This window comes from Cervus elaphus, chromosome 3 (assembly GCF_910594005.1).
Source record: "Cervus elaphus chromosome 3, mCerEla1.1, whole genome shotgun sequence".
NCBI classification, from domain to species: Eukaryota; Metazoa; Chordata; class Mammalia; order Artiodactyla; family Cervidae; genus Cervus; species Cervus elaphus.
The window spans coordinates 10,892,654-11,136,446 of record NC_057817.1 but is presented as its reverse complement, the minus strand read 5'-3'; the positions used below and the strand labels follow the sequence as shown (position 1 = coordinate 11,136,446).

Here is a 243,793-nt window from a genome sequence, read left to right as displayed (position 1 = left end):
TTCATTGAATAGAATATATCAGTAGTTTATTCAGATTCCTCTGTTAAAACCGACATGAATAAGAGGTTTGTTTTATTAATGAAAACTTAATTTTTTAAAATGGAACAGAGTATATTATATTATAGTACAGAGTATATTAATTATAGTACAACCTTAAAGATAGGGAGAGGTAAATTAAAGCTTGTCAAATTATTTGTCCTGATAGACACACTGTGAAAGTACCACTAAGAAAATGGAAAAAAAAATAGACAAGAAATAAAATAAGAAAAATATTTGAATTGAGCAGCACACGCAAACATATATACTAATGTGAATGGACATTTTCTGCTTACTCTATCAACAAGGGCTTATTACTGTACCTATCTAGTGTTGATGATGATAAAGGATTAATAAAAACAAAGCCTTATAACCTTCTTGTGGGAGGAATAAGTTGATTCAGCAATTGTGAAAGACAAATAAGGAAAGACTTGTGGAAAATTCTTCAGTACGTTGATCCTGTTTGATCCCTCAGTTCCACTTCATGCATAAGGATTTAAAATATAGAAAATTAGAAACAAATATAGTACCTATTATAGACTGGTTAAACAAATTGTAATAAATATTAATGGATATGATACTATACAGCATATATAATTTTAACTGCAGAAAAATTTAAGAATATAAAATTTATTTTTTACTGAAATATAGTTTATTTATAATATTATATTAGTTTCTATACAGTCAGCAAAAATAAGGCCAGGAGCTGACTGGCTCAGAGCATGAACTTCTTATAGCAAAATTCAGACTTAAATTGAAAAAAATAGGGAAAACCACTAGACCATTCAGGTTATGACCTAAATAAAATCCCTTACAATTATACAGTAGAGATGACAAATTGATTCAAGGGAATAAATAGATCTGATAGAGTGAGTGCCTGAAGAACTGTGGACGGAGGTTCATGACATTGTAGAGAACACAATGATCAAGACTATTCCCAAGAAAAAGAAATGCAAAAAGCAAATGGTTGTCTGAGGAGGCCTTACAAATAGCTCAGAAAAGAAGAGAAGCTAAAGGCAAAGGAGAAAAGGAAAGATATACCCATTTGAATGCAGAGTGCCAAAGAATAGCAAAGAGAGATAAGAAAGCCTTCCTTCACTGATCAATGCAAAGAAATAGAGTAAAACAATAGAATGGGAAAGACTAGAACTCTCTTCAAGAAAATGAGAGATACCAAGGGAACATTTCATGCAAAGATGGGCACAATAAAGGACAGAAATGGTATGGACCTAACAGAAGCAGAAGATATTAAGAAGAGGTGGCAAGAATACACAGAAGAACTATACAAAAAAGATCTTCATGACCCAAATAATCACGATGGTGTGATCACTCACCTAGAGTCAGACATCCTGGAATGCGAAGTCAAGTGGGCCTTAGGAAGCATCACTACAAACAAAGCTAGTGGAGGTGATGGAATTCCAGTTGAGCTATTTCAAATCCTAAAAGATGATGCTGTGAAAGTGCTGCACTCAATATGCCAGCAAATTTGGAAAATTCAGCAGTGGCCACAGGACTGGAAAAGGGTAGCTTTCATTGCAATCCCAAAGAAAGGCAATGCCAAAGAATGTTCAAACTACCGCACAATTGCACTCATCTCACACACTAGCAAAGTAATGCTCAAAATTCTCCAAGCCAGGCTTCAGCAGTATGTGAATCATGAACTTCCAGATATTCAAGCTGGTTTTAGAAAAGGCAGAGGAACCAGAGATCAAATTGCCAACATCTGAAGGATCACTGAAAAAACAAGAGAGTTCCAGAAAAACATCTACTTCTGCTTTATTGACTATGCCAAAGCCTTTGACTGTGTGGGTCACAACAAACTGTGGAAAATTCTTTAAGAGATGGAAGTACAACACCACCTTACCTGCCTCCTGAGAAATCTGTATTTAGGTCAAGAAGCAGCAGTTAGAACTGCACATGGTACAATAGATTGGTTCCAAATTGGGAAAGGAGTACATCAAGGCTGTATATTGTCACCCTGATTATTTAACTTCTATGAAGAGTACATCATGCAAAATGCTGGGCTGTATGAAGCACAAACTGGAATCAAGATTGGCGGGAGAAATATCAATAACCTCAGATATGCAGATGACACCACCCTTATGGCAGAAAGTGAAGAAGAACTAAAGAGCCTCTTGATGAAAGTGAAAGAGGAGAGTGAAAAAGTTGTCTTAAGGCTAAACATTTAGAAAACTAAGATCATGGCATCTGGTCCCATCACTTCATGGCAAATAGATGGGGAAACAGTGGAAACAGTGTCAGACTTTATTTTGGGGGGGCTCCAAAATCACTGCAGATGTTGATTGCAGCCATGAAATAAAAAGATGCTTACTCCTTGGAAGGAAAGTTATGACCAACCTAGACAGCATATTAAAAAGCAGAGACATTACTTTGCCAACGAAGGTCCATCTAGTCAAGGCTATGGTTTTCCCAGTGGTCATGTATGGATGTGAGAGTTGGACTATAAAGAAAGCTGAGCACCGAAGAATTGATGCTTTTGAACTGTGATGTTGGAGAAGACTCTTGAGAGTCCCTTGGACTGCAAGGAGATCCAACCAGTCCATCCTAAAGCAGATCTGTACTGGGTCTTCATTGGAAGGACTAATGTTGAAGCTGAAACTCCAATACTTCGGCCACCTGATGCGAAGAGCTGACTCATTTGAAAAGACCCTGATGCTGGGAAAGATTGAGGGCATGAGGAGAAGGGGACGACAGAGGATGAGATAGTTGGATGGCATCACCGACTCAATGAACATGGGTTTGGGTGGACTCCAGGAGTTTGTGATGGACAGGGAGGCCTGGCATGCTGCGGTTCATGGGGTCACAAAGAGTTGGACACAACTGAGTGACTGAACTGAACTGAATGTACATGTTTCAATGATATTCTCTCAAATCATCCCACCCTCACCTTCTCCCACAAATTTCAAAAGTCTGTTTTTACATCTGTGTCTCTCTTGCTGCTTTGCATATAGGATTGTCATTATCGTCTTTCTAAATTCCACACACATATATATATCTATATGCATTAATATACTGTATTGGTGTTTCTCTTTCTGACTCACTTCACTCTTTATAATAGGCTTCAGTTTCATCCACCTCATTAGAACTGACTCAAATGCATCCTTTTTATAGCTGAGTAGTATTCCACTATGTATATGTACCACAGTTTTCTTATCCATTCGTCTGCTGATGGGCATCTAGGTTGCTTCCATGTCCTAGTTATTGTAAACAGTGCTGCAATGAACACTGGGGTGCACATGTCTCTTTCCATTCTGGTTTCCTCCGTGTGTATGCCCAGCAGTGGGATTGCTGGGTTGTATGGCAGTTCTATTTCCAGCTTTTAAAGGAATCTCCACACTGTTCTCCATAGTGGCTGTACCAGTTTGCATTCCCACCAACAGTGTAAGAGGATTCTCTTTTCTCCACACCCTCTCCAGCATTTATTGTTTGTGGGCTTTTTTATTGTGACCTTTCTGACTGGTATGAGATGATACCTAATTGTGGTTTTGATTTGCATTTCTCTGATGATCAGCAATGTTGAGCATTTTTTTTCTCAAGACTAATATGCCTGTTAGCCTTCTGTATGTCTTCTTGGGGAAAAAGTGTCTATTCAGGTCTTCTGCCTATTTTTAAATTGAGTTGTTAAATTTTTTACATTGAATTTAATGAGCTGTCTATATGTTTTATATCTGCTCCTTACAGGTCATATTGTTTGCAAATATTTTCTCCCCTTCAGTAGCTTGTCTCTCTCTTTTGTTGATGCTTTCTTTTGCTGTGCAAAAGCTTTTAAGTTTAATTAAGTCCCATTTATTTTTGCCTTTGTTTCCTTTGCCTTGTGAGACAGATTCAAAAAAATATTGCTATGATTTATGTCAGAGTGTTCTGCCTATATTTTCTTCTAAGAGTTTTATGGTCTCTGATCTTCCATTTATGTCTTTAATCCATTTTGTTTATTTTTGTATATGCTGTGTGAAAATGTTCTAATTTTATTCTTCTACGTGTAGCTGTCCAATTTTTCCAGTACCATTTATTGAATAGACCGTCTTTTCTCCATTGTATCTTAATGCTTCCTTTCTCATAAATTAATTGATCATAGGTGTGTGGGTTTATTTCTGGGCTCTCTATTCTGACACATGTATTTGTTTTTGTGCCAATACCATATTATTTTAACTACTGTAGCTTTGTAGTATAGTCTGAAGTAAGGCAGCATGCTAACTCCAGCTTTGTTCTTTTTTCTCAAGATTGTTTTCACTAAAAATCCTTAAAGAAATTAAAAATTATGCTTAATTTAATATCAGATCAGGAGAGGCAGAGAGAAAAACCAGTAAAATAACAATACAAATCATTCATATGCATGTTTTATATCTTTTCTACAAACAATACAAGAGAGTTTACTCTTCTTCTTTCCAACATGACAGTAAATCAAACACTCTTGATTTAAAGAGCTATAAATGACAACTTGTAGTTTTAATGTAGTTTGACAGCTGTTTGACAGTTATTATTTACTGAGGTGAAGAAGACTCTTCAAGGAACTGATTTAAGGAGAGTGACACAGAAGAGGAACAAAAGCTAATACAAGTCCAATTGTTATAGAGCAGGCCACTGCTTACAAAAAATACAGATATATCTGGAAAGGCCAAATGGAACCACACATCTTGGAACAGTCATTGAGGATGAGGAGTGACAGTGAGAAATTTACCTGCTGGTTCCTGGACCTGTCCTTCATTGTTCAAAGTTTATCCCACAGGGTATTAATTCCTCCTTTTTTTCCAGGCTGCATTTGTCAGTTCTTCAGGGTGATCAGGGGGCATAGTGCTTTTTCTAGGCTCATAAGTGGTGGGAGAAACCAGATCCCCTATGGCAGGCTTGGGGGAAGGATGCAGTCCTTTCTCCCCAGCAGACTGAGACAGTGATCAGAATAAGGCAAGGAGGTGGATGGGTGAGTCTGGACACGTGGCACACGTGCTGTGCTGTTCCTGCCTAGGAGCCTCAGGCTGTCTGGGAGGAGAAACTACCAAGGAGATGGGAGCAGGTTCAGTGCCAGCAGCTGCAGAAACATAAGCATGTATCTGACCAAATCTAGGCATGAGTACATCAGGAACAGTGCACATACTGAGTCCAATTAACCGTCTACTCATCACCTTTCAACTCAATTGCAATGGGCTGAATGTTAACGTTCCCTCAAAATTCCTATGTTGAAATACTAACCTTTTATATGAAGGTGAGCCCTTTGGGCAGTGAATGGAGCATGAGAGGGGAACCCCCTTGAATGGGATTCATGTCCTTTTATAAGAGACCAGAAAGTCCTTTTACCCTTCTGTCATGAAAGGATACAGCAAGAAGACCATCTTTGAACAAAGAAGCAGACCACTACCAGATGCCAAATCTGCTGACACCTTGATCTTGGACTTCCCAGCGTCTAGAACTGTAAGAAACAAATGTCTGTTGTTTTTGAGTTGTTCAGTTTATGCGGTTTTATTATACCAGTCCAAACTAAGACACCACTTCATTTTGGCTTTTGTTCATAATAAAAAACACAAATGAATTCCATTTCTATAAATCAAATGACTCTTCATCAACATTTGACAGATCATAACTCCAATCGTTGGCACAACCTTCTATTTCCCTGGATTCTGTGGCTGCCTCACTGAGGCTCTGGGCTTAACTCCAACCTCTATGACTATTCTTTCTCAGTCTCCTTGCCTGACTGTTCTTTTCTAAGATACTTTATACTTATAACTAACTTAAGTATGAGGAATATATGATACAGATATAGTTCAAAAGTCAAAACATATATTGTTCTCCATGGAGAAGTTTATATCTCAGACTGCATCAACCCTGGGTTAACATCTCTTTATTCAGATTACTATCCAGTTGTCCCAGCACCATTTATGGAAAGTCTATTTGTGCCCCCTCTGCTGATTTGATGGCCACCTTGAACTACATTCCAAAGAATTTTGGGTTCTCCTTCATGGACTTTCTCCACAGGCGTGCTTATTTATCCAATACCTACATTTTTCACTAGACTGTAAGTGACATGAGGGTAACACTGTGTCTATTCATATTGCCCATATTCTCAGAGCTTAGAACAGTGCCTGGCATATAGGAGGTACTCAATATATGTTTGTTGTATTTAGAATGATTATGAAGTCCTAGGAGAAGGTTTCCCTTTTTCCCACAAATGTGTTTAAAGATAATTAAGTATTTTAATACAATAGTAAATATTTAACACAACATGAAAATAAAGAAATCATGGTATACAATATATAATATTATGTGTCTCATTTGAGGCACTTTAAGCAAAGTGTTAATATATTTTAACCAAAAACATTTGATTCAGTCTAGATGTTAACAGGAGTCAATGAATATTGAAATGTTAATGTCTTAGACAGGATACTTACAAGTGTTGTTATGCACAAATAAGATAAAATCAATTTTTATATACAGTAGATCATGGGGCTTTGAAGATGCAATGTTCATTTCATTCTTTAATCCATTTCTAAGTAACCTTGGAGGCCCCAAAATATCCAACCTGTTGTAATTTTTCTGGGTAGCATAATTTTGAAGAACCAAATCACCTAGCTAAGTCTAGTCCACCAGGCTCCCATATCTGCTTTTCACTGCAATTTTGCTGTTCTCTCACTGATGTTTGACTTCATTTGATCCTCACAATAATCATACTAAGTGGCACATTCTCTCCTTTTTACAGATGAAGAATATCAAATAATTATACACTATGAGTGGCAAAGAATTGGGAGATTTGTATAAATCTCAGACTATGTTCATTGTAAATGTCAATAATCTACTGTATTTAAAGAGTACAGCACTCCATTGTAGAATTATTAATACATTCAAACAACTTTATTTCATCCTTCATTGGCAAAGCAGCAACACAAACAGAAAAACAGCATGCAGCTTCAATAGGCAAATATTGAATACATCTCAAAAAACAGACATCTATGAGACAGTAAATAGCTGACTAAACATTAAATAATAATAACCTATTTTAAAACAGTTGTAATGGGGAAAAAATAAAATAAAAACCCAAGATCTCTCTCCACTATTTAGCAACTGATGCTATATTTCCCCATTCCTTATTATTCAGGTAACTATTATACGGATGTATATACATATGTACGTGTGGCATTTTTCCTTTTTTAAAGGCACTGAATTTAAAATTCTTAATTCTAGGCAAAGCAAACTCTTTAAGAATAAAAGGTTCTGTGATACACACCTTACCACATTGTTCAAAAGAAAAGAACACATTACTGGAAGGTAAAAGGTGAGGACTTAATCCAACTGTTAACATGAATTCATTATATTATTACACCAAATGAATTTGTACAAGTCACACAGCTTCTCTGGTTATGTGAAAAACTTGCAAACTAAGGGAAATTTTCAATTACATCCTTAATATCCACTCAGAATTTAAATACTCTAAAATCCTATTGTTCTATGATCTGTCTCTAAGCAGACCACTCTTTATGACTATCTAAATTAAAATTGTCACTATTAGCTGATTACACTTGCCAGAATAAACACTAGCAATAAAAGAGTATCTTAATTTTAAAATCTATGGCAGACTTTAAAAAAAAAAAATTGAGTGAAACTGAAAGAATCCTGCAAAACAACTTTCTAATAGATGAGAATATAATTTCATGTTACAGTTATATACATAACAGAATTTCAGCTGAACACCTTAAGTTCATTTGATTCTGTAAAATAGACTAAATCAATAAACCTAATTTTTCTTGGAAATTGTATAGATTTTGCAGCAAGTGTTAAACTGCCATATCCAATAGCCTGAAAAATACATATTATTATTAAACAGTATAAATCTGCCAGGCGCCTTAAAAAGAGCTGATAAAAGTTAACTCCATTTGACCTGATGATGTTGCATAGAGTTCTTAGAATCCAGGAGTTCAATTCCACTGGCATGTGCAGTCTATAGGCTCCTGGAGCGTGTGCAGGACTTCAGTGCCATTGCCCGAGCAATAGAGTGGCACGGTCAAGTTGCGCACCCCGTTTTCACGACAACACTTACAGAATCTTAGATGGCTCTCAATATTGATGTTATATATGGTAGCTGATGGGCATTTTCCATCACAAGATGCAACATTTATCTGTAAGGAGAGACAATGAGAAAAATGTCTTAAAACTTTTAAAACAGTGATATTGATTCCACTAAGGTAGAGTCCCTTGGACAGCAAGGAGATCCAACCATCCATCTTAAAGAAATCAGTCCTGAATATTCATTGGAAGGAAAGGACTGATGCTGAAGCTGAAACTCCAATACTTTGGCCACCTGATGAGAAGAACTGACTCATTTGAAAAGACCCTGACGCTGGCAAAGATGGAAGGTGGGAGGAGAAGGGGACAACAGAGGATAAGATGGTGGGATGGCATCACTGACTCAATGGACATGGGTTTGAGTAAGCATCAGGAGTTGGAGATGGACAGGGAGGCCTGGTGTGCTGCAGTCCATGGTGTCGCAAAGAATTGGACACGACTGAGCAACTGGACTGAACTGAAGGTAGCATATTGATTGTCCAAGATGGCAATCTGACACAACTCAAAGAATGAAACATGCACACATAACTAGATAGATCTATGGAATATATTAATCACAATCTAATGATTCTATTTAAGTTGTATCATATCACAACTAAGTAGACTACAGAATCATATAGGTCTTGTAAAAGTGGACAAACTTAGACTTAAGACTATTTTTGCTAATTAAAATTGCATACTTAATATATGGTCAAGTATATTTAAATTTAAATTTCCATCTCTCTGGATTGAAATTATCATGCATAACTGCTGATTATTTATGCCAAGAATAAATCTGCACTTCTTCACAAACAGAATATGTCAATATTAGAATGTAGGAATAATCTGAAAGTTAAATATTTTAAGTGTTGGCATTTTGTTTGCTTACAAACTTATCAGTGCTGACACACATATACTTCCGGAAAGACAGAACCTGTAATAACAAATTAAATTTATCCACTTACAGAGCTTTGACTTATACAGTCCTGTTTCCTTATAATTGACTTAATAATGACTTTCTGGCATATTCTTTCTTCTCGTTTGCCTGAAAAAATATAGAATGTATTTATTCATCCAAAGGTTCGTGTCTAATTGTTTCTTAATTCAATTAAACATATGAATATATTTAAAATTGAAAACTGATAGATTTATATGAAATATATTTCTACAATGAGATAGTTGAAATTTTACTCTTATGTAGTTTATGTTCAATATTTATTTTCAATTTCTAAATAGATTTTCTCACATATTATCTAGCTTTATATGTATATCTCTTTACCTTATTGTTTTAGAATAATTATTACAATTATAAATCAAACATATTCCACACATGGAGTAATGTTAACATCAATCTGTGTGTGCAGTGTATATTTTAATATTATACAGAAAAAAAATCTTAAGTACAAAACAAAAGACTCAGCTTGAGCATGAGCAAGAATGAGCATAAGAGGAGCCAGAGGTCAGATGCCAGCATCCAGAGGATCATCGAAAAAGCAAGAGAGGTCCAGAAAATCATCTGTTTCTGCTTTATTGACTATGCCAAAGCCTTTGACTGTGTGGATCACAACAAACTGTGGAAAATTCTGAAAGAGATGGGAATACCAGACCACCTGACCTGCCTCTTGAGAAACCTGTATGCAGGTCAGGAAGAGCAGTTAGAGCTGGACATGGAACAACAGACTGGTTCCTAATAGGAAAAGGAGTGCGTCAAGGCTGTATATTGTCACCCTGCTTATTTAACTCATATGCAGAGTACATCATGAGAAACGCTGGGCTGGAAGAAGCACAAGCTGGAATCAAGATTGGCGGGACAAATATCAATAAACTCAGATATGCAGATGACACCACCCTTATGGCAGAGAGTGAAGAGGAACTAAAAGCCTCTTGATGAAAGTGAAAGAGGAGAGTGAAAAAGCTGGCTTAAAGCTCAACATTCAGAAAACTAAGATCATGGCATCTGGTCCCATCACTTCATGGCAAATAGATGGGGAAACAGTGGAAACAGTGTCAGAATTTATTTTTGGGGGGGGCTCCAAAAATCACTGCAGATGGTGACTGCAGCCATGAAATTAAAAGACGCTTACTTCTTGGAAGGAAAACTATGACCAACCTAGACAGCATATTAAAAAGCAGAGACATTACTTTGCCAACAGAGGTCCGTCTAGTCAAGACTATGGTTTTTACAGTGGTCATGTATAGATGTGACAGTTGGACTGTGAAGAAAGCTGAGCGCTGAAGAATTGATGCTTTTGAACTGTGGTGTTGGAGAAGACTCTTGAGAGTCCTTTGGACTGCAAGGAGATCCAACCAGTCCATCCTAAAGGAGATCAGTCCTGGGTGTTCATTGGAAGGACTGACGCTGAAGCTGAAACTCCAGTACTTTGGCCACCTCATGTGAAGAGTTGACTCAATGGAAAAGACCCTGATGCTGGGAGGGATTGGGGGCAGGAGGAGAAGGGGACAACAGAGGATGAGATGGCTGGATGGCATCACCGACTCGATGGACATGAGTTTGAGCAAACTCCGGGAGTTGGTGATGGACAGGGAGGCCTGGCATGCTGGGATTCATGGGGTCAAAAAGAGTCGGACACGACTGAGTGACTGAACTGAACTGAACTGAACTGATAAAAAAATCAACCATGTTATATATAGGTAAATATACATGTACGTAATTAAGGCATACATATATATATAAATCTCTTTTAAAATATAAATTGATAGATTTAAGATCACTTTATCTTAATTGATATTAATGTAAAATTATGCAAAAATGTAACTGAATTGTTACCAACCATGTTGAAATGTATGAATGACTCATACTTGATTTTATGCCTCTGAAATGATGTCACAATTTCTAATGAAATTGTCCTATATTAAGTAATAATATATTCTTATGCCTCTGTGTGCATGATGGATTATCACTTGATAATAAACCCAATAATATATATTTACTGCTGTATGATAGTGGATGTAATCCCTGAATCAAGATGCAAAACAACCAAGGTTCTCATCTCACCCTGTTACTATTAAGAATTTGCTTTGTCACTTTAGGAAAGCCATTAAACCATTCTGCTGAGTTTCCTTATTTGCAAAAGACTGGAGTTAGAGCTCCAATCTTCAAATGAGTTTAGCCACAAAATCTTTATTTAAAATAAATGCTTGTATGAAATCCCAAGATGTAAAGTATATAAAAGTTAAGCTACTCTGGTTGAAGTACAGATGGGTAGCAAGCTTGCCTGAAATTAACTGTTCTTGTCATCCATGAACTTCAGTTGCTGTATTCAAAGGTTGTGTCTGTCCTCTTCCTACTTGACTTCTCAGCAACGTTTGTGTCAATCCACTAGTCTTTCCTCTTGGATACACTTTCTGCACTTGGCTCCAAGAGCACACTCTGGTTTTCCCCCAGTCTCCTTACGTCTCCTTCTCAGTCTCCTATTTTGCCTTTTCATGCTGTTCACGGGGTTCTCGAGGCAAGAATGCTGCAGTGGTTTGCCATTCCCTTCTCCAGTGGACCACGTTTCGTCACTCTCCACCATGACCTGTTCATCTTAGGTGGCCCTACATGGCATGATTCATCGTTGCATTGAGTTGGACAAGGCTGTGATCCATGTGATCAGTTCAGTTAGTTTTCTGTGACTGTGATTTTCATTCTGTCTGCCCTCTGATGGATGAGGATAAGAGGCCTATGGAAGCTTCCTGATGGGAGGGACTGGCTGTGGGGAAAACTGGATCTTGCTCTGGTGGGCAAGGCTATGCTCAGAAAATCTTTAATCCAATTTTCTGCTGATGGGGTAATGGAGGTAAGGGTGATTTTCTTCAAAAGCACTTATGCCAGCACACTGCTACTCCTAAGACTGTTGCAGTCCATACCCTTGACCCCACGGCAGGCCACTGTCAACCCACACCTCTGCTGGAGGCTCCTGGGCACTCACAGGCAAGTCTGGCTCAGTGTCTCGTGAGGACACTGGTCCTTTGTCTTGGGTCCTGGTGTGCACAATGGTTTGTTTGTGCCCTCCAAGAGTCTGTTTCCCTGGAGGTTCTCAGTCCTTTTGCCAGATCCCCCGGTTGGGAAATATGTCGTGGGCCCTCCAACGTTTACAACAGTGTGAGAACTTTTTTGGTGTAATTGTTCTCCAGTTTATGGGTCGTCTGCTCAGCAGCTCTATAGTGGCACTAATGGCAACCATCTCCAAGAGGACTTTTGCCACATGCAGTATCTCCAGGTCTGTTGAAGTCAGAGCCCCTGTCCCTGCAGCAGGTCATTGCTGAGCTGTGTCTCTGCAGGAGACATTCAAACACTCAAAGGCAGGTCTGGCTCAGTCTCTTGTGGGGATCACTGCTTCTTTCCCTTGGTCCTGGTGCACACAAGGAACTTCCTAAGTGACCAAGGCAAAGAAATAGAGGAAAACAACAGAATGGGAAAGACTAGAGATCTCTTCAAGAAAATGAGAGATACCAAGGGAACATTTCATGCAAAGATGGGCACAGTAAAGGACACAAATGGTATGGACCTAATAGAAGCAGAGGATATTAAGGGGAGGTGGCAAGAAGAGCTATACAGTAAAGATCTTCATGACCCAGATAACCACGATGGTGTGATCATCACCTGGAGCCAGATATCCTGGAATGCAAAGTCAAGTGGGCCTTAGGAAGCATCACTGCGAACAAAGCTAGTGGAGGTGATGGAATTCCAGTTGAGCTATTTCAAATCCTAAAAGATGATGCTGTGAAAGTGCTGCACTCAGTATGCCAGCAAATTTGGAAAACTCAGCAGTGGCCACAGGACTGGAACAGGTCAGTTTTCATTCCAGGCCCAAAGAAGGGCAATGCCAAAGAATGGTCAAACTACTGCAAAATTGCACCCATTTCACATGCTAGCAAAGTTCTCCATGCCAGGCTTCAAAAGTATGTGAACCCAGAACTTCCAGGTGTACCAGCTGGATTTAGAAAAGGTAGAGGAACCAGAGATCAAATTGCCAACATCCGTTGGATCATAGAAAAAACAAGAGGATTCCAGAAAAACACATACTTTTGCTTCATTGACTATGCTAAAGCCTTTGACTGTGTAGATCACAAAAACTATGGAAAATTCTTCGAGATGGGAATACCAGACCACCTTACCCTGCCTGCTGTGAAACCTGTATGCTGGTCAAGAAGCACCAGCTGGACACTGATATGGGACAATGGATGGTTCCAAATTGGGAAAGGAATACGTCAAGGCTGTATATTGATTGTCACCCTGTTTATTTAACTTACATCTGAGTACATCATGTGAAATGCCAGGCTGGAAGAAGCACAGACTGAAATCCAGATTGCTGGGAGAAATATCAATTACCTCAGATATGTAGATGACACCACCCTTATGGCAGAAAGCAAAGAGGAAGGAAAGAGCCTTGTGATGAAGGTGAAAGAGAAGAGTGAAAAAGCTGGCCTAAAACTCAACATTCAGAAAACTAAGATCATGGCATCTGGTCCCATCACTTCTTGGCAAAAAGATGGGGAAACACGGGAAACATTGACAGACTTTATTTTCTTGTGCTCCAAAATTACTGCAGATGGTGACTGCAGCTATGAAATTAAAAGATGCTTGCTCCTTGGAAGAAAAGCTATGACCAACCTAGACAGTATATTAAAAAGCAGAGACATTGCTGACAAATATCGGTCTAGTCAAGGCTATGGTTTTTCCAGTGGTCATGTATGGATGTGAGAGTTGGACTATAAAGAAGGCAGAGCACAGAATAATTGGTGCTTTTGAACTGTGGTGTTAGAGAAAACTCTTGAGAGTCCCTTGGACTGCAAGAAGATCAAACCAGTCCATCCTAAAGAAAATCAGTCCTGAATATTCATTGGAAGGACTGATGCTGAAGCTCAAGCTCCAAAACTTTGGCCACCTGATGTGACGAGCCACTTCATTAGAAAAGACCCTAATGCTGGGAAAGGTTGAAGGCAGGAGGAGAAGAGGACGACAGAGGATGAGATGTCTGTGGGATGGCATCACTGACTCAATGGACATGAATTTGAGCAAGATCTGGGAGATGGTGAAGGACAGGGAAGCCTGGCGTGCTGCAGTTCATGGGGTTTCAAAGGGTCCAACGTGACTGAACAACAGTCTGTTCAGAGCGACTGAACAACAACAGTCTCTTACACTTGGTCATTCTCATTCCTGCGTTTCCAACGACAGCATGGCCTGAGACTCAGTGGTGGTGACAGAGGGCAAGCTATTTTGTGTCTTATGATGCTTTCACGCATTGGTTACTTCATTAACACATTTATTGTCATACAAGTTTTAAAAGAAAGACGAGTCAAGAGAGAAACATCTTTCACATGACCTATAAGTCCTTATCCTCTTCTGTCACTTTAACCCCTGTGCTGTGACTGCACTTGGCCACTTCCTCCACTGTGAACACTCTCCACTCTTCCCGGCTGGCTCCCAAGGACATTCAGTCTCTACTCAAGTGACACCTCATCAGAGGCGCATTCTCTAATCACCCACTTAAATGAACTACCCAATCCCCCTCCTTCTCCATCCCTTGATTTCTGCACTGTTGTTCTTTGTACCATTCGTCAGCGCCTGAGGTAACGGTGTGCATTTACCAGTTACTGCTTCCTCCCCTTCTCGATAACATGCGCTATGCGTGCAGAGATCGTTTCATCCTCTATCATAGTTCCAGTACCTAAAAGAGTGTCTGCCACATGAGAGGCGCTCAACAAACACTTGTTTGTGTTCATTCATTCAATAAGTGAAACTGGGACATCCTAGCTGACTGAATTTGTTTGTGCCAAGAGCCATTTTCTATTCATTCCTCAGTGTCTTTATAATTGTTAACACGTGTTGTTTAGCATAGTACCTGTGATAATAGCCAACATCTGCAGTCTTTCTGATAAAGCCTGGTCACCCAAAAGCAAAGACTACAGACAGGGGTTCTCTAATGCCAAAGCAGAAACTACCTCATAGGTTCTTACACATCAGATTGGAGAAAAGGAGGCAGCTTGTTACTATTCTGCAACTTCAAGGCGCTGGGCCAAACTGAACAATCCTGAGGCCAGGCCCTGGAGAGACTTAAGTCTACCACTGATTATGAGTGTAATCTACTTTTCTGAGCCTTCGTTTCCTCAGCTGTAAGGGAAATCATATCTATTTCCCCACATACTTCCCAGAACTGTGGTGAAGACTGGTTGCCGTGTTATCTGTAATGGGTTTAATAGAGTGTTGGCGTGTGGCTGACAATCAATAGTAGTAATATGGCCAAACAGATATTCCCTTCTCTGCCCTCAGAAAACATAAATATACTCACTTCTCTAATAATAAACATGGGGTTATAGAATTCTTGTGACTAAGAATCCAATGCTACACAATGGCATTATTAACCTGAATCGTGTTGAAGTCTTTTTCCCAAAAACTTCTGTAAACAATATTAAAATTACTGTTTATGACAAATTTTCTAACATTTACATTTTTATCTGGATATAAACTCATAAGTAGTTGAAAAATAAATTCAGAAGCATACAAATAAAAGTTGCACAAATATCCCTCTATTCTATTTCACCTTTAACATGACCTTTAATGTCCTTATCCTCTTTTATCACTTTCATTCCTGTTTTATGACTGCACTTTGCCATTTCCTCTACTTTGAACACTCTTCAAAGGGTGTTATAAAGCACTATGAAATAAACCATATAATTCAAATAAATATAAATTTATGTACAAATATGTTTATTTACATTTATGGGATATTTTATATACGTATTATTTAAATATAACTCACTAAATTGGTATTTCTCAAATGTATTAATTATACAGAACCATAGATTTGTTCAAATAGGTTTGGAAAATATCATACTCTCTATGTCCTTATTGGAGTCTCATAACAATTTTGTGTAGTTTAAAGCACATAGAATTCTTGAAACCAGAGTACTTTTTAAACTTAAGCCCTACTGAAATTCTGTGCAATACCTTTTGAGAAATGCAGCAAGAAAGACTTTTCTAATATTTAAATTAAATTTAGATTAAAATTCACCTAAATTAAAAACTGTATTTATGCTCTAGAAGACTAAATTACAAAATAGTCAACCACTTGCCATAAAAAATTTAAATAATAAACATTACAAAATACATTTCCCTCATTGCAACATAAGAAGTGAATCTTATGAGAAAAATCATAATCATGAACAATTAAAACTAATCAAATTAATGTATATAATTTGTCCTCACTTACAGATCCTGCAACAGCCTTCATTATAAAGCTTCACAATCCCTTCATTCTAGGATGAGAGAAGGAATAGTGTTAAAACTCAATGTTTGTTCATTTCCTCCTAGATTAGAAACAGAAAACTAACTTTTCAATATATTTACTAAATATCACAAAGACTTTTATAGAAAAAGGATTGAAACAACTATATCTAATAACAATTTTTATTTTTAAAATTAGGAGCAGATATTTTAAAAATTTTAATATTGTTATTTCTTCATAAGTAATATAAAAAAGAGTGCATAAAGACTAACTTACTTGAAAGAACACATTTAAAATACAACAAAAGATTTTCTTACCAAATCGAGAGGTACTCTAAACAGAGATCAGTGTGTTTTTTAGACTCCTTGAAATAAACTACTTTTTGAAATGAGACTGAGTTCCTGAATATAACTGAATGTTAAAATGATATCTCTTTTTCTCTAATATTGTATTATTTTAAACAAATCTTCTACTTCTGAATGTCTCTTGTCAAAGGCTAAATTAAGAAAATTTCATTGATTATCTTTTGGAATTCTTACCATAATTTTCTGATTGCTTTTAGTAACTCACTAATTGTAATTCAAATAAAAGAATAATTTATTCTAGAAAAATGGATTTGTGAAATAAGATGATGCCTAAGATTCTTTAAAGAGCTAAAATTCTATTACCTTGGTACATATTATATCTTGTTATTCAGCCAGCTAGCTAACTATCATCACTAAGAGGGCACATGTTGAAAAAACTCAATGAAATCATGCTATTTCTTTACACTGAAATAAAAATACTGCCTCACACAATAAAGTTTACTTTTCATTAGGGATTATTATTTCCTAAATAATTAAGGCTACAAGAATCTTTTAAAAAAACTATGTGACTTTCAAAAATCTACTGTCCCAGTGGGCTCTTCTCTGGGAGAATAAGGAATTGGAAGAGCAAACTGAAGGATCGGCTATGCCCTGGCATAAGTTGAGCTTCACAGTGGCCCATGTGCAGAGAATCTGTGACAAAGTTCACTTAGGCCAGCATGCATTAAAAAGCAAATGACATCAAAAATCTGCTGTGTGTTTAAGTAAGAGAAACTTGACCAAGTTCAGATCAATTAGTTTATTAATCCATATTGAAAGAGAGGCTAAGTCGGCTAATCAAAAGATTTTTCAATAATCCTTTGGTCTACATATTAAAAACCCAGAGATAGTATCATGTCCACTCAGGGAGAGTCAAAATTATTTGGAGTGCCATATACAACTCAAACTGTCAAACAGGAAATATAATCAAGCTTTTATGTATATATGAAAATAAAACATTTACCAAAATAAATAAACCATGTATGTATGACCTTGGAAAACATATTAATGTGCATTTTTAAAATTATATTTAATGCTAAATTTTCTTGGCTATAACAAAGTACAAACCATTTTGCATTCCGTCTCATTAAAAGGTGGACAGACCATACTGTAGTTAAGAATCATTGCCCCTTCATCAGTCTTAACACATTCAAATGTTGTACAATTATAGTGCCAGGTGCTCCCCTCCTAAAAATAAAAGAGAAAGATTCTGTTTGCTTATTAAAATCTGCTATATTTCATAAGTAGAATGTTTCCTATCTTGCTGAATCAAAAGTCAAGTCAAGATTTAGAGAGCTTCTTGTGACATAAAATATCTGTCTGGAACTGTACCTAAACCTATCTAAAATGATTAAAAACACATGTATGTGGCAGGTGGGTGGGTGTGTTTGGTTTCATACTATAACTGAGATGTAAATGTGGAACAAAACAATAGAGAGGAAAGAAGCAACTCAGCGTCTCTTTCTACTACAAAATTAATTATCTAATTTGGCCAAGTGTCAAAGGTCTTGTTCTAATATTCCCTCACTAATTATAAAACAACAAATCATATTAGTTAATATGACTCCTCACTTGAGGCGTGTTTGTTTTTTCTTCTACTCCCTTATCACCAAAAAATTTAAAAATCTTTGGATGATGGTGATTGTTCACTTATAGTTCTAGTTTCCTATACCTTCTGGTTATTTTTAAATGTATCCCTATTCTTCAACAAATTTTTAAGATAATAATTGTTTATTTAACTCCTGATTTCAGAATTCCTATTTACAAATAAAATCAGCTGAAACTAATTATACTATAATTATTAGGCTGTAATTGTTAATCTATATATTTTTTATAACCCAAATTTTAAAACATTAATCAAACTCTGACTTGAAGATTCCTTGTGGACCAGCAAAAATTCTGACAAGCTTCCCTTTCTATAGATTCTATTTTAATTTATAAATGTCTTCAGATCCTCTATGAACCTCAACTGGAAAAGATCTACAAGTCCAGGTCTAAAAGAAGATAAAACATTCAAAATCAAATATTAATTCTAATATTCAATTCAAATAGTACATTCTAATTTATCTGGAATCAAAAATTAGTTGTTCCATAGGAATTAGATTTCTAGATAAATAAAACTTATCTTTGAAAGAGCCAAGAGTTATTATAACAATCCTGATGAATATTTACCTATATTACTTGTGTTCATTATAAATATTCTAAACATAATTTAATCTTTTATTTAAATGTGAGAGTTATCACTGTGCATACTGATTATATACACCAATAGTTTCTGGATTATTGACATCTATAGAGTTTATTTTCCTCTTTACTAAAATCCCCACATAACTGTATATTTTCAAGTAACCTCTGATTCATTTCTCTCACTGACACCTGTCTTCTCATTATTTTTATAAACTTGCTTTTTCAAGACTCCCTATTTAAAAAATATAATATGAAGCAGAAACATTGCTATGATTAAACAGATAAATAATATCAACATTATTTAAATCAATAACACTATTTTTCACATAATTATAAAACAAATGGACAATAAGCATACATTATACTGTTATAAAATAAGATAATTGTTAACTTTCTCTTACTTAGTAAAATGCACAGGATTGTAGAAATCTGTTTTTCTTTTGGGTATATAGCTAATTCCATGTAATTAAGAATACCATAAATAAGACCTCCATATAATTGAACTATTAATGGAAAAACTTAAGGATAGCAATAATAAATTGGAACTATCCTCAGGTAATGCAAATTATAATCAGAATTTGTGACCCTCCTAAATCTGATGACCTCACTAATAACTGTACTAAAATTACATGGTTCCCTTCTTCTGTTCTAAGAAAGGGAAAGAGTAGGTCAGTCTGCAAACCTACATAGAGTTATTATGAGATAATGGAAGAATTCTGAATAATTATTATATTGTGGAAAGGTGTGATACAGCACTCATTACTCTTGAAATCTTCTTTAAAAAATTTTCAAATATCTTAAATCTTTTCTTATTTCTTACCTACTGAAATCTTCAATACCTGAAATAATAAAGTACTAACATCTTGAGTTTCAGACTTTTGTTAAAATGCTTCATTTCAAATGAGTGACTAAAATAACACTCTTTTCCGTTGTTCTAATTATTAGAACTCAACATTTCTCAAAGCCCATTCCTAACATCTGCAGGAAAAGTAAGCTTCTGATAAAGAATCATGGACTTTAAAATGTTAACTATGTCTTGTGTGTTGCAAGTGTGCTCTGCATGGGTGTGCTTACTGTATGTAGAATACTGTGTGTGAAAGAGAGAGATTTTTCAAATTTATGTGAACACCTTATTCAGAAAATAGCATGGAGCGCTATCCTCCAGAGGAATACATTTTAGGAACGAAGTAATTCATACCTCATATATAACTGTTGTTCCATTTTCCATTTGAAATTTGCAGGATATATTTTTGCAGGTACCACAACAATCATAATCACTTGGAGATGGAGTATATACCTGGTGCTATGCATAGTAATAATAATTTTAATTAGCCAAAAACAGTACTGATATTTTTAATGAAATAATTCTGAAAGTGCTTCCCATTATAACATATGCTCTCATAGGGAGGGTCAAGAGGAAGAGGACATATGCATACTATGGTTGATTCATGTTGATGTGTGGCAGAAACCAGCACAACATTGTAAAGTGATTATTCTCCAACTAAAAATAAATTTTAAAAATTATGCTCTCTTAGAATATCTGTAAGCATTTCTAAGGTTGAATTTGAGGCATATCAAATATCTTTATATAGCTGTATTGGAGGTGAAGTAGTTGTTAACATCCAAGATTCATCAAGCAGATATAAAAAGCTCAGGTCAAACAAGCTGTATAGAAAATAAGACTCCTGGGATTTCCCTGTGGCCCAGGGGTTAAGAATCTGCTTGGCAATGCAAGGACATGGGTTCAATCCCTGGTGCAGGAAGATTCCACATGCCTTGAGGTGACTAAGCCCATGTGCCGCAACTAAGACCCAATGCAGCCAAATACGTGAATAAATAAATATTTAAAAAAAAAAAAAGAAAATAAGACTCCTGAAATTCAAGGTTATACACAGGAAAAGGATACTGTATTATATAGATACATTACAAATTGATAGATTTTTAAAGCACTATTCAAGTGTATATTTTTAAATTATAGAGTATTTACTTGTTCAAATTCTACAGCTGCCATTTTAAGATTAATTAGCTTGTACCAGAATGACTTAGAAAAAATACTTACAATATCACATTCTTTTGAACAATTCACCATTGTAAAGTTCAGAGTGTGGAAGCCTGTATGGTTATCTTTTTCTTCAAGACACTCTACCATGTAACAAAAATCCCCTTCCAAATACCTTATCATAGATTGGCCAGGATTCAATACTGATATTTCTTGAAATACACACACATCATCTTTTTCTAAGAAAAGATAAAAAGTCAACAAAGTATGATATTCAGGTTTTTTAATTAATCAATCAATAGAACTTTTATTTAAGACTATGTTTTTATTGTGATGTGCAATTTTTAAAAAAACCAATAAAGATCTTTAACCTTATATATTGTTAATGGCTCAAGAGTTCACTTAATAATGAATGTGACATTTATTCTTTAACATACAGTAAGAAATCATATATAAACTCAACTACTATTTACTGTTTGAACTTTCTCTAAAATCTACAATATATAGCATATTCTAGAATTTTAGCCTAAAGTGATCATCAAGCTATTTGCTATTCCCTCCTCTGGAAACATAACATGACAATTTGGGGGAGTGGATATAAATGAAGGCAAAAATATAAATCAATAACAGTAGGCCTTTTCATGAAGGGATTGCATGATGTTTCATGTTTTTGTTATTTTGAGAGAAAATTTTTCAATTTTATTGTGCTGCAAAATATATAATTATATAAGTCATCCTTTACAGTGAAGGTAGCTGATTTAATGCGCTATCACATCTTTGAAAGTGGCTTTAGGTAGGCTAGAATAGTAATGAAGAATTTAGCTCAGAAACTCTTTGTGCCTTGCCAATGCTGGGTTTAATTCTTCTCTCATATAAAAATACCAAAGTTTCAAGATATTGAACAACTGTTTATTTTCTATTAACCTACTTAATATGAAGATTTGTTATTTCATAGAAAAATCAACCTTATGCCACGCAGTGTCAACATCAATAATAATACAAGAGTGAACAAAAATCTCTCACTTTTAGCTGTTATCTATTTTTAAATTAAATTATATACACAAAAAAGAACCTTGGCATCAACTTTAAATTCTGTGAAGCCTCTGAAAAAGAATAATTTTTATGTCTTGTTAACAAGTTTCTGAGCGACTTCACTTATGAAGTTTCTCAGAACATTTAGGAATATTACACAAGAGGAAATTAAAAAATAAAAAGTACACTTTTTATACTCAAAAACTGGCATGGCTTAAAATGTGTAATATATCTTAAAAATAATTGTTAATTTTTTTAAAATTAAAATTAATTTAATTTTAATTTTAATAGTAAATATACCAATAATATGACTATCATTTAAAAGTTTCAAAGACATAGTTACCACAGAGATACTGTACACATCCACAGTCACTCTGAAAGTTGTAGTCTATTGCAGTAAATTCTCCCTATTAGAAAGATATTATTATTATATGACTTACCAGCATAGTTTATTGTATTACCATTGGAAAAAATACACAATATAACATCTAATAAGTATCCTACCCCACAACCACACAGCAACTTCATAGTAAATATTTGATAGGGAACAAGCTTTGATTAACCCAGCATAATTAGTAACCTAAGGAAAAAACTCACAATAAGCAACATGATCATAGAGCACATAGTCTGTCTAAACATTACTTTCCTTAGCTATTAAATGAGTGGAGATGGATGAGATGATCTTTATGGTTTGTCCTAACTTTAAAATTACACTGTTTGACCCGGAGCTTCTAGTGGGCAATTCAAGATAAGAGAATGTTCACTAATCCTAGAAACTTCTCTTGAGGAAAATGTTCTTGGTCTGCTCTATAGAGGTGGTCCAGAACTCTGACGTATGCACAGAGCAACGCTGCTATAGCATATAAAACAAGAGCAGAAGGGTGAACGGTTAGTAACACAGGCTCGGGAGCAACGCCGCCCTTCTGCCAGGCTTGCTCTGCCCCTTACTAGCTGTGTGATCGAGGGCAGGTTACGTAACCAGTCTGCTCCTCACCTTCCTCATTTACAAAATGGCGACAATACTGTCTGCCTCTTAGAACTGTTGACAGAAACAAATGGATCAATATATATAAGGGCTTCACATAAGCTGATGTACAGGAAGCGCTATCATCTCTCTCTCTCTCTGCTCTGCGCTGCTGTCTGCTCAGTCGTGTCTGCCTCTTTGCAACCCATGGAGTATCGCCCACCAGGCTCCTCTGTCCATGAGATCTTCCAGGCAAGATAGTAAGGAAATTGCTGTCATGACCAACGCTTAAACTTTTCTTTACTAGGAAAACTGTATTGGTTCTTCTCAGGTAGGACTCAGGCCTAAAGTTTCAAGAATTGTATTTTAAACATCAACTTTTCCTGGGTATCTTTAATTTTCATATGACAGTAATAAACACTAATTTGATTATCAACACAAAAAATAACTCAAATAAATTCATAGTAATATATAAAAGGCACTTCCTCCAAAAAGTAATATTCTACTTTTTATAGTGCTTTATGGATTGCAAAGTAATTTCATAAACATTAACATATTTGATGTTTTCTGACTTTTAGTCATTATACAATTCCAGTGGGACTAGAAATAAAATATTAGAAATACAGAGTTAAAAATAGTAATAAATCAAGCTCTCCCACTGCATAAACTATTCCAAAAGATTAGATAAGTAAGTAGGCTCTCACTAACTTTTTTAAGTCACTTAACCTGTTTTCCAATAGTTAGAGCACAATGCCCACAATGTCCGCTCAAGCTTAGGCTTAAATCTCCTCATCTTCCTTCCTAACTTGTTTCCTCTGAGATCCTACTCACAGATTTAGTTACATTTTTATTCTCATAAGTACCCAATGTCAATCAGAGGAAATAGCTCCTTGATTGTTCTACCAATACTTAATATTAATTGAATATGATGGTATTTTTTTTTTATCCTCAAGCAAGCATCCCTCCCCTTTACAGTCATAGCAAAATCACCTCAAAGTGTTTCCACTTTTTAGCTATTATGAATGGTGCCACTATGAACATTCAAGCTTTGTGTGGACATATGTTTTCATTTCTCATGGATATATACTTAGGAGTGGAATTGCTGAGTCACACGGTAACTATATATTTAACCTTTTGAGTTATTACCAGGCTGTCTCCAAAGCAGTTAGTTTTGCATTCCCACAGCAGAGCATGAAGGTTCCAATTTCTCCATATCCTTGCCAACATGTATTAATAGCTGTCATTTTAGTGAGTGTGAAGTGATCTCTCACTGTAGTTCTGATTTGCATTTGAAAAAGTGAAAGGGTTAGTGACTCAGTCGTGTCTGACTCTTTGTGACTCCATGGACTGAACTGCAAGCCTCCTTTGTCCATGGAATTCTCCAGGCAAGAATACCAGAGTGGGTAGCCACCCCCTTCTCCAGGGGATCTTTCAGATTCAGGGATCAAATTCGGTCCACACTATAGGCTGATTCTTTACCATCTGAGTCACTAACTAATAGTTAATGATGTTAAGCAACTCTTCAAGTGCTCTTGTCCACTGCATATTTTATTTGGACAAATGTCTGGTTATATCCATAAAATTGAATATTATTTAAGAGTAAAAAAAGAAATGAAGTACTGATCCATGCTACAACACAGATGAATCTTGACAACCTTATGCTAAGCGAAAGGAATCACAAAAGAGCACATCTTATATGACTTCATTTACATGAAATATTAAGAATAAGAAAATCTATAGAGATAGAGAATATATTGTGATTTCCTAGGTGGAGGGAGTTTTGAGGACACAAGTAACTCCTAAGAGGTACAGAGTTTCTTGGGGCAGAGGGTAACACAATTTTTCTGTAATTGATTGTGCCGATGGTTGCACAATCTGTAAGCAAAATAAAAACCATTTAATTTCACACTCTAAATGGCTGAATTGTATGGTATGGGAATTATATTTCAATAAAGCTGTCACTAAAAAAGTAATACATTATTAAATATTTGTTTCAGTGTCAAAGACAAGGTACTTTAAAAAAAAAACACTGTGGACTGTAGCCTGCCAGGCTCCTCTGTCCATGGGATTCTCTAGGCGAGAATACTGGGGTGGGTTGTCATTTCCTTTTCCAGGGGATCTTCCTGACCCAGGAATTGAACCCGGGTCTCCTGCATTGCAGGCAGATTCTTTATTGACTGAGCTATGAGGGAAGCCCAAACATGTCTTCTTTGATAGATAAGGCCAGGAATATATTATCTATCTCAACTCTTAGAGGCATATCATAGAGGTAAATATTTAAAGAAAAAAATAAAAAGACTTGCAAAGTGTCATATCTAATGGTTATCCATATACTTGGATATAATGGTTATACATATAATGGATATCCATATCCATAAGTGTCCATCTAAAATAGTTAAATAAGTGATAACCAGAGTCATAACTATTGTTTCTAAAAGTTAAATTTAAAAAAAAAAATAAAAGTTAAATTTTTGTAATTCCTAGAAGGTTTGCATGTTCACAGATAACTCCTAAGAAGGTACAGACAGCTAGTTACCTATTTATACCTCCTCCTCCTCTGAACAAATGTATTGTTAGTACACTTTCTAAAAGAATCACTGGGAACACTTTCAATATTGAGATAACATATTTTCAATACTGTGCTTCATTTTAGACCAGTGAACTTATGTAGATATAAGACTGGAGGATTCAGGCACCATAGGACAAAATGATCGTGTGATCACTTACCAAGAACCAGACATCCTGGAATGCAAAGTCAAATGGGACTTGGGAAGCATCACTACGAACAAAGCTAGTGGAGGTGATGGAATTCCAGTTGAGCTATTTCAAATCCTAAAAGATAATGCTGTGAAAGTGCTGCACTCAATATGCCAGCAAATCTGGAAAACTCAGCAGTGGCCACAGGACTGGAAAAGGGCAGTTTTCATTCCAATCCCAAAGAAAGGCAATGCCAAAGAATGCTCAAACTACTGCACAATTGCACTCATCTCACACACTAGCAAAGGAATGCTCAAAATTCTCCAAGCCAGGCTTCAACAGTATGTGAATCATGAACTTCCAGATATTCAAGCTGGATTTAGAAAAGGCAGAGGAACCAGAGATCAAATTGCCAACATCCGCTGGATCATTGAAAAAGCAAGGAAGTTCCAGAAAAACATATACTTTTGTTTTATTGACTATGCTAAAGCCTTTGACTGTGTGGATCACAACAAACTGTGGAAAATTTTTAAAGAGATGGGAATACCAGACCACCTTACCTGTCTCCTGAGAAATCTTTGTGCAGGTCAAGAAGCAATAGTTAGAACTGGACATGGAACAACAGACTAGTTCCAAATTGGGAAAGGAGTACATCAAGGCTATATATTGTCACCCTACTTATTTAACTTGTATGCAGAGTACATCATGAGAAACACTGGGCTGGAAGAAGCACAAGCTGGAATCAAGATTGCCGGGTGAAATACCAATAACCTCAGATATGCAGATGACACCACACTTATGGCAGAAAGCAAAGAAGAACTAAACTGCCTCCTGATAAAAGTGAAACAGGAGAGTGAAAAAGTTGGCTTAAAACTCAACATTCAGAAAACTAAGATCATGGCATCCGGTCCCATCATTTCACGGCAAATAGATGGGGAGACAACGGAAACAATGAGAGACTTTATTTTTTGGGGCTCCAAAGTCACTGCAGGTGGTGACTGCAGCCATGAAATTAAAAGACACTTGCACCTTGGAAGAAAAGCTATGACCAACCTAGACAGCATATTAAGAAACAGAGACATTACTTTGCCAACAAATGTCCAGCTAGTCAAAGCTATGGTTTTTCCAATAGTCATGTATGGTTGTGAGAATTGGACTATAAAGAAAGCTGAGTGCCAAAGAATTGATGCTTTTGAATTGTGGTGTTGTCTCCAACTTTTGAGAGTCCCTTGGACTGCAAAGAGATCCAACCAGTACATCCTAAAGGAAATCATTCTGAGTATTCATTGGAAGGACTGATGCTGAAGCTGAAACTCCAATATTTGGCCACCTGATGTGAAGAACTGACACAATGGAAAAGACCCTGCTGCTGGGAAAGATTGAAAGCAGGAGGAGAAGGGGACGACAGAGGATAAGATTGTTGGATGGCATTGCCGACTCAATGGACATGAGTTTGAGTAAACTCCGGGAGTTGGTGATGGACAGGGAGGCCTGGCATCCATGGGGTCACAAAGAGTCGGACACAACTGAGTGACTGAACTGAACTGAACTGAACTTCCAATCTCTAATAAAATATAAAATGTTGACTGCTCCCTATATCAAAGCAGATTTCTTTTAATTTACTTCATTACAACTTAAAGAGAATAATTCCATTTACTCTGAGAAGAAATCAGAAATGAAAGAAATAAAGGAAGAAAAAATTGATTTATATATTATATTAAAATTCAGTCAAAATATGTGCTCTTACCACTTCACAAGTTGGCATAACAAGATTTTCACAGCTACATTCTAAAAGGCAAAAATCAACATATTTATATTGATCATAATATACTAATACAATGTAATAAGACTTTAAAATATAAAAATTAGTTACCACAATGCCACGTTGGACAACATTGACCAGATACATTTTCTTTCACAAGATTCATATCTTCTGCACAGATGAATAGAGGCATAGGACAAAGATTTGGCTCACACACTAAATTTAAAAAATAACATGGGTAAAGATTAACTTCATTTAAATGCTAGCTATCATTAGCTATCATTCACTAGCTATCATCCACTGCCATTACTGATGTACTGGGATCTCCCCAGAGCTGCCCGCCCACCACCCAACTGCAACGTGTCGATAAGGACAGAACAAAGGACTCGCAAGCAGATACGACAATAGTACAGCTAGGACATGCTCCTTTGGTCAAGAGCCCTGAGAAATGGCAGGGGTCAAGAAGAGAAAGGAAGTGAAAAGGGTATGGAATCACTTGGAAATCTAGAAAGTCTAGGATGAGGAGAAACCTTATAGCTAATCTATTTTGGGGATGTAACAAAATTGTCCAAGAAGCACTCTGTATTTAATATACTAGAAATCAGCTAAGGTCTGATATAACCGTACAACTAACATGCACTGGCCTGAGCCTTCCCTGGTGATCCGTGGTTAAGAATCTGCCTGACAATGCAGGGGACATGAGTTTGGTCCCTGGTCCGAGAAGATCCCATGTGCCATTGGGCAACTAAGCCTGAGCCTCACAACTACTAAGCCCACACCCTAGAGCCCATGAGCCACAACTAATGCAGCCTACATGCCTACAGTCCATGCTCTGCAACAGGAGAAGCCACCCCAGTGGGAAGCCTGGGCACTGCAGTGAGGAGCGGCCCTTGCTGGCCACAACTAGAGAAAGCCCGCAGGCAGCAATGAAGGCCAAGTGCAGCCAAGACTAAACAAACAAAACAAATAAAAATTAGCTTTAAAAAAATTGTAAAAAGAGGCACTGGATTTCTTAAATGCCAAACATATCTAAATAGTTTTAATTAATTAAAATATATTTACCACAGTAATATTGAGGACAACAGAAGTGTGTAGTATTAAGATCCACAGTGAGAAATTCTCCGTCAGTACACAGTGGAATAGGTTCAGTGCAAGGTTTGCAAACTAAAGATGAAACAAAAAGGCAAAGTCATGGTTGAGCTAAAAACAAACTAGTTAGAAGGTCAAATGACTGTACACATATAAAGTCAAAATAAAATACATTATATAAAACTTAACAGGAAACAAGGAAAATAAGGATTTAAAAAACAGATCTCCTTATTTGGTTATAAAAATAATACTATCTGAATGTATTATTTTATACTTTCCCAAGCACCATGATATAAGAAGAACCATCTTACCAGAGTACAGGACATTGAAATCTCAGGAGTAATTTGTTCTTACTAGGATCAAAATACCATTGATTTACTTAACTTTTCTTAATTCACTACTCTTGATTACTCCAATTTATGGACGAACAATATAGTAGGCACATGTTCTTCTGAACTCTTAGTATCCTTCTTCCAACTTTGATGATAACTCTCAATGAATTTGAGGAAATGCCCCAACCACACAGTCTTGGAGTGACTCTTAATAAAGGTGCCTCATTCTTATCAGTCTTTGTGTAGGAAAAACCCACTTTAGATGAGTCAGAATATCTTTCTATATCATTTGAGTCATAGAGGCACATCAAGACAGGAAATAAATGGATGTGGCCGACTCAGTCATTAGTGACTGCCACCTAGAGAAGCTGGTTTCTCTCCTTCCCAGGGTTTGGCTGTTCTGCTTCATCTCAATCCTACAAAATCTTGATCCCCCAATTCTCCCAATAATTGGTTGTGTGTAGGCTATGCAGAATCAATCAGTTGTCATTGCAAAGAAACTTAAATTATACACAAAGAAGTGCTGTGATCTACATGGGTTCATCTGAAACCTACATTAATCACCAGTCTTTGACATGATAATTCCCCAATGAAATGAAAAAGAGAGAACTATTTATGTTTGAAAGCCCAGTTCATCAGACAGAATATACAGCACCAAATATAGTCCTTTTCTAGACACCTTTCATTTCTCTTTCGAGATCATTGTGCTTATACATTGTGCTTATACATATCCTATACAGCAGATGAAGTTTTAAAGAGCTACCCTGCATAGTAGAGTCCTTTATTTACGTTCTTCAGGAAAGTCAGGACTAAATTTTTTCTCTAAAAAGAACTATGTGGTAGCTTTATTTTTTAATTGATTATATTATCTTTGATTAGGTTTTGACTTATATACATAGTCTCTGTCAATAGGGACAAGTAGTACTAATTGTAATAATTGTCAATAATCATTTAAAATGCTATATCTTTTTTTTCTACCACTCTAATCTAGTTGAATTTTATGAGTATATTGGCAGAATATTGATTACCATGAGTTCCATGAAATTCACATCATATAAGAGATTTTCCTGTGATCTTTCCTCTTCTTCCAAGAAATTATCTCACAAAATACTTACCACAGAGAGGAGAAAAGCAGCAAGTCTCTTCCTCTTGAACCTGAATCATGAATTGATCTTCTCTGCATTCTGGTATTGAAATTGTGGGGCATTTGAGTGGGTCACATTCTGCAAAAACACAAAGTTATTTGGAAATTTATATAGAGTAAGATGAATAAATGAAATAGTGTGGTTCATTTCTCTTTGAATTTAGTAATAATTAGTTCATTTAAAAAAATCTTAATCTTAGAAGAAATATATAGGCAATAGCAGGTTATTAATATAAAAAATAAGTATTTTACATAAAAATATATGTAAATATACATTTAAAATATATATATACTTTATCTTAATCATATATACATGATTAATCATCTATATACATGTATGTGTTTGTGTATATATATATGTATATATACTGCTATAAAATCTCAGCAGAAATATATAGGAAATAGCAGATTTTTTATATTTAAAACATACAAATGTATACACTTAAAATACATATTTATACTAAAATTAAGATCTCTAAAGTGAACTCATACATATATAATATATATAATAAATATAATTAAAGTTCATATATATACATATTTACAAAGAAGTCATAGGTTTAAAAAAAAACTACCTTTAGCAAGACAGTTCTGCAAACAATGTTTGATAAATTTTTTTGTAGACAGAAAAATGAGAATCTAATCCACTACTCTGAGTGAACAATGAATCTCACTTTTCCTAGTTCATTACTCACCACATTGGTACTGTGGACAGCAAGAAATGGGGCTATGGCCAACAACCAGTTTTTGACTATTTGTACATGTTGGAATGGCAGTTTCACACAAAGTCATGTCACATCCTGGAAATAATCAGAAATATAAAAAAATTGTGTACACAACTAAAATCCTGAGGTTCTAACTTAAAGCAGGAAAAGGATTCTCATTATCATGTTTTTACACTGCAATTAAACCCATTCAGCTCACAGAATGGTCATATGTGAAAAGGCAGCAGATTTAAGGTTACCGATTATTGTCTTTGACCCTGGTTATCGTAAGTCAAAGACTCCCAGACCCTTTTCTTGTCATGTCTTTCAGAATGTTATTAATTTATAATAGCTAGAGTTTTGCATGTCCGTTTGCAAAATCAACAAAACTATAATGAGGTAAAAGTTGCTTTGAGAAAGTGTAATTTATGGCAATAGTTACTTTAACCCTGGACATTTTTTTTTAACACCAAGCATCATACATGCCCTGTTTTTTCTCAAAGAATATCAACATATTTTGTGGCATTAATAGGCTATAAGGCTTCAGCCTGCATACATACTGCAAACTTCCTTTGAACAGCAGGTCCACCTATCAACGAAGCCCAGGACAACTTCAGCTTCTCGTTCACAAATTGGCGAGGGCTGTTCATCACAGTCAGGTTCTACGGGAATAATGCTTCCATTCGCGAAACATTTGTACAGGGCACAGTCGTCAATGCCCCCATTCCAAACTTCACCAGCAGTTCGAGGCTGGTCTTCACTGTCAGTGCATGCTTAAAAAGACAATGTTATATCACTTAGGACTTGGGCATGAAAATAAATCAAGCTGTGATGTTTTGATTTCAGACTGTGACTTGGTCCAGGGGCACAGATAACCTGTCATGTTATCTACCTTTTCGCAGCTTCTTCTTTTTGTTCATCAACTACTAGCTTACATTTTTCTTTAATGAACTTTTTGTAGTCCATGGAAAATATTTTTCCCTTCTACAACTATCTGTAAATTTGCGTGACCTCTTCTACAAATAAGATGATCTGTTAATTATTTTGTATTCATTTTAAGTCTTGCTAGTACAATTTATTTAACTTAAACAAACTCAGTAACATAAATTTAAATTAGCTTTAAAATATTAACTATAAAAACTGAGTAGTATTAGAAAATAAGGTAGTCTCTACCTCACATTAACATGTTTGTTAATCAAAATTCAAAAGATTCCAGCTTTAAAATCTAAATGTGAAAAGTAGGCAGTCAAGCAAATATTGTTTAATGATTCTGTTCATTTTATTATGAACATTTTACTTAATGACAAATATTGCCCTTTAGTAGTTCTTTAAGGATAATAAAGATAAATGAAGTGACCACCATATTCCAAGCTTCCAATGAACTTTTCTTTATTTATGACCAAACCAATCTCTCAGGCCCCTAAAAAAATATATAAGCGTGCCTGTGTATTCTCAAATTCTTCCACAAATATTCTCTCAATGGCAAATACAAACTTGTTTCTGAAACTTTATATGCATTTTGATTCTACTTGCCTTTCCCTTTAATTATTCTCTACTTTTGACCATAACAATGATTCTTATGATAGATAAAAAGTGCTGTATGGCAGTTTTCTCAATTTTGCACTTTTCAAATCCACAACGATCTTAGAGACTATGTGTCACAATAAAATGGGTTGAAAATGAAAGCAGAAATACTGGATGTTTTCTCTCAGATAATAGCACTTTCTGAAACTTCTTGAGTGCTTATTTTTCTCTAGGCACTGTTGCAAAATTCCTTCGATTTTTTTGTGTATCCTCACACTAACCTTGTGGTATAAGTCCTATTACTTTCCACATTTTGCAGATGCGCAATTTCAGGCTCATGTAAAGCAGAATCATTAATACATGAAATAACTGGAATTTCAATTGAGTCCACATACTGTTCTCTTCATTCTTAATTTGCCTTATTCTTTTCTGGTTATTATAGGCATAAGTAGAAATAAAACATATTACCACTGAATCCCCCAATTTTGGCAACTTTGATTGAAATCATATTACAATCGAACAACATACTCATTTTCTTTCCAACACTTAGGTGAACTTTGATGAACCCTTCTCAGCACATTTCTCCAAGATTTAAAAAAAGTCTAAAGTGTCTTATTTGTTTATTTCCTGGGTCCCTAAAGTGTTGTTTTACTTTTCTGCTTACCACATTCTTTCTCTGGAATACATTGGGTTGAATCTGGCCTGTGAAGAATGGTTCCATTTTTGCACACACAGTCTTCTCTTAAATTCAAACATGAAGAATGTTCATAGAACCATCTGTTCAGACATGTTCTTGCTTCACAAGGTCTCACACAGGGTTGATATTCCTTCCCCTCTGGACAAGTCAGAGCTATGAATAACCAAGGACAGAATTTGGTAATGATAAAAGTGACCTACTTGAATTCTAGTAAGAGGAAGAAATGTCAGTTTTGTCTCTGAAAGTAAATTTTTGCACACTCTCAGCCTCTTCCAAATCCATTTTTCACCATTATGTAACCATAAATTAGAAACAAAACAATCAGTGAGTACTTTTGAGCATCTTCCAGGTGTCCAGCTGGTATTATGTCACAGTGGGGAAAGTTCATCTGATTTATATCAAATAAATACTACCAATAGGCAGCCCAACTTTGGTTGGCATAAATATAGAGTCAACCATTATGAAGTTACTGCTCTGTGCAGTGGGAAGAGATCCAGCGGTCCACTCAGAATAAGAACAGAAATATGTCTTAACTATGCAACTCAACCAAGCCCTAAAAAAGAAAAATGCCACATGTTTAGGCTTAATCCTTCACTGTCAAAAGAAACTACTGTTGCTGAGCAGTTTCTAAATGATGTTTCAGAGAATTCGTGGCGCTTTCATGTGATCTTAAAAAGCCATACTCATAAAAAAATGAGCATGCAGAGGGCGGGGGCGTAAACCGGTAAGATACTAGCAGAGAATAATTTCACAATCTAGTGATACTGAAGATGTCATATGTTCCCAACGAATCAAGCAACCCCACTCTTGAATAGTGATTACCTCTGGGGGAAAATACCCTGATCCTGGGGAAAACTGAAGGCAGGAGGAGAAGGGGACGACAGAGGACAAGATGGTCAGATAGCATCACCGACTTGATGGACATGAGTTTGAGCAAGCTCCTGGCGTTGGTGATGGACAGGGAAGCCTGGCATGCCACAGTCCATGGGGTCACAAAGAGTCAGACACGGCTGAGCGACTGAACAAGAACTGGGTCTGCGGGGAGAGGAGAGCCTGGGGAGAGGACACCAGGAGCTGCCTTATTTCTGAAGTGGAATCATGGAACTAGAGGCTCCAATAGATTCTTTTTCTATGTATTTTATTCTATCTGGGGAGGGGAGAGATGAAAAGGTTTCACTGTTGAATATGATGCTGGGTGTAGTTTTGTCAAATACGGTCTTTATTACATTGAGCTATGTTCCCTCTGTACCCGGCTTGTTGAGAGAGTTTTATCATCAGTGGAGGTTGAATTTTGTCAAAAACATCTTTTTTTAAACCATGGAGATGATTTTTACTCTTCAGTTGGGCAATGTGGCTTATCACAATGATTGATTGCAGATGCTGAAGCATCCCTGGCATCCCTAGGGTAAATCCCTTCATCAGAATGCATGATTCTTTTAATGTTTTGCTGAATTCAGTTTGCTGATGTTTTGTTGAGGGCTTTTGTATCCATGTTCATCAGTGATATTGATCTGTAATTTTCTTTTCTTTGGTGTCCTTTTCTGGTTTTTGTTATGAGGGCACGCTTCTCTCTGGTCTTTAGAGCTCTGTGCTCTAGGAGCGCCCCCTAAGTAGCCCGTGTGCACGCACAGCGGTGGCAGCGCCAGCTACCGTGGGTGCCCTGGTGGGCCAGGCTGGCCCGTGGCCAGGAAGCTGCAATGCTACAGTGTCTGGGGGACCCCGGAGGCTGGGGCAGGCTTTCTGCATGGCTGTCTGCAGATCCTGAAAGGCTTGAGGCTGGGTCTGGCTCACTGGAGGGCAGATAAGCTTCTGGAACTAACAGACGGGGGAAGGATTCCAAAACAGTCTTTTGCCAGTGCCAGTGTGATCACAGAATCTGCTCCCGAAATGGATGCTGTCAGCATCTCCATCCCCAGGGGAGTCCTGGGTGCCTCCTGCCTCTCCTGGAGGCTCTCCAAGACCAGCAAGTCGTTCTGACCCAGGGTCCTTTCAGACTACTTCGTCTGCTCTGGGACTGGGAGCACAGGCGATTTTGTGCATTTCCTTTAAGGGCAGAGTCTCTGTTTCCTATAGGTCTCCAGCTTTCCCCAGCATAAGCCCTGCTGCTGCTGCTGTCACTTCAGTCGTGTCTGACTCTGTGCGACCCCTTAGACGGCAGCCCACCAGGCTCCCCTGTCCCTGGGATTCTCCAGGCAAGAACACTGGAGTGGGTTGCCATTTCCTTCTCCAATGCATGAAACTGAAAAGTGAAAGTGAAGTCGCTCAGTCATGTCCGACTCTTAGCGACCCCATGGACCGCAGCCTACCAGGCTCCTCCATCCATCCATGGGATTTTCTAGCCAAGAGTACTACTGGTTTTCAAAGCCAGAAGTTCTGGGGACTCGTCTTCCTGGTGCAGGACTTCTAGGCTAGGGAGGCCAATGTGGGAATCAGACTTCTCTCTTCCTAAGAAGGAGGTCTACAGTGGTGTACACCTTCTGTTCGTGGGTCACAGACCAAGGGGTGTGGGTCCTGACCATACTGTATCGCTGCCTCTCCCACCCATTCTGGTGGTGTTCTTTTCTTATCTCTTTATCTGTGAAATATCTTTTCTGCTAGTCTTCAGGTCAGTCGTATAGATAGTTCATCTGTAAGTAACTGTAATTTTGGTATGTCTGTTGGAGGAGGGGAATTCAGGGTCTTGCTACGCCACCTTCTTGATCCTCCCCCTTACTTTAAATTTATACCAGGATAAAAACAAAAGGTGCTTAAGGGGGAGTGATGACCCCTAACTATAGGTTACATTTACATTCATTTTATTCTTACAAAATTATTTTGTGATGAAAATAAAAAGAAAGACACACACACAAAAAAACTGAAATGTTATTTGATTGTTGGAAAATACAGTTTGCAGTGTACTACTTACAGCAGTAATCAGCTGTTCTCCATGGAATACAAATGTCAAACTTGTTGCATACAGCCACATATGCAGAAATGGCATCACATTCATAGTTCCAAAAATAGGTATAATTGATCCACATCTTTTCACAAAAGTCTTGTGGTGAAACCTAGAGACACATTGTGGCCTGGATAAGTTATGTTATTTTATGTATGTGATAACCTAAATCAAATCCCTTAGGATTATACAGTGGAAGTGACAAATAGATTCATGGGATTATATCTGATGAAGTGCCTGAAGAGCTATGGACAGAGGTTCATGACATTGTACAGGAGACAGGGATCAAGACCATCCCCAAGAAAAAGAAATGCAAAAAGAAAAATGGTTGTCTGAGGAGGCCTTACAAATAGCTCAGAAAAGAAGAGAAGCTAAAGGCAAGGGAGAAAAGGAAAGATATACCCATTCGAATGTGGAGTTCCAAAAAATAGCAAAGAGAGATAAGAAAACCTTCCTCAGTGACCAAAGCAAAAAAATAGAGGAAAATAATCAAATGGGAAAGACTAGAGATCTCTGCTAGAAAATGAGAGATACCAAGGGAACATTTCATGCAAAGATGGGCACAATAAAGGACAGAAACGGTATGGACCTAACAGAAGCAGAAGATATTAAGAAGAGGTGGCAAGAATACACAGAAGAACTGTACATAAAAGATCTTCACAACCCAGATAATCACAATGGTGTGATCACTCACCTAGAGCCAGACATCCTGGAATGTGGAGTCAAGTGGGCCTTAGGAAGCATCACTACAAACAAAGCTAGTGGAGGTGATGGAATTCCAGTTGAGCTATTTCAAATCCTAAAAGATGACGCTGTGAGAGTGCTGCACTCAATATTTCAGCAAATTTGGAAAACTCAGCAGTGGCCACAGGACTGGAAAAAGGCAGTTTTCATTCCAATCCCAAAGAAAGGCAATGCCAAAGAATGTTCAAACTACCACACAATTGCACTCATCTCACACGCTAGCAAAGGAATGCTCAAAATTCTCCAAGCCAGGCTTCAACAATATGTGAACCATAAACTTCCAGATGTTCAAGCTGGATTTAAAACAGGCAGAGGGACCAGAGATCAAATTGCCAACATCTGTTGGATCATCGAAAAAGCAAGAGAGTTCCAGAAAAGCATCTACTTCTGCTTTATTGACTACGCCAAAGCCTTTGACTGTGTGGATCACAACAAACTGTTGAAAATTCTAAAGAAATGGGAATACCAGACCATTTTACCTGTCTCCTGAGAAATCTTTGTGCAGGTCAAGAAGCAACAGTTAGATCTGGACGTGGAACAACAGACTGGTTCCAAATAGGGAAAGGAATACATCAAGGCTGTATATTGTTACCCTGCTTATTTAACTTATGTTCTGAGTACATCATAAGAAACCCTGAGCTGAATGAAGCACAAGCTGAATCAAGATTGCTGGGAGAAATATCAGTAACCTCAGATATGCAGATGACACCACACTTATGGCAGAAGAAGAACCAAAGGCCCTCTTGATGAAAGTGAAAGAGGAGAGTGAAAAAGTTGGCTTAAAACTCAACATTCAGAAAACTAAGATCATGGCATCCAGTTCCATCGTCTCATGGTAAATAGATGGGGAGACAATGGAAACAGTGAGAGACTTTATTTTGGGGGGCTCCAAAATCACTGCAGATGGTGACTGCCGCCATGAAATTTAAAGATGCTTACTCCTTGGAAGGAAAGCTATGACCAACCTACATGGCATATGAAAAAGCAGAGATAGTACTTTACCAGCAAAGTTCCATCTAGTCAAAGCCTTGGTTTTTCCAGTGGTCATGTATGGATGTGAGAGTTGGACTATAAAGAAAGCTGAGCACTGAAGAATTGGTGCTTTTGAACTGTGGTGTTGGAGAAGACTCTCAAGAGTCCCTTGGACTGCCAGGAGATCTAACCAGTCAATCTTAAAGGAAATCAGCCCTGAATATTCACTGGAAGGACTGATGCTGAAGCTGAAACTCCAATACTTTGGCCACCTGATGAGAAGAACTGACTCGTTGGAAAAGACCCTGCTGCTGGGAAAGATTGAAGGAGGGAGGAAAAGGGGATGACAGAGAACGAGAAGGCTGGATGGCATCACTGACATGATGCACATGAGTTTGACTAGGCTCTGGGAGTTGGTGATGGACAGGAAAGCCTTGTGTGCTGCCATCCATGGGGTTGCAAAGAGTCAGACATGACTGAGTGACTGAACTGAACTGAACTGAAGGCCCTCAGCTAGATTGATTTTTGATTCTCCAAGACTAAAACTATTCGGAGAATCAAAAGGTAGTAGCAATTCATAACAGTTCCTCTTTGCCTTAGAGCTTTAAATTTTCACAATATTAGATGTCACTTCTGAATTTATAATTGTTTAAACCCACAGTTTAGATAAGATAAATGTTGTCTGTGCATGCTAAGTTACTTCTTTGAGACCCTATGGACTGTAGCCCACCAGGCTCCTCTGTGCCTGGGATTCCCCAGGCAAGGACACTGGAGTGGGCTGCCGTGCCTTCTCCAGGGGACCTTCCTGACCCAGCGATCGAACCTGTGTCTCTTACGCCTCCTACACTGGCAGGCGGGTTCTTTACCATTAGTGCCACCTGGGAAAGCCCAAATGTTGTCTATTTTACAAAATTGTTTATGTTACAAATAAACCTATTTTACAAAGATGGAAAAGAAATTGAGTATGTGGTCCTAGCAAAAATCTATTTCTGATATTACATTTTGGATTATATCCTCTTTTTCATGTACTGAATAAGACTTTGACCCATTATATGTAACATTAAAAGCTCCAACAGCTTTCTCTCCTGGTGGCTCACACAGTGGAGAATCGCCCTCAATGCAAGGGGCCCGAGTTCGATCCCTGTGTCGGGAAGATTCCCTGGAGAAATGAATGGCTACCTTCTCCTATATTCTTGCCCGGAGAAACCCATGGACAGAGGGGCAGGGCAGGCTACAATTCATGGTGTCACAAAAAGTTGGATGCAACTGAGTGACTAACACTTTCACTTTTTTGACAGCTTTCTTAGATGGCATTGCTCATTAAGTGAGATTATAAAAGCTTCTCCAAAAATTATGGACTAATATTGAACATTGGTCAAACAATTTGCATAATTTATCATGCCTCAACTTAATTAGGAACTCATTTTTTTCTACAGATTATATTTCGTTTTGACCTAGAGATACCTGAAATCTAAATAATTTAACTTGTAACAATATTTACTGCATTATTTTCTACTCATTTATTCAGCAAACATATTGAGCATCTATATTCAGATGCTCTATTTGGACAGGGCAAAGTATCAGGTAAAAATACTTGATACTTTTCATATGCCATTATTTCTTCTCCAAGGTCCATATCTATGAAAACTAAGACATTACCTCCTTTTTAGTCTCAACTATTGAATCTCCTCAGTTTCCAAACATTTCATTTAGCATGGAATACTTGCTTTGATCATCAAGAGGCCCCCTACTTGCCAAATCCAGGGACACTGATATTGCAAACCCCCTCAGCCTCCCAGAAGCCTATGATGCCATGCACGCCCCCCTGTTTCTTGACCCTCTCCTTTGACTCTGACAGCACCACACTCTGGGGCCTTTTCGTCTGTTCATTGTTGCCTTCTCTTCCTGCCTCATTCTGAATATTTGTCTGGACCCTTTTTCCATGCAGTGTGGGGGATGCGAGTTCAATCCCTGGGTCAGGAAGATCCCCTGGAGGAGGAAATGGCAACCCACTCCAGTATTCTCGCCTGGAGGATCCCATGGACAGGGGAACCTGGCAGGCTACTGTCCATGGGGGTTGCAAAGAGTCAGACACGGCTGAGCAACTTAATACTTTATTCCACAGCCCTGTCTACTCACTACAAATGTTCTTCCTGGGCTCATTCATTTCCCCAGTTTCTACTACCATCCTGGGCATTTACATCTTCACTTCAGTTTCTTCATAAGTTAAATAGAGTTAATAAAAACCCTACTACTACTTAAGACTGCTGTGAGCTAATATTTGGAAAGTGTTCAGAGCAGACCCTGGCACATCATACATGAGTTATTGTTATTTTAGAAACTCCCTATATTAACTCCCCAAATCTGATCTCTGGATTCAACTAGTCTCTTCTGAGATCTAGAATGGCTTCAAAATTTTTCTGGGCATTTTAGCCTTCAAGTCCCACATGACTTAATTTGTTCAATAATAAAATTGTATCCTTTCTCTACTAACCCCACAACAGCTGATTCTCCTGTATCCTCCATTCATCCACTCAGTTATGCATCCTTCCACAATTTATTGGGCACCTAACTACATATCAGGCACCCTACTATGCATAAGTTATATAAAGGTGACTAAAACAAACCTGTTCTTGTGGATCTCACAGTTAAAGCCTCTATATAGAACCAAGAGGAGTCACCATGCTTAAAGAGATCAGAGGAGAGCAGTGTTCCAGCTTAGGACACTGTAGGCACAAAAGCCCATTCACAGGAAAATCTCGAAATAGTGAAACAACGGAAAGGAGACTGAAATGCCTGGACCTTAGACAACCAGAAAAATGTAGACAAAAGGAAGCTGGAAAAGAAGGCCGGCCAAAGCACAAAGGAAATTATAAGCCCTGACGAGAAGTTAAGAATGTATTCTAAAAGTAAGTGAAAGACCCCGAAGGATTTTAGGTAGAGAAATAATCCAATCATGTTTCCATTTTCAAAAGATCATCTGCCTACTATGTGGACGTTTGCAAACGAGGATGAATATTAGAAGTAGGAAAACTAAATAAACAGTACCCCTTCTTTTGCCGTCAAATTCACCGGGACGATCTGAAGGGAAAGCTGGGACTATCACAGATTAAATGGCATCCTGTGTTGCTTCACTATGCCTTGAATAGTCAAGCTGAAAAGTCTCCTGATTTAATAATCAATCTTATAAGTTCCCAGTTAAAAAAGCAATTTTTGAAAGTTGTTACGCTTTAAAAAGATAGATGACAATGGCACTGAAATGAGTTTAAAATTATTTGCAATTTTTTTTCATTTTTATACACATGCACTTTAAAACATAAACATTTAAAATGTATTTGCCTGCAAATCTCTGAGTAAAACTGAAGCCCCGGAAAGATACACCATTTTTATCCCATGACTTCACATCCTTTGCCTTTTGCCTCAGAAAACTCACAGGACAGGCTGAGATCTATGGCATCCACAATCAGTGGAGGAGCATGGAAGATCCTGCAGAGTGAAGTCCTTCTGCTTGGACAGGTCACTCACTCTCCTTCCCAGACTCCTCCCCGTGGTCTTGCATTAAGCTAATTCAATGTTTTCCTAACACAGCCATTTCTAGCAACCCAGCTCCTGTCGTATTGTTTCCTTTGCCTCGGTCTCCCCTCCTCCCTCTTCTCTCCTGGCAAACATCCTTCCACATAATTCAAATGTCTGAAACTCTGGGAAGGCTTCTAACATGGGCTCCTATTCATCTCCGCAGTGTGTCTGTGATGAATCTGTTCACGGACTTGCCTTCCTTCCAGACTTCTGGAGAGTGAGGAGAGGGTCTGACTCATCTTTGCATCACAGGAGTTTATCACAGCGCCTAGCAGGTGCCTGATACTCACAAACGTTTCATTTAATGATTCATGAGATGCTGTATCTGCTTGTCCTTTGTTTCTAACAATGGATCCTTTTTTTAAACAATACGGGTTGTATAAATATCTACCAGTCACCTAAAGTCAGGAAGTCAGAGACTAAGAGAGAACAATTAGATTGACCATGTGGCAGATTCTATTATAAGCACACGCCTGAGAGGCCATACACCTGACAGCTGACTGAAGCCTCACTGTCTTGGGCTTTATGCTGAGTTATCTAGTAGTATTCATCTCTTCCCTCTATGGGAATTTATTCATAGGACAAAGTTTCATTTTTCTTGAAAGCTGGAGATACAGTTCATAAAAATACATGGGGGAAAAGTTAAGTTATTCTTCCTGTTCTGTAAGTCAATAAACAGTAAATGATTTTGAATTCCCCTGGGGATAAACTATTCTTAGTGGAAGAACATCATGGCAAGAACAAGAATTTATTGGCTTTTACTCTCAACATGTCTAACACAGCAGTTCTGATTTATGGTTGCTTTCAGCTTACTTTATCATGGCATGGGATGAAAACTCTTCTATTTAATAACTCAAGGCAGTGACTACAGTCATGCTCAGTACAGTTTCTCACAGGCCTTCTTGTTGTTACTTCAAATGATTTCTCAATTTCCCAGCTCTCAATAAACAATTCTATGTCTTCCATATTTGTAATGATTGTGCCATTTTGCATCCTTAGATCGTCATCTGGATCTTCATTGCAATTTCCTAAAAAGATGTGTGACATTTAAAAGAAAATTCTTTTCACTTTAACCTAATATAGCCAGCAGAAATAAATCAGCTCAAATAACTGCTTTAAAATGAATAAGTAATTTACTGAATCAAGTACCAAATTTATGTCCTTTGACTCTAATGTTAATAGATTTTTTAAAAAAAATTACACATGGACTAAATAGTGTAGAGCTTCCTTAACCAGGTAAGAAAGAAACCATGATCCTAGAAGTCAAGATTTGTGAAAAGATCATAGGAGAACAAAGAGAAGATTGATCCTGTCTCAGTGCTCTTTCACTATCCACTATCTCCTAATTTAAGAAGTAGTTCTTAAATCTGATGAGGTATTCCCCAAACTAGCAGGCATAACTTACTTTTTACCTAGTCAAGTGCAAAGCCAAGGGAAGTAGAGAGAAATGAACCTAGATCCTGATCTTACCTTACCTGAATTCCTCTCTACTTTAAGATATAAGTTTTTCTTAATTTCTAGGACTCCTAGCTATAAAAGATATGAGTTAAACATTTTTTACAAGTATCAAATCTTAATCCTCAAGCAGTTATATCAAGATCAATAAGGGTTTCTGCTGCCATAGTTGCCCCACACCTGTAAATATACAGGAGACTGAATACGGTGAAAAATACATCAATAAATAACCAAAACAAACAAAAATTAAAATACCTCAAGTTAAGTCAACTATACTGTAAAACAGCCATTTTAAAAGTCTAAACTCTCCTGGGGAAAGGTAATTGCTAGTAAAAATACGTTTTCATTGCCCCTGCAGCCACCACGCCTGCAGACCTCACATTTCTTTGTAGAACAAGTTGTCAATATAGACCTCCCATTCCAGTGTCCATGCTCAATTTGGGTCACTACAACTCTGTCAGCCAGCATCCTGCTTTTCTTTAAACAAACCACCGCTCTCCCACTGTAGAAGTTTGGAGGGTGACCTTTGTTAGGGGACCCTAGCCCCTTCTCTGTAGTGATTAGTTAAGACTTCAGTTAGCATACTGTCTCCATAAAAGCACGAGCTGACAGTAAAAGAAAACAAACATGAAAATCAAACAGAAGTCACAGCACACAGAAGTGATAAATCAGAAAAAATATGCATTCCCAATGTCTCTGAGTTATTATTCAGTAATACCTATTGAATTTTTATGTACACACAATACAATGCATACTCAATAACTATATTCACAACGATAACTTAAGTCACCAGAGAAGGTTGGGCTACGTTTGGCATGCTCTAAGCAGGCAAGGACATTATCAACCATTTTAGCCAAAATTTCCACTAAAGGCTTTACATTTCTTGAAGAAGAAATTTGGGTATTTCAGGCAGTTTGTTGAGAGCAAGGACCTGGTCTCTTTCTTTTGAGTCGTCAGAATCAAGCATAAGGTCAGATACTCAGAAACTCATTCATAAAGTTTTACTCAATTAATATTTAGTGAGCTTAAAATAGGTATACTTATGCTAAGCTAATATTTATTGACTTCATTAAACAATGTCTTCAGAGTTTTACATTAACTTTCACATTCAATTCTAACAATCTTGAAGGTAGATTTTACTATTCTCATTTAAAAGATAAGGAAACTGATGTTCACTTAAACATCTGTAAAGGGGATAGCCTAGCAGACACCAGTCAGAATTTTTTTTTTTAACATACCTAGAGATATTTCTGATTTGTTTCCTTTGGCTTGTAACTATGTATCTATATAATATATTGTGATATGAAACCTAAGTGTAAAGGTACATCTAGGCTTTACACTTCATAACAAAACTGGGACTAATATTCAGAACATTGTGTTCTGTGAACATACCTTTCAAGATGACTTAACTAAGCTTTCTTTGATTTCAAACTTTAAAAAGTAACTAAGAAACAAAGTTAAGTTTTTAATTATTCTATGCCTCATTTTTATCACTTATAAATTAACACTGGTGACTACTTATTACGGCTACTGCTAGAATAGAATGAGTTAAAGTTTGTAAAATAATACCTGACACTTCATTAATGCTTAATAAAGATGAGACAGTAGGAATGCAAACAGTATTGTAGCAATAGTGGTAAGGATGTATCTCTTAAAAACACCCAAGTTGAACAGTATTATCTTGTTTCTTCCTTTCCATTTACAGAAAGACTGTTTCCTTCAGTATTTAGGTGAGGTACTGAGAGTTAGTAACATCTCTCCAATCCAAACAAAGCAGGGAATGAGGGGTCAAAGCTGTGTAATGTGAACAGAAAAAAAAGAAGAAGGAGATATTTGAAAAGCAGTGCTCACCACAGAGTCCTTCTGTGTAGGATGACAAGTTAAATTGAGAGCCAAAATGAATGTCTACGATCCCCGTAAGATGAGTCCACTTTATGATTAGTCCATCTGGAGTAGTAATCACATACATTGAACCAGAATCCTCTATGGACAGATCTTGATTTGAAAAGGGCAAAGGCACGACAACAGAATCCACTTCTACCTAAAATTACATAATGCATTTACACCTATTAGAACAATGCTTACGTTTTAACATACACCCTGTTGCTGTCAGTTTCTCCTAAATCCTTTTATTGCTCTTTGGCTGTCTCTTGTTATATTCAATATCTGGGGGCGTCCCAGGTGACTCCGTGGTAAAGAGCCCGCCTGCCAATGCAGGGGTTGTGGCAGGAGCCTTGGGTTCAATCCCTGGGTCAAGAAGATGCCCTGGAGAAGGAAATGATAACCCACTGCAGTATTCTTGCCTGGAAAACCCCATAAACAGAGGATCTCGGCAGGCTACAGTCCCTGGGGTCCCAAAAGAGTCAAACGCTACTCAGTGACTAGACAACATTGCCCTTTGTTGTCTATAAAAGCAAACTTTCTTCTAAGTTACATACTATTTTAATTGGCCTCCCTCAATATATGTTGATTACACTATTGCTTCCTAATATAAATTTAAGATAAAGTTTTTTTTTATCAGGAGGTTTTCTTTAATCTGGGTTCTCTCTTTGATCTAAATCAGTGTTTGTCTACTTATAATGCTCATAATAACCATCTGTGAGGCTTGGTAAAGATTAGGATTTTCAGAAATTCTACTTTCAAGGTTTCAGCTGGAATCTAGATTTTATATTTTTAACATGCTTTCTTTGTAATATGAATATAAGCAATCTAAGGATTTTACTTTGGAAACAGTGCTTTACATAACAGTGATGACAATGAACCATGAGCTATATAACTCTCAGTAAAATTCTCAAAGTTATACCTGACCAACCATCCAATTTCTAATCTCTAAATCTTCCTCATACTGCCACCCTCAAGCTGAAACATCCTTTGCCTGCTAAATTTCTACTCATTCTTTAAGATTTATCTTAGGTGTCACCTTCTCCAAAAATGTCTATTTGACCCTCCTATACACGGCATTTAAATGAGCCTTATCTCTGTTCCAATGATATCTTGGTCACGACACTATCATTTTAGCTCCTGCTGCCTTTAACTGGCAGAAAATTACATGTATGCACCCCACACACAACTTCAAGTTACTTGAGATCAGGAACTGTTTCATTTTATCACATAAACTCACTAAATGATTTTTTACGTTAAAGAGTTTTCAACTGAATACATGACCAATCATCAGTTCAGCTGAAGCCGAAAATAAGCCCTTCCACCCAAATGCTCACAACCATAGTGTTGACCAGGTTTAAGCTTATTTCCTACCCTCTATTATACACCAACCTTATTAAAGTCAGAGATATATATAGATACTCTAGCATCCAAAAAAGCCATACATTCAATTTCAAGTTTCAGTTCAGTTCAGTCGCTCAGCCATGTCTGACTCTTTGTGACCCCATGGACTGCAGCACACCAGGCCTCCTTGTCCGTCACCAACTCCCGGAGCTTGCTCAAACTCATGGCCACAGAGTGAGTGATGCCATCCAAGCATCTCATCCTCTGTCCTTCCCTTCTCCCCCTGCCTTCAATCTTTCCCAGCATCCGGGTCTTTTCCAATGAGTCAGTTCTTTGCATCAGGTGGCCAAAGTATTGGAGTTTCAGCTTCAGCATCAGTCCTTCCAATGAATATTCAGGACTGATCTCCTTTAGGATTGACTGGTTTGATCTCCTTGCAGTCCAAGGGACTCTCACGAGTTCTCCAATACCAAGGTTCAAAAGCATCAATTCTCTGATGTTCAGCTTTCTTTATAGTCCAACTCTCACATCCATACATCATGACTACTGGAAAAACCATAGCTTTGACTACATGGACCTTTGTTGGCAAAGTAATGTCTCTGTTTTTTAAAATGCCATCTAGGTTGGTCATAGCTTTTCTTCCAAGGGAGCAAGCGTCTTGTAATTTCATAGCTGCTGTCACCATCTGCAGTAATTTTGGAGTCCCAAAAATAAAGTCTCTCATTGTTTCCATTGTCTCCCCATCTATTTGCCATGAGGTGATGGGACCCGATGCCATGATCTTAGTCTTCTGACTGTTGAGTTTTAAGCCAACTTTTTCACTCTCCTCTTTCACTTTCATCAAGAAACTGTTTAGTTCTTCTTCGCTTTCTGCCATAAGTGTGGTGTGATCTGTGTATCTGAGGTTATTGATATTTCTCCCAGTAATCTTGATTCCAGCTTGTGCCTCATATAGCCTGGCATTTCTCATGATGTACTCTGCATATAAGTTAAATAAGCAGGGTGACAACATACAGCCTTGACGTACTCCTTTCCCAACTTGGAACAAGTCTGTTGTCCATGTCCAGTTCTAACTGTTGCTTCTTGACCTGCACAAAGATTTCTCAACAGGCAGGTAAGGTGGTCCGGTATTACCATCTCTAAGAATTTTCCACAGTTTGTTGTGATCCACACAGTCAAAGGCTTTGGCATAGTCAATAAAGCAGAAGTAGATGTTTTTTTGGAACTCTCTTGCTTTTTTGATGATCCAACAGATGTTGGCAATTTGATCTCTGGTTCCTCTGCCTTTTCTAAATCCAGCTTGAACATCTGGAAGTTTATGGTTCACATATTGTTGAAGCCTTGGAGAATTTTTAGCATTATTTTGCTAGTGTGTGAGATGAGTACAATTGTGCGGTAGTTTGAACAATCTTTGGCATTGCCCTTCTTTGGATTTGGAATGAAAGCTACCCTTTTCGAGTCCTGTGGCCAGTGCTGAGTTTTCCAAATTTTCTGGCATATTGAGTGCAGCACTTTCACAGCATCATCTTTTAGGATTTGAAATAGCTCAACTGGAATTTCATCATCTCCATTAGTTTTGTTTATAGTGATGCTTCCTAAGGCCCACTTGACTTCACATTCCCGGATATCTGGCTCTAGGTGAGTGATCACACCATCACAGTTATTTGGGTCATGAAAATCTTTTTTGTATAGTTCTTCTGTGTATTCTTGCCACCTCTTCTTAATATCTCCTGCTTATGTTAAGTCCATACCATTTCTGTCCTTTATTGAGCCCACCTTTACATGAAATGTTCCCTTGGTATCTCTCATTTTCTAGCAGAGATCTCTAGTCTTTCCCATTTGATTATTTTCCTCTATTTTTTTGCTTTGGTCACTGAGGAAGGTTTTCTTATCTCTCTTTGCTATTTTTTGGAACTCCACATTCGAATGGGTATATCTTTCCTTTTCTCCCTTGCCTTTAGCTTCTCTTCTTTTCTGAGCTATTTGTAAGGCCTCCTCAGACAACCATTTTTCTTTTTGCATTTCTTTTTCATGGGGATGTCTTGATCCCTGTCTCCTGTACAATGTCAGGAACCTCTGTCCACAGTTCTTCAGGCACTCTGTCCATCAGATCTAATCCCTTGAATCTATTTGTCACTTCCACTGTATAATCATAAAGGATGTGATTTAGGTCATACCTGAATGGTGTCATGGTTTTCCCTACTTTCTTCAATTTTTGTCTGAATTTTGCAATAAGGAGTTCATGATCTGAGCTAGAGTCAGCTCCCCGTCTTGTTTTTGCTGACTGTATAGAGCTTCTCCATGTTTGGCTGTGAAGAATATAATCAATCTGATTTCAGTGTTGACCATCCGATGATGTCCATGTGTAGAGTCTTCTCTTGTATTGTTGCAAGAGGGTGTTTGCTATGACCAGTGACAAAACTCTGTTAGCCTTTGCCCTGCTTCATTTTGTACTCCAAGACCAAACTTGCTTGTTACTCCAGATATCTCCTGACTTCCTACTTTTGCATCCCAGTCCCCTATAATGAAAAGGACATCTTTTGGGGGTGTTAGTCTAGAAGATCTTGTATGTCGTCATAGAACTTTTCAATTTCAGCTTTTTTAGCATTACTGGTTGGGGCATAGAGTTGAATTACTGTGATGTTGAATGGTTTGCCTTGGAAACAAACAGAGATCATTCTGTCATTCTTGAGATTGCACACATGTTTTGCATTTAGGACTCTTTATTGACTATGATGGCTACTCCATTTCTTCTAAGGGATTCTTGCCCACCGTAGTAGATACAATGGTCATCTGAGTTAAATTCACCCATTCCAGTCCATTTTAGTTTGCTGATTCCTAAAATGTCGATGTTCTTTGTTGCCATCTCCTGTCTGACCACTTCCAATTTGCCTTGATTCATGGACCTAACATTCCAGGTTCCTACATAAGATTGTTCTTTACAATGTCAGATTTTACTTTCATCACTAGTCACATCCACAACTGGGGGTTGTTTTTGCTTTGGCTCCATCCCTTCATTCTTTCTGGAGTATTTCTCTACTCTCCTCCAGCAGCATATTGGGCACCTACTGACCTGGGGAGTTCATCTTTCAGTGTCCTATCTTTTTGCCTTTTCATGATGTTCATGGGGTTCTCAAGGCAAGAATACTGAAGTGGTTTGCCATTCCCTTCTCCAGTGGACCACCTTTTGTCAGAACCCTCCACCATGACCCGTCTGACTTGGGTGGCCTTATACAGCATGGCTCATAGTTTCTATGAGTTAGACAAGGCTGTGGTCCATGTGATCAGATTGATTCATTTTCTGTGACTGTGGTTTTCATTCTGTTTGCCCTCTGATGGAGAAGGATAAGAGGTTTATGGACATTTCCTGATGGGAGAGACTGACTGGAAACTGGGTCTTGTTCTCATGGGCAGGGCCATGCCCTGTAAATCTTTAATCCAACTTTCTGTTGATGGGCAGGGAGGGCTGTGTTCCCTCCCTGTTGTTTGACCTGAGAGCAAACTATGGTGGAGGTAATGAAGATAACGGCGACCTCCTTCAGAAGGCCCCCTGCATGCATTGCTGACCTCAGTGCCTCCAACCCTGCAGCAGGCCCCTGCCAACCCATGTCTCCACCGGAGACTCCTGGACACTCATAGGCAAGTCTGGGTCAGTCTCCTATGGGGTCACTGCTCCTAAATTTTCTGACATTTTACTGTATATAGACTTGCTTTAACACTGTTTTCAGTTCAGAATCTATGGCCTGTGCTAACAGAAGTATTTCTGAAAAACACATAACATCTCAGCCATTTTGAGCTAAACCTTTATATATTACTTTCTTCTATTTTTGAAAGCACCATGTATATCTGAGGGCTTCCCAGGTGGCACTAGTGGTAAAGAATCTGCCTGCCTATGCAGGAGACGCAAGAGACACAGGCTCAATCTGTGGGTTGGGAAGATCCCTGGAGGAGGAAATGGTACCCTTTCCAATATTCTTGCCTGGAGAATCCCATGGGCAGAGTAGCCTGGTGGGCTACAGTCCACAGGGTTGCAAAGAGTCAGACTCGACTGAGCACGCACTGCACTATATATCTGAGTGAATCATCCAGCTTTCAACACTTCTATTGGGTAAGCATAATTCCTTGGGATAAAGGTTTTCCCTGTAAAATCAAAAGGCTCCCTTTCCAAATGTTTAATGATGCATTGCTCTTCTCCCATTTATTTCAATAAATTTAACTATGCCTTCATTTTTTTTCTTATTTTAGCTCTCAATCAATGGCATCAATACTTCAAAACTACTCTTTCCATTTGTTCTCTCGGTGGTCTTCATTCTGGTATTCTTGGCTGCCTGCTACTCTTTGCAACCGTATGATCCCCTCTTTCACCTCATTTCCACTTTGTCTAGTTTGCAACGCTAACATTAACTCTAACATTAGGAAGCTTGGCAACTCACATTATGGAGAGAGCTTTAGAATGTTTAACATGGTGGTTTCAGTTAACCTCACAAAGGCAGAAACATTTGCAACAGTTGGCAGTTGTGGTGGGAGACATATAAGATTATGAAACACATTTTTATACTGTCCACAAAAAGAATGATTAGACATCATAGCAATGAAAATCCACTGACATGCCTAATTCCCCTCTTTTGGGAAATAACTATACTTACTTAATTTCTCAGTTTCATCTAAGGTGAAGATATGTTTTAACTTTGTGTTCCTACCTTTCTTGCTATCCGATTGACAAGTACTTTATGTAGAGATGTGGTCAAATTTAACTTCTTAAAACAAAGTCCAGAGACTCTTCCAGAGGAAGCCTTCATTTGAAAAAAAATTGAAACTTTATGGAGTTAAACATAATTTTAGCAATAAACAGAAGTAATTTACTAGACATTTTGCAAATACTCACTAGCTTTTTAAATGAGTTTCCATTCTGAAAAAAAGAAAGGTATAAAGAAAAAACACTTTAAAAACATACACTACTTGATTTTTAAAAACATTATTTGGATTAATATTATATGCCTCTAAATATATTCACTTGAAATATATTCACATTTTAAGTACCAGAAGATAAATCTCAGTGAATTCTTGAGTCCCTTCTTATTGTGGGAATACCTAATGTTGTGACATACTTCAGCTGCTAGATTCATGAATAAATGACACAAGAATAAATTCTGACTTACCTGATTCATGGAACATTTTTCAATATGAGCAACTATAACTTCCCCAGGAATTCTCACTAAGATATAAGAAGCCATACTATATAATGCTGCATTATTTCCATCAAAAGTAATAATGCTGAGTTCTGACAACATGGAACACCGACCTAAAAAGTGATAGAGAGTAGATTTAGTCTATTAACTAGTTATTTGTATTACAGTAATAACTTCTCCTTTAAAAACATCTTTCAAATTGGTTTTATTATGTTTGACAAAAAGCAACTCTGAAAGTTACTGGAAACCAAAATCATAAGTCAAATGAACTTTGACTTGATGAAGTGATAGCTTCAAAAAAGTAACCATCTCCCCCTGATTTAAAATCGATTGCCACATAAGAAATGCACACTCACACGGACATTCCCACTCCGGGCAGCAGATATCAGTGTTCACTTGAACAGGTCTCCCCCGGAAACCACAGTCAGGCATCTCCAAGGCCTTCGGGCAATGAAGAGACCAATTGTATAGCTTCCATTCCATGTGAAGGCATATGTATTGGCTACAATTATAAACAGGATCAAATTGTTGAGGCTGTTAATAAAAAAGAAAATTAATGCATTTTTTTCCATTTTCAACTAATGTTTTAATTCTTAAATTTCCCATTCACATTGCCTATAGTATACACTTCCAAAATACAAAATCTTTTCAAAAATGAACAATGAAAATTTCACAATGGCTTTTGTTGAGGTATCTTCTCTAAAATACTCAGCAGTATGATTCATTTAACTTTACCTTAATATTGATTTGATATCAGAACTGCCCACATACCCAACTTCTGAGAAAACTGAAGTCTTGTCCTAAATTGTCTAGATTAGTGTTCTGTAAGCAGACTTAAAACAGTGGCAGTTGACCTTTCATATTATGTTGTATAAAGCTAGTATGATTAAGACTTCTGTTAATGTCAGTTTAAAAAATTACAACTTAATATTATCCAAATATTTCATTAAAAATCAAATGTGATATCAGTTTGGCAGTATCTGAATAGAATCATTAAAATTTATTTTTTCACATATAGCTTACAGATTTCTAGATAAAGTTGCAGATTTTTCAAAGTTTATAAATTATATTCTATATAAATTATAATAACAACAGTAGCAGTGATAAATATCATACCACTTATTACGTTCCAGGCATTGTTCTAATTAGTCCATTTTATTTCCACAAAAACACCCTCTGAGGTAGTTATTAAAATTTGTCCCTATTTCATAGATAGAAAATCAGGTCTAAGGTCAAACTAAATTCCCCGAGTTTCATAGCTAGTAGATAGTGAATCAGAACTTATATTCAGGCATTGTTACTCTGAAAAGTCAGTGCTGTTGACCACTACTTCACACTGTATCTCAGGGGATGGAGGAAGAAAAATCAACACCTCTTTCGCACCTATTACATATCATGCACTAATGAAGTAGTTCTTTTCATTTAAGCTCCCTAAATTTTGTAGATTGGTTTCTATCATTCCAATGTTACACGTGATCAAATTAAAAGGATAAGAGGTAAATAATTTTCTAAATAGTAAAATTATTAAGTGAGGACTTCTCAATTTAAAAGCCAAAGGTAGGCAAATAGTTAAATTCAAATTCAATCTTGCAAAATTATCTGTGTGTAAATTGTATCAATTCCTAGATATTGATCTTCTTTTCCATTTAACCAAGAAAATGAAAGTGGTTAGAAGGAAACTAAAACCCCTAAACAACATCTAAACTACCTAAAGCATCTATACCTTCCACTCTGGCAAAGGATCTTTAAGCTCAGATTTGATCTACTGGCATATTCAGTCCAGCTTATTACTCCATGTTTCTCACTATTTTTCTTCCCTTGGCTGCCAGATCACCTACCCCTTCCTCCATCCTCTGCTGTTTCGGGGGTTGATATCCTTTGCATGTTTGTCCTTGTTTCTCAGTTGTAGAAGTTGCAGTGGTCCCTCTCTCTTCTGCAACTGCACTCAATCCTTTTGTGACCTCATCTAATCCCACAATATTAAGTAACATTTATCCACTGAGAAATATGAAAATTTCAGCTTAACTGGATCTCTGCACTACACTTCACTCATATTCACCAAATCTGTATATACATATTAATAGCCTTTTGATGTCTAAGAGGAATCTTAACCTTTACATGGAGAAACTGAACTCTTGGCTATACCCACCCTAGGCCTTCATGTCCCACAATTTCTCCATTCTGATTAATATCAACTTTATCCTTCAGTTGTTCAAGGCAAAACTCTTAGAATTCTGCATGCCTCTTTTTCATTTGAGCATGTACATGCATGTTAAGTCACTTCAGTTATGTCTGACTCTTTGCGACCCTATGGAACCTGCCAGGGTCCTCTGTCCTTGAGATTCTCCAGGCAAGAATACTGGAGTGGGTTGCTGTACCCCCCTCCAGGGAATCTTCCTGATCCAGAGATCAAACCCATGTCTCTTATGTCTCCTGCACTGGTACATCAGTTCTTAACCACTGGTGCCTCCTGGGAAGCCCCTTTTCATTCACACCCCATATCTAATTCTTCAGCAATTTCCATAGCCTCTATCTTCAGAATAGATCCATAATCCAGGTATTTCTCACCATCTTCACTGCCATCACCACCAGTCTCTCATCTAAATTCCTGCAATAGCCTCTTGTAACTGGTTCTACTGTCTCTTTACACCCTACTCTCAACACAGAAGCCGAAATGATCCTGAAAGCAATCAGATCATACAATTCCTCTGCTCAAAAATCTCCCTTTGCTCTTCCTAAAACACTTAGAATGAAAGCCACAGTCTTTACAGTCATCCACAAGGCCTTACGTAATCTATTTCCTACTATTTTACTCTGGACTTACTGCATGACCTCCTTGCTATTCTTTCTTTGTTTTAAGATGTTAGCTACATTCTCAGCTCAGGGCCTTTGCACTTGCTGACCCCTCTGCCTGGATTGCTCTGCATGGTTCACTCTCTCAACTTCTTCAGATTTTTTCTTTAAAGTAACAGTTACTCTATGAATGAGGATCAGTATAAATAATTTCATTGAAAATAGTTTTATTTTTCTCCTGAGCAGCAATCTCTAATGTTTTACATAACTTGGCAAATTAATTTTGCTTATTGGCTACTTTAGAATCCAATACAATGTAAACTCTATAAAAGCAGTAATTTACCTGAATATCTCCTAGCCAGCAATAGTGCTGAATAAATATTAGCTGGATAAATAATTGGTTTATCAGAACAAGTGGCATATTTGGAGTAAGAAGATAATTTCTCAAGTATCAGCCAAGACAATTACTAGCTCTGGGATTCAATGACCTTATCTTTTTTGCTTACTCATATATTCTCGTCATTTTGCACAGTGCCCCAGTGGCTCAGCAGGTAAAGAATTTGCCTGCAATGCAGGAGACACAGGAGATGCAGGTTTGAGCTCTGGGTCAGGATGATCCCTTGGAGGAGAAAATTGCAACCCACTCTAGTATTCTTGCCTAGATAATCCCATGGACAGAGGAGCCTGGTGGGCTATACAGTTCAAAGGGTTGCACAGAGTCGGACATGACTGAACATGTGCACAGATCAACAAATGGCATATAGTAGCTGCTTGATAAATATTTTTGAATGCCTAATTTACAGAGAAACCCAAATATACCCTTTATTATTATAAAGAATTATCGTCATTAAAGAATTATTAAATAATCACACTTAATTATTATTATCAAATGAATAAATTATCTAAGTAATAAATCAATAAATGAGAATTAAGTTAGCACACATAATTATTATTACACCTAATTATCACAAAATTGTTGTTATTAAGGAATCATCTTTAAGACTTCATTTGCATATCATTTTATTTTTCTTAGTGTAACCAGAATCTAATTATAAGAAATATCTGACAGTTAAGGAAATACAATTGTTAAAATGTAAGGCACACTTAATTTAACAAAGAAAGACTTGAGAGCATACCAAGAGAATTTTAATAGCATTTGTATAGTGATACAGAAACATTAATAGACACAATCAGGAAATGACAGATAGCTAAAGATATTACTCAGTCATACCTCACATTCCAAACCTGTTGTCGTTGTTAGCATGTCAACTGCAGTGAAGGCTGATGGAGTAATTGTTTCTGGACCTGAAGGAAATAAAGAGGTCCCCAACATTAGTGAAGTGGTATTGATCATGTATAAAATTCATTTGTGACAGACACCATGATCAGAAATTTTATATAGATTATTTCACTTAATTCTAACAAGAACCCTGTGAAGTAGATAATAATATTATTGTCATTTTACAGATAAGGAGACTAAGCTGTAGAGAAGTAAGCTGGTACGTGTCAAAGGCAGAATTTGAACTTGGGAATTCTGATTCCTGGCTTTGAGGCACCATTCTATAAACACCTTCACTGCCTTGATGGTGAAACACATTTGTTTGAACTGGTAGAAATACCAACAGTATCACTAAAGACTGCTCAGGAGTTACAAATTTTGTTGAATTCTTAAAATACAGAGTGAGGTTGATTCATTTCCCAGTGAATCTCTAGAATGTTTTCTTTGCAAGCAGAATAAATGATGCTATGGACTAATCAAGACCCCAGTTGAGGATGTGGTAAAGAAGGAATCCATGGAAAGGGGAAATATGACTGGTAAACATTCAGAAAATGAAGATCATGGCATCCGGTCCCATCACTTCATGGCAAATAGATGGGGAAACAATGGAAACAGTGAGAGACTTTATTTTTAGGGGCTCCAAAATCACTGCAGATGGTGACTGCAGCCATGAAATTAAAAGATGCTTGCTCTTTGGAAGAAAAGCTATGACCAACCTAGACAGCATATTGAAGAGTAAAGACATTACTTTGCCAACAAAGGTCCATCTAGTGAAAGCTATGGTTTTTCCAGTAGTCATGTATGGATGTGAGAGTTGGACTGTGAAGAAAGCTGAGTGCTGAAGAATTGATGCTTTTGCACTGTGGTGTTGGAAAAAGCTTTTGAGAGTCCCCTGGACTGCAAGGAGATCCCACCAGTCCATCCTAAAGGAAATCAGTCCTGAACATTCATTGGAAGGACTGATGCTGAAACTGAAGCTCCAATACTTTGGCCACCTGTTGCGAAGAGCCGACTAATTGGAAAAGACCCTGATGCTGGGAAAGATTGAAGGCAGGAGGAGAAGGGGATGACAGAGGATGAGATGGTTGGATGGCATCACCAACTCAATGGACATGAGTTTGAGGAAGCTTCGGGAGTTAGCGGTGGACAGGGAAGCCTGGCATGCAGCAGTCCATGGGGTCACAAAGAGCTGGTCACGACTGAGCAACTGAACTGAACTGAACTGAACTGAAACGTATTTGTAAGATGCCTTCTAAAGTTTTTTGTTAGTAATAAAGCTGTCTCTAAAACATTCAAAGTCTGAAGGACTGTTGTTTTTTAGTTGCTCAAGAGTCTTCTCCAACACCACAGTTCGAAAGCATCAATTCTTCCACACTCAGCCTTCTTAATGGCCCAACTCTCACATCCATACATGACTACTGGAAAAACAATAGCTTTGACTATTGGAATCTTTCTTGGCAAAGTAATGTCTCTGCTTTTTAATATGCTGTCTAGGTTTGTCATAGTTTTTCTTCCAAGGAGCAGCTCAGTTCAGTCGTTCAGTCGTGTCAGACCCTTTGGACCCCATGGACCTCTGAATGCCAGGCTTTCCTGTCCATTACCAACTTCCGAAGCTATCTTTTAACTTCATGGCTGCAGCCACCATCCTGGAGAAGGAAATGGCAACCCACTCCAGAATTATTGCCTGGAAAATTCCATGGACAGAGGAACCTGATGGGCTACAATCCATGGGGTTGCAAAGAGTTGACATAATTGTGCACACACACACAGTCACCATCTGCAGTGAATTTTGGAGCCCAAGAAAATAAAGTCTGTCACTGTTTCCATTGTTTCTCCATCTATTTGCCATGAAGTGATGGGATCAGATGTCATGATCTTTGTTTTTTCAATGTTGAGGTTTAAGCTATCTTTTTCACTCTCCTCTTTCACCTTCATCAAGAGGTTCTTTAGTTCCTCTTTGCCTTCTGCCATAAGAGTGGTGTCATCCAAATATCTGAGGTTATTGATATTTCTCACAGCAATCTCAATTCCAGCTTGCGCTTCATCCATTCTGGTAGTTCACATGATGTACTCTGCATATAAGTTAAATAAGCAGGGTAACAATATACAGCTTTGATGAAACCCTTGTACCAAAAAGAATGGCTGAAATTTCATCTAGCTGTAATTGCAGTATCCATTGTTGATACTATCTAAAATGACCATATTAGTTTCCTGTGGCTGCTACAAACAAATTATTATAAGTCTAGTGGTTTAAACATCACCAAATTATTATTTTGTGGTTCTGGAAGTCAGAAGTCCTAAAATCAAGGTATCAGCAATGGCTGTATTCCTTCTAGAGTCTCTATGGAAGAATTTGTTTCCTTGCTTTTCCAACTATGGATTGCATGAATATATTGATGCATCATGGTCTCTTCCTCCATCTTCAAAACCACAGAATAATATTTTCAAATCCCAGTCTCTCTCTTTCTCTTCTTCCCCCTCTCTCTTTGTCCTTCCCTGCTAATTTTGACTTCTCACATGCATTATCTCCTCTGACTCTGACCATCCTCCTCTTTTAAGGATCTTTGTGATGACCCTGGGCTCATACGGATAATTCAGGAAAACTTCCCCATCTCAAAATTCTTAACTTCACCACATCTTCAGCATGCAAGGTCCCATTTCCACAAATTCTGGAGATGATGACAAGGACATCTTTGGGGGACCATTATTCAGTCTACCACAATGACATCAGAGAAAACTTTTTTTTAACAAATTTCATAAATAACTTATTTTATATATTCTAAAAACATATCATAATACAGTAGAATAAAAACTTCTATTGCTTGGTCCTAAAAGCTGGGTTCATGGTTTATTAGATGTTGTAACTTCTAGAGAATATGACATTTTTACAGACTAAAATGGGATTGTAGTTCTTGCTTCTGTCTGCCCTCTGATGGATAAAAATAAGAGAGGCCTATGCAAGCTTCCTGATGGGAGGGACTGGCTGTGGGGAAAACTGGGTCTTCCTCTGGTGGGCAGGGCCATGCTCAGTAAAGCTTTAATCTAATTTTCTGCTGATGGGTGAGGCCCCTTAGTTGCTTGGCCTAAGGCAGCCCAGTCATAGAGTCAGCAGTCTCTATGGTAGGGCTAATAGCAACCTCATCCAAGAGGATTTATGCCAACATCTACTTCTTCTTCACTGACTATGCTAAAGCTTTTTACTGTGTGGATCACAACAAACTGGAAAATTCTTAAAGACATGGGAATAAGAGACCACCCTACCTGCCTCCTGAGAAACCTGTATGCAGGTCAAGAAGCAATAGTTAGAAATGATGGGATTCCCAGGTGGTACTAGTGGTAAAGAACCCAGCACCAGTGCAGGAGACATAAGAGATGAGGGTTTAATCCCTGGGTTAGGAAGATCCCCTGGAGGAGAAAATGGCAACTCACTCCAGTATTCTCCCCTGGATAATCCCATGGACAGGAGCCCAGTGGGCTATAGTCCATAGGGTCATAAAGTGTCAAACACAACTGAGCAACTTCGCATGCATGGAACAACCGACTGGTTCACCACTGGGAAAGGAGCGCATCAAGCCTGTATATTGTCACCCTGCTTATTTAACTTATATGCAGAGTACATCGTAGAAATGCTGGGCTGGATGAATCGTAAGCTGGAATCAAGATTTCCAGGAAAAAAATCAACAACCTTAGATATTCAGATGATGCTACTTTAATGGAGGAAAGTGAGGGGGAACTAAAGAGCCTCTTGATGAAGGTGAAAGAGGAGTGTGAAAAAGCCGGCCTAAAACTCAACATTCAAAAAGTGAAGATCATGGCACCTGGTCCCATCACTTCATGGCAAATAGATGGGTAAACAGTGGGAAATTGGCAGATTTTATTTTCCTGGGCTCCAAAATCACTGCAGATGGTGATTGCAGCTATAAAATTAAAAGACACTTGCTCCTTGGAAGAAAAGCTATGACAAACCTAGACAGCATACTCAAAAGCAGAGCTCTCACTTTGCTGACTAGGTCCGTTTAGTCAAAGCTGTGCTTTTCCCAGGAGTCATGGACGGATGTGAGAGTTGGACCATATAGAAGGCTGAGCACCGAAGAATTGATGCTTTTGAAATGCGGTGTTGGAGAAGACCCTTGAGAGTCCCTTGGAGATCAAACCAGTCCATCCTAAAGGAAATCAACCATGAATATTCATTGGAAGGACCAATGCTGAAGCTGAAGCTCCAACACTTTGGACACCTGATGTGAAGAACTCATTCACTGGAAAAGACCCTGATGCTAGGCAAGACTGAAGCCAGGAGAAGGGGACAACAGAGGATGAGATGGTTGGATGGCATCATCGACTCAATGGACATGAGTTTGAGTAAACTCTGGGAGATAGTGAAGGACAGGGAAGCCTGGTGTGCTGCAGTCCTTGGGGTCACAAAGAGTTGGACATGACTGAGAGGCTGAACAGCAACAAATTCAAGGCAAAAATGTGGGGGCATTCTCATTATCTGCACTAACTGAAATGGGACAGAGACAGACCAGGTGCAGAAACCATTCTGAAAATGTGGCTCGTTGATCCAGTAAACAGCTACTTAGTGAAACAAAAGTGACTGCTGGGTTCTCCAGTGGGCTGGGTATAACTAACACCGGCAGCTGTTTAAGTGTGCGAAGATCTAAACTACATAATGCTAATTTAATGTCTAAAATTACAATACTTATGGGTAGAGATGGCTTACCTGGTGAAATTAATGCTGGCTCTGTGGGAATCAGAGGTATGCCTGCAAAGAAACAAAGATACTCTTCTTTAGTCTGTTTTGCTCAAAATGAAGCCCACACAGTTCATATAAGAATGGTCATATACAGAAAATGTTTTGGGAGAGAGGATGCAAGAGGAATGTTAGAAGAAAAATTTGCATGGTTTTAAAAGTAACTCAGAACAACAACAAAAAAATTTGAAAAAGACAATGAAGGAGTATCTTATGAAGGTTTATTGTTTGTCCAAAATGTCTGTTTTTATAGTTACTTGCCACCATATAAATATATTCAAGTATTTTACACTTCAGAATAAGTTAAGTAAGATTCAACTTACAGTCTTCTGGATAGACACATTTGAGAGTGACTTCATCAAGGATCATATGTTTAGGGCAGTAGGGCAAGCATCCTTCAATCCTTCACATGAAAAAAATTAAAGAAAAAAATTTAATATAACAATATATGGCATCTAATATATGCATATTATATCTAATATATATATATATCTAATATAACCTGTATGCAGGTCAGGAAGCAACAGTTAGAACTGGACATGGAACAACAGACTGGTTCCAAATAGGAAAAGGAGTACATCAAGGCTGTATATTGTCACCCTGCTTATTTAACTTATATGCAGAGTACATTATGAGAAAAGCTGGGCTGGAAGAAGCACACGCTGGAATCAAGATTGCCAGGAGAAATATCGATAACCTCAGATATGCAGATGACACCACCCTTATGGCAGAAAGTGAAGAAGAACTAAAGAGCCTCTTGATGAAAGTGAAAGAGGAGAGTGAAAACGCTGGCTTAAAGCTTAACATTCAGAAAACTAAGATCATGGCATCTGGTCCCATCACTTCGTGGCAAATAGATGGGAAGACAGTGGAAACTAGCTGACTTTATTTTTCTGGGCTCCAAAATCACTGCAGATGGTGATTGCAGCCATGAAATTAAAAGACACTTACTCCTTGGAAGGGAAGTTATAACCAACCTAGACAGCATATTAAAAAGCAGAGACATTACTTTGTCCACAAAGGTCCGTCTAGTCAAGGCTATGGTTTTTCCAGTAGTCATGTATGGATATGAGAGTTGGACTATAAAGAAAGCTGAGGGCCAAAGAATTGATGCTTTTGAACTATGGGGTTGGAGAAGACTCTTGAGAGTCCCTTGGACTGCAGGGGGATCCAACCAGTCCATCCTAAAGGAGATAAGTCCTGGGTGTTCATTGGAAGGACTGATGCTGAAGCTGAAATTCCAATACTTTGGCCACCTGATGCGAAGAGCTGACTCATCTGAAAAGACCCTCATACTGGGCAAGATTGAGGGCAGGAGGAGAAGGGGACGACAGAGGATGAGATGGTTGGTGGCATCACCAACTCGAAGGACATGAGTTTGGGTGGACTCCGGGAGCTGATGATGGACAGGGAGGACTGGTGTGCTGTGGTTCATGGGGTCGCAAAGAGTCAGGCACAACTGGGCAACTGAACTGAACTGAAGATACAGTTTTCCTAAAATTTTTCTGTTCTCCTTGTCGAACACTAAGGATGGCTCCATTTGCTGTTATTCCATCATACCACATTGTATGAAACTACAGCTAGTGGATGATAACAAGATAGTCATGATTGAGGCAGAATCTGAACACAGGATATTCAAAACATATGCTTAAATTTGGCACACACCAAGGCCATTTCTATAAATTAATGCAAATGCAGAAGAATCCTTTATTGTGACTTTACTCTATATTCATCATACTATTATTTTCCTACACTCCCTCAGATATAAGAAGATAGAGACACTATTTTAATATTCATAAGGATGTTGGTAGGACAAAATCAGAATGTTCAGTGGCTGTCTCTGCCCATTATTAAGCCCTAAGGTCTTTGGAATGTAATTAGAAATCTCTGGGTGGCAGACATGGAGTCGGGACATGGTTGCTCTTGGAGGACAGGGAGGGGGAATGGCAGAGGCTATAGTTCTCTCAAGAGCCTCAGGGCCTGTGTCTGAAAGAGCAGCAGTGCTCAGAGAGGAGATGGTTGTATATGAGCCTAAGAAGACTGAACTTCAAGCTCCAAAACATCTGATCTTTTATGTGGCACATTGCACTTTCAAGAATCCCGTTTTAAGAATGGATTTGGGAATCAAGAGCCCAAAACAGATGAGACCATCCTGAATGCTTCTGCTCTAAGGGAATGAAGCCAAGATGATGACTAACACTACATCTTCCTTGTCGTTCAATTGGGTCTCAGAGTCCAATTTGTTTTGATTGAAAAGAAATATACCCTTCAAGTACAGCCAGTTCTTAGACTCACACATACTAGAGAGAATTAATGTACATACGGGTTTTAAAAGGCTTGCTTGTCTGCCTCTAAAATACACCAGCAGGCTATAATACTATTTTTAATATTTTACTTATTTAAATGAAATTTTTTTGGCTATGCGGCATATGGAATCTTAGTTACTTGACCAGAGATTGAACCGGCGTGGTTTGCATTGAAAGTGGAATTTTAACCACTTGACATCCAAGAAAGTCTGTCAGTATTGTAAAATATTTCCAATTGCCTTAACTATAAAGTAAAAGTTTGGACCCAAAATACGCACAACCGCCTTCCAATTCAGTGTGGATATGCACTAACTTGATATCTGGGCACGTGTTGCCACCAGAGGGCGCTTGTTCATGGAAGGAAATCAAACCCAAGAAAAGCTAGCTTCTCTTCTAACAGGAGACTGCCTGGTCGCCTCTGGGATACTTTCTTCACAAATTTTTTTTAAGAAACATGAACAGCTTAGCTTATGAGACCAATTATTTATTTCATAGAATGAACTTAAATAATAAAACTTTAACCAGTATATGATATTCCTATCCTACTCTAAATTTTGTCAAGCATATAAGAAAAAGTTACTAAATTACTGAAAATATCAGGGACAGTTGGCTCTCCTCAAATTAAATGAACACCACTTTTTTATGCAACTCAATTATTTTGCAATTGCTTTATGCAAGTCAAAACCACAGCTATTCTTTTAAAAATATCTTCCAAAACCCAGTAACTTGTTCCATTAAAATGTCTTCATGGTTGCACACAGCAGGGTTCTCTTTACTCTGTCATACAACTGGTGATTTAGTCGACTTCTGACTGATAAACACGCCTCCGATGCAGAACAGTTCTTATAATAGGTATATTATGTAATAGGAATAGCTCTACTTACATATGGGCTCTAGGCTATGCTAGTTGGCATATTTTCTTATGAAAGTTCTCATTTCCACTAGATATTTTTATTTTCAACACTTGCTATGTGCCAGAAACGGAAATCCTCTAGAACCAGCGTGGTGGTTCTGCTGGGGACTTGGAGGAGGTGTGCGGGCGATGCTGACACGCCAAGCCAGTGCCTGGGTCTCCTCGTGGGACTGCAAGGATCAGGAGGAGCCACAGTGAGGTGCCTCAGCCAGGAAAGGGGCGCCGCAGAAAGGAAACGGTGATGAAGACAGAGATGAGAACTGGCTTGGCAGGGGTGAAGTTTCATCCTGAGTCTCTGCTCCGCGCTCTAACCGTACCAAAGCAGAAACTCTGGGGGAACCATAGACCAAACAGTGCAAGCACTGAAGGTCTGGGCTCAACCACCCTGGAGACTGTATATGCCACAAGAAACGAACTAGCTAAATGCTACTTCAAATATAGCTCCATTTCCTTCCCAGTTCCAGGGGTGGTCTTGTTCGCCTCTCTTTTATCCCTTCCTCCCCAGCATACTCTCCTCCCTATGAAGGCCCTGTTATTTCCCTGCCTGCTGATGGCTCCCAACAGAGACAGGAAATAGGTTTGTGAATGTGAAGGGTCCAAGTGAATGGTGAAGGCTTATTTTCAGAAAGAACTGGTTGCTTTCATTTTTAAGAAAATAAACAAAAGTAACCTAGACAGAACATTAAAAAGCAGCAACATTACTTTGTCAACGAAGGTCCGTCTAGTCAAGGCTATGGTTTTTCCAGTGGTCATGTATGGATGTGAGAGTTGGACTGTGAAGAAAGCTGAGCGCCGAAAAACTGATGCTTTTGAACCGTGGTGTTGGAGAAGACTCTTGTGAGTCCCTTGGACTGCAAGGAGATCCAACCAGTCCATCCTGAAGGGGATCAGTCCCGGGTGTTCATTGGAAGGACTGATGCTGAAGCTGAAATTCCAATACTTTGGCCACCTGATGCCAAGAGTTGACTCATTGGAAAAGACCCTGATGCTGGGAGGGATTGGGGGCAGGAGGGGAAGGGGATGACAGAGGATGAGATGGTTGGATGGCATCACCAACTCAATGGACATGGGTTTGGGTGGACTCCAGGAGTCGGTGATGGACAGGGAAGCCTGGCGTACTGCGATTCATGGGGTCGCAAAGAGTCAGACAGGACTGAGCAACTGAACTGAACTGAACTGAACTGATCATTTCCTTCTCTCTGTTCCCATAGCACATGTTGCCCGACAGGATGTCATTCAAACTCTGGCTCAGCTGCCTGAAAGCTGTGTGGTCTGAGGCAAGCTGCTTAACTTCTCTGTGCCTTGGTTTGTTTTCTCTTCTGACAACGGGAACAATGCGATTGCCCATTTTATAGCACATAGCACAGTGAGCGTCGTGCTATATATAAATACTTCAATGTGTTGTCCTTGTGGCATTTATTCCTCCGGGCCTCTTTCCCCACACTGTCAGTTATCTGCTAGTGTTCCTGTCTTCTTCCTCGAGACTTTGGGCTCCTTGAAATAGGGACTGCATCTCACTTATTCATATGCCAGAACCTTCTGTAGGACCAGTATTTGTTGTAGAGCAGAAGCTCATAAATGACTAATGGAATATGATTCATTTAAAAACATTCCCTCCTACTACTGTTGCATTTTTCTGGTCTCCTTTACAACAAAAAACTGCTCTAAAACAAAAAAAAAAGCTGTTACACTGTCAATCTCTATTTTGCCTCTTCCTATTCTCCAGATTACCAAATCCAAAGAATAATTTTCAGTCTCAAATTTAAAATCCTTGAAACCAAATTCCTGACTTTCCCCCTAAAATGCTCCTCCTAATATCTTCCTTATCTCAGTAACTGGCAACTCAGTCCTTCCATTAAATTGAATCATTTGAGTTTGAATCATTGATTCAGTTTGAATCATTGAATCATTTGACCAGATTTGACCACAAAGATGGCAATTTCATAGGACTCTGAAATCAATGAAATGCTGAGACCTGAGCTGGGTCCTCACCTCCTCTTTCATGTGCATGCATGAGTGCTCAGTCACTTCAGTCGGGCCCGACTCTTCGCAACCCTGTATACTGCAGCCCACCAGGCTTCTCTGTCCATGGGATTCTTCAGGCAAGAATACTGGAGTGGGTTGCCATGCCCTCCTCAGGGGATCTTCCCAACCCAGAGATCAAAGCCGCGCCTCCTGCACCGCAGGTGGCTTCTTAACCACTGAGCCACTGAGGAAGCCTCTTTCTCTTATAATTGGTGTTAAATCTGTCAGCACCCCTATGGGCTTAAATTCAAGATGCAGGCAGGATCTGTTCACTTCCCCCATAACCTCCAGGGCTACCAGCCCAGTGAAATTCCCTTCACGTCCTGTCTGTGTCACTGTCCACTTCTGCCCTTGTTCTCCCCTTCCCCAAAGTCAGTGCAATAGCCAGTGTAAACTTGTGAAAGGACAGTGTCTGCTCCGCTGCTCCGAAATACACCAGGACATTACTCAGAGAAAAGGACAAAGTCCTCACAACTACAAGGCCCTAGATGATTTGCCAGACACTTTTTCCGGCGTTTTCTTCTATGTCTCTCAGTTTTGTTCACTTTGCCCCAATTAACTAGCTTCCGTGCCCATCCCCAAACACACCAGACATATTCCCACCCTGGACCTTCATACTTTTCTCAGATTGGAAGGTTTTTCCCCCAGACATCCACATGGCTAGTTCCCTCACTTCCTTCACATCTCTTACTAGATGTGGCCTTGTCAACCTGTTCTTCTCTGACCACCATGTATTAATGAGCAAACACACATACCTGTGTTATGCTCCCTGTTCCATTCCTTTATTTTTGCCCATTATACATCCATCTAAACAATAGATCACATTATAGATTTACATTTTAATTTTTTATTCTTTGCCTCAGTGCAGCAAAATGTTTAAGCTAAAGAAAGATAAATACTGTATCCCAGCAGCTACAAGAATTGCTGGCATAGATTCTCAATAACTACTGCTTGAATAAAATGAAATTCATGAATGAGGAACTAGAATAAATTATTCTTGAGAATTTGTTTAATCTAAAAAAAATAATCACTGGGAACAGAATCTGCTAGTGCAGATTCTAATCTGTTCATTAGTGGTTAAACATGACTTACGGTGGAAGAAATTTACACGCAAGAGCTTCGGGGTCACTGCACGTTTTAAAACAGGGAGTGGCACAAGGTTCGTATTTCCATTCACACATCCTCCTGTAGGGCACTGCGGCCTGGATTTCTGGGGAAAAAATGAAGTTTAGATTGTGTATATTTTTAATGGGCAGCTTGGAACGCAGTGGTTTATAATAGTAAACCCTTTGGGGTTTGAATCTTTTTTGATTATAATGCTGTGGAAAAGACAGGGAGACAGAGGTGTGGGGAGGGGGACAGGAAACAGTGTAACCGCTTGGTGATCAAGGCATTTCATGCTCAGGTTGAACATCAAAATGTTAGTTCTTCTTCCAAATATTTAAAAAAGCAAGAGGTGGGAGGAGACTAAGGACAATTCTAAATCATCTTCCTTTATTTATGTTTTGTTGGTGTTCACTGATCTATGTATGATGATAATAGCACACACTTATTTGGAATTTAAGTTGTTACAAAATAGCTTTTTGTCCGTTATTCTATTTTATCCTTGCAACAACCCTATTGAGTGAAAATTATCTCCATTTTATAAATGAGGAAATTGGGGCGAACAGGAGCCAAGTGACATGCCAAATTCAATTAGGAAAATGGCAAGACAAAGACATATTGCCTGACATGAAGCTTAAGGAGAACACTCCATCTTTGTTCTTCCCACAGAATTTAACTCATTGCCTTGCACATGGTAAGTATTATCTGATGACACAAATGAATGAATTGATTTTAATAATACATGCTCATAGTTACAAAAACTTCCCTTAATGGACGCTTTTTCTCCTGCAAACTCAGCTAATACTTTCCCTTTCCCCCATCACAGAGTAGTCCTTCTGCAGCAGTCCAAAATTATCTCTGAAGAAGAGAGCTCCATAAGGCAGAAAGTTCAGGAAACAGGTTATGTTACTTGGACTTAAGATATAGAATTTAATTCCAAGGTTTGAGAAGGAAAATGAGGCTTTGGGGAAGGCACTTATACATCTCATTATTAAAATAATAGTTAAACCTGGGTTACTAGAATCATGGGTCATAAAAGAGGATTGGTTCCAAGACTAGAATAAACCCAGAGTGTCTCCTAAGTTTGGGAAGCCCACAAAGATGGGTTTCCGAGATTCGGATGATGCCGCTGACTGCAGTTGTTCAAAGCTCAGGTAGATAACCACTGGGTCTGGTTATGATGGAGTGGATTTGTGTAATGGAGGAGAAATAGAGGCTTGCAAAATTCAACTTTTAATAAAACTCAAGTAAAACCATCACACTTACTCTACAGAATATTGTATACACATCAGTGACTCTTTCTCATGAGACCAGGAACCCCATTCAATAGGCAAAAATTTGAAGCTCAGTTTGAACTTTCTAACATCCAAAGAGATTTATAGAAATTTAACCACAACAAAAAAAAGCAAATGATTAGCTTTCTTAGAATTACTTAGAAAAGTTGGTTAGAATGAAAAAGTTTGGGAGACCCAAGGCAAATATTGAGCTCCTAGGTTTTGAAAATAAAGCATGACTTTTAACACTGGGTGAGGCAGTGAGGATTCCTCTCTGAAATTTAGAAAATTCAACAGCTATAGAACTGCAAGGATCTCTAGAAATAAGACAGGCATTCTGCTGAACCAGAAAAATCTAGAGGTCAGTAGAATTGGACTCCGAAGTATTCAAAGAACACATTCAAAGTATTCGAAGTATTCAAAGAGATAAACACATCATCTTTGTCATTAAGAATCAGACTAAGTGAGAAGTTGCCTTCTATGAAAGAAAAAGTAGATACAAAACTCTACAAGAAGAAGACATGGGTAAGCTCTATTTCCAATGCCCAGACAGCACTGAAAGTAAAAATTGAGGCAATCATAAAAAATAATGTCATTTAAGGCTATTCTAAACAATTTACTACATTAACTTATGTAGCAAAATAACCCGATAAAGTACGTATTGTTTCTTTCATGAGAAAGATGTGTAAACTTAAGGATAGGGAGGTTAAGAAACTCACTAAGGTCATACAACTAATTATACACATTAAAATAATTTTTAAGTTAAAAATCTAATATATTTTCTGTCACTCCTTAAATTATCTACTTAATATATGGATTTCTCAGGACACATACCTTCCACACTGAAGCTGCTTAAATGCTTAAATTCTTCAGAATCATCATATTTTGCTGCTTTCGCACTAGAATCTGTCAATATGATGAAAAAGCCTTTCTTGTTGTATAACTCAAAAGCGCTGTAACCAGGAATCCAGAGGTCCTGATGGTGAAAAAATGTGGCTCTCTGCTGAAAGGCTGAATTCGCTTCCCATAGTTTCAAACGAAGAGCATCATCATCGTGGACACAGAGAAAGTAGTTGGGCCTTTCGGCAGATTCCAGAGAAACAAGTGCCAATGCTGGAAAACAGAGCAGTCTGTTTGACAACTCCCTGGGCTCTCCGGAGAAGGTGGCATTGTAAAATTCACATATAAGGTTGACAAAAACAGAACTGTACAATTGTCATGAATAGTTAATGCCATTCTCAAAGATTTTAGGAATGAATTACAGATCTCTAAAGGAATAAAATAATATTTTAAGGCAATGCATAAGAGTGACAGCTCCAAAAATACCAGTCTTTCACAAGTTCTATTTTTTAAAATAATTGATCATGTTCATGGAGAAAAAAAAAAAGAAATGTCAACCTGGGACCCCAGAATGTACAACTCCATACAAATAGTTGAATAATTAATTGGACACACATTTGCACTTGCAAGCTTTAACATTTTCAAATGTGAAAAATCTACAAATGGCTAAATTGGATGATAGAAAAGAAAAAGAAATAGAGAAACAGATCAATTCAGACATGTCACTGCATTTCAATATTACTGAATTCTTAATGAGCAAATGTTCTTTCAAGTGATTTTACTGCATTAAGAAATGACTATTTACTCAACCTTATTGTCTATTTCCCTAGAGATGATCAAAAAGCTAATGAACAACTACAAAGCATTTGAGCAATGTCATGCTTTTTTGTTATGTGTTTTAAAAGTTTCCCTTACATTTGTAAAACCCACGGTATAAGTTTCTTAACTGAGCACTTAGATTTAATTTCTTAGGCATTAATTTCTTCAGGTCTTACTTAATTTGAACCTAAGGATTTTTCTATTAAAAACATTAATTATTTTAAATTATACAATAAAGAGCTCTCTCAAGTCCAATAAATGATTCAAAAAGAATTCATTGTGTCCTAAAATTTACAAACCCTTCTACTGAGCCCTGGAATATGAAAAGAAGAACAAGTGCTCGGGCCTGGTGCACTGGGAAGACCCAGAGGAATCGGGTGGAGAGGGAGGTGGGAGGGGGGATCGGGATGGGGAATACGTGTAAATCTATGGCTGATTCATATCAATGTATGACAAAACCCACTGAAATGTTGTGAAGTAATTAGCCTTCAACTAATAAAAAAATAAATAAATAAATAAGATAAAAAATAAAAATTATAAAAGAAAAAATATATAACTAACACATAAATGAGAACATAGACTGTGATAGGTGTTTTCACAGATTAAAAGAACTAAAGGAGCTCTTTTTACAAGAATAAAGCAATTTATTTTAACTGGAAAATCAGGAGAGTTCTCAAAATTAGTAGAAGTTAGGTCAGATTCATTCATTCAATAAATATTTCCTATGTTGATAGAACACAACATGCATGGCTCTAAGCAGGGTTGGAATAGTAACAATGTACCCTGAACATCATGCATCAGAAAGGGACACCAACCATCAGTTAGAACAGATGCCAAGTGGATACAACCAGTATAAATCTACAGGGGCAAGCCAGTAAATGTGGGCCCGGGTACCAAGACAGACAAGGCCACATAAGGTAACAGTCTGTCTCAGTGACTATCTAGACTTTGATTTATGCTCTTAATTTAACTTCCTTGATATTAAATTATGACTTTTTTCTTTAATCTGGCATTAAAATCTTTCACATGTTAATTATCAGCAGACTATTAAAAATAGTCAAAAGTTTCAAATTAAATTCTGTGACTAATAGAATGAAAATTGAAGCTGTGCTTTACCAAGGACCAAAAACCCAACCAAACAATTGCAATTCTAATTGCATCTATATATATGCCAATAGATTAACAAAGAAATGATTTTATATACAAAAGAGAGAGCTGGCTCGTGTGCCAGTGTCTTATTTTATTTCAAATCCTTTAGAGCACCTAGAAAGATGACATAAACATATTAAATTCCCCAATTAATATTTACTGCATGTATAAATGAAGAGTCAATGAAAAACTACATCATTATTTTCTGTAGCAAATTCTACTTACATGATGCCTTCTCTTTGAAAAGGCCTGGAGTGATCATAAAATTAAAAAATAAATTGCCATGAATACTGCTTCTTGGCAGAGAGAAAATGCTTCCACTGGTCATATTGGCTCCCAGAATAAGGCCAGTCTGCCCATAACTTGCCAGCATATATGGTCCTTCTCCAAGTCCTAATCAAATACAAACGAGAAAATTATAAATTTGCACAGGAGTTTTACATTTCAAGCTGTCATTTCAATGGAATAAATTTTAATAACAAAAGTATTCCAAAATCATTGAGCATTTAAACATTTATTATGAACAAAATAACTGAACTCTTCAAAAAGACTATATCAGGGCTTCCATGGTTGCTCAGTGGTAAAGAATCTGTCTGCCAATGCAGAAGACACAAGTTCAATCCCTAGTCTGGGGAGATCCCACATGACCCAGAGCGACTAAGCCCATGTGCCACAACTATTGAACCTGTGCTCTAGAGCCCTGGAGCCACAATTACTGAGTTCACACACCACAACTGCTGAAGCCCATGACGCCTGGAGCCTGTGCCACCACAACGAGAAGCCCACACATTGCAACTCGAGAGACACTCCCACTCTCCACCAGAGAATAGCCAGCACAGCAACGAAGACCCAGCAGAGCCAAAAATAAATGAGTAAATAAAATTATTAAAAAGGATGCATTATATTGATCTGGAATATATACATATGTATTTAGAACATGTCATTTATTTCTTTTGATGTGGACCATTTTTTAAAGATTTTATTGAATTTGTTACAATATTGCTTCTGTTGTTTTTATGTTTTGGGTTTTTGGCCATGAGGCATGTGGGATCTTAGCTTCCTGACCAGGAATTGAACCCGCACCCCCTGCATTGAAAGGCAAAGTCTTAACCACTGGATCACCAGGGAGGTCCCTAGAATATGTGCTTTAGGATATATGTATACATGAATGTGTGTGTGTTTATATATATACACAAATACTTAGCAGTGATGAATAAAGGTTGACTTAAGATTTCTAGACCTCAAATTTTCTCACCTCTATGAAGATGTTTGTCTAGGCAACCTTTCACTTTGATATTTTAAGATTCTACTGTACATAAACTTAAGTTTAGTTCTATCAATGGAAGACATTCTGTTAGTCTTCTAAAAATCATTTCTCCTTAGTAGGTTCATTGCATTAAAACAGAATTCACAGATATGGTATATAATATTTTACTGTTTTGGGAATTATTGAATTTCATCAGTGAGGTATGTCTATAGAGAAGAAAATAAGATGATGCTGAACAGAGAAGTGTCATTTTATGTATGTTATCATTTCTATGCACTTAAATCATTTTATATAAAGTGGAAAATACTGTAGTTAAAAAAAAAAAAAACTAGTTAGTATGTAACTAAACCTGAAACTCAAACTAATATTTCTAAGAACTTCATCTTATAAAGAAAAGTATATAATTTATTTTAAAAGCTCACTGACATGCAAAATAAACTTATGCATTGTTTTATGACAACAAGGTTAGTTTACCTTCAACCCAATCTATGATGTTTAATGTTTTAAAAAAAGTGAGGTACTCTAAAAATTTGATATTTCTTCTGAATTATCCAAATTAAATCACATAATTATTAGCTGTGTACTTTTTACAGTTATATTTAGATATTTATGTTGTAGGTTATATAAAATTCTAATATAGGTGATTTCATAAAAGATCAATCTGGTTGCCCTCAGTGAATTTAATTTTTCCTCTTTTCTCCACTTTTTATCTCAAGGACAGTTTTCCTTTCCCAGACTATCCTTACGATGGAGTGGAAAAAAATCGGAGAAATCAACCACCTGGGTTTTTCCCCTTTCAGGACCAAGACCAGGCATAAGAGAAGAGGAGAAGATAATTGAATTAGAGGGTTTAAAATTCTCCCAAACAGGAAGGAGAACAAGACCCAAAATTTCCATCACAAGGGCCAGGAGAAGGGGTTATAGAACAAGTTATTCTCAAGCACTGTCCCACCCACTGACTCATCAACAAGACACTTCAACTTTGAGGAGCTGGAAACACTTCTAAGCCGTGACGAAAGAGCTTTAGTAAGGACCCAGACACGGTTGGGCTTAGATGGTCAAAAATCCACCTACAGTGTGGGAGACCTGGGTTGCGAAGCTCCCTTGGAGAAAGAAACAGCTACCCACTTCAGAACTCTTGCCTGGAGAATTCAATGGACAGAGGTGCCTGACAGGCCATGGGGTCGAAACAGTCAGACACTACTGAGCAACTTTCGCTTTCAGACACCTTGAGTACACATAGAGATTTGAACATCTTTGCTCCCACACCAAGATGGAACTGATCAGATACAGTGAAGACTTTAGGAGTAGTTACAAATGTAGACCCTGCACAGTTTCTCTGGGAGCTAATATCTATAACATCCAAATAGAACTACATCATCATCTCCACCACCTCCAAGTTCATTCTCTAGGAAAGACAGAAGTAACTTAGACTTTTAAGAAGAAAATATACATAAACTTATAAATACATAGATTTGTGTGAATATGTAAATAATGTACAAATGAGTACATAAATGTATAAATTATGAAATACAATTCAAAATGAAGAAGACATATACAAATACTGCTTGTAAGCTCCAAGCACCCTCAGGCACAGATGTCCAAGAGGAGAATAGGAGAAAGGAGACAGACCACTAAACAAAATATTTTCTCCCCTACAAGACAAGTGCCTTCCTACAACAATGCGAAGGGACAATTGTCATCTGAGAAATCCATTTGTATAAAAAAATGAAAGCTTCTGAATCAACTCCCAGTTAATGGATATCTTGCATGTGAATTGTTTTCCTGCATTTTCACTAGCAATTGAGGGCAAAAGTCATTGACTTTATCATTAATCTTCTGTAGGGAGAATTAGAATTTCTGTATACTAAAAGCAATCATTTCCTGTATTGATTATTTAAACAGTATTCAGTATATCCGATCTGATAGAAGCACTCTGAAATTAAAAACTTATGTAACAATTTTTAGCAAAATATTGAAGTCTTCTACTCCTTGCAGCAACAGAACCTTTATATTTTTAGCAAATTCCATAAAAATGAATATGAAACTATTATAGAAAGTCTCTGTGTGAAGGGTTATAAACTCATCTCAGCAGCAACCTCTGAAGTTTCCTACTTTTAAAAACATTTCCTCCTATAGAGTTACAGTCTTTTATCTCTGCATTTGTTTTGAATAATTTAAGTATTTTAATAACATAGTGTCCAGAGAAAACACCAGCTATGACTGGGCAAAGACTAGGTAATTTTACAATGGTTGTGAAATTGAGATGAAACAAATTAAGGATAACCATTTTAAATGATTTATTTTTATTAGCATCAACAATTTCCACAATTCTTCATTTCCCTTCAATTATCCAGCTTAGGCATCGCATTCCTTCCACAATCTCTTCCTCTCCTTGGCAGGCTGACTCTATCGCCTATTACTTTGATCACAGGAAACAGAATCTCTGTCACTCATGACAGAAAATGTCCCTTGCTCACCCTCTGAATACTACCAATACAGTGTTAACAAATGAAACTAGAAGAGCTGATTTGAAGAATCTTGTAACACCTTAGAAGAAAGAAATGCAGTGGATTAACTGACAAAAAGCAGTACATCTGAAACAGCAAGAGGTAGAAATTCAGTATTCATAGAAAATTCTGCTTCTGTTTCCAAGAGACTGCAGAAGGAACACCAGGAAGTATAAAGGCACAGATGGAGATTTTTCACGGCCGAGCTGTATGAGGCAGGAATTCCTAAGTGAGGGAGTTACTGGCGTTTTTTCTCCTATTACGGTCTTCACGTTGTGTTAGAGCACATGATAAAGATGTGCTGTGGTCCTCCCTCGACTGGGACGTGCTAACCATTACCAGACAGTGCAGCACAGAGATCAAACTCATTGGTTCGGACTTAGATTGTTCATAAACCCATTTACCACATTTTGGCTATATGACTTGGACCAAGTTATTTCATTCATCTACACTCAATTTCTTCCTTTGTAAAGTGTTAATAATAATACTAATAGTAATGTTATGCTTTTCAGGCATATTTTGAAGCTTAAATTATATGATAAAAATATCATTAATGCAACAAAAACTATTGTTAGTATTAGGGATTTGTTGTTGTTCAGTCACTAAGTTGTGTCTGACTTTTTGTGACTCCATGGACTGCAGCACAGCAGGCTCCTCTGACTAAAACGTCCATTTTCTTTTTAACGTATCATCTCTATTTTACTAAAATTTTCTGGCTTTCTTTGTACTTTTATAGTTGACATTTCTCCCTGGCTCATTTGGTTTGGGTTTTTTCTGTAATGGGTCAGCTCTCCTATAACTGTTAATCTAACCTATTCATCATGGATTTTTGCCCAGTTACTAATAAAACGGACACCTCCCTGGATCATCTTTTTTTTGTCTGAAGTAGGTTTCAGTGGCTAGGCCTTCCTCATCAAATAGGTTTGACAAAAAGCAGCATCGGTTCTGCTAATGTCTGGCATTTTCAATGAGGATATAACTCTCAGTTTCTTACATCTATGCCTTGGTTTTAGGCAGCACCTTCTGTTAGCCTCATTGACTCATTGGAAAAGACCCTGATGCTGGAAAATATTGAAGGCAGGAGGAGAAGGGGACAACAGAGGATGAGATGGTTGGATGGCATCACCAACTCGATGGACATTAGTTTGAGTAAACTCCGGGAGTTGGTGATGGACAGGGAGGCCTAGCATGCTGCAGTCCATGGGGTCACGAAGAGTCAGACATAACTGAGTGACTGAACTGAACTGACTCCTTTTAGACTTCCTGTTGCAAATTTGAATGCTTGGGGGACTAAGATACTTTCATTATTACTAAATCAGTTCTCATTCTGATAATATATAAATAATTATTTTCTGTAAAATGACAGCTAAATTTCTATATTATTATTTCTTTCTATAATTTCCACAGCATAATAGAGTTCAAACAATGCCCATTTTTATTCGTAATGGTAAGAGGTATGTATATCCTTCATCCTTTTTACCAAAAAAATTAGCTAACTTTACTCATTCATTCATTCCTTCACATTATTCTAGGACTACTAGGAGCTTCCTTGATGCTGAGAACTTAGTTACAACACTCTATTGTTTTTCAAGGGAATAAATTTTAACACAAATACTTAGAAATTTAGATACATTTTAGAAGGCGATGGCTTTCATTGTGTCATACAGTTGACACAAACAACATGATTTGAACTGTGCAAGTCCACTTCTAAGCAGATTTGCTTCAGTAGGAAATATATAGCACTGTGGGGTTCGCTGGTGGCTTCAATGGTAAGAATCTGCCTGCCAGTGCAGGAGATGTGGATTTGATTCCTGGGTTGGAAGATCCTCTAGAGAAGGAAATGGCAACCCATGCTAGCATTCTAGCCTGGGAAATTCCATGGACAGAGGAGCCTGGTGGGCTACAGTCCATGGGGTCACAAAAGAGTTAGACACAATTTAAGCAACTGAACAACAACAGTACAATCCATGGTCAGTTGAATCCGAGAACGTAGAACTGTGAATATGAGGGTGACCAATTGCAGAGGGTTAGTGCCCTCAACCCCACCTTGTTCCAGGATTAACTGTATGCCAGATTATGAACTATTGATACTTTGTTCCCAGAAAAGTTGTTCAAAAACTGTGAATCCAAAGATACATTTAATAAAATAGTATCCTGATATTCTTTATATGTCACATACCTTCATTGTAGTAGTCACAATCAAGTGCTAAAAGGGTAAAAGAAGAAATGTTAAACTAAATAAGAATCTGACCACTTAGCTTGAATATGTACAAAATATGATTTACCAATAACCAGGTGAAAGAACTCAATGACATCATTATTTGGGAATTTTCTATGAGCTAAGAGGATTCTTTAAGAGTACTGTGTAATAATTTATTAAATTTCCTAAGATTATTTTATAAGTAGGCAAATATATTAGCCAATCTATAGTTTGCTGAAAGTGTTAAAATCATAAGCTGTTTATCAGATGGTGTACTATCTATAGGAGTAAACGAAAAGTTTAAAAGGTCAAATCTGAATACAAATTCAAAATGATGTTTTTAAAACAATGTTTCGTATCACTAGAACAGTGGAATTTCATAGCCATAGGAGAGAGAGAAACAATTTCTCCAAGGATGGTACATAATTTATAGTGCAAATGTTACAGTGATAAGTCAAACACAGAACAGAAAAACTTACTTCAAAGTTTCCTTTATAAATCCTTTAGCTATACTACAATTTATATACCTTGTCAAAAGAATATAAAATTTACTCATCTTAAATTTGATGTCCATGAGTTCCATGGTATCACTTCTAAGATAAGACAACATGAATCTCCTCATAAGCTTCCCACCTAATGATGATGTTCTAATTGGGGTACTCACAACAAACAGTAGATGATCTCCAATGAACAGAAACCCCTTCCTGGCAACACTTGTATGCATACGCTGCTACGCTTGTGCATAAACATTCACAGTCCCCACCAAGGTTACAGTTACATGTGTCTTCATGACAATTTTTAGCAAAGGAAGTGACATCAATCTGCAATGAAGTAAAAGATAAATTAATTTCAAAATGTACTAACTACAGTTGATTAAAATTCAGCCTTCTAAAAGAAAACTAACTGGTAGATTTTCAAAATTTGCTATAATCAGCTTAACACTGCCACCTAGAGAGTTCTAAATATCTCAAACCTCTATTTGCCCAAAAGAATTTATTAGGCAAATGTAAGATCAAAGAACTAGCAAAACAGGGAATAGGACTGACAAATACAATTTCAATATCTTCAATATTGAAGATCTTCTAATCTTCTATCAGATTAGACCTGATAGACAGAGTGCCTGAAAAACTATGGACAGAAGTTTGTAACACTATACAACAGATTCATATTTTGTAGAAGCTCATTGTTTCATTATTGGCATATTTGCATGGCATTAAAAGAATGTTCTGCTTCCAAATGTAGTTTGTTTTTAATAATATCTTAAACTACTTTTAAAACTTCTGTTGGGACCTAAAATTGTTATGTTGGAAAGACATTTAGAAAGTTAATTTCTAAATAAATTACATTCCATCTTTGGGATGTGCTTCTAAAAGTATTTTAAATGTGTCACTAATAATCATTTTAAACTATACTTTGGGTTAAGGAGAAAAATGCAATTTGTGTTGTTCTCTGAAGAAAACCAAGCATTTATAGCTTTGATAATGAACATAAAAATGTTTCGTAAGCTGAAAAAGACCATTAACAAATATGTACAAATGTACTTTGTTAATAAGATGGCATGAGGAAGAATGTAAATCACCTAATGTGCCAGTTCTACAGAAAAACAAATTACCAAATCGGTCTTCCTAATAAGGGTTAAGTAGTATACCTAAAAAACCAATGGGCATTTAAATAATTTGTCCAGTTAATCGCAATATTAACTGAAGTACTTGTTTAAGTCAGCAAGTTTAATAAAGTACTCACTTACCATATTGCGACAAGGAGCAAAAACATCACTGTACAAAATGGAACATTCTTTCTTGGCATAAGGAAATTTGTTTTGATGTGCCTCACAGGGTTTAAATGATTCAACTGGGGTTTCGCACTGTGGAAAAAGTTAAGGGAGAAAAGAAAGTTTTTAATGAGGAAATTTCTGAAGCTGAAACCAGAGTAACCTAGCCTGACTTCAACCACTACAATCATATCTAATATATTCTCATTCTTTTAGACAGACTTTACTGAAAGCACCTGTGCTCAGCCAGTTCATGTTAATAGCATATATTATTTTTGAAAGTAACTAAATTTACTATTAAAACCATGACAATATTAGAGAGTGACGTTAAATAATTTTTAAACTGTCAACTGTAGTGTTACATGACAAAAAAATTTTCATAAGCAAATTATTCCTTTCCTTTTAACTTGCACGTCTTTCATTTCTATCACAAGCCATCCTCTGAGGAGTCATATACTCAAGCAACTACAGCTTACCTCCCAGATACTCAGCAATTTGGTCCCTGCCTCTTCTAATCCACCTCCCTCAAACTGGCCTGGAAAAGGTGATCATTGATCTCCTCCTTACTAAATATAAAGGCAACTTTTCAGTCTCATCTCATCTGATCTCTCCCTATCTCTGACCCTGTGTAGTACTTTGCCCTTCTTACATGGCTCACGTGTTTCTGGCGGCAACATTTTCTGGTGGGTTTCCTCCTAATTCATTCGCTGCTATTCCCCTTCCTCATTCCACTTCCCTTCTCTGCAAGGCTTGACCTTCAAGTCTCTATTTTTTCCATTCTATACACTTCTCATGCCTTCAGCAGACTCTGTGACCCCATGGACTACACAGTCCATGGAATTCTGCAGGCCAGAATACTGGAGTGGGTAGCCTTTCCCTTCTCCAGGGGATCTTCCCAATCCAGGAATTGAACCCACGTCTCCTGCATTGTGGGTGGATTCTTTACCAGCTGAGCCACAAGGGAAGCTCCCTGTATATAATAGTAACTGCCAAATCCCAGATCTCTTTTCTGAAATCTCCAAACTTGGACATTTCCATATTTCCATCCCAGATCTCTTTTCTAAAATCTCATTTCCACATAAAATCTCTGTCACTTCTCTCTCAACATACCCTGACCTGTACTTTTCTTTACACCACTGTCTTGTCCCCACTGTTCCCTCCCACCAGCTTTCCTCTTTGCCCTGTCTAGTGGAAGGGCACCAGTGTCCAACCAGTAATCCAGGAAGATAGGAGACTTTCTTGAATTCTTCAGTTCAATACTTCATTTTGCAATCCTTTCAACAGAGCCTGATGTTTCAGGTGTCTCTCAAATTTGGACAGTTTGCTAAATCTTCTAAATGTAACATTTCTTAGTTGGATTATAAGGCCCTAGCTAGTTAAGAGACTTTGAGTCTAGATCCTAGCACACAAATATTGCAGCCCTATATTTTGCATTCCAGCCATTCCCTACTTCAGACCATTTACAACAGCCATAATGAATTGCATAAAATTCCTGTAAGGTACCATACTCAGATTATGAACTCCTTATTGCCAAATTCAGACTTAAATTGAAGAAAGTAGGGAAAACCACTAGGCCATTCAGGTTCGACCTAAATCAAACCCGTTAACGATTATACACTGGAAGTGACAAATATATTCAAGGGATTAGACCTGATAGACAGAGTGCCTGAAAAACTATGGACAGAAGTTTGTAACACTATACAAGAGGCAGTGATCAAAACCATCCCCAAAAAAAGAAATTCATAAGGGAAAAAGGTTGTCTGAGAAAGCCTTACAGCTAGCAGAGGAGAGAAGAGAAGCTAAAGGCAAAGGAGAAAAGGAAAGACATACCCATCTGACTGCAGAGTTCCAAAGAATAGCAAGGAGAGATAAGAAGGCCTTCCTCAGTGATCAGTGCAAAAAAAGAAAGGAAACAATAGAATGGGAAAGACTAGAGATCTCTTCAAGAAAATGAGAGATACCAAGGGAACATTTCATGCAAAGGTGGGCACAATAAAGAACAGAAACAGTATGGACCTAACAGAAGCAGAAGGTATTAAGAGGTGGCAAGAATACACAGAAGAACTATACAAAAAAGATCTTCATGACCCAGATAATCATGATGATGTGACAACTCACCTAGAGCCAGACATCCTGGAATGTGAAGTCAAGTGGGCCTTAGGAAGCATCACACGAACAAAGCTAGTGGAGGTGATGGAATTCTAGCTGAGCTATTTCAAATCCTAAAAGATGATGCTGTGAAAGTGCTACACTCAATATGCCAGTAAATTTGGAAAACTCAGCAGCAGCCACAGGACTGGAAAGGTCAGTTTTCATTCCAGTCCCAAAGAAGGGAAATGCCAAAAAATGTTCAAACTACCACACAATTGCACTCACTATATATGCTAACAAGTAATGTTCAAAATTCTCCAAGTTAGGCTTCAACATTACACGAACCAAGAACTTCCAGATGTTCAAGTTGGATTTAGAAAAGACAGAGGAATAAGAAATCAAATTGCCAACATCTGTTGGGTCATAGAGAAAGCAAGAGAATTCCAGAAAAACATCTACTTCTGCTTCATTGACTACCCTAAACCCTTTCACTGTGGGTCACAACAAACTGGAAAGCTCTTAAAGAGAAGGGGATACCAGACCACCTTACCTTCCTCCTGTGAAATTTGTATGCAGAACAAGAAGAAACAGTTAGAACCAGACATGGAACAATGGACTGGTTCAAAATTGGGAAAGGAGTATGTCAAGACTATATGTTGTTACCTTGTTTATTTAACTTCTATGCAGAGTCCATCATTTGAAATGCTGGGCTGGATGACTCACAAGCTGGAATCAAGATTATGGGGAGAAATATCAATAATCTCAGATATGCAGATGACAGCATCCTTATGGAAGAAAGCAAAGAGGAACTAAACTGTGAAGAGGAGCGTGAAAAAGCTGGCTTAAAACTCAACATTCAAAAAATGAAGATCATGGCATCCAGTCCCATCACTTCATGGCATATAGATGGGGAAACAGTGGAAACAGTGACAGATTTTATTTTCTTGGGCTTCAAAATCACTGCAGATGGTGACTGCATCCATGGGATTAAGATGCTTACTCCTTGGAAGAAAAACTATGACCAACCTAGAGAGCAAAGTACAGACATTACTTTGCCAGCAAAAATGTCTGCCTAGTCACAGCTATGGTTTTTCCAGTAGTCATGTATGGATGTGAGAGCTGGACCTTAAGAAGGCTGAGTGCTGAAGAATTGATGCTTTTGAACTGTGGTATTGGAGAAGACTCTCGAGAGTCCCTTGGACTGCAAGGAGATCAAATCAGTCCTGAATATTCATTGGAAGGACTGATGCTGAAGCTGAAGCTCCAATACTTTGACCACCTGTTGTGAAGAACTGACTCTTTAGAAAAGACCCTGACGCCATGAAAGCATCAGAAGCTGAAAGCAGAAGGAGAAGGGGACGACAGAGGACAAAATAGTTAGATGGCATGACCGACTCAATGGACATGAGTTTGAGCAGGCTCCAGGAGATGGTGAAGGACAGGGAAGCCTGGCGTGCTGCAGTCCGTGGGGTCACAGAGAGTCAGACACGACTGAGCGACTGAACAACCACCACCACTCTGCTCAGGCTTCCCAGGTGGCGCTAGTGGTAGAGAACCTGCCTGCCAATGTAGGAAACGTGAGAGACACGGGTTCAGTCCGTGGCTCGGGAAAATCCCCTGCAGGAGGCCATGACAACTCACTCCTGTATTCTCCCCTGGAAAATCCCGTGGAGAGAGGAGCCTGAAGGACTACAGTCCGTGGGCTCACACACACTCAGACACGACAGAAGCAACTTAGCACGCAGGCACCATACTCGCTCTAGTCTTCCTGGCACCTTCCAAAGGGCTGCTCCTTCCTTTGCCGCTACCCTCTTTCCCATCACCTTCAGTTTTATTGCTCCTGTGAGTCTTGTGAGAATCATCTCAATGGCATCTTCCTTTGACCACAAACTCCATGTTGTATGCACCTATATCAAAGCACCTGTCTCATAGTACTGTTGTTAATTTTTCTACCTCATCTGCTAAACTAAATTCCCAAGGGCAGTGGCTATGTTTTAATTATATTATGTGTTCATTTCTCTTGGAAAACATTAAGTGCTAAACAGAACTTACTGAATGAAATTTTTTTTCCAGCTTTGTCCATTAGGTATAAATGAGTTTAAAATTCTTTGACTAGTACAAATATTTAAGTATGATTATAAATTAAGTATTCCTTAATTCATTTTATATCAAAAAATAAAATCTTTATACTTTTTAATGTAGACCACAATGAAATATACTGCTTAAATTTTACTAAATTGGGTGAATGTTTAACCCTAATTCCCTTTTAACTTTTTAAAGAGATTTAGATATATTAGTAAACTAGGCAAAATAGTAAAACAACTAATCAAATAGTAACCAACCAGGAAATTGTAGTTGTAGACTCTATTTTTAGTTAAAAAAAATAGGTTTAAGAAAAAAGAAGAAAAGAGTAGAACAAATTTCCATTTTGACTATTTTCTTAGTTCAGCGTTTCTCAGATTGTATCCCATAGAAAACTATTTCTTTGAGAACTGATATACAAAAACATAAGCTCTGTGTCAGTAAATGTGGGAATTCCTTCAAACACATCCCTCCCCTGGAGGCATATAATGCCTCAGGAAATTCTTCAAAAAAGAAATATGCCTGACTTAATTCATCCTAACTGCTCCCTAAGGTAGTTGGCCAGGAATTCACTCTTTACCCCTCCCCACCTCACACACAGCCTTGTCTGGAGAACAAATGTTAAGAAATTTCGTCTTCATTTATTCATTACCTTGAGTTGACAAAAGATACATCATTAGAAATACAAATATATTGAAGCATTAGAAAGGAAAATCATGAGATTAGAAGATGAGAATTTGACCATCATCTCTGTGACTTTCTGGATACACAGTAGTAGACAAGTAATTTAACCTTCCTAAGCCTCGATTTCTTCATCTATAATATGCAGTCAATACCCTTTACATTAACAGATTGTCACAAGGATTGCATGAGAAATTAAATGTAAAAGAAGTTTGAGTTTGTCAACTATAAATTACTACACAAATATTACATAAAATAGTATTACCTAAATAAATTTTCCTGTAAAAATAAAATGTTTTAGTGGATAAATACTCCAGAAAATATTTGTTTTGTTCTAAAATATAATATGTATTCCACTTACCTGTCCTAATGCCCAACTATCTCCAAATACCTGGGCATTTCTCACTTCTAAGTTATTGGATGTGGTCATATCATTTGAAGTACATCTGTCAAAGTTTCCACATAATCCTGATAATTTGTTCTAAAGTAAAAGAAAATTACCATGAAATATTCTATATTCATTTCAACATTTAAGGACTAAAATTTTAAACATCTAAAACAATAAAAGTTTCTAATAATATTTAGTACAATATTTAATAATAAGCAATCATTAAAACAATGTAAAATATAAATTGAAAAGGACTGTAAACAATCCAGACTGAGTATTCAACTGGATAAACAACAGACTGAGTATTAATGGATAAAATAAACTAGTACATCCATACAACAAGAGCATCAACCAGCAGTAAACAGGAACAAACAATTAATTCATTCAAAAATATGAATGAATCTTGAATGTGTTCCATCAAGTCAAAGAAGCCAGACCCAAAAAACTATATATTGCATGATTTCATTTATCCTGTATCCAGAAAAGGCACAACTATACAGTGGTTGCCCAGGGTGAAGGGTAAGAAGTAGCAATTGACAATAAAAGGGCAACACAGAAGAAATTTGGAAGCTGACAGATCTGTTCTTTCTAGCACTGTGGTGGTGGATACACAACTCCATGCATGTGTTAAAATTCATAGAACTGCAGATCATAAAAATAAATTATTTTACATTTTTAAAGAATTTTACTGTATGTAAGCTTAAGAATATCCAGAAAGTAAATGAAAAGATGGATGTAAATTGTAATAAATCCAACTGTATTACAAACAATATCATATAACCATGCTGTAGGGAGTGGGAATAAAAGAAGCTGAACTAAGTAACTTTGGAAAACTGGATACTGTAAGGTTGAAGTTAAAAAGAATGGTATGCAACACTTGGTAAAGTTACTCTTCCCTGGGATCTGACTTAGTTATTCTAAAAATATAACATTTCTCAAAGGAAAACATCAATCATTTTATTTCCATAAAACATTAAAAAGTCAAATGTAATGTCATTTCTTGCATCTCATTTGGATTGACCTACAAAGTAGGTTGACTTACCTTCCACTGTGGTCCAACTTTGATATGGATGGTTGTCTTTTCATCCCAAAGAACAGTGATGTCTTTCTCTGGAAAGTATACCACCGTGTAGTACCCTGCCTTCCACAACTGATACATTGGTTTTTTTTCCAGAAAAAAACCCGATGGTTTCTTCAAAAAAAGAGAAAAAACATAATAAAGAAAAAAAGAATTTCTTATTTTCTCACCAAAATGCAAACATTAATTAAATTAACATCCATCAATAAGTATCTATGTACTAGCATTTTTGCTTAGCCCTATCTTTCCTTAATTTTATAATGAAAGACAAAACAAATGAATAAAATAGGAAAAACATAAAATTGATAACAAGACACAAACTGGTAGATAGGCTCAACATAGATAAATGGGCAAAGAGAAAAATGTATTTCAGTTATAGAGAAGAGCACAGACAAGGCATGGACATACAGTATATTAGGTGGCTATACCTGCTGAGCCAACAACTCTATATTGATGGTCAATAAATATGATTGAGTACCAAAAATGTCAATGGACATGAATCTGAGCAAACTCCAGGAGATAGTGAAGGACAGGGAAGCCTAATGTGCTGCAGTCCATGGGGCCACAAAGAGTCAGACAGGACTGAGAGACAACAACCACCAAAAATGTATGACTTTGCATAATTGAAAAACGTAAGCACAAAATGTGTGTGTGTCTGTCTATAGAGAAAGAGAAAGAGGTGGTAGGGAGGATGAGGAGATGAACTTCCATCAAAGGAACTTAGGAAGGCTTCTTGCAAAAGGTATGACATATATTATTGATCTGTAAGAGATCATAAATAGGAAAATAAAAAGGGATGGAAAATACAATGAGGAAAGAAATCATTGCAAGCAAAGGGAATCAGCTAAATAAAGGCTTGGGGGGGCAGGAAGGTCAAGATTTTTACAGAACTAGAGAAACCACAGATAGCTACAGCATGGATTCCATGACAAGCATAGTCTGAGACCCTTTGCCATCAACTTTCCCATTACAGTCAATGGCTGTTATTTCATATGCAAAATGCCCTCAACAGAGGATTTTTAATAGTAAAGTGACAGATGATGTTTGTGTACTAAAAGAAAATAATGTGTGTGCTAGAAAGGATGGAATCTATTGGGAAAATTTAGAGTACCTTCAACCTAAAGTGAGAATATGCAGTGTTCTTTATGGGTAAGAGCTATACCCTATAAAAGATTATGCTGACTCTAAACTGAAATTAACTCACATAATAATTTTTAAAATGCATGGTTAAATCAAAGCAAATAAAGCAAATTTTTAACCAGAAGCAAAATTAAAATTGTGAAGGAGATATGAAATCCTTTGGTTATTTTTCCTCCCAAGTAATAACAAAAGCATAGTTTGGGAAACACTGTACTAGAGTGTACATTTTATAAATCTTTCATATGGTAAATTATATAAACTCATATTCACAAGAAGTTTTCAGTCTCCTAGACAAACATCATACTTGCAAGTGCTCAGTATATTGTATAGGACAGTAAATATTTTGTTAGTGGACCCTACCTAACCTCATTTCTTTCTGCTTCCAAGTACCAAGTTGGAGTTATGGGCAATGTCCTCAGTACCTATAAGGGTCTGCGTTCAACCTGGAAGTATACTTGTGTCCAAGTAAGCAAGGCATTAAGTAATAAAGAAAAAACACTATGGCAAGTCAAGAAAGACTACAAAACAAAGGGAAAAAATTCCTGTTTTCATCAAGGGGGTATACATTTTCATTTCACAAGGTCCACAAAATGTAGCATACCAGTCCGCCATATCACTCTCTGCCATAGAATCTATTTTTATCATTTTGATTATACTTTTCAGGACCTTTTCATCATCTGATTTGTCTTTGGCTTTATTATCTGTCTTCCTCCCTTTGTGAATGTTAGCTCCTAGAAAGATGCACTTTGTCAAGTTTATGGCAGTATCTGCACCTTCCAGATCAAGGGTAACTCATATATTTTTAATACCTTCTTGCACTGGCCTACTCAGAGTTCCCGGCTTCCAGCCTGAGCAGCAATAATCAAAGGAAGTAAGTGAAATGCTTGTGGCTTAGAGCTCCTTTCCAATCCATGAAACACTTTGTCATGTATTTTCCTATTAAACTTCCCTCGGGCTGGTTGACATATCACTGGAACATAAAATAAATTTTTGGATAAGATTATCGGACTTCCTTCAGATTGGTTTTGTATTAGTTATCCTAATGTAAAAGCTCATCCTCTATATTTGCCTATAGAGCTAAATCCTTCATTTTTATTAGACAGGGCAGTTTGCTATAAGAGAACAATCCTCTTTGGTCAGAAAGAGATACTGTACTTCTTTTTTTTCAGATTAGGAAGCAAAGATGTTTCTTCTTATAAGGATGAAGTATTATGCATTGCCCAAAATAGAGACCTCCACTTCAGAGGAGAATTACAGCACTGTAAATACACTCGAGTGATGTTAGAAAATAAGTTATAAAAGTGAAGAATTAAAAATTTTAAAATACAGCTTAAATAAACTCATATTTATATCCTACATACTTGATAAAACTAGAATTGTATATTTATTGAAAAAATAACAGCTTTTTTTCCCTTCCCCTAAATGAGCAATCCATCTGCCATAAAATAAATGGTACTTATTTTCACTTTTGATGTTCAAGAAAACATATTAACCAGGGATTTGTTAGGGTCAAACTATTTTTATGATTTTTCTTCATCTTCCTTTATACTTCACAACTGATATGAAGGAGATTCATCAACAGCTCCATTCAGGTGAAAAATGCAAGATGAAAGTTACACAGAGCTGCAATTACCACTTCAAAAATGTGTCAAACAGTCTTTATAAGAGCATTTACTATTTTCAGTATTTCTTTTTTTTTTTAAACACATCCTTTTTCTTGGACTTCCCTGGTGGCTCAGACAGTGAAGTGTCTGCCTACAATGCGGGAGACCCAGTTTCAATCCCTGGGTTGGGAAGACCCTCTGGAAAAGGAAATGGCAACCCACTCCAGCATTCTTGCCTGGAAAATCCCATGGACAGAGGAGCCTGGTAGGCTACAGTCCATGGGGTCGCAAAGAGTCGGACAAACAGTCTTTGTAAGAGCATTTACTGTTTTCAGTTTTTCTCTTTTTTAAAACACATCCTTTTTCTTAGAGAAAACTTTCACCAGTAAATGAATATCCAGCTGAAGGCTACCCCAAACTGCAGTAATTATTTCAAAAAGATGTCAACATGACTTATACTGTTTTACTCAAATCTTGCTCACTGCCTGGTTGGTCTCAACATTTCTGACTAGGACATGAGCTCTGATCTAGGGCACCAATTCTCAAATGTTAGTGTACAGAAGAATTTGGGGTACCATTAAAATATTGATTGTCATCAGCTTCAGCCATTCTAATACCTGAGGTGGAGTTCACAAACCAGCTCTTATAATTAATATTCTAGGTGATTTGAATGCAGAATTTTTGCAAACCAGACTGAGAAATGCTCATCTAAAAATTCAGAAATAGGCCACTTTTAAAGGCCATATGTCAAATTATGTTGCTTAATTCCAAAATGTCTTCCTTGTAAAGTAAGTTCAAATATATTACACAGCCGTCCTATCGACTGCCCTTGTCCCTAAGCTTCCTGCATGAAGGTCAGTGTGGACACTCATCCCCAAATCTCTTTGCCTCACCCTTCCTCCACCATCCCTATCCACCTCCACCAAACTAGACTGCTTGAGTTCTCCAAACATGCCATTTTATCTTTCAACTCTGTTCCTTTCAACATGACTGTTCCTCTGTACTATCCTTCTATGTTCTCTCCTCACCTGGCTAACCTTTAAAGACTCGGTTCCAATCATTTTCCCCAAAGCATGTCTTCTGAGCCTTCAAAAATAAGGAGGATGAAGGTGAGGAGGAGAGGAATTTCCTGAAATACATCTTTCATTTAACTCTCATATGAACTTAGGAAGTGGGTTTCATAATCATCCCAAATTTACAAATGAGAAAGCTGCAGCTTGGAGGGGTTGCCCAAAGTGACGGAGTTAGCAGGTGACAGAGCAGGGGTTCTAAGTGAGTACTAACTGACTCCAAAGGCTATGCTCTTTACAACTACCCTCAACATCCCAAGTTGGCTTAGGTCTTCTTAGGGATTGTCCTGCTTTCCTAAGCACACTCCTACCATCGCATACCACACCGTACAGCCTCATTTACTTGAATGGATCCCTTAACTGAGTATAAGTACCTTAAGCAAAGCACAGTGTCTTTTCATTGTTGTGGCCACAATAATTAACACATATTTTGCTATAAAGTAAACATTTTGAATAAATGAATGAATGAATGAAATTTATTCATTCTTTCAAATTGCACTGGCTCCAAGTATACAAGAATGAACAAAGAAAACAGTGGTCTCAATTCTCACAGAACTCATAGACAAATAGAAAAGACAGACCACCTCACAAGTAATCTCACCAAAGTGTGATGCATGTGCTGACAGGGAGCTTGAGCACATGAGGAGGGTCTCCTTGAAGGAGATAAGATAAGACTTGTCACATAGGAGTAGGTTAAATGGAAAGGTTGATCCAGGTAGGAGCAATGGCATTCATGAATAGTCAGAGGTGAGAGAAAAATACAGAGCATTTGAAGAACTGATAAAAGCTCTGATTTCTAGAACATGGGCTCGAAGCAGAAACTGACAAGACATGCAGCAGGAGAGGTAGCCATGGCCAGGTTGGGGAGGCCTTGTAAGGGCAATGGGAGGTCATCTGAAAGTTTCAAAGCATAAGGGAGACAGGAGATGAGATATCCATCTTAGAAAAAATCACCCTGGCCACAGTCTGGCAAGATGGGTCAGAGGGGGAAAACTAAGACTGGAGGCTAGCTTGGATAGCTTGGATAACGTCGAGCTTGGATAATGTTGAAATACTCCAGGTAACTGATGGCAAAGAACCGGCAAATGGAGATGTGGAGTGTAAACAAAAGAGACAAATCAAGTATGATTTACTGAAGCCACATAAAATGACAAAGAAAAAAATTAAAATCTAGTAACCACTTACAAAGAAAAGTATCTCAAACTGCTTCTATTTTCTTTTCAGTATACTCAGGACAAGTTAAAATGATTTTACAAAAAATAATTCACTAACCTGTTTGTAAGGAGAATCATTCAGGTAAATCTCAGTGGCCCCAACAGAAATCAAAACACTTTTAGAACAAACAATATCGTTGTCAAAGCATTTCTTGTTCTGGGCAATGACAGATATATCTGAATCATCTGTACTCTGAAATGTCAAAAATATTATATTAATACAACTCTATATTATACATAATTTTTACTTATTTTTCATTAAATCTTAAAGAATTCTGAGATTTATAATGAAATATATTGAAAATGAAATACAACTTATTCCTAAAATAAAAATCATTTTTTATCTCATAATGTAAAGAATTTAATAAAAATATAGCAAGTTAACTCAATCTTTAAACTTTTATCTATAATATCTCCTCTTAAAATGTTGTTCCAAGAAAGCTTTCTTTCCATTTTATTATTTGTTGTGCTTGTTCAGTTGCTAGTCATGTATGACTCTTTATAGCCCCATGGACTGCAGCACGTCAGGCTTCCCTGCCCTTAACCATCTCCCAGAGCTTGATCAAACTCATGTCCATTGAGTTGGCAATGCCATCCAACCATCTCATCCTCTGCTGTCCCCTTCTCCTCCTAATCTTTCCCAGCATCAGGGTCTTTTCTAATGAGTCAGCTCTTCACATCATGTGGCCAAAGTGTTGGAGCTTCACCTTCAGCATCAGTCCTTCCAAACAATCTTCAGGATTGTATTCCTTTAGGATTGACTGATTTGATCTTGCAGCCCAAGAGACTCTCAAGAGCTGTCTGCAGCACCACAGTTTGAGAGCATTAATTCTTCAGCACTCAGCCTTCTTTATGGTCCAACTCTCACATCCATAAATGGCTATTGGGAAAACCATAGATTTGACTATGTGGACCTTTGATGGCAAAGTAATGTCTCTGCTTTTTAATATGCTGTCTAGGTTTGACATACCTTTTCTTCCAAGGAGCAAACGTCTTTTAATTTCATGGCTGCAGTCACCATCTGCTGTGATTTTGGAGTCTAAGAAAATTGTGCCATTGTCTGAACATTCTTTGGCATTGCTTTTCTTTAGAATCGGAATGAAAACTGATCTTTTCCAATCGTGTGGCCACTGCTGAGTTTTCCAAATTTGCTGACATAGTGAGTGCAGCACTTTCACAGAAGCATCTTTTAGGATTTGAGATAGCTCAGCTGGAATTCCATCACCTCCACTAGCTCTGTTTGTAGTGAAGCTTCCTAAGGCCCACTTGACTTCGCATTCCAGGATGTCTGGCTCTAGGTGAGTGATCACACCATTGTGGTTATCTGGGTTATGAAGATCTTTTTTGTATAGCTCTTCTGTGTATTCTTGCCACCTTTTCTTAATATATTCTGCTTCTGTTAGTTCCCTACCATTTCTGTCCTTTATTGAGCCCATCTTTGCATGAAGTGTTCCCTTGGTATCTCTAATTTTCTTGAAGAGATCTCTAGTCTTTCCCATTCTATTGTTTTCTTTGCATTGTTCACATAGGAAGACTTTCTTGTCTCTCCTCACTATTCTTTGGAACTCTGCATTCAGATGGGTATCTTTCCTTTTCTCCTTTGCATTTCTTCTTTACTCTGCTATTTGTAAAGCCTCCTCAGATGACTGTTTTGCCTTTTTGCATCTATTTTTCTTGGTGATGGTTTTGATCACTGCCTTCTGTACAATGTTATGAACATCCATCCATAGTTCTTCAGGCACTCTATCGGATCTAATCCTTTGAATCTATTAGTCAGTTACTGTATAATCATAATGAATTTGAATTAGGTTGTACCTGAATGGCCTAGTTGGAGAAGGAAATGGCAACCCACTCCAGTACTCTTGCCTGGAAAATCCCATGGATGGAAGAGCCTGGTAGGCTACAGTCCGTGGGGTCGCAAAGAGTCAGACACCACTGAGTGACTTCACCTTCTGTGGTTTTCCCTACTTTCTTCAATTTAATTCTGAATTTTGCAATAAGGAGTTCACGATCTGAGGCAGTCAGTTCCCCATCTTGTTTTTGCTGACTGTATAGAGCTTCTCCATCTTTGGCTGCAAAGAATATAATTCAATTTGATTTTGGTATTGACCATCCGGTGATGTCCATGTGTAGAGTCATCTTTTGTGTTGTTGGAAGAGGGTGTTTGTTATGACCAGTGCGTTCTTTGACAAAACTCTGTTAGCCTTTGCCCTGCTTCATTTTGTACTCCAAGACCAAATTTGCTTGTTACTCCAGATACCTCTTGACTTCCTACTTTTGCATTCCAGTCCCCTATAATGAAAAGGACATCTTTCGGGGGTGTTAGTCTAGAAGATCTTGTACGTCTTCATAGAACTTTTAAACTTCAGATTTTTTAGCATTACTGGTTGGGGCATATACTTATATTCAATGGTTTGCCTTGGAAACAAACCGAGATCATTCTGTTGTTTTTGAGATTGCAAGCATGTTCTGCATTTCAGACTCTTTGTTGTTGTTGTTGTTTTTCATTTATTTTTATTAGTTGGAGGCTAATTACTTTACAATATTGTAGTGGGTTTTGTCATACACTGACATGAACACGCATGGATCAGAGGGCTAGTCCATTTCTTCTAAGGGATTATTGCCCACAGTAGTAGATATAATGGTCATCTGAGTTCGCCCATTCCCTTCCAGTTTAGTTCACTGATCCCTAAAATGTCGATGTTCACTCTTGCCATCTCATGTTCGACCACATCCAATTTACTGTGATTCATGGACCTAACATTCCAGGTTCCTATGCAATATCATTCTTTACAGCATTGGACTTTATTTTCACCATCAGACACATCCACAACTGGGCATTGTCTCCACTTTGGCTTAGCCTTTTCATTCCTTCTGGAGCTATTTCTTCTCTCCTCTCCAGTAGCATACAGGGCACCTATTGACCAGGGAGTTCCTCTTTCAGTGTCATACCTTTTTGCCTTTTCATACTTTTCATTTATTATTACAGCTCAGATTTATCAACCAGTTTCTTCCCATCAAACATCCAATAAGATATGTCACTTAAGGAAATTTTAAAAGAGATATTTTCATTTAGACAATATTTTTTGCTGTATTTTAAGGAGTTCTCTGGCTAAATAATTATTTGCCTAAAGATAAAATCAAAATAAATGTAAAACTTTGATACTGTGTTAGTAAATAAAATAATGCATATGAGGGTTTACTTTGAACTTTACATGCATGATCTCATTTAAGTCTTATCACAGTTCTTGAATTATGCATTATCTCCATTTTATAGATAAAGAAACAGAGGTTAAGGATTAAATGAATGTCCAAAGTCACTTAGCTAAATAAGAACAGAGTTCAAAACTCTGTTTTTTCTTAATGCCACTTCTAGAGAAATTAGGAAGAGTTTAGAAATGGTTGAGGAGAAACTTCAATTTTAGGTTATAGGGAATGTTTAGTTTCAGAGAAGGTTATGTAATCCCTCACACTCTAAATCCAACCTGCTCTCCATACCCTCACCGCCACCTGCCTTCAGTCACTTCCCTCCCCAATCCACCAAGAACTCACTCTCTGGAAATACAGTTTCTGATTTTCTATCCCATTTTCATGAATTGGTTTCAACAGTTCTATAGATCCTGGAAGCTCATTGTAAAAGATTGTTTTGAGTATGTATAATGTTCTAGGAAGAGAGTCCATGGTTTTCACTACATCTTTGAAGTGGTCGTTATCGCTATGAAAGTTAAAGCCCCATTGCTCTGAGTCCTTCCACTAACTTGTGGAAGGTGGGATATCATAGAAAGGAAAGTGACAATTCTCTCAAACATCTGGAAATCATATAGGTCTTGATATAAATTCTCTATACTTAGTTTTTTATATCACCAACAATATGAATACTAGCACAACATATTTCTTGCTTTGGCCAAATTCTGTCTTATTAGTAATTACTGTAGCATGTTGCCTAGACAACAGGTTTACAATGAATGCTGTTGACAGAGTAATTAATGTGTCCCTTTGTGACCCAGTTTTCCTTACTTCATAGGAACTGAGAACTTTTTCTTCTTCTTAATAATTCTTTTCTAAAGTATTGCCTAAATTTTGAAAAGGAGAATAATAAGGGTCATTAAGATGATTATGGCATTGTATTACTCAAAAAAAAAAATAATGCCATACTTTTCTGCCCTTATGAATGATTTTCAAAGAAGAAATATATAAGTCAGGGTTTTGTTTTACTTTTCCTCTCTGTGATTATTCAGTCAGTCATGTCTGACTCTTTGTAACCCTATGGACTGCAACACTCCAGGCTTCCCTATCTTTCACTATCTTCCAGAGTTTGCTCAAACTCATGTCCATTGAATCAGTGATGCCATCCAATCATCTCATCCACTGCCATCCCCTTCTCCTCCTGCCTTCAATCTTTCCCAGCATCAGGGTCTTTTGCAATGAGTCAGTTCTTTGCATCTGGTGGCCAAAGTATTGGAGTTTCAGCTTCAGCATCAGTCCTTCCAATGAATATTCAGGACTGATTTCATTTAGGATTGACTGGTATGATCTCCTTGCTGTCCAAGGGACTCTCAAGAGTCTTCTCCAACAACACAGTTAGAAACCATCAATTCTTTGGTGCTCAGCTTTCTTTATGGTTCAACTCTCACATCCACACATGACTACTGGAAAAACCAAGATTTGGCTAGACAGACCTTTGTCAGCAAGAGTTATTAGATTAAGGGATCTGAAAAGCTGGCTGCAAGGATTTCTATTACCATTACATTTCTATTACTATTAATTAAAGTGCCTCAGTATTAGCTTTAGTCTGTATATTAACTCAGAAATGCCAAGAAGTAGTCTATATTGTATGGTCTGCCTGGTAATATTATATTATGCGGACAGTAACTTGAAACAATATCAATTCCTATGAGCCATGTTTCTCCAATTTCCATTTCTAATATATTTCAAGCTAATATTAGGTTTGAAGATAATGTTACAGAGTTGCTAAGCAACACAGTAAGAAATGATTATAAAACTAGAGTAAAAAGGTCAAGAGCCATGTGCCACATGGATTCCTCAAAACTTCTATGCTTAGGTACTGAAAACATTGATAGATAATATTCTCCCAAGTGATTCTGAACTATAAAACATCAGTATCTCTGAAGGTAATATATTATTTTACTTGACATGTCAGTTGAAGACTCGTCATAGTCCCAGCCCCATGAAGGGTAACTATACCACAGGGAGTCACTGCTGGTACAGCAGCTTCAGGCAGCCGTGGTTTACGTTCCGCAGCTGAAGGGCATCAAAGCAGCACCTTCTTTGATGGGCCAAGGGACTGTATTTCACACACCCACACACACATACACACACAAAGACAACTCTAGCCAATTATCTCTCACATTTGAACCAAAAGGAAGGGAAAGTAAGCAAAGGATCATATGCTTATTTTTTAAAAGAAATGCTTACATCTCAACTCTACAATGTGTTTTGGTCTGTAATTTGTTCTTTATTTTTATCATTTTCTTTTTCACTTACTTATATCCCCTGAATATACACTTAAAATTTTATTTGTTAATTCCATCATGTCTTTCATAACCTCTGGAAGGCAGAAAATATTTTTATTTTATGGGGAGATAAATGTTATTCACAGTGGAACTTTCACATAATGTTTACATGCTACTTCTTTCTCTCTCTCTCTCTTTTGAAGTGCCACACTATTTTATAATTACTGTGCCATTAATTTTCATTTTACTCTTATTTGACAGAGAAAGCTCTATCTAGATCTTTATATTTGCCTAAATAGAGTGTAATGATTTCCTTTGACTTCTTTTCCTCTCTGTTTTCATTTCCCTAGATAGAGAGACGGGTGGATGATGAATGGATAAATACACGCACACATATACAAATACATACAGGTCTATCCTTCAAGATATTATGAGATTACAGGCAACTAAGAATCTTATAGAGGAGACAGACATGAAAATATGGAACTTGTGAGACCCAGTGTTTTAAGAAAGAGTCCACCAGAAGAGACTGAGGAGGGGTCAAAGACAAAGACCAGCAGAGGCAGGAGGGATACCTCAGAGAATACAAAGCAAGAACTACTTCCAAAAAGGAACATAAACATTAAAAAGTTTCAACTGGATTTTGCAAATGTCATCATTAACTTTTACAGTTGCAATTTTATCTGAATCCTGTGATTTGGTGATTTAGACTCTCTCACACCAATCTAAATTGTGAAGGAGGAGGCGACTCATATCTATGCTGCGCATCCTTTATCTTCACTTTTCAGCATAGGTCCTGACACATAGAAATCACACAGAAAAATAATGATATGAAAAATGATGCAATGATATACATTTGAGAGTGATATTAGAAGGGTTTTCAGAGACTTAAGGAGAGCAGCAAACATTTGAGGTATCAACTGAACAGAATGTTGAAAAGTCAAATCTAGAACAAGCTATAGGAAGAAAACTAGCAGGGACTGGGGCTCGTCATAGGTAATGGAAGCAAGGTTTGACTCTGAAATCTGGGAGCTGGAATATTAAATTTCTCACTTTTGCTGAAAACACCCTATGTTCTCTTTCTCTGAGCTTATAGCACAGGTCAAGTTGCTGTTTGCTTTCTCAACTCTTTTTACTCTTAAAAAAGTCTTACCTCAGGAAATACAATGATGACTTTATCATAGGTTTGCTTCAATACACGTAAAAACTACTGGGCTATATTCCAAGCGCTATTTACAGTATAGTACAGTATAACATAAACAGCCTCAAAATGAATAAAATATCAGAGAACTTGAATTTTTACAGTTTGATAAACATAAACAAAGATAGGGTAAGTATTCGCTTGGAACTAAGTTTCCTAAGACTCCACAATCCAGAGATTAAAAAACAGGTTTACTATTCCTTTGAATGTCAGAGTCAAGTAACATTATACTTTAAGATAAAGTTGAGTAAGTATTAATTTTTAAAAGTCCAATTGGCAAATAAAAGCAAAATTTTTATGAATTATATTACTATATACTTCACAGGGCCCAAAAAAGTAAATGATAAGTTTTACCAAATAAAAATGCTTTACAAATGACAAAGATAAAGCCTAGAATTTGTAATCAAGACAGGGAGGAAAGAGAGCTGCTTGACAAAGAAGGAGGAATTAAATATGCTATCCACAGAAGTGGATCCTGCCTCCGAAAAAGCAGCAAGTCAATGAATGCTGCTAGCAGTCATTCTATCCTTCTCAAAGGAAATGCTGATTCTCAAAAAAAAAAAAAAAAAAAAAAAGACCTTGCCATGAAAAAGAGAAGCAGATGGAATAAGCAAAAATAATAATAATAATAACTATAAAACTATTGCAGTAGAACATCTCCAAGCATTGAAAAATTTACTATCTGACATGATAATATTTCAAAGCCATGACTATTAGGTTGCATTTGTTAATCACTAATTTGTCTTTGGTATGAAATCATTATCTACTCCATGGTCAAATAAAACATTTCTTGGCTTGTCAAGTATATGTTGGTCAAACTACCCCATCCATTCTGAGGTCCTGGTTCTGGCATATTGATTTCAATAATATGCTCATTAAAATACAATCAATAATTCACTAGTATAATTTTAATTAATTACTAACATAAGTTTTTTTTTTTAATTTTCAAAGATTATTCTTTGTAAGCACATTTTCTCTTTTTAAAGAACATTATTAAATAAAAAAGGATAATTCTGCTTTGGCAGAGAAAAAAAAACATATACAATTCTAAAACTTAAAACTTTAGATTTTTCGTACTCTTTATACCTAATTTTTGCCACTTGAACCCTAATGATAGATCTTAACCCAGATATTTAACATTTTATCCAAATGTTGGACTAATACTTCCTGCGACATGTCTTCTCATTTACAGGTAGGCATATCTCATTAAAACTTGAGACTGAATATGATGTATGTATTTTTACAGAAGAATATAGCAGCAAATTGAAGTGATGAGAGGAAATGAGGTTTACAAAGCCTGAAAACCAAACTTTAAAGGCTCTCGCCTGCCAAGTAACATGGCACTCTTATATTCAGTACCAATAAAAATGACTGTCATCATCATTCAGCATCAGACATGAGAAGATAATTTCATTTTGTCCGGAATCAGAGTTGAGACAAATATTCTACTTTCTGCACAATCACTTTTCTGTATACTTGAAACTAACATAATACTGTAAATTAATTATACTTCAACTAAGAAAAATCATTATTTGAAAATACAATGGAAAATACTATGATTTCTCTACAGCAAAGACAGATTATGAGTTAAGGAAGAGCCAGGCAGATCAAATAAGTAGTTATTAAGAGTTTGCTAAATGCCCAGAATTTTGCAAAACGATGGAGGGGAAGGATAAAAGAAATACAGAGTATGATCCCTGTTTTCAAAACTTCAGAATTTTCTTGGAGAAATCTATCCTAATATATAGAGAAGGAATGTCTTTGCTAACACAGTTTACATGTAATAGGCCCTGAAAATTGTGTATTAAATGAATGAAATGATAATGTGTGAGCAAAGACCACACATTGGAAAATGTTTACAAAGATGGTAATACATGGACAAGGTTTAAATGCTTTTAGTAAATACTTCTAAATAATTTTTCCATACACAAAGTGAAAACAAAGTTTGGCAGAATTTTTGCTTTGCTACTTAAAATGAAACCACAAAAAGCATCATTAATTAACCTTAATGATATATTCAATGTTTGATACAGCATCATTAATGATGGATAGTCATATTTGATACAGTATTGTCAAAGATACTTTGTTTTTTTCTAGATGTGACAAAGTTTACTATTCAGAAGAAGAGGAGAATTTTTAAAATAGTTAAAATTGGTGTTTTAAAGAAGGAAATGCTTTACATTCTTCCTATTCAAAGAGTAGACAATGGACATGAAACATCAAAGTAGTTTACTTAAAATTGCAGACTCCAAGATACTGCTCCAAACACATAAAATCAGAACCTAGATTTTAACAAGATTTCCAAGTTATATGCATACATACTAAAGTTTAAGAACACTGTTCTATATACTTCATGTTCAAGGCATGTGTATGCATTTATAACAAATATAAGATTACTAATTAAGTGTAACTTTTTGAATTCTACCCTCTAAAAAATGGTTAAAAACAGAGCAAGTAATTTTTTAGCTCTTAAAATACAACCATAATTGTGTTAGCCCTAGTGAGGAACTCGAAAGAAGTATAACAGAGAACTCTGACGTAAAATGACACACAATCTAATGGAGCACATATAAAATAATCAGAATGTAATGGGTTGCTTACTTTTGACATGAGGACTATCAAATACTATAAGATGTGTAAGAAAAGAACAGATAAATATGAACTAGAAAAGTCACTTTGAGGGAGTAGAGGCAATCAGGTACAGAAAAATACCCTGAGAAAAACCCTTGGATTATCCTGAGAAGTTCGATTTTATGGAAGCTGGTAAATGGGAGTCAGCTGCAGTTCTTAAAAAAGCAATGACATGATAGCAATGTGAGTCTTAGATTAACAGAACGAAAAATATGTATTATTATAGGGATGAACTTGAGTCAGAAGGCAGCCTAGAAGGTGAAGGTCAGAGCTGTCCATGTCAGTTTGGAACTCATCAGCTTGTAGGTGAGGTTAAGATTATAGAGGTGGATGACCTTACCACAAGCATTAGGAGCAAAGGAGAGAGACCCCAGCACAGACATCCAGTTCAGTAAACATTCAGCGGACAACTGTGTTCCCAGCATGGTGCTCAGCACTGCTAAAACAACGGTGACTAGGGTTTGGTCCTTGCCCTGAAGGGGCCAACTCAGTCATCTATGGTCTGGGATTTATGCAAAAAGAAAAGGTAACAAAGAGACACAGGAGAAACCAGAAGAGACAGTGAAGGACTACAAGAGCATAACAGCCAGAAATGCAAAGGAAGAGGGCTCTTAAGGAATATCAGAGACACCTAAATATCAAGGGAAGCAAGGATTTGGTATAAAATCAGTCTGAAACATTTTGAGGGGAAAAAAGTATCAGTTTATGCATTCAAATCTCTAAATTGTTTTTTACTTTTCCAGGCTTCTCAATTTACAAACTAAACTTCAAGAGGTAAGAAAATCCTCATGTAAAATTATTTGCAAAATAATACTTGTTTGAAGAGGACAAATACTCATAGAATGGATATGTATCACTGTGCCTTTCCTGTGCTCCAAGATGTATCAAAACACACACACACACACACACACACACACACACACACACACACACACACACACACACACACACCCTACGGGCACCTTGTCATCTTCTGTAATTATCTAACTGCCAAATCCATTCCCAGGGATTTATTCTTTAAGAAACTTAAAACTGTTCATAAAGGAGGCTAAAAGTAGTACTGAAAGGGAAACTCAATGGTTTCCCTTGAAACATAGCAGGAGCTTTGCTTAAGTTTGGAAGGCTATAGATTTACTGTTTGTTTAATAACTAATACAAAATGGGAAAGTGCCTACTTTCTTGACATATGCTAATAACATAAAAGCCTTACCCAGAAGAAAACACACATTCAAGAAAATCACAGGTTACCTTGCTGGATGAAAAGATGTTATTTTGCTTATTCTTGGGCAACTTCTTCCTAAAACTTATATTTTTCATTTAGAAATGTGATTCTGGGACTCAAAGATGTCTAAATAAAATTTAGGGATACAGAAAATCCAAATGCATTAAAGATATGAGAAATTTTAAGGATTCTATCAGATATACAAAGCCCAGGGTTTACCAAAACATATCAACAAAATAGCATGTCTAGAAATGAGGATAATGTCATTTTAATTGATACAATTATAAACAATACATGGTCCAATACATGATTTAATGTCCTATATTTACATTCACCAAATTAAACCAATAAAAATAAAAACAGTTGATATTTACTGAGCAGTTACCTAATAGTAAGTACTATGTGCATTTCATTTCATTTATTTGAATTCTATATTTATTTGTTTCATTTTATTTCATTTATTTTCATTTATTTCATTTATTTATTATATTTATTTCATTCAATCTTGAGAACTACCCCTGGGAGATAGGGACAATTATTATCCTCATTTTACAAATGAGAAGTCAGAGGCACAGAAAGGTTATGAAATCAGCTCATCACTTACAAATAATAAAACTTTACAATTAGTTAAGGAAATTAATTTAAAATTGCTATAAATTTTATAGGCTTTACTAAAGATATGTGGATGTGATATGTCATGGTCTACCATACTTGTTTTTTACATTGTCTCTATATAACTGTAACTAAAACAAGTAATTGTGACATTTGCTTCCCAGGTGGCTCAGCAGTAAAAAAAAAAAAAAAAAAACTGCCTGCAATGCAGGAGACCTGGGTTTGATCCCTGGGTCAGGAAGATCTCCTGGAGAAGGAAATGGCAACCTACTCCAGTATTCTTGCCTGGGAAATCCCATGGACAGAGGAGCCTGGCCGGCTCCATGGAGTGGCAAAGAGTTGGATAAGACTTAGCAACCAAACAGCATAACAACTGTGAACATACCTTTATCAAAAATACCTGGCAATCACTGATATAATCATATTCCAGTCCATCAAAAGAATGATAATGCCGGTCCCCATATATTGTGCACACTGCTGGGCATGGATAATATGTGCAATTGAACATTCCTCGTCGACAAACACTATTAGAAAATAATATCAACATTGTTACCTTTCTAAGAAACGTGGCTCTACTTAGTATTTTTCAGGGAGCATAAGTATTGGAAAGTTTGTATTCAAGGGTATTCACTGAGTCAATAGCTCTTATAAATATGGCAAATTCTTTCTGATAACATTGTATTACAGTGCTAGATAAGGCATATATTTATCATTCTGTCTTAAGACATCACAAACAAGCCTAGAAATTGTGCCTGGGTCACTTTGAAAACAGGTGATGGAACGAAAAACTAAACATACACCTGCCAGTCGCCAAAAGACTACAATGCTATCTCCTTTACTTGAGTCCATTTCAATACCTTTTGTTGTTGTTCAATCACAGACAGGACTTATTCACAAGCTTGAATTTTTATCCACATTTCAAGGAAACTGTATTTTAATTTTATTTTATGGAATTCTTTTGGATTATTTCCAAACAGAATACTTTCCATCAAATATGACCTTCTCTTAACATTTATTATTTATAAATTAGTGCTATGCTTTTCCTATTATATTTTCAAATTGTCATAGTTCATTTTTTACTTCTTGGTCGAACAAGTAGGCATAAAAATAATGATCCCCCTGTAGGTAGTAGCTTCTCATCAATTCCTGAAGGCCTTTAAAATCATATTTACTCAGATTTGGCTTGCTTTCTGATGAAATTCGTCACATTAAGTAAACACAAGATGACTGGAACTAGTACAGTTTCTTAGAGAAGTTGTGCAATAAACAGATTTCATTACCAGGTATAGCATGGTGTAGCAATCACTTCCCCTGAGAGGTACTCCCAATCTTTCCAGATACAGGGACAGCTTTCAGGAATGTAACACTTTCCTTTGTGCTCTGCCATCCTTTCAAGAAGAAGCAAATGCTATTTAATATCAACTACTAATTTCAGTTTTTAAAAAAATCAGCAATCTTGTCATATTCAAAACCATCTATATTTGTTACAACAGTTGTAAGCATATTCTATCTAAACCATGGAAGAGTCAAATCCAGTCTTTCTCCCCTATTTTACCACACAGTATCTTTCACATCACAGAAATAAAGGCCAGGCAAATGACTGGATGCAATATTTTAAACTTTTTGCTATTGCTTAGTACAATAAAAGGGAGACAGGAGCCTAAATTTCTGGGTAACATGAGATATTCTGAAAAGACAATTAAAGAGGAAGTAAGGTACCTTTCTTCAATATTTGCTTCAAATATTAACACAGAAGTCAGGGGTCCTGACTTCTTGCCTCCTCTCTCAAATATAAATAATCACATATGTTCCCCTAGTTCTCTGCTTCCTCACTCATAGTTCATCTAACACAGTAAAGTGAGTCTTTATTCAATGTGTATGTTGCCCACTTTAAGTTTCACTCCAAAAGACCATGAACATCCTGTCAATGGTTGTGTTCCAATGTCCAACACAGAGCAGACACAGTTGTTGAGTAAAGGTGAAGAAGTGAAACTGTCTATATAAAAATGCATCATCTCATTCAGTTTGCTTTCTTTCTGACAACAGTGTCCTAGAGCCCATAATTTCTCCCCTTAACCTTCCCAAACTTTCAGTCACTTTCGCTGAGGACAGTATCTTCTGCCTAGAAAACTAAAAGATTTTTTCTCATCACTAAAGATCCAATTTAGTGCAATCTTTTTAGTGCATTCTTTTATGTACCACAGTCCATATACGTAGCAATCTACACAAAACTTTATTGGAGGGTTCATCCAATGAACTGCAAGTAACTCATTAAGTGTCTTATAGAGAAAACAATAACAAAAACTAGTATTTTTGAGTGCTAATCATGGCCCAGCCATTGTTCCACTCACTTTACATGTATCATTGACTCATCTAATCCTAGTGACAATTCCGTAAGGTAGATTCTATTGTTTTCTTACATGTGTCTGTTCTAGTACTGTCTTCCCTATGTCTTAACAAAAGGTCCCACACATTAGGTAGTTTGTAAACATTAGATGTTGAATTGTTTAGATAAGGAATGCCTCATTGAACTGCACAATTTTTTTAAAATTCTCATTTCTTTTATTTCTTAAAGTATCATTCACTTCAGTTGTTAATTGAAGTATAGCTGATTTATTGGCCATCTGGTGATGTCCATGTGTAGAGTCATCTCTTGTGTTGTTAGAAGAGGGTGTTTGCTATGACCAGTGTGTTCTCCTGGCAAAACTCTGTTAGCGTTTGATTTGTAATAGTATATTAGCTTCTGGTGTAACAGCATAGTGATTCAGTATTTTTATAGATTATACTACATTAAATGTGGTAAGTACAATTCTTATATAACCAGCCAAAGCAGTGGTTTTAAATGGTTATGCTGATGACTGATGAGCTTTTCATAACTAATGCAAACTGGAAGAAGGAAGAAGACAGTTGTAAATCACTATGAATTGTCTGCTTTAAGCAGGTTTGGGAAGCGGGGTTAGTCATAAAATAAACATTTGCTGAGCACCTACCATATGCCTGGTGTGCTGCATATACTCAACCATCTATGAAGTAGATAGTACATTTGTTTTAAAAAAACAAAGTTGAGACTCCATGTGGTTAAGATTTACTCTGAGGTACTTTAGCTAATAAGAAGGAGGGTCAGCATTTTAACCCAGTTCTGTATGTCTCTTTCTGCTATATTACTTTACATTTATTTAATCCACAGTGATTTCTAAACTAAGGTATGATTTCTAAACTAAGGTTCATTTGTACTTGAAAAACTGCTGGGACTATAAGAAGCCCCACAAAAACAAGTGATATCAGGCTTATTGTCCTAAAATAAGCCACTCAGGTCACATGGAAGTCAATCCAAATCATAGTACCATAAGCAACTTTATAATAGAAAGTTCTATGTTACAAAATTATTTCCAGTCAGAAGACTCTTAGTCAATTCAAACTTTATTTATTTCAATAAAACAAGAGAAGGTGGAAGAAAATTACTTTAAGTTTTTATAACAAGATTTGACTAGCAAATTAATTAATCATCGTTGAAATAAAAGTCAAAGAGGACAGCAAATAGATATTTTCTAAAATAATAGCATCGACCACAAGCATATGAAACAAAATTAGGATGTAGTTTTATCTAATCAGCCATGCATCCCTGAGTCATAATCAAGTCAAATAAATCAAGTAATGTTGTAAGGTTCAATTCGTTTACTATAACAAAGGTTTTATTTCCTTTGTCCTTTTTACTAAATGCCTTCCTTGCTTGTCTGCTCTGTGGCCTGATTTCTACCTGCCTTTATTTTCCCATGCAAGGCTTTATTCTTTCACACTCCTTCTGTGTCCCTTCTTTAATAAAGAGATTGATACAGTCCCAAGTTACTTCTCTCTTCAACCTATTTCAGATGGGGACCATTTAGACAAATGTGACTCTCCTGGGAAACCGACCACAAAACCTCTCTCTTCTTTGCTCCCGACTGATATGAATTGAGCTCAGAAATCGCTCTGTGTGAATATGTTCATTGAGAAAGAATGCGTGACCTGTTTGCCTTAGGTGGCCCTCCCACTGTGCACTGCTTCCCTCCATCATCAGAAGAGGGAAGGCCGCTGAGGCCAGATTCCACGTGTGCCTACGAGGAAGTGAAGAGCCACCAGATTCTGTATTTACCTTCCACGAGTACTAGGGAAGGTACTGCTTTAGTACTGCTACTAAAGCAAATTTACAAAGGTAAAAGTAAATTATGCTGCCATAAAAGAAAAGTGAAAGAAAGTGAAAGTCACTCAGTCATGTATGACTCTTTGCAACCCCATGGAAGAATACTGGAGTGGGTAGCCTTTTCCTTCTCCAGGGGATCTTCCCAACCCAGGGGTTGAACCCAGGTCTCCTGTATTGCAGGCAGATTCTTTACCAGCTGACCACAAGGGAAGCTGCCATGAAATAGTCACCCATATTTAATGAGTATATACAAATGTGCACAAACACACACACACATGCCACATTTCACAATGCTTAGTTGGGTCTTTAAAGGAACTTGCAGAAAAAGCATTCAGCTAGCATCGACAGGGCTGGGATCTGAAATAGGTGTGTCTGAAGCCAGAGCTCCCACTGTTACCCACTGCCTAAATAACCTCAACACACCACTTTATGTAACATCCATTAGATAAGGAAACTGGTATTAACAACATAACATAACATCAACAACAGTAATAGCCAACAGAATATACAAAAGAGGGGCAGTCCCAAGATGGCGGAGGAATAGGATGGGGAGACCACTTCCTCCCACACAAATTCATCAAAAGATCATTCGAATGCTAAGCAACTTCCACAAAACAACTTCTGAATGCTGGCAGAGGATACCAGGCACCCAGAAAGGCAGGCCGTTCTCTTCAAAAGGAGGTAGGACAAAATATAAAAGACAAAAAGAGAGACAAAAGAGAGGGATGGAGACCCGTCCTCGGGAGGGAGTCGTGAAGGAGGACAAGTTTCCAAATAACAGGTAAACCCTCTCACCACGGGTCTATGGGGAGTTTTGGAATCTCAGAGGGCAACATAAACGGGGGTGGAGGGTGTGGGGGTGGAAAAAACACAAAACCCAGAAATTACGCACCTAACCACAACTCTCAGCAGAGAAGAAGCCCAGATGCTGGCATCCGCCACCCATGAGTGGGGACTGGACAGGGAGGCACCGGCTGCATCATTGGTGCTTAGGGCAAAGACTGGGCCTGAATCCCCTGAGGACAATCTGGGGGCGCTAACGTGAGATAGAAACCCAAACTGTGGGATAGCCAGAGAGAGAAAAAGACAGAGAGAGAACTTTCCTGCGAAAGGCTCTAAACTAACACTCAGCCTGACCGACTCGCAGAACAAAGGATTGAGCGAATACCAAAGGAGAGTTAGCCGGCTGCGTACAGCCCTCTCCCCCACAAGCCCTCTGCTGGAAGCAGAGAGGCAGGCGTGTGACAGCCAGAGCCGGAAGGCAAGGGGCAATCTCGGGGCCAGAGACCGGCATCCTCCACCAAACTGTGAGCAGGCTCCCAGTTGCTAACCCAATCTTCCTGGGATCCTGGACGGTTGACATCTGCCAGTAGGGTCGCAGCCTGAGATCAGCTCCCCAGAGGAGACACACGGCACTCCTGAGACGGCGCTCTCACAGCGCACCCAGGAAACCAACCGGCCAGGACCCGGGAGGTGATTAAGACGCACGGTCCTCCTGGGACAGGGTGCTCACAAAGCACCTGGTCGCCTGAGCTGCTCAAGCCTGGGAAAGGCACAAAACGCACGCCCAACCCAGTCTGCGCCCTTGTGAAGGACCCGAGAACCTGAACCTGAGCAGCTTAGACCTGGGAAGTGCATGAAGTGCTGGGTCTGCTTTGGACAGCACCCCTGCAGGGCAACCTGGAACCTGAGCAGTGTAGACTGGGAAAGCGCATGCTGCGGTGAGCTGGAGCAAACCCAGTGTGGTCCATAAACCGCGAGCACTCCCCACACACGCCAGTGATGTTTGTTTGCAGCGCCCCTCCCTCCCCATGGCCCGACTGAACAAGTGAGTCTAAATTAGTGACCACCTCCGCCCCTTGTGTCAGAGTGAAAATTAGACACTGAAGAGACTTGCAAAGAGAGGAACAGCTCTGGAAATGACAGGTGCAACAGATTAAAACCCTGTAGTTAACATTGACTAAGCATTAGAAGCGGCTTATAGACCTTGAGAAGTACAAGCTGGAAAAAGGAACTATCTGAAACTGAACTGACCCCACACTGCCCACAACAGATCCAAAGAAATTCCTAGACATATTTTTACTATTATCATATTTTATTTGTAAAAATTTTTTAATTTTTAAGTTCTTTATTACTCATTTTCATTTTTATAACCTATTATTACCTTGCAAAAAAAGGTCCTATTTTTAAAGCAAATTTCATATGTACATATTTTTATACTTTTTGTGATTGATTTTGTTTTGTATTTTTAATATTATATTTTTGAGAGTATAACCTCTAGATTTTTAATCTTTTCCTTTGTGGTATTTGGTATCAATTTTGTACCTTTAAGAATCAAATCTTCAGTATCCATTTTTACTCAGGGGTGTGATTACTGGCTTGATTGCTCTCTCCCCTTTTGACTTTCCCCCAGGTCACCTCTATCTCCTCGCTCCCACTTCTCTTCTCTACTTAACTCTGTGAATCTCTCTGGATGTTCCAGGCTGTGGAGAACACTTAGGGAACTGATTACTGGCTAGATTGGTCTCTTCCCTTTTGACTCCCCCTCTTAATTTATATGCAGAGTACATCGTGAGAAACGCTGGGCTGGAAGAAGCACAAGCTGGAATCAAGACTGCCAGGAGAAATATCAATAATCTCAGATATGCAGATGGCACCACCCTTATGGCAGAAAATGAAGAGGAACTAAAAAGCCTCTTGATGAAAGTGAAAGAGGAGAGTGAAAATATTGGCTTAAAGTTCAACATTCAGAAAACTAAGATCATGGCATCTGGTCCCATCACTTCATGGGAGATAGATGAGGAAACAGTGGAAACAGTGTCAGACTTTATTTTTTTGGGCTCCAAAATCACTGCAGATGGTGACTGCAGCCATGAAATTAAAAGATGCTTACTCCTTGGAAGGAAAGTTATGACCAACCTAGATAGCATATTAAAAAGCAGAGACATTACTTTGCCAACAAAGGTCCATCTAGTCAAGGCTGTGGTTTTTCCAGTGGTCATGTATGGATGTGAGAGTTGGACTGTGAAGAAAGCTGAGGGCTGAAGAATTGATGCTTTTGAACTGTGGTGTTGGAGAAGACTCTTGAGAGTCCCTTGGACTTCAAGGAGATCCAACCAGTCCATCCTGAAGGAGATAAGTCCTGGGTGTTCATTGGAAGGACTGACGCTAAAGCTGAAACTCCAATACTTTGACCAGCTCATGCGAAGAGTTGACTCATTGGAAAAGACCTTGATGGTGGGAGGGATTGGGGGCAGGAGGAGAAGGGGATGACAGAGGATGAGATGGCTGGATGGCATCACCGACTCAATGGACATGAGTTTGAGCAAACTCCGGGAGTTGGTGATGGACAGGGAGGCCTGGTGTGCTGCGATTCATGGGCTTGCAAAGAGTCGGACATGACTGAGCGACTGAACTGAACTAAACTTCTCCTCCTGGTCACCTGTATCTCCTTCCTCACTCTTCTCTTCTCTATGTAACTCCGTGAACATCTCTGAGGGGTCCAGACTGTGGGGAGCACATAGGGAAATGATTACTGGCTAGCTTGTTCTCTCCCCTTTTGATACCCGCTCTGCTCCTCCTGGTCACCTCTAACTCCCTCTCCCCTCTTCTCTTCTCCGTGTAACTCTGAGAACTTCTCTGGGTGTCTCTCACTGTGGAGAATCTTTTCACCATTAATCTAGATGTTTTATCATCTGTGCTGTATGGATGGAGAAGTCTTGAGGCTACTGTAAGAATAAGACTGAAAACCAGAGGCAGGAGGCTTAAATCCAAAACCTGAGAACACCAGAAAACTCCCAGTTCCAAGGAACATTAACTGACAAGAGCTTATCCAAAAGCCTCCATACCTACACTGAAACCAAGCTCCACCCAAGAGCCAACAAGTTCCAGAAAAAGACATACCATGCTGATTTTCCAGCAACACAGGAACATAGCCCTGAGCATTAATATACAGGCTGCCCAAAGTCACACCAAATGCACAGACACCTCAAAACTCACTACTGGACACTTCACTGCACTCCAGAGAGAAGAGATCCAACTCCATCCACCAGAACACCAACGCAAGCCTCCCTAACCAGGAAACCTTGACAAGCCACTAGTCCAACCCCACCCACGAGGAGGAACCTCCACAATAAAAAGGAACCACAAACTTCCAGCATACAGAAAGGCCACCCCAAACACAGCAATCTAAACAAAATGAAAAGGCAGAGAAATATTCAGCAGGTAAAGAATCATGATAAGTGTCCACCCAAACCAAACAAGAGGAGGAGATAGGGAGTCTACCTGAAAAAGAATTCAGAATAATGATAGTAAGAATGATCCAAAATCTTGAAATCAAAATGGAGTTACAGATAAATAGTCTGCAGACAAGGATTGAGAAGATGCAAGAAATGTTTGACAAGGACATAGAAGCAGTAAAAAAGAGTCAAGCAATAATGAATAATGCAATAATGAGATCAAAAACACTCTGGAGGGAACCAACAGTAGAATAACTGAAGCAGAAAATAGGCTAAGTGAGGTGGAAGATAGAATGGTGGAAATAAACAAAGCGGAGAGGAAAAAGAATTAAAAGAAATGAGGACAATCTCAGAGACCTCTGGGACAATGTTAAACACCCCAACATTCGAATCATAGGAGTCCCAGAAGAAGAAGACAAAAAGAAAGGCCATGAGAAAGTACTTGAGGAGATAATATTTGAAAACTTACTTAAAATGGGGAAGGAAACAGCCACACAAGTCCAAGAAACCCAGAGAGTCCCAAACAGGATAAACCCAAGGCAAAACACCCCAAGACACGTATTAATCAAATTAACAAACATCAAAAACAAAGAGCAAATATTAAAAGCAGCAAGGGAAAAGCAACAAATAACACACATGGGGATCCGCATAAGGATAACAGCTGATCTTTCAATAGAAACTCTTCAGGCCAGAAGAGAATGGCAGGACATACTTAAAGTGATGAAAAAGAAAAACCTACAAGCCAGATTACTATACCCATCAAGGATCTCATTCAAATATGAAGGAGAAATCAAAAGCTTTACAGACAAACAAAAGCTGAGAGAATTCAGCTCTTCAACAAATGCTAAAGGATCTTCTCTAGACATGGAACACAGAAAAGGTTTATAAACTCAAACCCAAAACAACAAAGTAAATGGCAATGGGATCACACTTATCAATAATTACCTTTAATGTAAAGGGGTTCACTGCCCCAACCAAAAGACAAAGACTGGCTGAATGGATACAAAAACAAGACCCCAATATATGCTGTCTACAAGAGACCCACCTCAAAATAAGGGACACATACAGACTGAAAGTGAAGGGCTGGAAAGATATTTCACGCAAATTGAGATCAAAAGAAAGCAGGAATAGCAATACTCACATCAGATAAAATAGACTTTGAAATAAAGGCTGTAAAAAGTGACAAAGAAGGACACTACATAATGATCAAAGGATCAATCCAAGAAGATATAACAATTATAAATATATGTGCACCCAACATAGGAGCACCGCAATATGTAAGGCAAATGCTAACAAGTATGAAAGGGGAAATTAACAATAGCACAATAATAGTGGGAGACTTTAATACCCCACTCACACCTGTGGGTAGATCATCCAAACAGAAAATTAGCAAGGAAACACAAACTTTAAATGATACAATGGACCAGTTAGACTTAATTGATATCTATAGGACGTTTCACCCCAAAACAATGAATTACACCTTTTCCTCAAGTGCACATGGAGCATTCTCCAGGATGGACCACATCCTGGGCCATAAATCCAGCCTTGGTAAATTCAAAAAAATTGAAATCATTTCAAGCATCTTTTCTGATCACAATGTGGTAAGATTAGATGTCATCCCAAGGAAAAGAAATACAAAAAGGCAAAATTTTTTGCCTTAGGAGGCCTTACAAATAGCTGTGAATAGAGAAGAGAAAGGCAAAGGAGAATGGGAAAGACATTCCCATTTGAATGCAGAGTTCCAACGAATAGCAAGGAGAGATAAGAAAGCCTTCCTCAGTGATCAATGCAAAGAAATAGAGGAAAACAATAGAATGGGAAAGACTAGAGATCTCTTCAAGAAAATTAGAGATACCAAGAGAACACTGCATGCAAAGATGGGCACAATAAAGGACAGAAATGGTATGAACCTAACAGAAGCAGAAGAGATTAAGAAGAGGTGGCAAGAATACACAGAAGAACTATACAAAAAGTTCTTCATGACCCAGATCATCATGATGGTGTGATCACCAACCTAGAGTGAGACATCCTGGAATGCGAAGTCAAATGGGCCTTAGGAAGCATCACTACGAACAAAGCTAGTGGAGGTGATGGAATTCCAGTTGAGCTATTTCAAATCCTGAAAGATGATGCTGTGAAAGTGCTGCATCCAATATGCCAGCAAATTTGGAAAACTCAGCAGTGGCCACAGGACTGGAAAAGGTCAGTTTTCATTCCAATCCCAAAGAAAGGCAATGCCAAAGAATGTTCAAACTACCACACAATTGCACTCATCTCACATACTAGTAAAGTAATGCTCAAAATTCTCCAAGCCAGGCTTCAATAGTACATGAACTGTGAACTTCCAGACGTACAAGCTGGATTTAGAAAAGGCAGAGGAATCAGAGATCAAATTGCCAACATCTGTTGGATCAACAAAAAAGCAACAGAGTTCCAGAAAAATATCTACTTCTGCTTTAATGACTATGCCAAAGCTTTTGACTGTGTGGACAACAATAAACTATGGAAAATTCTTCAAGAGATTGGAATACCAGACTACTTGACCTGCCTCTTGAAAAAAATGTATATAGGTCAGGAAGCAACAGTTAAAATCAGACATGGAACAACAGACTGGTTCCAAATTTGGAAAGGAGTACATCAAGATTGTATATTGTCACCCTGCTTATTTAACTTATATGCAGAGTACATCATGAGAAACGCTGGGCTGGATGAAGAACAAGCTGGAATCAAGATTGCTGGGAGAAATATCAATAACCTCAGAGATGTAGATGACACCACCCTTATGGAAGAAATGAACTAAATAGCCTCTTGATGTAAGTGAAAGAGGAGATGAAAAAGTTGACTCAAAACTCAACATTCAGAAAAAGAAGATCATGGCATCTGGTCTCATCAGCTCATGGCAAAGAGATGGGGAAACAATGGAAACAGTGACAGATTTTCTTTTGGGGGGCACCAAAATCACTGCAGACGTTGACTGCAACCATGAAATTAGAAGATGTTTGCTCCTTGGAAGAAAAGTTATGACAAACATAGACAGCATATTAAAAAGCAGAGACATTACTTTGCCAACAAATGTCGGTCTAGACAAAGCTATGGTTTTTCCAGTAGTCATATATGGATGTGAGAGTTGGACTGTAAAGTCAGCTGAGCACTGAAGAATTGATGCTTTTGAACTGTGGTGTTGGAGAAGACTTTTGAGAGTCCCTTGGACTGCAAGGAGATCCAACCAGTCCATCCTAAAGCAGATCAGTCCTAAGTATTCATTGGAAGGACTTATGTTGAAGCTGAAACTCCAATACTTGGCCACCTGAAGCAAAGAACTGACTCATTTGAAAAGACCCTGATACTGGGAAAGATTGAAGGCAGGAGGAGAAGGGGACGACAGAAAATGAGATGGTTGGATGGCATCACTGACTCCATGGACATGAGTTTGAGTAAACTCTGGAAGTTGGTGATGGACAGGGAGGCCTGGCGTGCTGCAGTCCATGGGGTTGTAAGAGTCAGACACAACTGAGCAACTGAACTGAACTTACAGGATAAAAACTATTACAAATACAAACATATGGAGGCTAAACAACACACTTCTGAACAACAAATCACAGAAGAAATCAAAAAAGAAATCAAAATATGCATAGAAACAGAGGAAAATGAAAACACAACAACCCAAAACCTATGGGATTCAGTAAAAGCAGTGCTAAGAGGAAGGTTCATAGCAATACAAGCTTACCTCAAGAAACAAGAGAAAAATCAAATAAATAACCTAACTTTATACCGAAAGCAACTAGAAAAAGAAGAAATGAAGAACCCCAGGGTTAGTAGAAGGAAAGAAATCATACAAATTAGGGCAGAAATAAATGAAAAAGAAACAAAGGAGACTATAGCAAAAATCAACAAAACTAAAAGCTGGTTCTTTGAGAAGATAAATAAAATAGACAAACCACTAGCCAGACTCATCAAAAAAAAAAGGGTGGGGGGAAGAAGAATCAAATCAACAAAATTGGAAATGAAAATGGAGAAATCATAATAGACAGCACAGTAATACAAAAGATCATAAGAGACTGCTATCAGCTACTATATGACAATAAAATGTACAACTTGGAAGAAATGGATGAATTCTTAGAAAAGTATAACCTTCCAAAACTGAAACAGGAAGAAATAGAAAATCTTAACAGATGCATTATAAGCATGGAAATCGACACTGTAATAAAAAATCTTCCAAAAGACAAAAGCCCAGGGCCAGATGGCTTCACAGGTGAATCCTACCAAAACTTTAGAGAAGCACTAACACAAATCCTACTCAAACTCTTCCAGAAAATTGCAGAGGAAGGTAAACTTTGAACTCATTCTATGAGGCCACCATCACCCTCATACCAAAACCAGACAAAGATGCAACAAAAAAAGAAAACTACAGGCCAATATCACTGATGAACATAAATGTAAAAATCCTCAAAAAAATTCTAGCAAACAGAATCCAACAACATATTAAAAAGATCATGCATCATGACTAAATGGGCTTTATCCCAGGGATGCAAGGATTCTTCACTATTCACATATCAATCAATGTGATACACCACATTAACAGATTGAAAGATAAAAACCATACAATTATCTCAATAGATGAAGCAAAAGCCCTTATAAAATTCAACATCCATTTGTGATAAAAACCCTCCAGAAAGCAGGCATAGAAGGAACATAGCTCAATGTAATAAAAGCCATATATGATAAACCCACAGCAAACTTTATCCTCAAGGGTGAAAAATTGAAAGCATTTCCCCTAAAGTCAGGAACAAGACAAGGGTGTCCACTCTCACCACTACTATTCAGCATAGTTTTAGAAGTTTTAGCCACAGCAGTCAGAACAGAAAAAGAAATAAAAGGAATCCAGATTGGAAAAGAAGAAGTAAAACTCTCACTGTTTGCAGATGACATGATCCTCTACATAGAAAACCCTAAAGACACCACCAGAAAATTACTAGAGCTAATCAATGAATATAGTAAAGTTGCAGGATATAAAATTAATACACAGAAATCCCTTGCATTCCTATACACTAACAATGAGAGAACAGAAAGAGAAATTAAGGGAAAAATTCCAATCACCATTGAGACAAAAGAATAAAATACTTAGGAATAAATCTACCTAAAGAAACATAAGACCTATATATAGAAAACTATAAAACACTTATGAAAGAAATCAAAGATGAAACAAATAGATGGACAAATATACCATGTTCATGGATCAGAAATACAGTGAAAATGAATATACCATCCAAAGCAATCTATAGATTCAATGCAATTCCTATCAAGCTACCAATGGTATTTTTCAGAGAACTAGAACAAATAATTTCACAATTTGTATGGAAATACAAAAAAAATCTCAAATAGCCAGAGCAATCTTGAGAAAAAAGAATGGAACTGGAGGAATCAACCTGCCCGACTTCAGACTATAGTACAAAACTACAGTCATCAAGATAGTATGGTACTGGCACAAAGACAGAAATATAGATCAATGGAACAAAATAGAAAGCCCAGAGATAAATCCATGCTCCTATGGACACCTCATATTTGACAAAGCAGGCAAGAATAAACAGTGGAGAAAAGATAACCTCTTTAACAAGTGGTGCTGGGAAAACTGGTCAACCACTTGTAAAAGAATGAAACTAGAACACTTTCAAACACCATACACAAAAATAAACTCAAAAAGGATTAAAGATCTAAATGTAAGACCAGAAACTATAAAACTCCTAGAGGAAAACATAGGCAAAACACTCTTTGACATAAATCACAGCAGGATCCTCTATGACTCACATCCCGGAGTAATGGAAATAGAAGCAAAAATAAACAAATGGGACCTAATTAAACTTAAAAGGTTTTGCACGACAAAGGAAACTATAAACAAGGTGAAAAGGACAGCTTTCAGAATGGGAGAAAATAATAGCAAATGAAGCAACTAACATATAATTAATCTCAAAAATATACAAGCAGCTCATGCAGCTTAATACCAGAAAAATAAATGACCCAATCAAAAAATGGGCGAAAGAACTAAACAGTCATTTCTCCAAAGAAGACATACAGATGGCTAACAAACACATGAAAGGATGCTCAACATCACTCATTATCAGAGAAATGCAAATCAAAACCACAATGAGGTACCATCTCACACCAGTCAGAATAGCTGCTATCAAAAAGTCAATAAATGCTGGAGAGGGTGCAGAGAAAAGGGAAGCCTGTTACATTGTTGGTGGGAATGCAAATTAGTACAGCCACTATAGAGAACAGTGTGGAAATTCCTTAAAAAACTGGAAATAGAACTGCCATTCGACCCAGCAATCCCACTGCTGGGCATACACACCGAGGAAACCAGAATTGAAAGAGACATGTGTATGCCAATGTTCATCACAACACTGTTTACAATAGCCAGGACATGGAAGCAACCTAGATGTCAATTGGCAGACGAATGGATTAGAAAGCCATGGTATATATACACTATGGAATATTACTCAGCTATTAAAAAGAACACATTTGAATCAGTTCTAATGAGGTGGATGAAACTAGAGCCTATTATATAGAGTGAAGTATGTCAGAAAGAAAAACACCAATACAGTATATTAACACATATATATGGAATTTAGAAAGATGATAATGATTAGCCCTATATGTGAGACAGCAAAAGAGACACAGATATATAGAACGTACTTTTGAACTCTGTGGGAGAAGGTGAGGGTGGGATGATTTGAGAGAATAGCATTGAAACATGAAACATGAAACTCTTTCACTCAGATGGTGAAAGAGATCACCAGTACAAGTTCGATGCATGAGACAGGGCAGTCTAAGCCGGTGCACTGGGACAATCCAGAGGGATGGGATGTGGGAGAGGGGTTTGGGATGGGGGGACATATGTACACCCATGGCTGATCCATGTCAAAGTATGGCAAAAACCACTACAATACTGTAAAGTAATTAGCCTCCAATTAAAATAAATAATTAATTTTTTAAAAAAGAATGTACAAAAGAAATGCACTTCGAGTATTTTGAATGCAAAGTGGCTCACTATCATTTTCCCAGAATCACAGTTGGATCAGGGATAAATGCCAAGTCCATCCTGAAGTGAGTTCTCCCCTCAATTCACTGCATTACTTTAATTATATCATGTAGACAACATATTGTGACATTATTTAGCCATGTGTTCCATGTGGCATGCATCTCACACATATGTGATATGTCCCATAAGCACAGACAAATAACTACAGCAGTAATCCAGTTACCAGTTCAGAGCTAACCACCAATCAGAACACAATTTTAGCTATTTCTATAAATAATGTTTTTAAGTGCTTCTGTGCTTTCTATCAAATCCTAAACATTCTGTATTATCAAGAAAAATAATGTGCTTACCCTGGAGCACAAACACAGCCACTTATGCAGGGTGACGATGGGGCGCAAGTGAAGTTCATAGCCAAATTTGCACATGTAGTTTCACAATTTATACCACCAGCTGGTAATTCAGGGTCAGGAAACCTACAGTCGAAATACTGTTTTCCCTCAGGGCAGATGTGAACTTCAGGAACAAGGCACAGACAACATATGTTTAACTTTGTATTTGCTCCATATACACAATCACATTTACATGCGTTTGTCATCAAAACACAATTAACTATAGAACACAGTATATTTTACCAGTAATAACTGATGACCCCAGTAATAACTGATTTTACTCTGTGATGTTTGGTTCATGAGCTTAAACCGTTCTCTAGCCAGATTTCCTTTAATCACCTAAATTTCCAAAATCTATTTTGAGTTTGAAAATTTAAGCTGCCTTCCATAAGAAAACAACTCAACAACTAGTATATACCTTCCTGAGATCAAGAAACAGGGTATTTCGATTAATCTAAATATATATTATCATTTTTTGAGGACTGGACTGACAGTACCGTATATTTAAACTTTTACAAAGCTATGTGTTTACAACAAACACGTGATACTTTTAGATCTTGCTTCACCCCTGAGTCACTATTTATGTTACTCCTTCCTGGTGGCTTAGATGGTAAAGGATCTGCCTGCAATGCAGGAGACCCAGGGACCCCAGGATTGAACCTGGGGTCCCTGGGTCTCAAGATCCCCTGGAAGGGGCATGGCCACCCCCTTGCATCCTATCCAGTATTCTTGCCTGGAGAATTCCATGAACAGAGGAGCCTGGCAGGCTACAGTCTATGGGGCCACAAAGAGTCAGACATGACTGAGTGACTAACACCGTTCACTATAATGTGGAAGTGCAGAAAATGGGCATAATTACAGGGGCTACATATTGCTCCAGAAAGCTTTTGAGTTCAGAGGGATTACCACCTCTTATGTGGGGTCAAAAGGAAACTTGCGGATTCCTCTGCGACAAGCCTGGCCATCTGGGCTTCCTTTCCTTCAATACTGAGCCACCCAATGCAGATGAGTCAAGGCGGGGAGGGCCCCACAGCTCCCAAATATATGTGCAGTCCATGAACATACCCTGTAAATAAGCCCTAGACAGCCTGAATCCTGATAAATTGAATCAAGGGCATATAATTAATTCAAAGCTAATTTAGAAAATATATAACTGTGCAAATAAATAACAAAGCAATAGCTCACAATTGGTTTTATCAGCCTACACTCTTGCTATCCATTAAAATCAACATAAGGTAGCTTTGTTTAGTATTTGCCTAGACAAATTTGCCTCCACAGTGACATAAATTTGAGGCTTTCTGGGTGGTGAAAAATAAATAATATAAAAGGTCTCCTAATATATATGGTCTTCAGGAATGATATGCAATCATAATGTGATATTTTCAAAAGAATGGCAGTCGATGTCATTTTACATACCACTGTTAACTGATGGCTGCTAGTCCTAAAGCTTTGCTACTTAAAATGTAGCCCTGAACCCAGAAGCATTAGCATCACTTTGGCCACCAACAGAAATGTTGCAGGTATCACCCTCACCTACTGAATCAGAATCATTATTTAACAAGATCCCTAGGTTTTTATGTGTGTACACTCAGAATCTAAGAATTGCTGGTCTGGAGTAGGGTCTCCCAACTGCTGTTGCACAAGTGACTTCTAACAGGTGCCTGGATACATATCCCTAAAGCGTTTGGCGGACCTGAGGTGGTGCTGGGACAGGGAGCATCAGACAGCCTCCCTGGGTTGATCAGCTCTGCCCTAAGCAGCCTTACATGTTCACCCCACACTGTCCAACAAATATTATAATTCCGGAGGTGAAAAAGTTAGGAAGCACCAGAGCACCATGTAGAAAAGCATCCCTAAGGCTATTCCTCCATGTGCATTGGCAAGGAGGCCTGTGATGAATTCAAAACTTCTGCTCTAAGAGTAGGGACAGCACTAGAGCCTCCTTCTCTCTAAGGAAAACATCTATCTAGGTCTTACCAGTAGAGGGCGTTGCTAATTCATCACATTTCACGGTCCCATTTGAACACTGGCTAGAAGTAAACAGATAGTTAATTCATGAAACAAACCTCAAGATTTTTCTGTTTAAAAAACAATATACCATGCAAGAATTGACAAATAAGATTTTTTTCCCAGAAGTTTTTGTAAATAAGTTATTGGTTTAGAACTGATTTGAAGAGAGCTATTTCAGCTCAACACACTTTTATCAAACACTGATACATGTGTGAGGCACTGTGATTAGCATGGAGAATTCAAAGTCCAAAATTCTCAGTCTTTACCCAAATGCCTACTATGTTCCAGAAGGAGAGAAGACATACAAATAAGTAATTGAGCCAGTGTGACACGCAACATACAAATGTTTAAGATATATTAACACAAGTAAAGCATGTAACAATGTTTCAAAATCTGTTAGCAATTGACATTAGGGAAAGAAGATAGAGTCTGCAAAATTTTGAAGACAGGAAGGAGGTTACAATATAGATAAAGTAGGAATGTTGTCAGGCTGAGTGAAGATGTAGTAAAAAGTCACATAGGGGTGGAACAGCTTTCTATGTAACAGAGTGCCATGTGGGACATAACCGGAGAGGCCTATAGCAAAGTGTCAAAGGCCAGCTTCTATTAGGACACTAAGACTTTATCCCTGAAGTGAGTCACTAAAGACTTTAAACAGAGATGTGATATCGTTGGTTTGAATTCTAGAAAAGTCATTCTGGCAGCAACGTAGAAGAGACTGTGGACTCACATCTTACAACCTGAGTTCCAAAGTCAGGGCATAAAGCAAAAACCAAATTCAGGCAATATGAATCGTGAAAATCCCTTAAGGAGTTATCATGATAAAGAAAGATTTTTACACTAATTCTCAATAAGCCCAACATAAACAGTTTTGCCTCCAGCTCTGGACTAGATCATGCTTTCTATATTTGAGCCCAGATGAAGAAGCTGACTAACAGAGAAGGGCCATGTCATACAAAAAATATGCTTCTTCTTCGTCTAACACTAGGATGACCCTCAGAAATATGACTCACACTGCGAATGGCAGAGAGGAACCGAGACACAGGGATCTCAGGTCACAGAACCAGGGCTTTCATATCACACTGATTCTGGGACACGGGCTTTTTAAGAGGAATGGCAAATGAGACGATGAGACAAATGGAATTTTTTTCTCACTGAGGTGGGAAGGTTCCTTTGTTTTTGCCAAGTTTACTTAAATTCAATTATGTTAAGTTTAAGAGCAATATAAGATCTTGGTAGAATGGAAGGAGACAAAACTAAAGACAAGAAGATCATGTAGAAACGTCCAGGGAAGAGATGCTGAGAGACATTGCTAAGACAGAGGTGATAGAAAGGAGGAAATGGATTTCAACTGTATGGAGGAAATAAAATCTAAAGTCATTGGGAGTATACTGGGTGGGGGTGTTGAAGAGGAGGAAAGAGTCAAAGACAGCTCCCAGATTTATGGCTTGGGAAACTATGGCTAATAGTGCAACCTACTGTAGATAGAGCCAAGAGCTGGTTGCCTTTGCATCTCGATTGAGGGAAAGGAAGGGAGATGCACATAGCAGTAAATACAAATTGTGCATAAACAATACTCTGTCATGGATACAAAATAAGCTGCAAAGCAAAACAGACAGAGCAAGCACTGCAGAGCCAGGCTGTCCGGGAATGAATCCTGGCTTTGTTACCAAGGTGCTTAACTGTCCGTGCCTCATTTCCTCCCGTGTACACGGGACTGTAGCAACTGTACCTGCCTCTTAGGGTTACAGTGATGGGTGTTTTAACAGATGTAAAACTCCTAGAATGATACCAGGACTACAGAAAGTGCATAGTAAAGGACAGATATGATTATTGCAATGGTTATTATTACTATCCCCTTATGTCTGTCATTATCTGTGGGCTCCTATGTTGCAACTAAAAGGGGGTTAGGAGTTGGATATAGATCTATGAGGACTGCTGCATGGACATGTCTGCATTTTTAACAGGTTACAACTCGAAGGAGTATTTTCTTATGAACAAGCATTTTCTCACTAAAATGGTTGTCCTTTGGGAGGCAGCTCTCTGACTCCAGAGTGTGACATGGTGAATTCCAATTTGAAATTGCATTTTCTGAGCCAGTGGATAAGCCACAAAACTAAAACACCTCAGTAACTTACAGCATTTGACCATTCATCTCACCCTTAACTATTATTTGAGAACTAAGGTGAGAGCCATCTCACTCTTAACTATTGAGAACTGATCAAAGGCATTCTATTTCACTGTTTGACACTTTAACTCACAGCTCTTCTCTGCAGTTATGAGCACAAGACTTAGGCATTCCATGCTGAAATGAAATATATATATATATGTGTGTGTATATGTGTGTGTGTGTGTGTGGTTTAATGTATATATGTATATATTTGAGTTAAATATATATAAATATAATACATATGGTTTAACAGTTTATATATTAAGGTTCTGTATTTTTCAAATTACGGATGTCATATTTTAATTTATGGATTTGGTTAAGAAGTTATATCACTCCATGTTATTTGTCAAGAACAATCACCATTACTGAAACCTACCATAAGCCTGAGGGTGTTGGGATGAGCTCTCCGGGTTGGTAAATACTGCCTCTGTAATGACACCGGCAGTGAAATCTGTAAGGGGGGGAAAAAAAGGTTAAATTAACAAAATAGGATATATTTAAGAAAAAACAACACTGAAATTCATGCAAACCACATGCAGTATTGGTACTTTAAAGGCACAGTCTAGCAATGACATTACTGCACAAAATTCCATGCAATTCTGTTAAACAAATGTGAAATCTTGTGCAGCTTTAGATTTTGTTTCCCAAAACTCATACGCTGTATTGTTTTAGTCACACAAAGACTATGTTGTCTTTGTCACAAAAATGTCCCTGGAGGCACTTCAGAGAAACACAACCAATATATCATGTAACCCTATGTAGACAACAAAGTCTTTATGTCATGTGAGATTTGAGAAATTTCTGAATGCTAAGAGACATTACAATCCTGCTACTATAATTTGCCACATGACAGCGAAGCATAAACCTTGCTATTATTATTGATACAGCAAAACCACATAGGAATGAACTTGGGGATTATACATCAGATTCCTTAGCTCTTTCTGTAGCGATTTGTGAGCACATACAGGGTCAACAAGTAAGGATATTAAGAAATATTAAAGAAACAACTCACAAGCAGATCCTTGCATATATGCACACTTATTTTATGGAAAAAGTGACATTTAATAGTAGAAAAAATTTAGGGTTCCGAGTCGATTAGATTTTAAAAAAAAAAAAGAAAAAAGACAGGGAGAAAAGAAACAGGCATGACAGCCCATTGATCCTGTAAGGGAGACAAGAGATTAAAAACTGGATGCTGTCAACACATTTCTGGGACGTACATGGGCACACAGAAGCTAAGCGTGTCTTCATAGTATTTGCCTTCAGGACAGTTGCAGCCTTCAGCACAGTCATCGCTGCACTGCTCTGGGGAAGAGAGGGAGAGGCAGGAGCGGCGACAGAAGGAGGCGCAGTGATGGTACATCATGCCTTTCTGACACACCACCCCTGGGGACGAAGAAGCATCGGTTGAGAAAGATCTCCACAGCACCCAGAAGCACTGTATGCTGGGTGATAAGTCTATGATAGACACAAATCATGAAAAAAGAAGATCTTCCACCTCAATAAACCGAGAACATCACTGACTGCTATAACATAAATAAATAAACACACAATCCTTTGCCTCAACAGAACTTTAACCAAAGCAGAATACAATTTCTATGTGAACTATATTTAACTGTGCCATTTCATAACATTCTTTACAGCCTGTGCTACAGTTTTCTTAGTACATTTAAGGTATTTTATCTGTCTACATAAAGCTACTGTCCTCACATTTTAAACTTGTTTACTGCTATGTTGGCACCATCTTCTTTATGACATTATTTAATCCTAAGTAAACTTTGTCATCTACAAGTAACACAAAACTTGATTTTATTGATCTATGCTCACAGATCCTGTTTTTTGCCTTTTAAATCATGTTTATATCCTTTGCTAAATCCTTCCAATTTCTTTTTAGAAAAAACTGAATTGATCACAGTAGGCAAACTAAAATATTCTAAAATCACACTTGCACAGACACCTCAGAAATGCTGGGTAAAATAATTGAAATAATGTTAGTCATACAACAGATCTTGTGAGAAAAAAAAGAGAGGGGAGTGGAAGGTAACTTCTTAGGATGACAGAGGTTAAAAAAAAAAAATACAGAACTTTAAATAGAGAAAGTGAGAGTGGGTCGCAGTGATTTTCGACCTTATATTTAACTCTTAAGGAAATGAAAAATGAAAGTTCGTCCTTTTCAAGGCAAGGAACTGGTAGGCTCTTAACTAATACATCCAAAAAAATCACCTAACTCAGTTGAAAAGATGGCCTACAGCAGAGGTCAGCAAACATTTTTTGGAACGAGCTAAATGGTTCCAAAGAATGGCAAGGAAAAATAAGAAAGCCTTCCTCAGTTATCAATGCAAAGAAATAGAGGAAAACAATAGAATGGGAAAGACTAGAGATCTCTTCAAGAAAATTAGAGATACAAAGGGAACATTTCATGCAAAGATGCTAACAACAAAGGACAGAAACGGTATGAACCTAACAGAAGCAGAAGAGATTAAAAAGAGGTGGCAAGAATACACAGAAGAACTATACAAAAAGTTCTTCATGACCCAGATCATCATGATGGTGTGATCACCAACCTAGAGCGAGACATCCTGGGATGCAAAGTCAAGTGGGCCTTAGGAAGCATCACTATGAACAAAGCTAGTGAAGATGATGGAATTCCAGTTAAGCTATTTCAAATCCTGCACTCATCTCACACGCTAGTAAAGTAATGCTCAAAATTCTCCAAGCCAGGCTTCAACAGTACATGAACTCTGAACTTCCAGATGTTCAAGCTGGATTTAGAAAAGGTAGAGGGACCAGAGATCAAATTGCCAATATCTGTTGGATCATTGAAAAAGCAAGAGATTTCCGGAAAAACATCTCCTTCTGCTTTATTGACTACACCAAAGCCTTTCACTGCGTTGATCAAAACAAACTGGAAAATTCTTCGAGAGATGGGAATACCAGACCACCTTACCTGCCTCCTGAGAAATATGTATGCAGGTCAAGAAGCAACAGTTAGAACTGGACATGGAACAACAGACTGGTTCCAAATAGTGAAAGGAGTACGTCAAGGCTGTATATTGCCACCCTGCTTATTCAACTTCTATGCAGAGTGCATCATGCGAAATGCTGGGCTGGACGAAGCACAAGCTGGAATCAAGATTGCTGGGAGAAATATCAATAAACTTCAGATATGCAGACGACACCACCCTTATGGCAGAAAGTGAAGAAGAACAAAAGAGCCTCTTGATGAAAGTGAAAGAGGAAAATGAAAAAGTTGGCTTAAAACTCAACATTCAAAAAATGAAGATAAAGGCATCCAATCCCATCACTTCATGAAAAATAGATGGGGAAACAATGGAAACAGTGACAGACTTTGTTTTGGGGGGCTCCAAAATCACTGCAGATGGTGACTGCAGTCATGAACTTAAAAGACGCTTGCTCCTTGGAAGAAAAGTTATGACAAACCTAGATAGCATATTAAAAAGCAGAGACATTACTTTGCCAACAAAAGTCCATTTAGTCAAGACTATGGTTTTTCCAGTGGTCATGTATGGATGTGAGAGTTGGACTATAAAGAAAGCTGAGTGCTGAAGAATTGATGCTTTTGAACTGTGGTGCTGGAGAAGATTCTTGAGAGTCCCTTGGACTGCAAGGAGATCAAATCAGTTAATCTGAAAGGAAATAGTCCTGAATATTCATTGGAAGGACTGAGGATAAGCTGAAGCTCCAATACTTTGGCCACCTGATGCCAAGAACTGACTCATTTGAAAAGATCCTGATCCTGAGAAAGATTGAAGACAGGAGGAGAAGGGGACGACAGAGGATGAGATGGTGGATGGCCATCACCAACTCGAAAGACATGAGTTTGAGCAAGCTCTGGGAGTTGGTGATGGACAGGGAAGCCTGGCATTCTACAGTCCATGGGGTCACAAAAAGTTGGACACAACTGAGCAACTGAAATGGTGAATAGTTTCAACTTTCCAGGCCATACAGTCTCTGTTACAACTACCCAGCTCTGCCCTTGTAGCTAAATATGCAAACATATGGACAGTAAAATTTATTTACAAAATACAGGAAGCCCAAGGGTTTAATTTGCCAACTTCTAGATGAGAAGAAATCTGCTCATAATACAGGAGATGCCAGGATAGCTACACTAATTTTGCTTATGGTAAAAATAGTCAAAAGCTATTGTCTTATCTAACAGAGCTCCAAACTTAAGAAATACAGTAATCCCCCATTTTCTTCATGTTGACACATTATATTAGTATTTCAAATAACTTAAGCAAATGTTTACTTTTTACTGAAAAATAGCAGCAATTACAAATGCAAACATCTCTGAAGTGCTATTTGATCATCTTCATCAGTGCCACTGCCATCATACTCACCACAGAATGAAATCTGAGCTCTGAAATCGATGGGAATGCCACGCTGGCCACAGAGGTAGGCATAGTGGGCAAGAGCGTTGCACAGACAGGCGCTTCCACACTTGCATGCATCGTGGCGGCACAGCTGATAGTATAGCCCAGGGCTAATGTAGACGTGGCAAGGAGCAAAGAGCTCCTGGTGGATAACGTCACAGTGCGCTGCATATCCAACTAACAGACAAAGAACCCATTAGCACTTCATTTACTAGTCTAGCTAGTATCAAATACCCCTAAGTATCAAATTCCAGCACTAGCCAAGGCATCTTGCTTTCCTAGAAGTACACTGTACTGCACATTCAGTAAGCGTCAGTATTTTCAGCTTATACCTTTTTTGGGGGGAGGGGTTTGCTTTCAATAATATTGGTAACAGCACTTACTCCATATTTAATATTCTTTTATCAAAAAAAAGGTATTGTGTCATACCTGAATAACTCGAGTAACAGAAAGGTTAACTGATAGAAGTCTCCTCAATTACCCCATTGCCTGTGGATCATCTTGGGAAATCACCCCAATTTTGCTATAAATAATTGATGAGTATTAGAAGGTTTATCTCCAGACAACCATACAAAATCAAAGTAGTGCCAGATTATGGATGTTACAGCAACTCCCCAGGATACATTATCCAGGAAGGACTGGGAATCATCTCAGCCCAATGGAGTCTCTGAGTTAAATGGTAATGAGGTAGATGCCACATCATCATTGAATGCGATACACAAGGCACAGTGCGCAATGTCTGGTAAATATTAGGAGCTCAATACTGTTTGATAAATGAATCTGTGAATAAATGAATAATTAATAGAAGTTGATAATGGAGCATATGCTAAAGGCTCTGAGGTATCACTACCAAGTCATTTGAGGGGATCTGTGTAATCATTTTGAATTTGTTGATTTTTTCCCTTGAGAAGACTGATCAGATATAATTCTCAGTGGGAGTAACCAAGTTTGACAAAACAATCTAGATTTCATCTTTTTGAAAAAAGCCTAGTGTGATTTCTTGGTGTAATGGACCTTGATTGCATTGATTTCCTCATGGAAGAAAAATTAATTAGTCTTGGAGCTGTCATTGTCTTTGAGAGACAAGATGAGCTGCTAGAGTTTTAGAATTTTTTCATTATTAAGGGATTATGCTGAACCTATTTTGTGAAGTATTTTAAATATACTATTGGAAACACATGCTAATTATCAGTAATTACCTGAGTATTACATTTTTGTATTATTAAGCACATAATATGTGAAAATAAATGATTTAGACTATGTAACAGTATACTATTGGCATGCACACTTCCAATTACCAGGATCTCTAAGCAAAGAGTTAGTTGTATTATATGCTCTAAGGATTTGTAGATCAAAAATATTCCTACTGACATTAAGTGAAAGGGTGACTCAGAAAATCCTTGTTTAAAAATATCCTTCAGAATCCACATTAGAATTAACTTTTGTCTGTTTACTTTACTTTCTTTGGGGATGTTTTTGAATTTACCTATTTGAAATTTAAAAAAAAAGTTCAAGGCAAGCATGAAGAAAATATATAAGTCATAGAAGACATATGATACAAGGACAAAAGTGATAAATATATATATGTAACAAAATAGCAGGTAATAAAGGAAGTCATTAAAGAAACAACCAGAGAAAAACTGAATTTATCAACTGGACTCTACTCCAACTTTTACATGCTGTTTTTTTTTCAAGAGATCAAAAATAATTTAACGAAGAAAACTTGAAGTCTAGACAGATTCATTGGTAAATTCAATCAAAATTTCAATCAAATATGCTGGCCACTTAATTTTAGACTAGCATAACCCTGATACCACAAATCTCACAGACACTAAAAGAAAAATATAAACAAATATCCTTCATAATATAAGTAAAATATCTTCAACAAAATAATAGCAATCTAGTAATACATAAAAATGCTAATGATTATGCTAATTCATCATCACCAAATAAGGTTTATCCTATGAATGAAGTTTAGTTTAGTATTTGAAAATAATCAATGCAATGCAACATAGTAATGGAATAAAAGATAAGCTTAATAAATAAATAAAAGATACATCCTAATAAGAACATTAAAAATAAAATTATCAAAATATTAAGGAAGGAACTGAAAAATTTAGAAACAAACTGAGCAGGAAAAATGAAATGAGAAGGACTAAATCTATTAGTAAAAAGTTGAGGAGAGAATGGGAAGGAAAGTGTTGTTAAATGGAAATGAGGTTAAAATCATTAAATCATAGAAAGCAAAAGACTCAAGTCTATTCCTCTTACTACAGTCAGGAAAAATGACCCAAGATATTAACAAACTTCTTTAAGTTTAGAAGTTGACCTAGATAAAAATCCAGTACTAAAAGAAAATTCCTAGAGTAGGAAATGGCAAACCACTCCAGTATTCTTGCCTGGAAAAATTCCATGGACTGAGGGCTTTGCAGGCTACAGTCCATGGGATCGCCAAGAGTCGGACATGACTGAGCACCGCACCACCCCCCCCCCACACACACACAAAATCAAGATTATCTTGTGTTCTTGCCAGGACACTAAAATCACAATTTAATAATAAGGGCCACAGAACAATAAACAGAATCCCTCCAAACAACCACCACAAAATAACAGTAAACTAGCCAAAATTGTTAAAGGAACAATATTAAATTATAAAAATGTCTATTTAAGCATGTGCATCAACTTTTTTCACAAAGTGATTTTACCAAAAATAGTGCCTTATTTTATTGAATAGTAAACTGGCCTTTCCCATGGTCTGCTGTTGCTTTAGTAAAAAAAAAAAAAAAGTACATCCCCAAATTATCGGCATGTGAGTTGCACTATCACTGTAAACTGAAACTGGAGTGTGAGCGTCTCAGATTATTGCACACCTGATGGCACAAAGCTTTTCTGGATCACCGGCTTCCTGCTTATGAAGCAATAATATGTTCTGTGAGTAGGAACTCATCATGTGTCAGTAATAAACAGAAGAATTCACAGGCACGGTCATGCTATGGAACCAAAACTGAACATCCCAAGATTACATGAACATTATAATACTCCAGAGATTTTTCTTTAGCATTTAAAGAATCTGAAATATACAAAATGCTAGCTCACATTTGAGAACAACTGAGGGATTTCTGAGCACCTAAAACAAGGAAATTTATAAATGCAGAATAATAAATGAAATAGTCATTTTCTGGAGTTCTTTTTTTAAGTAACCTAGATTACATAAAGAGGCATATGTATTAAGCAAAAATACATAAGGAATGGCATTGATTTATCATAATGAAGAAAATGAGAATTTAAAATTGCTAATTTTACAAAATTACAGTAATAAAAAGAACGTTTTCCTGGGTTGACATGCAGAAAGACTCACTGTTTTGTTGATTAATGTTGCAGGGGTCCACCATAGGAACATGAACAGGTGCAAAACAAGTAGAAGAAACTCTCCAAGCATTTGCATGAAGCTGCGGGGTACCTTCTATCATGCCTGATGGAGAACTAGAAAGCAAATATTCTCTTAGTCTCTCCCATTTATTTCCTTCCTTCAGAGTCTTCAAATATTGAAAAAAGAATACTACTTTTTTAATCTACAAGAAATATCTTAGAGTTTGAAATGTTTTATTACATTTTTAAATATACATGGCTTTAGCTTCCTGTTATTAAGACTTTACAACATGTCAAATCTTGGATATGTATGATTTTATTTAATAATCACTTCAATAAGCCTTGGGCTTCCCTGGTGGCTCGGAGGTTAAAGCGTCTGCCCGCAATCCGGGAGACCTGGGTTCGATCCCTGGGTCGGGAAGATCCCCTGGAGAAGGAAATGGCAACCCACTCCAGGATTCTTGACTGGAGAATCCCATGAATGGAGGAGCCTGGTGGGCTAAAGTTCATGGGGTCACAAAGAGTCAGACACGACTTCACTTTCACTTTCAATAAGCCTTGTGAAGAAAACACCTTTATCCCCACTTTAGAGAGAAGGAAAAGCAGAAATTTAGAGAAATATTAACGTTCACTCAGCTGGTGACACTCAATGTTGAAAAGTGGAGATTCAAATGTAATTCACACCAATTTAATGAAAATGCAAACAACCAAAACATCAGTGTGTTTAGTGAGGCAGAGGTAGGGAGCTCACGTGATTCTTTTCAAGGTAAAGACAAATGTCCTAAACAATACATAGTCTATACTTCTGGGATACTTCAATTTTCATTATGAGGCCTGAAATAGGGAGGTTCCATTGTGAAGTTGGGCAAACAAACCAAATGAAAATTGAGGAGAAGTGGTATAAAAGGCACTCTTCATCGAAGTTTACTCAACAAACCAAAATGCAATAGAAATATCTACCCTTCAGGCTTCTAAACCACAACAATGTTTAAGGGCCTGACACTAAAACGCCCCCTCCAGCAGTCATCAAGATTTATTAACTCTTCAGACGATAGATACTGGGAGATAATCCCTACTAGAACTGTGTCAAATATTGTCAGAACCACTTAAAGAATCAGATTGGACTAGGTTTCCTGTAGGAAGATCTCACCAAGCAAAACTTTACTAATGCAAGCCATGCTGCTGCTGCTGCTGCTACTAAGTCGCTTCAGTCGTGTCTGACTCTGTGCAACCCCATAGACGGCAGCCCACCAGGCTCCCCCATCCCTGGGATTCTCCAGACAAGAATAATGGAGTGGGTTGCCATTTCCTTCTCCAATGCATGAAAGTGAAAAGTGAAAGTGAAGTCGCTCAGTCGTTTCCGACTCTTAGCTACCCCATGGTCTGCAGCCTACCAAGCTTCTCCGTCCATGGGATTTTCCAGGCAAGAGTACTGGAGTGGAGTGCCATTGCCTTCTCCAATGCAAGCCATAACTGCATTAATTGCTACAGCATGGCCAAATAGCAGACCAGCATTTATCTCGGCCCTTTTAGTGTCTTAGTAAGCATAACTACTTTGCTTACCATTCATTTCAATCACCATTATGAAGCTATACGGAGCTTCTCACCACAATGACTGAGACAGGAGAAGAAAAGGGAGCCACACAAGCCACTCCCCAATCCTCATTCCTTATCTCCATCCTTTCCTTCTTTTTAGTTTCCCTCATGGCTCAGATGACAAAAGCATCTGCTTGCAATGCAGGAGACCCGGGTTCAGTCCCTGGGTGGGGAAGATCCTCTGGAGAAGGAAGTGGCAACCCACTCCAGCACTCTTGCCTGGAAAATCCCATGGATGGAGGAGCCTTGTAGGCTACAGTCCATGGGGTCGCAGAGTCGGACACGACTGAGCTACTTCACTTTCCTTCTTTTTCCTATCCCGCAAAATGAAACTATTCTAAACTACATAGAATGATAACAAACACCCAATCCAAAATCTCATTTTGCTCCGACGAGAACACAAAGACTCCCAGAAATGGCATAACCTGAACTAGGTCTCCTTCCTTGCCTCTCCACTCCTCTCCACCCTACAAAGCACAATAAAATAACTGGTCAAGGTGACGGCTGTACTCAGGGGTCCCAGGAGGAACTGACTCAGAGCTTGGCTCTCTTATTTCACTTAATTCACTTAAAATAATAAACACCAAAAAATAGGAGCTAAAATGTCGACCCATTTATTTATGGCATCTCATTTTACAAAATAGCCTTTCAGTTCACCGTGGTTAACTTACTAAAACAAGGCATACAAAATAAACTTTCAAGCAATTAATATTTTACATTCCATTATGTTTGCAGATTCACATTAACTTTTGTGATGCAAGGAATTTTAACTGCGTATGCTGGAAAACTAAACAATGTTTGAAAATTATCTCTGAAATATTATCCATCACTGTTATCAGGCCTGAATGTTTATACATGGTGCCTTAGAAAGAGGCAGACAGATCTACCATCTGTTAAACATTGACTACTAACCCATTCTGACAAACAGGAGGAGAAAGAAAGCTTAATGCCGCCTCTGTACATCTTAACCAAGGCACTTAATATATTTCTGTTTCACAAATGTGATAAAGGTATCAATATTCTGACCTACCTATAAATGAAACAAAAACCTAAATGACCTAAAAGTAAATAAATTACACATGAGAAAAGATAAAAGAAGCTCTCTTTTGAAATTAAAAAAAAATGTTAAAGCTCTTTCTCTTTGCTGATCCAATTTTTATTCTTGGTACTGTATCAAAGGTCCTATCTCTATTCAGCTCAACTGTCTAAGGCATATAAGGTTCTATGCTAGTTAGAATAAAGAATTTATTAAGGATGTGGTCTTGACTCTCAAAGCTCTTGCAGTTTTAAGTAGAAATCAGACAAATCAATGACAGATGTTCATAGATAACAGAGTCAAAATTAACTTTGGTGGGATATAAACTCACTTTTTGAAGCAAATAATGACTGAGTTGGTTTGAAAAATAAATAGGAGTTAAGGAGGAACATTAGGAAGGGAAAAGAACCCAAAGCAGAAAGAATATACAGAAGTGCTTTTTTAAAAATGGCATTTGAAAAATGGCTCCTTCAGGAAATGTTCCCTGCCTACCCAATCCACACTTGCCTACTTAAAATTCTCCTGTGCTACTAGCCACAACCACACAGGTCAGCACTTAACTTTTTGAAATTACCTCAGGATTTATGTGTTTGTATGTGTGTGTGTGTGCATGATTAATACCTTGCCTAGAACAAATTGTTCCTTTTTTAAAAACTTTTTTACCTGGACCTTTTTAAAGTCTTTGTTGAATTTGTTACGATATTGCTTCTGGTTTATGTTTTGGTTTTTTTTGGCCATGAAGATGTGGCATATTAGCTCCCAGTTTGAGGATCAAACCCACATCCCCTGCACTGGGAGGCGAAGTCTTAACCACTGGACCACCAGGGAAGTTCTGAATAAATTATTTCTTAAAGATAGCTGTCCCCTCCCAGTCTGCAACATAAGCTCCTTGAGAATGGGGACCACATGTTACTACCTTAATTTTCCCACAGTGCTTAGCACAATAACAGGTGTGCAAAGCATTTATATTAAGCTATACGCTGGGCTTTTCTATATGCAGGTGAAAGTGCTTTGTCAATACAAGGGATATAAATGTATTTTATTGCTTTTTTTCCCTAATAAAACACCAACTATGACAAAATCCAATTAACTTAGATGCCACAATGTTGCTTTAGAGATATCACTCATACCAAGTGATATCAATATTATTAAAGTATAATTTACTGTCATTCACACCAAATGATATTAAGTTTTTTTTAAGGCAGCAGTTTTTAAAAAATAAAATACTGTTAAGCTTGATAGGTGGCAGGGAGAGAATAGTGGGAAGTTATTCCGTGGGTAGCCCTCAGGCTCTGAGTCTTGCTAACTAAATTCAGAGTCAGCTCCACTGTTTTTGAGCTAAGTGATTTTGAGCTATTTATTTGTCACTTTGGTGTCAGTTAGCTTCTTTATCTATAAAATGGAGTTACCAATCAGGGGGTTGCTACAATATTTAAATATGATGATCCATGTCAAGCTCTTGGAACAGCAATGACTAAGCTATTATTAGGTAAGTAAGCATTTTTAATGTGAGAATTTATATCCTCTAAATTACTAGTCATCACGTCATGTTCAGAGATCATACTTACAGAAAATCATCCCTTATGTTCCCGTTAAATGTGCCACACAGACCTAATGTTCTTCTTTTCCACGCACTAGACAGCTGAATATAAACTCTTTCCCCATCTACAGCGAACAGAATCTTTAAACCAAATGTGGTTTTTAGAAGAATAAATAAGGATGACAGAGTCTGAATTTCAACAATTCCTGCAGGAAAAGAACATACATAAATCAGCTCTGAGATTCACAGGCAACGCTCTGAAATGCTAATGTACAACATTAGGGATCTGCTTCCAAAGACTTCTTCCCAGTTCTCTGTGCCCCAGGGCCAATTTTTGCCACCCTGTGCCTACTTTCTTTTCTTCCATTTCCCTTCTGTCCTTCTTTCTGGAGGAGCAGATATTTTTAACAGAATGTCAGGTTTACATGTAATTTCAGTTGGCAAGCATCTCATACAGAGTGAGGACAGACAGTCAGACATTTAAAATCGGATCTATGGTCCTTTATGTGTGTGTGTGTGTGTGTGTGTGTGTGTGTGTGTGTGTGTGTGATGTCCCCCAAATTGGTCATGATTCAATAAGGAAGTGGCACTTTTTCAAAAATTCCCCACTCCCTCGAGACATTCAGTGAAAAAGAGATGCACAGCACTAGAGAAGCATCATTTCATGAGATATCTTTACAGAAGAGAAACTTGTGTTCAAGATTCATGTTGATGTATGGCAAAAACCATCACGATATTGTGGAGTAATTATCTTCCAATTAAAATAAATGAATTAGTTTTAAAAAGAAAGATTGAATATGACTTTTGCCACCATAAAAGTTCTTCCTGCACTCCCTATCACAATTTCTGTCATCAGTCTGTCACCAAACCCAGAAATCTGAGCATTATTCTTTGAACACATCATTTTTTTATTGCCCTTCCATCGCCGAGTAGATAACACTTTTTTTCCTAAATAAAAGTTCAACCTGTTTTCTTCTTTCCATCTCTACTGTCACTGCCTCGTATCGGTTCCTCCTCAAATCCTTACGCCCTACTCTAATAACGTCCTAACTATTCTCCATGTCTCCTTTCTAACACTTCTCAAATCCATGTCCATAGCGTTGTTATAGTAGTCTACCAAGACAAAAAGGACTCTCAGTCTCCCCATTTAAACTCACTTGCTTATTTGGTTGAAGCATATGAGATTGTCATCTTTGTACACGAACAAGGTCAAATGATAACAATTGCATATCAGTTTCATATCAAGTTCAATCAATACCCTTGGATGACACTGAGTGTGATCATGTAATTTTTAATACAAATCAAGTACTTCTGAAAGCAAAAGTGACTGTTATAAGTGACTACACTAGAACACGGGCCTGAACACAGCCTCCCAGGAAAATTACAAACTATTAATGCCCTGTATATAAAGCCTTCCCCATGAGATTAAGAGATATAAACTACTATGTATAAAATAGATAAGCAAGAAGGATGTATTGTACAGCAAAAGGAAATACAGCCATTGTTTTGGAATGGCTCTGATCTATTAAAATGTTGAAGCACTGTGTTGTATACTTGAAACTTATATTGTAAATTAACTATACTTCAATCAAAAAACTAAGACCCTCCTCATTCTCATGCCCGTCTCTTTCCTTATTTTGATCTCTGGACATTCTAGACTTAACTTCTTCATGCTGTAGCAATGCCAAGCTAGTTAAAGTTCCCCTTAACATACTACATAGTTCTCTTCTTTGCTAGGCCTAGAACACTTTCCCCATCTCCTTTATCCTGGCAATTCCTCAACTGTTAATGCTCAATTGGATATCCTTTCTTTAAGAAGAACTTCCTGACCACACCAGCACACCCAGTGCTGGGTGAGATATACCTAATCATTTAGACTCCCAAAGTCTCTATGCATATCTTTGAGTTTATCATATCTTTAAGTGGTCATTTACTTGCATCTTTCCTCTTCCAAACTCTAGGCCACTTGAAGTGAAGTGAAAGTTGCTCAGTCGTGTCTGACTCTTTGTGACCCCATGGACTATACAGTCCATGGAATTCTCCAGGCCAGAATACTGGAGTGGGTAGCCTTTCCCTTCTCCAGGGGATCTTCTCAACCCAGGGATCAAGCCCGGGTCTCCCACACTGCAGGCAGATTCTTTACCAGCTGAGCCACAGGGGAAGCCCAAGAATACTGGAATAGGTAGCCTATCCCTTTTCCAGCGGATCTTCTCAGCCCAGGAATTGAACCAGGACCTCCTGTATTGCAGGAGGATTCTTTACCAACTGAGCTATCACGGAAGCCGATCTTCAAAACCTCAAGTTATCTCCATTTTCATCTGAGATCCCTAGCCTCTTTCAGTGTTTTTCAGATGGCTACCACTGTTTCAGCATCAAATCCAAACTGAAAATGTCCAGGCACAGCATTACCCAATAGAACTTTCTGCAACAGTGGAAATATTCTGTGTCTGCACTGTCCCACACGACACTTGAGATAAACACTAATGCCACTTGAGATAAACACTAAGCCCCATAAACATGGTGGTCTCCACTAAGTTTGGCTGAGGACCTGGAAACACATAGGCACTCTATAAATGTTAGGTTAGTCAGTTAATGGAAGAAGACTCCATTTAGGTTGTGTTGTTACTGTTAATGTAAGAAAAGTATACCATTAGCATGGCTTCTTACCATTCAGGTTGAAGCCTTGGTTAGGACTGGTGAGGATCTGTCCTCCCCTACTGAGGGTCACTTGTTTGTTAAAATCATCCTCCAGAATCAGAGTTACAGACTGAAGGCAGACCAAGCCAAGGTTCTGCATAAAAATCAAATTATCAATTAAAGGAATGAGAGAGGAAAAGAGAGACCTAGTCAGGGGCAAGGACAGTGGAAGAGAGAAATGGAGAAGATGAAGGAGAGAAGAAAGGAGAGAGTGTGCAGAGGTAAAGATTTCTGGTATACAGAAGACTTGAGAATAAGCAATATTATAAAGTAGTTTCACATTTTATTGTGAATCTCATGTAGCCCCATTACTAACAAAATATATCTTTACATTAAATACACCATATGCATATATATGCCTTTCACAGGTTATTAAATAGAAATGTTTTCAATAAAGGGCCAATAATTATGTTTTCCATAGGACATAAAGTACCTTTCCAAATTCATCTGCGATATTTAGATGTAAAAAATTCAGTACAGAAAAGAACCAAGAGAATTAGAATTCCATGTAGAAAGCTAATTAAGACTCTGACATGCTGCACAGGAGAAAAAAAAAATCAAACTAAAAAAAGCTTATAAACTAGATTGGAATTTTGTTGGAAACAACCATTTTATGTTGGAATAAAAGTAGAATAAAAGATTTTGGCAAAACTGTGACTACTTGACTTAGAAAGAGAAATGAAAGACCTGTGTTTCTTTGTTTACAAATAATAGATGTGTTTATTTCAAGAAAAGATCTAAAATAAATATTCCCACATGCTAAAAAAAAAAGCCATCATATCTATTTAGAATGATGTGAAACTTGTTAAATTCTGTCAAAAATCATCTTTAAGATAGTAGTTTTGAGGCAACAAAATCTTATTATGCAGTCGTGCATGAAATGTTTCAAAAATCTGTACATACAAACACCATTTTTAAGAAAAAATCCAATAAACATACAATATTTAATCTAAGACTTTTTTATATTTTGCTATCTTTGAAATCAGGAGACATGATATAGTTAATAGCATACATAGATCAATCATCAACATGTTTTTTTCATTGTGGTATACAGAATAATGATGCATCTTAACAATCAATGGTGTCTGATTTTTGAAGAAAACAACTATACCTATTCATGTTACTATTTTTAACCTAGATAAGAAGTTTGAGCCAAAAAAAATGAACACTCCTCTGGTCATTTTGAAATGCTCTTACCTGTTCACAGTGAGCTTTCTGTAAAGTAATTGTGAATTTATCTTTTCCAGTTCCTTTTACAAGGATGTATTGGCACATTCCAATGAAAGAATAATGTCGACCATCAAAAGTAGTAAAATGGGAATCACCTACAACAGAGCACTGAACTAGAAGAAGGAGAAGCAGGGGTGGGTAGAGGAAGAGAAGAGGAAGAAAAATGGAGAAAAGGAGGAGGAAGAAATTATGTTTATTCTTAAAAAGCAGTAGGTCAAAAAAAAAGCAGTAGGCTGACTTAGAGTAACTATTCAGGTATCAAAAAGAATAGTTAGAGTGTTAAAAATTTACTAGTTTGACAAACTCGCTAAATTATATTATTTGATTAAATTTTAAATTTATTTAATTATAGCTGTTCCACATTTTTAGAGTTTATAATATTTGTACAATTTTCATAAATTTTTACCAAAGTTGTCTGCTCAGAGCTATCATTTATTCAATTTTCCACTTATCCTCTGAATATCTGGATTTAAAGAGCATTACATCTCTTGTTATATATGAGAAGACCTTATGAATATCAGTGCTAGCTTTCTCCTCAATTTCAAGAAAATCAAGACATTTTCTTTAAAAACATTTTAAAAGATTACCTGGGCAGTCATGCTCAGTGCAGTTCCAAACTCCACCAACACATACACTAAATAAAATGATAAAAATATTAATCTAATTGCACCGAAAAACTGTATGAATGTTTGCAATAATGTATTGGTTAATGTAGCGAATGTATCACGTTTCTTAGGTTCAGAATAATCTGACTTGAAAAATATCTCTCCAAAAGTTCAATTAACTGAACTTTTAGGCCAGCACCTAAATTATTATTTATTGCATGCCATATTTAAAAATCAATAAAGATGATACAACAGTAATACAGATTAGTCAAGAACAAAAGTACTAAGAGAACTTCTGTTTCTTTCCTTCCCTCACTGCTTAAACCAAAAGAAAGGCCACACACAATAAAGCATTTACCTGTATCATTAGAAAAATACAAATAACATGTTAAGATTAATAAGTCACTGCATCTACTTAAAACTTTTAAAGTTGGCTTTGAAGATCATCAGACATTAAAGAGAAAGAAAAGATGTCCCCTTTGTAAGATAAATTCTGCCTTCTACCATCAAACAGATAATGAATTTTGAAGGAAAGAATAATCTCTGAAAGGCAGGAATTCAAATCAGTATCTAAGAACAGGGTTGGTTTTCAACTGTATTTCATTTATATACACAGACAGCAAAGGGAAAATTGCCTAATGACATTTATACCTCTATTTCTTTTTAGACTGCCTGGAGGGATTTAATCTTTGGCTATAGTAGCTAACTAGTTAGCTAATTTAAGTGTTGAAAAGTCTCTAATCATGGCCCAGAATTGGTGATATGAAGAGTCACTTTTTAAAGTACTCAATACAGAAGGACAAGAGAACCGTCAAATTCTATGAGTAAAAGCATGTGCAAATTAGTGATTATTCAATAGTTCATCACATGGATATAAAAATTTATAGAATTACCAACGGAAGTGAGAAAAGTTACATCATCAAAGAAAACATAGACAGTCCCTCCTACCCCGATGTTGCTGTAAAGGCTTTAAATACAATGAAACTGAGTCTGGGAATTTTGGGAAGAAAAATCTGTAAAGAGTATATCTCTTTAAACATATGTCAAGGCAAAATTGTCCCTTAGTCAGGTACCCAGAAATAATTAGCTGTAATTGATCACATACCATTCAGTACATTCTTGTTCAATTTTTGAGCCAACTGAATATGCTAATCCATGAAAATTGCATGGGCAGTTTTCCAAGGAGATGCAAGTCCCATTTTCCATTATGAGGCCTATTTAAGAAAAATATATATCAAATGCACATAAGAAATAATAAGAATTATATTCTTCGAATAAAATAATTCGGCCAACTTTTATCAAACACTTGCTTTCACTAGGTGCTAGAAATACAAATTACTTTTAAGGAGCCTGGCTCTGTCTCAATCAGCAGCTACTATTTCAGCAGTTTTCGACTTTCTTATCCCATTACCTGCTATCAAAATGTTAAGATTCACAACACAGAAATAGGGCAACTAATGTCTCTTTGCTTTTGAGAGAAGAGGGGAGGAGAGGAGGGAGAAAGTATTGAATTTATCCTGTTTAATTTCTGTTTATGTGAAAGTGAGAGATTTACATTATCATCACACAGGTACTAAAGAGCCAGAAAATGCTTCTCAAAGTGCTAGTACAGTAGAACCACATTTGTTACTTCTTTCTAACGAGTAAAGGTGGTTGAACCAATGTTACTAAGCACATTCTTTGATGCAGCTGATCATTTTCCAGAGTAAGACTTTCTGGTCAAGGGAATTATATTCTGGTGCATGGATTTATGTTCTGGTGCAAAGGCCTTATCACATCATTGACTGGGAGCAAACAGTTCAGGCCTGGCATTGGTCCAACGGACTTTGAGGAGCATTGACAGAACAGTGGACCGAGGTCAACAGATCTGATTTTAAGTAGTCCTCACTCGTATTAAGTACACGACAGTAGGAAAATACTCAACATCTCTGGGATTGTATTTTTTAATCTGCAAAAATAAAAGCGTTTGAGTAAATCCTCAACGTTCTTATAAATATCTATTAATTTGTATTGCGGATTTAAATCCCATCTCTATCATTTGCTATGTCACTTCTAATTACAAATATTAAAACTACATCAGGACTAAAATCTTGTACTACCAAGATATGAAGACTTCTTTCTGAATTTGATTTTGTCTTTAAAAAATGAAAACATATAAATTATTGTTGCTGTTGTTTAGTCGCTGCCATGTCCAACTCTTTTGTGACCCCATGGACTGCAGCCCACCAGGTTCCTCTGTCCATGGGATTTCCCAGGCAAAAATACTGGAGTGGGTTGCCATTTCCTTCTCCAGGGGATCTTCCTGATCCAGGGATCAAAGCCTTTAATTAAAGCAAAGCATCCATTCCTTGTAGTCACTTCAAGGATCAAATCCTACAAGGGGAGAAAGTTTGCAATAGCCCTAACATCCTGAGACAGGACACTAAGGCATGGCTCTTGGATCACAGGGTTCCAGCCACAGCGAGCGTAGACACGGTTTCTTTCAGGAAGCACTTACCATCCGGGCAGTAACATCCATCGAGACAATGGAGATTGCTCCCAAGACACTGTTTCTCGAATGTGCAGGTTGGTGGGCAACAGCTGATACAATCCCGATGGACAAAGCTGTCATCACATTTATCAACTAAAACGGGCAAACAGGTGAGCAGGATGTCAACGCTACTCAATGCTCTTTGAAAAAGATTGCAGTGTTTTTTTGTCTTTTTTGATTTTTTTATTGAAGTATAGCTGATTTACAATACTGTGTAGGTTTCAGGTGTACGGCACAGTGATTCAGTTATATATATATATATATAAAATATATGTCATACATAGTTTATATATACAAGTTATTTTTCAGATTATTTTCCCTTATACATTATATCATAATATTGAGTATGGTTCCCTGTACTATACTGTAGGTCCCTATTGGTCATCTACTTTATACCTAGTAGTGTATGTATTTTAATCTCAGCCTCCTAGTTTATTCTTCCCCCCACCTCTCTTCTCCCCTTGGTTTGTTTTCTGTGTCTGTGAGCCTCTTTCTATTTTGGAAATAAGTTCTTTAGTTTCTTTTTATCTTTAGATTCCACATGTATGCATTATCATATGGTATTTATTTTAGAATATTACTCAGTCATAAAAAGAATGAAATAATGCTATTTGCAGCAACATATGTGAGAGACTATCATAATAAGTGAAGAAAGTCAGATAAAGACAAAGATTAGAGTGCTTTAAAAGTAGTCAAAGGTTTACCAATATTATTGCATCAATAACAAGTCTTTGCAGTTCACTAGTTTTGAACAGTAGGGTAAGTTTTGAGTACTAGGATAAGCCTAAAATTAACAGAAGTACACAGACATGGCTGGAAACTAAGGAAACATACTGCATGCTGGAAAGTCATCTCTCCAATCTTGAATAGGGTATCCCGCATGGGAACAGGCTCTAGCATACTCCGTGGCCGCTCGACAATAGGTCTCATCATCATGAGTTCTGGAAAGTGAAAAGACAGATCAAAACTCATACAGGAAATATTGACAGTAACTATGCCATTGAGCTCTTGTTCTGGAGAAATGCTGACTACGTGGTGAATATTCTAATATTAGTTGATGTCAGCTTATGTATATGTATATAATGTATAATAATGCAGAAAACACATAAACTTGGGATCCCAGATTTAAAAGACTAAGTAAATTGTTTCATTTAAGTCTTTCAATAATTTGGCCATTTTTCTTTGGACTCAAAGGAGTACCATACTGAAAAAGATTTCTATTTTAATTATGACATTTGTTCTAGAATCTTTGTATTATTTTGCTCCCATACAAAGCATCCTAGACCTTTAAAAATTTAATAAATCCTATCAATATTATTATTAATTAATCCTATTTAATAATTCTATCACAACAAAAACATCAAATATGAAAATGATTTCTAAGATACCATGCTTTTGATAGTTTACATGCTGGAATAAAATCAATACTAATAATAAGCTCTTGTGAAGGATTAAATAAATAGCATTTCATTTGAGATTTAGAAGATTTTTAATTCTTTCAGGTTTAAATTACTAAAGCCAGTTACTTTGCTAATGTTGCCAAGAGTGAATAATCCCTAAGTATTTTTTTATAATCACCTTAGAAACTCCCCCAAACAAATATAAGAGGTCAGCCAATTCCCAAAGCAGATTAACAAGGCATCTATAAAATCAACAGTGTTTATAAGGTAGTGGGCTTGTTTTTCAACCCAACTGAAAGTCTAAATAGCTAAATATCTTTACAACCTTAAGAATGTTGTATTTTGTGAACCTTAGCATTTTCAGTATTTCTATTGTAAAAACCACTGATCTCAAATTGCCCTTATCCTGTGTTACTGTAATTGGAGTCATGCAGATTATCTAGTCCAATTAACTAAGCTTTAGAAGAAAAAAAAGGACTGAAGACTTCAGAAGCATAGAAAATATTCTAATCTCCAAACAAGTCTCTGAAAAACAGGGTACGTTAAAACTGTTGAATTCTTAGAAAGATGTTAAGTTTATGATTTACTTTAAACATATGCATTTTTCCTACAATTAAGGGAGGCTTTGAAAGCTAATAAAGTAACTGAATATTGGTTTTCCAACATAACGCAACTATTATTCTAATTGTTTATTGTGTCTATGTTACACTAGGAACTGTACTAGGCACTTTACATATGGCATTGCATAAAAACAACAGTTGGGCAACAAATTATTTACTGACAGGAAAATTAGCTTACTTTTCCATTTTGGATGTTAACTTTAATAAGGAAAATAAGCATTAAGTAACAGTTGTTTTTAAATCAATTGACTTGGGTGTGGCAAGATTAGCAGCATTTCCTTGCTGCTAAGTTTAGCACTATTAGAAGCAGAATGAGAAGGACCTGAGTTCAAGGACTGGTATTGTATCATCCTTCAAATTCCAACTCAGCTATCATTTTCTCTAGGCACTCCCTGGTAAGGCTAGTAGTTCTCTCCTCCACACTCACTGTACTTTGCATTTAAAGCAGGTACAATTGCTGAGAACCTGTTTTTCTGCCCCATGGGCATCTGAGTTCCTAGGACAGGGACTATTTCTAAAGTGTTTCTGTTTCCACGGCCAACAGACACATGAAAGGATGCTCAATGTCACTAATCATCAGGGAAATACAAATCAAAACCACAATGAGATATCACTGCGCACCTGTCAGAATGGATGTTGTCAAAAAAAAAAAAAACAACAAATAACAAATCGCTGATGAAGAGGTGGAGAAAAAGGAACTCAAGTGAACTGCTGGTGGGAATGGAAAATGGTGTAGCCACTATGGGAAAGAGAATGAAAATTCCTCAAAAAACTAAAAATAGAATTACCCTACGATCAAGCAGTTCCACTCTTGGGTATGTATCTGAAGAATGCAAAAGCACTGACTTGAAAAGATACATGCTTATTATCAATGTTCACAGCAGCATTATTTTTTCATCAGTAGAAGGCATTCATTTTTTTCAAGCAAAATTTACCAACATCAGAACCAGCTTCCTGGGAACGTGACCTGTGCAGTCAGTCACACAGGCCCTGCTCTCAAACAGGCCGTCACTTAGCTGGACCTGCACTCGTTTCATGCTGTGCTATCACTATCTTGAACACTTAGCAATTTTTTTTTAACAAGGGGCCTTGTGTTTTCACTTTGTACTACCCCCTCCCCCCTTGATTTATTACATTATAAACAAATTAACTGACATTCTGACATAATCCAGGCTAAAACACAGTCAACCTACCTGGAATAAGCAGAAGTTAAGAAACTAAGCAAAAGGCAAATTCAGTTCTCCTGAGAATAGTCAGGTTATATGAAATAAGATCAAGCAAAAATTCATACTCCTTACTCTGAGCCCTAAGACTCTAGGTAATCTGGATCTAGACCCTGCCTACTTCTCTAACTTCATCTCCTCTCTCTCTCTTCCATTCACCATGCTCCAGCCACACTTTTTGTGTTCTGTAAACACCCCAAATTTGTTTTGCCATCCTTCCCAGGAGGCACTAAAAATGAAAGCGTTAGTTGCTCAGTCGTGTCTGACTTTGTGACCTCAGGGACTATAGCCTGCCAGGCTCCTCTGTCCACGGGATTTTCCTGGCAAGCATACTGGAGTGAGTTGCCATTTCCTTCTCCAGGGGATCTTCCTGACTCAGGGATTGAACACAGATCTTCTGTACTGAAGGCGGTTTTTTTACATCTGAGCCATCAGAGGAGTTAGTAGTAAAGAACTCAACTGACAATACGGGAGATATGATAGATACGAGTTCGATCCCTGGGTTGAGAAGACTCCCTGAAGGAGGGCACGGCAACCCACTCCAGTATTCTTGCCTGGAGAATCCCATGGTCAGAGGACCTGGCAGGCTTCAGTCCAGAGAGTCGCAAAGAGTCAGACATGACCGAAGTGACTTAGCACATAGCGTTACTTGTAACAGTCAAGATGTGGAAGCAACCTAAGTGTCCATCAACAGGTGAATGGATAAAGACCATATTATAAATGGAATATTACACAGTCAAAACAGGGAACACAATTTTGCCATTTGCAGAAACATGGATGGGCCTGAAGAGTATTATGCTTAGTAAGGAAGCAAATACTGTGTGTTTTCACTTATAGGTCAAATTTTTAAAAAATAAAATGAATGAATATAGCAAAAGAAACAAAACTAGTGATTATCAAACTAGTAGGGAGAGGGAGTGGGGTGGGACAAAATACGAGAAAATAGGGGTTAAGAGGTGCAAACTACTAGGTATAAAATAAACAAGATACAAACATGTAATGTGCAGCATAGAGAATATAGTCAATATTTTAAAATAACTCTAAATAGAAAATAATCCATAAACATATGGAATCACTGTTATATACCTGAAACTAATATAATATTGTAAATCAATTGTACTTCACAAAAAATGTTTAAAGTAAAATAAAATAAATTAAAAATCAACATAATAAATTGTTTCTATTGCACCAAGATGTGACATAATGTGACATAATGCTCAGCTCAGAATAGACACCCAGGAAATATGTATTAAATTGAATTCAATATACTATCCTAGTCCAAGCAGGAAATTTGTATTCAACAGATTCATAATTATATAATCATGGTATAGGATCCCTGTGAGGCAGTCCTTTAATATAAGAAGTGAACAGAATCTCCTTTAGGGGAAAAAGAATGTTGGCAGGTGTAGTCCTGGATGGACTACTGAAGAGAGTAAAAGGCCAACTCTGGTACCTTCCCTCTTCCATTTTATCAATGCACACTTATTCACTTGCATAGTCTTTTTTTTTTTTTTTGGTTTACATGCCTGCTTTACCTGGCTTCTTTAGCTCAAATACATATCTTAAGGTGTCAGTTGATTTCAACCAGTAAAGGTGTTTCACTATTCTGCTGTTTTTATTTGCCCTAAAGAAAGCAACTATGTTTTAAAATTCAAAGCGTAAACACAACAAAATTTCAAGAGACAAAAATGTGAACTTCTTAATGATGAAATTTCAGATGAAGCAGGTACAGCAGGCTACATTTTGTGCCCAGGTCCCTCTTCTTTTTAATATTAGAACCTGCAAGTTTTTGCTGGGCATATGGCTACCCAGCCAAAGACAACATTTCCCAGCTGTCCTTACTTCTAGGGGTGGCCATGTTTCTAAGTTTTGGCCAAAGGGTTAAAAGTGAAAACGTTCATGAAACTTCTAGATCTCTTCCTTAAAAGTGCTGGTGGTGGTGGTTTAGTCACTAAGTCGTGTCCGACTCTTGTGACCCCATGGGCTATAGCCCACCGGGCTCCTCTGTCCATGGGATTTTCCAGGCAAGAATACTGGAATGGGTTTGCCATTTCCCTCTCCAGGGGATCTTCCCGACCCAGAGATTGAACCCAGGTCTCCTGCACCACAGGCAGATTCTTTACTGACAGCTATGACAGCTCTTTATTTCCTTTTTTCCCTCCCTAAGGGCTAAAAGATGGACATGGCAGTGGTGAGACGGTTTTTGACAATGAAATTGAGAATAATACCCTAGGCCCTGGGAGATGGCATAGCCAAGAGTATCACTGAGTCAATGGAAAACTCGGGGAGCAGACACACACTATGAACCCAAGACCACTTGCCAGCCTGGACTTCACATGAGAGAAATACAAGCATTCAATTTAATTGAAGTCCCTGATATTCTGCCAATTGAAGCAGCCTAACAGTATCCCAACTAATAAATGGAGAATGACTTTTCTGGATCTGCCAGAAATAAGGGCAATGGACTACTTACAGAACCCTCCAAAAGGGACTGATAGAACAGAGATATAACAATACAGCATTTAAATGAAAAGTAAAACCAAATAGAGAACAGAATCTTGTTAAATATAAAGAAAGGTCAGTACTCAGTATTTTGGGCAAAGGGAATATTCTTTCAAAGCTCCTGGATTAATTAAAAAATCCCTGAAATTTAGACTATACATACAAATAAAGTTATAACTGTACTTAACTCAAAATTAACAAATATCCCAAACAACCTCATTTTCATATCTGGAAAATGTCATTGCATTCATTATTTTTATAATTATCTTAATCTAATTAAAGGCAGAGTGATTATAAGTAACATAATTTCACACTGCCTCAAACTTCCCTGTTTGTTTTCACCTTTGGTAAACTTAAGCCTAACAAGCTACCAGGATTTAATTTCAGAGGTTTTATTCAAACAAAAATTAGTCTGGTCTTTCATAACAATGTTTCCATATACCATTCATACTTCTGGGAATACTTAAAAAATAAAAGCATATTAAAAATTTCTTGAGATACTCTCTAACATTCAAGATAGCTAATCACATACATTTGGTAATTTTTTTTCAAATAGAAGTATAATTGATTTACAGTGTTGTGTTAGTTTCTGGTGTATAGCAAAGTGATTCAGTTATACATATATACACATTCTTTTTCATTTTCTTTTCCATTATGTTTTATTACAAGATATTGAATACAGTTCCCTGCTCTATTCAGTAGGACTTTGTTCTTTATCTATTCTATATACAGTAGTTTGTATCTGCTAGTCCCAAACTCCTAATTTATCTCTCCCCACAGCTCTTCCCCTTTGGTAACATAAGCTTGTCTTCTATGATTGTCTGCTTCTATTTAATAAATAAGCTAATTTGCATAGTATTTTAGATTTCATATTTAAGTGATAGCATATGGTATTTGTCTCTCTCTTTCTGACTTGGCCTGATAATCTCTAGGTTCATCCATGTTGCTGCAAATGGCATTATTTCATTCTTTTTATGACTGAGTAGTATTTCATTGTATATATAGATATGTCACATCTTCTTTCTTAATTTAGTTTGACTCCAAGGATATTTGCTTTACAATATTGTGCTGGTTTTTGCCATACATCAACATGACTCTGCCACATATATACATATGTCCCCTTATGCCACATCCTCTTTATCCATTTATCTGTTCATGGACACTTAAATTGTTTCCATATCTTGGCTATTGTTAATAGTGCTGCTATGAATACTGGTGTGCATGTATCTTTTACTTGTTAAATTTTTGAAAAAATAAAAAGACTTCAATACTGGTAATCTATATTGATGAACATACTATGAGTCTCACTGAATTTACTCCCTAGACAACCACCTTTGTCTGGTGTTCTTAACCCAGGAGGGAATGCAGGAGCCTGTATCCTTGGTGTGAAAAATATTACATGTTTATTTTCCCTAATTTTCTGCTTATATTTAGCATTTCTTTCAGTTACACACATAGGCAATACATAAAGCAATGTTCTTAGCAGAATCTGTAACTTTATCATCAATATAACTCATGTCTCATTTTTTCATATTTTCATTATTGTTTATACTCTTTTTTTTAGTTGGAGTTTCAATATCAAACTCTCAAAAATTAATAGAATGAATATACAGAAAAGTAGAAGGATATGGTAGGCCTGGATAACACCATGAACCAATGAAAAATAATTAAGACTTACACAATTTTCATACAAAGTAGGATACAAATTCTATTCAAGTTCCCATAGACTATAAACTAGGAGACACTGGAACATATCCAGGGACATAAAACAAGATGCCAAACTTTCATGGCCTAAAGGTATTGAAATCATACAGAGTCTGTTCTCTATCACTGTGGAATTATGTGAGAAATCAATATCAAAAGGTATTTGAAAACAACCCACATATTTTCGGGCTTCCCTCGTGGCTCAGCTGGTAAAGAATTTGCCTGCAATGCAGGAGACCTGGGTTTGATCCCTGGGTTGGGAAGATCCCCTGGAGAAGGTAAAGGCTACCCACTCCAGTATTCTGGCCTGGAGAATTTCATGGACTGTACAGCCCATGGGGTCACAAAGAGTCAGACATGACTGAGCAACTTTCATCACCATCATCATCATTATCATCACATATTTTCAAGTGCAATGTGACTATTATCCAGTAAATTTTTAATAGCTGTTAGTACAGCTTATGTTTTACATTTCCCACTACATCCCAACTGCTGAGATCGTAAAGTCATAGAATGGTTTTTGCTCTTCTTTTTGGATAAAAGAATTTCATTATAAATACTAATTATTTCACTTACTTGCAAAGATCATTAACACAGCTGGCAATATATAAATATGGATCAATATATTCATGGCAGCTCAAAAAGGGAAATTGCAACAGGATCTGACACTTGAAGAAGATTGCCTATGCAGAAAAAGATGGTAGTTACTAGAACATACTAAATGATATGCATGTACTCTCATTTCGTTCTGTTGATCTATTTGCAAGATTCTCTGATCTTACTAGGAAAGAGAAGGTATGTAAGCTTGTAACTTTAAACAACATTTTCTAACTATTTTCATAATGAGCACCACTTTTATGAAGCTCATTGCATTCATCATTTTGAAAGTAAACACAAATTTATTCTTCTTGCATTACATTTCTGGAATTTAATAGCATCTAATTATGTTGTGTTTACACTAAAAATGCTTAGTGTGAAATATACAAATACAATTATACATGTGCTGTATCCAACATGCCAAGGTTTTTCACATCATATTTACCTCAAATGCTGGCATTCCGCTGGAGCAAGGATTTGGAAAATCTGAGGGTGTGGGTACACATTTGGTGTCATCTGCAGTTTGCACCGACCAATTATTTGCAAACACAGCGATGTCTTCTGTATAGTCCTCTAATACACACAAACACACACACACACACAAATATGTGTAATGGCATCACTTTCCACAAACACACAGTTCACCAACATAAAATTTCTGGTCAAAAAGCTAAACTCAGTAACTTTATAATTACCAATGATAATAGACTATAGAACTGCTTTAGCATAATATCCATACAAATAAATTGAACAAAATTTAAGTACCAAATACCAATAATACCCTTGGAGTAGAAAAGCAAGCTTCGTTGAAGGAGCATGGGGGAGGGCTGAAAGTGAGTAGCACCGGAAAAGTACTAATTAGCCTGCAGTGTATACGGCAAAGAGGAGGAAAATATGCATAAAACTGAAAACATAAGTAAACGTTTGGCATAAAAATTTTCAGACAGCCCTTTCATTCTACTTGACATTAGTCAGAACCTTACTAAAATTGTAGCTCCCTTTAGGGGTACCTAGAGCCCTCGTGGAGATTTCAGAGGATGGACAGACAATGAAAAAATGGAAAAGACAGCTGGAGAAGAGGTGACTAAGAAGTGAATTAATTTCATGTGACTATGCTGAATAGTGTTTCTAAAGATGCTCAGGACAGATTAAGAATCCAGATACCATCCCAGCAGTATTCTGAAGCAAGATTCAGGAACTAATGTACTGCAGCAACAAGCGGACAGTCGCTGGAGAGCACTCTGGGCCTTCTGCCCATCCGAGGACAAGTCCAGGGCCTGACATTAACATGAATTCTGCCCCACATTCAGACAAGGGCTGAATCTGAAACCATGGTTCCTTAGCAGATCCAAACAAGACGACATCTTGAAGTTCCATCTAACAACTAGCCTTCATGTCTGAGTTAGCTTCTCCACCAATGACATATACACAGCCACAGGTCTACCATACAACACGTTACTGCACCACAAGAATCATATATAGCAAGTCAAATGGTTCACTACTCTCTGTTTCTTCCAGATAGGAAGATGTCTACTTACTACTACCAATTGTTGGAAAGATCGTGGAAGTTAACCCATTAGAAAGCTTTGCTCTGTTAGGATAAAATCCCAAACTTTACTGGGGCCTGAAAGACTTTCTGATCTGGCCTCTGCACTTCCCCGACTCCCCACCTCCTCATCCACTCTATCCCACCCCACCTCTCTTACATCTTCCACTCCTATTCTTGGTCAACCAACTCCAATCATTCGGGCTTTACACCATTCTTCACTCATGCTCATTCCCACCCTGCTTCTGCTTTTGCTTTTGCATTTCCTCCTTCAATATCACTCTTCCCCCCAACCTTCCCTCTGCTCTCTCCCTGACTTCATGCAGAATTCTATTCAGTATGACCTCCTCAGAGAAGCTTTCTCTGGCACGTGATCTAGACCCTCTAAACAAACACTGTTCTATCAGTCTCCTTTCCCCCTTGTTTTTCACGGCTGCTATTGCTCACAAAAAATTGTGTTTTAATTTGTCTCTTTATTCATTTTGCCTTCTACTAAATGAAGGGGGAGAGCTTGTCTAAGCTATCCTATTGCTGGATCCCTAGTTTACTATCTTGTGGGTGGGTGCTCAAAATATATTTGCTAAATGAGGGAACAAATAAATACAAGGAAGTTTTCCATGTTTATTAAATAGATTATTAGAATCCTAGATGTTTGGTCCACCTCATTCTCTGATAGTGTTGGAAATGTGTCACACTCAGCAAAGCATAGGTTGGATCTAACATACTTAATTTTTAAAAGGGAAAACTAATGTTCCTTTTAAATACATTTGTAGTCACATTTCATTTCAAAGCATCATCATAAGTTTTTCTTTCAAAGGTCCTTTTGAAAATATGTATTCGTTTATTTGGCTGCTCTGGGTTTCTGTGCTGCCCTCAGGACCTTTGTTGAGTCCTGCAGATCTTTCGCTGTCGTGCATGGACACTCTAGTTGTGATGCACCAGCATAGCTGCCGCACGTGGAGGACCTTAGTTCACCCACTCAGGATCGAATCTGCACCTCTGCACCGCACTGTGGTTCCTTTTTTTTTTTTTACAAAGTGGATTCTTAATCACCGGACAACCAGGGAAGTCTCCAGCATATTTTAAAGGTCTGACGAATCAAAAATATTTCCTAGAGGCCCACTTTTTCCCATATATATACACAAATTTTAATGTAACTAAACAACCTGGGCAATCCTGTAGAGGTCACTTTAATTCCAACTTTTAACCACATATTTAGCTATTTTTGTTACACTGCACAGCATTACTATGAGACTTTAAATTCATACCAACTGGTGGTCCTGGAGCCTGCAAAACTAAAATTAAAATGCTTCATATAAAATGTGCTACAAATGAAGTAATTTATTGTCCATATTGGGACACTTCTGAGAGTGAAAGAGAGACACTATTAATTACTATGCTGGGAAAAACAAGAGAAAATCAGGGGTTCTATGATGTGTGTAGCTAACTATAGACATGAATTATGGAATAAGAATCTCAACTAGTCAACAAACTTAAATCTTTCTATATCTACAGAAATTCTGAAAAGGCTCGTTTCTTTGTGAAATCATGCCTGAAGAATGCATAGGAATGCACAGAGAAATACAATTTTAATCACTGTTAAGAAACAATGAATTCAATGGCATTCAGTCAAACTATTGCTCTGCCTCTAAAGATTTATCTAATCAGCAAAGTACAGACTTTGCTGATTAGTTTCAAGGAAATACTAGGCATTTTATTTATTTATTTTTTATTGAAGGATAATTGCTTTACACAATTTTCTTGTTTTCTGTCAAACCCCAACATGAATCAGCTATAGGTATACATTTGGGAGATAGGAGGAAGGTTCAAAAGGGAGGGGATATATGAATACTAGGCATCTTTAAGCTAAAGGTAATACAGCTCAACTGTGGACATCTTCTTGCAGTATTACAGTATGGAAGAAAATCAAAAGGCAGTTTCTAGTCACATCCTTATAAATTATTGTAAGTTAGTTCTTTAAATCATTCTGCTTTACACTATGTACAGGCATGCTAAGTCACTTCAGTCATATTCAACTCTTTGCGACCCTATGGACTGTAGCCCACCAGGCTCCTCTGTCCATGAGATTCTCTAGGCAAGAGTACTGGAGTGGGTTGCCATGTCCTCCTCCAGGGAATCTTCCCGACCCAGGGATCAAACCCGCATCTCCTGTATCTCCTGCATTGGCAGGTGGGTTCTTTACCACTAGGGCCACCTGGGAAGCCTGCTTTACAGTATACACTAAATAAAATTGTGAAAAAGCTGAAATCTCTCTTCCACATACTTTCCAAGATCCTTCTTGCCAACTGCCAGCTCAGCCATAATTCAGTCGAATTTCCTCCTTTTGGTCTTTCCCACAAATAACCTGCTAACAGTCCTTTACATGCAGCCCAATTATGTCACTGCGAGCAATCATCCCATGTTCCAGGTTATCAAAGTCTGTCTGACTTTTAACTCAAACCCTAATCTGAATCTCTCTGCCTCTAACAAGAGCAGATGCTATTTTCTATCCGCATTTCTGTACCATGCTCCCTAAACATCCCCAGGGAAGTTACCCATAGCAGTCTTCTTTAACTCTTTTCTAGCTCTCAATAATACTCATAAAACTTTGATACAGAAGAAAAAAAAATCAATAATTAACATCTGATTGGTTCTGTCTGGGTCCAAAACCCTACTTCCTAATATAGTCTCAACACGCAAACTTTGCGAACTCTCTCATTTCTAAATACCCAACTGGATGCAAAACACCATTTCAGGATGATCTCTAAGCTGCATATTTGTATTGTGCTCACTTTTAAACACTTTCATTTACATTTTCTCATTAGATCCTCACAATCTGGGAAAGCCTCAGGGTTATTATTATTATCTCCATTCTTTATGTAAGAAAATTGACTCCTTGAAGCCCTGCTCTTTAGCTACTAGTAAACTAACACTGACAAATCAGTATCCATACAGGGAAAATGTTAGCATATTAACAAGGACCTCTTAAAGCAATGTCTTTAATCAAACATTCTCCTGTTGGCTCCATTACAGGCTTATTGAGAGCACTTGGAGATGACTATAAATTAGCCAGTAATTAACAATAATTAATAATTACAGTAAATAATTAACAATAATTAACAGTAAATAATTCAGTAATTAACAATGTGCCAAGCCAGGCACTGTACTAAGTATTTTACACAGATTATCTCATTTAAACCTTGCAACTCTATGAAGTATACACTACTAGTATACCATTAAACTTAGAAAGTTTAATAAGTGGCAAAGCAGAATTTGATTCCAGAACTCACACTCTAAGTAGGACTTTCATTCCCTTAAAACACAACATATGGGAATCTCTTCTCATTAATTTTATAATGTAAAACAAAAAGTATTATATAGCACTTTACAGATTAAAGTAAACATCTCTCATATTTATCTAGGCATAGCACTGGGAGCGAGTTGGAGCTATAACTCAATTCTGATAGCACCATTTGTAAGCTATGTTACATCGGGCACATAACCTTGTGTCCTCATCGTAAAATTAAGAAAATACCACCCACCTTACATGGCTCAGCTGGTAAAGAATCCGCCTCAGTGCAAGAGACCTGGGTTCAATCCCTGGGTTGGGAAGATCCCCTGGAGATGGGAAAGGCTACCCACTCCAGTATCCTGGCCTAGAGAATTCCACGGACTGTAGAGTCCATGGCGTCACAAAGAGTCAGACATCACTGAGTGACTTTCACTTACATGAATGATGTAAGAGATGGGGATAACATAGCTATGTAGTCATATTGTTATTGTTGTGTAGTCGCTAAGTCATGTCCAATTTTTTCTGACCCCATGGACTGTAGCCTGCCAGGCTCCTATGTCCAAGGGATTTCCCAGGCAGGAATATTGGAGTGGGTTACCATTTCCTTCTCCAGGGGATCTTCTTGCTCCAGGGATCAAACTCACGTCCTCTGCTTAGCAGGTAGATTTTTGAGCCATCTGGGAAGCCCATGTACTCATATTAACTATTACTATAAATAGTATGAATCCATGTTATGATTATTAATAACACTGTGAGTTCCAAATTATTTTAATTCCTATTTTACAGCTGAAGAAACTGAGTATCAGAGAGATTAATTGAGATGCCTCAAGTTATAAAACTTGTAAGACTTAGAACAAGATGCAAAGCCAGGTCTGCTGGTACTAAGCACAGAATTCTTTTTTATTACACATTTATATACGGTTGTAAATCATGAGTGAGTCCTGTTATTCTCTTATTTTGTTGCCACTGCACACTAGTACCCATACTAAAACAAAACCTATTTTTAATAGCTCACTGAGATTAGTTTCATGACTTAGAATGAAGTTGAGTGAATGATGTATACATCATCATACATGATAAAAAAAAAACCTTTCCAAGTTATTTTTCAACTTTTATAAATTCTGCTTACATTTTATTACATTCACAAAACTATTGTGTGGCAGTCATTTAATTTATTCCTATCCAGACTAGAAGCAAAATATGTTTTGCCCAAAAGTAGACAAGTTTGCCCCAAATGGGTTTGAATCACTAAAATATAAGCCCCAAGAAGGGAGGAGTTTTTGCTTTGCTCCCTGACATATCCCAAGCTCCTACAACAGGGCCAGACACAAAGTAAATGCTCACTTAGTATTCATTACATGAGTAACACCTGATTTGCATTAATTTAACAAATGTAAATTAGCTCATGGATTTCAAGAATGACACAAAAACCTTTTCCTGTTCAAACATCACTTAAAATCATGTAAGCAGGCAAGTAATAGCTACCATTTTTTACCCAACCTAGAACAAGTTTTGTACCCTTCTGGGTATATAAACAGAGTGATCAGTGCAGAAAGAAGACCTCAGAGGTACCCACCCATTTCTTCTCCTCCACCTGCTCACCTTGCTGAATGATGAAATCATCAGACTGAATGCCATTGTAGTTTGCACATAGGCCACATGATTTCCCTTTATGCTCCTCAGACAGCTTCAAGTAAATTCCAGATATTCCATCCCAAGCCAATGAAAAACCAAAGGTTGTTTTCACCAGAATATAGTCAGCTAGTTTCTCAATGAAAACCTGTCCAATTGTCTGAGGTAATGTTAAACTTGAAAAACAGAACACAGGCAATCTAAGAATTATGATGAAACATCAATTACAGATGATCTATTTCTTTCTTGAAGTGACGGAGAAATAAGAGATAATTATTATTCAAAATTGTTGAATAAACCATGCAATTAGATTTCCCAAGGAAGCACCCTATAGAAAATCTCAACATTTTTGAAATTTTAATATTGAAATAAATGCAGGAAAAATTATACCTATTTCTGCATACTTATTTAGATTTTACACTTATAGAGAGTTTAAGATCATCTGAAAACACTGCTCAACAATTTTGAAGTAAAAACAAACAACGCTCAAAATGTGTAAACACGTTGCGTCAGTGGTGATTTTGTTTAATTTTGTTTTAAAATTGGCTAAAAGGAATTAAGAGCTCCTATCCTCAAAATGTCACCTGGATACAAATCATCATTTTCCCACAAAAAAAGTCTAGGCATCCTTAATTATGATTTACAGCTTTAATGCTGCAAAGTATATCTTTAAGAACAAAGATACTTTCCATGCAGTATTGCATGGGGATTATATTCATAATTTTTAAGTTGCATACAATCTGATCTATTTAAGCAAGGGTCACACTGAATAGTTAAACTCCTGATCCAATGTCTAGTCTTTCCACTTTTCACAAACACGTACACATACAAGAGAATTGACAGACATAAGAGAATTGAAGAAAACGAAACAGTTAGGCACTTTAAAATCACAGTAAGTCACCCAGAATGCTTTTGAAAGAACACTGTCCTCCTTCCATCAGAAAGTATTACAGGAAAAAGCAGGTGTTAGTAATTAAGGAAATGAGAGGAAAAAAATTATTTTTACTAAAATAGCCATGCTAACTGAAAATAAAGTGAGTAAAATAAACAATAAAGTGAGTAAAATGAGAGGTTAGTAGGTAAGTTCATATATTTCTCTCAAAAATTTTGAATTATTGAGTTCCTCTCCAGGAAGTGAACATGGCTACATGAAATAAAAACTATAAGATTAAGAATACTCATTAACAAAGGGATAGTCCCCAAAGAAACGATTCAAATGTCAATAATCATTTGCACAAGGATGTTTGCGAATAATTATCTAGTCATAAGATTTCATTTTAAGAATAAGAAAATAACTAAAATTTACATTGGAGAATAAATAAGAAGACTTTCCTGTCATAATCTATACTTATTAAAATTGAAAACACAAGAAATTCATTTTAAATTGAAGGTAAAAGTTAGTATGAATAATATTTTTTAAGTTTGCGAGTTTACAAAAGCTATACTTGAGAAAAGTGAGTCATGTTTTATGAAGATATTCCATTGCAATGGGATGTTCACTGCAGGGAGGTACAGTTGCTCTGTTGTGGGTATTCCTTGGTTTAGTCATTTGTCACATCATCTCTTTCACAATAAATTTGATTAAGTACACAATTTTTGAAAATAAAATAAAAGATGCTAGTAGAGATGAGTGGTGATTCTAAAAATTTGATAATCTCCCATAAATTTAAGAAAAACCCCATGCAACCCAGGCAGGAAACAATAACAATGTAAACTAAATGAATGCACAGATTCAGTCTGAAAATTATTCACAGGTTCATATGTACCAAAACCCTTCATTTCACAGGGGAGGCAACTGAAATCGAGAAAGGTAAAATATGAGGTGCAGAGTCTCACACATTTGATTTCCTTTTGGTAAACATTTCTCTAGCACCTGCTATGAGACAGGTCCTAGGCCAAGAAGAGCATTATTATAAGCAATTTAGCTGAATAATAAGGAAACCATCTTTTTATTATACAAATGGAAATCTTTGAAAAAATATTTTCTCTGACTTAAAATTTAAATGTGATCTCCTATTTTTAACAAAGGGTTAGTATTCTTGAAAATCTAATTGAATGACACTTTTGTTGTATAAAACCATAATTTTAGGTGCCCACTATGCTACCCCAAATTCCATATAAAAATCCTAAACCACTATTTAAATTGAGCTCCAAGAAATATATACATAAATATATTACCTTCCCATTCAAATGGATAAGCTTTCTTTCATAAGAAATTGGAAAGTACAGAACCCAATTGATCAAGAAAATAAGCCCAAGAGGGGCTGCTTGGGGTTGCTTGACTATGACAAAGCCTGGGTCAGAGCCTGCCTCCCCTGGTGCTTCACCTAAAGCCTTTCTGCTGTCACCTGCTGCCTCTTGAGGAATCTAAATTGAGAAAGCATAGCTTGCTACAGCTATTGTACCAGAAAGAATTCCCATCGTTCAGACACTTGCTGGTGAATTCTGAATGATGGACAGAACTGTTCTATCAGATAATTACTTTTCTTGACAAAGTAATGTCAGCCAAAACAGAAAAAAAAAAAAAAAACCTGCCATCATAAAATAAGCCCTATTAGAGGAAAACAGTTAATAAAATTTATGACAAAATGTAACTAAAACATATACTATGCTTGATGACATGAAAGAGAAATATTAAGCAGAGAAAACGAGTGTGTCAAGGGTTGAGAGGCAACTTAAAATTGAGTATTTCTATACTTATTAAGCTTGGAAGATAGATTATTACACTGTACTTCTAGTTTAAAATGTAAAACCTTCTATCAACTAAATTAACATCCATTTCCCCAAAAGTTTCAATTCTAGAAGTGAGCCCCTCTCTTATCTATTCAAGACCAGTTATTTATTGCAGGTAACTCTAACAGAAAATGCTAAGTGATACCTAAAGTTCATTTACACAAATTTGGAGTGGATTTTCAGAGGTTGAGTTTTAATTTGATTGTTTAAAAAAGAAGAAAAGATTTATGAAAGACAGCAAAAAATAAAGAGTTGAATTATGAGGATTTTTCCTTAATCTCTCTTACAAGTAGATGTAACAATCTTATTTCTACCAATAAAGGTGTATGTGTATCCTGCACAAACATTAGGGAGGCTAAACTGTTCAGATTTCTTGTTACCTGGCTAGCTTTGGAGCTACTGAAATTTTGATGTCTGCATGCTCTAATTCAGGGCTTCCCTGGTGGCTCAGTGATAAAGAATCCACCGGCTACTGCAGGCAACATGAGTTCAATCCCTGGTCAGGAAAATCCCTAGAGAAGGAAATAGCAATCTACTCCAGTATTCCTGCCTGGGAAATTCCATGGATGGAGCAGCCTGGTAGGCTATAGTCCATGGGGGTGCAAAAGACTTGACTTAGCAACTAAAGGACAACAGCAAATGCTGTAACTTAAAGGTTGTTGTTGTGTTCGACTCTTTGCGACCCCATGGACCATAGTTCACCATGCTCCTCTGTCCATGGAATTCTCCATGCATTTCCTTCTGCAGGAGATCCTCCTAACCCAGGGATTGGATCTGTGTCTCATATGTCTCCTGCATTGGCAGGAGAGTTCTTTACCACTAGCACCACCTGGGAAGCCCAACTCAAAGGTTACCGCTGAAGAAATCCTCTCTTCCTACTCTCCACATTCAGTTCCAGAGTGAGATATTTAGAAATTCTGTTAATCTGTGATGTTTTCATTATATCATTTATCATATCTTACCTGATTCCATTCTTTTTTATTTCATGCCCATAAATTCGAATTTCTTCTTGGTTTGAAAAGAACAAGCTGATCGAGCGATAACAGTAATACACTGAACCAAGGCACTTAGGGCTATTATGAACCTTAAAGGGAGAAAAACAAGAGGAAGCACAGAAACCAACAACAGCACATATACATGTTTTCATTTGAGTTATTAAGTCCACAACGCATGTCTTCAGTTTTAAAGCATTAGTTCCATGACCCTTTAAAAATTATAACTACATTTAGGATTTCCAAGAGAAAAAAAGATATTGACCTCAGGAATTGGACAATAGAATTAACTTCATAAAGCACAAGTTATTCTAGCTTATTTATTTAAATGAGCTGAATCTTCAGATGCAGGCAGGATGTAATAGTCTAAAACTATGTGGTATGTATCAGAAGAAAAAAAAAGTTCTGATAGGAAGACAGTACAGCACCACAAAGAAACACATTTGTAATTTTCGTGTCCATAATTTTTACCTGTTCATGAAACAGAAAATCACGAAATAGAGTTTCAAATGGAGTTCTACATAGAGTAATGTTTAAAGGTTGCAAAAGTAACTAAAACTCTCTAAAAATAAAATTGTGCAGGCACTTTAGGGAAGAATGATTATCAAAAATTTGATGAGAAAATTAGTTTACCAGTAAAAAAAAAAAAATTAAGTAAGGAAGAAAAGAGGAGAGGAAGAAAGGAGAAGAGGAATATCAGATCCTCTTACTCCACCAACATAAATCTCAAAAGGTCCAAATAATGACACCAGAAAATAACTGAAAAAAATATAGATAACTACATAGATAGAAAAGAACTTTCAAAGCATAAAATTGATAAGGAAAATCACCAATGATAATATAAAATTTTAATATTGCAAGAATGTAATATACATTAATTTAGTGATTAATAGGCAAATTTTACTGATCACTTATGTACTGAGGACTGTTCTAGATTCTGGAGATAGATTAGTCAAACAAAATAGACAAAAATACCTGCCCTCATGAAACAAATTTCATTAGAGGAAAACAGTTAATAAAAAATAAAATTACATGTAACTGAAATATATACTAGGCTAAATGACATGGTGAAATATTAAATGGAGACAGAGAGTGTGTGTATCAAGGGTTGTTGGCAGTCAGGGTAGGGGGGAGTTTAGGTTGAATGGCCAACAAAAGCCTCACTGAGAAGAGGAAATTCTAGTAATAAGGATGAAGGAAATACAAGAGCAAGCCATGTGGACATTTAGACCATTCCAGGCAAAAGGAATAGCAAATGCAAAAGTCTAAAGTAGAAGTATAACTAAAATGTTCTCGGTATCCAGGAATCCAGACATAGGACCTCAGACAGGATAGTGGAAGATTTTCCTTGAAGAAACAAAATGGAAAAAGATGTACAGATACTAATGAAGTGAAAGTAAAAGTTGCTCAGTCATGTCTGACTCTTTGCAACCCCATGGACTGTACAGGCTCCTCTGTCCATGGAATTTTCCAGGTAAGAATCCTGGAGTGGGTAGCCATTTCCTTCTCCAGAGGATCTCGCCAACTCAGGGATTGAACCTGGGTTTTCCAATTGCAGGCAGACTCTACCATTGACGACACCAGGGAAGCCCCACGGATATCAATATCTGGGGCTTATTTAATGAAACTAGAGGTTTCCTGCTCAAGTTCCCACTAGGCAAGAAAGTCCCCATCCACATATTCAGAGCTTCTAACCAGCTTTTAGAACCTAATACTCAAATGTGAATAAACATTCATGGATCATTTGATGAAAGCCTGCAACATGAAAGGCAGATGCCAAATAAACCAAAAAAAAAAAAGAAAAAAAAGGAGATTAAAGGAGTCAAAAACAATTCAGAAAAATAAACTTCCAAAAATCTGTAATTGGTATCTTTAGGGAGAAAAGTGAGAAAATGCCATTCATGAAACAAGAAAAAATGATGCTAAAAGTGAAATTCAAGGAATAAAAATAAGCTATTGGATACTGATAATATGATAGGAAAAACTTATAACTGAAATAGAATTCTGGAAAATAAATACCTAATAGTTGGAAAGAAATATCAAAACAAAAAAGCAAAAAGATGGAAAAAAGAAATGAATCAATGAGAAAATTAAGGAATCACTTGGGACAGGAGCTCCAATATCTGAGTTACAGAATTACTGAAAGAGAGGAAATTAAGAAATAAATATTATTCCAAAACTAAATTGTTTGAAATGCTAGAAAGGGCTCATCAAGTACCCAGCACAATATATGGGGGAAAAAAGCAACTCACGTGACATCTCAGAATATTGGAGATAAAGAGAACTAAAAATTTTTGTAAAGAGAGGGTGAATTTTAAAAGATCATATGCAAAATGATCAGAAATCAGGATGAATTGAATTTTAAAATTCTGAAAGTGATTTCCAAACTATAACCGACTTCAAAAATTTACCTCCTATGCACTCTTGAGATATGAATAACCACTAGTCAAATCCATTTCACGTGCCTTCACTAATCAAGGTCATCTTAATTGTTGCAACAAAAGATAGGCATGTACTCCAAGGAGCAGGTAGTCTAAGTTGCCCAAGTTGTTTTCCAGGAACTTGAAGTCAGAGGAGTCTAGTTTGAGTTAAACTGGTTAAGACTGGAAAGGACTCCTGCCCCTTCAACTGGCCACACACAAGCGTCTCAATCCAGAAAGCACTACATACAAGCACTGCCCACATGAGCAGAGCACCCAGTGAGCTTTCAGAGCCTGTGTCTCAATTATAAACAAAAACTCAAGAACTGCTAGACATCTCACAGGACCTAAGAAACAAGGGTGGCTCTAGGGGTAAAGAATCTGCCTGTCAATGCAGGAGATGTAACATATGCAGGTTCTATTCCTGGGTCAGGAAGATCCTCTGGTGTAGGAAATGGCAGCCTGCTCCAGTATTCTTGCCTGGAAAATTCCATGGACAGAGGAGGCTGGTAGGCTACAGTCCATAGAGCCGCAGAGAGTCAAACATGCCTGAGTGACTAAGTACAAGAAACAGGGAAACCAATCCAGGAAAGAGAAGAATGAAACTCACCAGGAAAATGTGAAAGAAATTCCCAACGCTAGGTGTACAGTAGGCTCAAAAGCAATCAGTCCCAATTGGAACAGGAGGATGAAAAACTGAGAAAGGGATAACTCATGGGAAGGAAAGAGAAATCGAGACTGCCAGATTTATCTGGCCATACTGAGAGGAGTTGAAGGAAAAAAATGATTAAAGTATAGAAAATGCAGCAAACAAAAAATGCGATAACTTAATTCTATAAAATTGTACAAAGAGAAATGAAATCACAATAACATTAGGCTCAGCTCTCAACAATACTTATATAGCTGTTGTTCATATATGTAATATATATAAATGAAAATAATGTAAAAACCACATATGATGTAACCAATAACAGTGATGTAATTCCATTAACAAGAGGAAAGGAAAGTGTGAGTGTGTGTGTGCATGTGTGTGTTTGTGTAGAAGCAGGAAGGATGATGTGACAGATGACTTCCCATTTTCCACAGTAAAAAGTGAATAAATAAGTCCTAACTCTGAAAAATAAAGAAATAATAGCACATTTTAATGTGTTAGGTAAAAACAAGAAGAAATACCTAAAAAATTGAAGTAATTGCGTTTGGAGAATCAGATTTTAGCTGGGGTCAAGGAGTGAAGGAAAGACGGGCTATTTACCTTCATGTATCTTGATCAGATCTTTTAAACTAAATATATGTATTCTTTTCATAAAAATAAAATTGAATTTAAAGAAAAAGAGTCAAAAATATAAAAGTATATATGCATAAAGATATTTATAAATACATGTCTTTTAAAATACTGAAATATTTTAAAATCTAAATATCTAAAACAGAATATAATTAAATAATTTCAATACTCCATAGTTGGAACAAGTACAGCTAACAAAATTTGTGTTTGTCAAAAACATTTGATGTGGAAAATAGTTCTTGATATAATATTAGGTGAAATTGTGGGGAAGAAAATTATACACGGTAAAGTTTCAACTTTATAAGTGTGTATAAAGTCCAGAGGAAAAATTTAGAGGGAAATATATGAAGCCATTAGCACTAGTGAGTCTTGACTGATAACTCTAATAGTATTTTTAGACTTTGAATTTTTTCAATTTTCTACAAAAGAGGTGAACAACTTTACAATCAGAGAAAAGATGACATTTCAAATAAATGGATTTGTTGATGTGAAAACAAATTCCACCAACCAAACTGAGCCAAGTAGAAACAATATCTATTAACTCTGAAAGCACAGCTGAGCTTTGTGTGTTATCTCCCAATTATCTAGTTGACACCTCAGTCCTCAAAAGGGCCAGACACTGGACAAGAACATTTCAATGAAAGAGTCAGAAGGTGTTTGAGTGATAAAGTCAGTAACTCCTTCCCAGAGTGGAGGAGTAAAGGACAACAGTGAACTGAGAACAGGAGCCCTGTGTGAACTAAAAATGCATATCCCTAACTTCCCTATCTAAAGAGACCTCCAATTTTTTACCCTTATGTCCCATAAGTTAACTTTCAATAGTCTTCATTTTCTTTTGAGGTCACAGGGATTTGTTGCCATTAAAAAGCATCAGGACTGAATTTTTAACATTTCCCTCATCTAAGAGAGGAGGAGAGTTAGGCAACTCCAACATGTCAGAGAGATTCAAAAAGAGATTCAAACAAATGATGGTTATGGAGGGCTTTAGCTTTAGAACAGGACAGCACCGCAGTTTTCTGGTTTTGCTTTGAGGTATCAGAAAATTCAGAAAACGCAGGCAGGGGAAAAGGTCCCTTCCTGACGTCCTTACATCAGCCAGAGGCACTCTGAAGCTTACATTTCAAGATGTTTCTCCTATGAATTCTTCTGAAGCAAGAATGCTGCAACTAAGAACTAACTCTGAGTTCAATCATATAGTATAAATCTACCTAGAAATTAGCTACCTGTCCCCATATCCTCTAGCTTGTGTTTATGCAATTCATACATTCCATTTCATAAACTCCAGTCCCCAGTTCACACTGAGATATGTCTTTTAAGAAACTCCAGGAGGGAGCGGGTAGAGAGGGAGGTGGGAGAGGGGATCGGGATGGGGAATACATGTAAAACCATGGCTGATTCATGTCAATGTATGACAAAACCCACTACAATATTGTAAAGTAATTAGCCTCCAACTAATAAAAATAAATGAAAAAAAAAAAAACAACTCCAGATGACCATCACAAATAGAATGATTGATGCTTGAAGCTAAATAAAAATTGAAAAATGAGTATATCAACTGGAGTTGACATTACTATATCCATGATACAGACATTCCTGCTTTGCCTACATGTCCCTACCTTATGGATCCAAACCAGTCTTCTCCCAGTCCTGGGCCCCATCTTCATAGAAACATGCTCAAAATAGTTAGAGATTTGGCCCATCCCATTCAGAATCAGCCCCCTCCTTCCCTAATAAGAGCTCTAAGTATTCATGCTATGATTACTATATATTTTTCATCATTTGTCTAGTACTTTAAAAATACAGACTTGGCCAGAAAGAATTAATTATGTCCTAGGATCACCTACCCACACAGTATACCGAGGTTCCAAATTACCACAGTCCTTTGCAAAAATGTAAGAACAGTTTCCCGGGAAATAATAGTAGATGCCATCAAAAGTTTCAAAGTGGTATTGTCCCCAGGTTTTGCAAATCCCATCTCTGCCATTGCCCATGTTTGGCACTGAAAAGAAAGAGGATAATATTCAGTAGAATAAAACAAATGATAGCTGTTTCTTACAAAGTTCAGTTCAGTTCAGTCGCTGAGTCATGTCCGACTCTTTGAGACCCCATGAACCGCAGCACGCCAGGCCTCCCTGTCCATCACCAACTCCCGGAGTTTAATCAAACTCATGCCCATAGAGTCGGTGATGCCATCCAGCCATCTCATCCTCTGTCATCCCCTTCTCCTCCTGCCCCCAATTCCTCCCAGCATCAGGGTTTTTTCAAATGAGTCAACTCTTCGCACAAGGTGGCCAAAGTATTGAAGTTTCAGCTTCAGCGTCAGTCCTTCCAATGAACACCCAGAACTGATCTCCTTCAGGATGGACTGGTTGGATCTCCTTGCAGTCCAAGGGACTCTCAAGTCTTCTCCAACACCACAGTTCAAAAGCATCAATTCTTTGTCGCTCAGTTTTCTTTATAGTCCAACTCTCACATCCATAGATGACCACTGGAAAAACCACAGCCTTGACCAGACGGACCTTTGTTGGCAAAGTAATGTCTCTGCTTTTTAATATGCTATCTAGGTTGGTCATAACTTTCCTTCCAAGGAGTAAGCGTCTTTTAATTTCATGGCTGCAGTCACCATCTGCATGGTAGGTGATTCTAATTTTCATTAAAGTAAATGCTTACTTCTTTGGTGGACAATATCACAGAGATAAATACCTAACATCAAATTACCAGCAGCTCTCAAAACTGAGTTCCCCTGAAGAAAAACATGGTCTTCAAGTTGAAGAAAGGATTTATGTTAGAAACTTCCTTAATTTTTGCTTTCAAACAAAGACTTTGGAGGAGAGAAAGAGAGGGAAGAATGATACAGTAAAAGAAGGTGACAGTGATAAAGCAAATATAATGGCTCTAAAAAAGAGGAATGTCACCACAAAGTATCCTAAAAATTTACACTGGCAGCATCAAAATGTTCTGGTCTCTGCAGTTCTTTGAAAGTAACTTAGGATCCACAGAGAAAACTAACCATTGGCCAAAAAGTCATGTTTATAAGTCTGGGACCTGGGAATGGGGAGCATTAGTCATCCAAATTCCAAAGAATTTCGGAATTCATGACCTCAAACTGGTCACATTGTAAGCAGTGTTTGTCTTAGAGCATGCAGAGTCATCTCCTGTTGCCTCCATGTCTATCTCCCTTTACACCTTTGTGGATGGCCCATTTTTATTTTCTCTACCCTTCTTTCTCAATTAATATGGGAATCAGTGACATTTACTGAGCATTCATTGATTAAGACATTAGAGTATGTTAATATACTCCATAGGTAGCATAGAGAGAAGGCACAATCATATCTTTTCTTTTTGTAATTTACGTAAACGGATTAACTTTGGCCAACTTAGACCTTTCCAGGAAAAAATACAGAGCTAGTTATTCATTATTCTGGCAGTCTTTTCTGATAGTATGCCTTATGTCTGTTGCATATTTTCATAAAATCTTGCACTTTATAGCACATCATAATGTAATTACTGTTATCTTATATCCTGGTCCTCTCCTCTAGACTGTAATCTCCATCAGGGCAGAAACATATCTATATTATTCACTGTTCCCAGTGTCCAGCCTGGGATCTAGTAGATGCTCAGTAAATACTCATTAAACAAATGGATTTTATTATTTATTATTGATGTAGGGTCCTATATTAGATACTGTGGTTAAAAAAATGTTTAAGAACCCTCTGCTCTGGAGAGTTCTCAGTACTATTTCTCTCTCTAAAAAAGTGTAAGTGTTAGTTGCTCAGTCATATCCAGCTCTTTGTGACCCTATGGACTGTAGCCCATAAGGCTCCTCTGTCCATGGGATTCTCCAGGCAAGAATATTGGAGTGAGTAGCCATTCCCTTCTCCAGGAAATCTTCCTGACCCAGGAATCAAACCTGGGTCTCTGGAATTGCAGGCAGATTCTTTACTGTCTGAGCTGCCAGAAAAGCCCATGTTAAGAATATTCCATTAATTCAAAGTCAAAAAAGAATGAGTGGCTCCAAATAACAAATCTAATTTATACAACAAAAGAAAGATGAATGGAAACCTGGTTTTAATAGGCAAATACAATTTAAAATGGAGAAAAAAAAAAAACTTGAATCACATTTTTAAAAAGTTCTTTAGGAATAAACCTGACCAAGGAAGTTTAAGACTCATACCCTGAGAACTATAAGATACTGATATAGGAAATTGAAGACGATTTAAAGAAATGGAAAAATATCCCATACTCTGGGGTTCGAAGAATTAATATTATTAAAATGGCCATACTACCCAAAGTGAAATACCAATTTAATGCAATCCCTATCAAATTACCCATGACATTTTTCACAGAACTAGAAAAAATAATCCTCAAATTTATATGAACCATAAAAGTCCCAGGATTGACAAAGCAATCCTGAGGAAAAATAACGAAGCAGGAAGCCTAGCCCTCCCAGACTTCAGATAATACTACAAAGCTACAGTAATCAAATCAGTGTGGTGCTGGAATAAAAACAGACATATGGATCAATAAAACAGAATAGATAGCCCAGAAATAAACCCACACACCTATGGTCAATTAATCTTTATCAAAGGAGACAAGAATATACAATGGGGAAAAGACAGGCTCTTCAGCAAGTGGTATTGGGAAAGCTGGACAGCCACATGTAAATCTATGAAGTTAGAACACTCCATACCACCTACAAAAATGAGCTCAAAATGGCTTAAAGACTCACATATAAGATATGACATCATGAAATTCCTAAAAGAACACAGGCAAAGCTTTACTTTACATAAATCATACCAATATTTCCTTAGATCAGTCTCCCAAGGCAACAGAAATTAAAGCAAAAAATAAACAAGTGGGACCTAACCAAACATAAGCGTTTGCACAGCAAAGGAAAGCTTAGAAAGAAAAGACAACTTATGGACTGAGAGAAAATATTTGCAAGTGATGTGAGAAACAAAAGCTTAATTCCAAAAATGTACAGTCAGCTCACACAGCTCAATAACAACAAAACAAAACAAACAACGTGATTAAAAAAATGAGAAGACCCAAATAAACATTTTTCTAAAGAAGACATACAAAAATCACTAATTATCAGAGAAATGCAAATCAAAACTACAATGAGGTACCATCTCACACTGGTCAGAATGGTTATCATGTAAAAGTCTACAAATAGCAAATATGCAGGAGAGGATGTGGAGAAAAGAGAACCCTCCTACTCCATTGGTGGGAAAGTAAATAGGTACAGCCATCATGGAAAACAGTATGGAGGTTCCTCAAAAAACTAAAAGCCCACTCCTGGGCATATATCTGGACAAAACTATAATTCAAAAAGATACATGCTCTTCTATGTTCGTAGCAGCAACTATTCACAAGAGCCGAGACATGGAGACAACCTAATGTCCATTGACAGATGAATGGATAAAGTTGTGATACATACATACAATGGCATACTCCTCAGCCATAAAAAAAAAAGAATAAAATAATGCTATTTACAGCTACATGGATGGACCCAGAGATTATCACACTAAGCAAAGTAAGTCAGAAAGAGAAAGACAAATATCACATGATATCACTCATATGTAGAATCTAAACTATGACACAAATGAACCTATCTTCAAAACAGAAATAGATTCATAGACTTACAGAGCAGACTTGTGGCTGCCAAGGTGGTTGGGAATGGGAAAGGGTTGGATTGGGAGTCTGGGACCAGCAGATGCAAACTGTTATATATAGATGGGTAAACTAAAAGGTCCTATTGTATAGCACAGAGAACTATATTCAATATCCTTGAACCATGATAGAGAAAAATATGAAAAAAATAATATAATACTGTAAGTCAACTATACTTTAAAAATTAAATTAAAAAATCTAAAACCAGAAAAAATACTTGAACTAGTAGAGTTCAATGAAAAGTGAAAGAGGACATACCCATTTTCTTTCTCATTGTTTCAAAATTACTGGAAATAAATCGTGGATACTCTAGTTAATACACAATATGATTGTCCCAAATCCCAAAGGATGAACACTAATACAGCAAATTATGCCTTCATGCTCTCTGTAGCACCTCATAATTCTCTCATAAGTATCCCTGAAACTTACCAATCTGGCACCGTGTCCCAAGAGCCTGAAATATTTGACAGTCACATGTACCAGCCTTAGAACAGAAAGCTCCGTTAAGGCATTCATGAGGACAAGAACCTGGAGGGCAAAAACAATCAGTTATCTTCTGGCATGCATCAGTTTTTATAAACACAATCTGTCAAGATTTAGCTTGGACTAACTGTAACCTCTGTTAACTCAAACAGAACCCTGGGCCTACTGCCTTGATAAGCTAAAGAATTAAGCTCCTCAAGTCTCTATCTAATTCATTTCATTATGTGTGCTGTGAAACAAGAAAGACAGGCTTTCACATCTCAAACTACCCTGAGAGCAAAGGTTAGCCTTCTTCAGGCAATTGAAAGGTCAAGTTCCCATGTAAGGAATCCCTGTCCCCGATGATGAGAACCAGAAACACACAGGCTGCAGATGATTCCCTTGACAGAGTTTGGCACCAGCTGCAGGACTGATCAGCTACCTCTCCAGGAGCAAGTGTGGCGTTAAAGACAAACGTCCATCATTAGCTCAAGGGATGAGGCACAGTATAGAACTCGAAAAGAAATTCTTATTTTTTAAGAGAACGATTAAACATTCTATTTGAAGTTGTGCATTAATCCTCAGGCTTAATTGCAAATGACGCATCCTTTCTGACCCATAGCTAATTTTAATGGGGCAGAAGCCAAAGCTGCTGCTGGTTGTCACCAAAAATATTTTTTTCTTTCACGGGAAGAAAAATCACCCCGAAGGATTATGTTGGAAAGAGAAAGAAAGAAACTATGAACTCCTGAGTGAGTTTGAAAGCTGCAAATGAATCACAGTGAAAATCCCTCCTCTATTAAGGAGAGGACAAGAAACACTGGCAAACCTCAACAGGAAGGATTTAAGCAACACATCAAGAGAACTAGAGAACATCTTTGAGTGACCATAAAGTGTTTACTAAAGACTGGCTCTCTTTGGAGTATGGTAAGGTCATGAAAGGCACTAGTCTAATTGTGGTATTTTAACCACAGTTCTGCAGAAGGCAAGAATTTAAAACTCTATTATCCTTGCACCTTAAGATCCATTGATCTTTAAAGGCATACAACTCTCTAATTATATCTTAACTGACAAGAAATGAGCTGTTTTAATTTTGATCATAAATATAGATAAAAATGACATTTGTCATAAATTTAAATGCAGTTCTCTTTTTCTGGTGGGGGTACATATATATATATATCTTTGAATTTTATCTTAGGTCACAATATTGTATTTTTCCAGTCAATAAATGTCAAAGTAATTACATAAGCATACATAATTATCGCCTTCAAAAATTTATTTACAACCCTGTTTATTCTCCTGAAAACAGATACCAAAACAAAACTGGTCAGAAACCCCTGTTTTTTTAAAATACAAAAAAAAAAAAAATCAAATTGAATTTCAAACTACCACTAGCATTCTGCTAAATGAGAAATTGGTAATCGAAAAGAACAATGTCAAAGAATCAATTGATTCAGAAAAAAAAAAAAAAGGCTGATATCCAGTGATATCTTTCCTGGTCATGCAGCTATGAGCTTTGTCTGTTTAACCTTGCTTGTTCCCAAATATAATTCATATTTGTATGTGAAGTAAACCTAAACTAATACTAAATACTATTACCACCCTAGTTCAGGTTCCTTCACGCATTATACGGAAATTACAGAGTTCATTCACTATACTCCCCAAAGGGGTCTTTTGAGAAAGCAAATACAAAACCACAGATTTAGCACTGACCTTTTATTTTGCTCTCACCCCAATTAATAGCTTCATGGAAGAAGTATCTTGGAGAAGTTGCTTCAAACTTTAAAAGAAAGAAATCAGAATTTAAGAGAATTAAATTATTTCATTCAAGACAAACATGCAAATTGGAAAACCTGGAAAACAGCCTCAAACACAGAAATCATAAAGATTTCTGACTGATTCCATATTTCCTTGGACTACTAAGGCAAAATCTTGGAGCGGCATAAAGGGTTCCTCCTGGGTTGTAGTTAGATTTGACTTCAAGGTTTGGTTTTGTTTCCTGAATCTGACAAGTCCTTCATCCTCTCTGACCTCAGTTCTGCCTCCCTGCCCTCTTTGGAAAAGAGCCTGGTCGGAATCTAATCTTTGCATTAGCTGACTGCCTTGCCTGCAGAAGTAGCAGTTTTTAAATATTTCCAAGTACAGATGAGTTTGGAGAAAATGCACAGGATGGAAGGACCAACAGACAGAGGTGTACCCGCTGTCTGCAGCCCATCTGGGCAAGACACCGTCCACAGGAGCCTCAGCCACGGAAGTGGGAGCGTGGCATCCTGAGTCTCCAAAGAGCTGCCTAAAGTTCATATGCTCTAAAGTTCATAGAGCAGTTAAATGTATCTTTTCATAGAGCCCAAAGGACATCAGGGTCTTCATTAAGAGCATGAATTATAGAATCAAAAGGTTCTGGATTAGAGGCCTGATTCTGCCACTATTTACTCTAAGGCAAATTTCTTAACTGCTTAGCACCTTCTTTTACTTGTCTGTAAAATGGGAACAATGATACATACTTCACTGTGTAGCTGTAACAATGAATTTTAATAAATGTATATAAAGATTCCAGCATAACATCTCACATATAGATTAGCAAAAAAGAGGTACATATTAATCTAAGGAACTCAGATAAAATTATAAGATTTAGAGAGGCTAATACAGAGTAGTAGTAAATAATTGTGGATTATTAAAACTAATCAATTATGGCTTCTTATTCCAATTTAATGCCAATCTAGTGTATGATCTGGGGCAATATGTCCTTTCCAATAGGATTTTTACATTCACTAGAAGAATACATATTCCCCAGATTTGACCATAATAGTTAAATTGACTACCAGAGGACGTTAGAAAAACTGGAAAGAGTGAAGGATAAGAAGAAAGGAGGATAAAGAATGTGATTTCAGGTACAAAGCCCTTTTTCAACAGATTCTGGTCTCCTTTCTACACGGTAACGTTTTCTTTTAACAGGCAAAGCTGCCCCATGGCAGACAAAAGGACACCCCCACTCACCTCTTCAAGGCTCTTTTCTAAAGTCTTTGGCCCATATCATGGCTCACTGTGGTCTGCTTTCATTCCTCCAAGATTTTGTCCTCACTGTCCAACCTCCTCTTTTTGCCCTTTCCTCTCTCTTCAAACTAAGTCAGACTCACAACAGTCTATGACCTGGATTCCCCCAAGACAAGGCTTACTCTCTCTTTAGCTATATTGTCCGGGGCTGCCCAAACCTGACACAACCTCCGGTGTTACCGGGCACCAAATGCATCTCGTGCTGGTGCTAATGAGTCATTGCTGGTGATCACTAACGGTATATATTGACTTCAGCTCTGGCTCATACAGGCCCATTAATGAGAACAAATTATTTAATCTGCTCAGTCTCAGTTTCCCAATCTGTAAAATGGAATAACAATAACTGTCTCACAGAATTGTGAGAATTAAATGAAATGAGATAAGTAAAGCACCAAGAATGGTGCTAGGCTCATAATAAGTTTTTGTAAATATGTTACCTACTTATATTATTAAGCAAAAACTGATTAAAGTTCACTAACTATACTGGATAATACTAGACCAAGACAAAAATGTATAATTTGTTTTTCACTCAACTTAGGCTGCACCTCCTCCATGGAAACCACAGTGACTACTTAGGACACCAACCTCCTGGTCACCACAATATCCTATTCACTGTGACATTCTATGCATCATATTATAATGTTTCACTAATGCTAAGACATGACACACAGCTTTTATTTTTACAACAGATCTGAACTCAGAATGGCATATCTTATGTTTATAATTGGAGGTTTTTTTCATTTTTCATGTTATACAAACAATAGGAAATAATCGGTGGTGCCTTAGATTCAATGAACAAGTCACACAGAAAGGACTTCTTTACAGGTCTGCCTCCACTAGCCGCTGAGTTTCTAGAAAACAAGCACTGCTGTTCATGCTTCTATCTCTAGCAAGGCCCCTTTTAAGTTGTCAACAAATACCAACTAAACCAAAAATAGACCTCACGCAAATGGGAGTGATCTGCCTCCCAAAGCTGTTTAGAACCATGACTACAAAACGTTCTGTTGATGCCCCTCCTCACATCCTCTTAGCCCATCTTGAACTTTGCCTGCATCTGGGGGTTTGAGCACCCTGAAACTCTCAAGCACCAGCTTCTTTTTGTCTCTGCCTTAGGGTAGAGTCCAAGCAGAACAGACAGGAGAAATGCCTTTCAGGAGATTTAAGTGCCCCCAGAAGCTGCCCTCCACCAGTGAGAGGCAGGTGTGGGTGGATAAGTATCCCAGCTACGCGATTCCTTGGAGAAACAATTCTAAAACACTCTACACAGTTCCTTGGAGGGATGCCCACAAGACTGAGACCCAGATGTTTAAAGCAGGACGACCCCTCATTAACAGAGATGTGCTGGATTGTCTCCCTTCCTTGGCTCCCTTTCCTCCCCTCACCCCACTCCGGCACATGCAAATTATCCCTACCCTCTAATAAACAATTTGCCTCTGCTTTCAGGGAAGAATTTTGAAATGTGACACAAATGCAAAAAAAGTTACAAGCTTCGGGTGCATATATTCACATAACTGAGGAAAGAGGACAGCCTGCTCCTCCTCAGCGCCGATTACAGATCCACAGGAGGGCAAGGAGCACAGAGAAATCCTGCAATACACAGTCACGGGGAGAGTGGCACAGAGACAGTCAGAGATGGTCAGAGACAGTCAGAGACAGTCACAGATGGTCAGAGACAGTCAGAGACAGTGCAGAGACAGGACAGAGACAGTCAGAGACAGTGCAGAGATGGTCAGAGACAGTCAGAGACAGTGCAGAGACGGTCAGAGACAGGACAGAGACAGTCAGAAACAGTTAGAGACGGTCAGACATGGTCAGAGACAGTCAGAGACAGTCAGAGATGGTCAGAGACAGTCAGAGACAGTGCAGAGACAGGACAGAGACAGTCAGAGACAGTGCAGAGATGGTCAGAGACAGTCAGAGACAGTGCAGAGACAGTCAGAGACAGGACAGAGACAGTCAGAGACAGCAGAGAGACAGTCAGAGACGGTACAGAGACAGGACAGAGACAGTCAGAGAGACAGGACAGAGACAGTCAGAGACAGTACAGAGACGGGACAGAGACAGCAGAGAGACAGGACAGAGACAGTCGGAGACAGCACAGAGACAGTCAGAGACAGCACAGAGACAGTCAGAGACAGGGCACAGTGATAGGGACGTTGGCAGAAGTACGTATCTGCCCTTCTCCGCTCACTGGTAACTCATCGTCGGCGTATTCCTGAGTCCTTAGGTGCACAGATCAGTCTGTTTTCCTAGACTGGGGAAGTGAATCTGTGCATGCCCTTTGTCACAGATGAAATTTCAGTCCTAAGCTGTGCAAGGCATCATTGCAACCTCATTGCCCTTCTTTAACATTTCTTCTCTTAAAGTGTGTTCAGATGTTAAGTAATGTTGGTGCATGTTCTTCAGCTGCAGGAAACAGAAGTGTCTAGCTCTTCAGTCTCTCTAAAAGGAATCAAGACAAGTGCATTTCTCACTTATTAACAAAAGGCAGGCATTAACATAACTCTGGGGGTAAATTATACAAATTCTAAAAACATCCAAATGGTCAATAGTATAAGCCCATCCATAGGTTGCTTAACATGACAACTGTGGGGTATTTCACAGGTCCTCCAATCTAGTAGTTTCTATCAGAATGAAGTTTTTCTCACAATTGAATTTTCTACTGAGTCGTGTGGATGTCTTTTTGTGGCTACCATGGTCTACTGGTAAACATATACTGAACATTTCTCAGAGAAAAACCATTTTAACCACTTCACATGATACATTAAGTACTTAAGAACACAAAATACTTTTTAAGAAAAAAGTGTTTCCCTTTCATAGACAATTCTTTGCCTATTCTAGTACAAAGATCGTCATTCTTTTTGAGGATAAATTAGTTCTGTCTTCTGACTTGTCACAACAGCATATCAGATCTCTTTTTTTTCCAATTATCTTTAATTAAGTTAAATTATATGTTAAATATATTTAATATACAATATATAATAAAATATATAATATATTTAATATATAAATATATTAAAGATATATTTATATCTTTAAACATAAAATAATCAGGCATCCATCAGAAAATGCTAATAGAAATTGATTACAATTCAGCATTTGACAAAGACCTTGAATATATAAGCTGTCTGCTACATAAATACTCAAGTCATATTATTTTCCAAAGAAATGCCTTTATTGAGTTAGGATTCTTTATCTTACCATCCATCTTTAACGGAGAAATATTTTTAAAAATCCACCCATTTAAACTGTCCAACCATAATTTGAAGATACTATGATTATGTAATGCAATATCGTTTAGATAAAAGGACCCAAGCAAAAAGGTGTCCTCAAATTCAGTGCTACTGAACCCCTCTAAAAAAAGAAAAGTCACTTCTTCATCAGTGCCTGTAATTTAGATTAATTAGATAATATAAAACCTGTTTGTCAGGACACTAGGACACCTCTGGTGCCCTTTTGTGGTACTTAACTCAGATCGTGTACACCTTTCTCTGCTCCTGTTTGTTCGCATCTGTCCTATTTTCATTGTCCTCTGATATTGTACTTAATTTTTAACCCAATTAAAATATTCTGGCAAGTAATGAAATTAAATCACAAACTGTGGTAACCTATCAGTAGGGAACTGAGGTGAACAGCAAAAAAGCATTTGACCACAAACAAGTAATTGTGAGCTAAGCCTCAGCTGGAGGGTCGCAGAACAGCGCTAGAGAAGTTACTTTGCCTCTTCCTCCTCCTTCTTGTCTTGTTTTCAGCATTTTATTTGCCTCCACAAAGGTCTCATTGTTAAAGGGACAGCAGAGCCCAAAGCAGAATGGATTATTTCTCGGCTTCTCTCTCCATCTGAGGCATAACCTACCTGGGCTGCTAAAAGAGCTCTTTTCTGTCCATTTTCATTAAACCCGTTTCTGGAAGAAAACAAAAAGAACTTGTATAGTCAAAGGCCCCTAGGCAACCTGAACAAGCCTTTCCCAAGAGAGAGCTGATGTTTTCCTCCCGATTTCCATCACTTTATCAAAGAGCTCTTTCTTGGTTTAACACTGAAAAGGTCCCCCTCCCCCTTTTGGAGGGGTTAGATTTGTGTGGTGGCGCTGTCTCATTTTACAAAATTCGGGAGTGTGCCCAGATCTCTTCAGTCTCTGATGTAAACTGCATTTTAGGAAGGAACTTTGAGATAGAGAAATAAACAAAATAGTGTAACACTGTAGCACCAACATGCACGATAATTGCTCCACATGCCTTCATAAAATACTTCATAAGTATCTGACAAGTGCAGGTTCACTTTTTTGAAATGGAATACTCAATTCTCTCTCTTTTCCATGTCTTCAGATTAACATTACTGTGAGTAAGCACACCAAACCGAATTATCAGAATCAATGGGTAGAATTCTGCTTTTCATCAAACAGATCAGTCTAGTCCAAAAAATAATTTTCATTACTGACTGCTAGAACCATTTTATTCTCTTTATCATTAAAAACTGCTTTAATCTGTTAAGACTATTGCACATTTCTAATCAATGATGCATACTAATGATAACAATAGGAAATTACTGAATATATTAATAACTTCTTTTGGAATGAAAGTAATGTCTCCTTAGTATCCACAGTCATTGGATACCGCCAAAAATTCCTCTTATAATTAAAATAAAAGGAAATAATTTTGTTCCATTGATAAGGAAGTAAATGCTTAATAATTTTTAATTTGTGGAAATGTTTAAAGAACTACATCTCATGCCCTTGTTTTGTAAAGTATTTCATTGATTTTTTTGAAACCAGATACACAATCTGCTGAGCTTTGCTCATTTCCATTATCTTTATGTTTCAGAGGACATAAAGAACAAGAAATACTCACTTTGATGTTCCCGTCAAGATGGATGATGTACAAATATAGCCTGCCAGAGATAAATATATGTGATAAGAATGAAAAAAATTATCCAAATATCTTGGCTATGTGTTCTGATTATAAAACAAGTTTAAATGTAATTCTCAAATACAGACTGAGATTTTGACCAGCAAATTCCTTATGAACCATCAGGGTGACCAGTAACCCAGAAAGAATGGGCAGTGTACATACAGGGACATGATACAGTAGAATAAGCACTAGTCTTGAAGACAGCGATCCAAGCTTTAGTCCCATCCTACCACTTAGCAAATACCAAAGTTCAGCAAGCACATCGCAAAATGATGGTGGAGGCCAAGTCCATGTTCAAAGTCCCCCCCAACTCTCAACACTCTAAGACTACTTCTCCTTGGAGTTTCAGTCACTACTAGGATTGGAAGATAGTATCTGTAACCATGCTAGCTTTTTACACTTCAGTAATTTTTCCCACTTCCTCTACAAGTCCCAAAATATACAGCCTTTTTCAATGATTAAATGTAAATAAATGTATGGCTAAATGTACATAAATGCTTTCTGCCATAAAAATACTTTATAAAAATTAATTTATAAATATCTTGCTATAATTGAAAATCAGTTCTTAGTTTCAAATGTTAAATCCTTCTTAAAACAGTCTTTTGCCATTCTTTGACTTGATGACATCAAGAAAGTTTAAGTACTCAATGTCTTCTTGTCTACTATAAAATTTCAAATACTTAATTTATACAAATATTTTTAATCAGAGCTTCTTCTAGTACAGTTTTATATCATAATAAAATCATGGTTTTAACATTTAAAAAAGAGACTCATAAATTTAAAACTAAAAGTTCCAAATTATCTACATTATTAAAAATTTTCCCATAAAATGATCTGAGTGTCATTTAGTATATACCCATTCTAACGACTTCAAAGTGCTTTACAGTATAAGAGGAAGCAGTTTCCACCATTTACAAGAAAGACTAAAAAACAGTAAAATAAGGTAAAAGTTTAATATGAGTTCTTACCTTGTAATGAAAACAGCAGTATATGAAGCAAGAATATACTCCAAGGTATCATTAAATTGCGTTTTCTCACAATGTTCATTTCAGTATAGCCTTTTCCCCTGAAATGTAACTAAATTGTTGGTCTTTACTATGATGGCATCTTAGTATGAGTATTTGTAGAGTGCTCTAATTCTTATAAATATAGCTTTGTAATACAGGAATTCAGAAAGGAATTCCAGCCTTTCTAACCACATACAGCATCTGAAGCTTTGGAACTTGCAGGCAACCCTTTGGCTGAGTCTCTCATTAGCAATGCATGGCAGCTTCTTACCTGAGCCTGTATTAGTTACACCCTATCTACTCCTGCACATCATACCCTTTGTGGCCTATATTATTAGCCTTTTATGACTTCTAAAGACAGTAGCATCAAACAAACAAAAAACACTATTATCTCCTGATGTCATAAGAGATAAACATTATTCCTAACTGTTGATCTCTTCCATGTTTTATTCATGAAATAATTACTGTCCTTTGAAGGAAGATGAAATAAAATCCTATCAATCATTCCCTGAATGTCTAGATGTTCTCATAAACTTTTCTTTAAGATTTAGAAGTAAACTAAAATTATGTGCATATGTTTTCAACTCTAGTCTCATTACAGTGTAGTTTAAGTTGACCTGTTCATGAGCCCACAGATCATTCTGTTAAACATTCTTCAATTGAAGCAGAAAATAATACAAAAAGATGATAGTCTAATATTTGATTTTAAAAAGAAAATAAAGTAACTCACCTAATCCCGAAAACCTGCCTTCACACACTGTTTTTCCATCCTCTATGACATGTACCCAATTAGACAACAAGGAAGGACTTCTTAATTCAGCAGAAAGTGTACTCTTCTCTGGAAGTGACTGATTACCTGGATTAGTATCAGAGAACAGCTCTAATATTTCACAATGAACTCCAAAGAAATGAGCTAAGCCCCATAAACGAGTGAAGGCCATGATTGTACAATGAGTGCACATTTCCATGACAGATCCCCTCAGTTACCTGCACAAGTATCAGACTCACTTAGCAGATGGGGACACAGTAGTAAAGAATCTCTAACCAGGCAAGAACTACCTTGAGACAAAAACACACAGCAGTTCTTAATATCTTGCTGTACTCAGACACTTTCTTTGCAGTGACTTCCTGGTCTTTTCTGTGAAAATACCCTTGATATCCTGATACACTGCATGCCCAACACCTATTATATAAACAGTTTCCTGTCTATGTCTCAAACTTAATAATCTTTTACTCTTGTTTTACATGATTTTAATGCCTTTCCATTGCCTATATAATTGCTAATTCTATGAGCCAAGAGAAGATGCTTCCCTATAAATTCATATTTTAAGCATGAAGAAACACATAAACTCCCTCAAAATATAAGTAGCTCTATGTCTACACACACACACATATGTGTATACTCATTTTAAAATTTTGATGAATTAGTTTAAATAATTTAAGTGTAGTATGTGTTTAATAAATATTTATTAAAAGGTTATTGGTCATTACTCAAACTACTTAGACAATAAATTGATATAATTCTAAACGATAGGCCTAGTTATTTATAGTTACATGCTAATTATTGGTCTAAGAATATGTATCTACTCAACCACAATTAAAATTAATATTCTACACACTTAAGATGTGAATACAGAATAAATTAAATTTAAAAGCATGAAATTAGTTTAGAGAACAATAATTTTCCTACAAAAAAATTTTTAATTCAATGCACCAAATTTATTTACAACAGAATATTTGTTACCTCTTTCTGAAAAGCATGAAAATGTATCTAACAAATACACATTACTAAGTCCCCCCCTTAATTTAAAACAGTTTCTCTTAGCTTCATAATTTCCTATAAAAATCAACCTAAAATGTGAAGACTCTATAAATCATATTTTAGGATTATTTTTTCCTCAATCTGGTAACTGCTTGACTTAAAACTTTCACAAGTGACATACTTATAGAAAAATCAAAAATGGCAGCCAAAGTTGAATTTCATGAATTTTGAAAATGTTTACAGTTATTTCTAAATACTGCCAGAACTTGGTGAGGAAGGATAAGTAAACAGCAATATAAAGCCTGAGAAAAGTATTTACTTCTAATACAATACTTAGATACTTTATGTACTTAATTCAAATGTAAGAACTCTCAACTTTTCACCTCAAATTTCATACAGTATCTTTAAACGCTCAATTCAAAAGCATCGCAACTATTTTCACAAGTTCAAGTTGAAAATTCCAAGGCTATATCATCTGGCATTTTTATTACTCTTATTCTATTTTGAACTCTATGTATTTAAAACCTATAAATTAATTTGTCTGGTAAAGAAAACAGTAGAAATTACAGTGGCACTTCTCAGGGTGACCATTCCTTTATAGCTAGAGGTTTAGAGTGTGCTGGCTTTCCATTCCTCCTGCATCCAGGTTTAGAGTAGGTGGGAGATTAGGAAAGAATGAACAATGGCAGAGGAAACAATACCAGAAATTCCAAGTTCTTTTTCAAATGACTGTTTTATGAAGTCATTACAGTAAATGGTAGGCTGCATGAAATAAGCAAAACAGACTTCCATGAATAGCTACAATAGAGAGCTTAGATGAAAGATTAAACCCAGAACCACACAAAAAAGAAATTTATGACTGCTGCCACTTGAAGTTATTACTGTCAAAATTTAGTTGACAGCTTTTATAATTCATTCTACCCTGACAAAGGAACTCTGGCAAAGAGTGAGTCAGTCGCCAGCTTGTGAAGAGATATTAAGTTCATAAAAAGTCTGAGGCGACTACATAATGCATGGGATAAGTAGTTCCCTTTCTGCTACAAGAACACTGCACATTTTCCCACATGGAATATGATCTTTAGAAAGTTGACACCTGACAAACTATTGGCTTCAACACATCACATTAAAAACAACTGGCAGGTATGGGAAATTGTTGAGCTTACAGTTATACATCAATAACAGAGGAATATTTTTAATTAAGTTTATCATCTTTAAGAAAAATTAACTTCTTTGGTGATTTGTATCACACTCATTTTTCATTCATTGAATTCAAATCTAAAATAGATAACATTTGATTCCCATCATATCACATTCTACTAGTGAAATGCAATTATTCCTCACTTGCTTTACTAAACCTAACACATTTCAGGTTAGTGATTTTATCCAGAATTATGTTATCATTGAGCAGCAAAAAGAATCCTGTATCTTTGATGTAATTTTAACCACTCTGAATTTAACTGCCTTATTATAAAGTAGTTTTTCAATGTTCTATTTATGCTTTCACGAGGTGTGTTGCTTGGCACTTTCTGGTATTTCATGTAAATTAATTTGCAGATGACATCTATCTTAGCTTTCCTAAATACAGACTGTGTGTCATAAGTAGATCTATATTGGCCATAACTTCAATTTAAAGTTCACCCACAGAAGTTAATGTATTATTTTATAGGGACATTCACTTTTCAAGTTGCTATGGTGCCACTATCTTTCATCTTGAAAGAAGTAATGTTCCTACAACTAAAGTTTCATCTTGCCAACATTTAAGCATCAAGTTCAAGATATAAAACCAGTATTTCCTATAGTTCTCTTTTTTCTAAAGTACTTACATACTATAGCACATTGCATGTGCATTTATAATATATCATGTAATACACAATGCACTGTATGTATATATAACAATATAAATTAAGTTGGTTTCTCATGTTTTCAATTCTGTTTTAATCTTTGATCATTTTGGATTTACATTTTACAGTTGCTGAGGGATAAAGTTACCTGAATTTCTCAAGGGGAAGAGGTTTCTAACCTTGTTCCTGGTTATGTTTGCTTCTCAAACGTAGGGTAAACTACCTCACAGATTTTGTCATTTTGAATTTGGGGTCCATGTGTGGTACAACATTTTCTATGATGATACTTCACTGCCAAGGGTGAAAATGTGCTCCTCCAAAAAAGAGTTTCTATCTCCTTCTGCCAATTGCTGTAAGGAATTTCATGCAAATTTCTCAACTTGAGAGTTCCCAATGTACTGAGTAAAAATTCAGATCCCAGACTCAAAGTGAGGGAATGCCAAATCTAGTTTCTGCTTTGTTTTTGGCCCCTGGTGATATTCCCTACTTCCATCCAACCACTTAAATAGATGACTATTTTTCTTTTCAGCATGCCCAGGCATTTAGTAGCTGACAAATTTTTAGGTCGTTTAATCGGCTGTACTGCCAAAAACAGAACCACCAACAATCAATAATTACATGCTCTTATTTTCTAGGCTATTACATACATTCTCTCTAGGCAACATACATTCTCAACTGAATTAGACTTTAGTATAGAGCCATCTATGACTTTACTTTTCTGGGCTCCAAAATCACTGCAGATGGTGACTGCAGCCATGAAATTAAAAGACGCTCACTCCTTGGAAGGAAAGTTATGACCAACCTAGACAGCATATTAAAAAGCAGAGACATTACTTTGCCAACAAAGGTCCGTCTAGTCAAGGCTATGGTTTTTCCAGTGGTCATGTATGGATGTGAGAGTTGGACTATAAAGAAAACTGAGTGTCAAAGAATTGATGCTTTTGAACTGTGGTGTTGGAGAAGACTCTTGAGAGTCCCTTGGACTGCAAGGAGATCCAACCAGTCCATCCTAAAGGAAATCAGACCTGGGTGTTCATTGGAAGGACTGTTGCTGAAGCTGAAACTCCGATACTTCGGCCACCTGATGTGAAGAGCTGACTCATTTGAAAAGACCCTGATGTTGGGAAAGATTGAGGGCAGGAGGAGAAGGGGACAACAGAGGATAAGATGGTTGGATGGCATCACCGACTCAATGGACATGGGTTTGGGTGAACTCTGGGAGTTGGTGATGGACAGGGAGGCCTGGCGTGCTATGGTTCATGGGGTCGCAAAGAGTCGGACACGGCTGAGCGACTGAACTGAACTTAACTGATGATTCACAGGTAAATATTTACCTCATTAACTCTTGTATTAATGATATCCAAGTTATTCAAAACAAACAACTACAAACTCATAAAGAAAGCATATCAAAACATCTCATACTTAGATCAAACTATTTAAAATATATCAAAACCTGTCAGATCCCTAAATGTCATGGTCGGGATGGCTTCATATAACACCAAGATTTCAACTCAGTCACCTGATGAAAATTTATGACAATAGCCACTGCAACTTGCAGCCTGGAGAGTCAAACATCAGCTTATCATCTTCTACCTTTACAATGTTGGCAAGGTTAACACAGAAAAACTGCCTTTAGAGACGGCATCATTGTGGTTTTCAGCAGAGCACAAATCAATATGAAAACATAACTCAAAAAAAAAACTAAGCCCTTCATTGTGATTTGAGAGTCACATGAAGGTCAGATCAGCCCCAAAAAGTGTTTCCCCTTTATCTTGACATGACCTCTTCTCTGGCTCCCAACCTGAATTAGTCTTACTGACTTACATGCAAAATTGTTATCATTGTCTCCCAAAAGCTGCAGTGAAAACATACTAGTTCCCTTAGAAGGTTTTTTTCAGTCTTCTCTTCTAACAAGATAAGTTTATCAACTTTGCTGTAGAATACAGAGGTGGTTCTCAAACTTTGGTGTATGCAAGACAATCACCTAGGGAGTATATTATAAAAACAGATTCCAAAGCCCAGCTCCATCACATTCAGTGTTTCCTGAACCATGAATCTAAGGAGTTAGGCATTTGTGTTGTAAAAGGGAATCTAGCTTTGGGGAGATTAAATACCAAACTAGTCCATTCTATTCCAAAAAAAGAAATGCAAGTGAATTACAAATATGGAGACACTGACAGATCCCCTGGAGGAGAACAAAACGGAGGTTGGAAAAATTAAGTGGAGGTGGAGGGCCAGCCTCATCACCTGCTAGTAAACAGTCCCTTGTTTGGGAAGATGAAATGGGTCTGTTATTTAATTTGCTAATTTGCTTCCTTCTCTTTCCACACTTCTTATGCAGAGGAATTCCTCCCAGAGGCTACATAGCTTCTGCTCCATTGGAATCACATCTTTGCAACTCTCACTATGATAGGTGGAATAATGGCTCCCCAAAGACATCCATGTCCTAATTTCCAGAGCGTGTGTATTTTGCCTTACACCGCAAAAGAGATTTATGGATGAAATTAAGTTAACTAATTTAATTCCCTGTGGGCCCAGTGTAACCACTGAGTCCTTATCAGTGAAAGCAGAAATCAAAAGAAATCAAAAGAGTGCAAGAGAGATTCAAAGATGGATGAAGCAGCCATAAGCCATGGATTTCAAGGAGCTTCTAGAAGCAGGCAATGGAAAAGATTCTCTCCTAAAGCTTCCAGAAGGAATGCAGTTCTGTCAACATCTTGATTCTAGCCCAGTGAAACTCATTTCAGATTTCTGACCTCCAGAACCAAAAGATAACAAACTTGTGTTGTTTTTAGCCATTAAGTCTGTGGTCATTTGTTACAGCAGCAATAGGAACTAACATGCACTTACATTCTCTGGCCAAAAGCTTTAACCTCTGAGCCACCAGGGAAGCCCAACTAGGGACAGGCACTGGATGTTAAACAAAATAACACATGGTGGTCCTACAATGGATCCAATTCTTTCTCAGTTGTTGAAACACAAATCATAAAGACAAAAGTCACATATTGTCATTAGGCTGTGGGCCCTGGAACATTTTGGTCACACAGAATTAGAGATGGCAGCTATTTTCCAGTCATGTACATGTTGTTATATAAGCAAAGAAAGCTATTCTGCAAAAAGAAATAGGAGAATGGAACAGATGTTCCAAAGGAAGCAGAAAAAGTGATGGCAAGGATGCTTCACCACATTTTTAGTTTCCACGACATCTACCCAATCACTTCCTTTTTACTTGAGTTAACTTGGTTAGCGTTTTATTCCTTGACATGCAATGATCCATAACTGAAACAGAGGAACTAAGAAAATGGAGGATGACCATAGCTGATTTTATGTGTTAACTTGACAGAACCACTGGATGCCCAGATATTCAGTTAAATATCAATAGTATTTGGAATGTGTCTGTGAAGGTATTTCTGGATGAGATTAACATGTGAATTGGTAGACTGAACAAAGCAGATTGCCCTCCCCAGTGTGGGTGGGCCTCATCCAACCCACTGGAGAACTGCATAGAATAAAAAGGTAAGTAAGGAAGGATTCATTGACTCTACCTGCCTGTTTTGAACTGGGACATGTGTCCTCTTCTGCCTTCGGATTCAGAATTGGACAAGAACTATACCATTGGCCCTCCCAGGTCTCTAGCTTTCCAACTACAGATCTTGGGAAAGACCTCCTATTAGCTGTTCAGTTCAGTTCAGTTCAGTTCAGTCGCTCAGTCGTGTCTGACTCTTTGCAACCCCATGGACTGCAGCACACCAGGCCTCCCTGTCCATCACCAACTCACAGAGTTTACTCAAACTTATGTCCATTGAGTCAGTGATGCCATCCAACCATCTCATCCTCTGTCGTCCCCTTCTCCTCCTGCCCTCAATCTTTCCCAGCATCAGGGTCTTTTCAAGTGAGTTAGTTCTTCGCATCAGGTGGCCAAAGTATCAGAGTTTCAGCTTCAACATCAGTCCTTCCAATGAATATTCAGGACTGATTTCCTTTAGGATGGACTGGTTGGAACTCCTTGTAGTCCAAGGAACTCACAAGAGTCTTTCCCAACACCACAGTTCAAAAGCATCAATTCTTTGGCACTCAGCTTTCTTTATAGTCCAACTCTCACATCCATACATGACCACTGGAAAAACCATAGCCTTGACTAAATGGATCTTTGTTGGCAAAGTAATGTTTCTGCTTTTCAATATGCTGTCTAGGTTGGTCATAACTTTTCTTCCAAGGAGTAAGGGTCTTTTTATTTCATGGCTGCAGTCACCATCTTCAGTGACTTTGGAGCCCCAAAAAATAAAGTCTGCCTGTTTCCACTGTTTCTCCATCTATTTTCCATGAAGTGACAGGACTGGATGCCATGATCTTAGTTTTCTGAATGTTGAGCTTTAAGCCAACTTTTTCACTCTCCTCTTTCACTTTCATCAAGAGTCTCTAGCTCTTCTTCACTTTCTGCCATAACTGTAAGAGATACTAAAATTAGGTGTGGTTTACTATTCCAAGGTTCCCAAATTATCTGTTTAGACAGGAAAAAACTTGAGAACTAGGATGTACATATACCCAAAGATGTTACATTTCCCCCAAAAAGCTTTCTTGAAAAACATTAGATAAGAGAGGAAGATGAAAGTTATCTTGGAGTGATAACTCCAAGAGAAACAGAAGTAACGCAACATGAAATAGTCTTCACCAAGCAGTGTGCTGAATACAGCTATTCTCCTGCTATCTGAGGGTCAGATCCAGGAGAACCCCTAGGTTATACTTCTTTTACAGTATTCTACTGGTAGGAGTCGTGGCAACTTCAATGACACAGGGAATTTGTGACAAGACTGGGGATTTGAGAGACATTTTTCAGCACTGTAGCTTAGAGATGAAGGCTTTCATCTAAAAATTATGTGGTATATGCAGACAACAGGTAGGAACACCCTTGGGCAGATTATTGTTTCCAGTTCTTCATTCATATTCTCCGAGTTACAGAATCATATGTCTTAACCTCTTTAACAAGTGGTGCTGGGAAAACTGGTCAACCACTTGCAAAAGAATGAAACTAGAACACTTTCTAACACCATACACAAAAATAAACTCAAAATGGATTAAAGATCTAAATGTAAGACCAGAAACTATAAAACTCCTAGAGGAGAACATAGGCAAAACACTCTCCGACATAAATCACAGCAAGATCCTCTATGACCCACCTCCCAGAATATTGGAAATAAAAGCAAAACTAAACAAATGGGATCTAATGAAACTTAAAAGCTTTTGCACTACAAAAGAAACTATAAGTAAGGTGAAAAGACAGCCCTCAGATTGGGAGAAAATAATAGCAAATGAAGAAACAGACAAAGGATTAATCTCAAAAATATACAAGCAACTCCTGCAGCTCAATTCCAGAAAAATAAATGACCCAATCAAAAAATGGGCCAGAGAACTAAACAGACATTTCTCCAAAGAAGACATACAGATGGCTAACAAACACATGAAAAGGTGCTCAACATCACTCATTATTAGAGAAATGCAAATCAAAACCACAATGAGGTACCATTACACACCAGTCAGGATGGCTGCTATCCAAAAGTCTACAAGCAATAAATGCTGGAGAGGCTGTGGAGAAAAGGGAACCCTCTTACACTGTTGGTGGGAATGCAAACTAGTACAGCCACTATGGAAAACAGTGTGGAGATTCCTTAAAAAACTGGAAATAGAACTGCCATATGACCCAGCAATCCCACTTCTGGGCATACACACTGAGGAAACCAGATCTGAAAGAGACACGTGCACCCCAATGTTCATCGCAGCACTGTTTATAATAGCCAGGACATGGAAGCAACCTAGATGCCCATCAGCAGATGAATGGATAAGGAAGCTGTGGTACATATACACCATGGAATTTTACTCAGCCGTCAAAAAGAATTCATTTGAACCAGTCCTAATGAGATGGATGAAACTGGAGCCCCTTATACAGAGTGAAGTAAGCCAGAAAGATAAAGAACATTACAGCATACTAACACATATATATGGAATTTAGAAAGATGGTAACGATAACCCTATATGCAAAACAGAAAAAGAGACACAGAAATACAGAACAGACTTTTGAACTCTGTGGGAGAAGGTGAGGGTGGGATGTTTCAAAAGAACAGCATGTATACTATCTATGGTGAAACAGATCACCAGCCCAGGTGGGATGCATGAGACAAGTGCTTGGGCCTGGTGCACTGGGAAGACCCAGAGGAATCGGGTGGAGAGGGAGATGGGAGGGGCGATCGGGATGGGGAATAAGTGTAAATCTATGGCTGATTCATATCAATGTATGACAAAACCCACTGAAATGTTGTGAAGCAATTAGCCTCCAACTAATAAAAAAATTAAAAAAAAAAAAAAGAATCATATGTCTTCTCTTTTCTGTGTGTTTTTGCAGGACCTCTCACTGGAGTAGTAGAAGTGTATTTCCCCTTGCCATTGATGTTTGAATTGGTCACATGACTCTTTGGCCAATATAATGTTAGCAGACATAACTCCAGCTGAGATGTTACATGTGCTTCAGAGTTTTGGATTGTTCCCTTGCATTTGCACCATCCCTCAGACAAAGAATCTGTCCTGGGTTGCCACTAGTCCAGGGAGAATGAGGAAATGTGTAGAGAAGATTCCAGTGTAAAATGGCCTCAAAGAGCTGATTCACATGGTCCAAAAAAATAAATACATACTGTGCCATAAGATTTGGGGTTGTTGGTTTTATGCAACAATATTAGAGCATCATTTAAAAGAATTAGTAAAAGCTCAGTGCTTCAGTAGAGCAATCAGAGGTGGTAATATGGTCTGTCCTTGGCTGGCACTTGGGAGGGCTTCCTCTTCAGGGTGGTCTTTCACCAGGCCCAGAAGAAAGCATCCAGTTTCACTTTTCTTCACAGGTTATGCCTAAGAACTACTCCTTCTGGGAAAACAGATGGGAAAATACACAGGATTAGACATAGGAGACCTAATATTCACTCTTTTCTGGTAGAGCAAAGTTAATTCTTGAGTTTTTTTCCCCCCACACCACACAGCTTATGGGATCTTAGTTCCCCAACCAGAGAATTTGGGCCCTTGGCAGTGAAATTATAGAGTTGTCACCACTGGACCACCAGGGAATTCCCAAAGCTAATTCTCACTCATCTTCTAGACTAAATTTAAACCTCACCTCTACTGTGTAGCCTTTCTCCAGTAATAAGGTGCTCAGTCCTATCATCCATACCACTGTCATTGCTCTCAGAACAATATATTATTATTTATTTACTGGTCTGTCTCACCTACTGTGGGGTTTTGAGGGCATGAAACACATTTTAATCACTTCCTTTCCTCCTTGTCTCACAACTAATTGTTAATTAATATATGCCTCTGCTATAATACCCTTAGGGAAGTAGGGTTTTCAAAGGCTCTTTTCTTTTGTATTTTAATGCATGGCGTTATCCAATGGATCATGTTAACTCCACCACGTGAACGAATCCAAGCACTGCTCTCCACATATAAGTGGAGTTCGTAAAGTTAGTGAGTCAAGGGCTCAAGGAGACTTGGATGAGGTCCCGTTGGTCACTGACAAATATCTGTTCCTTTGTATCCTGAATTCAGACTATGATTACAATAATTTTGAAGATGAGGAAGAAGGAAGATTACACAAAGGAGTGGATAAATCATAGGACTTATCTTCGAAGAGATGGGCAGAACGTTAAGTATCTCTTCCCAGAGTCACATTTACTTGAAGAAAGATAAAACCAAAGCAGAGCACTCTTTAGCATCTCAGGAAATTGCACTCCTGCTGTCGACCACTATTTGGCACTTGCTATTCAACTAATTAATATTGCAATTTATCGTTCATATTTGTCACTTCTATTAGATTAATAGGTGATTGAGAGCTGTGATTCTGACTTACATCTTTGTATGTCCCCACAAGCGCTCACAGAGTGTTTGATATAAACTAATTCCTAATAAATATTGTTAGTGGGGATGGTAATAATGATGTTGATGATCATCTCCCTTTCCTGATGCGTGGGTCTAGTAGGTAGGATTGGTGGGTAGGATGAAGTGTGATGAAAATGAGGTGAGGAAGGGAGGCAAAGTCCAGATCATGGAAAGCCTTATGTTCCACGCTAAATATAAGGGACTTGCTCCTGGAGGCAACTTAGATCCATCAGAAGGTCCAAAGGACATTTTCTTTAAAAGTCTCTGATAGCAAACTGCTACATGAAGTTGAATTCAATATTTCAGAATCTAACACCTGACTTACTTCTTGATTTGAGTTTGATTGCTTTGATCTTCAGAAATATCTCACAAAGAACTCTCCTTTTCTTATGGAAGAGAAGATAGCAAGAGACAGAGGGGAAAAATATAGAGAAAATAATTATTTATTGGTATAAGTTTTAGGACATTTACTCGGGGTAAAACACTATGTTAGCTAGTATGAAGATGAAACATATAAAAATAAAACACTCAAAGCATCTCTTCATTGATGGGCACTATAATTAAAAGGGCACTATAATTCTAGGCAAAAAAAACCAGAAAAATGAATATGATAGTCTCTTTCTTCAGTGAGGTAAAAAACATTAAAATAATTATGAAATTATTTGATTGCACTATGTGTTCTTAAAGAAAGTACAAGATGTCTTGAAAGAGACTTGCAGGAAAGGGGAGGGTCAGAAGGGACTTCTAAGAGAAGATTACTTTTAAACTGAGAACCGGAGTTAACCAGAGAGAACCAAGGCTTTACCAAGCAGGAAAAAAACAGCTTATGTAGATGCCTTAAGAAGGAGCGAGAACAGGAAATTTGAAGAAATAAAAGGCTTAGTGCCTCTGTAGCAGAGTGAGCCAGGGAGAGAAGAAAGCAAGGTTGGGATTTGGGAGCCGCAAAGCGAGGTCATTCAAGTGCTTTGGGAGGAAGAAAGAATTTTTACACTTTCGAACTGTGGTGTTGGAGAACACTCTTGAGAGTCCCTTGGACAGCAAGGAGATCAAACCAGTCCATCCTAAAAGAAATTAACATTACATATTCATTGGAAGGACTGATGCTGAAGCTGAAGCTCCAATACTTCAGCCATCTGATGCAAAGAGCCAGGTCACTGGAAAAGTCCCTGGTGCTGGGAAAGATTGAGGGCAGGAGAAGGGGATGATAGAGCATGAGATGGTTAGATAGCATCATCGACTCAATGGACATGAGTTTGAGCAAACTCTGGGAGATGGTGAAGGACAGGGAAGCCTGGCATGCTGCAGTCCATGGGGTCGCAGAGTTGGACACGACTGAGTGACTGAACAACAATAAAGAATTTTTAACTTTATCTTCAGAAGAATAGAAGGTAGTGGAGAGTTTGAAGCAAAGGAGTAACATAAACAGGATTTTATATATATATGTATGTGTATGTATACATATGTATGTATTTATACACATTTATTAATCTATACACAAAAATATACACACATGCATACAATAAATTGTTTTTTTTATTTATCTGTTTGTTTTAAGATTACTCTACATTCATTGGGAATGAAAGAAAATGTAGGAAAACAGCTGCAAGAGACCAATGTTAAGAAATGGTTAAGAGATGATAGTAATTTGGACTAGGGTGAAAGATGTGAGAAGTGAGAAAAAGAAATTAATTCGAGAAACATTTGTAAGTAGAGAAATAGAATTTGCTAGTTAATCAGCCATGGGGCAGGAGAGGAAAGACGGTGTAAAGGATGATGTTATCTGGCAAGATTGAGTGGGTGGTGATGTCACTAGAGATAGGAAACACTAGAGGAAAAGCAAGTTTGGCCCTATGCGAAGCCCACGTAGAGTTTCTTGTTTGCTTATTTAAAGGGATACAATTACTTATGTAAGAATTGATAGGGATAAAACCACAAAGAGGGAGTTACTAAAAACACAAACCCTAAGAGGCTGCTCAAAAGAGAACAGCTCTTGGGGAGTACCCTGGGGTCCAATGGTTAGGCACCTTCACTGCTGTGGGCCCAGGCTCAATCCCTGGTCAGGGAACCAAGACCCTACAAGCCATTCAGTGTGGCCAAAAGAAAAAAATTTTTAATTAAAAAAAAAAGGAGAAAAAAAAAAAAAAAAAAAAAGGAGAAAACTGTTCTTGAGCCATAAGAGAGCCTTCTTGCATAAAGTGTATAACCCAGAGGGTGAGTGAAGTGACAATTACATAATGGGGACAATGTTTTAAATATGCTATCAATAATATGTTTTACTCTTTTTCAATTTTATGTGTATGACCCTTCCCAAGTTAGAAGGAGGCATACATCCGCGTTTGGGATTTCAAATTATTCAGAGGGAAAAGGGGAAAATACAATATTCAGTTTCAAACCTACAAAATAGGATATTTTGTCTGCAAAAAGATAATAAATTTAAAAGCCAAGCTTTTCCAACAAAGAAGGAGATTTTCTACAGTATAGACACTTATCTCCCACTGTTACATATTAAGAGGCAGGACTAAGGAACTGGGTCATAGAGGTTTTTTTATTGTCGGGGGGAAATTGGGTCATAGAATTTTATAAAGGGTTCCCAATGTGGCAAGAGGAAGAAGTTACAGGTCATCACGCATATCCAGAAAGACTGTGGGGAGCAGAAATAATCAATGGTAGGAAAGAAGGTGGCTCCACAAAGGACATGCTGAAGGTAGACGCCAAGCTGGAATAAGTCAAGGGAGGACCTAAGTGGAGGTCTCCCAGCCACTGGATAGATGCCACTTGACAGATGAGACCAGGCCTCCACGGGAATGCTGCAGAAGGTTGTTGAGGGGCTGACTTCAGAACCTTCAAGACGGTAGCTATCTGAACTACCTCAGAAGTAGAAGTCTGCGGGTTGGATTGCATGACCAAGTATTCAGACTTTAAAGTATTCCACAAAGCCAGTGAGAGCTGAGGGAGAGCCCAGTACCATCAGAGAAAACAGCCGAGGAATGAGGCAAGAGTTACAGAAGCCGCCATCAGCAGCTGCAAACATCGGAAAAACACTAGGGAGAAGGTTGATTGTCTAGCAAAGATTGCTGAGAAGTCTAGACCAGCGACTCCCAGCAGAGACCAACAGGAATTCAGAGAATGCTGCACAAATCTCAGAGTCAGTGTCCCAAATACAGTCCAAGACAAGTGCACCCCACACCCAGATGCCAGCTGGGGAAGGAACTGGAATTCTAAAGGACATTAACCTAAGCCAACCAAGCGGAGGCCCTGGATGGTGGTCATAATAAGGTCAGCTACAGAAAAAAATAAAGAAATTAATTTTTTATTGCACATCTGTGTCTGGTGTTCATAAAACTGAGGCCCCACCACATTTATAAATACTATGATTACATCAATGCCAAATGGCATGTGAAGTGTGAAGCAGAAAGGCTACAGCATTTTACAAGACAGAGCTAAGACAGGTTAACCTCACTTGGGACAATCTCATTTACTACATCCGGCGAAAGATCAGAGGGGAGAAAATAAACAACGGATGAAGAGAGAGGGGCTACAGTCCAGTGCTCATAGACACACGGAGGTCTGCACTCACTGTCTCACCCGCCCAGCCCCCTCCCCACCAAACCCCAGAGGTATTCCAGAGCCATCTCCAGACCCCACCTACTTGATGGTGGAGCAAGAGCCAAACTGACCTCCCAATGCTGAAGGCACTGAAACCAAACCTTCAGGAACGACTTTCTGTGCATTCAGCCAAGCTGGACAGAGGTGGCATGTATGGGCATGAAAATGGTATGAGATGGCATGATTCTCGAGAAAATCTCCCCCTTTTTCAAATCAATATATCCCGTGATGTGCTGGTGAATGTATATCAACCAGCTGGGGGGGAAAGAGGGCCCAGATTTAGAGTGTTTGAAGATTTCCATCATGTAAATACTCCCACCATCTCAGTTTTGAGCTACAAATGTGAAACCAACTGACTCATTTTTGTCATTATGTTGCTACATCGTGTCAGACTCTGCAACCCCATGGACTGCAACAGGCCAGGCTTCCCTCTCCTACACTCTCTCCCTGAGTTTGCTCAAACACATGGCTATTGAGTCGGTGATGCCATCCAACCATCTCATCCTCTGTCACCCCCTATTCCTCCTGCCTTCAATCTTTCCCAGCACCAGGATCTTTTCTAATAAGTCAGCTATTCGCATCATATGGCCGAAGTGTTGGAATTTCAGCTTCAGCATCAGTCCTTCCCAGCAAATAATCACTCACTTCCACCCCTAGTATCTCAGAATACAACTTTTTAAAGGAGTTTGATGTTTATAAAAGTTTCTTAGGCTATTATAACTAATCTTTGGAATAATGCACTATGATATGATTTATAAACAGACATGTCATGTTTTAACAATGAAATCTACTGGAAACAGGCCATTCTTATCTTAATGACGTTTTAAGACAAAATTTGCAGTTTGGCTCAGGTTGTGAAAGGGGGGAAAAGAATGCTCCAAAGCCTGAGAGCAGGCACACTGGCTTTCAAAAGTGAGCCAGCAGAGGGTGAATATTCAGTGAATATTCAGGTTTGATTTCCTTTAGGATTGACTGGTTTGATCTCCTTGCAGACCAACGAACTCTCAAGAGTCTTCTCCAGCACCACACTTCAGAAGCTTCAATTCTTCAGTGCTCAGCCTTCTTTACAGTCCAACTCTCACATCCGTACATAACTATTGGAAAAACCATAGCTTTGACCATATGGACCATTGTCAGCAAAGTGATGTCTCTGCTTTTTAATATGCTGTCGAGATTTGTCATAACTTTTCTTCCAAGGATCGAGTGTCTTTTAACTTCATGTCTGACTCATTAAATTCCTGCAAATTTAATAATAGTCTTTCATGAGTCAGTAGGACCCAGCTCCAGAGCCACGACAGTGCAGCCCAATTAAAGTCACAGCAAGACACCACCTGTATCAAAATCTAATAGAAGTGGACCTCACAATGTACACTTCTACGTGATTAACACACACTGCGACCTTCAAAAGAATGTTACATTAAAAAGTCAAACATTAGGTTGAAATAAATCATATAAATTTCGATCTACAACCAGCCTTTCTATCTAATTAGGTAGCTTATATCTAGGAAATTGATTTCCCTTTAATCTGAGTTTATATTTTAGCAGGTAATTTTTCTTCAATGGCACTGTAAATGTGCCATTAACAAGGCACGCGCAGCAAGCCCAGAAAGCCCTCTGCTGGCGTGCTTGGAGGCCCGTGTGCCTGCTCTCAGGCTTTGCAGCATTCTAATCCCCTGTTTCACAACCTGAGCCAAATTGCAAATATTGTCTTAAAATGTCATTACGATAAGAATGGCCTGTTTCCAGTAGATTTCATTGTTAAAACATGACACTTGTCAGGTTATAACTCATATCATACTGCATCATTCCAAAGATTAGTTATAATAGCCTAAGAAACTTTTATAAACATCAAACTCCTTTTAAAAAATTATATTCTGAGATACTAGCCAATGGGGGGTGGGGGTGGAAGTGAGTGATTATTTGCTGGGTATATGAAAAGAAATTACATTAGAAAGAAAAATGAGGTTTTTATACACATTTTTGACATAGCAGGGTTAAGCCAAATGCTTTTGAGAAGGAATCTGAATGAGGAAAATATCTCAACAGCCATAATATTTCACTGTTATTTTAGTCTGACTCACATACTTCTATAGCCTACTATTTGTACAACTTTACCAGTTTGGAGAATTTTTTTTCTCATTTCTAACAGAAAAAGAAGCAATATTCATTTTAAGTAATTTTTAAGTTTAGGAAAAAGCCTGAGCAAAATAAATCTGTATTACTTTTATCATCAGGAAAGAATGTAAATGCTATCTTAAATATAATTTTAGAGCTTTCTCTAGTATAATAGTACATAAGGGAAAACTCGTCTTACTGAGGAAACAAGTATTTACTGCAATAGTGTTGTCAGGTTAATGACTAGAATTCAACTTTTACCATTGTTCAAAAGATCTAGAACATAATATTCCGATTATGTTTCTGGTCAAGGCAATTAGATAAGAGTGCTTTTAGGTTTCCTATACAAATCAGTCTTAAATACTCTTAAATTATGTAGTTAAGGCAACTCTGCTGGGTGATTTAAATTTAAAAAATCTTGCTTCATTATTGAGTAGATGGCAATTGCTGGAATCACAAGGTTCTTTAGTTGCAAGTATCAGAAACTAACTCTGGCCAACCTAAGCAAAAGGATTATTGGACAAATCACAGAACTAATAGGAAGGTTGAAGAATCATGCTTAGATTTCACAATGTATACGGATTTCAAATCATCATGCTGTGCACCTTAAGCTTACACAATAAGTCAATAATATCTCAGTAAAGCTAGGGGAAAAAAGAATCATGCTTAGTAAAATGGATATTAGATTATAAGGCTACCTAAGAAATGAATTCACACTGTTTCCTATCTTCTTAAAAAAAAAAAAAAAACACTCTACTCAAGATTTAAGTTCCTCAAAAATTAGGTCACATGACTAAACCTTGGCTATACAGAAGGAATTTCCTGGTACATGTAAGTTTCCATCGTGAGAGTCCATACACTTCTGGGAACATAATTCCCAAAGGAAAATGTGTTTTAGAAGAAAACATGTTTTTAAACATCTAAAACCACAAAGCTTCATTCAATTTTATCTGTGATATCATTAATTCAGTTCAGTTCAGTCGCTCAGTTGTGTCCGACTCTGCGACCCCATGGACTGCAGCACACCAGGCTTCCCTATCTATCACCAACTCCCAGAGCTTGCTCAAACTCATGTCCATCGAATCAGTGATGCCATCCAACCATCTCATCCACTGCCATCCCCTTCTCCTCGCACCTTCGATCTTTCCTAGCATCAGGATCTTTTTCCAATGAGTCAGTTCTTTGCATCAGGTGGCCAAAGTACTGGAGTTTCAGCTTCAGCATCAAGTCCTTCCAATGAACACTCAGGACTGATCTCCTTTAGGATGGACTGGTTTGATCTCCTTGCAGTCCAAGGGACTCTCAAGAGTCTTCTCCAACACCACAGTTCAAAAGCATCAATTCTTCGGTGCTCAGCTTTCTTTATAGTCCAACTCTCACATCCATACATGACTACTGGAAAAAAACATAGCTTTGACTAGATGGACCTTTGTTGGCAAAGTAATGTCTCTGCTTTTTAATATGCTGTCTAGGTTGGTCATAGCTTTTCTTCCAAGGAGCAAATGTCTTTTAATTTCATGGTTGCAGTCACCATCTGCAATGATTTTGGAGCCCAAGAAAATAAAGTCTGTTACTGTTTTCATTGTTTCCCCATCTACTTGCATCAGGCTAAAAGAAAGACATCTGCTTCTCTAGGTCTCAATTTCCTCTTTGGCAAAATGAGAAGACTGCGTTAGGTGACTTCTACCTTTCTTTCTATGTTTCACATTCATGCTTACTTCTTCGATAGACATTGCAGTTACCTTTGGAGATAGGTAGACATTGCAGCCACCTTTGGAGATGCTTCTGTCTAGTAAAGGGCCGTTTCCTGACCCCTGTGGCTCTAAGCCCTCACCGTCCCCCTCTCATACTCACCCTCAAGTCTTTAGAGAACATGTGCAGCTTTTCTGGCTCACGCACATGCCAGAACTCAGTGGATCTCACTTAGAGAATTAAAAATCAAACACATTTTACATGTAAGGATAAATTGCCTGAAATATAACATTTCCTTCATCTAATAGCAGGTTTTCCAGGTAATACAGGCCAAAGTTAAGAAAAAGTTCCTTATTTTCTGTTTAATATGAAGTCCTGGGGTTCCTTTTACAAAAATAAGACTTCCTTATCTTAACAAAGGAAAGTCTTGGTGCTCCATCTAGAGGACATTTTATGTTTTCCAGATTAAGGGGGTTGGAGGGTCCATTACAGATATCCAATTCTCTAAATCTTGCTGCTATAACCCTACCAAAAATTTTCTAAAACTCAACAGATATGTTTAAAAAATCATATTGAATAAGCCCATACTGTGTAACAGTGAAGAGGACATTTTCTCCAATTTCAACTGCTTATCAAAGTAATAACTTTCTTTTTATTCATGAAATATTGATATATACTATATACTCACTGTGCTTACTTTTAGAAGTTTAATGGTTAAAATTTTTTAAACATAATTTCTAACAGCCACTTACTAGGTTTTAATTATTTTCATCAATTATCAAAGCTTTTTATTTGACAGCTGTTTCCCTCATTTAAAATGTAGTAATACATTGGACAAAAATACACATATCCTTTTCCACATAGGATTGCACAGCATTTTCCATTCAAAAAGACCTGTCTATTAAGAGAACAGGCTATTTTTATTTTAAGCGACAAGAGTTTCAGTTGGGTAATGCTTCACAGAATCTTGGAGAAACTTCCCTTTTTATGTTAAACCCAGGACCTTATTTTAGACAAAGCAACATTTCCTGCATGGAAATTCACTTTTAACCAAGTGGAGCACACACGTAGCCTCTATTTTCCCATAGAGCTCTGTGAGAAAGTAAGGTCATGTGGCTCAGCAAAGAAGGAGGGACTAAGAATACGGCTCTGAGAGAGAATTCTGTGGGTGGGGGAGGCGGGTGGCCGGCTGGTCTTGGACCGAGGCCATCCCAGTCAGGCCAGCGCGGCGACAGTGACCGGACATGCAGGCCGGGGCCCCGCGTTACTGCGCGGGCTTTGCTGGAGGTGGAAGACCAGCTGCAGAGCAAGGTCTGTGAGAACGGAAACCATCGCCAAGCAGAACGTCTGGCTCTGGAGTCTGACTTGTCACACTAGTTTCATCAAAAAGTTTACCACATGACATGTCCTGAGAGTATCCAAGAGAGACAAAATCATGTATCAGAACTTCCAGAGACACAGGCCAGGAAAGTTTGAGCTTTCCCATAGAAGGAAAGAGCGAGGGTTGGGCAGAGGGTCGGCGGGGGTCCATCTTGCTACCTCTTTCACAAATAATTTGGTACGTATTCTTGAGTATAAATTGTGGTTCTTCTAAGTGATGACTAATGTCATAATTTACACAGAGATGAATTTTTTGAAATCAAATCTGTATGAAATTTCATTTTAGAATTTCTTCAATGAAATGCAAACAGTGGTTGAGGGCACCATAGTATTTAAAGCTGGTGTAGAAGTCCCGGTGCATTCTACAGCTCTAGGAACAGAGATCAAGATGATTTGCTGATAATGTCACAGACCTAGTGAGAAGAGGAGCTGGGACCAGACCTCACTCACACTAGCAGGCCCTGAGCATCACTCTTTTATGTTATGTGTTACAACGAATCTTTAGAAACTAGTTTAACAGCAAAGCCTTTAAAGAACCAATTGTCAAAAAAGGTTCCTAATATGCCATCTCAATCACAGGTTAACTGTTTGGATGTGGCATTCTCATTTTGAAGGAGAAATAACAAACAACAAATCTTTAGGAATTAAATTTGAGTAAATTTAAATGTATTAAGCAACACATTGAGTGGTTTTTAAAAAAAAAAAAAAATCACTTGGCACTTCCCTGCCTTGTTCTAAAGTAGCAGGTATCTGGCAATATTCAATATTTATAAGGCCATAATATAAATATAAACTTAAAGTGTGTCTTATGGCCAGAACGGATCTATCCTGAAAAGTGAAGAGATAGTGGTCTCACGCCTATGGATGAAACTACCCCCAGGGCAGTCTTCCCAGCGCAGTCCGTATGCTCACAGAGTCTCTGGCAGAGAACTGGCTGCCTTAGGCAGACAGCTGTCCTTTCGCTGTTTGCCGTAGCCTCACCAGACCCCTTCGCCCCAGCTTGGGAAAAGTAAAGGAAGAACTGCTCTTAAAGAGGAACCACTAAGAATACTAACACTAAACAACACTTGAATTAACTCTCATACCGAGCTTCAAGGGTTCACTCTGCACATGCTTCTGGCATTAGATAAACTCCTGAATAGCTTCTTACCAAACTGCAATCATTGACCTGATGCCACTGATACCTTCTTGTCCAGAAGAAAAAGTACACATCAGCTTTAACTATTTTTTTATACTCCTTTGAATATCTTTGTATTATTTCTAAGCATTAAGGTATTTAAAAATTGTACTAGTTGAAGTATATGTTTTACTGGACCCGGGAGATTCTTTTATGGGTCACTTAAGACGCAGGGCACATTCTGTTCCCAAACAAATAGCTCAGCAGATAATAGTGTGTACATAAGTCACATCCAAATATAATTTCAGAGAATACTTGCTATTAGTGCCATTGTGTGCCAAAATAAATCATAAAAACAACAGCATTGTTACACTGTTGCTGTTTAATTGCTCAGTCGTGTCCGACTCTTTGCAACCCCATGGACTGTAGCCTGCCAGGCTCCGCAGTCCATCGGATTCCCCAGGCAAGAATACTGGAGTGGGTTGCCATTTCCTTCTCCAGGGGATCTTTCCAACCCAGGGATCCAACACTCATATCCTGCATTGGCAGGTGGCCTCTCTGCCACTGAGCCACCTGGAATGCCCCCAGCATTGTTATGCATCCAAATTTAAAAGGTAGAGTCCATAGTATTTCAACTTGCTATGAAAATGGTGCTGGAGGACCTGGGGCAGTTCTGGCAGGGGCCATGCTCAGAAGACCCTGCCAATCTATGTTCCTTCCATACTTCCAACCACCCAGGCTTTACTGGAGGTCTAGTCAAACCTAAGGGAAAAAGTGGAAACAGGTTTTAAGGAGTCTTTTCACTACATTCAGCTGTTTTCTATCCCTCCGGAGCCTCATTCCATATTGCTATCTGATTTCTTAGCTTCACTTAAAATTATTCCTCAGAAGACCACCCTAGCAGAAAGACTGGAATCCACAAGCTCACTGTCCCTATGGAATAAGGGGCATCAAATTGTAGCTCTCAAACCTGGCCTGCATGTTTAGAACTATTTTAGAGAGCCCCACCCTGACCAAAGAAATGTTACTTTCGGGGTGTGGGGCCAGGCAGTAGTGTTCATGTTTAAGATTCTAATACAGCTTTGTGGATTGAGTCACTCTCTGGCCAGCATTCAGTGATAAGACTTTTGTGATCAATCCCTTTTGGTCTTCTAGACAAACATATTCTAGTTTCAGAAGCCTCCCAGAAATTCATTTCTTCCATGAAATGAAACAATACTAAACAATTTCTACTAAAGAGTGCAGGAGAGGTTAAAGAAAAAAGAAAAGCAGAATAAAGCTAATTTCACTTTTATGAGACAGCCAGTTTCCCAGCTGGTGTGTCTTATTTGGTCAACTGGTCAAAGATTGGATTTTCTTTGTTTTACTAAGAGACATGCTTGATATTCATCCCTCAAAGAAAATAAACATCAAGTTGAAGACAGTGTTAAGTAAAAAAGATTATTCAACTGGGATTCACAAAATCTGGATCACGTTTAGCAGTTAATAGTTGTGGTACGTGGGACCTTGAACTTACCCCTTCTATGTCTCATTTTCCCATCAGAAAAATGGAATAATATACTTCCGTCTTCCAAACTCTCTTAATTTGAATATCTGTGATCCATTAAATACCTGAAAAGATGCATTTTTCTTTACATTACCAAAAGTGGTGGGGTAGACTTTTTCCTTATATACCCACAATAAAACATTAGATTAGAGAGACCAAATTATCAAGCCCTTAGAAGATTAAAACCAGATAAAATGATTAAAGTAGTGCTGTGGGAAAGCATCACTCAAACTAACATACTGAAATTTCTGGGAGGATCGATTGTTTATGATCCTGTTCTCTAGAGACTGAAATTCCTTGGATACACCAGATGTCTTTATTTATATAGCAAAAGTTCAACTCTAGTGAGGTGCTGCTTGAAAATTCACACAGAAATAAAAGAAACTGTATTTATGGCTGTGTACATATCCTTGTTCACAAGAAGGATTTTCCATTGTTTCATATAGACCTTTGAACAAATTTTAAATTTACAATGTTAAAGAGAAGGTCCACTGCATTGGAAAGAGACAGCAGCCTCCCAAGACAGCACAGTAACCCACAACCTAAAATTTAACATGGAAAGGGGGCAGACTTTTGTGGATCTCCTCCTCTACCCAAATGTAAGACAAATCTCATTTATCAACAATTTACTCTTTGATGTTCGTATACAATCCTATCTCCTCAAATAGCATTCTTGAAAATGAAAAAGAACCCGACCCACTTTCCATCTGAATATTTCAAGCTGCATCCTGTGTCTGCTCCTGGCACCGAGTCAGCCTTGTCAGCCCAATTTAGAACATGTGGCAGTGATCCAACTCTTTGTGGCTGTTTGTGGTCCCCAGATCAGGTTTCAAAAAAGAAGGGGCAGCAATCCGGTGACCTTCTCAAGATAGTAAGGAATAACTCTTGTCATGACTGACACCTGATCTTTCTGCTAACATTAGCTCCTCATCAAAGATGGTGCCAAGATTGCACCAGGCACCAGCCCACAACATTTCCATCCTCCTCCGAGAGGTGTGGAGCATCCTGTCACCCACTGAGTTTCAGTTTTAGAAGGCCTTTCCCTTTCAGATCCAAGGAAGTTTGGTTTTACTGACATCTCAGATAAAGCTGAAGGCCTGCCTTAATTGAGATTTCCTGTTCTTTACAGTGCATGCTTATCTGCTATTGGTATTCTGTATACCTAGTGAGGGTCAATCTGATTCATAACAAAGACATGGTTACAAAGCTCTAAAATTAATAGCCCTAGACATTCATATCATAATCAAGAGGCCTTATTCACTTGGGATCTTTTTCCTGTGCATCTATTATCCTGTCATCCCTTATTTAAAATATGACCATCTTTCTTACTAGACTTGGAGTCATTCTCCCTCTCTACTTCTTCTGGGTCTTCAAGACAGGCTCAGGTGAGGTCACAAACTGGGAACCCAGCAAGGCCCTGCAGAAGTACTCTTGATCCACAAGAACCTACTGGATAGCTCAGGGAACTCTACTCACTACTCATATGACCTATATGGGAACAGAATCTAAAAAAGAGTGGGTGTATGTATATGCATAACTGACTCACTGGACAGCAGAGACTATCACATTGCAAATCAGCTATACTCCAATGAAAAAAGTTAATTTAAAGAAATAAGGAGAAATACTGTTTATCTTCTAAGGCAGGTCACATTATTTCTTACTTGACCAAACACCAAGTATCAGTGTGAAAAACTCACCTTGCTACTCACCTCAGTATCCTTTTAATCCACAGCCTCTCCTTAACCTTACAAAGTCTTTAGGGAATATATGTTCTTTGATTATCCCCTAATCTTTACATAAAAGTCTATGTTAAAATCTGAATATTCTTGGACTTCTGGAAATGTTCAAAGTACTACTGGCTTTATTCCAGCTCTGAGTTTACATATAATACATGATTTTGAATCAGTAGAGGTCCAAGTTTTCTATACAGAATTTTATCTTCTTTCTATCTTCCTAAACAAACAATCTGTGAAGCCAGATAAAATGAGAAAAGAGGATGGAATTATTTCACCCTGCCTTATTTGTTTCCATGAGGGTTCTAACCGAAAGGAAAAGATGAGTCATTCAGCATCATGCCCTATTTGGTGCTTTGGACTCTGGCCTAGTGTAACCAAAAGAGGGCAGCACTCCATGGGTTTTGAATTCACAGAAAACAAAACTCCAGCTTTTAGCTGAACTCTCTACCTTAAGCAAGGCATTCTGCTCTGTGCTTCACAGAGCACAGAGACCATTAAGACCTTGCTCTTAACACGCAGGGAAAGGAAAGAAGAAAGCACTGGGGTAGTAATTAGAACACAGCTATGTGTTGGAACATGGTAAAAGATAAATCTGGAAATAAAAAGTGGATTAGACTGTGAGCATCCCTTGAACATCAGGTGTTTATCTTCTACTTGGAGTGCGATAGGGAGCCACTCAAAGCTTTTGAGCAAGTGGATAATAGCATTAGAGCTGTTTGGGGAAGCTACATCTGGTAGGGATGTTTTTATCAGAGATAAAACATAGGGTGAGATCAAATGGGAGAGGGGGAAAAAACAGGGAAATAATATAAAGGACATCCAGGAAGTTATGAAGATCTAAACCAGAGGGATGACGGTGAGAATGGAAAGGTGAAATCTGATGGGAGAGGCACTGCAAAGGAGGAAGACATGGAGGAGATATAGGGAGAAAGGAGCCAAGATATGCCCAAAGTTTTACTTCTGAGTTGGGCATATGGTAGAACACATAATCAAAACTGGGAAGACCAGAGAAAAGAACTTTCTGAAAACATTTTCTCTTAAGAAGAGTGAAACATTACTGCCAAGATGCAAGGAGTGCAGAGTGAAAATATACAAATGGCATAACCCCAGGAACTATCTTGGAAAGAAGGAACAGCCCAAAACCTATCCTCCACTCTTTTTACTTTGATAAGTTGAATTATGGCCACTTGCAGATATACTATTGGACTTTATGGCATGTGCTTCTATGTCGCCTTGGCTTTATATGACTCAACTTATTTGTCCTTTTCTTCTGATCTCTTTATATTTGTATCTAATGATAATGCCACATCAAATCCTTTTATGAATAAATTAGAAAAAGTATCAATTAAGTAATTATAGTTACATTTTCCATACAGACTGTAAAGACACAGCCACCGACAGCAAGCACATAATTCCTTATATAAAATGCACATCACGAGCACTTGCTAAAGACAAATGTGGTAGGCACTAAATTAAAAGTTTTATACACATCACTTCATTGAATCTTATGATTAATAAAACTATTCTATGGGGTCATTGCATTATTGTCCCATCTTACAGATGAGGAAATTGACTCAATGAGATGAATTAACATGTGAATATAGCAAGTAAAGGGCAGAGCTTGCATTATAACCCAGGCAATCTGATCTCAGAGTCAAGGTCCCTAACCACCTCACCCACTGCTTCTCTATGCCGAGTTCCCTTATCATTGTGTTATCCCCATTTTGCTGGCTCTTCTCTATACGTGCCATGTTCCACTTTAGGATCCCACATTCTCATGCTGAAGGAGCACTGGCCTCCAGAGCCAGGGTCTTCAACCAGGAAGTTTTGTCCCCTCTACATAGAGAGTATGAATCAGTAGATTCAAGAAAAGGCAGAGGGCTTCATGTCTCTAAAGCTGAATTAAATCTCTCTCCAAGTTCCCACACATCAGGGCAGAAGAATGAATATCCAATACCAGTTGTTTGGGAGACTCAATTTCTCCCTGGATGAAATCATACAAGAACCTGAGACAATATCAGAAAAAAACTGGAAGAAAGAGATGATGGAACCATGCTTTGATTCTTTCAGCCATGCAATTTCTTGTAATTAAGCATGACATATTATCATGTCTTTTATGACTGCCAATATGTTGGTGACTATTTAATCTGTGATTTAAATCTACTTTTTTTGAGTTCCAAATCAACATATCTAACTGCCTCTCCACGTGCGCAAAGTCATTTCAGTTGTGTCTGACTCTGCAACTCTATGAACTGTAGCCTGCCAGGCTCCCCTGTCCATGGGATTCTCCAAGCGAGCATACTATGCCCTCCTCCAGGGAATCTTCCTGAACCAGGGATCAAGCCTGCATCTCTTATGTCTCCTTCACTAGCAGGCAGGTTCTTTACCCCTAGCATCACCTGGGAAGCCCCTAACTGCCTATAGGTAAATTCAAAAACACTACAAATTTCGTACGTCTAAAACTAAGCCAAACAATCATTTCCTAAAATATCTCCTCCAACTACCACCCTGTTTCCTTTTTTATTACTCATTTTAGTAGATGACACAATTAGTCACCCATTTCCCAAGGGACAGGAGCCTTCTTAAGAGTCCTACTCCTTTTTCAAATTTTACATCTAGAATTTCAAGTCTGAATAATCATAGATCATCAAGCCCTTGGATTATATCATCTTATGGTGTTGCTACTGGCTTTGACAGATGATAGCTATGCAGGCTTGCACAGTTTGTGCTCTGCACATTCACCACACTTGAGATTGTTGATAAAGGCACCATTTACTTTATGAGCATTATACATTTATATGTTTTTTTACAAAAGTTTTTCACTTCACAGTAAAACATCCACTGTAATCAGTAATATGAATTTTCTAACAAATAAGTTACCTTGAGGAAGGATTATTGTTGTTCAGTCACTAAGTTGTATCCAACTCTTTGCAACCCCATGGACTGCAGCACGCCAGGCTTCCCTGTCCTTCAGGGAGAGACCCTGAGTTTGCTCAAACTCATGTCTATGGATGGCATCATATACCATCCAACCAACTCATCCTCTGGCACCCCTTTCTCCTCTTGCCCTCAATCTTTCCCAGCATCAGGGTCTTTTCCAACAAGTCGGCTCTTCACATCAGGTGGCCAAAGTATTGGAGCTTCAGCTTCAACATCAGTCTTTCCAATGAATATTCAGGACTGATTTCCTTTAGGATTAACTGGTTTGATATCCTTGCAGTCCAAGGGACTCTCAAGAGTCTTCTCCAGCACGATAGTTGGAAAGTATAAATTCTTTAGCACTCAGCCTTCTTTATGGTCCAACTCTGACATTCATACATGAATACTGGAAAAACCATAGCTTTGACCAGATGGATCTTTGTCAGCAAAGTGATGTCTCTGCCTTTCAATATGTTGTCCAGGTTTGTCATAGCTTTTCTTCCAAGGAGTAGGCGTTTTTAAATTTTATGCCTGCATCATTGTCTGCAGTCATTTTGAAGCCCAAGTAAATAAAATCTGTCACTGTTTCCATTTTTTCCCCATCTATTTGCCATGAAGTGATGGGAGTGGATGCCATGATCTTAGTTTTTTGAATGCTGAGTTTTAAGCCAACTTTTTCACACTCATCTTTCACCTTCATCAAGAGGTTCTTTAGTTCCTCTTCACTTTCTGCCATTAAAGTAGTGTCAACTCTATACTTGAGGTTGTGGATATTTCTCCGGGCAATCTTGATTCCAGCTTGTGAGTCGTCCAGCCTGGCATTTCACATGATGTACTCTGCATAGATGTTAAATAAGAAATAAGCAGGGTGACAATATACAGCCTTGACATACTCCTTTCCCAATTTTGAACCAGTCCATTGTTCCATGTCTGGTTCTAACTGTTGCTTCTTGACCTGAGTACAGGTTTCTCAGGAGACAGGTAAGGTGGTCTGGTATTCCCCTCTCTTTAATAATTGTCCACAGTTTGCTGTGTTCCAGGATACCATTATCTAATTTGCATAAAAGTTTCACATGGGCTAATAATAGCCTTGGGCCTCCCTGCTTCTAGACATTTCACCTAAGGCATTCATATACTGCTGCAGTACTGATCTTCCAAATGCAAATTTTAATGTGATTTTCCTTCAGTGAAACATAAAGCTCTCCATTTTCTGCTTTAGCCTAACTACTGTTGTGAATGGTCTGCTTCAACCATCCTGAGATTCTTATAATTATTTAAAGGTACTATTGCACATTTTTGCAGGTACAATTCTTTCAGCTTATAATACCAATCCACCCCATCCCTACTCCACCAGTTTTCCACCTGGCAAACTCCTAATCTTCCTTCCAGACCAACTCAAGTGTCCCCTTCTTTTTAAATCCTTCTCTACCCTAGAAAAGATGGTTACACTCTCTTTTGTGCCTTCATCCTACTTCCATGTGTACCAGCCACACTGTAATATAGTTATTTTTTAACTGATATACTAAATCAAGAGCTCTTTGTTTTAGTATAACCATGTACTATTTACTTTTCTTTTCCTATGCTGATGCAAATTGGTATAAAGGGAATGTATTGGATCAAGCAACTGGCTCTGCTGCCTGCTTTCTAGAATGTTCTTTGAGCTTTGCAGCTGCATGTTGGCAAGCTTGCAGTTTGAGCTGTGCTGCTCTGTGCTGCATTTGCCGTGTCCTGCTGAACCTCTCGATTTAACTAACCTCAGCAGAGTTTTCAAAACTAACATTTAAGAGACAGGAGTATAAGTTCGGAGTCTTCCTTAAAGAGACCCTGGGTCATGTGACCTGGACCAAATCTGTGTATCTCAGACTGAATCATGAGTTTGATTCCAGCATAAGTTGTGACTGACTCTAAACTCAGGAGAATGACTCTTACCCTGTGACCACCGGATGTATGTCTCAACCAGGCATGGGCCCTAATTTTAGACAGCACTCAGGAGGAAGACTGATATGTTGTGGACTATACAGGCCCACTCCTGTTGTATACAGACTACCTACGGTCGGTCACTTATGTGAGAAAGAGTCGTCACTGTGGTACCCACAGCTGTCACGTTCCTAAAAGCCACTCCATCCCAGCACTGTCAAGAAACAGCTGTCAACCCTCTAGGCACCCACCGTGCTAAAACAAGCTCAACATCTTTCAAGCCTAGTTAGGTTCTGATGGTGTTCCTCACTTAAATCTTTCTTAATCTCATCTATGTTGTTTTTCCCAAATTGACCCACCTTGAATGAGAATCCTCACACTAAAGGCTCTAGAATCTGTCCAAATAACAATACTAGAGCACTATCCTGAGTGTTCCCCCAGAGACTCTGCCATATTGAGGCTTTAGCAACTCCCTCTATTGCCTGTTGAAGTCTATGGACCATCCATGATGGCCATAAGTTGCCGACAGACTTCTGGAGTAAAATATTGCCCTCCTCAGCCATATCAGATTGCCCCGTTAAAGGGACAATCATTGACCATATTCTAGGTCATCCTGGAAACTAAAGCTCTCACAGGCCTTGACCATGGTCCTCCACACCCAGCTGCCCATTATGCTTTGGGTTATGAATACAGTGCTCTGCAAGCTCAACGAGGCCCCCAAGGCCTCTCTGCTAAAATAGAAATGGTCTCCACAGGATAGAGACAAACCTGGCCTTTCTGGAATGTCTTACCCCCAGGAGGAGCTGTCTTACCTACAGCTCTTATCCTTCAGTACCTGGCCATATAAATATGCCTTATTTCCAGACAAAGTCAGCCCTCTAAAAGATCCCTTTGCTATCTGAGGAGGCCCTTGGGAACTCAGTTCAGTTCAGTCGCTCAGTCGTGTCCAACTCCTTGTGACCCCATGGACTGCAGCATGCCAGGCCTCCCTGTCCATCACCAACTCCCAGAGCTTACTCAAACTCATGTCCATAGAGTCACTGATACCATCCAGCCATCTAATCCTCTGTTGTCCCCTTCTCCTCCCACCTTCAATCTTTCCCAGCATCAAGATCTTTTCCCATGAGTCAGTTCTTCATATTAGGTAGCCAAAGTATTGGAGTTTCAGCTTCAACATCAGTCCTTCCAATGAATATACAGGACTGATTTCCTTTAGGATTGACTAAAGATTGGATCTCCTTGCAGTCCAAGGGACTCTCAAGAGTCTTCTCCAACACCACATTTCAAAAGCATCAATTCTTCGACACTCAGCTTTCTTTATAGTCCAACTCTCACATCCATACATGATTGCTGGAAAAACCATAGCTTTGACTAGATGGACCTTTGTTGGCAAAGTAATGTCTCTGCTTTTTAATATGATGTCTAGGTTGGTCACAGCTTTTCTTCCAAGGAGCAAGTGTCTTTTATTTTCATGACTGCAATCACCATCTGCAGTGATTTTGGAGCCCAAGAAAATAAAGTATCTCACTGTTTCCATTGTTTCCCCATCTATTTGCCATGAAATGATGAGACCAGATGCCATGATCTTTGTTTTCTTAAATAGTGAGTTTTAGGCCAACTTTTAACTCTCTTCTTTCACCTTCATCAAGAGGCTCTTTAGTTCTTCTTCATTTTCTGCCATAAGGGTGGTGTCATCTGCATATCTGAGGTTATTGATATTTCTTCCAGCAATCTTGATTCCAGCTTGTGCTTCATCCAGCCTAGCACTTCACATGATGTACTCTACATATAAGTTAAATAAGCAGGGTGACAATATACTGCGTTGACATACTCCTTTCCCGATTTGGAACCAGTCTGTTGTTCCATGTCCAGTTCTAACAGCTGAGGGAATAGCAAAGGAGGTGGGTTTTTTTGTACTTTATGAACAGTGCTTTATGAATACCAACACGTGATGGATGTTCACTGAAGGGCTGCTGCTTTAACTAGGATGTCTCAAAGCATGGATGGAACCCAAAAGCCGACACAATCAAAAACTTCATGAACAGGATGCCCTGGCAAAATTTTGGCACCATTTGTATATTTCTCGCTCAGTCGTGTCTGACTCTTTCTGACCCCATGGACTGTAGCCTGCCAGGCTCCTCCATCCATGGGATTTTCCAGGCAAGAATACTGGAGTGGGTTGCCATTTCCTTCTCCAGGGGATCTTCCTGACCCAGCAATCGAACCAGGGTCTCCCGCACTGCAGGCAGACTCTTTACCATCTGAGCCACCAGGGAAGCCCAAAAAACCTATTTAGTCAATATCATTAGTCTGTTCATCTAGTCCAGCAAGAACAATTTCTTACTCTAGGTTACTTTCTTTATTTAGAGTAAAGAGCTTTGGAAATATCTTGCCTTGTATATACCCAAAATATAAACTAAGATTTCACATGTTCTGCACATACTTAAAGCTACGGTACAAGGCCTCACTCCCTAGCCCCATCAGAGTTCCAAACATTACTGAAAGTGATCAAGATGCTCATTTCCCTTCTCAAAATCACAATGCTGGGCTCTTGCTGGGCATTTAATAAAGCTTTTACCTCCCTTACTGACGTTGGGCTACAAGACTTACATAGAGCCATAATGACTTACTTTAAAAAGGTCAAGTTCAATTAAATGAAACATGACTCTTTGACTCTTTTCAGTCATCAGCCAAATATGAGAGTGAGTTGTAAATTAAGAGTATGACTCCATTTCTGATGTTTGAGTGTTGACAGCTTTCAAGCTTCGCCACTCCCACTTCTTCTTCTGTACTGCATGTGAGCAAGCTGATAAGAGAGCTCTCCTCTGGCTCCAGCACAAGTTCAAACCATGTAAGCCTGCCCCAGGGTGAATAGTCCCACCCCCTAATCAAAGTAAAAGCCAAGCCCATCTCCTTTCCCTGCTGGCTCAGGGTATTTTCAGACCTACTTGGCGCCTGCTTTACTCTTCTTAGAAAGCCACGTTTTGTGATTTTTAAGCCTTCAAATGCACAACCGTTTCTATATCTCAGTTCTCTACTGGGATTCAAGTTTTACCTAAAACTCCCACCTCAAAAGCAATAGTTAAAATTAAAAAGTCATAATTTACATACTAGGCAGAGAGATATAACTTTCAAAATAAAGACGTACAAATGCTTCTTTGTAGTGCAGGAATAGAGTCACAGATATATAGAATGGACTTGTGGACGGGCAGGGGAAGGACAGGGTGGGACGAATTGAGACAGCAGTACTGACTTATATATCCGACCATGTGGAAACTAGACACTGAGCAGGAAGCGAGTGTATAGTACGGGGAACTCAGCTCGGGCTCTGTGATGACTTAGGGGGTGGGAAGGGGGTGGGTTGGAGGGAAGCTCATAGGAAGGGGTTATATGTACACTCACAGCTGATTCTCATTGTTATATAGCAGAAACCAACACAACATTTGTAAAGCAATTATCTGCCAATTAAAATAACAAAAATTTCTTAAATGTACAAATGCTAAAAGACAAGGGGTAGAAGGAATATCTTAGAAGTAATATTACTTCTGTTTCTCGCAAAACTGGAGTAACAGGGACCAGATTTAACTTCCCAACTGAAAGAACCAAAAACCTGTACAAAATGTATGAAACAATGGTTTTCAGATACTGGATGTCAGGTAACACTGAAAGTGATCACTGAGAGAAACAGTATTGAGCATTTCGATTGCCCCAGTCTAGTGTCTGAGTAGAGACGGGAATCCCAGGCAAAGACTGGTGATCTCTTTGAGTTCAGAGGACAAGCTGAGAGATGCAGCAGGCCGAGACAGGCAGAGTTTGCAAGACAAAGAACTGAAGACTGGGGAGCATTCCTGAGACCTGCAGAAAGCCCCCCTTAAAAATGCACTTGAGTATTGCTGAGTATATGCATGTAAGTATAAACCATCTGATGCCAGCAACAACAACAACAACAACAAATACAACCCACCTAGGGCTAGGAATAGTTCAAGTTCCCATAAGACATAGTGGAAAACTTTGTAATTCACAGGGTACTGGGTAAAGTATTCAGAAGAGTATTACTTTGGTAGTGAAGCAAACTAACCTCAGACTAAAAGTTGCTCTGATTTATTCTAACAAAACTTAAGAGCAACCTTAAAGAACAAACATAATAAGGGTAAGCCCTGTATACTAAAAATTCAAAATATTCTGCAAAAATTAAAAGACCTAAGTAAATGGAGACATGCACCATATTCATGGATTAGAAGACTTAATATTGTTTGGATGTCATTTTTCCCCAAATTGACCTATATATTAAACGGAATCCCAAACAAAGTCTCTATAGACTTTTTTTTAGAACTTCAAAGGACAAAGAACCACGAAAACAATTTTAATAAAGAATGTTAAACATAATAAAAGTTATATATGACAAACCCACAGAAAACATTATCCTCAAAGGTGAAAAATTGAAAGCATTTCCCCTAAAATCAGGAACAAGACAAGGGTGCCCATTCTCACCACTGCTATTCAACATAGTTTTGGAAGTTTTGGCCACAGCAATCAGAGCAGAAAGAGAAATAAAAGGAATCCAGATAGGAAAAGAAGAAGTAAAACTCTCACTGTTTGCAGATGACATGATCCTCTACATAGAAAACCCTAAAGACTCTACCAGAAAATTACTAGAGCTAATCAATGAATATAGCAAAGTTGCAGGATATAAAATTAATACACAGAAATCTCTTGCATTCCTATACACTAACAATGAGAACACAGAAAGAGAAATTAAGGAAACAATACCATTCACCACTGCAACAAAAAAAATAATAAAATACTTAGGAGTATATCTACCTAAAGAAACAAAACACCTATATATAGAAAACTATAAAACATTGATGAAAGAAATCAAAAAGGACACAAATAGATGGAGAAATATACCATGTTCATGGATCGGAAGAATCAATATTGTGAAAATGATTATACTATCCAAAGCAATCTATAGAGTCAATGCAATCCCTATCAAGCTACCAATGGTATTCTTCACAGAACTAGAACAAATAATTTCACAATTTGTATGGAAATACAAAAAACCTTCAATAGCCAAAGCAATCTTGAGATAGAAGAAAGGAACTGGAGGAATCAACCTGCCTGACTTCAGGCTCTACTACAAAGCCACAGTCATCAAGATAGTATGGTACTTGCACAAAGACAGAAATATATATCAATGGAACAAAATAGAAAGCCCAGAGATAAATCCACGTACCTTTGGACACCTTATCTTCAACAAAGGAGGCAAGAATATACAATGGAAAAAAGACAACCTCTTTAGCAAGTGGTGCTGGGAAAACTGGTCAACCACTTGTAAAAGAATGAAACTAGAACATTTTCTAACATGATACACAAAAATAAACTCAAAACAGATTAAAGATCTAAATGTAATACCAGTTGGATGCATGAGCCAAGTGCTCAGGGCTGGTGCACTGGGAAGATGCAGAGGGATGGGATGGAGAGGGAGGTGGGAGGGGGGATTGGGATGGGGAACACATGTAAATCCATGGCTGATTTATGTCAATGTATGGCAAAAACCACCACAATATTGTAAAGTAATTAGCCTCCAACTAATAAAAATAAATGGGAAAAAAAAAAAAGGAAAGGCCAGATGAGGATACAGCAAGAAGATAGTCATCTACAAGCCAGGAAGAGAGATCTCACCAGAACCCAAATTTGCTAAAACCATGATCTTAGACTTTCCAGCCTCAATGACTGTGAGAAAATGAATTTCTGTTCTTTAAGCCACCTAGTCTGTGGTATTTTGCTATAGCAGCCCAAGCAGGCTAGTACCCCATGAAGACCCTCATCATCACCTATGCTATAGATGAGAAAACTTCGAGAAAAATTAATAATGTGTAGAAGGTCACACAGTAAGCAGTAACCACCTTTTAAATTCACCTCTCTCTGATGCTCGTGTTCTATCTGGTTTATCCCTTTGATTCTCCAGTAGGAAAAATTGGTGACTATCCTCCAAGAGTGACTTGAGACACTCAATTCAGTCATTTTAGAATCACGAAAGTGTCAATAGTCGTCTGTCTCTGTTCCTCTAAAAAGCCAGATGGAGTGGAAGGTGGGAGGGAGACTCAAGAGGGAGGTGCCATGTGTATAACTGTGGGTGATTCATATTTTGATGTATGGCAAAAATTAACACAATATTAAAAATAAATTATCCTCCAATTAAAATTTTTTTAAATAAATAAATAAATAAATGTAAGACCAGAAACTATAAAACTCCTAGAGGAGATATAGGCAAAACACTCTCTGACATAAATCACAGCAGGATCCTCTATGACCCACCTCCCAGAATATTGGAAATAAAAGCAAAATTAAACAAATGGGACCTAATTAAATTTAAAAGCTTTTGCACAACAAAGGAGACTATAAGCAAGGTGAAAAGACAGCCCTCAGATTGGGAGAAAATAATAGCAAATGAAGAAACAGACAAAGGATTAATCTCAAAAATATACAAGCAACTCCTGCAGCTCAATTCCAGAAAAATAAATGACCCAATCAAAAAATGGGCCAAAGAACTAAACAGACATTTCTCCAAAGAAGACATACAGATGGCTAACAAACACATGAAAAGATGCTCAACATCACTCATTATCAGAGAAATGCAAATTGAAACCACAGTGAGGTACCATTACACCCCAGTCAGAATGGCTGCTATCCAAAAGTCTACAAGCAATAAATGCTGGAGAGGGTGTGGAGAAAAGGGAACCCTCTTACACTGTTGGTGGGAATGCAAACTAGTACAGCCACTATGGAAAACAGTGTGCAGATTCCTTAAAAAACTGGAAATAGAACTGCCATATGACCCAGCAATCCCACTTCTGGGCATACACACTGAGGAAACCAGAACTGAAAGAGACACGTGTACCCCAATGTTCATCACAACACTGTTTACAATAGCCAGGATATGGAAGCAACCTAGATGCCCATCAGCAGACAAACGGATAAGGAAGCTGTGGTACATATACACCATGGAATATTACTCAGCCGTTAAAAAGAATTCATTTGAATCAGTTCTAATGAGATGGATGAAACTGGAGCCCATTATACAGAGTGAAGTAAGCCAGAAAGATAAAGAACATTACAGCATACTAACACATATATATGGAATTTAGAAAGATGGTAATGATAACCCTATATGCAAGACAGAAAAATAGACACAGATGTATAGAACAGAATTTTGGACTCTATGGGAGAAGGCGAGGGTGGGATGATCTGAGAGAATAGCATTGAAACAAGTATACTATCAAGGGTGAAACAGATCACCAGCCCAGGTTGGATGCATGAGACAAGTGCTCAGGGCTGGTGCACTGGGAAGACCTAGAGGGATGGGATGGGGAGGGAGGTGGGAGGGGGGTTCAGGATGGGGAATACATGTAAATCCATGGCTGATTCATGTCAATGTATGGCAAAAACCACCACAATATTGTAAAGTAATTAGCCTCCAACTAATAAAAAATAAAGGAAAAATACATAAAATAAAACTGCAAAGACTTCAGCAAAGTAAAAAAAAAAAAAGAATGTTAAAAAAATGTAGTTGAGGGATCTATCTTTTCAATTTCAAGGCCTATTATAAAGTTACAATAAATAACAAGATAGTATTAATGAAAACACAATGAGCTCAGAAAAATGAAATAGAGAATACAGAAATAGATCAGTACATATATGATCAGCTTGTTTTCTACAACTGTACTAATGTAATGCAATTCAATAGGGAAATGAAAATCTTCCTAACAAATGGTGCTGGGACAACTGGATAGCCACATGGTTAGGGAACTTATATAAAATCAACTTGAAATGGATCATGAACCTTAAATTAAGAGCAAAAATTTCTAGCAGAAAATTCAAGAGATCTTCATCACCTTGTTTTTGCAAAGATTTTTTAATATAATACAAAAGACACAAACTATAAAAACATCACATTTTATTCCATTAAATTTAGAAACTTTTACTCTTCAAAGACTATTTGGAGAAAACATTTTTCCAATAAAGGATTGATCTAGAATGAAAACATATATGCGTGTGCATATATACATATACGTATTTCTTATAACTCAATAAAACAAACAACCCAATTTTTAAAGATGGAGTAAAAAACCGAATAGACAGTTCACCGAGAAAGATAAAGGAAGGTATGCTGATGGCAAATAAGCACATCAAAAGATGCTCAACATCATTTGTCACTAGGGGAAGACAGATTAACATTAAAATTTCCAGAACAACTGGAATTATCACACACTTGTACTAGAAATGTAAAATGGCACAATTACTTTGAAAAAAAGTTTGACAATTTCTTTAAAAGGTATCTTATACCTACTATATGATAGAAAAATTCTATTTACAGGTTTTAATAAAGAGATATGAAAGTATCAATCCACACATAAACTTACACATAGATGTCTATGGAAGTTAGACTTATTTATAATAGCAGGAAACTAAAAACAATCCAAAGTTTTTCTCTTCTCTAATAAAGAGTGATTATTAAGTACACATATTGTAACTGGGAAAGGAGTATTTCAAGGCTGTATATCACCCTGCTTATTTAACTTATATGCACAGTACATCATAAGAAATGTTGGGCTGGATGAAGCACAGCTGGAATCAAGATTGCCAGGAGAAATATCAACAACCTCAGATATGCAGATGACAACACTTTAATGGCAGAAAGTGAAGAGGAACTAAAGAGCCTCTTGATGAAGGTGAAAGAGGAGAGTGAAAAAGTTTGCTTAAAACTCAACATTCAGAAAATGAAGACCATGGCATCTGGTCCCATCACTTCATGGCAAATAGATGGGGAAACAATGGAAACAGTGACAGACTTTATTTTCTTGGGCTCCAAAATCACTGCAGATGGTGACTGCAGTCATGAAATTAAAAGATGCTTGCTCCTTGGAAGAAAAACTGTGACCAACCTAGACAACATATTAAAAAGCAGAGATATAAACAGTGCTGCGATGAACATTGGGGTACACGTGTCTCTTTCAGATCTGGTTTCCTTGGTGTGTATGCCCAGGAGTGGGATTGCTGGATCATATGGCAGTTCTATTTCCAGTTTTTTTAAACCACTACAATATTGTAAAGTAATTAGCCTCCAACTAATAAAAATAAATGGGGAAAAAAGAATAAAAATAAAAAGCAGAGACATTACTTTGCCAACAAAATTCATATAGTCAAAGCTATGGTTTTTCCAGTAGTCTTGTAGAGATGTGAGAGTTGGACTATAAAGAAAGCTGAGTGCTAAAGAAGTGATGTTTTTGAACTGTGGTGTTAGAGAAGATTCTTAAGAGTCCCTTGGGCTGCAAGGAAATCAAACCAGTCAATCCTAAAGGAAATCGGTCCTGAATATTCATTGGAAGGACTGATGTTGAAGCTGAAACTCAAATTCTTTGGCCACCTCATGCGAAGAACTAACTCCTGTTGGGGTCCTTTAATGGACTGGAACCTGGTGGTACAGAGTCGACGATAAGAAAGTAAAAGAGAGAAAGAGAGAGAGAGAAAAAAAAAGACCCGGGGACCTAAGCTCTGATGGAGCAAAGGTGCTTTAATGATTTTTCTATGAGTATATATAGGCTGTGGTACAAGAAACTTCTTTCGGGAATGATAGAAATCAGAAAACCAAACGTACATCAACCGTTACCAAGGGAACAAGGGGTAATGTTAGTCACAAGGTCAGGAGGCAATCCATATCTCAAGAAAGGGGAACGAGACTAAGCAGTTTTGTCCTAAAGAGAATGTTTACTAAAGGAGACCCAAGCTTGCCTCACACAATGACCTCAGTCCCTGGGAGCAGCGTGCTGTTCCGCTTGAAGAGGGACAAAGGACTCATGAGAGACAGCACGTAGGAATCCTCCCGTCAAACATTCCCTGACAACTCCTTAGAAAAGACCCTGATGCTGGGAAAGATTGCAGGAAGGAGGAGAAGGGAACAACAGAGGATGAGATGGCTGGATGGCATCACTGACTCAATGGACATGAGTTTGAGTAAGCTCTGGGAGTTGGTGATGGACAGGGAAGCCTGGTGTCCATGAGGTCGTAAAGAGTCAGACGTGACTGAACGACTGAACTGAACTGATTGTAATTTGTCACTTATAGGCCTATATTTACTATTTTAAAACTTATCTTTAAATTACTGATAGCTTTATTTTGTGTTTTCAGAATTTACCTCAATTATTCCAAGTCTTATTTTAAAGCAACTTCATTTGCCCATTGTTAAAATAGATAAATGTGTCTGGGTTGTTGAAATGAAACTTCAATCTTCATCTCGGTATGGACAAAAGCTAAAAGAGCAAGCCAGGATAATAGTCACCTTGATATCGGTCCCATCATTACCCCCAGACAAGGACCACACCTGAAGTGGAGTTACCAATCTACCCAGTCTGACACATGGTATGAAAGAAGTGTTCAATGTGGAAAAAAAACTTAGAGGCAGAACCTAAGGACGCATGAAAAGAAGGATTTGCCTTCCTAGCTGAAGGAACACAAGTTCCCCTGAGTAAAAATGTGAATCATGCTTATTCCTTTCAGCTCTATAATCTCACTGAAGAGTCTTAATCTGAGAGGCTTCTAACAGAGTAATGCAATGCTCAAAGTAACTTTAGTTAAGTCTTCTTGGACCAACACTGATTCGCTTTTAAAAACACAAGTCAGCACATTTTCCTGAATAAAAAGTTTTTGTTTTAAATAATTTTCTGAGTCATTTTAATATGCCAATTTATTTTCAACTTGATTCATCTGAGAGCTTCATACCTAAAACTGAGAAATTTGTATCTAACACTTTGATGATAGGTGTGTTTTGAAAGCCTTAATTCTCATAAATAGATATTAAATTAAGCACTGCATATCACCTAATTCTACCATATATATCTATATGAGTGACTTAAATACTTCTTGTTTTATTTCCACTGAGAATATATTTGGTGAATAGAAAATAGAGTTATAACATTTTGGATAAGTACTGTACTTCTTTCATGCATTCTATGCATTTGGAGCCAAATTTGTATTTTTAATAAGGCATCCTTCTGTATTGTTTGCCTCAACAGGTTGGCAAATCTGATTAGATTTTCTTCATTTTGAAACTTTACCAGGTATTTTACTTGTTTTTTTTTGTTTTTTTTTTTTTTCAGTGGGTTTCGTCATACATTGATATGAATCAGCCATAGATTTACACGTATTCCCCATCCCGGTCCCCCCTCCCACCTCCCTCTCCACCCGATTCCTCTGGGTCGTCCCAGTGCACCAGGCCCGAGCACTTGTCTCATGCCTCCCACCTGGGCTGGTGATCTGTTTCACCTTAGACAGTATACATGCTGTTCTTTTGAAACATCCCACCCTCACCTTCTCCCACAGAGTTCAAAAGTCTGTTCTGTAATTCTGTGTCTCTTTTTCTGTTTTGCATATAGGGTTATCATTACCATCTTTCTAAATTCCATATATATGTGTTAGTATGCTGTAATGTTCTTTATCTTTCTGGCTTACTTCACTCTGTATAATGGGCTCCAGTTTCATCCATCTCATTAGGACTGATTCAAATGAATTCTTTTTAATGGCTGAGTAATATTCCATGGTGTATATGTACCACAGCTTCCTTATCCATTCATCTGCTGATGGGCATCTAGGTTGCTTCCATGTCCTGGCTATTATAAACAGTGCTGTGATGAACATTGGGGTGCACGTGTCTCTTTCAGATCTGGTTTCCTCAGTGTGTATGCCCAGAAATGGGATTGCTGGGTCATATGGCAGTTCTATTTCCAGTTTTTTAAGGAATCTGCACACTGTTTTCCATAGTGGCTGTACTAGTTTGCATTCCCACCAACAGTGTAAGAGGGTTCCCTTTTCTCCACACCCTCTCCAGCATTTATTGCTTGTAGACTTTTGGATAGCAGCCATTCTGACTGGGGTGTAATGGTACCTCATTGTGGTTTCAATTTGCATTTCTCTGATAATGAGTGATGTTGAGCATCTTTTCATGTGTTTGTTAGCCATCTGTATGTCTTCTTTGGAGAAATGTCTGTTTAGTTCTTTGGCCCATTTTTTGATTGGGTCATTTATTTTTCTGGAATTGAGCTGCAGGAGTTGCTTGTATATTTTTGAGATTAATCCTTTGTCTGTTTCTTCATCTGCTATTATTTTCTCCCATTCTGAGGGCTGTCTTTTCACCTTACTTATAGTTTTCTTTGTTGTGCAAAAGCTTTTAAGTTTCATTAGGTCCCATTTGTTTAATTTTGCTTTTATTTCCAATATTCTGGGAGGTGGGTCATAGAGGATCTTGCTGTGATTTATGTCGGAGAGTGTTTTGCCTATATCTCCTCTAGGAGTTTTATAGTTTCTGGTCTTACAATTAGATCTTTAATCCATTTTGAGTTTATTTTTGTGTATGGTGTTAGAAAGTGTTCTAGTTTCATTCTTTTACAAGTGGTTGACCAGTTTTCCCAGCACCACTTGTTAAAGAGGTTGTCTTTTTTCCATTGTATATCCTTGCCTCCTTTGTCAAAGATAAGGTGTCCATAGGTTCGTGGATTTATCTCTGGGCTTTCTATTCTGTTCCATTGATCTATATTTCTGTCTTTGTGCCAGTACCATACTGTCTTGATGACTGTGGCTTTGTAGTAGAGTTTGAAGTACTTGTTTTTTTATTAAACTGTGTCTTAACCAAACTCATTCATTTTCAATATTATTCATTAAAATGTCCAGCACCATGGTAAGTAATGATAAGTGGGCAACACATGAATAAAAATGTATATGTGTGTATACAAACATATCAAATGTGATGAAGAGCCTTTCCTTCTGCTCACTATAGTCAATGGGTAGGAGAAAAGAAACACAGACATTTAGAAAAAGTAATTAGATGATGTATCTTCCAAGACTAAGCTAATAGAATTGGGAGATACATAAAAGAGAGTATATATATCTTAAAAGATAGCTATTGATAAGAACTCAACATGAATGATGTTAGATCACATCTTTTTAAAAATACTCAAGGAAGGCAGAAAAAATTAAGCCAGGGAGAAACAAATGCAAGTCAATGTAAAAGGCAAGTCTGGCTCAATCTCTGTGGGGTTCTGGGTGATGATGCACAGGAGGTTTTGCTTGCACCCTCTGGACATCTCTGGCGGGTATGGGGTTTTGATTCTAAATGAGATTTCGCCTCTCCTACCATCTTGTTGGGGCTTCTCCTTTGCCCTTTGACATGGGGTATCTTTTTTTGGTGGGACCCAGGTGGACTCCTGTCAATGGTTGTTCAGCAGTGAGTTGCAATTTTGGAGTTCTTGCAGGAGAAGATGAGCACACATCCTTCTACTCCACCATCTTACTGATATATCTTACTGATAGAGTTGCCATATGATCCAGCAATCCCATTCCTGAGAATCTTGGTTTGGATCTGGGACAGAGTTTCATGCACAGAGCTAAGACGGAGAGCCAATTCTTATCCAAGAGCTTTCCTGGTCGACTGAACCCAGAAGTGTCTTGGCAACCAGGGCAGATGGCCCGCCCGGGCAGTCCCCTGGTGAGCGCAGTTAGCACGTGCCAGCTGGGCAGCCCAGCTGAGGAACGTGCCAGGATGCACAGGGCATCTCATGGAGCTGTCGCCTGGGGGAGCGGTGCCCCAGGGCTTCTCAGAGACCCAAGGGACAGCATGGCGGGAGGCAGCAAGTGGCACCACGGTGGGGGCACTGGAGCTCGGGGGCTGCAGGTGCAGATCCAACCAGCTGCCTGCTTCACCGAGGGCACAGAGAAACTAAAACTCTAAGACTCTGGTAGAAGGCTAACAGCTCTTTGCCAAGAAAATAGCAAACACCCTCTTCCAAAAACACAAGAGAGGACTCTACACAAGGACATCACCAGATGGTCAATACTGAAATCATATGGATTATATTCTTTGCAGCCAAAGATGGAGAAGCTCTATACAGTCAGCAAAAACAAGACCAGAAGCTGACTGTGGCTCAGATCACGAACTGCTTATTGCCAAATTCAGACTTAAATTGAAGAAAGTAGGGAAAACCACTAGGCATTCAGGTATGAACTAATTCAAATCTCTTACAATAATACAGTGGAAGTTACAAATAGATTCAGGGGATTATAACTGATAGAGTGCCTGAAGAACTATGGATGGAGGTTCGTGACATTGTACAAGAGGTGGTGATCAAAACCATCCCCCCAAAAAGAAAGGCAAAATGGTTGTCTGACGAGGCCTTACAAATAGCAGAGGAAAGAAGAGAAGTGAAAGGCAAAAGAGAAATGGAAAAATATATCCATTTGAATGCAGAGTTCCAAAGAATAGCAAGGAGAAATAAGAAAGCCTTCCTAAATGATCCATGCAAAGAAATAGACAAAAACAATAGAATGGGAAAGACTAGAGATCTCTTCAAGAAACTTAGAGATACCAAGGGAACATTTCATGCACAGATGGGCACAATAAAGGACAAAAATGGTACAGACCTAACAGAAGCAGAAAATATTAAGAGGTGGCAAGAATACACAGAAGAACTATACAAAAAGATCTTAATGACCCAGGTAACCACAAAGGTGTGATCACTCACCTAGAGCCAGACATCCTGGAATGCCAAGTCAAGTGGGCCTTAGGAAGCATCACTACGAACAAAGCTAGTGAAGGTGATGGAATTCCAGTAGAGCTATTTCAAATCCTAAAAGGTGATCCTGTGAAAGTGTTGTGTTCAATATGCCAGCAAATTTGGAAAACTCAGCAGTGGCCACAGGACTAGAAAAGGTCAGTTTTCATTCCAATCCCATAGAAAGGCAATGCCAAAGAATGTTCAAACTACAGCACAATTGCACTCATCTCACACGCTAGCAAAGTAATTATCAAAATTCTCCAAGCTAGGCTTAACAGTACATGAACCGAGAACTTCCAGATGTTCAAGCTGGATTTAGAAAAGGCAGAGGAAATCAAATGGCCAACATCCACTGGATAATCAAAACAGCAAGAGAGTTTCAAGAAAACACCTACTTCTGCTTTATTAACTATGTCTGAGCCTTTGACTGTGTGGATCACAACAAATTGCGAAAAATTCTTCAAGAGATGGGAATACCAGACCACCTTACCTACCTCCTGAGAAACCTATATGTAGGTCAAGAAGCAACAGTTAGAACCGGACATGAACAATGGACTGGTTCCAAACTGGGAAAGGAGTATGTCAAGGCCGTATATTGTCACCCTGCTTATTTAACTTCTATGCAGAGTACATCATGTGAAATGCCGGGCTGAATGAAGCACAAGCTGGAAGCTGCCAGGAGAAATATGAATAACCTCAGATACGTAGATGACACTACCCTTATAGCAGAAAGTGAAGAGGAACAAAAAAGCCTCTTGATGAAGGTGAAAGAGGAGAGTGAAAAAGCTAGCTTAAAACTCATCATTCAAAAAATGACGATCATGGTGTCCAGTCTCATCTCTTCATGGCGAATAGATGGGGGAACAGTGGAAACAGTGACAGACTTTATTTTCTTAGGCTTCAAAATCACTGTAGATGGTGACTGCACCCATGAAATTAAAAGATGCTTGCTTCTTGGAAGAAAAGCTATGACAAACCTAGACAGCATATTAAAAATCAGAGACATTATTTTTCCAACAAAGGTCCATCCAGTCAAAGCTATGGTTTTTCCAGAAGTCATGTATAGCTGTGAAATTTGGACTATAAAGAAACCTGAGTGCTGAAGAATAGATGCTTTTGAACTGTGGTGTTGGAATAGACTTTGAGAGTCTCTTGAACAGCAAGGAGATCAAATCACTCAATTCTAAAGGAAATCAGTCCTGAATATTCATTGGAAGGACTGATGCTGAAGCTGAACCTCCAATACTTTGGCCACCTGATGTGAAGAACTGACTCCTTAGAAAAGGCCTCGATACAGGGAAAGATTGAAGGCAGGAGAAGAAAGGGAAGACAGAGGATGAGATGGTTGGATGGCATCACCAACTCAACGGACATGAGTTTGAGCAAGCTCCAGGAGTTGGTGATAGACAGGGAAGCCTTGCATCCTGCAGTCCATGGGGTCTCAAAGAGTCGGACATGACTGAGTGACTGAACTGAACTGAATGTACGAGGCAATCCACCACCCTTCTCCACCTCTTGAGCTAACATCTACCTCTCCAGAACCAGTCATAAGAAGAACAATGAGTTACATTGCCAAATCTTCATTCATATGATTTGGTGTTTTTTTTTTCCAGCTTTATTTTTTTTTTTATTAAAGTATAGTTGATTTACAGTGTTGTATTAGTTTCAGGTGGAAAGCAAAGTGATTCAGTTTTACATACATACATATTGTTTTTCAGATTCTTTTCTCCTATAGGTTATTATGAAATATTGAGCATAGCTCCCTGTACCGTACATTACATCCTTATTGGTTATCTATTTCATATACAGTAGTGTATGATTTTGGAGAAGGCAATGGCACCCCACTCCAGTACTCTTGCCTGGAAAATCCCATGGATGGAGGAGCCTGGTAGGCTGCAGCCCATGGGGTCGCGAAGAGTCGGACATGACTGAGCGACTTCACTTTCACTTTTCACTTTTATGCATTAGAGAAGGAAATGGCAACCCACTCCAGTGTTCTTGCCTGGAGAATCCCAGAGATGGGGTCGCACAGAGTCGGACACAACTGAAGTGACTTAGCAGTGTATGATTTGAAAGAAATAAGACAAGGGCCTTGTTAACTCCTGGGAGTAGGGCTATGACTTGAACAGGCAGGAAGGTAGAGACTTGGAGCTAGACAAAAGAAGGAATAAAAAGGACAAAAGCAGAGTGTGTTGGAGGGAAGGGCAGTGGTAGAGGAAGAAAGAGAAGTCTTGAGGTACATGGGATGAGTCAGACTACCGGTGCAACACATAATTTTTCACAAACATGCCAAATGTGTACACTCTAGATTTTTTATCACTGGAAACCCTAAGCAAAGAACAGGGTAAATATTCTTCTGCATTCTGGGTGTAAGTTTAGCTGGCAAAGAAGAGTCAGTAGATGCTGCCTCTATCATCACCACATAATTAGGTATTTGGCACTTGTAGGAGTAATCAAGTACACAAAGAAACCATTTAGGGAAATTCTGCAATCAAAAAAACCTGGAAAACTGTTTTCTCTGACCACAGTTTGCCTTACTCAGAGTAAAGCTACCAATATCCTCTAGAGCAAGGGTTCCCAACCTCCGGGCCACGAACCAGTACCTCCTGTTAGATCAATGGCAGCATTACATTAGAAATAAAGAGTACAATAAATTTAATGTGCCTGTATCATCCGGAAACCATTCCCACCCCAGCCCCAGTCCATGGAATAATTGTCTTCCACGAAACCAGTCCCTAGTGCCAAAAAGATTGGGGACCACTGCTCTGGAGCCAAAGAAAATGGGTAACTCTAAGGAAATAAGTATTAAATGACATAAGCAAGGCATAATATACTCCAGGAACTCAAAAGAGATATCGCTTCACCAGAAAGTGATCAGAGAAAGCATGTAACATTTGAGGAGGATAAGACTGACAGATTGAACTAAGAAAAAGGATATTCACAGTAACAGAAACATCAAAAGCAAAGGAACAAAAGCATAAAATCAAACAAGTATATAAAGTGCCTACTTCATCAGCTGACAAAACAGTGTTTTAGAAAAAGTTCTAAAAATTTTTTAAGTTCTCTTTACTAAAGTATTCTCTTTACTAAAATACCTGCAACACAAGGTATTTAATACATGAGGGATGTGTTAGAAGATGAGGCTGCAAAGGGAGGTTGGATTAGAAAATATTTTTAACAAAATAAAAATGAAAATAAATAAAATATATCAAAATTTGTGCGATTCAATCAAAGCATTTCTTGAAGAAAGACTTACAGCATTAGATGCCTATCTTGGAAAAGAAGAAAGGTCTAGTGTCTATCTTAAGAGACTTGAAGAGCAAACTAAATCCAAAACAAGTAGAGGAAAGGAAATGATAAAGAGCAGAAAGCAATGAAATTCAAAAGCGAAAAACAATGCAGGACATTTATAGAACAAAAAAATGATTCTTTGAAAAAAAATCAAAGAAATTGATAAACCACTAGCCAAACTGATGAATAATAAAAAAGAGAAACACAAACCATTAATATAAATAATGGAAGAGGGATTTCAATACAGCCCTCATTGACCTTCAAAGAATATTAATAGTAAAGGAATATTATGAGCAAGTTGATGTCCTAAAATTCAACAATTTAGCTAAAATGGGCTAATTTCTTGAAAATAATTTCTTGAAATAAGAAATATACTAAAACTCACTCAAAAAGAAATAGCTAACCTGGATAGTCATACAATTATTAAATAAAATTAAAAAACATTCCAACAAAGCAGATTCTAGGCACAAATGGTTTCACTGTCAAATTCTGCCAAATCTCTGAGGAACAAATAATACCATTTCTCCACAGTCTTTTCCAGAAAATAAAAGTAGAGATAATACTTTCAAGCTAATTTAAGTGGGCCACATTATTCTTATACCAAAGTACAAAACATAAAATTATAGAACTATATGCCTCATGAATGTAGATATAAATACCTTAGGAAATTGAATCTAGCAATATTTTAAAAAGATAATACATCATGACTATGATTTATCCAGGGAATTCAATGCTGGATCAACATTCAAAAATCAATGTAATGTATCTTATTAGCACACTAAAGAAGAATAACCATGCAATCATATAAATATATGCAGGAAAGCCTTCCACAAAATTAAAATTTATTCATGATATTTTAAAAAAATCTTTAAAAAGTAGAAATGGAAGGAAACTTTCTTAATCTGATTATGGAATCTGCAAAATACCAAGTAATATAATACTTAGTGGTAAAAAACTGAATGTGCTCTAAGATAAGGAATAAGGCAAAGATATCTGCTCTCACCATTCCTTTTCAATATTCCTGGAGATTCCAGCCATAGCAAAAAAGCAGGAGAGGAAAAAACAAAAGGTATGCACTTAGTTTGGAAAGAAAGAGATAAAACAACCCCTATTAGCAGAGTACATGATTTTGTACATAGAAAATCCCAAGGTATATTTAAAGAAAGCTTCTGGAATTAAGAGTGAGTTTAGCAGTGTCACATCAATATAAAAACCCATCCCTGTTTCTATATACTATGAATGTACAAATAAAAACTAAATCTTTAAAAAGTACTATTTACAACAACTCCAAAAAAGAGGAAATACTAAGGTGTAAATCTGATAAATACGTGCATGACACATATGCTGAAGACTTCAAAACATAGATGAAAGAAATCAAAGAAGATATAAAAAAATGGAGATACACAGTATCCATGTGTTGGAAGACAGAATACTGTTAAGATGAGTAATCTCCCTTAATTGATCTATTTATTGATCTAAATTTAATAAAATCCCAATTAAAAACCCAGAAGAAGCATGATTCTTCTTCCCAGACAATATAAACAAGCTGATTTTAAAAGCTTTCGAGGAAGTAAAAGAACTAAAATAACCAAAACAATTAAAAACCAAAGGAAGATCAAAGTTGGAGGAATCACAGTGTCTGATTTTTCAAACTTACTATATAAAGCTTCAATGATCAAAACAGAGTAACGGTGAAAGAGCAAAGGTCAGTGAAACTGAATAATAAACACAAGTATAGTCATCTGGTATTTGGCAATGTGTAAACAATTCAATGGAGAAAGGATTTCTTTTCAACAAATGGTGCAAGAACAACTGGACATTCATATGCAAAACAAAAACAAAAACAAAAATTACCTTAACCTGAACTTTGACTTTATACAAAAAAAAACTCAAGATGGATCATAGACCTAAATGTAAAATATAAAACTATAAAAGGGTGAAAGAAAACAAAGGAGAAAAGGGGAGGGAAGATGATCACAGAGCCAAACTAACATCTGCTACAGATACATATTCATTTTCCTAATTGCTTAAAGATGGTCTGTTTACCAAACTAGAGAGGGGCTTCTCAACAACTATTTCTCTGGCCACTGAAAAAAGAGATGATAACATCCAAGATATGGCACTTAGCACTGAGGTTCATGATGAAAATCTATCAAGAAAACTTAGAAAAATCTATTAAACAATATCCTTCAGGTCAGCCAGAAGTTACTACCAAACTAAAGTTACTTATTACCTTCCAGAGTAATTTTTAATTACAATATAAGATCATATTACTCCCAATTCATAACTATCTTTTAGACTTTTATTTAAATTTTTAATATTAATCTTATTTGATGAAACCAACTGTTAATTTATTGCCATGTTCAAATCTTGCCCCCTCCACTGAGTAATCTATAAAGAGATTTTCCAAAGTTTAAATCTGATTTTACCACTCTCAATTTTTACAAAAACTTCCAACGACTATTGAAAAAAATCAAAATCAGAATTTGTAATCTGTTACTCAGTCACACAATCCAGCAGGTACCCTATCTTTGGACAGTCTCCAATTCCCCATCACTGATACCAATTCTCACTTTTCACTCTACCAAACCTAAACTGTCATCTTTCACTGGAAAACTTACTTCAAACACAAAGTTTAAAGGGGCACCAAAAAAAAACTAAAAACTCAAGACAAGTACTTTAATGTAACATTTTTAAAAATCTAAGTCAAGGAACTTCCCTGGTGGTCCAGGGGTTGAGAATCCGCATTCCAGGGCAGGGGATTCAGTTTCCATCCCTGGTTGGAGAACTAAGAGCCCGCCTCAACAAAGATCCTGTGTGCCACAAGTGAGACCCAACGCAGCCAAATAAGTAAATGCTTTCTTAAATGGAAGTCAATGCATAATAAACAAACTACCAAAATTTTAAATAAAGTACCATCTGCCTGAATTTCATTCAGCTTAGGAAAGGCTTACTTACATTTAAAGATTAACTGGAATGTTACCTCTCTTGGGGGTATTCTTATACCTTCCCAGAGGGCGGGCACTTTTCCTTTTCTCTACCTCTAATTCTACTGCCATTTAATTCTTCTCTAGTTGTTGGGCTTATCTCTCCACATATGCACCATTTCCACTGAACTATGAGAATTTTTAAACTGTCTCTGTATACCAGTGATTTATACCTACGAGGAGTTCCACAAATATCTGCTACATGAATAAATAGGTTATGGTAAGTAGAGAGTGAGACACAATATTTAGTCAGAAGCAGAAATTTCAATTCCATTTGCACAACTCACATATTTATCAATTTTATGATCCTGAGTATATGTCTGAACATCAGGTTCTCCACTTTTGGAATGGGAATAACTTCCCTTCCATAGGATTTTTGTAAACTAGGTATTTATTGAATTTTCTGAAAGAGAGATCAAATAAAGAGACTAGATTTTTGTTCATTCACGTGCATCAATGAGTGATGAGACAGAAAGGGGGACCTGGTTTACTCAGCTGAAAGAACCACATGTTTGAAAGCAGAGGCAGGGACAGCACTGTTTGAGGAACTGCAAATGGCTCAGCCTGGCCCCATGTGACTGAACATCAGAGGATGAGACAGGAAACAAGGCAGGCAGAATCTAGACCCCAGAGGAGGCTCTTGTCTGACATCCCATCCAGGAATATATGGCGTAACTGCATTACCCTTGAATTTAAGAATGAGTTTCTGCTAGACTTGTACATGGGATTGGTAGGCTAAGTTGAGTTTGGCTATGAAGAAAAAAAACTAATTAAGTCATCATACATTCAAGTTTGTGTCTATTTCAAGTGGACCATAGAATAAGATTTTAAGATGAATGTAGATATAGAATCAAAGAAAATCAGTTTTTAAGATATCGTGGACTACAGCCCACCAGGCTCCTCTGTCCATGGATTCTAAGGCAAGAATACTAGAGTGGGTTGCCATCTTCTCCTCCAGGGGATCTTCCCAAACCAGGGATCAAATCCAGGTCTCTTACATCTACCTGCATTGGCAGGGAGGTTCTTTACCACTAGCTCCACCTGGGAAGCCCTGAGATATTATAAAAGTAATATGTGTATAAAATTTGGCAACAGACTGCAAGGGGGCAAGGAGGTCATTGAGAGTGAGGTATTTAGGTTAGAAGTATGTCATAAACAGTATAATGCATAAATAGAAATACCAGCACTTAAAATTTTCCTAATATAAAATGGGAACCTAATTATCTGACATTTTCCCACAAAACACCAGCTCTATAGTTTTGTACAAACATTGCTTAGATTTCAAATGTCATCTCTTTTATCTTTCTGCACATAGCAAGTAAACAGAAGAAGAAAGGAAGGAAGGAGAAAGGGAGGGTAGAAAGAAGGAAGGAAAGAAAGGTAGAGGAGGGGAAGCGAAAAGCCACTATAAGACACAGTACCTGCTATCTTCTGTCAGAGAATACAAATAGCCCTGGTGAAAGCATTTTCCAGGCAAAAAGGCAAATGTATGAAATATATTTTTAAAAAATAGGATATCACTAATTCAGCAAAGCTTCCTTCTGGAAACAGCACATTGGCACCACCTGTCTCTCATACTGACTTTACAGTAGAAAGGTGTATTGGTCAGGGTCCTGAGGGACCCTGACATAATCAGAAGTGAAGAAGGTTAGTGAAGGGGCATCTGCAAAGGTATGGGTGGATTAACCAACAAGTACTGATGAAGCACCCCAGGATTAGTAACACTGAGAAATATCACCAGCTTTAGGTCTAAAAGGCTAAGAAGGAGCAATTACCAGAACTCAGGAGAAGCTGGATACACACCTCCTAGGAAAGGGAACAGGAGCTCTGACTTTAAGGAGTGTGCTCAGTCATTACACTTGCGTCTGACTCTTTGTGACCCTATAAACTGTAGCCCACCAGGGCCCTCTGTCCATGGGATTTTCCCAGCAAGGTTGCCATTTCCCCCTCCAGGGGATCTTCCCAACCCAGGGATTGAACCTATGTCTCCTGGGTCTCCTTCATCGCAGGTGGATTCTTTACCGCTGGGTCACCAGGGAAGCCCTGTTAGGGGTGTAGCCAAAGCCAACTGACAAGGCTGTAGAACAGGAACCAAACTCTCTTATCTCCCAGTCTCTGACCTCTTGCTAATAGGTTATTGACTGAACTCCATTGGAGGCCAGAAAGCAAGGGACATCAGTCTTAGAGACAGTGCAGGGGAAAGAGTGGAGATTATCGGCAGGGGGCGGGGGCGGGGCAGGGGGGAAATGGAGAATATGCAGCCCCTGATAGCAGAAACCATTTTCATCAGTTCAGTTCAGTGGCTCAGTCATGTCCAACTCTTTGCGACCCCATGAATCGCAGCACACCAGCCCTCCCTGTCCATCACTAACTCCCAGAGTTTACTCAAACTCATGTCCATCGAGTTGGTGATGCCATCCAGCCATCTCATCCTCTGTCGTCCCCTTCTCCTCCTGCCCCCAGTCCCTCCTGGCATCAGGGCCTTTTTCAATGAGTCAACTCTTCACATGAGGTGGCCAAAGTATTGGAGTTTCAGCTTCAGCATCAGTCCTTCCAATGAACACCCAGGACTGATCTCCTTCAGGATGGACTGGTTGGATCTCCTTGCAGTCCAAGGGACTCTCAAGAGTCTTCTCCAACACCACATTTTCAGACATCTCTGTAAATATGTCCTCCAGCACACCACTACTCCATCACCTCTACTCAGCATTAGGTACAAGGCCTGGCACCGAGCCAGTCATCGATAAATGCTTTACAAATAAAAACAAATAATGCCACACTCATTCTTAGCAAGGATTAAAATAAGCAGTGAGAAAAGATCAGCAGACAGGAGAGAAACAAAGCACATCAGAGCCCAGCCTCCTTGAGTCCTCTCTTCATATTCACAAATCCCTAAAAAATCCTAGGAGAGGAAAGGAAGAGACCAGAGGAAGTGAGAGAATTTTTTCAAACATTTTCAAGGACCCACCTGGGACTGGCCTCTTTCTCTAGTCTCCCACATGGGGGAAAACACTGGAGTGAGACCATCTTGGAAATACGTTCATTTTGACATAATCCCCACATTTTGTTTTATCGTCCTCAACCCTTGGAATACCCTCTCCAGTCCTCTCTGTTCATCTTCACTGAATGTCTTCTTCAGGCTAAGAAAATGTTCTCCTGTTTTGTTCCTCTTCTGTATTAAAGCACTACTGTACATTGGTACCTTGTGTGTCTATTTGCCTTTTGCTTTGTAATGGTCTTTTTGGTTTTTAGGGATGGACACCCCTAATTTACCCTGAAAAGGAGGGAAGGGACCTTCAAAATATACTACATGATGAATGTTTTATAAGTGCTTCCTCTTTATTTTTTACAATTATCCAATAATAACAGATATCATTAATCCCTGCTTATAGATAAAGAAACTGAGGACAGCAAATTTTCTCAAAAATGTGCAGTAAAGCCAAGATTGCATGTACCTTATTCTTAGCCAAAAAAAAAGTCACGAACTCCCACCCTCTATTTCACCCTCCCCAACATTCATCACTTGCAGTAATTTAAAGCCTCAATTCTTCACAACACCCCCATATCCATGGCCTTTGCCATGTAACTTCACAGCTCCTTTCACTGAAGAAGGGAAATACATCCCATCCCTTCACCTTGAGCTCAGCCCTTTGACTTCACCAATGGAATATTAGCAACATGACCTAACCAAAAGCTTGAAAGAGCTTGCACAATTGGGCTTTCTCCTCTTCTGTCATTGCCATGAGAACATACTCAAGTTTGCTAGGAGAAAAATGAGAGACACAGAGAGCAAAGTCAAATCAAAGTCAAGTGCAGCCTAGCTCAGCTGACTTCCAGATGTGTGAACAGAGCCCAGACTGTCTCAACAGAGCCACCAACCATGTCCAGCTGAGAGCAGTCAACCCTCAGTTGACCTACAAATCTTGAAAATAAATGATTACCGGTTAAAAAAAAACACAGCAACAGCAAAAACTGATTTCAAAATGCCTGCACCACACTACTAACTTGGTCTCAGAAACACTGACATCTTTGAACCTCAATTTTCCATTATAAAAGGAGGAAATAAACTTTCCACTTACAAAGATCTCCAAAACCTCTAAGTTATAATGTTCTATGATATTTTAATTCTATTTATATGGGATTCTATTATTCATTTTTTATTTCCTCTTCCTTATTCTTCCCCCAAATGATAATGCAGTGCTATATAACAATGTCATTTGTTCATTAGTTTACTCATTCACTTGACAAACTCACTGCATTTCAAGTATAAGACAAAGCCCTGTCAATAGGAACTTACAATTAACAAAATAAAAAGTTAAGACAAATACTTAAATGAGATAAAAGTACCTCTCAAAAACTTTTCCACATCAAAGTTATTGCTTTTAATCATAGGTAGATAATTATGTTGTATCCAGGCTCTAATTTTTTGAAGATAATATCTTTATTCTAAAAGTAAAGCAGACTCATTGAGCAAATAATCATCTTTCAATTATTATCAATTTTCCTCCTTGAAAGAGCTGTGCCTGCCTACCAACCAGGAGATCCTTACATCTGCTCAGCAGCAAGCTTTCTATCTGGTTCTCAAGAAATTCCAGAGCCTTTCTCTAATATTTCTCTATATTAAAGTGGGATTTAGGAGCACTTGAGTCATAGGAATATACCTTACTTATGAGGAAGCATTCTTACAGGTTGAATTGTATCCCCCCCCCCCAAAAAAAAGATACGGTAGACCCTTAACTCTCGGTGTCTCAAAATGTGACCTTATTTGGAGATAGGGTCTTTAAGAGGTAATCAGATTAAAATGAGATCATAAAAGTACTTTCCAATCCAGTATGACTGATACTCTCATGAAAGGGGATATCTGGACACAGATAGACATGCATAAGGAAGATAGTCATCTATAAGCCAAGAAGAGAAGCCTGGAACAAATCCTTCCCTCACAGACCTCAAGTGGAACTGACCCTGCTCATACCTTGATTTGGTCTTACAGCCTCCAAACACGTGAGACAGTAAATTTCTGTTGCTTCGGCCACTCCATCTGGGGTATTTTGTTATGGCATCTCTAAAGACGCTAATACAGGTGTCTTTGTGTGTATTTACCACAGTTAATTCCACTCTAGCCACAAGGAGACCCACTAAATTAAAAGGAGCTAGATGTAAATTTGAAGACTGTTTGCCTTTAAGCAAGGCACTTTCTCTATAATTAGAGAAGGCCATCTGTTTCTGCGACAATGCAGTTTCAGTGGTACTTGAGCAATGATGAAATATGCTTGTGGTTTTGTGACTGACATGTCACAGAAAAGGTGATGAATGTCCACTTTACAAACTACTTTAAAATAATAAGAATTTTCATATCACCTTAAAATGGTAATTCCACATTCACAAGAAGTGAAAATCATGAATGTCACTCTGGAATTTTTTTCATAATTATGGGTTCATTGAATCTGTAATTCTGGAACTGTGGCACATTTGCTAGAAAAGTGGATTGTTACCATCAGAATGTAAATTTCTAGTTTTACCTGAAGTATATATATATATATTTAAATTCTATCATTGCCAAGGCTTTTGTTTTGAAGAGCTTTACCAAAGCAAATCCATCAGTTCAGCAGTCAGATTTCTACATGTTAATTTCAAATGAAAAACATACTCAAAATTGATTTTCTTAAAATCTCATGAATCCACAAATGACTCTACCAAAATTGATATTTACTTGCCATCTTCATAAACATCCTATCATTTCCAAATTGCTTTAATATTTGAGTCTCTCAATATGTCATAACTTAAACATACTACTTCCACAAAAACTTGCTCCTCTTTCTGCCTCGTGTATGTATACCTGCTAAGTCAAAGTCCGACTCTTTGCTACCTCAGGGACTGTAGCCTGCCAGACTCCTCTGTCCATGGAATTCTCCAGGCCAGAGTACTGGAGTGGGTAGTGGTTTCCTTCTCCAGGGGATCTTCCCAACCCAGGGATTGAACCCAGATTTCCCACATTGCAGGCAGATTCTTCACTGCTTGAGCCACCAGAGAAGCCCAAGAATACTGGAGTGGGTAGCCTATCCCTTCTAACAGCAGCACTGTTCTTTCAATTGCCCACACAAACACTTAATTATTCTATATACCCTTCTGTAGTAGTCAAGATTCTCCAGAGAAACAGAATCAATAGGATATATAAAGGTATACAGAAAGAAATCAATTATAGAAAGTCCACAATCTGCAGTCTGCAAACTGGAGGGCCAGGAAAGTCAGTGGTAAGATCCAACTCAAACCCAAAGTTCTGAGAACCAAGACAGCAGGTCAGTCCTGGCCCAAGTATAAAGGCCTACTGATTGGGAGCGCAAATGTCCAAGGGCAGGAGAAGATGGATGTCCCAGGTCATGCCCTTTCTTGGTCTTTCTGTTCTATTTGATCTTCAGTGGACTGGATGACACCCACACATATTGGTGAGGGCAATCTTCTATGCTCAATCTACTGGTTCATATACTAATCTCTTCTGGAAATATCCTCACAAAAATAAAGTTTTATCAGCTATGTGTGCATCCTTTAGCCCAGTCAAGCTGACACATAAAATTAACCGTGATGCTTTCTCTTCCCCCATATCCAATTACTTATCAAGTCCTATAGAGTCTATATTTGTACTTTGTTTGACATGCCACTGTGTCACTTCAGTTGCACTTACTCATCCTGTTAAATTAGCCTGTTAAATGCATCTCCATCTCTAAAAGTTTTTTTCTTTATGCCGGCCTACCTAGATAAATACTTATTTAAATACAACGTTTATTTAAGTCACTCTTCTGCTCAAAATTCAATGACTCTCTGTTTCTTAACAATAAAATCCAACATTTGAAGAGTTTTTTATAATCTGTATCCTATTTACTCTCTCTTTTTTCCTCCTCCTTCTTCTACTTACTATTTTTCACATTCACCTCATTTTTTTTCTTTTTTCCACATTTTTCTTTAGAATTGCCTTTTTACTCAGAATTCCCCATCTCCTGTCACCTCCATTCTTCAAAGCCACTTCAATTTTTTCTTTTTCTGAAATCTGATATGACCACACAATCCCCTATTCCAAATCCTTGGGTCTAATGAATTTCTGAATTCAGAATTTTGGGGAGTTTATATAAAGAATATATGCACATACCATTTATTACATAACATTCCCAGTGGAGCCTGATCGGTCTTCTGAGATAAAACACTCCCATGTCATGCAATGAAACATGTCAGTTCATTGTAATCAAATGAATTTGCCATAAGCTTATTTTCTAAAAACTCATATTTTCAGAGATTTTACAGACTTTGGAACTGTGGAAAAGTATGCTGTGGGTTTTTTTTCCTTATACTTAAACTGCTTACAGATTCCCTCATTTCTACTTGGTTTGTATTTGTTTATACCTATCATCTAAGGATAAAATACTATTGGCCAGGCAGTACACTAAATATTTTATATACATGTGAAAAATCTAGCAGGAAAGCAGAAACCATGTTAAGAATTTATGACAGATAAATTAATCTAGGGAACTGGTTCTACAAGTGATTGGAGGGACTGAAACTCAAACAGGGAAGAGTGAGGTAAAGTCAGAGAGCAGTAGTGGCAGGAGGCCACCATAACCCATAGGATGGAGAGAAAAAGGAGGAAGGAGCCTAGAAGCTAGGGACACCTGAAGGAAGTAGGAAGCAAGATGCATCTGTCCAGCAGGGGCTGGTGCCATGGAAAAGATATAGCTGTTGCCCGAGAATATCCCTGAAACAAAGAGTGTTATCACTCAGTCGTATCAGACTCTTTGCAGCCTGATGGACTGAAGCCCGCAAGGCTCCTCTGTCCATGGAATTCTCCAGGCAAGAACACTGGAGTGGGTTGCCATTCCCTTCTCCAGGGGATCTTCCTGACCCAGGGACTGAACCTGGGTCTCCTGCTTTGCTGGCAGATTCTTTACCATCTGAGCCACCAGGGAAGGGGAAATGCCTTGGCCTCTCCCTTCTCTGGGAACATGATGTGAAAGTCGCTCAGTCATGTCTGGCTCTTTGCGACCTCATGGACCATACAGTCCATGGAATTCTCCAGGCCAAAATACTGGAGAGGGTACCCTTTCCCTTCTCCAGGGCTCCCTTCTTTCCACCCCCTCAATTTTTTAGCGGCCAGCAGTCTGCTGACACAGGAGCCTGGGGAAATGTAGCTCCCAGGAGTCAGCCTCTTTAGGACACAAAGTAGAACTGGGGAAGGGCAAGGAATAGATCTGAACACAGACAGTTCCCAGACTAGCCTGATACATTAGGTTCCTTAACTCTATAAGGAAGGCACTAATATTATATTTTACACATGAATTTAAGCAAACTCCAGGAGATAGTGGAGGACAGGGAAGCCTGGTGTGCTGCCATGGGTTCACAAAGAGTTGGACATGACATGTGACTGAACAACATCTTCCTAAACATCACAATGTCCCAGATCTTAATAGATGCTCAAGATGTTTGTTTGTAGAGTCTGGAGATACAATATGAACAAAAGCCTGAAGTTGGAATACTATTCAACTCATCACAATTCAGCTCAACCAGCACTTACTTCAGAAAGCAGAAAAAGACAAATGTTGGCCCTCCGTAATTTTGACAGTAGTTCCAAAGAAGAGCACATTCATAAACTCCGTCTTCATGTTACATTTAGACATAATGTTGACTCCTTATTCCTTGTGAGGAAAATTTCCAGATAACTAGCAGCAATTTCTGAGGAACACATTAATTTCTCACTCAAAGACCAGCACTAATTTATAGGTAGATATAAGAAAAGCTTTATTTACCATCTATAAAATACAGGTCTCTAAGAATGACTATAATTTAGGAAGGTCAAACACAACCTCCTCTAACCTCTTGAGGTCTAACTTTCTTCTCTTTACAACAACAACAAAAAAACCTCACTTCTTCAACCAGGTAATATATATAATGAAAAGATAAAATAGAAAGGAATCTTACTATTAAATGACCCACCATTACATGAAGCTTTCTAGGAATGTATAATCATACTATGTCGTCCAAAATTAAAAGATATACAAATATGTTGCAGACTCATTACTACTACCCTGGTCCTAGCAACAGTCAGGGGGCTACAATGCAATTAATATTAAGAACAGCCAGGTGTGACTCTTTCTTTTCCTCCCTCTTCTTTCCCATAGGTCCTCTGTCTTCCCTTAACATTTGAGTTATGGAAAGATGGAGCCAGGAGCAGAAATCCAGCTGTCTTTTACAGGTTAGTATTATTTAAAGATTAAAAAAAAAGTTTGCAACTTCTATAGCCAAAAGTATTGCCTTAATTGCTGCATTTTAAAAGCCATCAGCAAAAGTACCTTTTCACCTATATACTGCTTATCTTTGGGTCAATATCTCCACTGTTAAAGATGCTATCAGAGTTCTTTTTTCTGATAGTTTTGTAAGTTGACTGAAAAGTGTGGAATAAAAGAACTTAAAAGTATCAACCCAAAGTCATTCTAACCTTCTATTAAAAAAAATCCAGAGAAGCATTTCTAGTTTAGCAGGACAGAAAATAAATAAACATACACTTTCCTGTAATCCTCATTCAAAAACCTCATTTCTATTTAGAAAAAGTCCATAAAACATCATCTGTTAAATTACTTGAAAGAAAACTAATTTTGTTCAACTATATTATGGGTTTTGGGTATTGGTCTGTGATTTTCTTTTCCTAAACTAGTGGTATTTAACATATAATAGATTAAAGTCCTGAATACGCAGGCTGCTAGCTATATCTGTAAGAATTCTTGTGAAATGTCTGGGTATTGGTTGAGCTTTCTGGAAATCTAGTAAAAGTCAATCTGAAAGGTCAAAAACATAATAAGTCATAATGTCTAACACAAAATACTCAATGAACACTTGTGAGTTGATGGCTTTAAGTTGAAATAAAAATAAATCAGCAACAAATGTTGAATTTTTTGTTAACAGGGAACTGGATTTGTTACCTGTCCTCAAACTCTGGAACACGCAAGGGTCATCCGTGACTATAAATTGCGTTAGACCCGCAGACTATTTTACTCTCGTGTTCCTTCGGGACTCTTGGATGAGTGCCCTCCAGTTCCTGCTGTTTATCTGCATCTACTTTGTCATGAGGTTTAGAACATACTGTGCCTTGGTCACTATTTGTTCTAGTGCCTCTGGCCTTTCAGCTTCAAGCTGGAAGTGGGGAGGGAAAAGCTTCCCAGCATCTTCTTTAGTAAAGAATGAAGCACACGGTTGACTGGGTCTCTGCTTTTTATTTTTTTTTCTCATTTCTAAAGACCCCTTTCACCTCATCATCAAACTGTGCTATGTTGGAGTAGGCTGAGAGAACTGAGAAGTAAGGATTCTATTTTCTTTTCTTTTTTTTTTTTTAGGATTCTATTTTCTATGTTTTTTGCTACCAAATCCCAAGAGCCACTATTCTCTATCGCCCATGCCACAATGATCCATGCTTCTTGGAGCTTAGCACACTTGTGTGGCCCTGATCCTTCCTGCCCTAGAAGAACTCACTTTCATTTTGCAAATTCTCACTGATAGTGATAACCAGACCAATGCCTGGAAGTGTCACTATGTGGAATGTATTGTTCTTCATTGAGTCAAAAGAAGGGAAATCAAAAACTTGAAGTCCCAGATTTATCAAAACAAGGATGTGGGGGCAAGTTATTTGACCTCTATGCCCTTCATTTCCTCATCCAAAAAATAAGAATGGTAATAATAATCACCATGTGCATGCATGCTAAGTCACTTCAGACATGTCTGATTCTTTGTGACCCTATGGCTCCTCTGTCCGTGGGGTTCTCCAGGCAAGAATACTGGAGCAGGTTGCCATGCCCTCCTCCAGGGGATCTTCCCAATGCAGGGATCGAAGCCATGTTGCTTGCTTTGGTAGGTGGGTTCTTTATCACTAGTGCCCCCTGAGAAGCCCAGTAATAATCACCATACCTGGTTGCAAAGAGAATAAAATATGAGTCATTTTGTGGAGTCGCTAAGTCACATCCAACTCTTTTGTGACCCCATGGACTGTAGCCCACTAGGCTCCTCTGTCCATGGAATTCCCCAGATAAGAATACTAAAGTGAAGACCCACTGAAATGTTGTGAAGTAATTAGCCTCCAACTAATAAAAAAATTTAAAAAAAAAAAAAAAAGAATACTAAAGTGGATTACCATTTCCTTTCCTAGGGGATCTTCCCAACCCAGAAATTGAACCAGTGTCTCCTGTATTGCAGGCAGATTCTTGACCATTGAGCCACTGGAGCAGCCCAAAAAGGGAGACAAGGACAAAAGCTACGAAAACTGCCCAGAAAGTGAATTTCAAGGCCCTAGAAAGTTAGCATTTAGACAGTGTTGCTGGATTCCATAAGGCATGGAATTCAGTATGCTCCTAGTTAACAGTAATTCTTTAATGTCTTTTAAGTTGGAGACCATTCACAGAGATGTCACTGCCTGGTTAACTGCTGCCCTGACCTCTCAGCCCCATTATTCCCCCCACTCTGCAGCATACACCATCCACAGGAAGCGCATCTAAAGGAGACCCTGAATATTCAAAGGTCCAAACTCATGCTGCGGAGCGGCAGCATTAATTCAAGTATAAGGAAGGTGGTACTACTCCCACAGAGCCTCTTTTGATAGAATTCTTTCAGTGTCTCCAGATAAATTGACACCTTAGTCCTTGGAAAAATCCCCAGATGGTCTGTCCTGCCAGGATTTTGAAATTAATCTTATTGTGATTCCTATTGTCTATTATTTCAGTCACTTACAATTCCAGAATTAAATAACTGACCATTACTTTTTCTTAGTAATTTCTTTAAGATACCGATACAAAACAAAGCATTATAATCAAGAACAGAGTTTAAAAGTAAAAAAAAAAAAAAAAAAAACAATTAAAAAATATATTTATACTTGCTTTCTATGCTTTTCTCTTTCTAGAATTACTCTGGGGTACAGACATAGGCTTCAGAGAATCCATACACTAATACCTAAATTGTGTAAAACTGTGTGTGCATGCGTCTTTCTGGAGAAAGGGTCCTTACTCTTCTGTGGTGATATGACTCAACATAGGCCAATAACTACTGCTCTGTCTGGTCTCTGACTGAAAACCAATCACGGTAGTTGTCTGTAAACTGAAGGCCAACTTTAGAGTTTTCTTTTATCAACCACAAGGCTGCAGGTCTTTTCTCCAGTTACTATAATATTTGTTTGCTGCCTTAGAAACAGTAAAAGGCCAATGACTGGCACATTATTTGCTGCCCAGATGAAAGATAAATGCAAATGGATGAGTCCTGAATGTTACCCTTTGATCTCCCAGCTTGCTGGCGTATCTTGCTGGTAGAGTTTTCTTTGCAGGCCATTTGGAAGTTTCTTCTGAACAGCTTCATTTTTTCATTTTTATTGGATAAGAAATTACTCAGCATTCTGTTCAGCAAGGAACACATTATTCTGTCATTGCCACATAGAAAGAGAAGCATTTTCAAAATGAATATCACATAGAAGAGATATAATTCTTGAAAGAAGTTTGGCTTGGTAAGATAAACAGAAAAAAATAATCTGAAGAGATTTGTGGGGAACAAAGACTTTTGGTCATGCGGGACTCTCAATTTGAGAGAGCACAAACTCCTTCCTAGAGTTTGCATCAGGCATTATATAAAGAAAGATACAAAATATCAGAGTATTGCGGATGCCTCTGAATATAGCCAAGAAATAGACACATCTCTCCGGCCATGTATCAATAAATTATTCTCTGGGTATATAACAGATTAGCCCCAGCTAATCACTTATTTATGGAATCTAAAATATGACATAAATGAACTTACCCACAAAACAGAAACAGACTCACAGACATAAGAACAGACTTGTGGTTGCCAAGGGGGTGGGGAAGGAATGGACTGAGAGTCTGGGATTAACAGGTGCAAGCTATTAGATATAGAATGGATAAACTACCAGGTCTTACTGTATAGCTCAGGAAACCATATTCAATATTCTGTGATAAACCATAATGGAAAAGAATATGAAAAAGAATGCATATATTAGTACATATTTATGTACATGCATTTTTTTTTTCCCAGTAGTCATGTACAGATGTGAGAGTGAGACCAGAAAGAAGGCTAAGCACTGGAGAATTGATGCTTTCCAATGGGGAACTGGAGAAGACTTCTAAGAGTTCCTTGGACAGAAAGGAGATCAAACCAGTCAATCCTAAAGGAAGCCAACCCTGAATATTCACTGGAAGGACTGATGCTGAAGTTGAAGCTCCAATACTTTGGCCACCTGATTCGAAGAGCTAAGTCACTGGAAAAGACCCTGATGCTGGGAAAGACTGAGGCCAGTAGAAGGTGGCGACAGAGGACGAAATCATTGAATACCATCACCAACTCAATGGACATGAGTTTGAGCAAACTCAGGGAGACAGTGAAGGACAGGGAAGCCTGGTGTGTTGCAGTTCATGGGGTCGCAAAGAGTAGGACACAACTTAGTGACTGAATAACAGCAGCAATGTATATGTATGTATATAACTGAGTCACTTTGCTATACGGTATAAATTAATACTGTAAATCAATTGTACTTCAATTACTTAAAAAAAACACACACACAAATTAGTAGCCCCATCTAGAGAGCAGTTAACTCTTATAGATGAAAGAATCTCTAGATTTAGATAGTATACCTGAATAGCATACTCCATGAGCTGCTTACTCTTCCAAAAGGATTAGAATCACTATGCTATATATAAAATAGTGACCGATGCATAACATTAGGCATATATTTACTGCCCATGTCCTGCTTTCTACATGCCTTCAAGATCAAGCAACACATTCAAACATAATCAACCTGAGTCAATCTTATCTTTTGCATCAAAAAAATTCTGAAGTGAACTTCTGATTAACAGCAACTCTTATTTGAGACTCAAGAGTTTTTCCTAACTATCCAACACTGCTAGAATTTTATGTGGAGAACTATACACAGCCCTATAGGACTTCAGAGGAAGACAAACAACAAAGAATGAAAGATATGAGGCTGCTAAGGAAAAGAGAGAAAGAATATTTGTTCTATCACCATGGAAGAAGGGGTGTGTCTGTAAGCAGAAAGCTGGCAAGTCAAGGCTGTGATGTGAGGCATTTTAGGAAAGCTTTTCCCATTCCTCCTCCCCCTGCCCTCACCCCACCTTCAATCCAAATTCAGGTCGACAGTCCCTTACCAGAAACTCAAGAGGCCACCTGGAATTTGGGATTCTAAATCTTGAGGACTTCAAAAAGTAAAAAGTGCATATACTTTATATAATGTCACATCCAAACATGGGGTTTGAGGGAGCACCCCATTATACATTAATATTCCTGCTATAAAGTATATGTTAGTCATCTTAAATGTGAAAACAAAGACTATAAATAACCATATGTCAATACCAGTTTTGTATCCAAACCTGTACTATACCATATTGTTGACCTGTAATTTAGTTCTGGTCAGCAAATTACTTTCCCAAGATAGAATATTGCTATGTTAATTCATCCTAGGTAGCCTTTCTCAGATCTCACACCTATGCCTTCCCATAAAAATTACTGCTTGTTTGAACGGTATGAACTTCTCCAAAATTTTAATTTAATTTTAATTTTAGTACTTGAATAAAAATGAGTCAAGCTCCCATCCAATGCAGAGTGGGAAACTTGCCATATCTCTAAGCCTTCTCTGATTTGTCCTTTCAGTTGGGTTTTTGTGAGGTTTCCTTATAGCCCAGATGGTAAAGAATCTTCCTGCAAGGCAGGAGACCTGGGTTCAACCCCTGGGTCAGGAAGATCCCCTGGAAAAAAGGAAATGGCAACCCACTCCAGTATTCGTGCCTGGAGAATTCCATGGACAGAGGAGCCTGGCGGGCTACAGTCCATGGGGTCGCAAAGAGTCAGACATGAGGTTGGGTTCTTACCTCACTCACATCTGTTTTCTGATGGCTGTTTTATTTCTCTGCCTTGTGTAATCCAACTGTGGAATGCAGCCCCTTTTCTTTTTAGCGTACAGTGCAAACAAAGCAAAGTGGAGATAGGAGGAGAGGAATACAGGAGATGTTAAGGCTGTAGAATGAATGAGACTTGGCTTTATCAGGCTTCTGGAAATGAGGGAGAGACATTATGTTCCTGGCTTGGGTGAATACTTAAGAAACTGTATTCCTGCCAATACAGATAAAAATAAGTTTCAAAAAATACTCTACATACAATTACAGCACTTTACTGAAGACACAGCGATGGCAGAGAGGGGGTTAAATCTTGGCATAACACAGAAAATGAATGAAAAGTTTTAAATTAAGAACCCTCATCTGTTCCCACAACTCAGAACTTGATGCTAGGGCTCCTCTCACTATATTGTGCTGCCCAATATAGTAACCACTAGCCACATGGGCCACTGAGCTCTTGAAATCTGGCTAGTCCAAATTGGGACATGCTGTTAGTGTAAAATATATTATTAAAATTAACGTCACCATTTTCTTTTTAAGCCTTCCCACTGGAAAATTTTAAATTATATATCTGTATGACACATTATATTTTATACATTAAATAATTTCATATATAAATAATACATAAATATTATATATATATATATAGTGGTGATCTAAATCTTTCTCTTATCTTCCTCCTTCTAAGAGCTCTTTCCTTGTCTCGCTTGATCTTCTCTCAGAAACACAAAAGTTCTCCTATCCTTATATGAAGTGAGCAGTGCAGTCCTCCTGATCTCAGTCAATCCTACCTTGACCAAGCCCACAGGAGAAAAAAGGAGAGCGAAAAAAGTGAAAGCTGGGTGTGTCAGGGGCAGTTTCTCAGATCATTCTCACAGTGACCATAAGGGTAATTTCTTTAACAGAGTCTATCCTTCCCCCCAATGAATTCTGCAGCAAACTGTAAAATATAAATATTCTTTCTACTACAAATCTATATATATATATTGGTAGATATATTTATCAGTCATTAACTTTGAATAGTCTACCTAGAATGTGAGCAACCCGAAATTCTTGACTTTTATGTCCCTTTGTTGAATTTACATAAAAAGTCTTGACTGGTGGCTGACCCTTTCCTTGAGTCTCAGAGATCCTAGAAACAGACTGGAAAAGGAAAGCAAAGGCAGCTGACATCCTTGAAGAAGATCAGGGCATGGCAAGACCTGATACCGCAAGCCTGCCTGTTGTTGGAGAGCCTCTGCGCTCATCAGCGAACATGTGGTGAGCACCTGGAGGAGTGGAGCGGAGTGAGTGCTGAGCAGGGGGCTCGGAACAGCCAGGTTCTCTGGAGGCAGTGTTCTTCACCCTTGCACACCACACGCCAACAAAGAAGCACCTGATTTCCTGCGTATCCATACCTGAGCACTTTCACCTTCTGATCATGTATCCTGATGTTTGAAAAATGAAACATTAACAGTCACCTTTCCATTAGAGGAGGAAAAATAAAGATACTATAGATGTTAATGTTCCACAAATAGGCTCACCGATGCAAAAGAGAAGATTCATTCCATAGCCTACTTTTACCTCTATAGCTAACAAAAAATATCTTGACTTTCTTTCTTTGAAATCATCACCCTACTTTAAACAATTTAAGAACCCAGGAAATGTGACAGAGTATTAATTATCTACTGCTTCCTTTTCAAGAAAAAATTATAAGAATAAAAAGATCATTAGGTTCCAATAAACATCTGTAAGACCTACAGAAAGATCACTTTTTTATTTCTCTCATGGAGCAAACTATGTTATATTAACAATTATCTGAATAATCTATGTACACTGTTTTTATTAGGTGAACTCAAAAAAGCTATTCTGTGTATGTTTATTTCACAAAAGTGGAAAAAAAATATTCAGTTACTAAAATCACTGAAGTCCACATGTTTTTCCAGAAATACTAGTTGTTCTCTTTTAATAAGTCAGAATTTCACCTCATTTAGACATTTTAATGCTCAAATT

The 243,793-nt window shown here is 37.8% G+C and overlaps 1 protein-coding gene across 1 annotated transcript; it reads right to left on the bottom strand.

Annotated features, from left to right (window-relative positions):
- Positions 1-6,878: 6,878 nt before the first annotated feature.
- On the bottom strand, positions 6,879-176,485 carry OTOGL (otogelin like). The gene is made up of 58 exons (XM_043880323.1): positions 176,407-176,485; positions 175,379-175,418; positions 174,387-174,435; positions 169,190-169,256; positions 167,444-167,542; positions 163,186-163,340; positions 157,610-157,731; positions 153,885-154,090; positions 147,890-148,017; positions 147,424-147,530; positions 140,233-140,339; positions 139,366-139,491; positions 137,974-138,082; positions 136,851-136,897; positions 136,231-136,376; positions 135,004-135,127; positions 132,365-132,542; positions 128,154-128,278; positions 124,763-124,972; positions 121,622-121,787; positions 120,778-120,852; positions 118,199-118,251; positions 116,183-116,345; positions 101,656-101,763; positions 100,761-100,899; positions 89,294-89,428; positions 84,172-84,321; positions 83,103-83,222; positions 77,864-77,980; positions 76,781-76,937; positions 76,096-76,122; positions 70,365-70,532; positions 68,166-68,444; positions 66,046-66,163; positions 60,033-60,112; positions 59,680-59,721; positions 54,912-54,985; positions 51,244-51,421; positions 50,858-51,000; positions 50,584-50,607; positions 50,399-50,491; positions 44,325-44,514; positions 41,832-42,046; positions 35,697-35,838; positions 32,759-32,944; positions 31,131-31,343; positions 30,562-30,666; positions 29,838-29,945; positions 28,364-28,465; positions 27,413-27,517; positions 27,287-27,327; positions 22,222-22,285; positions 20,907-21,085; positions 20,046-20,150; positions 17,729-17,848; positions 16,302-16,347; positions 9,051-9,130; positions 6,879-8,159 (listed from the first exon to the last, which is right to left on the bottom strand). The coding sequence occupies exons 1-58, from the start codon at positions 176,483-176,485 to the stop codon at positions 7,959-7,961; spliced, it is 7,035 nt and encodes a 2,344-aa protein (XP_043736258.1). The 3' UTR covers positions 6,879-7,958.
- Positions 176,486-243,793: the final 67,308 nt, after the last annotated feature.

Excerpts from the sequence above, each read along its gene's own strand:
- OTOGL (XM_043880323.1), bottom strand. The coding sequence starts at position 176,485 with ATGAACATTGTGAGAAAACGCAATTTAATGATACCTTGGAGTATATTC. Across the intron at positions 148,018-153,884 it reads TGATTTCATCATTCAGCAAG|AGGACTATACAGAAGACATC; the intron begins GTGAGCAGGTGG and ends TGTGTGTATTAG. Across the intron at positions 84,322-89,293 it reads ATGATTCTCCTTACAAACAG|AAACCATCGGGTTTTTTTCT; the intron begins GTTAGTGAATTA and ends CTTTTTTTGAAG.